Raw genomic sequence first — 244,892 nt, 5'->3', positions numbered from 1 at the left:
TGCACCCCATCAGCCCTTAACCATGGGGCAGGGCTACTCAGGAAGACCGGGGCTTTAGAAAGTCTGCTCCTAAGCAACCAGAGGAGCTAGCGACCAGGAGCGGCTAACAGAGGAGTTTTGCAGGGAGTTTACAGGAGGAGTGTTTGTGTGTGGGGGGCTACATACACTTAACATTCCTTAACCTTCTTAAACCTAAAGCCAAAAACAGCCCCTGATAAAAACAAAAGAACAACAAAGGAACCAGCTTCAGGAGCTAACAGAGAATGCAGGCAGAAGTCCAGCAATAGAGTGGGGGGTATCCAGTTTATTGCACCCAATGCAGCATATATGACCTGCCCTTTGGGCAGGTGGCGTATGTGTGCATCGGTGCAAGGAGCTCCTGGCCCTCAGAGACCATGTACAGGCTTTGCAAACCAGAGTGGCTGAACTGGAGGAGCTAAGGGACACAGAGAAGTACAGAGATGAAACTTTACGAGACACCGTAGAACGGTCCCACCCCTGATCTGACCGCCTCTGTGCTGTTGAGAAGGATGAAAGTCTCAGATGATCACATAGTTGGGATCCTCCTTCCAGATGATGTTATACTATTCTCTCGCACTGAGGATACCTCTCCGAGGGAGGGAACTCCAGTTATTAGGTAGAGACAGGTATTAGTAATGGGTGATTTGATCATTAGAAACATAGATAGCTGGGTTTGCAATGACCGGGAGAACCACATGGTGACTTGCCTGCATGGTGCGAAGGTTGTGGATCTCTTGAGACATCTAGATAGATTTATGTGTAGTGCTGGGGGGGGGGGGTGGGAGCTGCTGGTCATGGTACATGTAGGTACCAATCACATAGGGAAGGATAGGAGATTGGTCCTGGAGGCCAAATTTAGGCTGTTAGGTAAGAGATTGAAGTCCAGGACCTCCATGGTAGCATTCTGTGAAATTCTTTCAGTTCCACATACAGGGTCAGTTAGACAGGCAGCACTGCAGGGTCTCAATGCATGGATGATATTGAGATAATGGTGTAGGGAAGAGAGGTTTAGATTTATTAGGAACTGGGAAAACTTTTGTGAAAGGGGGAGACTATACAGGAAGGATGGGCTCCACCTAAACCAAAATGGAACCAGATTGCAGGCACTTAAAATTAAAAAGATCATAGAGCAGTTTTTAAACTAAGGGTTGGGGGAAAGCCGATAGGGGTGGAGGAGCACATGGTTTGGACAGCGACATCCCTTAGAGAATCTCTCTTAATAGATCCTCCCCTATGTCCGAGTAAGGAGGAGAGGATGGAAGATGATAAAATACAGGTAGGATCAGATGAGGAAACAGTCAAATGAAAAAAGTCCCAATAATAAAAGTCTAAATAATAAGATGGGTGAACTAGAGTGCCTCATATTAAATGCGGATATTGATATAATAGGCATCACAGAAACTTGGTGGAAAGACGATAATCAATGGGACACAGTAATACCAGGGTACAAAATATATCGGAAGGACAGAACAGGTAGTTCTGGTGTGGGAGAGGCACTATATGTGAAAGAGAAGAATCAAATGAAGTAAAAATCTTAAATGGACCAAACTGTACCATAGAATCTCTATGGATAGTAATTCCATGCTCTAATAATAAGAATGTAGCAGTAGGCATATATTACCGACCACCTCACCAGGATGGTTATAGTGACTGTGAAATGCTTGGAGATTAGAGAGGCTATTAAAATAAAAAACTCAATAATAATGGGGGATTTCAACTATCACCACATTGACTGGATACATGTCACCTCAGACGGGATGCAGAGATAAAGTTTCTTGACACCTTAAATGACTGCTTCGTAGAGCAGCTAGTCCTGTAACCCACAAAAGGAGAGGCAATTTTTGATTTAGTCCTAAGTGGAGCACAGGATCGAGTCCAAGAGGTGAATATAGCTGGATTGCTTGATAATAGTGACTATAATATAATTAAATTTTACATCCCTGTGAGAGGGAAAACTCCGCAGCAGCCCAACACAATAGCATTTAATTTCAGAAGGGGAACTTACACAAAAACGAGGAGGTTAGTTAACCAGAAATTAAAAGGTACAGCACCAAGAGTGAAATCCCTGCAAGCTGCTTGAAAACTTTTTAAAGACACCATAATAGAGGCTGAACTTAAATTAAAAATAAACATAGTAAGAGAATCAAGAAAGGGCCACTCTGGCTAAACAACAAAGTAAAAGAAGCAGTGAGAGGCAAAAAGGCATCCTTAAAAAAAAAAAAAAAAAGGAAGTTAAATCCTAGTGAGGAAAATAGAAAGGAACATAAACTCTGGCAAATGAAGTGTAAAAAATATAATTAGGAAGGCAAAAAAAGGATTTCAAGAACAACTAGCCAAAGACTCAGAAAGTAATAGCAAAAAAATGTTTAAGTATATCAGAAGCAGGAAGCCTGCTAAACAACCAGTGGGGCTACTGGACGATCAAGATGCTAAAGAAGTACTCAAGGACGATAAGGCCATTGCAAGAAACTAAATGAATTGTTTGCATCTGTCTTCATGGCTGAGGAAGTGAGGAAGATTCCCAAATCTGATCCATTATTTTTAGGTGACAAATCTGAGGAACTGTCCCACATTGAGGTGTCATTAGAGGAGGATTTGGAAGAAATAGATAAACTAAACAGTAATAAGTCACCAGGACCAGATGCTGTTCACCCAAATTTCAAATGTGAAATTGCAGAACTACTAATTGTTGTCTGTTACCTATCATTTAAATCAGCTTCTGTACTAAGGGACTGGAGGATAGCTAATGTGATGCCAATTTTTAAAAAAGGCAATTACAGGCTGGTAAAAGCCTGACTTCAGTACCGGGCAAACTGGTTGAAATTATAGTAAAGAACAAAATTGTCAGACATATAGATGAACCTAATATGTTGGGGAAGAGTCAACAGGGTTTTTGTAAAGGGAAATCATGCCTCATCAATCTACTAGAATTCTTTGAGGGGGTCAGCAAGTATGTAGACAAGGGGGATCCAGTGGATATAGTGTACTTAGATTTTAAAAAAGCCTTTGACAAGTTCCCTCACCAAAGGCTCTTAAGCAAGGTAAGTTGTCATGGGATAACAGGAAAAGTCCTCTTATGGATTGGTAACTGGTTAAAAGATAGGAAACAAAGGGTAGGAATAAATGGACAGCCTTCAGAATGGGGAGAGGTAAATAGTGGTGTCCCCCATGGGTCTGTACAGGGGCCACTTCTATTCATCATATTCATAAATGATCTGGAAAAAGGATAAACAGTGAGGTGGCAAAACTGGCAGATGATACAAAACTACTCAAGAAAGTTAAATCCCAGGCAGACTGTGAAGAACTAAAAAGGATTTTCGAAAACTGGTTGACTGGGCTACAAAATGGCAGTTGAAATTCAGTGTTGATAAATGCAAAGTAATGAACATTGGAAAACATAATCCCAACTATACATATAAAATGATGGGGTCTAAATTAGCTGTTACCACTCAAGAAAGAGATCTTGGAGTCATTGTGGATAGTTCTCTGAAAACATCCACTCAACATGCAGCAGCAGTCAAAAAAGCGAACAGAATGTTGGGAATCATTAAGAAATGGATAGATAATAAAACAGAAAATATCTTATTGCCTCTATATAAATCCAAGGTACGCCCACATCTTGAATACTGCATGCACATGTTGTTCATTTTAAGAACACTTTCACAGCAAATTTGACAAAATGCTAAGAAGATACCAGTGTGAGATTTCTCAAGATAGCTACAGCACTCAACCCAAAGCTTAAGAAGCTGAACTGCCTTCCAAAATCTGAGAGGGATGGAGGTGTGGAGCTTGCTTTCAGAAGTCTTAAAAGAGTAACACTCCGATGCGGAAACTACAGAACCCAAACCACCAAAAAAGAAAATCAACCTTCTGCTGGTGGCATCTGACTCAAATGATGAAAATGAACATGCGTCAGTCTGCACTGCTTTGTATGGTTATCGAGCTGAACCTGTCATCAGCATAGAATCACAGAAGATTAGAGTTGGAAGAGACCTCAGGAGGTCATCTAGTCCAAGCCCCTGCTCAAAGCAGGACCCAACCCCAACTAAATTATCCCAGCCAGGGCTTTGTCAAGTTGGGCCTTAAAAACCTCTAAGGATGGAGATTCCACCACCTCTCTAGGTAACCCATTCCAGTGCTTCACCACCCTCCTAGTGAAATAGTTTTTCTTAATATCCAACCTAGACCTCCCCCACTGCAACTTGAGATCACTGCTTCTGGTTCTGTCATCTGCCACCACTGAGAACAGCCTAGCTCCATCCTCTTTGGAACCCCCCTTCAGGTAGTTGAAGGCTGCTATCAAATCCCCCCTCACTCTTCTCTTCTGCAGAACAAATAAGCCCAGTTCCCTCAACCTTTCCTCCAAAGTTATGTGCCGCAGCACCCAAATCCTTTTTGTTGCCCTCCTCTGGACTCACTCCAATTTGTCCATATGCTTTCAGTAGTGGGGGGTCGAAAACTGGATTCAATACTCCAGATGTGGCCTCACCAGGGCTGAATAGAGGGGAATAATTACTTCTCTTGATCTGCTGGCAATGCTTCTACTAATGCAGCCCAATATGCCGTTAGCCTTCTTGGCAACAAGGGCACACTGTTGACTCATATCCAGCTTCTCATCCACTGTAATCCCCAGGTCCTTTTCTGCAGAACTGCCACTTAGCCAGTCGGTCCCCAGCCTGTAGCAGTGCATGGGATTCTTCTGTCCTAAGTGCAGGACTCTCCACTTGTCCTTGTTGAACCTCATCAGATTTCTTTTGGCCCAATCCTCCAATTTGTCTAGGTCACTCTGGACCCTATCCCTACCTCCAGCATATCTACCTCTCCCCCGAGCTTAGTGTCATCCGCGAACTTGCTGAGGGTACAATCCATCCCATCATCCAGATAATTAAGATCTTGAACAAAACCGACCCCAAGACAGACACCTGGGGCACTCTGCTTGATACTGGCTGCCAACTAGACATCAAGCCCTTGATCAGTACCCATTGAGCCTGACAATCTAGCCAGCTTTCTATCCACCTTATAGTACATTCATCCAATCCATACTTTTTAACTTGCTGGCAAGAATACTGTGGGAGACCATATCAAAAGCTTTGCTAAAGTCAAGATATATCACATCCACCTCCTCCCCCATATCCACAGAGCCAGTTATCTCATCATAGAAGGAATCAGGTTGGTCAGGCATGACTTGTCTTTGGTGAATCCATGTTGACCGTTCCTGATCATCATCTTCTCCTCCAAGTGCTTCAAATTCCTTGAGGACCTGCTCCATGATTTTGCCGGGGACTGAAGTGAGGCTGACCAGTCTGTAGTTTTCCCAGATTCTCCCTTTTCCCTTTTTTAAAGATTGACACTACATTTGCCTTTTTCCAATTGTCAGGGACCTCCCCCGATCACCACGAGTTTTCAAAGATAATGGCTAATGGCTCTGCATTCACAACAGCCAACTCCCTCAGCACCCTCGGATGCATTAGATCTGGACCCATGGATTTGTGCATGTCCAGCTTTTCTAAATAGTCCTTAACCTGTTCTTTCACCACCGAGGGCTGCTCACCTCCTCCCCATACTGTGTTGCCCAGAACAGCAGTGTGGAGCTCACCTTGTCTGTGAAGACCGTGGCAAAAAAAGCATTGAGTACTTCTGCTTTTTCCACATCATCTGTCACTAGGTTGCCTCCCCCATTCAGTAAGGGTCCCACAATTTTCCTTACCACCTTCTTGTTGCTAACATACTGGTAGAAACCCTTCTTGTTACCCTTAACATCCCTTGCTGCTGCAACTCCAGTTGTGCTTTGGCCTTCCTGATTACACCCCTGCATGCTTGAGCAATATTTTTATACTCCTCCCTAGTCATCTGTCCAAGTTTCCACTTCTTGTAAGCTTCCTTTTTGTGTTTAAGCTCACTGAAGATTTCTCTGTTAAGCCAAGCTGGTTGCCTGCCATATTTGCTATTCTTTCTGCACATTGGGATGGTTTCTTCCTGCGCCCTCAATAAGGCTTTAAAATACAGTCAGCTCTCCTGGACTCCTTTCCCCCTCATATTAGTTTCCAAGGGGATCCTGCCCATCAGTTCCCTGAGGGAGTCAGTCAGTTTTTCTGAAGTCCAGGGTCCATGTTCTGCTGCTCTCCTTTCTTCCTTTTGTCAGGATCCTGAACTTGACCATCTCATGATCACTGCTGCCCAGGTTGCCACCCACTTCTACTTCGCTTACCAATTCTGGTCTTGCTTTGAGCAGGGGGTTGGACTAGAAGACCTCCTGAGGTCCCTTCCAACCCTGATATTCTATGATTCTATGAGTCTATGATTCTTCCCTGTTTGTGAGCAGCAGGTCAAGAGAAGCATGGCCTCTTGGTTGGTTTCTCCAGCACTTGCCCCAGGAAGTTGTCCCCAACACTCTCCAAAAACTTCCTGGATTTTCTGTGCACTACTGTATTTCTCTCCCAGCAGATGTCAGGGTGATTGAAGTCCCCCATGAGAACCAAGGCATGTGATCTGGAAACTTCTGTTAGTTGTCCAAAGAAAGCCCCATCTACCTCATCCTCCTGGTCTGGTGGTCTATAGCAGATGCCCACCACAAAAGCACCCTTGTTGCTCTCATCTCTAAATTTAACCCAAAGACTCTCAACAGGATTTTCTCCAGTTTCATACTGGAGCTCTGAGCAATCATACTTCTCTCTTATACAGTGCAACTCCTCCACCTTTTCTCCCCAGCCTGTCCTTCCGGAACAGTTTATACCCATCTGTGACAGTGCTTCAATCATGTGAGTTACCCCACCAAGTCTCTGTTATTCCAATCACATCATAGTTCCTTGACTGTGTCCGGACTTCCTATTCTTCCCACATGTTTCCCAGGCTTCTTGCGTTCGTGTACAGGCACCTAAGATAGCCGATTTCCCTACTTTCTCTGTAAGAATAAGGTGGCCTCCCCTGTTGCACCCTCCTCCTTGTGTTTCCTCCCGGTATCCCACTTGCCCACTTACCTCTGGATTTAGGTCACCGTCCCCCAGTGAACCTAGTTTAAAGCCCTCCTCACTAGCTTAGCAAGGCTGCCTGTGAAAATGCTCTTCCCTCTCTTTTTTAGGTGGATCCCATCTCTTCCTAGCATAGAGGAATGCTCTCTGGAATGGTGGCATGTAAATCTGGCATGTAAATATCTTGTGACGCCAGTGACAACAGTGCCATACAAATGCCTGTTCTCACTTTCAGGTGACATTGTAAACAAGAAACGGGCTGCATTATCTTCTGCAAATGTAAACACACTTGTTTGTCTGAGCAACTGGCTGAACAAGAAGTAGGACTGATTGGACTTGTAGGCTCTAAAGTTTTACATTGTTTTATTTTTGAATGCAGGTTTTTTTTTTTTTTGTTACATAATTCTACATTTGTAAGTTCAACTTTCATGATAGAGATTGCACTACAGTACTTGTATTAGGGGAATTGAAAAATACTATTTATTTTGTTTTTACAGTGCAAATATTTGTAATAAAAATAAATATAAAATGAGCACTGTACACTTTATATTCTGTGTTGTAATTGCATTTGAAAATGTAGAAAACATCCAAAAATATTTAGATAAATGGTATTCTATTATTAACAGCGTGATTAATCGCAATTAATTTTTTGTAATCACTTGACAGCCCTAGAAAATATCTGTCCTGAAGGTTTACAGTCTAAAAGGCACAAAGCTGATATAAGGAAAGGGATTTACCAGTAAATGTAGATGGTGAGGAATTGGTCCATCTTTGGTTGTCCTTCTTAGCCACCATTTCCACTAGGGTATTCTAACCTCTAGATTTGCCCTAGTATTTATAACAATTTATGAAATTATCAGCCCATCTCAGATGCAGTCCACATCCAGCCCATAAATCCTGTCACTCCTAAAACTTTTCTTGGATATATTGCTTTTCACACAGTCATCCCTTAATTTATATCCAGGATGTTTATTCTCAATGGTTAGGTGTGTGATTTCACATTTATTTCTACTGAATTTCCCTTAGCTGTATCAAGCCCACTGTTCTAATCTCTCATGGTCATTCTGAATTAACATTTAATTCTTCTGTATGTTTCTATTCTACAAATGTTATCCTTGCTCCAAAGTTGATTATAATTTACATCTTCTCCTTGATCTTCCATGAAATGATTGTCAAATCATATATGGTCTTATAGTAACCACTGCAGTCTACAACTGTTTGCGCTGGAGTTGGTCATAGAATATACAATTAAAGGGATACCACTAATGTAAAAATCACACTTCTATCTGAAAAAAAGTTTTGCCTACTATTTTACAGGTAATGACTAATCTGACCTAGAAATTAAAGGGATTGGAGAAAAAATATTTTTTCTTTCGTTTAGTTTGTTAGTGTTGTGCGTTCAACTGGATGTTGTATATTGTCAGTTTCACTGTTTCTCCTGTAGTCAGTTTCCTTTGTTGTTTTTCCAGGGAGAAAAAATATCTTTAAAAAGTGGGAGGAGGAGAATAGGATTATAAATGACAAAAATTGCTAGGAGGATTCAGGGTCAGGCATATTATTACTAATACTATTTATTTATCTATTAAAAATAGTCCCTGCCCACAATGACTTACAATATAAGTAGGTGTTGTATCTGAAACTACTTTGAATTTATTTTTAAAAAATGACTAGATTTCAAAATAAATGATGTCCTTTTAAGTTTCAGCCCAAGTTTCAGTCAAAGCTTACCGAGGATGTCAATATTTGCATCTATTCAAATGCAACTGAAATCTAGTCTAAGCAGCCTGAATAGATATGAGTTTATTGTTTCGTTTGAAAAAGAGTGAAAATTAAATATGAAAGCCAGCATCTATCTCCACCTGCTAATCTATTCACCAAAATATTATCTACTACATGAATATGCATTTTGTATATCCCTGATGATAGGCTAATGGTTTAATATTGTTCAAACCTTTAGCTCTTTTATTCTGTTTCCAGCTTTGTCTGTATATGTGTGTGTGATTTATAAGTTTGAAATCCAAAAATATTATAAAATATTTTTAATTCGCTAATTTAACCTTACTGGATGTGAGGAGATTTTTAAAACACATTTTAAGAGAGTAGGCAGATTAGGCCCAGTTTTGATTTCATTCTGGCTTTACACTGTTCTATTTTCATTGATTCAAATTGAGTTCTCTCTGATTTACTCCATTGTGAGATTAGAACCAGATCTGATGTTTTATACTTTACAGTAATGAAATTTTTTGGTTTCCCCCCCCACCCCAAATGAACATTGCTTAACATGAATGGGGTGTAGCCGCTGTGTGCGCCATTGCCCGGAGTTTCTACAGGAATGATGGTGGCTCTGCACTGGCCATGCTGGATGCACAAAGATTGCAGGATTGGGCCCAGAGGTTCTATTGGGTTAAACATACTGATGAGTAAATCAGTAGAGAGACAAATCAGAAAGCATGAAAAGATTCCAAGTGCACAGTGGATTAAATGAAGATTGATTATTTAAATAATGGCTCCAACCCGTCCATCAGTTCACATACAGGAAACTCATATTGAAGATAAAGGCAGGATCAAGCTTCATGATCAAAGTTTATATCATAAGGGAAGAACAGAGAGATCACCGTTTCCCTCCCCAAAAATCTTTCTGCATCTTTAGCAAGACTTTCACGTGTTTGTGTTAGCTGAGTGGAGGCCAGAAATTCCATTTTGTGAAGGATTTTGAGATTTCAAAATTTGTCTTTGCCCTGAATCAGAGCGAAAACCAAAACATTTGAAATTCTCCCCTAAGGAAGGTTTTTTTGGGGTAGGGGGAATTCTTTACAGGCTGTTCAAAACATTTCTTTTGATTTTGAGTTTTTAAAAATGTTGTATGACATTCATATATATAATACAAAATATAAATGAAAAGCCATTTCAAAACAAAAGATTGAAACAGTTCATTCTGAAAATGTCCAACACACAATTCTGTTTAAATAGACCCATTTTGTGAAGCATTTCAGTTTTGCTGGAAATACATGTTCGAATGGAATATGGTTCCACTGAAGTTTCTCTGACCAGCTCTTGTTTCGGGTCCTAATATACATTCATGGAAATATCTGTCTATCTATTTATCTACATTCATATACATTATGTCCATTATTCAGTCCATTATTCTCAGTTTTTTTCATAGAGAAGGTCACTTGCAAAAATAAGGATCCTTTCATGGAACTGAGTTCATCATCATTGAACTTAATGGAAAGATTCCCATGGATTTCAATGGGAGCTGGATCCAACTCTGAACTGCCTCCTTCTCCTCCTCTGAACCTAGATTCTCTGATTTCCCTGAAGCATGAAGGGCCTGCTTTCCTGATCAATATAAGGGCAGTATTTAAAAAAAAAAAAAAGATAAAATAAGTTTGCTTTACTGAGATGTAGGTGGCTGCTTGAATGTTCCCATAGTATCAGGGCTTTACATTTCTTCTATCTGGATGCAGGACTTTCCATTTAATTGTAACCCAATCCCATTTTTCTACCTTTAGCCTCCCACTACTCTAATCTTTCTGGTTCACTTTGGAGTTTAGTTTTGCCCTTTGTTGTTTGCTGCATTTTTCTGCAAATTTGATCCAGGGTAAATTTAAGCCAAAGAAACATTCATGGTGAAAAAAGCCACACACTAGATCTGATTGTTGATATGGATTTTTTTTAAAAAGCTCTTTGGTTCTTGTTGTTTGAAAAGCGTCTGGAAAGCCTAAAACTGTCTTGGACTGGGCTACACATTAGCAGGCACTGACACTGTTTGAACTGACAGTCGCTTCCCCATTGTAACCAAAGCAGACCAAGTTGGAACTGCTACACTGACCACAGCTGGAGAAACACTGCAGGGTGGCAACATAATAAAATGTTTACACACACACATGTCACTTGTGCAAAAGAGCAGTAGCTCATTCTTTACAACACCCTGGGACAGGCATAGCAACACAGGGGTGAAAATATTTTTAATCAACTGAAATGCAAAGCCTTTTGGTATTGAGAGTAATCATTAGTAACAAAAGCCAGTCAATTAACTAAACCAAACCAAACAAAAAAGAGAGGTACATGTATGTAGGGGAATTTAATTCTATTCCTGTGTTTGCAGCTGAGGAAACATTGCAGAGTGTTTGTCACTGCATCAGCTCCAGACCAGGTGGGAAGTTGAGGCTGAATGGCTCTCTCATCATTCTGTCTGTTCTAATCTCTATTTTAGGCTTACCTAAGGCATCTGCCACTGTGATGCCTGTGGATAGAGCATGAGTGAGGGTGTGGAATCCTAGGGTTTTGTTGTGAAAATGAATGGGGGTGCTACTTGGGGGTTGGACTAGATGACCTCCTGAGGCCCCTTCCAATCCAGATATTCTATGATACTTGGCAAAAGCTATTCAACTATCCTGAAAGTGATCAAACTAATATTTATGTATATCAGAGATGGGCTGCTTCTTGTAATGAACATTTAAGGGATCCAGTGAATTCCCCACTGCCCTGTAATCCTTTCATTTCTCCCTCTCCCTTTCCATTCAGTCTTTTACATAGCCTTTGTCATAGTACATGGAAAGGGAAGAGGATCAGAGAGGAGAATAGAAAAACAAAATCTTAGGGTATGTCTACCCTTTGAGCTGGAGGTGCAATTTCCTGCTCAAGAAGACATACCCATGCCTGCTCTAATAGAGCTAGAGCACTAACTATAGAGTGTAGCAGCTGTGGGGTGAGAGGCACGAGGGGATCCACTTGGACTGGATCATACTTGGGCCTGCTAGCCCCTCTGACAGCTCACACTGCTGCAGCTACGCTTCTATGTTTAGCTCACTGGCTCAATCCGAGCTAGCACAGGTATGTCTCTATGAGCTGGAAAAGAGACTCCAGCTCAAAGTGTAGATGTACCCTAAGGCTTGGTCTACACTACCCCCCCTAATTCGAACTAAGGTACGCAACTTCAGCTACGTGAATAACGTAGCTGAAGTTCGAAGTACCTTAGTTCGAATTAGTTCAAACTTACCTTGGTCCACACTCGGCAGGCAGGCTCCCCCGTCGACTCCGCGGTACTCCTCTCGGCGAGCTGGAGTACCGCAGTCGACGGCGAGCACTTCCGGGTTCGACTTATCGCGTCCAGACTAGACGCGATAAGTCGAACCCAGAAGTTCGATTTCCAGCCGTCGAACTTGCGGGTAAGTGTAGCCAAGGCCTTAGAAGGGCTGCATTCTGAGCCACCAGACCTTCCTTTCTCTAGATTACAGAAATGGTGGTGACCAGACTGAAAACTAAGCCCACTACCTCAGAATCCTGTATTTGTGGAGACGGGGTGTTTTTGTCGTTTGTCTGCAGCAGCTTTTCTGCCTATTCGGCTCTGTGACAGGCCTATAAATATTTATAAAGTAAATGTAGTGCTGGTGCAAGATGTCAGGATGGCAAGCTGAGAAGTAGAAGCTGTCTGTCTATCCCCAGGGCTGATACAGCACTGACCGCAGTTGGATGCTTTTCTTCCTGACACCTATTGGGACCACTGCAAGTGAGGAGAGAGCAGATTTTATGCCCATTCAAAATTATTTCTGCTAAGAATGGCAACAAGGGGTGGCAACCACTAGGGTGCTAGCCAGTGCCAGGGGTAGCAGAGACTGTAGTGGCGTGGATGCCTGTGCACTAGAAGCTGAGCTGAGACCATCGACTCATTTCATACAAGCTCCTGAACAGCTATCACATGGCACCATCATGGGCTGGCGGGAATACAGTTCGGTTTTCTGGCCCATTTGCAGGGTCTGAAATTGGTTTTCATTCTGACACAGAAAGAAAATTAGATCTTTCAAAAGTTGGCGAGAGAGGGTATGTCTGCACTGTAATCACAGGGCAATTGCGGCTTGTGTAGACATACACATGTTCGCTTTCTAGCTAGCTTGGGTACAAATAGCAGTGAAACTCAGGCCACCTGGAACACTGGGTAACTACTCAGGCAGCCAGCCTGCACTGAAGCCCATGTCGCTGCTGCTTCACTGCTACCGGTAACCAAGCTAGCTAGATTAAAACTAGCTCCAGCATGTCTACATGAGCTGCAGTCATATACCTGATCTCAGTGCATACATTCTCAGAGACTCTGACTTTTTATAGCTGAGAAAGAGTGAGACAGACTCTCTGACTCTGTTTAGCTTAGGGGTCTTGGGATAGGGGAGACCTGCTCCAAATCAGGCTGGGACTTGAAGCATTTAGGACAAAAACCTTCTTGATGAAAGCGTCATCAAAACCAATCCATTTCTGTGAAGTCGTTTGGTGGAAGACATCTGCTGATGTGGACACAATTACAGGATTGGTGCCTATGTCATGAACCAGATTGAAACTAACAGCCCAGATGGGAAAGTTTCCAGATCTCGTTTCCAGATCCCATTACCAATCCCTTGACTTCCCGGTCCCTGCTGCCTCCTACTCCTGTGACGCACTAAGATTTTCTCTACATCCCATCCGAAGGTCAATAATATGCTGCATGCTGAATGAAACACATTTGTACAGGCCATATAGTGTTACCCATCTGGCAGTGTGTGTTTCTGTGCCCAATTCACCGAGGCTACAAATCTGTTACACTCCCAGCTACTGCTATAGCAGCCCATGCTGTTAGCTCACAAGGTCCCTGGTTCAGTGCAAGATGTGTTGGCCAAGATAGTAGTTGTTACAATAGCTCTGAAAATTACCTCTGGGTTTTGTTCTCTGGAAACAAAGCCATAGCTGTGTAACAAACTCAGACTTTACAAAAATATCTACCCTCCCGTACTGGGCGGCAGTGGTGTGGTATGAACATGAAAAGTACTTCTCTGTGCTAGAACCTCTGAGGAAAATTCTGAAGTGAGATTAGAGGAGAAACACTGATACATTCTTTCAGTCTGTACTTCCCGGCTTTATCCTGATCCAGCAACTGCATCCTCTTCTACAGGTGTTTCATGAGCAGCATAATTTGCGGAAATGGGTCATTGAGTTATTATGAAGTATCAGGGGGTAGCCGTGTTAGTCTGTATCTACAAAAACAACAAGGAGTCTGGTGGTACCTTAAAGCCTAACAGATTTATTTGGCCATAAGCTTTCTTGGGTAAAAACCTCACTTCTTCAGATGCACAGTTATTATGAGTAACTGTTTCCCACTTACTTTATCCTTCTCACCGTTCTTAGTGCTGTTTGTTTTCTCTCCCCGTGCTGTAGACTACTCAGTTCCAAGCTTAAAATCCTGGGCCATGTACATAATAAGCATGAGTACTCCTACTGAAGGAAATGGGACTATTCATGTGCTTGAGTGCTTACTGCATTGAGGCTTAAGTGTGGGTCAAGACTCAGTCGAGTCTAAAAGCTTTATTGGGTAGAAGGGGATCTGAAGAGGGACACAGCTAGGAGAGACAGTTATGCATTATCTCACTATCCTTCCAGTTCTCACAATGTATCCCCTGCTCCTACCAAGGTGGGCAGGTCTAGCTGTTCAATTCTGCAGTCAGGTGCTGAGGGAAGCACTTAGGGTAGGATTCAAAGAGCACATGTAATTTAGGAGCACAAGTGCCATTGTGGGGGCAGGGAGGAAAAGGGATCAAGTGATTAGTGCACCAGTCTAGGTCACAGGAGATACAGGTTCATTTCCTTGCTTTGCCACAGACTTCCTGTGTGACCTTGGGCAAGTCTCTTGATCTTTCTGTGCCTAGGTCCCCATCTATAAAATGGGCTTGACAGTGGTACTGCCCTACCGCACAGGGGTGTTGTGAAGAAAAATACAATAAGGATTCTGGGGCTGTGACATTGTGCGCAGGACACCCAGAACTGTGATCCTCTGCGTTACCACTCTGTTTTAGCAAGTTTGCTGCTGCTAAGTTGTGTGTCAGTTCTCTGCCTTGCTTGCAAACTCTTCAAGACTCTGCCAGTCTAAACTTTGCCTTGAAGGTAACAGTTAGTGAACCCCAGTTCCTGAATTTCCCAGAGACAGCTCCCTGCCACGTCCGCTCCCTCTCACGGGACACCGAGATAAATTATTAAGTTCGCTGCCGCCAAAGAGCCAGAGCACTCCTCAGCTGTTAAATTAGCTGAAGACTCACACTTCTGTGAATACACGGCATGGAGAGGGTTTTGTAATAAAGCAAGGATAAGTTTATTAACAAAGAAAAGAGATGTATGTGGTACTAAGCAAAAATAAAAGACAGGTATGGTTACAAATAAAACAAAACACAGCTTCAAGTTACTAAAACTTGATTTTAGCAAGGTACAATCTTTACCTAAGCAATTGCTTTACTTACTTCAAGTTATCAGCATCACTAGCCCTCCAGATTAGAGGATACAACTTTCACAGGCTCAAAGGGTCGGCACCCTATGTCCCCTCAGTGATGGATAACTAAAAGGTCTTTTTGCTCCCCTTATATTACTCAAAGTCCATTGTCTTTGCCTCAAGAGCCAGGAAGGCTTCCAGGGTTGCAGACTCTGATTCCCAGCATGATCATTAAATAGTTTTCTTCTCTGCTTGGTAATCTTAATGACTTTGTTTATCTTATATGTGAATGTACGTCCATTGTCCTCTGCCTTAACCAAGCTGGTCAGACTGGTAAATACACATTACTTTGTCTAGGACAGGCTGGTTTTATGCCCTGCCTCCCAAACACATTTTAAGAACATATTTTCAGCACACATCTGTAACTCTTTGTACTCAACCCATATATACGTCATACAGTGATTTTCAGGGCCATTGTATCACCAGTTTATATATGACACCTTACTTAGGGTTGCCAGGTGTCCGGTTTTCGATCAGAATGCCCGGTTAAAAAGGGACCTGGCGGTTCTGGTCAGCACTGCTGTCGGCGATTCAGTGGGGCTAAGGCAGGGTCCTAAAGCAGAGCCCTCTCCCTCCCATGCCCCAACCCTGATCCCCTCCCTCTCTTTGAACCCCTTGGCCTCAGCCCAGAGCCCAGTCCCTCACTCTGAACCCATCATCCCCAGCCCGGAGCAACCTCCTGCACCCCAAATTCCTCATCCCCTGCCCCACACCAGAGCCCTTACCCCCAGCCAGAGCCCTCACCCCCACACACATCCCAATCCCCTGCCCCATCCCAGAGTCCCCTCCTGCACCCTCAATCCCTCATTTCTGGCCCCACCCCAGAGGCTGCACTTCCAGCCGGAGCCCTCACCCCTTCCCACATCCCAACCCCCTGAGCCAACATAGTGTAAATGAGCAAGTGAGTGAGGGTGGGGAGAATGAGCAACAGAGGGATGGAGTGAGTGGGAGCAGCACCTCAGAGAAGGGACGGGGCGGGGCCTCAAGAGGGGTGGGGCAGGGCAGGGGGCAGGGCAAGGGTGTTCAGTTTTGTGTGAGTAGAAAGTTGGCAACCCTATAACTTACAATAGTGGTCCTCGAACTGGGGGGCACAACCCCTAGGAAAGCATTGAGGAACATCCAGGGAGGTGTGGCAGGGCACTGGCCAGCCCTGCTCTGCCCCCAGCAGCACTCCAGCACCGACCCTGGCCACAGCCGCGGCCCCGGCTCTGCTCCTGGCTCCCGGCCCTAGCTGTGTCCCCGCTCCCGGCTGCAGCTCAGCCACCGGCCCTCAGCCACGACTCCGCTCCCGGCCCGTGGCTGTGATTCCACTCCTGGCCGGAGGATGGGGGGCGCGGTCACATTCCATTACAGGTAAGGGAGGGAGGGGTGAGAGGAAAAGTATGGTCACCACTGCCTTACATGATACCTTTGAGATCTTTGTTATGACAACAGTGTGTTCGGGCAATGATGTATCAGGTCTGATGTGAGTTGAGCTTGAGGGGATCGCAGGGGCACTCACATTCTATGGTAATAGGGGCCATATAAATTACCTTAGATTAGGCACTTATGAAAATGCCATCCTTAGGTCTCTAAAGTGGGGCTTGGGGTACCCAGGTGCCCAAACTTAAAGACCTACATTTGAAAACTGGGCCCTGAGGGCCAAATAAACCATGGCAACAGGAGAGCATAGCTGCAATTGGTGACAAGGGGATCTTCTGTGACTACATATTGCGGGGCTGAATTTGGTCTGTAAGGTTTTGTGGGGACACCTTTCCTGGAAGTAGGCAGGGGAAATGTATTTCTGTTTTTTTCTGTGCTCCGTTCTGTTTATTTTTCCATGTTCAAATAACTTTTCCAGCTGTTTGTTTTGTTTTTGCAATCAGACACTCCTAGGAGTTTAAACCTAATAGACTCTCTCCCCACTTGAGAACAGTACCTATGCTTAAAAGAAAAATGCTTTTTGAAAGCAATTGTGTGGTGAGGGAATTGTAGGTAGCAACACAGCTTAGAAGTAAATTGCAACTATCGTGTTGGTTTTTTTTTTTTAATTAACATTTCATCTGAATAGAAATGCCTAAAAAGTCCCATTAAGATTGGTTCTCATTCCTAGCTGTGTTCCATAGAACTAATTCTGACATTGCTGACATTTTATATACTGCTATCACGAGCTAGGAAAGATAATAAAAATAGATTATGTACTATAGTAACTATAAAATGTGATATTGATATAATATGAACATCACATTTGATATATGCCTGTTTATCACTGGAACAATAAAGAAAAGGATGCTAATTCCCACCCCTACAGATGCCAAATCAAATATCTGCACCCTCTTTATAGTTTGATAATAAAATGTATTCCCTCCTGATATTGTCCTTTGCCAAGTGGAGAAGATTTCTAATTCTTGTGCTCCTCTAATCTGCTGGTCCTGTTTAGTTTACTATCTTCATTTATGTCCAGATAGCATCAGCATTATCAACACAGAGCGGGGGAGAGAATGTGGTAAGTTAACATGGATTCTCTCAATCGGCTCTGATCAAGCCGAACACAGAAACATACATTAGGAATCACTTTTCTGTCCCTTCCTTGCCTCCCCTCCTTCCCTTCCCATTTCTTTACCTTTGTGTTCTTTGTTTTTTTTTTCTTTTCTTTCCTTTCCTTATTTTTGAAAAAAAAAATCAATAAAATATAAAGAAAACAAAAAATATTGTCTTATTAATTGTATTACAACAGCACCTAGGTCAGGGTCCCATTGTGCTAGGAACTGTATGTACCCACAGCCAGGTAAGGGACGGTCCCTGCCTCAAAGAGCTTACACTATAATAGATGTGACAGGTAAAATGAGGGGGAAACTGAGGCACAGAACAGGGCTGTCACTTGACCAAGATAAGGCAGCAGACCAGTGCCAATGCTGGGATAACGTCCAGGTTTCTGGAGACCCAGGCCACTGCACTACCTGCCAGCCCGTGCTGCCTCCGCTAAGTACTTTTCTGAATAGACGAAACCCCACTTTCAATATAATTAACAGGACATCGGGACACCCATTCAAAACTGGGATGTGTGGTGATGTAGCATAAAATATACTCCACTATTCTGAATTCATGATCTTTCCTCTGTCAGGAGAAATTTAGTTCAAGACAGCTGCAATCCACATACAGATAACAGGATGTTATGCTTCTGACTGTAAGCCAAAGAAATGGATGTCCATTATCCTGAAGAACGATGAAGCATTCCCCTTGATTATACAATGACATCTACAGAGAAAAAATTAATACAATCAGGAACATCAACAATTGGATACAGTCAGGAACATCAGAAACTAGAAATGTGGGTCCAACTTTCAAAAAAGGCTAGAAGAATTGTTCTGACACTTACCATCAAGGAATTCTAATCTATTTCTCACTGGTAAAGTAATGAATGAAATATTAAAGGGGGAGGATGAGGGGATTCACTAAACAGGGAGACAATTTAAGTAAGAACAACAAGCAGCATGAGTTTTAAGAGAAAATCTACTAAATGGACAGTTGACAACAATCCAGCACTAAGTGGGATGGATTAAAACAGCAAATAGATTTTTTTCCATCTCTGATTTCTGCAGTTCTGTAGACCTTCTGTTGCTTTCCCTATGAACTCATAACAGCAACAGGAACTAAGACACAAGTAACAAAGTCGCTGGACTGTGGAACTGCCTCTGTGCCAAAAAAAGGCTGAACATTTGAACATTTCTACTTCAGTGTTCAGTCCAGGGCTGTATGGGCCAGAATTGAAACACCTCTGGTCCACAACATGCTGGCCAACTTCTCCTCCCTGGTTGAAGTAAATCCAGGCTATTTTGCAAATCTATTTCATTGTGGCCTCCTTGATTATTAGGCTCAAGATTTTAATGTGCAACTTCCTTCCTCACCCCACTCTCAACTGCTACACCTTGGCAGCTGGAGAGAAAGGAATTGAACCGAAGAACAGGTAATGTGGCCAGAATTGCAGACAGGGTATATGTGTGAGACAGAGAGTGAGAAACATTGGAAAATAGAGGATACAACAGGATGAAAGAATAAATCTAGCACGTGTCCCTGTGTGATTTGTAATAGAAACAGAGACATCCTGATTCCCTAGAGAATTTAAGTTACTATCATCACTAACCTCTGTCTGTATGAAGGAGCTCTTTCTTCATACCATATGGGAAGGACCACAAGCCCTAAAAAGTCACACTACAGCTGGTGGGACTTCATGACCTGATAGCACAATCTGAACAGGTCCTGTTACTTACTTTGCACTTGTGTAATCCAGTTCTCCCCTATTGCAGGAAGTATCTGAATCTCCTGCAGGTGATGCATGTCAACAGCCCTCTGTGTTTACAGGCTACAATTGTCTTGACACAGTTTTGCAGTTCATGGCCAGTGGATGCCTCTGTATGAGTTTATTTTGGAATGGGATCATCACTCCAGAACTGTGCAAAATGTGGTCGCTTCTGTCGAGTTTAAGGCTGAAATTTTCAAAGGTACCTTGAAAATCTGAATGCCTCATTCCCATTAGGAACTGGGTATCCTTTTCAAATGTATCTAAGTGACTTAGGGGCCTAACTGTCACTGACTATCAATGGAACTAAGGGTTCTTAAGTGCTTTTGAAAAGTTTATTTCCAAACTCCTTAGGCAGCTTTAAAAACTCTCAGCCTAAAGTTTTGCTCAGCTCAGTACTGAATGAGGTCCCTCACTCATATTAGCAAGGGGAAAATGTCTCACTAGGATCCCTTCCAGCTGATGGGTTTGTTCAAAATGCGCTGTCAGAAACTTGAACTCATTCCTTCCGCTTTATGCAGTGAGGTTGACTCGACTACTATTAAAATTCTCCACTAACGCACTGAGACATGATGTCTATCTCCCTACAGGCAGAGCAGTAAATCATTTTCATAAGTTAGCAATTAAAGTGCCTCTTGTTTTGTTTTGTAATATGAGGATGAGGCTGACTCTTTAGAATTTTTGCAACCTCTGGAATGTCATGTGCACAGTGTGAACTACAAATAGTCACATTTTTAAAATAATGTAGCTAGAGCTGATTGGGAAAAAAACAATAATTTCTAAGTGGCTTCTGTTTCACAGGGCTCAGAACAGTTCCCCCCTCCCCCCCGCCCCCCAAAAAATATTTTCCCAAAAATTTCAAAATTTGGAATGTTTGAAATTTTGAATGTTTTCCCCTTTCCATTCCCTCCTGATTTATTTATTTATATGTTTGTTAGCAAGTGCAATTAAATGAATGATGGCCAGGCTTTTGTTGCTAATTTTTTTTCATTTTTTTTCCTTTTGCCCCTCTGTAATTTCAATATGTCTCCAAATGTTGAAGTTGTAGAGAGGTAGAGTTAGTTTTCTTTTTCTTTTTTGTTACTCTGTACCTTTTCCAAAATCTGAGGGAATTTTCAGCAATTACTGAGTGGCATAAAAAGAAAAAAAAATGGAAAAAGAAAAATGTAAAACTGGATAAATTAACCCTAGACATCATGCATTCTATTATAGTCAATGGCAAAAAAGGGGGAGGAAGAGGGAAAGCAGAAAGGATGTAACAACAATGCAAAAGTTCAAATTTGTGACATTTAACATGTCAAGATTTTAAATTTTTATGAAAAATGGGAAAACTTAAAAAAAATGATTTTGACCTTTAATGTATTTCATGTGAAAATAATAACTTTCATTTTGAAGTACAAAAAAATTGAAACATCCAGTTAAAATGTCAAAATGCGACAATTTGACACTATCATTTTGGTTTTTTATAACAAAATGTAATCAAAATCACACCGTTTTTGAAACTTTCCAATTTAGACAAAAATGGCTGTTGTTGTTGTTGTTGAAAAACTGTTTAAATGAAAAATTTTCAACCAGCTTTAGTCACCAGTTGCCAATTTGCTACCTCCTCTGATGAGCAGCCAAAACGGCTTACGGCCACAATAGCTTGAACCTGAGGCGGGTCAATTAGTCAAAGTACCTCCAGTTCTTATAAAGACTTAGGACTGGTTCCCATGCTGTGGCTTTCCACAAACTTTCTGCTCCTCACCGCCCAATCCTGGGGGATACTGAGGACTAAACCAGACCCTGGTGCACATAACATATGCTTCAGGAAAGGAGCTGTTCCACCAGCCAGGATTACCAGGAATCAGTGCACTCAAGCCCCACCCCCATACTCCACCCTGTCCTGAAATGCCCCTGGAATGCGGTGGAGTTGGCATGTAGGGCTTGGTATGCTAGCCCAAGGCCTGCTATGGATTCAGGGGAATCTTCAGCTGCTGTCTTAAGGCTGCTTTAAGTTTCCTTTATGTTACTGCAGTGACTTGCACAGGAACTGCCAGGGCCTGAGGATCTGGCCTGGACGTCCAATTCCATCTTTCGCTAAGTCTTGTTTAGTCTTTGTTTGTATTATGCTTAGGTTAGTTGCATCTTATTGTGTTCACTGATCCTGTCTAGGTTCTGTTTCCAGTTGCTGCATAATTCTTAACTGGCCCTCTTAAGTTCAGTTGTCTGTCACAGCAAGGGCTTGCTGATCCTTGTGAATGACAGCCCATGTCATATCAAATCAATCCACATCTCTGTCTGCATCTCATTTTGTGTCAACACACACATGGACATCGCAGTGCTCGGAAGTCCACCCTCCAATCCACTGTGGAATGAACCTGTTTGACCCATTCTCCTCATCAAAACAGTTCAATCTTAATCTTAGTTTGGTACAACAATAATGCAAAAAACATGCCCTTGGTGTTTTATTAACTTGAAGGATTATGCTTTCAGCAATGTATCAGAAAGCATTTTATCTAAGCTGTATTAGCTGTTAAATTTGCATTTGAATTTCAATACCCATCATTTCACATGCAGAAACGACCCCAGAGAAAGCAGGGACAACATTCATCATGTTATACCGCTTTGTCACTGGGAGGAAACCAGAAGAGCATTCCAATTCCACTTCATCTATATTCTCATCATCAAATTTTCTTGCTTTGGTGGATACCTTCACTAAGTACTTTGTAATTCTTTTGGCTGGATGTGCCCTTAAAATCTATTTTACGCATAAAAAAATGGCATCTTTAAGGGTGATAGTTAAGGGCTGTATTTCTCCCACCTACTGCCTGACTCATCTATGTAGATTGTAAGATCTTTGGAGCAGGGACTGTCTCTTACTGTGTGTATGTACAATGCTTAGCACAATGAAGCCCTGATCTTGGCTGGAGCTTCTAGACACTCCTGTCGGGCAATTAACAATAATCCTGGAATGTTATAATCCCCTTTTGTAAGATGCTGAGCACTCTCCAGTCCACTGATGCCAATGGGAGTTGAGAGCTCTCAGTACTTTACAGGATCAGGCTGTTGGTTACTTTTGGGTAGCAGTGCTTTCTAGCATTTTGGGGAAACCACAGCTTACACCATTGTCCAAAGGAGTAACCAAAAAGATACACAGATCCTTCCACATGTTGACTTTACCAACTAGGATCCGGCTGTGGCAATGAGCTCCATGTGGGTAGACCCTGTGCCTGCGCAGAGCCCCATCGATTTCAGTGGGTCTCCATGTGGTACAACTGTACTGCACTCAGTGCAGGACTGGGGCCCACATCGCCAAAAGCCTGTTCCACTCTTGCTCTCCAGGTGGAAAAAGAAACTAATAAAAGGCCTGAAAGTGCTTAGACATTTGGATGCTTTACAAAAGGAGACAAATAATGTTCTTTGGTTTTATGTGGTACAAAGAGTAAGACTGAAGTACATGGGAAATTGTATATTGGGGAATATTTAGCAAGACAAGAGCCTCTAGGCTTCCATAACCACTAAAATTCCCTTCTGTATATTCTGAGAGGTGATGGCAGTTACCCAGGTTGAAACAACCTGCAGGTGCTATAAAATTCTCCTGTAGGCAGTTTGAGGCAGCCTAATGTATTTTAAAGCTTGCAGAATAAGCTAAAAATAAAGAGTGCTGTAATTCGAGTGTTAATATCCCATTACGTTTTATGAGCATGAGGGAAGAAGGAAAAAAAAGAGGTTGCTTTGTGGGCTCTTTTCACAAAGCCTACAAAATAGCAATAAACAGCCAGCTTGCCATTAGACTTAGAGACTATTTATAATACTGCTGTGAGGCATCTCTCCAGCTTCATGGAAATATTAAATCAGCGGAAGAGTGGAAATTTGAGGGGTGGGGGGACTGGTGTTCCTTTTTGTTCCTCCCCCTCTACCACTTTCCCTGGAGACACTGACTACAGCCATTAGAGAAAATGACATTCCACACAATGAGAATGCAACTTCACTTAATCCTGCACGCTGGAGGATGTGGGTGGGTGGGCAGGGAGTTCAGAGACAAATTGCAGGGCAACACATCCCAGTCCCATTTTGAAATAAGTAAGCATTTGCTTAAGATTTAACAAGTCAATCACTGTATGCTAATTGCTGTAAATGGTGAGGGTTAAAAATGATAAAAGCAATACATTTCATTCCAAATTAATTAGTTTTAGTGACATGTTTGTACAGCACACAGAAGCAGCGTGTTAATGGAAAGCAGCCCACTCTCTGTATGTATATATGACTGTATTGTAATCTGAGGCACTTTTATACAGTGCCTTGCAGACACTGGCTAATCAGCTATGGTCATATTTTCAAAGGTTCCAAGCAGATCCCATTGATTTTGATTGGGTATGCAGGTGGTCAACACCTCAGAATATCAGGGCATTAGACCTGACCAATGTCCTGTCAGGTAAATATTATTATCCCTATTCTATATTTGCCAAAAGTGAAATCCAGGCAAGCTGCATGGAAACTTTTTAAAGACACCATAATAGAGACTTAACTTAAATTATACCCCAAATTAAAAAACATAGTAAGAGACCCAAAAAAGAGCCACCGTGGCTAAACAACCAAGTAAGAGAAACAGTGAGAGGCAAAAAGGCATGCTTTAAAAAGTGGAAGTTAAATCCTAGTGAGGAAAATAGAAAGGAGCATAAACTCTGGCAAATAAAGTGTAAAAATATAATTAGGAAGGCCAAAAAAGAATTTGAAGACCAGCTAGCCAAAGACTCAAAAAGTAATAGCAAAAAATTTTTAAGTACATCAGAAGCAGGAAACCCGCTAAACAACCAGTGGGGCCACTGGATGATTGAGATTCTAAAGGAGCACTCAAGGATGATAAGGCCATTGCGAGAAACTAAATGAATTCTTTGCATCGGTCTTCACAGCTGAGGCTGTGAGGGAGATTCCTAAACCCGAGCCATTCTTTTTGGTGACAAATCTGAGGAACTGTCCCACATTGAGGTGTCATTAGAGGAGGTTTTGGAACAAATTGATAAACTAAACAGTAATAAATCACCAGACCAGATGGTATTCACCCAAGGGTTCTGAAGGAACTCAAATGTGAAATTGCAGAACTACTAACTGTTGTCTGTAACCTATCATTTAAATCAGCTTCTGTACAAAATGACTGGAGGATAGCTAATGTGACACCAATTTAAAAAAGGGCTCCAGAGGTGATCCCAGCAGTTACAGGCCGATAAGCCTGACTTCAGTACCCAGCAAACTGGTTGAAATTATAGTAAAGAACAAAATTTTCAGACACATAGATGAACATAATGTGTTGGGGGAAGAGTCAACATGGTTTTTGTAAAGGGAAATCATGCCTCACCAATCTACTAGAATTCTTTGAGGGGGTCAACAAGCATGTGAACAAAGGGGATCCAGTGGATATAGTGTTCTTAGATTTTTCAGAAAGCCTTTGACAAGGTCCCTCATCAAAGGCTCTTAAGCAAAGTAAGCTGTCATGGGATAAGAGGGAAGGTCCTCTCTTGGATCGGTAACTGGTTAAAAGATGGGAAACAAAGGATAGGAATAAATTATCAGTTTTCAGAATGGAGAGAGGTAAATAGTGGTGTCCCCCAGGGGTCTGTACTGGGACCAATTCCTATTCAACATATTCATAAATGTTCTGGAAAAAGAGGTAAACAGTGAGGTGGCAAAATTTGCAGATGATACAAAACTACTCAAGATAGTTAAGTCCCAGGCAGACTGTGAAGAGCTACAAAATGACCTCACAAAACTGGGTGACTGGGCAACAAAATGGCTGATGAAATTCAATGTTGATAATGCAAAGTAATGCACACCGGAAAACATAATCCCAACTATACATATAAAATGATGGGGTCTAAATTAGCTGTTACCACTCAAGAAAGAGATCTTGGAGTCACTGTGGCTAGTTCTCTAAAAACAGCCACTCAATATGCAGCAGCAGTCAAAAAAGCGAACAGAATGTTGGGAATCATTAAGAAAGGGATAGATAAGACAGAAAATATCATATTGCCTCTATATAAATCCAAGGTATGCCCACTTCTTGAATACAGCGTGCAGATGTGTTCACCTCATCTCAAAAAAGATATATTGGAATTAGAAAAGGTTCAGAAAAGGGCAACAAAAATGATTAGGGGTATGGAATGGCTTCCGTATGAGGAGAGATTAATAAAACTGGGGCTTTTCAGCTTGGAAAAGAGACGACTAAGGGGGGATATTATAGAGGTCTTTAAAATCATGACTGGGGTGGAGAAAGTAAATAAGGAAGTGTTATTTACTCCTCATAACACAAGAACGAGGGGTCACCAAATGAAATTAATAGGCAGCAGATTTAAAACAAACAAAAGGAAGTATTTTTTCACAAAACACACAGTCAACCTGTGGAATTCCTTGACAGAGTATGTTGTGAAGGCCAAGACTATAACAGGGTTCAAAAAAGAACTAGATAAGTTCATGGTGGATAGGTCCATCAGTGGCTATTAGCCTTTTTGCCAGAAGATGGGAATGGGTGACAGGGGATGGATCACTTGATGATTACCTGTTCTGTTTATTCCCTCTGGGACACCTGGCCACTGTCAAAAGACAGGATACTGGACTAGATGGACCTTTGGTCTGACCCAGTCTGGCTGTTCTAATGTTCTTTTGCATAGGGGGAAATAGAAGAAGAGACGTTCAGTGACTTAATCTAAAACATTGAGGGAGTCACTGACACTGAAATTTAGGAGTTCCTGGCTCCTAGGCGCATGTTCTAACTACTAGACTATGCTGCCTTTCTTTGTCCTTTTCCATATCATATACACCCAGGGATTGACTCTTTTCTACCTGTTGATGTGTGACATTGACTCCCTTAGTGACCAAGGGCAAGTCACTTAGCCTTTCTGAGACTCCTTTTCCCCGTATACAAAGTGAAGATAATATCATTATTGTGTGTATTACAATAGCATTTGTCTAAATCAGTTTTGGTGCAATCTAAACAGGGTTAAGTGTGTGTATAGTGTGTGTGTTGGGCGGGGGTTCACCCACATAACTAGATTGATTTTCATTTCACAGATGGAAATTTGGCAATTAAGACAAAGCCCGAGTATTAATTATTATGTTAAACTCTCATAAAAGTCAACGAATGTAAAACACAAAGACTCAGAAGAAAAGGATAGGTTGGATATTAGGAAAAACTTTTTCACTAGGAGGGTGGTGAAGCACTGGAATCGGTTACCTAGGGAGGTGGTGGAATCTCCTTCCTTAGAGGTTTTTAAGGTCAGGCTTGACAAAGCCCTGGCTGGGATGATTTAGTTGGGATTAGGTCCTGCTTTGAGCAGGGGGTTGGACTAGATGACCTCCTGAGGTCCCTTCCAACCCTGATATTCTATGATCCTATGATAATGAGTCTGGTTTTGGGGGTGATGGCGGTAAATATGGAGTTACTGGACTAAACAGACCTGTCCATCTTAAACCACTTTGACTTGTGTAATAGTCTGTGTCTTAACTAGTGATAAAGGACTGAGTTTTACAATGTATGGCTGGACTAACCTTATCACTAGCCTGTAAACTGGAAGGTCCAAGGGGTGTGATTAATGCAGAATGAACGAGCTATCCTAGTTGCTTCCTTCATTTTAGCCCTTTATCATGAGGATGAAGTAGATTAGTGTTTGTTTTATAGCTAATACTGCCCTTTTGCTACCATCCTTGCACTGCCTCTGCAAATGAAAATGTCTCCACAGACAGCAAAATAAATGGACTTTCATTAACAAGCACTCTGTTGATCTCACAGATTTATGCAAACTGCATTGAAAAGGCAACACACATGCATGCCTGGGATAATATTAATTGTGATCTATCCCAGAGAGCTAGATCTTTTAATTTGCTTGGTCTCCTTTAAAACTTCAATTGATGCTGGGTGGGAGCTGTATCTGCTTCACCTGGATAGGTAGATGGAGGCCTCTCAAATGGTGGCTGCAACACCCACAGAGGTAGGAGCTAAGAAAGATGAAGGAGGTTAGATATAGTGTTAGCTGGCAGCCTCTTTATTGCAGCATGGAGTCCTGGGTTAGACCCCTTGCTAGAGTGCTCCTGGCACTACTTGGTCTGATTCTGTGGGGGGCTGCTGCAGCTCTGGTCTTTGGTGGAGCTTTTGTGATCCTTACATACAAAAATTATAAATCCTTCTTTTGGGATTGTTTCCTGCTTGTGCCAGGCTGGCTGGCTATTGTGTCTGCCTTTCTGCTGCTGCCCACTGGTGCTTTGGCTATCTGTATCTCCACAAGGAACTCCCGCTATCAACAGGGGACTTTCATGTACTTGCTTGTTGTTCTGCTTTGCCTAGAAGCCTCTTCAGCAGTCTTGGCACATGTCTATTCTGACAGGATGAGCTCTGAACTGAACCACACCATGGGTCACCTCTTCCATCAGTACAATGGGACGTATTCCCATCATCCGGGCAGTAGGGGTGTGGATGTAATCCAGAGACAGCTGCAGTGTTGTGGGATCCATAACTACACAGATTGGGCAGAGGCAGCAGCTTCACAACCTGTCCACACTGGAAATGTACGTGCTCCTGAAAGCTGTTGTAAAGAGACTTATTCAGATTGTACTGGTGACATGCGCCAGTCAGAGCAGCTCTTTCAGGGAGGCTGTCTAAGGAAGTTGGGCAATCGGCTGCAGTTTGTCTTGGGCTATGTGTTTTGGTGCTGTGTTGTTGTAGGTTGTCTGGAGATGTTAGCTGCCATTAGCAATGGGATACTTATGAAGCATAGGCCATTCCAAGACTTCCGAATTCTGGACTCTGCCACATTTTCATAGACTTAGGTGGCAGATCAAACAAGTTCCTGCTTCTTATCTCCTGGGGATGTAGGTCAGCACCAGTTACAACTGTACTGAATGCAAACTTTTTTTTTAAACACAAGAAACCCATCCTAACCCCATGCTAACTTTTCCTAAAATGGAAAATCCTTTCTTAAAGAATGGTCAAGTCCTGGATTTGATTTTATAAAACTGATATTAATAAATATCTTGTATTTGCAAATCCAATTCAGTTAATTGAGTGGGCAATTAACCTCGTGAGAAGAGGGGCACGTTTGAGTATCTGCAAAGCTGAAACTGCTGAAAATAAAGGAGTGGCCAGAGATATAGTTGGAGCTTAATTTGGCTCGGGAAAACAGCATTAGCCAAATCAATGGGATTAGCCATGGTACTAAAGTTAAGCACATGCCTAAATGTTTGTAGGATCAGGGCCTAAATCACTAAAATAAATCTGACAATTTAATTGACCTAACTGGAGTCATAGAGCTTTAACTGAGATCAGAAACAGTTCCTATGACTTAAACATCAGTTCAAACCAGCAGACAAATATCTCCAGCCTGTCACATCTGGCATTGTGCTACAGGCCTGAGAGAGAAAAGGATCAAAACAAGAATACTGTATTCGGATACACTTTTATTACAGGCTAATGTCATTCTAATATTTAACATTTACTGTACTGAAACCAAGAGACCTGGAATAATACAGGGGTACCAGGGTTTCTGCTAAAACAAGTCCCTATCTATATGTTGTTCATCAGGAATGGCAAACTGCATGGATTATGAAATATCTGTGTGTTGGCAGGGGAATTAAAGCACTGGAAAAGCTAGTTCATGGCATTTAAGCAACTGCAGAAGACAGAAGAAGAGTAGTTGGGAGGGGGGCAGTCAAGCTCAGCTGTTATGGAGATGGTTAATTTAACAAACCCTCAAGTTTCCTCTCTTTACTTAATGAAGAGTGTTTGAGACTTGTTATGGCAAAACTAAAGAAGGAATAAATTGTTTTTAATCCTACTAAATGATTAGCTTTTGAAGATGATGACAAACTATACTTGGTAAATGGTGGCAAAACTTAAAGTGCAGTATTCCCCCCCCCCCCCCCAAAAAAAAAAAATTAGGGGAATATCTTGTGAGCCCAACCTCCATTGCTTACAAAACATCATGTGATCTTTAACATTCCTGTAGAATAACCTGGAACCTAGCTATGTAGACTTTCTCCTGAGATAATCAATGGGTTCTGAAGGATTAACCTCTTTTCTAACAAAAATGACTGAAGTAAATGTAAACAGTGAAAGAAGTCACCCCTTCTCAAAGGGAAGGAAAGATAATCAAGATTTAGTGATGACAGACAAGACACCTTCTTTGATACCTAGCTAATCCCTCTTAATCCTCCCTAAGGCAGGATTGCCCTTTTATAAGAATCTTTTTCCCAGCAAGCCTTTCTGGGGCTGTCTTCTTAAATTTAGCAGAGACCAACAGCTGTAGCCCTAAGAAGTGGCCATTTTAGAACTAGTTGCTGTTCACTGACTCTTCTACACCTTCTACTGGTGAGTATTAACAACTCCTATTATTTCCTTTTCTCTTTTCTGAAGTGATAGTATGTTATCGTAGAGGGAATTTGGCCCTTTAGATTGAACGGTATTTTGTTTTATTCCTAGCTCAGGAGCCACTAACACTAGAAGCTGGTATTTGCCCTGATGCAATAACTGTCCCATCCCCTGTGGGGGATAATACATGGTACTAAAAATACAAAGGGGGCAGGGCACGTACAGGGGTTGGTGGAGCAGTGGAAAGTGTTGTGTTTTGTGTCCAAGTAGTTAAAACTTCATGTCCTGCCTGCTTTGTCACTGAAGTGGTGAAAAAACACCTGAAGTTTAATTTTTCTAACAGAGATTCTGGGTTTGATACAAAAACTAGTGGGTGAGGTTCCCTAGCCTGAGGTCAGACTTGATGATCTTAAAGGTCCCTTTTGGCCTTAAACTCTATGAAAAACTGTGAGGCCTTAACACTTCAGCTGGGTGAGCTGCCTCAGCTAGGAAAGTTTCCATGCAACAGCTGCAGCTTTAGTAAGTAAACAGAATCTTGCATGCAGAGTAACACCACCAGGGACAGAACATCTGGAAGAATCCCCATTTTGTACAACTTTCCCACAGGGAACTGCATTGTTTAAAGCAGCAGAACAGTTTCGGAGAGGCTTTCAATGGGGAAGTAACATGACAGTGAGTTCACAACTGTTTGATGTTCCGTTACAGTCTGAAGGGTGAGGATGAAGGGTTAGAAACACAGTTGCCAACTTTCACGTGGTAAATAAGCACCCCGACTTTCACAATAAACCAAAAATCAAGCTAATCCCATTTCAAAAGAAGCCAATCCCTAAGAACCCCAACACTCTATGTGCCTAGATCTCCCTCCCCCCCCCCCCCCCCCACACCCCTGCGGCGTGCAGTCTGGGACTGTGGTGGGCCCACTATGCACCCCTGACTGTCTTCCCCCTGCTTGCCAGGAGCCGATTTAAAAAAAAAAAAAAAAAGGCTACAAACCAAAAACTAGCCAACAAGCACCTCACAAGCCAATTAAGCCAAAAACTAGCCCAATTTCTGCTTTTTGTTTGTTTGTTTGTTTTTGTTTTTTTGCGGGTTTGGCATGTCTGGTTAGAATATGCTAATATTAAGATATTTAGCATGCTCTAAAACCTGGCTTTCTTCTGGTTCCCCTTTTGCTTGCTTTTTTTTCTTTTTAAAGGAGGTAACCTTTTCAGAAAATCTGCTATTGTTTGCTGTTTACAGTGGGTCATTAGGGAAACAGATACCCTTGCCACAATCTAAATAGAAACTAAGGTTAATTGAAAAGTTCAAAACACATGATACACTGGGTTTAATTGCCTCAGTGATGGACTGTATACATGGATGGGTCATTTTTTTCTGTGTTTGTATAGCGCAGGGGTCGGCAACCTTTCAGAAGTGGTGTGCCGAGTCTTCATTTATTCACTCTGATTTAAGGTTTTGCGTGCCAGTAATATATTTTAACATTTTTAGAAGGTCTCTTTCTATAAATCTATAATATATAACTAAACTATTGTTAGCCAAATGGGCTCGTTTCCCCCTGGAGCTGCCCAATTACCCCAAGGAGGCACGGGAGTCTAGAAGACGGCTTCAAGTTTTTATTGACCAGTCAGCTGAGTGGGTGCTCTCCTCGGCTAATGCCAGAGAGAGAGCCCCTTACAAGTACAGAGCAGCCTTTTTATACCTAGCAACAAACAACTTAGCATGCATACCTGATACGTATATGCGGAAGGAACATTTCAAAAGGCCTTGTATGCAGATTGAGAGAGAGAGACAAGGGAATGGATACATAACAGGATGCGGTTTAACATTTTACTTGAACTTATCACCTCTTTCCTTAGCACCCCCCTTCTCTCCCCCCCTGCACTCCACTCTGAGGCATATGTGTTAGACTAAAATAGCAGTGCCTGTCTGTCTCACCTAGGCTGGTGGTTTGGCCACCTTGTCTTATCGCATAATCTTGTTGCACAGAGGGCTGCAGCGGGTATTTTGCAGAGACAGCCGTTGCTCCTGATATGACAGCTGGGCTTATAAGCAAATAGTTGACCTGTTGCTCTAACAGGATTCTCCCCCCTTAAAAGCATTTTGAGAGCTTTATGGCCCCCAATCTTCAGCCTTCACCGGCTGGTACAGTGCTATCATTTGCTGGTATACAATTTGATTAGTCATTCGTCTGATCAGTGCCACTATACAGGGAGCAAAGCAAGCTAAGATTAATAGGGTTACAATAAAGAATACAAAGAGGAGGAAGCCTTTTCGAAGCCATCCCAGTTGCGGTAACCAGGAAGTAACCCAGCCCATATTCCACCCTCCCCAGGTTTGGACGGGGACATGGGCTAACTTTCTCATTTCCTTTGTTAGCTGCTTTACCGCTTTTCCATTATCGTCAATTTGTAAGCAGCAATTAGACTCATTTAATTTTGCACAAACCCCTCCTTCCTCCGCCAGTAAATAGTCAAGGACTATATGGTGCTGATAGATTGCACTCCTCATTTGGGTTGATTGGTGTTAGACCAGAATTGTTTAAAAACCCCATACTCGAGTTCCATTCTGATTCTGTCATGCCCATTGAAACCACCATACCACGTGGTCCTTATTAGTGGTATTGTCTAGCTGGCAACTCGGGAATAGGGCATCGAAGGACCCATCCCGTCCGTAGGGTAGTATTGTTTGGAGCATTTCACCCAACTATTATTGGTGAGCCTCACATGGGTCTGGTTCCTTCGCCCCTGATATCTAGAACAGTCATACGGACGACAATAAGGGTCCCAACAATCAAACCCTGGGGATAGAGTCCAATCACACTTGCTTTCTCCCAAGTACACTCCCTCCCGCCTTGTTCGATTAAGGCAGAGAATACCCATTCCAGAAGAATAAAGTCGCCAGGGGCTACTATCCTCAGTCCAAACCCCCGTTCCGTTGTGGACTATACTCAAATTGCTGAGCCACCATTTGGGCTGTACCGGGTGGGCTACCCAAGGCCATTTATTTAATTCCCCGGGGCCTCCACACACCCAACAGTTACTGAGGTTAAAGGATTTTGCTATTGTCTCCCCCAGCTGTAAAAACCTATTTTTCCAACCATAATAGTGGTGGAAGTACATAAACAAAGATATTAACAATAATTTCATTATCTTTTTCTAAACAGTCCCTTTAGTCCGTCCAGTTGCTGATACTCACAGGTGGAGTCTTCACCTGTGCCACCCCGGGCGTCCGGAGCCGGGGCGGGCAGAGGGCTGGTGTCCTCTTCCGCTGGTTCAATCTCCGGGTTAGGGTTCAGAAACCGCTTTACCCGCGTATGGTGTGTCCATTTGTCACTCCCAAGAATTTTGACTGCAGTTTGGCTGATGAGCGAGACAGTGTGTGGGCCGTCCCACCGTGGTGTAAGGGGGTCACGCTGCCACTTTTGGAAAGGGTATGTGGCCCATGGCCGGCCTCCCATTGGGGTGGGAGGGCCACACCCCTTTTGGTTGGTTCGTTGACAAACAGGGCAATTACTAACAATTCTCTGGGCTTCCATGTACATGCCCAGCCCCTTAAGGGATCGGGTGGCCAAATCAACCGGTGCCCTGACCCCATATGTCCCTCCTTATGTATGTGCCGAAGAATTTTCTGAAGCACTGGTCGGGGGACATAAATCTCCCCCCCCTGGTAATTTCTACCATCCAGAGGGAACCTGCCGGGCCCCCGCAGCCTGCGCGTGGCACACTTCGTCAGTTGTGCATTGGGGAGGGGAGTTTTGAACTTCCGTATCTTGAATCAAGAAGAGCCATGAGGCCCCTTCCCGTGCGGCCTCCTTTGCGGCCTGATCAGCCAATTGATTATATCTACGTTGTTCGGCCTCCGGGGCCCTTCCATGGGCCTGCACATGTATTACAGCGACCCGGAGGGGAAGCATTAGGGCCTCAAGAAGTGTTTTGATGAGACTCCCATGTTCGATTCTTTGACCTGACGCTGTGATAAATCCCCTTTCTCTCCACAGGGTCCCTTGAGCATGTACCACCATGTAGGCATAGCGACTATCAGTATACAGGTTAATAGTTTTCCTGGTCCCCAACCGGAGAGCCTCAATAAGAGCCACTAGTTCCGCTGCTTGGGCGGACAAATTAGGACTAAGTTTAAACTTGTATACTTCTTTGTCCTTAATTACTACTGCTGCTCCGGTATACCTTTTTCCATCTATCACATAACTGGACCCGTCAACGTACCCCTCAATTTCAGGATTGGGCCAAGGCAAGTCCAAAAAGTCAGGGCAGGGTTTGGTTTTCTGTTGTAAAACTTCAATACAGTCATGAGTGGGACTAGTCTCATGGGAGACTCGAAGATCGGGCAATAGGATAGCTGGGTTGAGGGAGCGAACTGTCCTAAAGGTTAAATTAGGGGCTAGCAAGAGCCCTACTTCATATCTGGTATGTCGGCTGGGATTTAGATGCTTTTCCCCAGCACCTGTCCCCAGTATTTGAGGCACCCCGTGGGGAACCAGAACCTCAGTGTTCCCCCCCAGGGTCAACTTTTCAGCCTCCTGTACAAGAAGAGCGGTGGCTGCCACGGCCCGTAAGCAGGCAGGCCACCCCTTGGCAACAGGGTCCAACACCTTTGAGTAATATCCAATGGGTCGCCAGGTTGGCCCCGACCTTTGACACAGAACTCCAGAAGCTACCCCTCCCCTTTCATGAACGTATAGGGTAAATGGTCTCCGGGGGTCTGGCAGGGCTAGAGCGGGAGGCTGAACCAAAGCCCTTTTTAGCTCTCTAAATGCTTTTTCCATCTCTTTGGTCCACGTCCAATGGAGCAGACCTTCTTTAGTTAAAGATTCATGCAGTGGTTTGGCTCTTCCCCCGTAGTCAGGGATCCAGAGCCTACAAAAGCCAGTCAATCCCAGGAAGGCCCTTAATTCTCGGGGGTTCCGGGGTTGGGGACAATTAAGTATCACCTGGATTCTTTCTTTACCCAGACTACGACTTCCCTGACACAAATAATACCCGAGGAAAGTGACCTGCTGCTTAACCAGTTGTGCTTTTTCCTTTGAGACCTTATACCCCTGTGCCCCAAGGTAATTAAGGAGCTCTATAGTTTGCTCTTGACAGGCTGCCTCTGTTTCAGTACTTAAGAGCAAATCATCGCAATATTGGACTATATTACATGAAGGGTGTTTAGCCAGGAATGGGCGAGGTCCCTTCTTAACTGGCTACCAAAAATCTCGGGTGCACAGGTAAGTCCCTGTGGGACAACGGTCCAAAGGTATTGGGCTTTGTAGTGGGTATCTGGGTCCTCCCACTCGAAGGCAAACAGTCTCTGAGACTCCAGATCAAGGGGGATGGAAAAGAAAGCATCTTTCAAATCTATGACAGAGAACCAACTGTGATTTTTGGGAACTTGGCCCAGAATAGTATGGGGATTCGGGACAACTGGATAAGGGGCCTCTATTAACTTGTTAATCTGTCTTAGGTCCTGGACCAACCGATACTGGCCATTAGGCTTAGGCACCCCCAGGATTGGGCTATTGTATGCGGACGTACCCTCCCTGAGCCATCCATACTGCAGAAACTTTTGAATCAGAGGTTTTAACCCGATTCTAGTGGTCAACTTAAGAGGGTATTGTCGAATTCGGACCGGCCTGCTTCCTTCCTTGAGGGAAATATGCACTGGGGAAGCATTCCGGGCCCGAGCGACGCCTCCCTCCTCCGCCCAAACCTCAGGGTTAACTCCTGCCAATTGGCTCCCTCCATTCCTTCCCGGAAATTCCGGAGACTGATTTCTAGCGCTTGTCAGGGCCATCTGGTAATTGGAGGAGTGCTGTTTAGGAAGTCTAACTTCCATAGTCCCATTGTCGAATGAGATTTCTGCCTGCACTTTAGTAAGGATATCTCGACCGAGGAGCGCGATGGGACAAGAGGGACTGCAAACAAACTGGTGGGAGATTTGACAGTCCCCTATTTTCACTAGAAGAGGCAAAGTTTTTTTTTTTTTTCCAAAGATGTAGTTTGTCCCTCTATGCCTTGGACCATGGCACGTCCCCGGGCTCTACCTCGGGGAGCCTTATTCATGGGGAGCAAACTAAGGGTGGCCCCAGTATCAATAAGGGCTTCTATTGGGCGGCCCTTCACTTTAAATTTAACCGTGGGATCCAGACTGGCAGCTTGTGCCGCCAGGAGGGGCCGCTGGGTCCCCCGGCCCCCCTTTCCTCACATCCTTCTCTCAGGGCCATGGCTAAAACACGGGCCCCTTTTTTTTTCCGAGAATGGGACATTCTGTTGTTTCCAATTATATAGATCACTAGGGGTAAAGGGAACATATACCATAGTGAGATTGTCCTCAGGGGCTACAGTTTCCTGCAGTGGACACAAATAATTCTGTCGCAGGGGCCCTTGGATTACCGGACCATTAAGGTCTTAATACTTTGTGATTTACATTTCTGCAACCATAGGGGAGGATTGGCCACGAGGTCCTGCCAAATATTTATATAGGGATATTGGTTCCTATGCCCATCTCGGGTCACAATGGTATGTACTGCTTGTACAATCTCTGGTTTAAGTGTTCCTCCCTCGGGCCATTCTACCCCAAATGTCGTCCATTCAAGAGTACAAAATTTTACAAGATTGTCTTTACATAATACAATTCCATAATCAGCCTGGCGTCTAAACGCCTTCCAATTTTCCAACATACATGCCAGGGGTGTCCCGGAGAAGGTGCTTTGTCCGGACCCCATGATGCTTTATCCAAGTTTTCTCTCTTTTTTTTTTTTTTTTTTTTTTCCTTCGAAACAACAATATCAAAAGGGAAAAGGGAAAGGTATCAGATATCCACTGGGTCACGAGGTTTGACTGACCCCCCTTGCAATCAAGATATCCTGGTCACCGGGTTTCCCCTCGCAGGAGTCTTGGGGCGGCTGAAGTCAGTTTAGCCTCAGACCTGTCAGTGGCACTCATTCAGCTTTCACACAGATCTTTTAGTCAGTTACAATCTCAGTTTCCAACACATCATTAAAAAGAAATACAGAATTACCCATCCCAGAAACAAGAGTAATCCCTGAGATTACTCCAAGTCCCCACAATTATTACAAACGACCCATAGACTTGTGGACTAAGTTACATTAGTCATTGGCCATTACTCTTTAAACGAAAAACACAACAACAAGACATTTACAAAACGACAATAACGTTATCCACACCTCGGGGGCGTTATTCCTCAAACCCGGGAGGCAAACGCACTTTCCGCCCGAAGTGGCCGCGTCAAACAAGACATTTACAAAACGACAATAACGTTACCCACACCTCGGGGGCGTTATTCCTCAAACCCGGGAGGCAAACGCACTTTCCGCCCGAAGTGGCCGCGTCAAACAAGACATTTACAAAACGACAATAACGTTAACATACCTTCCTGTATACAGGTTACCTAGGGGATTTCCACCATGTCCGACCCACACCTCGGGGGCGTTATTCCTCAAACCCGGGAGGCAAACGCACTTTCCGCCCGAAGTGGCCGCGTCCGGCAGTCAGACTTCCCCTCCTTCTGAAGCCGTCTTGCTTCCGTGTCCTTCAGAGTTCTCTTCAGAGAGGACGCAGCCGCCCCGGCCGATTGTGACGATCTGAGGCCCGAGCAAACCAACAACTCGAGGTGGCCACTCCTCAGGATCGCCCTCGGCCGCCGGTCAGCGCCCTCTACAGGGAGAGAAGTCCCATCTGGGGTGCCATTGTTAGCCAAATGGGCTCGTTTCCCCCTGGAGCTGCCCAATTACCCCAAGGAGGCACGGGAGTCTAGAAGACGGCTTCAAGTTTTTATTGACCAGTCAGCTGAGTGGGTGCTCTCCTCGGCTAATGCCAGAGAGAGAGCCCCTTACAAGTACAGAGCAGCCTTTTTATACCTAGCAACAAACAACTTAGCATGCATACCTGATACGTATATGCGGAAGGAACATTTCAAAAGGCCTTGTATGCAGATTGAGAGAGAGAGACAAGGGAATGGATACATAACAGGATGCGGTTTAACATTTTACTTGAACTTATCACCTCTTTCCTTAGCACCCCCCTTCTCTCCCCCCCTGCACTCCACTCTGAGGCATATGTGTTAGACTAAAATAGCAGTGCCTGTCTGTCTCACCTAGGCTGGTGGTTTGGCCACCTTGTCTTATCGCATAATCTTGTTGCACAGAGGGCTGCAGCGGGTATTTTGCAGAGACAGCCGTTGCTCCTGATATGACAGCTGGGCTTATAAGCAAATAGTTGACCTGTTGCTCTAACACTATTGTTGTATGTAAAGTAAATAACGTTTTTAAAATGTTTAAGAAGGTTCATTTAAAATTAAATTAAAATGCAGAGCTCCCCGGACCGGTGGGCAGGACCCGGGCAGTGTGAATGCCACTGAAAATTGGCTCGCGTGCCGCCTTCGGCACACGTGCCATAGGTTGCCTACCCCTGGTATAGCGTCTAGCATAATGGGATCCTGGTCCATGTTTGGGGCTCCCAAATGTTACAGTAATACAAATAAATAATAATGAATAATCACATGTACACTGTAACTGCATGTGAAATCATAGTTTGGTATTTCAACTCAGGGATAATTGCAAGGAAAGTGTGGGGGAGAGACCTTTTGATAACTTACATTTGCACAGCTCTTACAAAACACTTGTCGTCTTTGGTATAAGAATATACTGGTACTTTACCTGGAATTACTCACTTTAGACTTTAAGGGACCAACCGCTGCAAACACTTGTGCACGTAGTAACTTGACTCTAGTGGAATTACTCATCTAACAAAAGCGACTCAGATTTGTAAGTGTTTGTATTTCAAGTACCCAAGACTCCACCAAAATTCCCAAATATTCACTGTTTCCAAGGAATTAATATAAACATAAAACACAAAGGGGATGAAAAATAAATTTATAAATAAATTTAAATAAATTAATTAATTAAATAATAAAAGTAAACAAATCAATTCAAAATTATTTCCATTCTGCTTTTCAGAGCTGTGTGAATAACAAGTTGTCTGACAAATTTAGCAGGTCTGGGGTGTTTATTTTTCCACTAAAAAAAAAGTCTTGTACTTAAGGCACAGGACTGGTTGTTAGGAGACTTGTTTTTTTTTTTTTTTCCCCAGACTCCTTTAATGGCTTTTGCCAAAACACAACCTTTCTGTACTTCACAATCTCTGCCTGCGAAATGGGGATAGTAACCTCCAAAGCTTGCAGAGGCGTGGAGGTTTCATGCGTTCGTGACATACACAGACACTATGGCTGAACATCACAGAAATGACTCCAAATACTTGTTTCTGTTTGCAAATTGACTGCAAGCAGTGTTTTGTTTTTTTTTTAAATTATGCTCTCTTGTTAATTTAGAAAACTCAATAATTAGGGAAGAAAAATAGGCATTCCAAGAGAAATCCTACCTTGGAAAAAATCTATTTAAAAAGTTTCTTTCTAATATTTGAAGCCAACTCATCAGCTCTTTGAACTTTACTAATTGCAGAAAAAAACGTAGGCTATGGCTACACTCCCAGATGTAGAGCGCTGGGAGTTAAACCAGCCCTCGGAGACAGCACTAGGTAAAGCACGGTCATGTGTTCACACCGTCAGCTGCAAGCGCAGTGGCATGGCCACAGTAGCAGCTCTTGCAACGCCACAAAGAGCAGTGTATTGTGGTAGCTATCCCAGTGTGCAAGTGGCTGCAGCGTGCTTTTCAAATGGGAGGGGGGTGGAGTGTGACAGGGCGTGTGTGTGTATGTGGGGGAAGAGACAGTGTGTTTTGGGGGGCAGAATGTGTCAGCATGCTGTCTTGTAAGTTCAGACAGCAGCAGAGGGAAACCCTGACATCAGCGCATCCCCCCGCCTCTCTCTCGCACGCACGCTCAAATGCCTGCCTTGGTGCAGCAGCATTCCACAGTAATGGTTTACTTTGTCCCGGAGCAGATAAGCATGCCGGCTGCCAGAAACGGAGCTTTCAAAGGGGATAGCCACATGCCTGCAGCTGAGTTCAAAACAGTGACAGAGTGGCCACTTGACTTCAAGGGATTATGGGACATTTCCAGAGGCTGATCAGAGCGCAGTAATGTAACATGTCCTCCACACTGACACTCTGGCATTTCAGCCAGGGCGCAGCAAGCTTTATGCTTCTCCTGGAGGTGGATTACCAGGAGCGCTCCAGCTGCAGAGTCCAGGCGCTCCAAGTGCCTTGCCAGTGTGGACACCTCAGGAGTTAGGGCGCCTGGGGCTGATTTAATGTACTCTAACTTGCAAGTATAGCCAAGCCCATAGGCTAGTTGGAAAGCCACTAAGGTATTCAGGGTTGTGTATCCCTCTGAGTTTATTCCACTCTTAAATTTTGTATGAATCCTTAGTAGGGGAAACCTCTTGCAAAATTGTGTGTGATTTTCATATATGTTGGTGTGTTTGGAATATGCAACGTGTGATTTGTGTGTCTGTGCATAAAACATGCACATGTATACTGAGGGGTGCTAAAGTTCTATTGAAATAAATAAAAGCATGATTATCTGTTCTACGGTGTTAGGCAAGTAATTTATAAAAAATGTATGAGGATCCTTTAGAGATTTGCACAGGTGTTCACTGGGTGATAAGGCTGAAATGGGGTAATAGTACTGCAATTTTTCTTAGATGTCCCTTTTAAATTAAGGGAACTTCATGTGGTAACTGTTGATCAAATGGAATGCCTGAGAGACTCTGAATCCTAGAATATCAGGGTTGGAAGGGACCTCGGGAGGTCATCTAGTCCAACCCCCTGCTCAAAGCAGGACCAATCCCCAACTAAATCATCCCAGCCAGGGCTTTGTCAAGCCTGACTTTAAAAACCTCCTAAGGAAGGAGATTTCACCACCATCCTAGTGAAATTTTTTCCTAATATCCAATCTAAACCTCCCCTACTGCAACTTGAGACCATTACTTCTTGTTCTGTCATCTGCTACCACTGAGAACAGTCTAGATCCACCCTCTTTGTAACCCCCTTTCAGATAGTTGAAAGGTAGTTTCAGGTAGTTCCTGATCACAGGAAATTTCTCATCTGTTGCTTCATCCTTTAAAATATGCCAACAAGTGTCTCCTCGGATAACCATCAACAGATGCAGCAAGCATGCCTTTTTGATTAGGTTTGAAACTGTTAAATTTCTTATCAAGGCTTATTTGCTACCTCCTAAGAAGATTAGCCAAAATTCAGCTTTGTTACTGAAAGTATGAAGTTTGAATCTAAATTAATAAAAAGGGGTTTTGATGCTTCATTGGCAATGAAAAAAGTACTCTAACCACACAGTCTGAAAACATCCTTTTGAAAGAGGGAAGAAATCACTCAAATCTAAACAGTGTAGTGTAACCCTCCAGGGTGTTATGTGTGAACTCTGTTGTCTCCTAAAAGCTGCTGCATATACGTTAACATCTACCAGGAACATGGATCTTTCATGAAAGAAAGAGACTTATATTACTATTTGCTAGTGCTGCCAGCTCTTCAATCTAAGGTGCAGATCTTCAGCTGACGTGAACTGGTTTAGAGCTTGTCTACATGGGGAACCTATTTTGGAATAAGACAGAGTGTGAATTTAAAGCTCAATAGCTCTTCCGGAGTAGCTTCTCTTGTGGAGACACTTATTCTGGAATAAGTGTGCCTTTTTCTGGTTTAGCTTAATCCACTTCCAAAGTGCAATAGCTATTCCAGTCAATTTCCCCGTGTAGCCATAGCCCTATGGCCATCAATCGTGCTTGGCTGAGTTGCACCAGCTGAGGATCTGGTCCTATATCTCCAACTGACTTTTAGTATACAGACACTTTTTTTTTTTTCTTGCAAATGTTAAATAGTTCCTTTCAGTCTCATTTTTCGGAGGGGGAAGAATGGCCCAATGGCACTGGCCTGGGATTCAAGTGACATGAGTTCAATTCGTTGCTTTGCCACAGCCTTCCTGTGTGACCTTTGGCCCTAAGTGACTTGCCCAAATTTTGAAGGAATTTAGAGCTTGGTGCCTAGGGGCTTTTGTAAATTCCACTAGGTGCCGAGCTGTATCTTTAGGTGCCTAAATTCCTTTTAAAAACCTGACCAATAATCGCTCTGTGTCTCAGTTCCTTACCTGTAAAATGAGATAATTGCACTCCCCTACCTCACAGGCATGTTCTGAGAATAAATAAATGAAATCCTAGCCTCCTGATTTTCAAAACGGATCAGTACCCACGGGCTTAACTGGAAGTTGCTAGGTACTCAGTACTTCTAAAAATCAGGCCACTTGTTTAGGTGCCTGACATTTTGAAAGTCTTGGCTTATGGTGGTGTTAGCAGGTCATTTCTAAGGCTCTAGTGGCCAGATTCTGCTGTCATGTATGTCAGCATAAATCAACTGAGTTACCTATAGAGGAGAGGAGAAACCAGGCCCAAGCTTCTTGTTTTACAATACGATTCCAGTAGATTATAGAAAAGCAGCCTATTTTTGTGGTATGAGAGGAGGAGAGTGCCAGTTAAACTTCTTATTCAATTATGTCAAATGATCGACATTCATTAAATGAAGTAAAGTGAAATTAAATTACAGCAAGTAAGTGATTATATTAGGTAAAGTGATGTTTTAAATTGGATAATGTGATCTCCATTCATTTATTGCAATACGTTCAGAATGTTGGGTATCATTGCTGTTACTGAACCCTTGGAAAAGCTTATAAAGGGAGACTAGTTTAAAAAAAAAATTAAACAGCTCATCGGTGAAGCTACCCTCTCTTCAGTCAAGTCCCTCCTCATGACCCACTTACTTTGTGGCCCACAAATGCTAGGTCAGAAAAACCTGTTAAATCTCCTTTTATCTGCCCATAAGTAAATATAACAGGTAGGCTTGCCCTGTGCTTTGGAGAGCCTAGGACTAAGCCAACCTCATTACAGAATGAGCCCAGCCTGAGGGGAATCGGGCAGTTCCTCATAAAGAGCAGAAGGTGGCTACACCAAAGAGGAAGAGTCAGGCATAAGTGATGATAAAGCCCAGCTGGGAAAAGAGCTGGAGTGATAGCCAGGTGGGCAGCTTGGAGCAGGAAGGAAAGCTCTCCAGGTAGGGAGGCCTGGGAGAGACCCAGCATAAAGCAGGAAAGAAAAGAAAGGGACTTAGAGGGGAACTTAAGAGGCTGGGTAGAGAATGGCTTAGGGAAAACTGAAGCCTGGCTCAAGGAGCAGAACTAGCTGTTCACCACAGGGCTCTGGGTTGGAACTCTGAGTAGCGGGTGGCATGGGGTTTCCCTACTGGCCCCAAGGAAGGAGGTCTACAAGCCTATGCAATGGTTATTGATCCCAGCAGGAGTACTGCAGGCTTAGCCCCGAAGACAAGAGGAATAGCCCAAGAGATGGTGGAAGGATTTTGTTTTAGACACTTTTTATTTGGATAGTTGTGACCCCCGAAGGGGTGGATTTAATACGGTGATCTGGATGGAGGGCAGAGGAACTGGAAGAGAAGCCAATGCAGTGCCAGATCGATCATTGACAAGGGGGTGCCAGCAAAGCAAGAGAGCTGCTATGCCATGCCTGGCCATGAGGGAGTGCCTAGCAGTGAGTGGATTTGTTTACAGTATACAGACCTATGAGTTAGCCCCATGCTCTGGATCGCCTGGTATCTTGTGTGTCCTGCCTATTTATGGTATCGTCTCTTTGGGGCAGCACATCATCCCCCTTTTTTTTTATAGGCTGAATTCTGTAACTCTTATTCATGTGACTGTAGTCAAGGGGACTATGCAGTAGTTCTGTGAATGAGGCCCAAGGTATTTCCTGGTAGCTGCAAAAATATGTATGCAGGTACTTAACTTTAGGGACCCAAGTCTGAAAACCTGGCCCTTCTCTATCTGCCCATCTTCTGTGGCCCCCATGACTGTAGTATCTGAGCACATGACCCCTTTAATGTATTTATCCTCAGAACACCTCTGTGAGATAGGGAAGTGCTATTATTTCCATTGTACAGATGGGGAACTCGTAGAGAGACTAAGGCTAAGATCCACAAAGGTATTGTAAGTCTTGGCATGATGGTGCCTAGACATTCACGGGAACAGCACTGTGATCCACAAAGCCTGAGTTAGGTACTTAGGCTCCCTATAAAATGCCTGGGGAGAGATGGGCACCTTTGAATGCGATCCACAAAAGCCAGCATGCTAGATGGGGGGGTGGCCCAAGTTTGCCAATGGGAGATAATGATAATGGGTGTGTGCTAAGTCTCACCCTCTCTGAAATGGAGTCAGGCAGCTTAGGCACCTGAGGCATTTCTTGTGGGATAGACACCTGATACACTCCACACAACACAGCGGGAGGAGGAGGAGATGGTGATGGAGATGCCCATTTTATAACTTTTAGCACAGTGGTTAAAGTAATCACTTGGGATGTTGGAGACCCAGGTTCAATTCCCTGTTTTTGCCAGAGGGAGAGAAGCTATGAACAGGGGTCTCTCACCTACCAGAGGCACAAATTTAGGTACTGAGTGAACTTTTTTCCTGATGATTGAGGCAGTGAGAGAGTTTAGGCCCCTTCAGGTTTAGTGGGAATTCTGTGGGTCACAGTGGAGCCAGTACTGGGACCTAGGTGCCTAAGTACTTTTGCAAATCTGGGCCTAACTGGTTTGCCCAAAGTCTCACAGGAAGTCGATGGCAGAGCAGAAAATTGAACGTAGCTCTCCCGAGTGCCAGATTAGTGCCCAAAGCACTGGACCATCCTTCCTCTCATGCCAGGATGAGGTCTTTGGTTTTAATGATCTGATCCAGAAAAGCCACATACAGTAAATGACATGGAACTCAGTTTACCAGTCATAAATTGGAAGAATAAAGGCCTGGGATGATCCTACTAGGAATCAAATCTGTTATTGCAGAAAGTTAATAGTTAGGCCACTAAGTCCCCTCCCATTTACAGTAAGATGCAAAACTATGAAGTCATCCCGACAAAGCCTACAGCTGCTACCAGCAGCTCCATCTGCCTGAAAAACATTGTTTCCATTGTGATTGTTCCTCCATTTGCCACTATATAAGCAACTGTGTCTTTCCATTCTGCGTTTAAAATGGCTTTAATACTCGGCAAATGAAAACAGGAAGTGTTTTGTTTCAGTATTTCACAGTAAGAAATGGCAGGCGATGGATATCAGGGCTGTCACATATTGCGCTGGGTGCTGTGGTAAACTTAAAACGTGAATTTTGTTGGTGAAAATGCAGGTTCAGATCCATGAGCTCTCAGTGTTAGAAGCTCTGGGTTTGGGTTCATAAATAGAATAGCTTGGGTGGGATTTTCAAAAGCCTCTCAGTGATTTAGGAGAACAAGTCACATTGAAAGCCAGAGGTGGTTGTATAAATCCCACACCATATCACTCCACTTTCACTGGGAGTGTTGTCTACAGCGAGGAGTAAATCCTTCTGTTTAGCTATCTCAGAGTCTGAGCACCACTTTACACTCCTTCCTGGACTTTTGCCTCACAACATCCCTGTGACACAGAGCAGTATTCTCTCCATTTTCCCAATGGTGAATTGACCTGCGGGATAGGTTGAGAGTCTGTCTTGCCCAAGGTCATGCTAGAAATCTCTGACTGAACTGAGAATTGAAACCAGATCTCCCGGGACCCTGTCCAGTGCCCTATTCACTAGATCATCCTTTCTGAACAGAAATGTTAAGGTAGGGAAGCCAGAAAGCTTCAACTATGGATGACTAATCAACATATTGGGCTTAATTCAATATGGGAGAAAATGACACTTTACAATCACATTTTACTTTATTTTAAAGTCCACAAAAATTGGCAAAAACTGTTGTGGAAATCTTTATCCATGCAGAGCAGGCAGGACCTCATTTTTAAGGACAAGTCTAAAAAAGACATATAAAATAAAAGACAAGGTTGCTCAGTTGATCTCCCTTGGAACACTCAGGGGCCAAGTTGGCCTTGCTGGGATTTGAACCTGGTGTATGTTTCTGTGCATTGTAAAACAGCTGCTGCATTTTTACCTAAGAGGTGGTTGCATTTTCAGTGCTTCAGTTATTTGAATTTATATTTATTGATTCATATAAAAATCTAAATGTTTATTAAAATGAACAGAGAACATATGAAAACCTAGAGTATAAAACTCAGGGGGCTATGTATGCAGGTAGGGGCCCACCTACATGATTCCCACTGGAGGAATGGAGCTTAATTATGTGGAAAATGGTGAAAAATTAAAGATTTTTTTTTTTAAAACCTTGACTCTTCCATTAATCATGATTGTGTGATACTATTAACAATAACAGGTTTAAAAAATCTTACCACCACTTTGGTCTGCTTTTTTTCTTTTTTAAACTGAAGACATCCCTTAAGCTATCATCACAACTGCAGTAAAATTTAAGTATAGACTAGATTAACTTCAAAATTTGTAGGGTTTGACCAAGTTCTTAATGTTTTCTGGAAAGCATTTAAAAAAAACTGTTTGAAGCAGTTCCTGTGAAAAACTTTGATTGAAGAAATGTATATTGTTCACTTTTATACAGGCAGCATATTTATTCTTTCCTCCTCCTACTTCCTAATGGCTTATTGGCAAGCAGGTTAACACCAGTTTATAAACATGAAACTGAACTGCAAAACATCTATAAGTTTCCCATCAACATTCATTCTCTTAGATGGACAAAAAAAAATACATTTGTAAATACTAAATTGTAAGAAATGTTAAAATGAAAACTAAGCTTAAGTACTGTCTATGATGAGTGACAATAAAAAATGACTGCTACTAGAGAAATATTTTTAATGGCTTCAACAGCTATTCTCTTCTCCTTCATGCAAATTGATAGTCATTAATATCCTCCGGCCTAATCCTAGGATCAGAATACGCTCACAGCAATTGATGATCCTAAATTAATATTATGAACAGTTATTGCTATAAAATGAATTCATTTGCTATGATGTATTTGCAGCATCATGTTAAAAAATACATAATAAAAAATATCCGCCTTACTCTGAGCTAATAGAGTATGATCAGAGTCCCTTCTTAAAAGTCCACATCCTGGTGGTGTTGTCTTTACAACTGGCAGGTGATCTAGACAGGGGGAGGAGATGGGGGGAAATGGCCTGTAGAGTCACATCAGTAAAAGTAGAGCAGTTCTTCATAGATTTGAAGGCCAGAAGGGACCATTATGGTCAGGCATAACACAGGCCACTGAAGTCCAGGTTTTGGTGGTATTACTACCCAGATCTAACTTGGGCTATCAGTAGCATCTTGTGGGTAAAGCATGAGAGTCAGAGAATATAGCTAGCTTGAGACCTTCATATCCATGTATAGAGACACCCCCCCCATGTGCAGATCTCAGTGCTCTTGCTCCAAAGGAGAGCTCAGTTGCCGTCTCAGCAGCGTTCATGTTCTGCATGGGGATGAGGGTGGAATTTAGGAGGGAGAGGATGGCCCCGAATCCAGTAGAGATAGCAAATGGATATAAATGGCCCATCAACAAGTTTAGGCTTGAAATTAGATGAAGGTTTCTAACCATCAGAGGTAGGGTTGCCAACTTTGTATTTGCAGAAAACTGGTCCAACACAGCACTAGTCATGAATATTCTCTTCAAAAACAGGATTCTCAGTGTCTGTCATCTAGCAAAAATACCATGCAGTGGATAGCTCTGAACAAAACACTGAAATACTCAAAATTAGAGATGATCCAACTGCTGGAGCTGGGAATGAGGGGCTGCTACACATCATGGCCCAAGTCTGGCCTCTAATCCAGTGGGACTTGATTAAGCAAGAAGAGGGCACTTTAAAAAAAGGTGACCAGCTGCACTAGTGATAGCAGCAGCGGAAGCCCTTTTGTAACTGACTGGTTCCAGCAGCTGTACTCAGCTGTTCCCATGTTAATTCTGTCTAGCTATCCAAGGTACTTATATGGTTCCCATTACCTTAGTATCTGAGCAAGTCACCATCTTTATGTATTTATCCCTCACAACACACCTGTGAGGTAGGGAAGTGCTATTATCCTTACTTTGCAGATAGGCAACAGAGAGTAAGGGACAGATCTTAAAGGTTTATAGGCACCTAACTCCCATTGAAACCACTGTGAGTTAGGCATCTCAATACCTCAATACCCTAACTGACCTGCCAAAGTTCATATAGGAAATCTGTGGCAGAGCAGGGAAGTGAACTGAAGTCTCTGGAATGTTAGGCTAACGCTCCAATCACTGAACCATCCTTCCATCATTAAATTGTCTCAGATGAAGTCTAATATATACTGAAAACAGCCAAAGTCTGTTTTACCCTCCCAGTGCGGTGAACACTAGTGGAGCAAAACTGGTGCTAATGGTGAGAGCCATTTTGTGTGTTTATATAACCCCTTGTGGACACGGATCTAGAGAGCTACATTTTATCCAAACATCTCAAATCCCTGAAGAAAATACCTTGAGACAAAACTTTCTCAGGGCAATAAAAGATGATGATGTTCAAAAATCAATTTGTTTGTCATTATGTCCATTTGCTCCAATGTCACATTGTCCTTTAACAACACCATTAGCACACAATTGGCCTGACCAGAAAGCAATCAGGTACCAGGACACAGTGACTATCTGTGATTTGTTGACAGTACTGTGTGTGCTATTAGACCAGCTGCTGGCAACAGTAAATAACCGTGCACATACTGCTTTCAAAAGCAGGGCACATAGAACAGGCACATATCTTGATAGGTAGATTAGGCAGACATCAGCAAATAAAAGTACTTAATTTTACTTTGTTCTTTTTTCTTTTTTTGTGGTGGGGGGAGGGAATTTTACATGTTTCTTCATTAAAACTGACTTTTCACCCAGCATTAGGTGAAACTCCTGGGAAACAACCTTTCCCCGCCCTTAATTAATCCAGAGAATGAACACAGGGATGACTAGACAGATGGGATATAATTTGAGTATGGAAAAATTGTCATCATCCTACTTTAATTAGTGTTATAGGATGCCTCTCTCTTCAGATATAAGTAGATATGACAAAGATGTGTTTCACATTTTCAAGAGGGTAATTAAACTGCCACATGCTCAAACCAATATACATACAGCCCTGATTAAAAAGTTGAATCTCCAGAAACAATGATGGATGAGCTTTTAATGCGCATGGGTATTGGCGATACAGTGAGAAGGGGAGGGGTGAGGAGTGAATTGCTTTGGTTCTTTTCTTACATAAAAATATGTGCAATTATTAAAATTAAAGGAGGAAAAAAATATCAAAGTGGTGCCTGAGAAAACAGCAGGGCTAATACATAGAGTACAGTTCAATGCAATGTTTAATTATAAAGACAGGAAAGCAGACAGGCAAGAGAGGTGAGCTTGGAAGTACCAGTGATCAAGAGAACTTTCAGTGCCATTGGTAGACTGGCTTACGTAGTGTGACAGATCCAGACCAGTGGGGTACAGGAGTCTGGTAGAGGGCGGGCCCGGGTTCCCCCCCAAACCTCCCAATTGACCTGGACTATAGCTTCTACCAGAGGGGAAGGTCTCTGGACTGTTTCCTGACTCACTGGGTGAATTTGTGAAGTGAGCAAATCTACCAATAAGCGCAGGACCCACCAAGGTAGAGGAGGAACTTTGTCACACTGGTGTTAACAGTGGGATCTTGGGGTGCACAGCGCGGCGGAAGAAGGAGGGTGATTTTAAAAAAAAAAAAGGAGAGGATTTATTTTTTTTCACCACAATGGATGACGTAGTGCGGGCACTGATACAAGCTACGGCAGCCCAGCAGGAGGCTACCCGTGTCCAGGCAGCCGCCCAACAGGAGGCAGTGCGGCTGCAGCAAGAGACTAATCGCCTGCTGATGGACCAGGCTGCTCAAGACCGAGCTATGTTGCGGGAACTGGTAAACCAGGTAAAGTCCCTTACAGAGCTGAATCGCGGCAATGATGGGACGCGGCTCATACGGGCCAGCCATTGGCTGCAGAAAATGACACGGGAGGATGATGTAGAGGCATACCTTCTGGCCTTTGAGAGGACAGCCCTACGGGAGGCCTGGCCTCGAGATCAGTGGTCTGGCATCCTTGCCCCATTCCTGTGCGGGGAGGCCCAGAAGGCCTACCATGATCTGCCTGAAGAGCCTGCGGCAGACTAGCCCCAGCTGAAAGCAGAGATCCTGGCCAGATCTGGGGTAACGACAGCAGTGCGCACCCAGCAGTATCATGGTTGGAGGTACCAGGAAGACAAAACCCCGCGGTCTCAATTGTATGACCTCATCCATCTCTCACGTAAGTGGTTGCAAACAGAGTCCCGGAGTCTGGAAGAGATACTAGCGGTTCTGGTCATCGACCGATACATGAGGGGACTACCACCAGACCTTCGTGCCTGGGTAAGTCAGAACGAACCCTCCACCTATGACGAGGTTGTCGCCCTGGTAGAGAGGCGAAGGACAGCGAGGGAGCTGACCCGACCAGTTAAGGAAGAGGCACCCCGGGTTAAACTAGCAGCACCGAGCCCTAAAGTTCGGGTGACTGGGCCACCAGGAAGGCCCAGGTGGAAAAAGAGAGAGGCTGAAGGCCCATCAGAGGTCACAAAGAGTCGGAGCACTAAGGGAGAAGAGGATCGTGATGTTAGACTGCCCAAACCAAGAGACCGGGGAATGCCTAGGGCTCCATACAGATGTTATGCCTGCGGGGAGTGGGGACACATAGCTGCACAGTATCCCAATGCTGAGGAGCCTGGGGAACTGGGCAGATCCATGCTCCCTAATCCACCTTGTGGGGGTCTCACTAACCCCACATATGTATACCAGACCAGTGAAACTAAATGGGGTAGGGACCACAACACTGGTTGATTCGGGGAGTGCTATCACGCTTATCTCAGGGAAGCTCGTGAAGCATAGTCAGCTGCTGCAGGCTAAACGTACGGGGATAACATGCGTCCATGGGACAGTTAGTTACTATCCCACCATCCCAGTAAAAATCGAGATCCAAGGGAACACTACTGAGGTAGCAGCAGGTGTAGTCCCTAAACTCCCATACCCGGTGCTCATAGGGAGGGACTTCCCAGGGTTTGGAAACTTACTCCCAGTAGGGGGATTGGAGAAAGATGGGGACCCTAAAATTGGTGAGGCATCCACAGCAGCCTGTCAACCCCCAATCGTCTCTGAAATATTCCCAGAATTGTTCTCCACTCCCAGACAGGGTAGAAAGACAAAAAGGGAAAGAAGGGCAGCTAAGGCCTTGGGAACGCGAATACTGACCCAAAGCCAGAGGGTTGCTCTTGTAGGTAGGCGGACCCGCGGAGCTGAAAAGGAGGCCACGCAGGAAGGAGAAGCACCTGAGTCTGACCCCCACCCTAATGCTTCTGAACCAGTAGAGGCAACAGAGACTGGACCCCTAGATCTTGGGCAGATTAGCCCCGAGAGAGGAAATTTTGGACAGGACCAGGCAGAAGACCCAAGGTATGACAACATTAGGAAGGAGGTGACTGAAATAGATGGGGTCCCCGTGGAAGGGAAAACCCAGGGACCAGGACACTACTTCATAATGAAGAAGGATCTCTTATACTGGGTTGCACCAGTACAGGGGCAGAAGGTACAGCAGATCCTAGTACCTCAAAAACACCAGAATGCTGTATTAAGTCTTGCTCATAGTCATCTTTTTCAGGGGCATTTGGGGGTAGAGAAAACCCTGGCACGAGTCCTACGACGGTTCTTCTGGCCCGGAGTACATGAAGAAGTGTGGAGGTACTGTGCCTCCTGCCCGCAGTGTCAGCTGCACAGTCCCCATCCCCACTTGAGGGCACCTTTAGTACCCCTTCCCATCATAGAGGTCCCCTTCGAGTGAATAGCCATGGAGCTAGTGGGCCCCTGGAGAAGACGGCTCGGGGCCACCAATATATACTTGTTGTTTTGGAGTATGATACTCGCTACCCAGAAGCCGTCCCCCTGCGGAACACGGCCCCTAAAACTGTAGCCAAAGAGCTGGTGGGGATCTTTGCCTGAATGGGGCTACCGAAGGAGATATTAACCGACCAAGGAACCCCATTTATGACGAAGCTAATGAAGGACCTCTATACGCTGCTCCATATACATACCCAGAGAACTTAGGTCTACCATCCGCAGACTGATGGGTTGGTAGAAAGGTTTAACTGAACCCTCAAGGCTATGATAAGGAAGGTGATAAGTCGGGACGGGAAGGATTGGGACACCCTATTACCCTACCTTATGTTCATTATCCAGGAGGTACCTCAGGCCTCAATTGGGTTTTCCCCCTTCGAGTTACTATACGGGCGTCACCCCCGTGGCATACTAGATATCGCCGAAGAGATCTGGGAAGAGGAACCCAATGAGGGGAGAAATATAATAGAGCATGTAATGCAGATGTGAGACCGGATAGCCTGGGTTACTCCTATTGTACGGGAACATTTGGAGAAGGCGCAGGAGGCCCAGCGAACCCATTACAATCGCCAGGCAAAAGTGCGACAGTTCCAACCAGGGGATTGGGTTATGGTGTTGGTACCCACGGCAGAAAGCAAGCTTCTGGCCCAATGGCAGGGGCCCTATGAGGTGGTTGAACCCGTGGGGGAAGTAACCTACAAGGTGCGGCAGCCAGGATGCAGAAAACAAGAACAGATTTATCACGTTAACCTTCTGAAACCCTGGCATGCACAAGAGGCATGCACAATGGTCCAAAAAGACCTAACCCAGGAAAACGAGCCTTCCAAACAGGTGAGAGTGTCTCCCGATGTAACACCAGACCAGAAGAATGAGGTGTCTGAGATGATCTTCCGGAACCAAGATGTGTTCTTGACAAAACCGGGTTGAACACCCGAGACATATCACCACATCGTCAGAAACCCTGGGGCCAGAGTAACAATGAGGCCCTATTGGGTGCCAGTGGCAAAAAGGGAGGAAATAAAAGCAGAAGTAAAAAAATGCTGGAGTTGAGGATCATTGAAGAATCCCAGTCAGTGGTCCAGTCCAATCGTGCTGGTGCCCAAACCTGATGGCACCACAAGATTTTGCAATGACTTCCGGCGACTAAACGAAGTATCCCAGTTCGACACGTACCCCATACCGTGCTAGATGAATTAGTGGACCGTCTGGGTAATGCCCAGTACTTGACTACCCTAGACTTGACAAAGGGGTACTGGCAGATTCCCCTTGCAGAAGACGCAAAGGAAAAGACTGCATTCTCTACACCAGAGGGCCTTTTTCAATATACTGTCCTCCCTTTTGGACTACATGGGGCCCCAGCTACCTTCCAGCGCCTCATGGACAAGCTATTACGCCCGCATAACAATTATGCTGCTGCCTACTTGGACGATGTGGTCATTCATACCCCACACTGGGAGACCCACCTGGAAAAGGTGGAGGCAGTCCTCGATACCTTCAGGCGAGCTGGCCTTACAGCAAATCTTGCCAGGTGTGCTGTAGGGTTTACAGAGGCCAAATATCTTGGCTACATTGTGGGAAAAGGTCTGGTAAAACCCCAAGTGAACAAGTTAGAGGCCATCCAAAATTGGCCCTGACCAAGTCTCAAGAAACAAGTCCGGGGGTTCCTAGGTGTGGTGGGGTATTACCGATGATTTATCCCCCACTTTGCCACAAGGGCAAGCCCCCTGACAGACCTACTGAAAGCCTGTGGACCTGATCTGGTGAGATGGTCTGACGCAGCAGAGAAGGCATTCACAGACTTACAGACTGCCCTCTGCAGTAACCCCGTACTGATAGCCCCTGATTTCACCAAGGAGTTTATCCTGCAGACGGATGCATTGGAAGTAGGGTTGAGGGCCGTTCTATCACAGATGGTCGGGGAGGAGGAACACCCAATTCTATACCTCAGTCGGAAACTCCTTCCAAGGGAACAAAAATATGCAGTGGTGGAGAGAGAATGCCTCGCTGTAAAATGGGCCATGGAAACATTGCGCTACTACCTGCTCGGGTGCAGATTTGTCCTCGTGACCGACCATGCCCCTCTTCAATGGATGCAGCGGAACAAGGAGAAGAACACAAGGGTGACCAGATGGTTCTTATCCCTCCAACCTTTCCAGTTCCGTGTGCAACACAGAGCAGGGAGCCGTCATGGCAACGCCGATGGCTTGTCACGTGTGCACTGTCTGGCATCCCAAGCTGCCCAACCCCTTGGCGTTGAGCAGGGGGGAGGGATATGTGACAGACCCAGACCAGTGGGGTACAGGAGTCTGGTAGAGGGCGGGCCCGGGTTCCCCCCAAACTTCCCAATTGACCTGGACTATAGCTTCTACCAGAGGGGAAGGTCTCTGGATTGTTTCCTGACTCACAGGGTGAATCTGTGAAGCGAGCAAATCCGCCAATAAGCACAGGACCCACCAAGGTAGAGGAGGAACTTTGTCATAGTAGTCATGTCCGACATGGCTATGTATAGTCTCCTTCTATTGGTTGAGTCAATGGGACTGCTCCTTTAGTTCAATGCTGTAGGTTGAGACCTGTGTTTCTGGAGCCCTGTTTGTGAGTTTTGACTAGAGATAGGCCCAAAACAAACTCAAATTCTGGTCCCCTGGAGCTAAATTGTAGGTCTGGAACCCATATCTAGTTCTAACTCTGACCTTCCATGTGTACACTTGGTTGATGTTTCTGATGTCTATGTGGAGTTGTGATCCTAACCATAAGGATAGCTTGTAGCAGCCATTTATTTTTAATGTGTACTGTAAGCATTGGTTTTTGTCACAGAAGAAAAACATGCTGTAGAGTTCAGGTTTGATTCAGTCCTAGGTAAACCCAGGGTTGGAGTCCCCGAGAGTATATCTACACAGCAAAGAAAAAGCCATGGCTGGCCTATGCCAGCCAACTCGGGCTCTCAGAACTCGGCCTGTGGGGCTGTTTCATTGCTGTGGAGACTTCCGGGCTCGGACGGGAGCCTGGGCTTTAGGACCTTCCCACAGCTCAGGGCTTGTCTACATTACCCGCTGGATCGACAGGCAGTGATCAATCTTGCGGGGGTTGATTTATCTAGATTTGTCTAAAAGCAATAAATTGACCACCAAGTGCTCTCCCATCGACTCCGGTACTCCTCCAGGGTGAGAGGGGCAGGTGGAGTTGATGGAGGAGCATCAGCCATCAACTTACCAAAGTGAAGACACTGCGGTAAGTAGATCTAAGTACATCGACTTCAGCTACGTTATTCACGTAGCTGAAGTCACGTAACTTAGATTGATTCTCCCCTCCCCCCATGGAGACCAGGCCTTAGGACCTTAGAGCCTGGGCTCCAGTCTGATCCTGGAAGTCTACACAGCAATGAAACAGCTCCACAGCCCCAGTCCCGAGTTGTCTGGCACAGGCCAGCCATGGCTTTTTCCTTGCTGTCTTGACATAACCTGAGAGCGTAGAGTCTCCTGGAAATGATAAGAGAGAGGGCTTTTCCTTCAAGTAAATCATCTGGTTGCTGAGAGAAGGGACATAAGATGTGAAAAGGTTCTAGTAAGTGCTCAATAACCCTGTGAAATATGTGGTCATGTCTGCTGACTACACTCTCGCTAACAGCCATGACAGTGTGAAGGTTTTAGTTTCTGTTCCATCTGCCCTATGAAGAAGACCTTTATCCTTAACCAAAATCTGAGGAAATGATCTTAGGGCACAAGGCTCTGTCTGACAGACTGCAATCCCATAATTTCTTGAGGTGCTGCCCCTCTTTCTTTTCTGTTCTAGCCATAGAAACAGATTTGGGTTTCTCTTGTGTGGATGATGTAAGGTGGGAGGGTGACTACACACAGCCCTTACCAACTGGGTGCACCTTCATGGGGAGGAATGAGCATTGTGTTCTGTGAGTGCAAGGGAAATGGGACAGGCTAGTGAGAAAAATCCCTCAGATTTTGGGGAGCGGAGCCCCACCGGCTTCCCAACCCATGAGCACTTGTAGTCTAGTTCTGGGAAGAATAGCTGCTGCACCCTTTGTCGAAGTGTAGCAGTTGTCTTTGCTGAGAGTACTCCTTCAGTGCCACTGAAACAATTCTGCCTGTAACAGCATGCCGTCAACCACATATCCCCTCCGCTTGGCTGCAGAGACACTACATAGACAGAGTCGTCATAAACCTCTGCGAAGGCTCAAAGCTGTGGGTCGCTGCAGCTATCAGATCTAGAAGGCTTGGTTCTTGGGGCAAGCTTGCCAGAGCAGGGCCTGAAGAGGAAAGGGGCTCCTAATGCACCATTTTAATTATATGAATTTCTGGCCATAGCGTCAAGTGCAGCCTCTGGCAAATGACAGAAAAAGAATTAGATCCGCAGAAGAAAAAGGTACCTGCTTGAACGAGTAAACCTGCCAATTGGAGTATTGGGTTGCTGTGTAATCACATTGCTTCCATCCAATCTCTCTGTTTAGGAATGTGCCACCACTGGGTGCATGCTGAAGAGAAGGAGGCCAGTTACTGCTACTATCTGTGGGCTGACGCAATAAGTGAGACTAATAGCACCAGCTGTGTTCAGACAGAGTGTGGGCTGCTCCTGTGCAAACTCCCTTACACAGCTCTGCCAGTGCATCCCGCTCCTAAATCTGCACCATCCCTGCAGCATCCTGTAATGGGCCTCGTGATCAGTAAGCTGCCAAATGGGCTTTTTTTTTTTTTTCCTTCACACTTAGGGTACGTCTTCACTTACCGGAGGGTCCGGCAGCAGGCAATCGATGTTCTGGGATCGATCCCGGAAGTGCTTGCCGTCGACGCCGGTACTCCAGCTCGCCGAGAGGAGTACGCGGCATCGACGGGGGAGCCTTCCTGCTGCGTCTGGACCCGCGGTAAGTTCGGACTAAGGTACTTCGAATTCAGCTACGTTATTAACGTAGCTGAATTTGCGTACCTTAGTCCGAAGTGGGGGCTTAGTGGGGACCAGGCCTAAGGATGATGCCTCCAGCGTCTCTCTTCATTTATGAACTAATCGAGGATTTGAACCCAAGTCCTTGGAGATGTCCATGTTGAATTGTGGGGTGATTTTTATTGGGCTAATCTCTATTTTGATGCACAAGATACCTCAGATACCACTCTTCACGACCCACTCTGGGAAACAGCCTCCTGATTTAATTTGGATTGCTATTTTCCAAACAAGATGAATAGTCGCATTCTGTTGGCACTAAATATCTTGGCACTTGACATGTGAGAGCAGAACAGAAATCCGTGTCCATTAAAACTTGGATCTAGATTAAAAAAAAAAAAAAGGCAGTGTAGTATCTCTTTGCCACCTGCCTGAAAGAGAACTGGCAAATTTATTCATTCACCTGGCAGAATGTCCCATCTATTTATTTGTTGGTACTTTGCTTATGATTTATTCTCCCCTAATAAATAACATTCCTGTTATGCTCACTGAGTTGTTTCATTTTTTGGGAGATAGAAATCATTCATTTCCTGCCAATGAAAACTGATGAAACAATACATGACAATTGCAGCCGGCTGAGTTGGTGATTATGAGATTAATTATTGTCTGGGTGATGGCGCTTAGTAGTTTTAGGTTTCTAGCTATTTTAACATGGGGCAGAAGTCAACTCCTGATATGGCATCTTATGCTGAAATAAAGTTGTTAGAACTTAGAGGTGGAGTTTATACATGCACAAAGCTGAGCAGTTCTGTGAAGTGCTGAGAACCTTCACTTCCCACCGACTTCAACAGGAGTTGTAGGTGCCCAGATCTTTTAGGTTTGAATCCCTATAGTTTGCCCCAACTGGGAGTGGCACTCAGTTTCTTCTTGGGCAGTTGGATGCTTTGTAAGGGGGACTCAAAACTAACATGATTGTAATGATTTAAAGTGGGGTTTTTCAGAGGGAAAGCTGGGTCTAGCGTAGAGCTGAGTGGATTTTTCAGTTCACTAGCAATTTCAAAAGTAAAAATAATCATTTTGGTCAGACCAAAAATGGAAATTTCTGAAATTTTTAGAAAATTGAAAGGTCAATCTTTTTTGTCTAGGGTCAAACTAAACATTTTGTTTCAACAGAATCAAAATATTTTGTTTCAGTTTTGATCATTTTAAAACATTTTTGTGTTTTTAATATAATTCAAGGACATTTTGAAACAAAGGCATTGAAAAACTGCAACATCAAAATGTTTCATCTTGACAATGTCAAAATGAGACATCTTGATTTCTTTTTTGCAGAATTTGGGTTTGGTTTTTTATATGAAGAATTTGGCAAATATCTCTCTCTCTCTCTCTCGTTTTGGTGTTGACAAAACTGCATTTTTGCCCCCACCCTCTCCCCTGCAATAGGAAAAAGAGGTTTAGGCCAAAAAATTCTCCCCGCTCTAGTCTCATGTGCATGTATGGATGGCTCCTATAAGTTGAAGGAGGTTTAGCAGCATTTAGCGTCAAATGTGCTGCACTTTGTAGTCATCCTGAGCTCTTCTGGGAATTCCAGATTTGAGGTCAGTTGCCAATAAAATGGTTTCCTGCATGCATGAATCTCCCAAGTGACACTGACAGTGTCCTTGTTCCCATGATATGTAGCTGTTGCCATTATCAAATGTGCATAGTCTTCTGAGGACCATTGCGCCATGCATTGTAGAGTGAAATTCCTAGACCTGGCTCAATCCTGTGCACCCATGAATCTCTGGGGGTGTCTCTGTGAGTGATGCCAGGTATGGTCAAGCCATGCACCCCTTTGCACGTCAATGAAGAGATTGAGAGCATGATGTGCTGGAATTTTTTCTCCATCCTAGTGATATGGCCAAAGAGCTCACAATGCCAGTTTTGGATGTAGTGAGTGACTGGAGGAAGACTAGACCTCTGCAAGATTACAGGATGCATTTTGCACAAAGTCAAGCCTCTTTATGTTCAGGATTTGGTGCTGACAGTGGATATAGAATACCTTTTGTCTCTCCAAGTCTGCTTGTAAGAGGGTCCAGGTTTCTGACCCTTATATCTGTACAGGTACTACACAGGTTGGATAGATCCTGAACTTTGTCTCAGCACAGAGAGATTTTGCATCCATAGGTGAGAATGGACTTCATTCAGGAGGTGGCGAGACCTGTTCATTTGAGGACATCTGGCTTGCTGGAACTCATTTGAACTCTTCTTGCTGCCTAGGTAGATGAACTTGCCAACACTCTCCATGGTGCCTGACCCACTGCATTGGTGGGGCTGGTGGCCCATCTCTGAGATTCTGGACTTTGGTCTTCTGCAATGAGATGTTCAACCCCATAGTGTGGTCAACATCTTGCAAACCTTGAAGGGCACGGCTGAAATTCTCTGGATTCTCCACAAGCAAGGCAGAGTTGTCAGCATAGCCTTGATTGGTGAACATTTCTTGTCCAATCTTGATTCTGACGTGTGGAGTGGAAAGTCCTAGTATCCAGTCAATAGCTCAACAGAGAAGTGCCAGGGCGAGATGCATCCCTGCTGCACATCGTCTGAGTTTGCTGGTGCTTCTGTGCCATCAAAGACCCAGTGAGGTGTCACTATGTAGCTGAGCTGGAAAGTTATAGTCCTGCAGGGTGAGGCAGTCCTCAGGTAACTTGGGCACCATGGAAGGCCCCATTGAAGATGAGGACTGAAATGTTTTTAAATTTGAGTCTCTATTTAAAGAGGAGCCAATTAAGAAAGTGGAGCACTAGGAAAATGTTCTCTCTGCACTCTGCTGCTGAGCAAATTATCTAAATAAGAATTGTAACTTTCTAAGATCAGCATATCCAGAAAATACTACACTTGAGCCCTGGAGGTCACAAACGTGTGGAACAGTATGTCTAAGTCTGATTATAGTAGTATTGGGTGATAGAGGGTCTGTGCCAGCCATAGAGAAGGAAAAGGCCAATTTCATGGCCCTGACTATCTGCATATCCTGACGGTGCCTGGGTCAATAGATGGTGCAGATGGTTCTAACAATATAAGGATAAAAGTCTTCAGTGGAGGGTGATGTTACAGATGTCTTAGTCTTTCCCGGATGTAGCTCCAACCGGCTGATCTCAGTCAAGTCCCAGGAGATCAGGGAAATGATGCACGTTGCATCTGATGTGAAGGTGATGAATAGCTGAGTGATGTCGGCATATTGTGAGACAGCCTGGAGTAAAATGTCAGCGGTCTTCCCTATGGTTTCATACAAATGTTAAACAGGATGGCAGAAAGATTGGGTCCCTTTGGGTCTCCACTGGTGAGGGCTTTGGAGTTGGAGGAGCAAGCTCAGTGGTTTGAGCATTGGCCTGCTAAACCCAGGGTTGTGAGTTCAATCCTTGGAGGGACCATTTAGGGATTTGGGACAAAAATATGTCTGGGGATTGGTCCTGCTTTGAGCAGGGGTTGGACTAGATGACCTTCTGAGGTCCCTTCCAACCCTGAGATTCTATGATTCTATGAAGTGCGCTCAATGAGTTACAATGGGTGTCCTGAAAGCAACGATAGAATCCATATCAGAGTGATTCCTCTTAGGTTCTGCTACGTGAGTGAGGTGGGACAGCAGGATTCTATGGTGAGCCCTGCTAGATATGCAAACAGGTCCAGCAGCATGGGTATGGGGTTATGGCTCTCTTCTGTGCTCAAGAGGAGATCATTTCCCAGGGCCATGATGGCTATCTCCTAAGTGATCTAGCACAGCATCTAATCCAATGTTTTCTTTGTCATTGGTATGTTTGGCTGAGCCTTAAAAGACCATTTTTAATGGACACCAAAATTGTTAAGTCATGCTCCTAGAACCCTGTAAATCTTACGCCAATTACCCCTTTTTGAGTATACTTACTTGAGTCGCTAGTGTTAGTCACGTTCCATATAGTATGTGGCCACTAGTGGCAGGGGCTGGGGAGAGAGAGAAGGGTCTAATGCTTCATGGGAATGAGGAGAGAAGTTAATGAAATCTAGAATATTAGTTTGAGAGTGTCCATGCATGTAGAACTGGTGCCTTGAATTGTGTTTAGCTTTTGTAGAAACCAGGCAGTGCAACCAAAATCACCCTACTCAATATTATTGATGGCCCGAGATTTTATCATATGCCATCATTGTTCTTAAACTGACCATTAAAATGCTCTAAAAATATGTCAGGGATTTACAATGTCTTTTCTTCAATCTACATAACGGCAGACCAGAATATTATGAGCCATTTAGATACTACATTGTGCTACCGTTGTAGCTTGATGTATCAAAAATAATAATGAGGGCATTATGCTGGAGAGCCAGGATGCGAGCTGCATGCACCAGATAGAATAGGTTTGGTTAGTGAGACACTATTGATAATGCAATTATCTTTTTTACTGAATTGTATTTATTTACATGACAAGACCTGCCACACTTACTTTTACTGGCCAGCACCTGATAGAGGTAATGATACCAGACTAGAGAAAAGCCCACTTACAGCAATGCCTGGCATCAGAAAGGATCTGAGTCACTTCTCTCTTCCCCCAGGGAAATGTAGTAGCTTTAATTGGCATTCAGGAGGACTGGTTGATTTACCAATGGGGATGACATGCAAATTCTTTGTCAAAATAGGCATTTAGTCTGAGGTTTTCCCAGCCTCTGAGAGAATTTTGGTGCCCATTTAATTTTTTGAGCACCCAAATCTCTCAGATGGCTTTGGAAATCTTAGCCTGGCTGTAAAGTTAATAGAATCCAATTTGGGTCATGCCCCCACATGCACATCTATCCGAAACAGGTCTAGTTTCAAACAAATCAATATATCCTGCAGGGCAAACCACTGAATAGTCACCCAATATAATAGTCTCACACTAGTTGTTTTATTCTCTGGCACTGCATTGTTATTGCCCGGATTACACATTGCAGACTCTTGAACTCATGCAGCGATATATTTTTTTCTAAGTAGTTTTCAGTGTCTGACCTTACAGGTAAAAGGGACACTGTCAAATTGAAATCTAGTCTATTAAAAAAAAAAAGTAGTTTCACAAATTGCACCTGTCCCTGAGTCCCTCGGCCTATTTTGTGGGCTTGCAATCTATTTTTTCCATCTTTTTTTTTTTTTAAATGTTTTCCCCTCTGTTGTTAGGTGAAAGATCCATACCAACATCAAGGGATTCTAACAAACTAAGCCCCCAATTATTCAAATGGATCTTTGAGTGCAGACGCTGTTTCCGTGTGGAGTCTCATTGAAATCCATGGGGCTCCCTTGGCTGCAGGAATCTGCTCATGTGGACCAGATTGCAGGATTGGGACCTGAGTGTTTATGCAAGAGAAGCAGAGAAACTGACTATGCAAAGTGCTGTCAAATGCTCAAAGAAACTGAATAGAGGGAGTAAAATAGCTTCACTCTCATCTTACTGTTGTGGTGATATTGAGCGTTACCTGTGACAATAGCAGGGTGATAGGTGTTCAGGCAGAAGTGTGACTATTTTCAAGCTGCGCTTGTCCCTTTAAAGGCAAATGCTGTTGACACTGCTCGATATTGAACAATTTCTGCCCCATTTTTAAATGGCTCTGCCAAGAGCCAATCTAAATGTCTGGAGTGGCTTGCTTCTCTCAACAGCAGCCTCTCCTGCTAATCAAGGAGTCACTGATGTGCTCCAACAAAAGCAAGTTCCCTTATTCAGGAGCTCCCGTTTTCCTTGAATTGGAGAAGAGGCTGTTGAAGTAGAGGAGGATACAAAAATAATAGTATTGGGCAGCCCAGCTGAGATCAGGTTTACATTGTGCTAGGAAATGTACAAACATGGACTAAAACAGTCCCTTCCCCATGATGCATGTCGGCAAGACAAAGGGAGGGAGAAGCAGAAGCAGAGAGAGGAGAAATGACTTGCCCAAGGATATAAAACAGGTCAGCAGAGGAGCCAGAAAATAGAGCTCAGGTCTCCTGACTTTCAGTCCAGTGCTCTCCTTGCTGTGTCATGCTGTCTTTTAATATACTGCAAGGCAAACCGCTAAAAGAATAATGTGGAAGGAAGAATAAAAGAAGAATGTTAAAGATACTAAAGTAGCAAGTGCCACAGAAACAATAAAGGTCTCTGGATTGAGATTGGGGCAGTAAAGGGGATGCATTATATCCTGGTGCGTGTCTATCACATCCAAGGCAAACTGAACATCCATATTTTATGAACTACTCATAAGGAATCCAGCTCCCTTTCTAAGTGAGGAATCTCTTGAAAGGCCAGGGTATACTATTTCTCTCTTTCAGGTTTGTGTCAGTTTCATTATTAGTCATTGTGAGTAAAGCAATTTACTGAATAATAAAGCTACTGAGTAACAGATGAGTGTCACATTCATTTTGTGCTGATTCATGGTGTTGTATTGTTTCATCATTTCAAAGTATTTGGATGACCACTATGAATTTAGGGAAATCATTATGGAGTCCAAAAGTTTATAGATTTTTAGCATGTTTCTATTAATTTGAAAATACATTGTCATCCAATCAGGTGAAAGAAATAATGCCGTGAGACTGAAATGACCAAGCGTGCAACATAGATGTGTACACAACACCAAATAGTTTGTAAACAGCCCCTGGTCTGAAAACTTTGTAGACAATTACTTATGAACACTGGGACAGGATCTACCAAGGACAATTTGGGGTGATTATGTGGTCACCACCAAAGAACAGACGCTTCAGCCACGTACTTTGTATGAACATCCCCGTTTGTTGCAACTCCTGTTTCCCAGTGTTTATAACTTGGCAGTACACAATTTACTTCTGAAACTTGACATCCCATAATATATATGTCTTAATTCTCTGCTGTGTTGGTCCAGTTTTACGACTGCTTAATGCCACTGAACTCAATAAGATCACACTCATAAAAAACTGCAGCAAGGCAATGGAGAATCAATCGATAGTATACACTGTATAGTTTTTGTTTATCAGTACTTTGACCTTGGTTCCTGGAGACTTTAAAGGAAAGTCTATATTTAAAATACCGTTGGACTAGAGAGAATAAGATAAAAGAGCTCTGTAATGTCAAATAACTTATTTCACAGTCTAATTTTATACAAAGAACAATATAGATTGTCTCAGGAAGACAAAAACCAACAACCAATAAGTGCAAAATTTGGGATTTGCTAGAACTAACTTGACTGTATATGTCTAATAATCAGAATTGTACCCAAATCCTCTGTCATAGGAAAACATGTGCATGGTTTCTTATCATTGCATGTATCACAGCTGGGTTGAAAAATCCTTTGCTGACCAGTTCTGATGTTTAGGTCACATAGTTCACGTGTTTGGCAATGAGTACTGTTCCCTACAGTACATTTAGAACTGCTTTGTGCAGACTGATTTTAAATGTCCTATGTGATGGGATTCCAGAATTTCCCTTGGGAGATTTTCTTACTGGGTACACAAAACAGTAATCTGTCCTGGAAAGGAAGATAGTTTTATGTGATTGGTGGTAACAAGCTTTCAACAAACAAAGGCAGAATACTGTGCAAGCCAGAATAAAACACACTGAAGGTCAAATTGTGGCTGACACCTGGGTAAGTATATAAAGGAACCTTGCACTGCTGCAGGACTGCCAATCACAGTGGTATTCCCTGAGCTTTCAGAGGAGGAGTGGAGCACATGCTGCATTTTCTGGCTCCTCTCTCTTCCGTGACATGAGACAGTAGAGGGTGGTGCAAGTCCACAACCAGCTTTTAGTTCTTAAGGGCCAATTCGGATAATGCATCAAAGCCTGCAACCCCAGCCAGATCAAGCTGAAATGCTGGTATGGTGTTTATTGCTTAGGCTTCTGTGCTGTGTGGTGTGGGGTCTGAGCTGCTTCATGCAAAATGAGAGCTCTGTGGTGAAAATAACTTGAGCCTGTGAAGGATCAGAATATCTCCCCCCTTTATCACAGTACAAGCTGCAGGACATCACAAGTTTTCTCCTCCTCCTGTTCAACAGAAAACCTCCTTTCACAAAGCCCCAATTCCAGACCCATCACCTGTTCCCCTTGTTCTTTGGTGGGATAGAACCTCCCTTCCCCAACCAACACAATAGAACATAGGGGAGAAGATTGGTGTGCCCATGAACACCCAGTAACACAGATAATTGTCCCAAGTATATCTGAACCTACCATTTTGTCAAAACTGGGCTGGAAGTCTCCTCAGAACGTAATAACTTCTCTCACGGTGATTCTGCACTGCTGATTCCAAATGGAACTAGGAAGCCCCCAAGGCCCAGATCCTCAAATATATTTAGGCATCACAAGCACACACAAAAAGAGAACTTTTTCAGATCTCAAATGTGTGTTTCAAATTTACTCTGAATGTCTGAAGAAGGCCCACTGTAGCTCTTATTCATTAAAACTACTTAGCAATACCTTTTATACAGGATAACGCTTTTTCATCTTGACACATTAATTATTTTATCTGCATTTGTAGGCACATGCATGGTACCATACAATGTCCTTTGATAAATAATAGCTGCCTGTCTGTTCCTTTTGCTTCAGAAAGATGGCAATAGTCTCATTTGTTACTTTGTGTTTTGTTTACTGTAGGTAGTTATTTAAGCAACAGCAAAGAGTAGGGAAAATGCCCTTCACTGACTTGTAGAGTTATCTAGTGTTTTTTGCTGCCTCTGGCAAAGCGGAAGTAATCAGTGGAATGGATTCCAACACTCGTATGTTATGTTTGTATATCAGGGTCCTAGGGTGGGAAGCTTATGTTGCATTTAATGGCAAAGCTATTTCATTTTGCCAGCTCTTTTGTTAGTTGTTAGACAGGAACAACAGGCATGAGGAGTGTCTCAATCTGATTCTGTATGGGAGAAACCACTGAATTTTTTTAGAAAGGGGAAGAAGGAATTGCTTTAGGTTTAGCATATAGTTCAGTAACACAGAAAATCTGGAGCTATATTAGAATCAAGCTTAGAATGTCATGTCATGTTTCTTCCCTTTTCACGTGTACTAGTTATACAAATATTTTGCATCGTCATATTACTTCTATTGGTTTTTATTGGTGTTGAGCTCAGGTAGCACTGAGGAGCCTGAGTCATGGACTCAGCACACCCCATTGTCCTAGGTGTGCTGTACAGACACATTATTTCTGATTATACAAAGGGCCAAATTAATCCTTGGTGCAGGCAGGTGAAACTACTGAAACCCGTGATATTCGCAATGAAATCTGAGTTGCAGTCATTCACCATAGCAGAATTTAGTTCTTAATTAACACACTTCCTATATAGCTGTGCTGATTTTAGTAATTCAAATAGGCATGTCACTTGCTTTGCTGGTGGTTCTCCTAAATCCAGTGCCTACTTCTATGGGAAGTGAAGATTAAAAGTAGATGGTGGGGCTTGACAATCTGTGTCTCTGTGCCTTGTGTAGTCATTTAGACCAATTCAAAGAGAATGTACGATGGTACCATTCTGATCGGGAAGCATTTTATACCCACTTTGCACTGGGGTAAATATCTTCACAAGGCGCAGGGTAACAGAGAATCAGGCCCAGGAACTGAAATATTTTGCTTCGTCATCCAAAGGCCTAATCCAACACCAACTGATATCAATGAGTCCTTCTAATGACTTCTATCAGCATTGGGTTGGGCCTTAAAACCTCCTCTGTTTCTAATCTCTAAAATATCTATTTACCTGAACTATGTTCTACAGAAAGCTGCTATTTCTTATGTACCATATGAAAAATGATCTGGGATTTTGTGGCCTCACAATATAATTGTCATAGAAATGGTATAATTGACCATGAGAAAATAAATCACTTTGTCACTAGGTCAGCAGTGACTGAATTTTGTTTGGGGAGATTCTTTGGTGTCCTCCTACATTAACTGAGTTTGGCAGATCCAGATCCTGGATTCCACATCACCAAAACAACTACCATAATGGCACCTTGGATGATAGTCTCAGCAAGGAAACCAAGGACCGTCCTCTGCACTCCCTCACTAGCGCAAATCACATGCGTTCCCCGGGCTCTTCTAATGGGGATCAGAGCACGTGGTATCTGAACTAACCCTTTGGGTCATGGTTTAAATATACTGGCATGTCAATGTGTGGAAACTTGAATTACTTCTTGTGTACCTCTTCAGCGGACAGAGAACTTCACTGTTCCAGGATTGTCAAGTTTTCTATTATAGATGCTCAAAAAATTGCAGTTTTCCAAAACACCCTTCCCCAAAATGGAAAGAGCTTTCCCAAACTCTCTTCCATCTACCTGTCCAAAGCATTGACTCAGTAACTCACCTCCTGAATGTTATGGATAGTTAGGAAGCAAAATTTACTTTAGAAGCACTTTTGTTTGAGATCTCCTTATCTCTCCCAAATTAAATATAGCCAGCGCTCATATTTTTGGACCATTACCCATTTATATGTCAGAATTGCATATCTTACCAGATCCTGTACAACAAATATTTCCTCATTGAGTTTTACTGCAGCGATGCTTCATTCTGTACTCTCTTTCATTGCCTTCTGGGAACTTGAGCTATAAATTTAATGCCAAAACTATTCCATTTTTTTCCTGCTTCCTTGGCTTTGCTACCTACTCCCACTGCACACAGACGGTCCAATGGTCTCATGTCGTTATTCATCATGTTACTTGTCTAATTTAGAGAATGAGCTCTTGTCTGCTTATAAATAATAGAACTTCCCATTTGGTGGGTGTGGTTAAGCTAAATAAGCAGAGGCTGGAACTATACGCCAGAAGTTAGAGATTCTCCCCAAGATTTAATAGCAGTCTTCAGAGAGGGGAGATACCTTTAATGCTGACTCTAACTTAATAAGCATTAAATGCTACATTATTTGACTTCGACAATTTGCTGAGATGGTCAGCAGCGGGGAAAAAGAGCAGATTAATGCTGACTAGAGCTAGTATCAGAAATGCATCCTGTGTGGTCATAAATATAGTCAGTTGAGTTATTCATCATAAATAATATTCAATGACGATTTCATCCTTTTTACTGGTCACAAGTGACTCACAAACTTATCCCAGACCTCAATCCTGTGCTGTGATCGCAGTGGATAAGCTGCTGTGCCTGTATGAAGCCCCATTGACTTCATGGGAGAGGAGCATTAATTACTGCCCGTGTGCTGATTATTGATAAATATTTGTCAGATAGCCCACGGTACCTTATGGGTAATTCATTAATTGTTAACTCTATTTCCTGTATATTCAAGGTGTGCAATTTGTTACCAAAATCAGATGGCATTGTTTCTACTTCTGGATTGGATTATTGGAATTCTTTAGCAGCAGTCAGTTTAAATTTGGCCCAAAATTTAAACAAAAATGTTTTTAAATAAAATTTGAGATCAGTCAATATTTCCACATTAAAAACATAATTCCAGTGAAAATAGTTTATAGACACGTTTCTTCCCTTGGTGTTTTTGAAATCCAAACATAACAACATTAAGAATCTGAAAATGAAATGGCCAAACAGCAAAATTTGTCATGTTGTTGATCCTGTTTTTTGTCTGCTTGGGTCTATTCAGTAAGCAGCAGTTTTGCATATAAGAAATTATTTCAGTCAGATCTTTGTATAGTGAATATAACCAATCAAAATATTTTTTACAGAAAAAAATTCTTGTCAAAAATAGTTCTTGTAGAAAAGTTCCTTTTTTATATTTATTTATTTATTTTGTCTTAAGGAAATTGTTTCTAATTTAAAATTTTCATTTCATTTCAATATTTGGAAACTGATTCCTGTCCCCTTCCCCCATTCCCCTTTTGTTTAGGATTCACCCCCTCCCACACACACACATTTTGCATGTATGTCCACGTTTCCCCCCACACTCTAACTTTTCAAAAACTTCTCCAGAGGTGGAAAAGTTACAGAGAAACAAAAGGAAAAAAATGCAATGGTGGTCAAAGATGTGTGGATGTGAGAAAAAAATCCAACTTTTTTCAGTTTTTTAGAAAGCTGAAATTGAATTAAAAAAAAGTTTGGTTAGTTTTGAAACTTTCCAAGGAGAAGAACATTTAAAGAAAAATATGAAATACTTTACTGTATTCTTTCATTTGATCATGTGGCTTAGAGACAATGAGACTGAGTTGTTGGCCCGGTTACTGTTACCAATTTGATCAGTTTCAGATCCAGATTTGCTCTGAGACAAAGCACTGATTTTACAAGGCAACATTCTGCATGCTTTGTGGTCCTTATTGTGCTTACGCATCTCAGTATGTGTACTTTGCATGCCTAGTGGGTCACATACACAGCTAAACAATTTCTGACGATGAGCATGAGTGCTTTAACTTTGTATATAATATGTGTGTATTATACAAACGTGGGCACAAGTAACCAATTTTAAATTGATCTGGTGACCTTTCTCTCCAACTGGGAACCTATGTGAAGACTTGGTCTGTTGCAGATGGAGTTGCTGCAACTCAGGCTCTTGAATAGGACATTGCTTCCTCTAAAACATTGTCTGTGTTGTATTACAGATTCTTATCCATTCTCTGGACGTGCACATTTGTGACACATTTTGCCTGTGTCTCTCTGTTTCCCACAGGCTCTCCCTTTGTTTACTGGTTTATAGCCTGCGTGCTTGTGTGAATTAGATATTTTGCATGGAATCCTGGTGAAGTCAATGTGATTATACCATTCTAACTATCAGTGGAGCCAGGATTTAACCCTTTCTTGATTTTGAAGCTGCCTGAAATTATGGTGAGGCTTTGCTACTCTATATACTGTGTCCTCTGTAGCAGCATTGCCAATTTAGGCAATGTTATCACAAGACGCACAATATTTTGTCATGTTCTTAAATCCCCAGCCCCTGGAGTCATGTGATTTGTATGAGAATCTCCGCTTTCATTTAAGTACATTTCTAGCTATCATGGCAGGCTTGAAAATATGAACCCTAAAAGTTCAAAACCCAGAAGGTAAATAAAAAGAACCCCACGTTTATTATTTTTAAGAAGTCTCTCATGATTTTTAGTGGCCTGGCTTATGGCTTTTGAATGTTTGAAATTGACAATATGGCTGTAGATATAGATTTTTAGCTGGACTTATGCTATTTCTTGTGTTCTAGCAATGTTTCATTCAAGCGCTCTCCCTGAGTAATCAACTTTTTACAGACTTCTGGTGAATTTGTGTCAAACTCTACTCTCTCCCGAATCATGTTCTCCATGTCAGTAAAATGCATAGCCTTTAGCCAACAATTTTAAGTAAGACACAAACTATTTGATGGGTTTGTTCACACCTAGTAATTTGTTATGAAATTTATAATGTGTACACAATGGGTACATTTCTGAGATGATCTATTCATCCAGCCTATTGGAAAATGACCCCGTTCCCCTCGCTAGAAGGATCTGCAGAAAACATGAGTTGAAACACTGTTTCCTGGCTCATCTATAGGCTATTTCCCAAGCAGGGGACAATCCTACCATTTATTTGCTAGTGTATATTATTGGAGTATGGAAGATGATCCTGATGGTGAATGTATAGTATAGGCAACCGTCGATCCACTGGATCATGGTGTACACACAAGAGGTCTAGTCAGGTGCCTTCTGAATCTGTTTACGGCTGACAAGCTCAGTGTGAGAGTGATACAGCTTGTTACAAATTTCACAGATCCAAGTGTTGTCTGCATTAGAATCCAAGTTTACACACGCTGCTTTCTTCTTTCTCACTTTGCTTCCATCCTCTGGATCAAGGCAGCTTCATGTTGAGCTACACCCGGTGCCAGATATTTCCTCCTGATTGGATGGGATTCTGTGCGCTCCTCCCAGCTTTCTACATTGACGTGAAATGACTGAATAGCATTTTTGCACACATCGTGGTATCACCACGAAGGGGTGCTGAATGAAAGGCAGCCTAAATCAGCTCCGTGGTAGTGGACCAGTTTAAACAGAGGTGTCTACGTGTACAACACCAATGGGCCAGCACAGAGGATTTTTCTCCGCCTGTGATTCAGGATTTAATGCTTTGGCAGCAATCCTGTCAGTTTAGATAACGGCCGTTTGCTTTAAAACATTTGGTGGACAGAGTAAGACAAACAGTTTGTGCAGAGCATGTAATTTCCCTATCTTTGCAAACTGCTCACCAATCCACATCTGGCACTATTATACGTAGAGGAGAGATTGGCAGATGAAATAGTTATTTCTTAGCAGAAGTGATTGTTTTCTATAATGCACAGGGGGCTTTGTTGATTAATTATGTTTCTATGGTAACGTTTCACGTTATCAGGGACAAGTTTGGGTTAAGCAAAGGAACTAGTAAGACTGCAATGAAGCAATTTAATAATTAAAGAGATTGGTTCATATATGGGGCAGGGGGAGAAAAAAGATAAAGTTAAATCACTACCTAGCTTTCTTCAGAGTCTGATTTTTATAGTGCTTGAATATAAGTAAGGTGAGTGGACCGGAGCTGGTTTTAACATTTTTGGGCAAGCATCTGAAATAATTTTGTGCCATTCCCCACTGGCAGCATAATAGATTCCTGTTCCATTATCGCCCCATTATGTACACTGTTGGCACAATTGTAATTCTGCCCTCAGCAAGGTTATGATGTTACTGTGTGTGTACTTTTAATCCAAAAGCCTATCATTACTACTTCAGCAAATCTGAGGGTAGGCTTTAGTGTTGTCTGCCTGCGTGTGACTTTGAGAAACTGGACGTGTGGAAAGTGGGTGGTTGTGTATTGTAAATGAAAGGCTGTTTGTTGAGGGGGAAAGAAGTGGGTGAGTGCATTTGGATGTTAAGATATTTGAGCAGTAACAGGCATGTGAAATGAAGTAGGTCGTCTTGACATCTTAATGGGTGATTTCTCGGATATTCAGTGATTGTACTGAAAGAAAATACCTGAGCAAACTTCACTATAAATCAGTGACCCATTTTTGGAGGTATGATTTCCTTGGTTTAAGGTGTGGGGAAGTGTAGAAGGTGTTGGGTGAAGGACAGAGAGGAGTGTGTTTTGGATGAGGGGGAGACAGTGTAAATAGGGAGGGCAGAAAGACTTGCTGGGTGTGTGTGGTTGGGGAGTTGTGGAAGTTTATTGATTGGCATGGGGGAGGCAATGGGAGGACTGGTTGGGCTGCGGGAGGCCAGGTACAGCAACGGGTGATGGATGGAGAAGAGGGATTGTAGGGTCTCAGAGTCAGTGGGGGCATGGTGCTGGTAGAGTGGCAAGGAAGGGGTATGTGGAGACAGGGAAGAGGAAAGTAGGGATTGCAGTTTAGGTGAGGGATTGTTGGGTAAGAGGAAGCAGCTAGGCTAAGAGACGATGGCTGGGGACATGAGGGGAAGTGGAGGTGTGTGCTGGTGGACGTGGGCAGTGTTGGTGAGGGGAAGCAGTGGAGGTATAGGAAGAGGGGTGTCACTGGTGGGGGTGGATAAGGACTGTGTGGCCTTGGTAATGGAAACCTCACTGCTTAGTGTGCCGTGTGGAATTAACACATGATGAAGGTCTGAGGGGCTCCTGCCAAAAATAAGCTCCACTCCCTAATGGGGGAGAAGCCAAGAACAGCAAGGAAGAGTCAAGGAACAGGAGCACCATATCTAGTGCTCCAGTCTTCCCTCCCATGCTGATCGTTTCCAGTGAGTTGATGTTGCCAGAGAACAATTGCTGTTGTGATGCCTGCTCTGTCAGTGTGATTTGTACAGAAGTCGTCCTGCTCAGGGAGCCACATAGTTGGGCTGAGGTTGGGGGATGGATCTGAGGAGAGAGAGGGAGACCCTAGGTCAGTAATTGCTATCCTATATGAGAATTTCAGGCTGTCCCCTTCCCTGTACATCTGCAAGGCCTGCGCACATAAATGAATGGTGAACTGTAATTATTAAATCCCATGGTAGTTTTCAGAAAACCGTTGCCTTTCTAGGTTTGTTTGGGTTGGAAGGAATTGTATTTCTGCCCCATGACGTTCCCTCAAGGACCAAATCCTCTTGACTCCAGAATTAGCTTTGTTCCTCAGCCAGATCTGCTGTTTCCTGCAGGCCCACCTCTTTTGAGTCAATCTCTTCTTCTGAACAAGAACCCATTGGAAAATTCAAGCTGCTTTCTTGCTACCACCATGTACAAATTAGTGGTGTGTAACTCCTCCTTGACTGCATTAGAACCAGTTTCAGTGTCATTTCCTGATTTTTTTCTTCACCTCCACTTCCTCTAATTCATATAGTATATAATAATGTCTGATTATGGTGACAAAGTTCCTCCGCTATCTTGGTGGGTCCTGCGCTTATTGGCGGATTTTCTTGCCTCAGAGATTCACCATGTGGGTTGGGGAACAGCCCAGAGACCTTCCCCTCTGGAAGAACCCACAGTCCAGGTCAATTGGGAGGTTTGGGGGGAACCCAGGCCCGCCCTCTACTCCGGGTTCTAACCCAGGGCCCTGTGGACTGCAGCTGTCTATAGTGCCTCCTATAACAGCTGCATGACAGCTACAACTCCCTGGGCTACTTCCCCATGGCCTCCTCCAAACACCTTCCTTATTCTCACCACAGGACCTTCCTCCTGGTGTCTGATAATGCTTGTGCTCCTCAGTCCTCCAGCAGCACACCCTCTCAGCTCCCTGTACCTCTTGCTCCCAGCTTCTCACACTCCCACCACAAACTGAAGTGAGCTCCTTTTAAAACCCAGGTGCCCTGATTAGCCTGTCTTAATTGATTCTAGCAGCTTCTTCTTAATTGGCTCCAGGTGTCCTAATTAGCCTGCCTGCCTTAACTGGTTCTAGCAGGTTCCAGATTACTCTAGTGCAGCCCCTGCTCTGGTCACTCAGGGAACAGAAAACTACTCATCCAGTGACCAGGATATTTGCCCTCTACCAGACTCCTGTACCCCACTGGTCTGGGTCTGTCACATTAGGTAAGGGGGAAAAAAACAACTTTCAGCCAACCTTCTCTTCTCTCCCAACCTTCAACCAACTGTAAAAGAGCCCATGCTACTAAATCCAATGACCTTGGCTCTATATGAGAGGAATGATGGTTTTAAAGCAATGGACTGGGTTAAGTTACGACTGACTCTGTGTGATTGGGGATCAATTTTATAGTCTCTGTGCCTCAATTGTCCATCTGTAAAATGGGGCTAAGATTTCTTGTGTTTCACACCTTCTCAGTCTTGTCTATTTGGATTGTAAATTCTTTGGAATAGGTTGTTTGCACAGCACCTAATACAATTGGGGCCCTGATGACAATGATATTGGTCCTAGATGGAAATGGAAGAATTATCAATAATACCGAAAAGTCAGAAGTGTTCAATAAATAATTGTGTTCTGCATTTGTGTGTGTGTGGGGGGGGACAGATGATGCAGTTTCATGATATGGTGGTGATAACTCTTTCCATTGCACTAGTATCTCTGGAGGATGATAAACAGAAGAGTTGGACATTTTATAATCAGCAGGTACAGATCACTTGCATCCAAGAGTTTTAAAAAAGCTGGCTCAGGAGTTGCCTAGACCATTAATGTTGATTTTCAGTAAGTCTTAGAGCACTGGGGAAGTTTCAGAAGACAGGAAGGAAGCTAATGTTGTGCCATTTTTTTAAAAAAAGTGTAAATGGGAAGATGCAGTTAATTATAGGCTTGTCAGCCTGATATTGATCCTGGGCAAGAAGTGGCTCATATGGTGCTCAATTAATAAAAAAAAAATGAAAGGAGGGTAATGTAATACAAACCTACATGGGTTTATGGAAAATAGATCATATTAAACTAACTTGCTATCTTTTTTGATGAGATTACAAGTTTGGTACATAAAGAAAATAGCTGTGGACATACTATACTTAGACTTCTGTAAGGTGTTAGACTTGGTATCACATATTTCTGATTAAAATAACTAGAAAGATATAAAATTAACATGAGAGTTAAGGTGGGTGAGGTAATATCTTTTACTGGACCAACTTCTGTTGGCAAGAGACAGGCTTTCAAGCCACACAGAACTCTTCCGCCGGTCTCGGAAAAGTACTCCTCATGTCACAGCAAAATGGGAGGTGGAACGGATTGTTTAGCATAAGTCGTTAGCACCTACTGTAAGGGACCATTCAAGATAGAGTGGCCCATTAATGCTAAACAATCTGTTCCATGTTGCATTTTGCTGTGATGTTAGGAGTACCTTTCCCAGACCTGAAGAAGAGCTCTGTGTAGCTTGCAAGCCTCACCCACCTTGTCTCTCTAGTGTTCTGGGACCGACGTGGCTTCAGCTCCACTGCACACATAAAATTAACATGGCACACATTAAATTGATTTAAAAACTGGTTAACGGATAGGTCTCAAAATGTGCTTGTAAAGGGGAAATCATCAAGCAGGTGTGTTTCCAATGATATCCCACAGAGAGAGGTTCTTGGCTCTACTCTATTTAACATTTTTATCGATGACCTGGGGAGTGGTAAATAAGGAAGAGAACAGCTCACTGATTCAAAGTGATCTGGATCGCTTGGTTAAGTAGGTGCAAGCAAACACTATATGTTTTAATATGGCTAAATGTATACATCAAGGAGGTATCTGAGCCTCTAGCTATTATCTTTGGAAAATCATGGGAGACGGGAGAGATTCCAGAAGATTGGAAAAGGGCAAAGATAGTGCCCATCTATAAAAAGGGAAATAAAAACAACCCAGGAAACTACAGACCAGTTAGTTTAACTTCTGTGCCAGGGAAGATAATGGAGCAAGTAATTAAGGAAATCATCTGCAAACACTTGGAAGGTGGTAAGGTGATAGGGAACAGCCAGCATGGATTTGTAAAGAACAAATTATGTCAAGCCAATCCGATAACTTTCTTTGATAGGATAACGAGTCTTGTGGATAAGGGAGAAGCTGTGGATGTGGTATACCTAGACTTTAGTAAGGCATTTGATACGGTCTAGCATGATATTTCTATCGATAAACTAGGCAAATACAATTTAGATGGGGCTACTATAAGGTGGGTGCATAACTGGCTGGATAACCGTACTCAGAGAGTTGTTATTAATGGTTCCCAATCCTGCTGGAAAGGCATAACGAGTGGGGTTCCGCAGGGGTCTGTTTTGGGACCGGCTCTGTTCAATATCTTCATTAACGACTTAGATATTGGCATAGAAAGTACGCTTATTAAGTTTGCGGATGATACCAAACTGGGAGGGATTGCAACTGCTTTGGAGGACAGGGTCATAATTCAAAATGATCTGGACAAATTGGAGAAATGGTCTGAGTTAAACAGGATGAAGTTTAACACAGACAAATGCAAAGTGCTCCACTTAGGAAGAAAAACTCAGTTTCACACATACAGAATGGGAAGAGACTGTCTAGGAAGGAGTATGGCAGAAAGGGATCTAGGGGTTATAGTGGACCACAAGCTAAATATGAGTCAACAGTGTGATGCTGTTGCAAAAAAAGCAAACATGATTCTGGGATGTATTAACAGGTGTGTTGTGAGCAAGACACGAGAAGTCATTCTTCTGCTCTACTCTGCTCTGGTTAGGCCTCAGCTGGAGTATTGTGTCCAGTTCTGGGCACCGCATTTCAGGAAAGATGTGGAGAAATTGGAGAGGGTCCAGAGAAGAGCAACAAGAATGATTAAAGGTCTTGAGAACATGACCTATGAAGGAAGGCTGAAAGAATTGGGTTTGTTTCATTTGGAAAAGAGAAGACTGAGAGGGGATATGATAGCAGTTTTCAGGTATCTAAAAGGGTGTCATAAGGAGGAGGGAGAAAACTTGTTCACCTTAGCCTCTAAGAATAGAACAAGAAGCAATGGGCTTAAACTGCAGCAAGGAAGGTCTAGGTTGGACATTAGGAAAAAGTTCCTAACTGTCAGGGTGGTTAAACACTGGAATAAATTGCCTAGGGAGGTTGTGGAATCTCCATCTCTGGAGATATTTAAGAGTAGGTTAGATAAATGTCTATCAGGGATGGTGTAGACAGTATTTGGTCCTGCCATGCGGGCAGGGGACTGGACTCGATGACCTCTCGAGGTCCCTTCCAGTCCTAGAATCTATGAATCTAGGAACCAAGAATGTAGACCATACTTACAGGCTGGGGGACTCTATCCTGGGAAGAATTGACTCTGAAAAAAGATTTGTGGATTGTGGTAGATAATCAGGTGATAATCAGATAATAGGCTTCCGATGCAACGCTGGGGCCAAAGGAGCTAAGGCAATCCTGGGGTGCATAAACTGGAATCTCAGGTAAAAGAGGAGATGTTATTTTACCTCTATATTTGGTGCGCCTGCTTCTGGAATACTGTGTCCAGTTCTGTCGCCACAACTCAAGAAGGATGTTGATAAATTGGAGAGGGTTCAGAAAAGAGCCATGAGAATGATTAAAGGATTGGAAAACATGCCTAATAGACTCACGGAGCCCAATCTATTTAGCTTAACAAAGGGAAGGTTAAGGGGTCACTTGATTACAGTCTCTAAGTATTTACATGGAGTTCAAACATGTAATAATGAACTCTTCAATCTATGAGAGAAGGTATAGCATGATCCAATGGCTAGAAGTTGAAGCTAGACAAACTCAGACTGGAATAAGGCATACATTTGTAACAGTGAGAGTAATTAACCTCTTACTAAGGGTTGTGGTTAGTGATGGAGAATCCACAATTTTTAAACCAAGATTGGGTGGGTTTTTTTTCTAAAAGAGATGCTCTAGGAATTATTTTGAAGAAGTTTTATGGCCTGTAGTTTACAAGAAATCAGAGTAGATGATCCCAGTGGTCCCTTCTGGCCTTTTACTCTCTGAATCACACCTGGAAACCTATGAGCTACTGTAATACAAATAATAACAAATGGAAATTTCAAGACCATTTTGAATGGAGCTGAAAGTCCCCAAAATATAACCCTATCACATCCCTATGGGAGTTCATGCTTTCTTTAAATGAACTAACTGGGTTGAGTTTTAAATCCTCCCAGTGCTATTGCAAAGGCTGAACATAAAACCCAGCTGCTCTTCTCCCCAAGTATTATCATCTTCCAGTCAATACATTAATCTGCTTATCCTAGGAGTGATATGTAACAGGAATTTCCCCCCATTGAAATGTAATGAACTCCTAATCATGTACTATTATCTTAACGTAACTTGCTGCACTTGTAGAATTTATATTATTTACTCAATAGTTCAATATTTTTTAATTGTCACACTGGGAAAGGGCCTGCATGGCTCGCTATCTCAGTAAACTCTCTATTCCAGATGTTATCAAATTTAAATGAAGGCCTAATCTAGAAAGACAGGCTCATGGGGCTGGCTTGCAGTCCTTTTCTAGTGGCTACCGTTGAGCAGAAAACTGTCTAAAAAATAGAACACCCACCAGAAAACAGATCAAGGCCCAATAAAATAATCACTTCCCTTGATCTGCTGGCAATGCTCCTACTAATGCAGCCCAATAACACTGACAGCTTTGACATATGTTCCATTTCCACTGGGAAACCTACTGGTTATCCATGTGTCGTTGGCAGGGTTTGGATTCCATGTTACACCTTGGGATGTTATGGAATATAACAGCATAGCCTATGGGCTGTGTTCTACAGGAGGTCAGACTAGATGATCACAGTGGTCCCTTCTGGCCTTAGAATCTATGAACCACCAAAGCTGTTACATCCCAAATATTTGTCCTTTCAATTATTTATATACCTCCCATAGGCAAACCCAGATATTCTATTAGTTGTGCTGAAATATTGTGTTGTGCTAGACAGCAGTTCGATTCAGTCCATTCTCAGCCATGGTATTATGTCACAGTGCTCAGTTTTGTTCATTTGGATGTGGTGAGAAAGGCAGATCCCTGAGATTGCCTATGTAGACTCCATGCAGATCAGCCAGCTTGGGGTTTATTGAAGTGGCACTTTCTCCCAGTTGAGCTAAGCAAGAAATTATAGGAACATGTTACATAAATGAGAAGCTGTTCCTTAATTGCATAGAGAAAATATCAGTTTTAATGACCTTGGCAAGAGTTATTGTATTAATAAAAAATTAAGCATCATGAAATTACTTTTACACGTTACCTTATTATGAGTAAATTTATTTTTTTTATATGATGCAGCTTTTAGTGGGTATATGAAATGGAATTCGAGACTTAATAATTGAAATGCTTCATTTAAAAACATTGTAGTGGTAATGGCAATTGCTACTGATTTAGTTTCTTTAAAACTGCTGCAACTATCACAACACAAGTGTGACATATTATTATTAGGCACTCAGTGTAATGTTTTTCCAATTAGGCTCACAAATATAATCTAGGTCATACTCCAATACACTTGATGCAAAAGCACCCTAAAACTCAATCAAAGCATTAAAAATGTAGTGAAAAGGAAAACTTTTAATTTTACTTTTGAGAAATCCTACCCAGGTAACGCATAATATAACAAAACATCAGCTATGAGACAGAAAAAAAACAAATGATCATTTGGACTTAAACAGTGGCTTTAACTGGGGGCTTTTCCAGCATTTCACAAAGTTGGCTGCTTTTATTATCCCCACTTTACAGGTGGGGAAACTGAGGCAAAGTGTCTGTGTACATGACAAGTTACTGTGCTGCAAACCAGGGCATGAATCTATGGTGCACAAGCTTGCCCTCCCATAATGTACTGTGCAGAGACTGCTGCAACACACTGAAAATCCAGGAGTGCAGCTTGGTGCACTGCGCTGTCAAACAGTACTCCATCAAACCGCACTCTGGGACTTTAACTGCTGTGGTGTTCACACAGGGTGTTGTGCAGTAGGCCGGTGTACTGCAGAGTCACACCCTGACTTGCCATACAGCAATTTGCTGTTTGTAGACCAGTTGTAAATCTTGTCTCCAAGATCAAACAGTGAGTCACCTGCAAACTTGAGAATCAAATCCATGTCTTCTGACTCCCCGTCCCATGCTCTAACCATTGCTTCCCTTCATCACGTTAGGCTTGGGTGCTTTTTTTAGCACCTAGCCCTGAACAAAGGGAACAGTACAACTGTGCTGCCCCAGGAGGAGCCTTGGGAATAATGGTGACTTGGCCACAGTTCTTCCCCCATCTTGAGGACAAAGCTAGCTCATCCATTTTCATTGAGCAGCTTATACCCTGCAGTGTAGCCAGCCAGCTGCTCTGGCTGACATATAAGGGGTGGCGCCAAGTCCCTTGCCACTCCCCCACCTCCTCTACATCTCTCCATCCCTACCTGTTTACCCACAGCCAGGGAGTATTGTGTTAGCAGCAGGCCTTAGGAGCTAAGTAAGGGAATGGAGGTGGCGTTACTTCTCCTTTTTAAAACTGCATGGCTGAGTAAGGGCTGTACCAATCTAGCCCAGGGTGTTCTGATGGAGAAGGTTTCTGAATTCAGTATTTTGTAACAGTCTGGTAATTTTGGATGTGTGGTTAAATTGAGAATGAGATCTTTAAGATGTATGAAAGAGAGGCAATAATACCATGAATGCTTTGCCGCAGTTGCTACCTCTTGCTTGGGAAAGTACAGCTAAGATTGCAGTGACAACTTTTTTGCTGATCACATCATACTCAATGACTGAGGTGTGGGGCATTTCCTGGGAATTAATGACTGGCTGGGAGGAGTTGATGGCACAAAGAATAGCAGAGCCATTGATCTCCTTCAGCCATTAATTCCCAGAATATGTCCTGTGTCTAGTCATTAATGCTAATCTATAATGGAGTGGTTTTTTTGTCGGGGTGATGGCTTTACTTTCCATTGTCATGTACAAGGCATTCTTAAAGAAAGAAATATTAATATATCTCAGTTATTTTGAGAGCCAAGTTTTCAGAGTTGTATGTTGCATATTTGTTTAAATGAGAACTCTAAAAAATGAACCCAGCTCTTAAGTGCTCACCAAACAGATGACAGCTTGAGGCAGCCTTTCCAAAACTTTTGACAGATGAGCTTCCCTTCCAGAAAAAAGCATTCACATCCTCCTTCGGGCCTGATGTGTTAAAGGCCTTCCCAAAAAGAGGAGTCACTCAGAGTAGATTTTGTACATCTTCATAATATACATCCTCAGCACTGCCGTCTCTTGTGATTTTACTGTGAGTCTTGTGAATTCTGGACTCTCTTTATCTTTAACATGAAAGCATGCTTCTTGACTTCATCTCATGAATTTTCGTTTACTCAACATTGTTGCTCTCTCCATGACTTTCAATGGAGCTGAAGTCAAGGAAGATGACCACCATTTTGTTAAAGTCCTTGAATGTGGAAGTGAAGCTGCCCCTAGTGAGATGGCGACCAATTGCCGAGTCGGAATTGTGACCCTGAGTCAATTCGTTCTCTGCTCCACTCCTATGTGCTGCCCTTTACTCAGGACAGATTGTAACGTTACAACAATCTAGCCTTGTATGAAATGAATCATGATTACAAAAATATAACAGATAACTGATACAACATACTAAAATACAGCGGTAAGTATAGGAATAACATGTGAAATGTCCCATATATTGTACATATTAGCATAGTTTGGCAATGTAATAAGAGTTAAATATAAAATGTTGGTAATATATTTTCAATGTGTGTTCGGTGATACAGTGCACATGCTGCATTCATGGTGGATTTCAGAGGGCAGGTCTACGCTAGAAGCACTACAGCTGCACCGATGCAGCTGCGGCACTGTAGCGCATCTGGCGAAGATGCTCTATGCCGACAGGAGAGTGTCTACCATGCTCTATGCCGACAGGAGAGCCTCTCCCACCAGAATAACGCTGCTGTGGACAGCGCTTAGGTTGCTGTAACTTACGTCACTTGGGTGTGTGTGTCTTTTTCACGCTCCTGAGCGAGTAAGTTACAGCGACTTAAGTGGTACTGTTGACCTGCACAGAAAGTCTGACCTTTGCAAATATCCCCTGTAAAGCCTGTTATCAACCCCATTGAAGTCAGTGGGAGTCTTTCCATTGACTTCATTGGACTTTGTATCAGGACAATAAACAGGGAGTTTCCTTTTGAAAATCTGTGCTTTTCAGTGCCTAATGCACAATATAGCTGTTTTACAATGCTAGCAGTTTATGGTCTGTCAAAGAGTGGGTCCCATGCTACTATGGAATGTTCATTATGGAATGGAGGAAAGTATTTGCAGCCATGACTATGTTGGCTTTGAAAAGCATCAAGCCAGATTTTTCCTGCACTCCCCAAATAATGAAATACAGTGTTGGATTATCCCCCTAATTTGCATGCCTTAAAAGTGACATTCCTAAGTTCTCTGCAACTTCCTTCCACTCTGTTTTCCTGACTTTCTCTATTGTTTTCAATCCCAACTTGAAATCTCTCTCTCCCTTTCTCCTCAGTGTAATTTCTTTTAGTGATTTAATGTGTCTTCCCTTCCCTCTGTTTAATTACCACTCTGTTTTGATCTCCATCTCTTTCAGGATAGCCGGTTGCTGACTTTTTTTTACTAGGGATATTGTTGGGTTATTTGGTTGTATTGTGGTTCCTTTCTGTTATTCTTTCCCCTCACTCTGGTCAAAGGTGCTATAAAAATAAGTCCAATGGAATGGATCTGTCTGAGTAAGTCAAATGAATCAGAGTTTGCGCATATTCATTGACCAGCTCTACCAATGGATGCACTGTTTCTAGATATGTCTCTGCTAATGCGAAAAGAGGTGAATGTGGTGTTATCTACAGTATGTGTTCCTTAATCTGTAGCCCGGTGTATCTAAGGTAATAAAACAAGCATTCAGGCAGAGTGAGCATAAATATTTATATCACAACAATGTGAGCATGTGGAAAAAGCACCGGACACTCTGAATGTGATGCAGTAGCTTATGGGGTATAATTCTGAAGAGGATTTATTGGTTTTAAGCTATTTTCAAAAACCATCTGCACTCTGTATTTCAGGAATTAGCGGAGTAGTAGTCATGTTAATGAAAGCTTAAAGACTAAATACATGTGATTTAACTCCCCCTGTTGGGTTTGGTGGTGACTGGTGGTCAGATCAATGTGATTTGGACTTGCATTTCACCCAGTCTGAAAATTTATATAATTCCTAGGGCTGTCTGATTTCAATTCATTGAAAAATAATGGCTGGGATATGGTAGCAAAGTTAAAGTTCCCGTGCTGCCCCTCACACTTGGAAAGAGTTCCCCATAAACCTCTGCAAAGCTACAACTTTGTCCCCCTTCAAAATCTCCTTTAAAACACACTTCTTTGCTTGATGCCTAAAGCCAATTGACAATGGTTACGCTGCTGGTGTGCCGAGACCATGCTGACCTCTGTTCTCTGTCTGTAATATGGTGATGAGTCTCTCTTTCTCCCACCCAATCAATTTAGATCCCAAGATTGCACGTAGCTAAAGCAGGATGCAGTAGGTAGCCACCAATCACTGTGGAGCCGGCCTTGCTGCAGTCGCTGACTGCTGGGCCCACACCATGCTCAGTCCGTGTTGTTCCCTATTTCTGAGCTTCCATTCAGCCATTGAGCATACTTGTGGGGGCTGAGCAGGAGCAGCTGAAGGTGCTGTCCTCCCTAGCTCTGCCTCTGCCAATAGTGTGCGCTATGCGTAATGCACAGCTGTGGGCACCACTGAATGTGGGAAATGTTCTACTTCAACCAGGACAAGAGGTTTTGGGGGGCAGAGTGGGACAGTCCCGTGAAACCTGGGACCGCTGGGAGATATGAGCTTTATGGGGGCTGTGACTTGTGTGTGTTCCTTCCTAGCTGGCTCCAGTACATTAGATATAATATTTGCTGTCACTAAAAAAGCTATCCCAGACCTCTGATCCTGCAATAAGCTTTGCAGCAGTGGGCTCCTGTGCCTTTATGGACTTCAATTCAGGGCATGTATTTGTCTGTCAAAATGGTTTTACAAGAAGAGTGCCGGTTGGGAGGTGGATATGCATCATGATTTTTAACTTAATTTGAGCTCTGCATGGGCAAAGGCAGACCACCCACATGGAGCTTGATGCAGGATTGTAGCCCTAGCAAGCAGCATGGTTAAGCTGATTTGTCAGTCAAGCACAAAGAGGAGCTCCCCCTTCCAGCAGCCAGTTCAAAATCAGATCCACGTTGTGTATGGGAAGTCTGTAAGTATTTCTTGCCTTACGGCAGGAACAGAGGAGCTGTATCCACTAGCAAGTGAGAGATCAGGAAGTTAATGAGATTCTCACTGGATAGTCCTTTTCTGTTAACTAGATCCAACTTGTGTATTACACTTCAGTAAATCCAGTTCCTGAACTTAAGGTAGTTCTTGCCTTCATCCTTTTTATTATATGTACATCTGGGCCCAATGTATAGCATTTTCAAAGAGGCACACCATTCTTTACACTAGGAAGATCTGCTGTAGCTAGGCCCTTTAAATGCTCCACCCTTTAAGCAACAAAGTTGTTGTTGTTGTTTTTTCTCATTCTGAAATATGTTTTTCTTGCCAGGAATACATTTAGATGCAGGGCACTATGAAGGATGACTAGACTAAACGGCTGAAGGCCAACTAATTTTTCATACACTTTATCAGTACTACCAGGACCTTGCATATGGTAATTCTGCCCTGGGGTCATGATCATACTTGATTTTTCCTTGTGCTTGAAAACTTGTTGCCGTTGGCTGAGTGAATCTGTTGTAATACAGGAAGTCGAAAAATGCCTTTTTAGCTGGCGGGTAGTGGGCATGCAACAGACTGCACATCTGTTACGAAATTTGTTCAGGATAATAGGAATGAGCCCAAAAGCAAGGAGGGAAATAATGGGAAGTTGGGTGTATGGCAATGGACAAGGGTTGAGGGCAGGGTGGCTTTTTTGCTACTATTCTGAAATGAATAGTTCGTTCTACACACAAGGAGTAAGGCAGAGGAAAATCAGGTCCAAACATATTTACGAGCATCCCGTAATACACGGTTCAGCGTTTTCTTCCGCACTCAGGGCGTACGAGGCTGCTGGGCTCTCTGGACGTCCATTGCTGCTCTATCATAAAAAAAGTGTGTGTAACCGTACTCAGAGCAGCAGGGGCAGTGCACTGCATCAAGAAAGAGTTGACATTCAGTAGAGCACATAGATTAAAAAGGGTCTTTATCATTAGCCTTAGAGTGAAGTAACAAGACTGAGGCAGAATCAATCTGCATTTATAACACTGGAAGAGTTTTTGCTTGATGGCTGGCCCATAGGCTCAAGGGAAAACACTTCAATGTATTAGGAAATGAGCAGCCAGCTGTGGCACAAAGTGCTGTTTTGTACCTGAGCTGCCTGCCAAGTGGGATTAGTTCACAACAGATATTTAGTGCTGCAGATGGAACTAAAAAATATTTTAGGTGCCTCACTTGAGTAAAACTTGCACTGAGAAACTTCCTAGACAACAGAGGGTGCTTCCAAAGTCTCCCTTTTAATATACAGCTCAAAGGAAGAGGTACAAGAGGGAGGAGGAAGATTTCATAAATGGATGGCTGCTTAATGTCTTTGCAGATCAAGGTTTGAAAAAGTACCTTGCGTGGGCTGTGTGCACAGCTTGTTAGCACTCCACAGGGGCTGATGTATTTTCACCACTGTGTTCAAAATGTTTTATTTTGTTTTAAAACATTCTGGGTAATAGGGTGAGATTGCAGACTGGAGGCGGGGACTGAGAAGTTTGGAACCCCATTGTGAATATGGGGTTTCCTCATATTCTACATAACCGTGCTTACTAACTATAGATAAACAGACAGGCCCTACCTACATGGATACATTGCTGCAGGTTATAGCGGCTCAGTCTATTCCATAGTATTCCTGGATTAGGATCCCATCCTTGTTCTCAGTTGTATAGACAACAAAGATGCAACTGGGAGTCTCTCTCTCTCAAACAGTCCGGATTGAGCATGGCTAGTCTGTATGCTGGTGGGGGGAGGGAGGATGGAGAAGATCTGGATGTTCCTTCTCCTCCCGAAACAAATCACCCAAAAAGGGACTAGGAGGAATGCAGAGAAAGCACAGCTTTGGCTTTTCTCCTAATATACTGACTGCTCAGTGGGGGAATATGCTGCAGTCCCTTAAAGGGGCGTGTCACAATATGTTTCCCACTGTGCAACCACTACATCTTGGAAGGCGTTCTCTTTCTCCAACCCTAGTGCTCCCCTTTGTGTAGTGTAGTGCTACTTCGCCTCTTGCTACAAGCTAACAACTAGGGGCACAGTCTAGTCCAAATCCCAGAACCTGGACAGTTATTCCATAATTTCAATATTTGAGCATCACATAACAGACCATTATTATAACAGAGGCAGGCATGCACTCACTATAACTAAGGTTATGTCAGGCTTTTCATTATAACCCACTACTTTCAGGATCCCAGAACTTTCTGAATTTTTTTACCTTTTCAAAAGAAAGTTGCCATGCTTAACCTCACTGGAGAGGTGAAGTTTTCTGGAAGGGTTGATCAAAATCTGTTTAGCTGTTTGAGAGTTTATGGGACAATAAAGCTTTTTTTTTAAACTCGCAGTTCAAAAATACATTAATTTTCAATGGGTAGTTTTCAGGGTGGATAATGGAACTGGGTGTTCACAAATGATTCAGCCAACAAATGGCATGCTCTTCTAAAAATGTTTCTCAACTGATATATTTGTAATTGTTTGCTGACCAGTTAAATACTAGGTGTCCGTTTGCAACCTTTACTCCCAGTGAGGAATATCTCCCCATGGGACTGCTGGTGGAATAAAGTGTTAGTTGGTGGGAATAAGCGTGGCAGAATATTTGCAGAAAAAGAATATAGAATTTGCCATTGTAAGTAGAGTATTTGCACCAGAAGAATGAGTTTAATAGTTATACTCATCGAATCAGAAAACAAACGCATGAGCAGTGCTAGGTTAAAGAATTTTGTGGCTCTGTGCACTGTGGAAATTGCCCCCCTTCACTCAAATTAGGCCTCTTTCCTCCCACATTGGTGACAGAGAGGTGGCTGGGCCAAATCTGAGCAGCATTGTGTCCTCATGCTCCTGTTTGCACTGCCACCCACCCAGATCTGGTGGTTAGGGCAAGTGCAAATTGGTTAATCCAGGCTTGCATACATTTGAATACTCTCAACTATTTCAAACAAGCGGTATACAAACCAAAAATTACTTGTTGAATCCTTGGGAATCATGGATACATTTGAGAAAACTGCAAATTGTTCGTGGCCAATTGAGACAGAAGGAAGGATGAAACTTAATAAGTAATTTATTTGATAACTTGCCCAATTCTAGTGCTCCTATAATTAAAGAAGTACTCATCACTATTGCTTTCTGGTGGCATCCATCGTTAATAGTTGTTGGTTTTGTCACCTTAGTTTTGTGTGTGTGGAAAATGTTGACAACAATTACTTTTTAATTGTTAAGGTTTTCATTGGAAAAACATCAACATTTGAGTGAAAAGTTAAAAATGAACATTTTTCACTTTTTGGTAAGCAAAGCTGAAAATCAGCAGCTGAATATGGAAAATGGTTTAGGTTTTGGCTGAAAATGTTTGCTTTTTGAGTTTTCAGTTTTCCAAAGGGGGAAAAAACATACATTGTTTGAGGAAAGCAGATCCTTTCCACAAATATTTTCATTTAGTCAAAAACACCATCAAGAAAGTTTTGAGGGAAAATATTCAATCAGCCCCATTAATTGCTTTCCAAACAGAAGTAGGCAGAGTTCCTCCTCTGAGGAGCTCAGAATAGAAATATATTCTAGAAACTATATATATCTTTGTTAACAATTTCTTAAAAATAGGATTTGTAAAGTATTCCCATTTTGTCCTCTATTACAAGGGACTTAGTTAAGGCTGCTTATTGAATCTTAACTTTGGCATTTCCTGACTTTTGAGAATGAAGCTCCAGAGAGAGAGACCATATCCCATCAATGATCACAATCACACTGCACAAAAAGTGTGAAATCCTTTCTACATTTCCAAATGTGCTAATTTGATGATGCTGTTCAGTTATATTTGATCCAGATATTCAAGTTTGTTTTAGATAGTGTTGTCAGTTGCTGGCTACGTGTGTGTTGTGTTGTGCTGGCTTGGTGCAGATAGCTGACACAGCAGACCTCAGTCAAACTGCCCAAGAAGACCACACCAGGAGATGTGTGGGTTACATTAGCAGGGCCTGACTTTAGTTCAGGCCTGAGGCCTTACAACAGGTCCCTTATACCAGGCCTCATGTCTCAGACTCTTTCTACTACAGATAGGATATGAAATAGAGAGGCTGGGAGCACATCCTCGTGTCAATTTTTTTTTTTAAGTTTAACAATAAGGTTGGTTTCAATTTTAAGATCCCTCTTAGGCTATGTCTACACTATGAGCTGGGGGTTGCCAACCCTCCCAGTTTGGCCGGGAGTCTCCTGGAATCGAGCTCAATCCCCCAGAGACTACTGAAGCCAATCTGGGAGATTTTAGGCCACTAAAAGTCTGGTGGCGCATTGAAGCTAAGGCAGGCTCCCTACCTTCCCTGGCTCCGCGCCGCTCCTGTAAGCGGCCAGTATGTCTGGCAGTGGCCTCAAGAGGAGGCACGGTCAGGGTGTCTCTGTGTGCTGCCCCCACCCCAAACGCTGACCCCACAGCTTCCATTGGCCAGGAACGGGGAACCGCAGCCAATGGGAGCTGCAGGGGCGGTGCCTGCAGGCACAGACAGCACACATAGCCACATGGGCGCCCATGATCCTAGGAACCACTGCCAGACATGCCACCACTTCTGGGAGCCACCCAAGGAAAGTGCTGCCTGGCCAGAGCACCCCAAACCTCCTCCTGCATCCCTGCCCCAACCCTGAGCCCCCTCTCATACCCAAATTTCCTCCTGGAGCCGGCACCCCCTCCTGAACCGCAGCCCCCTGCCCCAGCCCTGAACCACCTCCTGCACCCCAAACTTCCTCTCAGAGCCCACACCCCTGCCCCAGCATATAGCCCCCTCCAGCACCCAAATTCCCTCCCAGCGCCCGCACCCCAAACACCCTCCTGAACTCCAACTCCCTGCCCCAGCCCTGAGCCCCTTTCTGCACCCAAACTTCCTCCCAGAGCCTGAACCCCCTACCCCAGGTCAAAACCCCATCCTTCACCCAAACTTCTTCCCAAAGCACGCACCCCGAGCCCCCTCCCACACCCAACCCCGCTGCTCCATCCCTGAGCCTGCTTCCGCACCCAAACTCCCTCCCAGAGCCTTCACCCTGAACCCTCTTCCGCACCCCAATCCCCTGCCCCAGGCTCAGCCCGGATCTCCCTCCCACACTCCAAACCCCTTGGCCTCACCCCCCCATCCCAAAGCTCACACCCCTCCTGTACCCCAACTCCCTGCCCCAGCTCAGTGAAAGTGAGAGAGGGTGGGGGAGAGCGAGTAATGGAGGGAGGGGAGCTGGAGTGAGAGGGCGGGGCCTCAGAGAAGGGGTGGGGAATGGGTGTGGCCTGGGGGAAGGGGTGGGCAGAGGGCAGGGCAAGGGTGTTTGGGTTTGTGCAATTAGACAGTTGGCAACCCTAGCTGGGGCTGTGATTCCCGTGCTCGTGTACACATACTTGCAATAGCTCTTATCAAGCTAGCAGACATATCAATAACAGTATAGCATGGGTAGCAGCAGTGAAGGTACAGCTGAGTTGGACCAAGTACATGCCCACCGGTTTCAGGTGGGTTTGTACTCAGCACAGTTCAGCCTTGCTGTTTATGCTCAAGTTAGCTGAATGAGAGCTAGCATGAGTATGTGTACACAAGCATGGGATTCACCACTAGCTTGTAGTGCTGAGGTAGCCTTTGAGTATAAAACGTTTGAGTGCAGAGGCATTTGAAAAGCTAGGATCTAAAAATGGCTGCAGGGGAATCCCGTTCTTAGGAGAGCAAATTGAAAATGTCTGCCATAAGGTGGAGGGTGAGTATGGCAGTTGAGGGGTGGGTGTGAGAGAGAGAGAGATTGCAAAACTCATAATACAAGTTGTTCTGGGACCTGTGACTCTACTACTACCTTTTTAAAGTGATGGTACTGTAGGAGAAAAAAACAGAATACTTAAAGTAAGGATTGAATGCCATTCTTCCGATGTGTTATTTTTTCTTCATATTAATCAATATATTTTTAGAAGCAACTTCATAGTTTATTTTCCCTCAAAAGAGATTGCAAAAGATTTGCAACACAATAGCGCACTGAAAAACATGCCCGGATACATTGTATTAACTAATGTTGATATACATCAACATTTTACAACACAACTCTCTTTCAAGGTTTTAGCAATTATGTTTCTTATTCCATATATCACAAAGCAACGATAATGGATTGAGCCTGTCATTTATTAAAATTGTTTTTCAAGTGTAGGAGAGGGAAATATATATTACAAAAAAAAAAAAAAAAAAAAAAAAAAGAAGAAAGAAAGAAAAAAAGAAAAACCTTTAGTTTCCAAGGACATGGACAGGCTGGTATATTACTGTCATATTTTCAATTGCAAATGTCTATGGGCCTGAGTCCTTCTATTGACTTCAGTGAGTTCTGGATGATTCTATGTACAAGTATTAGTATGTCTGACCTAAACACAAACTATTGCCTGTGAAAAAAGATGTGTACAAAAAAACAATATTGTATGGCCAATCATGAATAATGAAAAACCAACAGCAAATAGCTGGTGTGAACATTTGGTGAACAACCCAACAACTACAAATTACTCATCTGAGATATTGGCAAATACTTAAAATTATCAAGGACAGAGTCAGAATAATTCATGAATCAAAGATTGTATCAAATTTAATATCTTCATTTAATGTTTGACTTGAATTATAAGAAGCTGAAGAAGCAACATCAGTTTCTCTCCCAAGAGAACACACTTAATAATGCAAATTACCAAATAACCTTTTTATAGAGGAAAAAAATATTAAGGCATGTCCAAAATATATTAGAGATGGTCTGAACCAGCACCCAAGATCTGAACACTTCCTGGAGAAATTTGGATCCAGATTCAATCTTCCAGGATAAGGCCCGTATCTGTCTATAATTGCCTGAACCAAAACATCCAATATGAACATCCATCTTAGAAATGTAGGAGATGTTGGGTGTTTAGGTGTTTGAATATCTAAGGGTCTGTCTACACAGCAAAAAAACGCCCTTGTTGGCTTGGGTCAACTGACCTGGGCTCCTGGGGCTCACGCTACAGGGCTAAAAATAGCAGTGCAGATGTTCAGGCTTGATGTGGAGCCCAGGTTCTGAGACCCTTGCCAGGTTTCACATCCTGAGATCCAGCCCAAGCTGCTATTTTTTTTTTTTTTTTTTTGCCCCATAGCGTGAACCCCACAAGCCCAAGTCAGTTGACCTGGGCTCTGAGAATCACTGCAACAGGTATTTTTTTGCTGTGTAGTACCCTCAGGAAACAGATGTGGGATGATGATCAAGTATATAGGAAGGGCTATAATCAACAATATTTGTAGAATTAAACTACAAGACTGAAATTCTGTCCTAATTGAACTCAATGGCGAACTCTCGTAGAGTCCGATGGTGCCAGGATTTTATCCCAAATGCTCTTGACTTTCAGTCATCTAGATTTGTAAGGCCATTTCCTCTGCTGGCATCAATCAACCTAAACCTGTTGACATGAATTAGATGCGGTGTAGGAGCCCACTCATTCTTATTGGTTCTTTTCTGTATAAGGTAGGCATATTTAAAACTCCTGCTTAAACAAAGTTGTTTAGGAATTACTGAATTTCCTGCCTTCAGCCCAGGGAATTGGGGGATGACTAAAAAAAACAAAAAAGTCAGGCTTCAATAGGTATTACCTTAACTATGAGCTCAATTTCTTTTTTCATTGCATTAGTATTTATTCTGAATGGCTCTTGATGTGGGTTAGACATTACTTTAGCAGATTTCTTTAGTAGAACAGTATAGGTGGGGAAAAGGCAAGGGTTTTTGGTGCTGGGTATTTTTTGAGAAATTCTTAAATATAAAAGTAGACCAGGATGACTATTTCAGACAGTATCACTGTTTTCAGTGTGTTGTCTTATTTTTACAGCCTGTTTTCCTAAATCTTCTCATCTAACAATCACAATATATAGTTCCCGGAGAGATTTATTCAGGCTCTATATTATTTCCATTACATAATATTTCATTAAACTTTATTTGTGTGTCATTAAACTCACACACTCACCGTTCCTGCACTGTAGTTATCTTGTCATCATAAATCCTCTGTTAATGGGATTTTATTTCTGTACTAACAATAAAAAGTAATGAAAAAATGAAAATGTTGTAATAAATGATTGTATCATGCAGAAACTGAGCCAGTGGGCTAGAAAAATGAGATAAGTATATTTCTTCACTTACCCAGCAATATATTAACAATGTATGTGCTATCAATTCAAATCATCTAATTGGATGGGAGGAATTTGGACAATACGTCTGAAGTGCTATCTCCGAGGAGCCATTTTCTATGATTTTTCTGCCGTGTTTCAAGATCTGCCATGGGGTAGGGTACGGGGGACAGGCCTCTGAACTTTTTATAAAGGCTGTTTTAAGGAACACTGCTGTGTAGCATAGGTCCCTGATCCTGCAATGAGTGCTGACTGGGCAGACCCCTACACCCACATGGAGCCCTGCTGATTTCAAAGAGAAGTCACACTGGTGCAGGAGTTTGCTTGTACAGAGCTCATTGAGGATGAAGGCCAGGATTATATATAAGGGTTCACATCTTTTAAAAGGGCATTAATTTCAAAATTAGGATTAAATATAAAAATAATTAACTTTTTATAATAGTAGTTTTAAATAATTCCTAGAAGTGATTTTAAAACGCCAGGGCACCCTTGTATTCCGCTAGTATATGAGAACCAAAAAGTGAAATGGACTTTTTTATTTTTAAATTTCTTGGATTTTTGGGAAGAGAGTGGGCTTAATTTGGGAGAGGTATGGTGGGTTTTATGGACAGCTGTCTGCATTGTGTGTCTTTAATTTATGGGATAGGTACACCACGGGGAGAGGCTTCAAAAAGCTCAATCCGTTAAAATGATTGAAAAGACGATTGAGAGGTGACTTGGTTACAATATATACGTACCTTCTTGGGAAGAAAATACTGGGAACTAAAGGGCTCATTAATCCAGTGGCGAAAGGCATAACAAGAACCAATGGCTAGAAGCTGAAATTGGAGACATTCAAATTAAAATAAAGCACAAATTTTAACTGTGTAGATGATTAACCATTGGCACAAACTAACAAGGGAAGTGGTGGCTTCTCCATCTCTTGAAGTCTTCAAATCAGGACTGGATACCATTCTGGAAGACCCGCTTTAGTCAAATACAAGTTATTTTATCTTGGCAGTGTCCCCCTAAGAGAACTTGAATCTAGTCTCATTCTTCAACATTTTCTACACTGTAGCTAAACAAGAACTGTAAAAAAAGATCTGTTCCCAAAAGGGACATATTTTTCTCTCTCCGGCTCTGGTTAGCAGGATTAGGCTGTCATCAACCTTTCTGTTTACCAACGTGCTTGCATTTCTATTCTCTAGCTGAGAAACAACCATAGTTTCCTTACAATTAATAGGCCCATGGTGTCTTATGCTCCCTTAATCAACTGCTTCTTACTCTCCTTTGCTCCTTACTCTCCAAGTGGTGGCCTCCATCTTTGTTCACTCCGAGGATTGACCCAGTGGTTTCCAGAACTAGAAATACAAGTCTCTACAGCTTGAGTAAGAGAGCCAGGCTGTCAAACTGGAGCCGCAACAGATCCCTATCTTTTGTGAACTGGGAAATTCATAACCAACACACTGCTCAGTGGTTTACAGAAGCACAGTGAGGTGAGCTGTCTGATGTGTGGCCAGGGAAGGGAGTAGACGGAATCTTGGTACAGAAATATAGGTATTGATAATATGCAGACTACAAAGAATTCCTCCCACTTCTTACTGCCTTGCCTCCCATCAGATGTGTTTAACAGCAACTCTGTTTTGGGAGAGGGTTTCTTTTATGTTTGTTAATACTTTGTATTGTAAGACACTTCATTTCTGTCTGTAGAAAGATGGCTAACTGCATAAATGAAAAACAGCTATTAGTCAATTTTTATGGTCTGAGGTGAAAATAGAAGACACTAATCTGTGTCAGAAGAAATTTACTGACAAATTTTGCATGACTTTCTAATCTACTTGAGGTACTGCTTCACTCTGACTCATAAATAAGTCAGGCATAGCTCATATAAAAATCGAATATTTAGATGCAGAATATCTGATTTTATATTTACATTTCTTTCTGCATATATAGACATCAACAAATGGTGCAATTCACCCTGTGCAGAGGGCAACAAATGCTTACAAACCATTTAAATCCCACTTAAGCCTTATTTGGGGGACATCAATTGGATTAAAGTGACACAGTCTTTGTGCCAGGCCTCTGCAGAGGGGTCAGCTGCACCCACCGGTTTGATATTACATAGGTAGTAATAAGTGAAACCTGCTTTAGAAGTTCTGAAATCTGGACTAGCTTATTTCTGATGTTCTTCTCCTAAACCATGTTGTGGCGTAGGTGTGCATTCGGTGCAAGGAGCTTCTGGCCCTCAGAGACCATGTACTGGCTATGGAGACCAGAGTGGCTGAGCTGGAGAAGCTAAGGGACGCAGAGAGGTACATAGATGAGAGTTTCCAGAACGCAATAGAACGGTCCCACCCTTGGTCTGACAGCCTCTGTGTTGTTGAGGAGGATGAAAGTCTCAGGGAAGGAGAACATCCAACTGGAGCAGAGGGAAATGATCCCATAGTTGGGATCCTCTGTCCAGATGATGTTATACTATCCTCTCGCACTGAGGATACCTCTCTGTGGGAGGGAATTACAGTTATTAGGAAGAGTCAGGTATCAGTAATGGGCGATTCAATCATTAGAAACATAGATAGCTGGGTTTGCGATGGGTGGGAGAACTGCATGGTGACTTGCCGACCTGGTGCAAAGGTTGCGGATCTCTTGAGACATCTGGATAGACTTATGTGTAGTGCTGGGGAGGAGCTGGTGGTCGTAGTACATGTAGGTACCAATGACATAGGGAAGGATGTGGGAGAGGTTCTGGAGCCAAATTTTGGCTGCTAGATGAGAGATTGAAGTACAGGACCTCCGTGGTAGCATTCTCTGAAAAGGTTCCAGTTCCACGTGCAGGGCCAGTTAGACAGGCAGAACTGCAGGGTCTCAATGCATGGATGAGACTATGGTGTAGGGAGGAGGAGTTTAGATGGGCTCCACATATACCAAAATGGAACCAGATTGCTGGCACTTAAAATTAAAAAGGTTGTAGAACAGTTTTTAAACTAAGGGCTGGGGAAAAGCCAACAGGGGCGGAGGAGCACATGCTTCGGACAGAGACATCCCTTAGGGGAGGATCTATTAAGAGAGATTCTCTTTGTCCTAGTAAGGAGGAGAGGATGGAAGATGATAAAATACAGGTGGGATCTGATGAGAAACAGTCAAATGAAAAATGCTAGGAGTCTAAATAATAAGATGGGTGAACTAGAGTGCTCCTATTAAATGAGGATATTGATATAATAGACATCACAGAAACGTGGTCGAATGAGGATAATCAGTGGGACGTAGTAATACAAGGGTACAAAAGATATCAGAAGGACAGAACAGTGCTGGTGGGGGAGTGGCACTATATGTGAAAGAAAGTGTATAATCAAACGAAGTAAAAATCTTAAATGAACCAAACTGTACCATAGAATCTCTATGGATAGTAATTCCATGCTTTAATACAGTGGTCTCCAAACTTTTGATCGCACACCCCTATTAGTAAAAAAATTTTGAGCACGCACCCCCTGCCACGCCGAAGCGCAAAAAAAAAAAGCGCCACTCGGACTCCTGCCCAAATTGCCGAAGCAAAAAAAAAAAGTGCTCTTCCTGCCATGCACCCCAAAGGATCCTCCTGCGCACCCCCATGGAGATCACTGCTCTAATAAGAATACAGCAGTAGGCATATATTACCGACCACCTGACCAGGATGGTGATAGTGACTGTGAAATGCTCGGAGATTAGAGAGGCTGTCAAAATTTAAAAAACTCAATAATAATGGGGGATTTCAGAAATCCCCATATTGACTGGGCACATGTCACCTCAGGATGGGATGAAGAAATAAAGTTTCTTGACACCTTAAATGACTGCTTCTTGGAGCAGCTAGTCCTGTAACCCACTCCAGGGGAGGCAATTCTTGATTTAGTCCTAAATGGAACACATAATCTGATCCAAGAGGTGAATATAGCTGGACCGTTTGGTAATAGTGACCATAATATAATTACATTTAAACATCCCTGTGACGGGGAAAACTCCACAACAGCCCACCACTGTAGCATTTAATTTCTGAAAAGGGAACTACACAAAAATGAGAGAGTCAGTTAAACCGAAATTAAAAGGTACAGCACAAAAAGTGAAATCCCTGCAAGCTGCATGGAAACTTTTTAAAGACACCATAATAGAGGCTCAACATAAATGTACACCCCAAATTAAAAAAAAATAGTAAAAAAAAACAAAAAAATGCCACTCTGGCTAAGCAACAAAGTAAAAGAAGCAGTGAGAAACAAAAAGGCATCCTTTAAAAAGTGGAAGTTATATCCTAGTGAGGAAAATAAAAAGGAGCATAAACTCTGGCAAATGAAGTGTTAAATTATAATTAGGAAGGCCAAAAAAGGATTTGAAGAACAACTAGCCAAAGACTCAAAGTAATAGCAAAAAAATGTTTCAGTACATCAGAAACAGGAAGCCTGCTAAACAGCCAGTGGGGCTACTGGACGATCGAGATGCTAGAGGAGAACTCAAGGACGATAAGGCCATTGCGAGAAACTAAATGAATTGTTTGTATCTGTCTTCATGGCTGAGGAAGCGAGAGAGATTCCCAAAGCTGATCCATTATTTTTAAGTGACAAATCTGAGGAACTGTCCCACATTGAGGTGTCATTAGAGGAGGTTTTGGAAGAAATAGATAAACTAAACAGTAATAAGTCACCAGGACCAGATGGTATTCACCCAAGAGTTCTGAGGGAACTCGAATGTGAAATTGCAGAACTACTAACTGTAGTCTGTTACCTATCATTTAAATCAGCTTCTGTACCAAGGGACTGGAGGATAGCTAATATGATGCCAATTTTTAAAACAGGGTCCAGAGGTGATCCCGGCATTTACAGGCCGGTACGCCTGACTTCAATACCAGGGAAACTGGTTGAAACGATAGTAAAAATTGTCAGATGCATAGCTGAACATAATTCTTTGGGGAAGAGTCAGCATGGTTTTTGTAAAGGGAAATCAGGCCTCACCAATCTACTAGAATTCTTTGAGGGGGTCAACAAGCATGCGGACAAGCAGAATCCAGTGAATATAGTGTACTTAGGTTTTCAGAAAGCCTTTGACTTTCTGAAGGTCCCTCACCAAAGGCTCTTAAGCAAAGTAAGCTGTCATGGCATAAGTAACTGGTTAAAAGATAGGAAACAAAGAATAGGAATAAATGGTCAGTTTTCAGAATGGAGAGTGGTAAATAGTGGTGTCCCCCAGGGGTCTGTACTGGGACCAGTCCTATTCAACATATTCATAAATGATCTGGAAAAAGGGGTAAACAGTGAGATGGCAAAATTTGAAGATGATACAAAGTTACTCAAGATACACCTCTACCCCAATATAACGTGACCCTATATAACACAAATTCGGATATAACGCAGTAAAACAGTGCCCTGAGGGGGGGGGGGCTGCGCACTCCAGCAAATCAAAGCAAGTTTGATATAACGTGGTTTCACCTATAACGCGGTAAGATTTTTTTGGCTCCTGAGGACAGCGTTATATTGGGGTAGAGGTGTAGTTAAGTCCCAGGCAGACTATGAAGAACTACAAAAGGATCTCTCAAAACTAGGCGATGGGCAACAAAATGGCAGATGAAATTCAATGTTGATAAATGCAAAGTAATGCACCTTGGAAAACGTAATTCTAACTATACATATAAAATGATGGGTTCTGATTTAGCTGTTCCCACTCAAGAAAGAGATCTTGGAGTCATTGTAGATAGTTCTCTGAAAACATCCACTCAATGTGCAGCGGCAGTCAAAAAAACAAATAGAATATTGGGAATCATTAAGAAAGGGATAGATAATAAAATAGACAATAGCACATTGCCTCTATATAAATCCATGGTATGCCCACATCTTTAATACTGAGTACAGATGTGGTCGCCCCATCTCAAAAAAGATGTATTAGAATTGGAAAAGGTTCAGAAAAGGGCAACAAAAATTATTAGGGGTATGGAACGGCTTCTGTATGAGGAGAGATTAATAAGACTGGGACTCTTCAGCTTGGAAATGAGATGACTAAGGGGGGATATGATTGAGGTCTATAAAATCGTGACTGGGGTGAAGAAAGTAAATAAAGAAGTGTTATTTATTCCTTTTCATAACAGAAACTAGGGGTTACCAAATGAAATTAATAGGCAGCAGGTTTAAAACAAACAAAAGGAAGTATTTTTTCATACAATGCACAGTCAACCCGTGGAACTCCTTGCCAGGGGATGTTGTGAAGGCCAAGCCTATAACAGGGTTCAAAAAAAGAACTAGATAAATTCATTGAGGATAGGTCCATCAATGGCTATTAGCCAGGTTGGGCAGGGCTGGTGTCCCTAACCTCTGTTTGCCAGAAGCTGGGAATGAGCAACAGGGAAAGGATCACTTGATGATTACCTGTTCTGTTCATTCCCTCTGGGGCACTTGGCATTGGCTATTGTCAGAAGACAGGATATTTGGCTAGATGGACCTTTGGTCTGACCCAGTATGTCTGTTCTTATGTTCTTCTGGACTTGTGTGTGTCATCTAGGCCAACACTTTCAAACTTGTGTGCCAACATCCGTGGCCTAATTTTCTGAGGTGCTGATGTGATTTTTCCAGCTTTGAATTTAAGCAGAGCAAATGTGCAATATCCATTACCAAATCAGGTTTGTTCAGTTTTAAGTACACAACTCTGTAGTCTTTAAAGTTCTACCTGTCCAGTGAGGTGAATTCTGGGCTCCTGTAAAAATAAAGTCCATCCCCATCCTATAAGGGAGGTGGAATTTAAACTCCAGGACTGTAAACAAATCAATACCATGAAAGAAATCAATATTTATAACTATAAACAACACAAGAAGTTTGGTATGAAACTTTAGACAACTGTAAATGCAGGGAAAGGAAGACATGTCTTCCTGACACTGTCATGGCCCAGGAGCTCAGAGATTTCAAAGGACAGGAAGCAGTTTAAGCAGTGAATCAACAATTTTAAACGTAAAATCAAATTCCTGCTCTATGGCTGCAACCCAGGAATGAAGTTGAGTGCATATGAAATATTGAAAATGCAGTTTGCTGCTCTACGCTTGTTGCTATCATCAGCTAGGTAACAAGTTGTCATAGCTTTCCATCATTTCAACATGTTCGCATTTTTTATCGTTCGTGTAAAGCTAAGTAGTATATATGGGGAAGGGCAAATAAATGCATGTTTATTTTAGCTGATTATTTGTTTACTTTTTTGAAAACAGATCCCTTTTCAAAGAGGGTAAAGTTAGTAGGACTGTGCTTTGTGACTAGCTTGGTGTGCACGATGTGATACATTAAACAATAACTTTTCTCAGGGTCTGAAGATATAAACAAGTTGGCCTGCTAAACCCAGGGTTGTGAGTTCAATCCTGGAGGGGGCCACTTAGGGATCTGGGGCAAAATCAGTACTTGGTCCTGCTAGTGAAGGCAGGGGACTGGACTCGATGACCTTTCAAGGTCCCTTCCAGTTCTAGGAGATAGGATATCTCCATTAATAAAAAACAAACAAACAAACAAACAAATTATAGTGCCCTCTCCTTTTAGCAGTAGGTACTTTTTTATCATTTTGGTTACTTCCATTACAGCCTCTGAAGTAGTTACAAGAACCCAGAGCCCTTAATCTCTTTCCAGTAAGAAGACTGGAAGACAGGCATGGGGGTGCAACACAATAACAATTAGAGCACTAACTGCCCTAAATCTACGCATGGCGGGAATGGAACATGCAGGCTCCTTCCATCCCCCAACTAGCCCACAAATCCTCCTCAATGCACACCTCCTGTGTCTGAGATCCAGAGGCCTTTGGGTTCAGCACCAGAAATGTGGGAGGGGAATAGCATCTGAGACTCTGGGAAATTTCTGGCAGGCTGCATAACGTGGGTCAGAAAGGGGCCTGTAATGCAGAGGAATTGGGTGGTGTCTCTTTTAAGAGTCCTCTAATGATCCTCACTTGTCTGCTATGTTTAAGAAGCTGCCAGAAGCTGTTGTGTATATACTGTAGTTACTAAACAAGGTTATTTGCGCCCAACGGTTACCACATGGTTCCTCCATATTATGTGTGATTGTGAAAAGAACAAAAAATGCCACAGGGCTCTGATTTGGGATTACGAGGTTCCCCCACAAGGGGCAAAGAAGACTGGTCTGAGCATGCTCATTTCCTCACATCACATACTAGGAGTGATCTGCTGAGCTTGGAGCTGGATCTGAAGCCTCCCGGGTCTCATGAGGCATGTGATCTAAGCCCTCAATAGTGGATTCTGTGCTTTAAAGATTCCCCCATGAGAGATGAGAGGAAGGGGATTTCAGTGGGAAATGTACTATGTGAAGTTTTGTAGCATTATTTACTACCATTATTTACTTCCATTAAAAACTAGGTTGAAGATTGTGTGAAGATTATGTTGCAACGGCTCTTCTGATGTTCGTCCATCGTTGTTGATGAAGACCTCAACAACTCATTCTTTCGATGACCGGGCTCTGTGCGTCCGGAGATGACTGATCAGTCCGATTCGGGCGTGGAACGTCCTGTCACACGTCGGGCAGACATATAATGGCACTGTCGATGGTGTACGAGCAGCTCTGGATTTGTGCAGCTCATGCTTTTTTTCAGCCTCAGCAATATGCCTCGCCTCCGAGGTATTACTGCCTGTGTGAATGAGGCTGTGCCATGCTGAACGGTTCAGTGCGAAGGTTTCCCATGTGGCGGTGTTGATCTCGAAGGACTTCAAAGAGGTCTTCAGCGTGTCCTTGAACCGCTTCTTTTGTCCTCCATCGGAGCGCTTTCCCTGAGTGAGTTCTCCATAGAAGAGCTGTTTAGGAATGCGTTCATCTGACATTCTCACGACATGTCCGGCCCACCTGGTCTGGGATCTCATCAGCAATGTGTAAACTGACGGCAGACTGGCTCTAGTAAGGACATCAGTATTGGGCACTTTGTCCTGCCATCTGATTTTTAGAAGCTTTTGCAGACAGGAAATGTGGAAGTGATTGAGCCTTCGTGCATGACTCCAATAGAGAGTCCACTTCTCGCAGGCGTACAGCAGAGTTGGAAGCACCACTGCTGGGTAGACCTTCAGCTTCTTTGGTAGGCTGATCCCTCGACATTCCCAAACATTGGAGCGCAATCGGCCAAATGCAGAGCTGGCTTTAGCAATTCTGCAGTTTACTTCATCATCGATTGACACTGCTTGGGAAACGGTACTGCCCAGGTACGTGAAGTGGTCCACTGTCTGAAGTCTCTGTCCATTTACAGTGATGGATGGTTCTGAGTACGAAGCGTGGGGAGCTGGCTGGTGCATGACCTCAGTCTTCTTGATGTTAATGGTGAGACCGAAGTTGTTGCATGCAGTTGAAAACTTGTCCATACTGGCTTGCATTTCTGGCTCTGTACTAGCATTCAGAGCACAATCATCGGCAAAGAGAAAGTCTCGAAGTACAGTTTCCTTCACCTTGGTGATGGCACGCAGTCACCTCAGATTAAATAGTTTCCCATCAGTTCTATACTTCAGGCCTACTCCTTCAGTGCAGTGTTGAAAGGCATCAGTCAAAGTGGCAGAGAATATCATGCTGAACAAAGTGGGTGCTAAAACACACCCTTGCTTGACGCCGTTGGTGACTGGGAAGGCCTCAGATGTTTCACCGTCATCCAGGACACGAGCCATCATACCGTGATGAAATTGATGTACCATTCGTATAAATCTGTCTGGACAGCCAAATTTCGACATGATCCTCCACAGGCCCCGGCGACTGACAGAGTCAAATGCTTTCGTGAGGTCCACAAAAGTTGTGTAGAGTTCACGATTCTGCTCTTGACTTTTCTCCTGTAGCTAACGCACAGCGAAGATCATGTCAATAGTCCAACGTCCCTTGCGGAAGCCACACTGTGATTCTGGCAGTAAGCCCTTCTCCAGGTGAGTGATCAATCGGTTCAACAGAACCCGTGCAAGAACTTTCTCCGCTGTAGAAAGCAGCAAGATTCCACGGTGATTGTCGCATACCAGGCAATTGCCCTTCCTCTTATAGAGGTGCAAGAGGGACACGTCTCTAAATTCTTGTGGAATGGTTCCCTGCTTCCAGAAGGACTGAAACAGCTCACTGAGTTTCCGTAGCTGCACGGGCCCACTGACTTTGTACACCTCTGCTGGTATGGCATCTGACCCTGGGGCTTTGCCACTTGACAGCTGATTGATAGCTTTCTTCACTTCGTCCTCTTCTGGTGAAGCATCCATGGAGTCATTGACTGCAACCTGGGGCATCTTGTCAATGGCCTCATCATTGATGACTGAGGAGAGATTGAGAATTGCTTCAAAGTGTTCAGCCCATCTCTGGAGAATCTGCATCTTCTCTGTAAGGAACACAGTACCATCAGAGTTCAGGAGAGGAAAGCTCCCAGAAGACTGTGGACCATAGAGTGTGTTAAGGGCTTCATAAAACTGCTTATAGTCATTCCTGTCCGCATATGCTTGTATTTCATCTGCTTTGGCGCTCAGCCACAAGTCCCGTATTTTGCGCAGTTGGTTCTGTACTGTTCTGCGAGTGTTGATAAAGGCGGTCGTCTTTGCCGCTGAGGTTGGATTGTTTTGATATGCATGATGCAGGCGGTGCTTCTCAGCAAGTAAGGCCTGGATTTCTGCATCATTTTCATCAAACCAGTCTTGCCGCCTGCATGTGGAGGGCCCCAATACCGTCGATGCAGCTGTATGGACAGTGTTGCGGAATCGCTCCCAGTCTTTCTCAGCGTCATCCTCAATACGAAGATCAGCAAGTTCATTCTCTAGGTCTTCCGCTAGATTTTCAGTGATGCGGCTGTTCTTCAGCTTCGACACGTTGATCCTTTTGAGAGCCTTACAGCCTTGTGGTCGTCTCTTCGGCATGATACAGAGCTTCATTTTGGATACTATGAGCCTATGATCCGTCCAACAGTCAGCGCCACACATAGCTTTTGTAACCCTGACATCTTGTCTATCCCGTCTCCTGATGATGACATAATCGATCAAATGCCAGTGCTTGGAACGGGGATGCATCCACGAAGTCCTGTTACGGGTAGGAAGGCGGAAGACCGTATTGCTGATCAGAAGGTCATGTGCTGCACAAGTTTTAGCAGTAACAGACCATTGCTGTTACACTTTCCCACTCCATTTTTCCTGATGACTCCTTCCCAGGTTGCAGCATCGCACCCGACTCTTGCGTTAAAATTGCCAAGCAGAATCAGCTTGTCTGTGCGGTGCACTGACGATAGCAGAGTATCTAGTTCTTCATAGAATTTATCCTTCACATCCTCTGGGTTGATCATTGTAGGAGCATATGCGCTGATCAAAGTAGCTTGTTTTCCTTTTTGAAGCGAAAGCTGCATTGTCATGAGCCGGTCATTCATACCCTTGGGGGAACTGACAAGTTTCCAAACAAGATGATTCTTGATGGCGAAGCCAACTCCAGATTTGCGACTCTCATCACTGCTGCGGCCACTCCAGAAGAATGTATAGCCAACGCCTGTCTCGGATAGCTGTCCTTCATTAGCAAGGCGAGTTTCGCTAAGGGCTGCAATGTCAATGTTGTAGCGTGCGAGCTCTCTAGTGACAAGTGCTGTTCTTCTCTCCAGTCTGTCTGCCGTGATGTTGTCCAGTAACATGCACACATTCCATGTGCCAATAGTGATCAGTGTCACTCTAAGTTTTGTTTTTGTTTTTGTTCGACCGCTTTTATGGGATCCCCGTCAGCCGCGGTATGCTGGCCAGGGTAAGATGAAGCAGGCAATGTTTAGGGCACCTTTTCTAGCCCCCTCCTCGTTCTACGGAGGTGAGCAGTGCAATCCTGACTAGGGCTGCTCAGTCACTCAAGAAGATGCCGAGCTCCACTGCTGCTTCAGTCAGTGAGGAATGACCATTATGCCTGAGCCGCCTATGTGCAGGTCTGGCTGACTGAGGCAACCTGGTTCAACCTGATTTAATGGTCAGGAAGGCAGTGACAGCAAGCGTTGTGGAACGCTTAAGAGCACGACAAGACACATAGGCGTCCTAGACATCCACTGCGCCCTGCCCTATCTCCAGCCGTCTCGACTTCTGTCCTGCCAGTGGATACAGATAGGAACTGGGAAGAGAGAGTGAGGCTGACGTTGCGCAACTCTCCCTCACTTTAATCCAGTTCACGCTCAAGTCTCGACATCATATCATATCACATTACATCATATCAAGTCCTGTGGTGATGGGCGAGCAACGAAGCAGCAGGTGTGGATACACTGGGAGTTGTAAATCAAGACTGCCTGGCTTTGAGAAGTGATGGACTTGATGCAAAAATTACTGGGTGAGGTTCTATGGCCTGTGTGTTGCAGGAGGTCAAACTGGATGATCATAATGGTTCCTTCAGGCCTTAAAATCTATCATTTTCTCCACTGGAAATTCCATTAGACTGTTGGAATCCTTCAGATAGTCCCTATAGAAATTATTTGTTGATGTCTACTAGTCTTTGTTGGTTTCTACTGAAGCCCAATAGGTCCATTGCTCTGTTCCAAAACATAGCTGGTAACTGAGGACAGCTAAACATATTAAACTTGATTTCCACTCAGCTCTTCAGAGTATGTGTATGATGGTAGGGCAGCATTTTTATGGGTTTCTCATTCATGAAGAAGTGAAAGAGTCTAACAGATTCCTGTACAAGAGTATTCCAGAATATACAGAATATAACTTCCTGTGGTATGTTGGGTTTCAGGCAATATATTGGAGGGTATACAAATGTAATAGTGTACTGTGCCCACTTTTTACTTGTACCTCCTTAGGTCTGTGTGTAAGGCAATGGAAAATAAAGTCTACAGTTTATATTCCAAGTATATAAAACAGGCTATCTCAATACAACTACTCATAAGGCATCAGTTATTAATTGGGTTCTGCCAGTCATAGGTAGAACAGATTTGTCAATTTAGCAAGTTTGATTAAGGTGCTAAAGTTTAAAAAAAATACAGAAAACAGAGGTCTGTTCAGTATGGACATTTACATGTATGCACTCTTTTAAAAGCAGTTACTTCTGAATCTCTTAACAAAAAAGCCAACAGGCTATATTGTTAGCGAACAATTTCACATGTGGAAGCTAAAATATTCGTTTGCACTTTTATGTAAGTGGTGTAAATGCGGCTCACAGAGCTGTTCAGCTAAGTCATTAATGTAGTGTTCTGCCAGCATTTTCTGTAGCTGTCTAGAAATATACTTTTGTATTACATCTTTCTTTTGAGAATATGCCTAATAATTCATAATCAAAACACTTGTTACAAACTTCCCTGATTTTTTCACTGCCTTGCGTAGTACTTGTGGTATTGTTATATATCTGCTAAGTGACTCGAAAACTCTATGGGCTGATTTGCTTAGGATGAAGAAAAGCAAACAAATAAGTGTGTGTTCAAGAGGTAGGGAGGAAATAATATTGAGAAAGGCCATACATTATGCATTCTTTATAAGTACCAGTAGGTCACTGTTCCTTGCTGCCAAGTGACCCAAGTGAAACCAGAGGTTAGATTAGGTGGCAGGGGGAAGGTGATGGTACTCTTCCAAGCTCCCCCTACAAAATAAATTCCATCCGCAGGAGACACCACTCACAGTAGATTGTGCAGATGATCATGTATACTTTCGGGGGTCTTGGGGTTTGGCTCCCCCTCCTCCCATGGGCATAAATGGAGCAGATTGCACAATCCCCTCACTGCTGTGGGCAAGTGGCACCCCTGCTAAAAATTGCAGCATATATGTTCAGGCTGGAGCCCTGGCTCTGAGACAACCCCATCCCCCAAGGGGTTTCAGAGCCTGGGCTCCAGTCCGAACATTTACATTGTGATTTTTAGCCTTGCAACCTGAGCCCTGTTGTTCTGAATCAGTTGATCTGAGCCACCCACAGCTGTGCCTGTGGGTCTATTATTGCACTGCACATGTACCCTTAGAGTCTGTCTCTCTGGCGCTCCTTTCACTGGTGGTTTGGTTTTGTATCACCACTTACTTAGGGCTCTGGCTTTTAAGCCACAAACTAGCATTGTATTAACATTAGGAACAGGAGGAAAATTATAGGCATGAAGAAAAAAATAATTATAGAGCCTTTGATTGCTGTGTGCCTTCATTTTTTTTTTATTGTTAAAATGCATGATAATTGTTGTCTGTCTTTTGTGGAATATTTTCACTTTTAGAGACCTTGAACAAGAAGCTAACTGTGTCTGGTGTGTAGATTGCAGCATCTATCTTTGTGTGCCAATTCTCTGAACCTTTATTCCTATGGTAAATGAGCTTTGTTAACTCTCTAGCTCTTATCCCATGAGGAGATACTTCACTAATCTAACATTAAATTGGATTTTGAATTCCATCATCTACACAGCAAAAGTTAATTTGGGAAAATAATTTAATTACAGTGCTAGGGTACACATGAGCATTTTGTAATGCATAATGAATGTGATATAAGTTTTATCTACAAAAGATTTCTGTTGCATTGCAAAATTTATTTACCAAAATTTAGTGGGAGGAGGAAAGGGGACAGACTAAATTGATTAACTTATGAAAGCAGAATGAATGGGGACAACCAACTAGTGGCTATTCCCATAACAAAGCAAGTAGAAATTGGTTGTCTTTAATCTTCTTAGCCTAGTGCAATACAGGAGTATATGAACTGCCATGATGTAATGTTCTCAAGTGGTTGAGAAGAAACAGGACTCCACTGTAACAAATATAAAGGTAACTGTTGATTTAAGGCTGCAGTTCAACAAAGCACTTGAGCACATGCTTAAGTCTGCCTCCATTCAGCAAAGCACTGCAGTGAGACTTAAGGATTTCAGCCAGATGGGAGACCTTCATTCTCAATGGAAGATAGTTTAAACAGGCAGTCCAGTCCCTAGAGGAGCATGGGGTATGAGACACTCAAACTACACCTCGCATAGATGCTGTGGTGGCCTAGTGCCAAACCAATCCAAAGTGATTTATTTTTCCCGATGGAAAAATTTTAAAAATCTTCTTCATCAAGAAAAAATTTGATATCCCAGAGACTACATTTTCCATTGAAAAAACATTTGGAAAGAAAATCCTGACCAGCTCTACTAGGCATCTTACTGGATCTTCCAACTGATCTGGATGGCCAAACAACCGTATTGGCCAAGAATCCTTTTCTTGTCTTCACTTAGCTAAAGGGCTGTAGCCTTTACTTCTCTACCATTATTTATAGCTTTGTCTTCTCAGAGGTGCTTAACCTGAAAATCATTGGTAAACTTCAGGCAGTGCAGAATCCAGCAGTTTGCTTATTTAATGGGGTTTCCTGTGGAGTAACTTTACACCTGTTCTCTGTGCTAGCTGCCAATTTCTGAGTTCAATTTAAGGTGTTTGTCCATTAAGCACTAAATGGGTTTGGAATTATGACCTGCCTTTCCTTAGATCATCTGCCTCCTAATTTGACACTGCAGCATTTGAGATGAGATGTGGTGGTTAAGATGACAAACCACTAGTCTAACTACAAGAGGGTATTTTCAGTTAATGGGTCTTGACTTTGAAACCTGCATCACACACTGGTCCTAAATGCAAAATCTGTTGACTTTTGGAGGGCATTCTTGCTATTATTTCCCCCAGGCTTCTGAGAAGGGGGTTGATTGATTAATGAATGTGTATGGGTAGGGTTACCATATTTTGTGCCTCCAAATGGAGGACACTCCACGGCCCCCGGCCCTGCCCCCAGCCCCGCCCACACCCCCGCCCCCTCCCCAAAGTCTCCGCTCCCTCCCCTGCTTCCCGCAAATATTTGATTCGCGGGAAGCCTGAAGCAGGTAAGGGGGGTGTGGGGGGAGGAGGCGTGGCCCAGGCTGGCCCCCTGGCGTTTCCAGCCTGGGTCGGCTCGGGCCCTGGGGTGCCGGCCCCGGCCGACCACCCCCGGCCCGCCCAGCACTGCCGGCCCCCGGCGGCCCGGCGCACCCCCCGGCTCCCGGCCCCTCGGCCCCGGCTCCCCGGATCCCTGGCTCCCCGCCGGCCCGGCTCCCCGCCGGCCCGGCTGACCGGCTCCCCGCGGGCCCGGCTCCCCGGCTGACCGGCTCCCCGCGGGCCCGACTCCCCGCCGGCCCGGCTGACCGGCTCCCCGCCGGCCCGGCTCCCCGCCGGCCCGGCTGACCGGCTCCCCGCGGGCTCAGCTCCCCGGCTGACCGGCTCCCCGGCCCCGCGGGCCCGGCTCCCAGCCCGGCCCCGCGGGCCTGGCTCCCGGCCCGGCACCGCGCCCCCGGCTCCCCGTCCGGCCCCGCGCCCGGCCCGGCACTGTGACCCTGGCCCGGCACTGCGCCCCTGGTTCCCGGCCCGGCACCATGCCCCCGGCCCCGCACCGCTGGCCCCGGCCGAGCACCACCGAGTCCTCCCGATTTTCCCGGACATGCCCGGCTTTTGGGGATTTCCCCCCGGACGGGGATTTGAGCCCCCAAAATCCGGACATGTCCGGGAAAATCCGGACGTATGGTAACCCTATGTATGGGACACATATGATGGGTATTTATTAGTCCCAACTGCGTGATGGGGGAGGAGTCCATAATCTATCATTGGCTAATTTGTTTGATTTCATTGTATATAAGCACTGACCATTGGTTGGGTGCATCTTTATTAACCTGTAGAAATAATATAGCTAAGGCATGGTGGCTCACCTTCCTCTCAAAGTGATGTTAACATAAACATAACACTGAATTGTTTAGCTGCTGATCATTTTAAGCAACACCCAGCTCCTCTGGGATTGTGGGTGCAGCTGAAGTAGTCTTTACCTCCAGTCTGACCCCTGATTCTTTGTATTATGTTTTTCAATTAAGTATAATTCCTGAATATTTTTTTCTTAAAGTAGGAGAAACCTAAATGCATTTTTTGGAGGGATGTGCAGTTTCTACTATCATAAGTTGAAAATGCATGCACAGGTCTAGGGAAGAAAAGACCCCCTAACTAAAATACACTGGTACAGATCACTGTGACAGTGGAGATTCAGGGTAAAAATTTAAAAAGTGATTTAGGAGCCTAAGGACATGTCTATGTTGCGAAGAAAAACTTGCAGCTGGACCGTGCCAGCAGACTTGGGCTCCTGGGACTTGGGCTGTGGGGCTGTTTCATTGCAGTGTAGATTTCCTGGTTCGCACTACAATGGAGCTCTGGGACCCTCCCACCTCGCAGGGTCCTAGAGCCCAGACTCCAGCCCAAAGCCAGAAGTCTACACTGCAATGAAACATCCCCTTACCTCAAGTCCCAGGAGCCCAAGTCTGCTGGCATGGGCCAGCCACGGGTGTCTAATTGCTCTGTAGGCACACCCTAAGTCTCAGTGAAAATCACTGGAATGTAGGCTCCCAGGTGCCTGACTCATTTAGGTGCTTTTGAAAATGTTAGTCAATATCTGGTGCAGAGCCCTCAGGGATCAATAAATTCTTACGCTCCCATCTATAGTTGCTGTACGCTTCCAAAGACCTACACTTAAATATCAGGAATTTCAGAAAATGGATGAGGCAACAGCTGCCTCAAAACACTTGTCTGTTTTTCCTTAGGCACGCCAATTTCTTTTCCATTTTATAGCATTGCCTGTGATTCTGTCTACAAGAAATTAAATCATAATAGACCCAATAGGTTTTAGTCCATAAATATTTCTACAAGCTGTTGTACCAGAAAAGCACATCCATATGGGGGAAAGCCTTTTCCTTTCTCCTTGTTTACATGGTGCTCCTCCGTAATGAGACTAGAGTCCTGTAAAAGCACAAATAAGGTTTGTCAAGAAGAACACAGCCTTGCACACAGCCTCAGTCAAAAGTGAACCGCGTTTCAAATACATATTCTGTACTGAAAAAAAAAAGTTGCTCTTTGACCAAACTGTTGTTGCTACTGAATGATAAACAGAATTGAAGTGTGTATTCCATGTTGCATAAAGAAATGATGAAGTTGTTGGACAGCATTCCCGTAATATCCACCGAAGCAAAATCTTTCAAGGTAGAGGGAGGCACTTCTGGCATTGCTCACTGCAAAACAGGCCAGATCTTCAGCTGGGGTGAGGTGTCACAGCTCCATTAATTTCACTGTTCTTCGCTGGCTTTCGCAGTATCAGCTTTAGGGCCATTGACTTTAGTGTGTAAGTGTTTGAGGGCACCTGGCACCTTGCAGGATTGGGCCCTTCATTAACTTTACTATGTGCTACTGTGGTTTGTTAATTGGAATAATTAAAGACTTCGTATTCCATACTTGAAGAATGACACTAATTTGATACAGAATCAATTGGCTGTCAAGTGATTAAAAAAATTAATCGTGTGATTAAACAATAATAGAATTCTATTTATATAAATATTTTTTGGATGTTTTCCACATTTTCAAATATATTGATTTCAAATACAAGACAGAATACAAAGTGTACAGTGCTCACTTCATATTTTTTATAAATATTTGCACTGTAAAAATAAAAGAAATAGTATTTTTTCAATTCACCTAATGCAAGTACTGTAGTACAATCTCTTTATCATGAAAGTTGAACTTATAAATGTAGAATTATGTACAAAAATAACTGCATTCAAAAATAGAACAATGTAAAACTTTAAAGCCTGCAAGTCCATTCAGTCCTACTTCTTGTTCAGCCAATCAATCAGATAAGTTTGTTTACGTTTGCAGGAGATAATGCTGCCCACTTCTTGTTTACAATATCACCTGAAAATGAGAGCTGGTGTTCGCATGGTACAGTTGTAGCAGGTATTGCAAGATATTTACGTGCCAGAAGTGCTAAATATTCATATGTCCCTTCATGCTTCAACCACCATTCCAGATGACATGTGTCCATGCGGATGATGGGTTGTACTCGATAACGATCCAGAGCAGTGCGGACCAACGCATGTTCATTTTCAATATCTGAGTCAGATGCCACCAGCAGAAGATTGATTTTCTTTTTTGGTGGGTCGGGTTCTGAAGTGTCTGCATTGGAGTGTTGCTCTTTTAAGACCTCTGAAAGCATGCTGCACACCCCATCCTGATCAGATTTTGTAAGGCATTTCAGATTCTTTAATCTTGGGTTGAATGCTGTAGCTATCTTTAGAAATCTCACATTGGTACCTTCTTTGTGTTTTGTCAAATCTGCAGTGCAAGTGTTCTTAAAACTAACATGCTGGGTCATCATCCGAGACTGATATAACATAAAATATATGGCACAATGCAAGTAAAAAAACAGATCAGGAGACCTACAACTCTCCCCCAAGGAGTTCAGTCACAAATTTAATTAACACATTATTTTTTTAACAAGCGTCATCAGCATGGAAGCATGTCTTCTGGAATGGTGGCCAAAGCATAAAGCGGCATACGAATGTTTAGCATATCTGACACATAAATACCTTGCAATGCTGACTACAAAAGTGCCATGTGAACGTTTGTTCTCATTTTCAGGTGACATTGTAAATAAGAAGCGGGCAGCATTATCTCTCGTAAATGTAAACAAAATTGTTTTTCTTAGCGATTGGCTGAACAAGAAATAGGACTGAGTGGACTTGTAGGTTTTGAAATTTTACATTGTTTTGCTTTTGAGTGCCGTTATGTAACACACACCTGCATTTGTAAGTTGTGCTTTCACAATAAAGAGATTGCAGTATGGTACTTGTATGAGGTGAATTGAAAAAATACTATTTCTTTTGTTTTTACAGTGCAAATATTTGTAATAAAAATAATATAAAGTGAGTACTGTACACTTTGTATTTTGTGTGGTAATTGAAATCAGTATATTTGAAAATGTAGAAAAACCTCCAAAATATTTAATACATTTAATTGGTATTCTGTTGTTTAACAGTGCGATTAAAACTGTGATTAATCATGATTGATTTTTTTGAGTTAATCACATGAGTTAATTGCGATTATTTGACAGCCTTACTTATGATATTAAAATAGTTAGGGTTATTGTCGCAGGACAAATGGAAATGAAGAGCAGGAAGCAGGCAGACATTGCTATAAGCTTGTTTTGATTGCCAAGGTATCATTGGGCAGATACATTGACAAGTACCATCTTCTGATGTGTTTTTATAATCAGTTTGATAAACTCAGCATTTCATGACCTGTGTATTGAATTTTGATAAACCAATTAAAAGCCTGCGAATGGTAACATGTGATTCATTCCTTCCCGTGCACCATGTCCAAGGCTAGATATTTTTTTCTAGAAAAGTATCCTGCAAGCATATCCCAATGGGAGATATTTTTTTTTTCTTATTGTATGCAGTGTTGCAGCCATATTAGTCCCAGGATATTAGAGGCAAAGTGGGTGAGGTAATATTTTTTATTGCACCAACTTCTGTTGGTGACAGAGATGAACTTTCGAGCTTGCTCAGAGCTCTGTTATTTACATGCATACTCAGAGCTCTGTGTAAGCTCGTCTCTTTCTCACCAACAGAAATTGGTCCAATAAAACATATTATCTCTCTTGTTATCTTGTTTCTCTAATATTAAAGATGTATCCGTTTCTACATCTGTGGTAAAATGTCTGTCATTAGGAACAGATTCTGATCCCCTTACTACATGGGGAGTCTAATAGATTTCAGTGGCTTACTTGTGGTGAAAGTTTTGATATATTTACATGCGTTACAAGCCCCTGAGAGGGCACCATTCAATTGATTTAAATCTGGTTTTAAATGATTGGTTTATTTTAAGTCAATAAATAATCAATCTAAACCAGGTTTAAATCAATCAACATATACGTTTTTCACTAAATTATGTTTAAAAGTACATCCATCAATGGAAGATGTAATCCAACCAGGGAACTCAGCCCATGAAAGAGGCACTGCAGCTTCATTTTTTAATCAAAATGTTTGTTCCATGATGAAAAATGTCAGGTTTTTGGCTGAAATGTTGAAGCGTTTCATGAGGATTTTTTTTTTTCTGATGAGCTGTAATTCAGGGTCCTGCCTGCTTGTTTTGGTAACGATATGAGTTTATTCCTTTTTTTCTTTGGCTCACATTATAGAGCTTGCACAGAGTGATCTGGGTTCTAATAAATTCTGTGGATGACGCACGGGAAGGGTTACTGAACAGTTACCCCTGTGCAAACCCATTGACATGGATTACGCAAGTGCCAGTGAGGGTATAACCTGAAGAACTGAGTTTGCACAGACCTCATTGAGGGCATCGTTTTGCCTGAAGGAACCTTTGTTATAGGTGATATCAAATGACTTAGCTTCTCTCTCAGAACTCAAGCTGAGTTTCCATGGTTAGAAAATGGAAAAACAAAAACAGCAAACATTTCCAAGATGCCGTTTTGACCATTGCTCAGGGTAGAAGAAATGCACTTTCTTTGATCCACTTGTCAGAATGCCACAGTTCATCACAGCAAAGGTGAAATAGAACTAGCTGCAGATGGCTCCTACTGAATCATTTGGAGTTCTACTCACATCTGAAAACATCAGCTGTATTCAGTTTTTAATGGTTAGCATTATGTCAATGTCTATAAAAATTGTATACAGGTACAAGTCATTTATTGTTAAACTTACCAATAGGGGAGCTTCAAAACCCTTTAAAAAAATTTTTTTTTTTTTTTGGTAGCATCGCCCACCCTGCTTGAACACGTTTCTTGAAGAAGGGTGTGAAAATCAAAAAGGTCAGAATCTTTGTAGAAGTGCAGAGAATTGAAGCAAATGATGACAACAAAGAATTAAAACTCTGGCCTGAAGTCAATGAGGAAAAATCAAAGCAATAGCAGCAAGCAAAACTATTTCAATCAAGATGCAATTTCTGAAACCTTAAAAAGACAATTGTGGCTCTTCCACCCCCCACCCCCCCCCACCCCGGTTGAATTGAGCCCTGGAGCGCAGCCCTGACAAGCAAAACTTCTTTGCTTTCTTCATTTCTTTTAGACTTACTTCATTTATCAAAAGCCTGGCAAAACAGTAAAACTCAATGAAAACAACCTTTCCTTCCCCCTTATCTCCACCTCCCTCAAGAGGTCCCCCAAACAAACAAACACCCACACCTTGATTCTGATAATAGTTGCATTACTTAATGGCAAATCTCGGCTGTAACTAGTGGGTAATGAGTTACCTCATTTGAGAAGAGCAGAGATTTGGGTCATTAGGTCCCTTCCCACCCCCACTATCCGTTGTGTGTATATTCTTTTTGAAAAATACATTAGAAGAACACCATTAAGGTTGAAAAGTCAAGTACTCAGAAGTCGGAATTAAATTGTCTCACATGCATTAGGATAGTCTTTCATTCCACGATCACATACTGCAGCTTCTCTCTCCCTCTGATGATACGTCTGCACTGCAGTCGGAGGTGTGATTGCAGCATGTGTAGCTATACCGAGACAGCTTTGATCTAACCATCATGCATACTGTTAGCAACGAAGCCATGGCAGCGTGGGCTCAGCGCAGACTAGCTTCCTGAGTAATTACCTAGGGTCCTGGACAGGCTTGTACAGCTCCTGCTGCCACAGCTTCACTGCTCTCAGTAGGTGAGCTACCTAGATGAAAGCTAGCTTGGGTATGTGCACACATGCTGCACTCACAAATACCAATTGTAGTGTAGACATACCTTGACTCTGCTGGTGACTGTCAGAAAACAGAGTCCAGCGACCTCTAGGGCAGGGGTTGGCAACCTTTCAGAAGTGGTGTGCCGAGTCTTCATTTATTCACTCTAATTTAAGGTTTCGCGTGCCAGTAATAATTTTAACGTTTTTAGAAGGTCTCTTTCTATAAGTCTATAATATATAACGAAACTATTGTTGTATGTAAAGTAAATAAGGTTTTTAAGAACACTTAATAATGTTTAAGAAGCTTCATTTAAAATTAAATTAAAATGCAGAGCCCCCCCAGACCAGTGGCCAGGACAGAGGCAGTGTGAGTGCCACTGAAAATCAGCTCATGTGCCACCTTTGGCATGCGTGCCATAGGTTGCCTACCCCTGCTCTAGAGTAACCCTATTTCTGTGCTAAATGTAAGGATAGTGGGTTGGATTTTCCACAGCGTTTAATTTCAGCGGGACTTGTGCTCCTCATTCATTTAGGTGGTTTTGAAAAGCCACTCACTATAAGCAAAGGGAATGAGCAGAGCAAGAATTACTGCATGTCTTCAATATACAGTGTGATTAGCTCTTACATGTGGGAGAATGTGTCACATATTCTCATAATCCATTTAGACAGCTATAATTAAGAAAGGTAGTTAACTAACGAGTGGCATAACTAACAAGTGACACAGAAAAGTACAGTGATATTGGCTTATGATAATCTTCTGATACCTAATCTGGTTATTTCATGTCTGGAAAAATGATGGCAATGTGTAAATCCATTCCATTTTCTAAACGAGAAGCAAAACATTAATCGTCTTTCAAAACTAACAAACTCTCTTCTGCATTTCAGGCCACTCATCTGATAATCTCTTCCTGGGCATGGAAGACTGGTTTGAATAATTGCTATTATTGGAGGAATTCCCTGGGTAATGATCTGCTTTACAAGCAGCTCTGACTAGATAGAATACCTGCCAAAAACTGAGTTTGGTTGATCGCCTGCCACAAAGATGGGTGATGAACACAACATGTTTATCTTACTTGGATCTGAACAGCTACAAGGAGGAGAAGTCCTTCTGATGTGACTTACCCTCTAAGCAAGTAGGAATGTCGTTCAAATAAATGAAAAAGTGATTCAAAACTGATAAAAGGAAAATACTTTGTTCATACAATTAATTAAACTGTAGAACTCAATGCCACAGGATGTTTAGGCCAAGAATTTAGTATAAGATTGAAAGAGATAACAATACTATCCAGAGTTAACTTTTTCACTAGGAGGGTGGTGAAGCACTGGAATGGGTTCCCTAGGGAGGTGGTGAAATCTCCTTCCGTAGAGGTTTTTAAGGTCAGGCTTGACAAAGCCCTGGCTGGGATGATTTAGTTGGGAACTGGTCCTGCTTTGAGCAGGGGACTAGATGACCTCCTGAGGTCCCTTCCAACCCTGATATTCTATGATTCTATGATTCCTTCATTGTTCTATTTCCTCCCCCTCCCCTCCTTCTTCCGCACCTTGCACCACAGCTTCCTCTCATCACCAGCTGTTGGGATCTAAATTTCTGTCCATTTCCGAATACTTAACAATGGTATTTAGGTACTTAAGAATGATGTCACTGCCCGCAAATGGAGCCTTGAAGGAGGCCTCCTTACCTATTATTAATTATAGGAATAAAATGGACTCTTCCTTCAGCGTATTTCCATCAAGGCAATTATAATTTGCATTCTCTTAGAGTGCTTTATATGTATAGGGTGTGATGGCAAAGTCCTAACTCAGATGAAACTCCTTGGCTTTGGTGGAAGTTTTTAACCTGAGAATGGAATACAGCATTCTGCTCACTATGCACTTTGCAGAAGGCTATCAGATTTAGATGGAACTCACTTTATGAGTGTATATTACTGGTGGGAAATTAATAACACTGTGAAATAATATTAATATTTGTAGATCCTGTGCTGTTCTAGTCAGTAAATTTTCACTGTAGACATTTGTTGTACCTTGCTGTATTTCCATCACTGTGGTTTGACCTTTAAAAGCTTTTAGAATGCTATTGAAGGATATTGGAGCCAGCTGATAAGCCGAAGATAGATAGGCCAATCTTAGCCTTCAGTGCACGATGTATCACCTCTGTTTAACCTGGCTTAGTTTAGATGTCAGTTTTTTTTAATATCCACCATCACTGATGTAAAACAATTTTATGGAAGATCCTTTTTGGGAAAAAAAAATCTAGTATCAGAAAATGCCAGACCTTTGAATTTATATCCTTGCTATGATTTACCTGTCAGGGGTTTTGGCGTAGCAGTTCTAAAGCTGACGTTGTCTCAAATTAAAATGCCAAGGTATAAAATATTTGCTCATTTCACAATGCTAATTGGCATATACAGCATATGTGTCAGTGAGACTCAGAAGCACTAGTACTGAATAATAGAAATGTTTGGCCAGGTAGCAGTCTGAGGGAGAACTGGGGAAGTACATGGACCAGGCCTGTATATACAAATACTCACCATGGATGAATCAAAACAGGAGTACAAAGTTCACTAGGTCTGTCCAGAGTTCAGACTCAGGGGGAGCCTCAGGGTAGTGTTTGTGCGGGGTGTGGGAAATGCAGCTCTTAAAATAAAGGAGCAAAGAAATTAGTTTATTACACGAAGTAAGAGAAGAGATGCGAAACAATGTTCTCTTTGCTGTATATTTACCATGTAGGTCACTGGGTTTCTGTCTGTTTAGAAGGTGTCATATATTCACATGGCAGTTTATAAATAAAGAACAATAATATAGGGAAGGATACATTATCTACATACATATCCAAGGAAACCTAAAGGCCAAGTTGAAAAGTGAATCTTTGAGTGGCCCCTCGAAAGATTAAATTTTACCATGTTAGACTCGCTCTCTACTGTGATTCAGAGTCTCAGATCCTCTCATCAGTGTGTATCTTGCCAACCCCCTTATGCATCTCTTTGATCTACTGAGTGATAAAGAAGTCTAAGGAATCTAGGTTCACACACTGAAGGATTATAAGTCAGGAGTGTAGCAAGAAAAGCAGCTAACCAGGTGGTATAAGTGGGGTAACTTGATCAAGTCCACAGAGGAAGCTGGTGTGAGAATTGGGGCTTAGAAAGCAAGATTCCTTTACTTTTTAGGCCTATGCATTGTCCAATAGCTCAGACAACTACTCACTCAGTTGAGCTGTTTGGCCAGAAGCAACAATGGCTACTTAGTGCAGATGGCTGGCAGTGAGGAGAGAGCCTTAGTGCCATCAATGGCATCATAAGTAGCACAGCCTTTTCACAGTCACAGATTGGCCTTCAAACCTCTTCCTAACCCTTCCCCAAAAGACCAAACCCCTCCCCCAGTAGTAGGCCAGCCTCAACAATCATCTTACCCTTGCAAAGATACCTTCCCAACAAAAAAAGGCTAGAAGTTGAGCATCCAATGCTGCAAAACTCTTACCCAGGTGAGACCTTGAGATCAATGGGAGCTCTCATGTGAATATGTTCTATCAATATAAAGTACCTTTCCCCCAAAAAATTAGTAGTTGAGGTTAGCCTTGGCATTCATGGTGTATGTCCTCAAATCAGATGGTCTAATCTACTGCTGCAGGCCCCAGTGCTAGTTTGGATTGTAAACATCTTGGGTCAGGGACATTGTTCTCTTCTGTGTGCTGAGTACTATCCACACCTCTGGCACTGTATAATGCATAATGAAACCTCTGGGGACCTTCCTACATTTTAATAATGGCATAAAAATTATTTGATTTGTTTTACAGTATTTTTGAGTTTGTGGGCTGATATTACACACTCTTCGTACCAGCCAATCACTTGTCGATTTATATGTGGAACGACAAATTGAAATATAAGAAAATGTTATGTTACAGAAAATGGAAGAACCATCAGTGACCACTCTCCATTGGGATGTTGGTTTGCTTGTGGTCTTGTTCTATTTTTGTCCTGCTGGTTGTGTTTGTTTGGTCTTGTCTTTTGGGTTGTGAGGCTGTGCAATGCATGACACAGCCCTGTGCTGTCAGCTGCTGCCTGCCAGTAGCAGCAACTAAGCATGGGAGTTCTAGCTATGCCTGACTTGGGGAAGCAGAATAGTCGCTGTTGAATTCAGCCTACTCTGTGCTGGTGAGATGGATACATTTCTGGTCTGTCCAGGTGTCTGGGAAATGTGTGAGAGGATTGGGTTGTACCCTATTTTCCCCCGGTCCTTATAAAGGGGACATTGTGCTTGAGCTTCCCCATGACTCGTGACTCCATTCATTTGAAAAGCTGGTGCATACATCTAGTAGACAATGTCTTGTATATGGAGCCCAGTTGCTTTTCTGAGGCTGAAGAAAGGCTGACTATAGGTCTCTACTGGTGCCCTCACTTGTTCTGAGCTGGGAGCCTACAATGAGGATAGTTTTCTCGGTATCTGTCATGGACAGCATCTCCCCTCTACCATCACCTTCATATCCCAATCCAAAGCTCCAGTCACAGATAACCAAGCATGACTTACTGTATTTTATGTGTCTGTGTCCCCTGGGGCATTGTGATGTTCAGTGTTCTCAAATACAGCTAGCAAAGGAAGTTATCAAATGCTTTCTTACGGTCTGTCCTGCTTCAGAGAGCAATGGCTGAAGTAGCCCTTTTTTTGTGGCATGTTCCTTTTCTGTGACATTTCTCCAGCAGTTCATAGGGGTTAGGTGTATTATAAATGAAGAGAGCCTTTGCCCCTCATGCTCTGATAACATGCATGCCAGGCATCTGGTGGCTTCTTTTATTCCATTTGTCTGTGTACGGACTTTGCATTGCTTCCTGTCTACTTATTGGGCTCCATTCCCAGTAGCATCTGAGTGTCTCTCAAGCACCACTGAATTTATCCTTCTCTTTCTCATCTCTCATGAGTGTGATGAGCCTCATTTTACAGATGGGGGACTGCAGCACAGGTTAATTGACATGCCCAAGGTCATACAGGAAGCCAGGGGCAAAGCTAAGAATTGAATCCACATTTGCAGAGTCCCAGTCCAGTGCTTTAACCACAAGACCCTCTTTTTTTCCCTTTCCTCTTTTTTCCCCCCGGCAACAGACCCAAAGCAGTGCACAGAACAAAATATCTAGGTTTGTGCCCCAATCATTGGATACCATGTCATCATCTGATAAGGTGCTTTATGAAAATCACAAAGGCCATGCATGCAGATAGAGCCAGAAAACCAAGATAGCCTGGTAACCCAGAAAGGCAGCAGAATTTTCAAAATGTTATCCCCACCCAAGCTCGCTTTTGAAAATTTCAAAGGTCTTAAGGGCAGCCAACACTGAGCACTTATCTTTTTAGGCTTCATATGCACCCACTTGGAAAATCCTGCTGCAAAAGAAGAACTTACAATAAAAGACATGGAAAATAATTACCATCTTGGAGAAAGTGATTCATTCGGTCACAGTGCATAATAACATCACCTGCTGCTCCGCTGTTGCAATCCTTGAACTGCTTTCACTGCACAGGGGGAGGAATGAAAGGCAATAGAAAGTATAGCACATTCTGATTAGTAAGCTGATGTCTCAGCACCACTGAGACTAGATCAATATCTGAGTCCACAGATAGGCTAGTTTTTATGAGGTCCTTAAAATATATAAAAAGGCAATGTAGCATAAAAATCCTCTAAAACCACAAATGTGTCTTGTTGATGATCCCCTTTCCCTGTTTTTTCTTTCCTACTTCAGGGGATTTATTATGGGAAGCTCCTTTTTCTTTTCTTTTGTAAAAGTACATCTTATAAGGGTTGCTAAAGGGACATCAAGATATAAGATCTGAGAATATTTTTATTTCTACCTCTGATTATAAAGGGAAGTAGATCATACAGAAGAAGAGATCCTTCACTCTTACCGACCCTTCTTGATGTTAGTTTGTAAAGGCATTGACAAACGTCAGAGTCAGGTATGCAAAATTATTTTGACAGTCTCACACACAAGGCTGATGTTTATTATTCCTAGCTAGATTGTATTTGATGGGGGAGAAGAAAGATGTTGAACAATGGGTGTGTGATACTCACTGTAAAATTCAGGATGAGACTGAATGTGCTATAACAGCCGTACTGTGACCTTAACAAAGTATAGTCGTTTTGTTCATAGGAAAATCAAAATGCTGAATGAGTGCAAATTTGAGTATTATACTGAGCTGAAGATGTAAAAAAGAAGGAATGTTCACACTGAAATGGCATATCACTGTTATTTCTTGTGGTATCATAGCACCTGACCAAGTGAACGTGGGATAACAGGAAACGAACACTGAACGCCAAGGTATGGGTCTACCAGACGTGTATTCTGAACATGCTGTTGTATGGGGTGAAACCTGGACCACCTAGAGAAGGATGAACACCTTCCCCAAACACTGTCTTTGCTGTATTCTACATTTCTAGTGGAAAACCAGAGTTCCTGATGCTGAAGTACTTAAAAAAGCAAAAGTGCCAGGTTTAATCACTATTCTCAAACACCGTTGCCTCTGTTGGCTTGGTCATCTGCAGTGGGATGGACACTGGATGCATTCCAAAGGATCTCCTGTATGGAGAACTTGCTCCAAGGCTGCTGGGCCAACTCAAACTCAGGTTCAAGGATGTTTTCAAGAGGGACTTGAATGCTTTTGACATCAACACAGCAACCTGGGGAGATGCAGCTAGCAAGGGGCCACACTGATACTCTGTGCTCCACCAGGGAGTCAGAGAGGCTGAAGGGAGGTGGTCGAGAGAGTGGAGAGGAAAGGGCAGCAGATCTTAAGTGCTAGTAGTACACTGGCGTCATCCTCTGTCCTGGTACCCTACACCTGTGCTATTTGTGGCAAGAATTGTCACTTGAGAATTGGAAATTTTAGCCACTTCGTGATGCTGCAGCATGACACACAGTAACTGAACTACTTTGGCACTTCAGCCACCGTCTTTCAAGTGGTCCGTTGCCAACTGCTATAGCATGAAGGAGCCCTAGTCATGGGCCAGGACCCCATTGTGCTAGACACTGTACAAGCACACAACAAAAAAGACACTCCCTGTCATCTTAACACACACATGAATTCATTTTACCCTTCTTTTCCTAATAAGCACTGCTACATTGTGATACGTATTCGCCTTTGTGTGTAGACAATCCGATGTGAGGTAAACTTGTTTCTATCCTTAAATTCCATTACTCTCAATGAAAGTGAAAGCATTGAAGATTCAGGCCTGTATCGGTGTCATGGGCTTTTATTAAAACATTCTAAATGTTAATGTAACTATGTTTCAAAAGGCTTATTTTACCATGAAATATCCTGACTTGTTAGGCCTGCAAAGATTATACTGAGAATTGTCCCATATTGTAAGTCGTATCTGAAGGTTTCTGACTATGCATTTTGTTTTGAACCAATAAGTGATGTGTAGCTTCTTTCCTCTGAGTATCAGGAATCACTCATTGCTTTGTTGTGCATCCCAGGTGGGCCCTCTTTAAAAAGTGGATCATCTCGGCAATTATTCAGGGAGAAGTCTGATAATTTTGTTGAACTCAGCAGTTTGGAAATTCATAAGCAATTCTCAGCATGAACAAACTGCAAAATGCATTTCAATAGAAATTTTATAATTGCAATTGACCTTTTGAAGATTATTTGAGATGGCATCCATCTTGCTAAAAAGGTGAGATCATTGTAAAAAACAGCAGTATGAAGCCCATTGTAAAAGTGAAAACTTCCAGGCAGCTAAAAACAGATATTTTTTTGTCTCTTGAAGGGCATCCTATTCCCCAGTGCATGAGCAGTACGTTGGAAGGAACAAAGGTCCAGTTTAAAACAACATTTTTGCCCCAGTGATGTTCACAAAGGGCTCAATTCTGTATACCCGTATGTAAGCAGACATAACTTGTATGAGTAAGGGTTTGCAGATTACAGACCACAATATGAATAACCAACAGAGCATTCACAGTTACCACGTCCAATGGATGGTACCCGATCTGTACTGGGGCAAAGAAGAAAACATAGGACAGAGGCAGGAGACCAGGGTTTTATTTCCAGCTCTGTTACAGACTTCTTGCATATCCTTGGGAAAGTGGGAGCAAATCAGATCTTTAATCTTTCTGTGTGCCACCTCCATTTCTTCATCTGTCAAATGTAGGGTTACCATACGTCCGGATTTTCCCGGACATGTCCAGCTTTTTGGGCCTCAAATCCCCGTCCGGGGGGAAATCCCCAAAAGCCGGACATGTCCAGGAAAATAGGGAGGGAGGGACCGGCGGTGCGGAGCCGGGGGCTGGGGCCAGCGGTGCGGAGCCGGGGGTGCTCGGCCGGGGGCCGGGCCCAGCCGGGGGCGGTGGTACTCGGTGCGGGGCCGGCGCTGCTCGGCCGGAGGTCGGGCCGGGGGCCGGCGCTGCTTGGCCGGCGTTGCGGGGCCGGTGCCGGTGCTGCAGAGCCAGCGGTGCAGGGCCCGGGCCCGGCGGTGCGGGGCTGGGCGGTGCTCGGCCCTGGAGCTGGGGGCTGGAGCCGGCGGTGCGGGGCCGGCGGTGCGGGGCCGGTGCCCCAGGGCCAGAGCGAAGCCGGGCGAGAGACGCCGGGGCCAGAGCCTCTTGGCCTGGGCTGGCTGGCCGCCGAAAGGAGCCGCTCAGCCGGGGGGGGGGGGGGGAGCGTACTGGGCCGCGCCCCCCCCCTCTCCTGCCCCAGCTTTCCTGCTGCTTCAGGCTTCCCGCGAATCAAATGTTCGCGGGGAAGCAGGGGAGGGGCAGGGAGGGGCAAAGCATCCAGGGGAGGGGGCGGAGTTGGGCGGGGTTGGGAAGGGGCGGGTCTGGGGTTCAGGGCTGGGGCAGGGAAGGGGCGGAGTTGGGGCGGGGCTGGGGCCCGTGGAGTGTCCTCTTTTTGGACACTTAAAATATGGTAACCCTAGTCAAATGGGGATGGTAATACCTACTTTACCGAGGTGTTAGTCCAAATCCATTAACGTTTATAAATCACTTTGAGAGCCTTTGAAAAATGATGGTGTTGGGTTGAAGGCACAAGACTGGAACTCAGAAAATCTGGGTTCATTTACTGACTCTTCCATAGGCTTCATCTGTGACCTTGAGCCTTGGATTTAGGTGTCTAGCTTACAGAAGTTTGAAAATATTGCCTATGTGAGATCGCAAATGCCATAGAGAATCAGTGTCAGAATAGGTCCCTTGCTGTCAGTCTTGTGCTTAGTGCACTAGATCTTGCCTTCTCCTCAGAGGAGAAGCTGGTTCTTATATCAGTAGTGGAATTCTGGTCAGAATTGTCGTCTATAGGCTGTATCTGTGACGTGATCTGGAGTCGTCTCAAAAAATCAAGGGACGTATTACTGTTGTATGCTGGAAGGCAGTGACTCTGAAAAGGACTTTAGAGATTATCACAGATAACCAATTAAACATGAGCTCCCAGTGTGATGCTGTCACTAAAGGGGTCACACGATACTTGCCTATATTAACAGGGAAATATCAAGTAGAAGCAGGGAGATAATTTATCTCTGTACATGGCATTAGTGAGACCAGTACTGAAATACAGAGCCCAGTTCTGGTATACACTTCAATTCTTATAAATCCTTTTAGAAGTCTGTGTCTAAAAACAATAATAACAAAACCCTTATGATGAGATTGAAGGAGCTCAGTCTGTTTTGCTTACTAAAGAGAACTTTCACAGATAACTTGATCTCCATCTATAAGAAAGGAAGGATGGTCCGTGGTGAGCGAGCTAGTATGGGACTTGGTTTGATTCCTTGCTCCACTACAGGCTTCCTGTGTCACCTTGAGCAAATCTCTCTGTGCCTCAGTTGTCCAACTGTAAAATGGGGATGCTAGCACTGCCCTGCCTCCCAGGGTTGTGAGGATCAATACATTAAAGACTGTGAGATGCTCAGATACTAAAATAATGGGGGCCAGATATGTACCATGCATAGACAGATAAAGTACCTATGCAGGGGTACTTAATCTGGCAAATAAAAACATGATCAAATCCAGTGACTGGAAGCTTAGTTCAGAAAAGTTCAAGCTTTAAGAGATAACGCTTAATAGTGAATGTAATTAACCACTGAAACTATTTTTGCTTAAGCAAAACAAAAACTCTCAGTTGTTTTTATTTGCAAGGTTCATATATGACCCATTTTCAGTTTAATTTTTTAAAATCTGTGGTTTGATTGAAAACATTATTGAAATGATTGTTGACATTTTTCCTAAAAACGGTTTATTAAATGAACTTATTGATAACTATTTTGATATGTCCAATTTTAAAAGTTGATAGAACAATTTTTGCAAAAATGATCTTTTTTTAGAAAGTTGACCATTTTGAGGCTATTTTTCAATTTAAATTTTTTGTTCCCAAAACATTGACTGGGTTATATAAATTAACATTACATTCTCACATTTTGAGAGTCACTCCTATACTAGTTATTTGATATCTATCCTTTCACAGATTGGAGGGTTTGAAATATTGGAAGGAAGAAACGTACATATTGAAAATGCAGTTTGATCAAGATGAAAGAGCTATCGCCTTAACTATTAAAAGTAGCAACATAGGGTTATTAATTTTTGTGCATTAAAATGCCAGTCTGTAAAATGTTGGCTCATTTCACATAAATATGCTGACCATTTTGAACATGTGCCATGTGTTATGGGGCAGCTCAATAGAAGCAGTATTAAATAAAAGTAAAGTTTGGGCAAGTGCCAGTCTGACTGGGACCGCTGTGCATGCATAAGGATTGTACCTGAAGAGAGTTACCCTAGTTAATAAATCCAGGACTATGCTATTCCTCCTGACCTTTCTAGCGCAAAACTCAGGAGGAACATGCATTTGTGGGGCGGGGGGAGTGGTGCGTTGTTCTGTGGGTGGGGAGGCACTGATGTATGTGTGGGGGTATGTGAAATGCAAATCTTGTTGAAATAAAGCAATTTGTTTAATATACAAAGTAAGAGACAAGAAGAGAGATTGTTAGTTTGTTAAATATTTACTGTTCAAGACTTACGTTTTCCTGGAAATACATGTACACATTTGATTTAATTATTAGTAAAGTGCCGTAAGCGTATATGGTGGGGTTTTGTTTTTTTCAAACACATAGAAGGACAAAGTCTTTGCCTGCTTTGTATAGTTTAGTTTATAATTCAAACAGAAAAGACATGCCAGGAAGTAATCACAGTTCAGTAGCAACTCTGGAGTCAGTGAGCAGTATTAAAAGATTTCCCAAAGGAAATGGATTTTGAAGGAGAGAAGACAGGGTGTTGGAGAGAGAGATGCTAGAAGCTAAAAGAACAAGTAAATTTGAGAATGGCAAGAGACATAGGGCAGGTCTGCACTACCCACTTAAGTTGATTTAACTTACATTGCTCATGGGTGTGAAAAAGACACTCCCTGAGTGATGCAAGTTACAGCAACCTAAGCACTGTCCAAACCGGTGCTGTGTCGGTGGGAGAGCGCCTCCTGCTGCCATAGCTTCCACCTCTCGCAGAGGTGGAGTAATTATGCTGACTGTATTAGCCCGAAATGGTTCGTAAGGTGTTTACCTTCTGAGGCCGCTGAGAAGATGGGCTTATCTGCAGGCCCTTCCCCCTCCCCGTATCTGTTACCGGGATGATTAAAGATGAAACTAACAGGGTAAGGTGCAAATACGGTAAGATTTATTAGACCAATTTGGTCTTAAAAGCAGAATCCTTGTTACAAGTAATAACAAAGCACAAGCAATAACAAAACACAGGTAAATACAAATAGCTCAGTTGTTAACAGTAGATGGAAATGGACTTAAAGTCCAGAGCTCACAGACCTGATACACTGGGATAACCAAAAGACAATAAAAGGAAACTACAGTACCATCTCTCTGCTTGTCCTAGAAACAAACACCGCCTGTCGAAGGGATGGACCCCGACTGTTCCATGGAACGAACCCTGACCACGACAAATTTGTTTCTGGAATCCTGAACAGAACCAAGGAAGACTGAAGATGCTGGAGCACAGGAACAGACACGATCACCGAGTAAGTGGCTTCTCTCTTCTTCCTTCTGTCTTCCGTCTCCTAGGTGTCGTCATGAGTGGTAGTGTGTGGACTTGCAGGTGAAAATGAGAATGGGTGCGTGTAGTGTATGACACCGATGGAACCTGATACCATATACTATAACCCTGGCCTAGCTGGACTCCTTCCACAAGCTGATAATGTGGGAGAGACTGGCTGCCTCTAAGATGGACAGCCCCGAGCAGCAGTGAGGCTGCCACCTAAATAATCTGTGGTTGCTAGGCAGACTATGCAGTCACATGATTCTAACCGCTCCTTGCCTTTTCCCGCTCTAATTTGAAAAAGGCAGGGAGGAGGGGCAGGAAGTTCTCCATGAAGGAGGGCATCCAAAATGGCGTCCTACTTGTTCTTTTTACAAAACAAGATGGAGACTAGAGGAGAAATATACCAAAACAAGATTTTACCCCAACAACGGGAGAGTGCTCTCCCATCAGTATAGAGCGTCTTCACCAGATGTGCTACAGTGGCGCAGCTGCATCAGTGCAGATGTGCCAATATAGCACTTCAGGTGTAGGGCCTGCCCATAGGCCCTGTCTAATGTTTGGAAAAATTATCTGAGCAACCCAGTCTCTTTTCACTCTTTCAACCAGTGTTGGAAATTGCTTAAGTGCAGGTGGGGAAAATGGCGGGAACAACAAATAATGAACTTCTTTTCAATTTATTTCTAATTTCAAAATTGTTAGGTTCCTGTGTTGAATTTTCTCAAACTGAGATACTTTTCTCCTTTCTTTATTTTGAACTGTTTGTTCAAAATGTCAAAATCAGAAAAAGAGCTGACCGTATCTAGGCAAAATGGTTTTCTGCATCATCACAGAAAGTGTGATTGACATGATTGATTTGTTTTTCCCACCTTCACTGGCATTTGAGCACTCAGTGAGTGGGAGCTGTGGGTGTGGGAGACGCACTTTGCTGACAGCAGTTTCCAGCAGCAGGTTATTGATGGGCCTAAAGGAAGCAAATAGGAAAAGAGATCAGGAGAAATTCAGAGTGAAAGTGGGATGGTAGGGAAAGGCAAATTCCACCCTCCTGCCCTCATCTATTAAAAGTTTTAAGGATGAGGAAGGAAAGGAGGAGAGATTTTAATGAGCTCTAAATAAAAGGACAGGTTTAATCTCATGCTAAAAGATAGCTTCTCCCGTTACACCACTAGCATTGTTAGTAACCTAGTTCAGTACAGACCCGGAAGGAAAGGAGCTCTGGACTGAATGGCCAATCCCATTTCCTACAGCATCTTACTTTACCTGGATGTCTCCTGTCCAAGTATTATAATGTGTATTGGTGCCTGATTCTCATTTACTGTAACTCCACTTTACACTACTGCAGCAGGGTGGAGGGGCCTTGAAGTTGAGGGTAAGTGTAATTTATGCCCAGTTTAACACCCCTTTTCACTGCAGGATAGGGTGACCAGATGTCCCGATTTTATAGGGACAATCCCGATTTTTGGGTCTTTTTCTTATATAGGCTCCTATTACCCCCCACTCCCTGTCCCGATTTTTCACACTTGCTGTCTGGTCACCCTACTGCAGGAGCTGTGTAAAGCGATATTTGTATAAACGGGGAATAAGATCCTGGGTATATAATTGCTAATTTGGCAACTGTGCAGTTGTGCTTTAATGAGAAAAAGAAACGCACTTTGTGTATACAGTGTGAGTGTCTGAATGATAGAGTCTATGAGCAGAGTGCTTGCCGAGGTTATTTTTGTGCAAAATAATCAAGCTTTCACTGTGCCCTGTATAGACCTTTACAAGGATACAAACAAGAATCTCAACCACTTATTAAAAAAAAAAAAAAGCTAGTGGTGTCTGACACTTCGAAAAATGATCTTTTTTATTGCTGTTCACCTTGTTAAAGATCCTGGGAATAAATATGATAGATATAAAGCTCTCATCTGTATACACATAGATTTAACGCACAGCTTTATGTGCTGTAGAGTCATAATTGCAGAATAATTGCATTAAAGTGTAATCAGTTATTTCCCTGCCCTCCCCACCTCTTGTCTCTTCTTTTTGAAGGTGGTCTATTCCTCCACCAAATAAGGCAACAATACAAATAAAAGCCAAGTTAAAGGTTACCTCTTCCCAAACCCAAAACACCTAGGCCAAGATTTTCTGAACAGTAACTAGTCATTTTGGAAGCCTCCGTTCCGGGGGCCCCAGAGTAGCCTGATTTTTTCAGAGGATGGGTGCTCAAAACTTTCTGAAACTCAGCCCTTTTTACAATGTCTTCTTATGGGCACCCACATAAGGAGACCCCTAAAATCATCAGCCACTAGAGCTGAGAAAATAATTGATTTTTTTCCAGTTCAGTTGCTGCCAAAAATAAAAATTGTAAAAAAAGGGGTTCGTTTCCAACTGAAAGTGAATGTTGGGTTTTTTTTTTCCTTGCTGAAATGAAAAAACTGGGAAAAAAATTCGCAGGAAGAACAAAATGTTTTGAATTTTGATTCGAAATGACCCTTCCTAAATGAAATGTTGATTTGAACTGACATTTTGTTTTGAAATTGGTGATTGGAGACCATGACCAAATGAACTGTTTTGACACTTCCAAAAAAAAATTCAGTTTTTTTTTTCAGCCAAAACTATTTGCCTAATTCAAAGCAAATAGTTTCGCTGCCCCCTGAAATGCGTTTGTTGCCCAGCTTTATCCATCTCTTTTGTAAATCTTTGTTTTGGTAGTTATTTTCCCCAGAGGATACAGTAAAAACTGAATCCTCATCAGATGAGGAAGAGATTCAAAGTTCTCTGAGAGACAAGAGAAGAATTCCATGAAAAGAGACAGCAGAAATTTTTCCTATAGTTAAGTAATATTTTTACTTTTTGTGTGTGTGTCCTATAATGTCATCTTCATACAAAATGCTCTATTGTGCAGGACTTCTTGTTGGCTTGATATTTTTGGTGAGTGTGGTTTGGGACTAGTTGTAAATTTACAGGCAGGTTCGGGATGGGGAAAGTCTGGAGTTCAGTTTTTCTTGTGTGTTTCAGCTTTTACAGGAAAAAACTATGACTGTAGAGTAGCATGCAGACTGGTAGTAATTGGCAGTGATTGTTTTGGAATGGTTTCCTCCTTCAAAGAGAGAGAAAGAGGGGTTCATGAAGCTGGAAAAGCTTTGAACACTAAGAGGGGTTTTATTTCTTAACCTTTCCTCTATTTGTGGGTGGCCTACACTGAGCTCTCAGGTGCTTTCTCCATGTGATTTCTCTCTCTTTGATCACTGCAAAATGCACAAAATAGGTTGCTTTTAAACTTGTGTCCATGCAGTTAAATGAACTGTTTTTCCCCCCTATTGATCTGGCATATTCTTTATCAGCGGCACCTACGCAAAATGCTCGTTTCACAAAACATTAAACTACTGGGTAATAGGGACCATAATTATGTTGTGTTGCAGTTGTCACTGAAGGGTTGAATTCCTGTCACCTTGTTAGATGAACTCTGGGGGAGAAGAAGTAGACGCTGTTACCCCTGCCCTCGAGATGCTCAAATGGGAGACAACTGCACACTTTTCAGAAGCAAAATACACACATCCCTAATATCCCCACTTCATACAAAACTTGCAAGTATGCTTATGAGATTGGGGCACTGATCCATGATGGGGGCCCCTAGATGCTATCCCAAAACAAAGAAATAATGATGTAACAATAAAGTGTTCTTGGGGAAAACAAATATAATTCCATTTCTCTTCCCCTTTTTCTTTATAAGCATGGATGCAGCCCTCCATTTTGGGATTTATAATAGGCTATGGGTGGGGAAACATTTTATGTGAACCACTTATTGAAATATTACTTTTTAAGGAGCTAGCTTAAATAAAATGTTTGGCTGAGATTTTCAAACCCAACTAGGCGATTTAGCCACTTTCGTCCAGCTTTATCTTCTTTAGATGCATCTAGTAAATAGATAACCACTCGCTCAATTTTAGGTTAAATCTAATGGAAGTTGTGTCTAAATCCCCCAAGCTGCCTTGGAAAACCTTACCCCATGTATAACACAAGTGCCATAACACTCGGCCAAATAACTTATGCACGTTAATAAACTGCAGTTGTACAGAACATTGGAGCAGCTTGGAACACAAGGGCAGTTTAAGCTTTCAGTGTGTATTGCAATGGATTTGATGAGCTACAGTTTATTTGTGTATGTGTCTCTCTGCTTCAGGGGGGCTGGAACAGTTTGTGTAATGGAGGTGCTGAAAGCCACTGAACCAAATTGTAAACCTGTATATGATGGAAACCATTTCAAGGCAGGGCCTGCTGCCATACCCCCATACCTATGCTCTGCTTTTCAGAACACACATTGGGCACTTGCTACTTGTGACAAGCTGTTATATGCAGGTCTATGATTATAAACTCTATAGCGTTTCTTGATGGATTACAGCTCATAAACAATTCTTTTTCCAAAATGTGTCTTTCCATTTGGTTAGACTAAAGATAACACATCAATGTACTGAAGTATATTTTCTCTTAAGATATCATGCAGTTTAATTAAATTTTTTTCATTTCTTTTGACATCTGAAATATGAGTTCTCTTGTGAAAAGCGACTCTTGATTACTGGGCACAGACTCTGACGGGGAAGATATAATTCTCTCTGCATACAGTATAACTCTCATCTGTTGGGGTTTTTTCTCCCAGCATAACAGATATTCGTAACATTATATAGCCACCCTTTGCTGATATCAGCTGAAGCCTGTGCGCAGATCCCTGTACCTGCATTGACTTCAAGCAGGGACAGCCGTAATGTATTTTGGAGTGGTATCAGATAAACCTTCATAAAAGGTTATGAACAGACACTCCTTGAAATTCACCTTCCCCAAACCCTTCCTTTCTTGAATTAATAAAAGGGAGGGTTAAAACCATCTGGCCTAATTTGGGACCCAATCAACTACTGTGGATGGGAAAGCTAGATTTGAGTGTGTTACTGGGTTGTCATTCCACTTGGGAGAGCAGGTGACAAGTGGGGAGGTGGAAGAAGGAAAGTCCAATTTTTTAAAAAATATAGTCCACTATGCTATATATAGGGCACCTACTTGTGAGTAAGGAGATGTGCTATCCTGGTTGTGTCATACAGACGTCTCCATCTATGGCTATGATCGTCTCCGTTCTTCCGCTTTTTGATTTGTTATAACCTGAATCATCCTGGTGAACCCTCCAAAGCATAAGATTTGTAAATCCAGCTACTTCTGTGCCTCTCTCCATCCCTCATGGCTTAAATGGGTCTATGCATATGCAGAGGTCTGCCCAGGCAGGATTCTGGCTGTATTCTCTCTTCTTTCTGTATGCATTGACTAGGCTTAAAACTCCTAGTTTATGCTTCCACAAAGGCATGCTTCAGTGGGTGTATATACATGGCCTTATTACTTTAAAGCATGAATCCATTCAAATACTTCTTGGAATGCTCCTGTCTCACACTTGTCAAGTAACCTCTTAGCTTTATTAACTTTTCCAGTTTTATTTTCTTTCAAGGTGACTAACAAATAGATTTACCAAGGAGCCAGAGATTTTAAAAGTATGAGCTTGACTGCCTAAATAAGCAGGTTAAGAGGTTCACATCCAGCACAATAGTTACTGAGAATCTGATCTTGCAGGCTTTGCATATCCAAATTGCCTGGTTTGGGGATGTCAAGTCCCACTGCAGATTGCTGGACCCCACTGCCTGCAGTGACCCAGCAGGCATTATGCTGGTGTTAGCAGAAACATGTTCTCCTGCTACAAACTTGAGCAACTTACGGGGAACAGCAAACGCTTACTGGATAGGATGACCAGATGACCCGTTTTTAAAGGAATAATCCCGTTTTTTGGGACTTTTTCTTATATAGGCGCCTATTACCCCCTAACCCCATCCCATTTTTTCACAGTTGCTATCTGGTAACCCTACCACTGGACCAGTAGAAAAACTGGGGAAAATCTTGCTGTCTTTATTCAGGACTGCAGCTGAGATGGATATTTAAAAATACCAATCCCTCAATTATATTAAACTCTACTTACAATTTCTACAAGCATCTCTAATTGGCATTCAGTGTAATAATTCACATTGTTGGAACTAAGCTGAAGAAGTATACTTCAAAGAACTGTTGAGAAGGACAGACTTCATGGCTGGCTTGGGGTCGGCTGGCACTGCAATTGGGGTGAAATTCAGCCCTTGGACAGGCCAATACAAGCTCTGTGCATCACTCAGAACAGAGGATAACTGGGATTAATGTTACTGCTCTGTAATTTAGATTACAGAGAAACAGGAAGGAAAACATCCTTTGAATTTTTAGGCCATGCTCCTTGCTCTCCTTGCTGCAGTCAAGCAGCAAAACTTCTCAGGCTGTGCAGTTTTCACAGTGGCCTCTAAATTGTCCAACCCAAATTGCATAACTTCGTTTTTGCTCAATACCTGGCTTGCATGTGTGACTACTTTGGGTCCAGCCTAGTTACTGAGCAAATGTAAGGGCCAGATCCTCAACTGGTGTAAATCAGAATAGCTTCATTGAAATAAATGGAGCTACACTGACTTACATCAGCTGAGGATTTGGCCTTATGTTTTCATATGTGCAAAATTTGTCCCAAACTGCATACCCCCAAAAACGTTCACAATCTAGACAGTAGTTGGTCTAGACAATATTTGGTGCTGCTATGAGGGCAGGGGACTGGACTCGATGACCTCCCGAGGTCCCTTCCAGTCCTAGAATCTATGAATCAGTTATAGTGAGCACATCTGAACATTTTGGACTTCAGTGTTGATGGGTAATACCACAGGTAGTTATTGTATGACTCCTTCATGGTTTCATCCATAGCTCAGAAAGCACTTTACAAGAAAGTTAAGTATCATCATCGCCATTTTACAGATGGGAAAATTGAGGCACAAGGTGATGTACTGACTTGCTTGAGGCTACACAGCAGACAAGTGGCAGTGCTTGGGAATAGCAAACCAGGGCACTTTCAGCCCAGTCCAGTTCCCTACGCATTGGGGTCTCGGGATGATGATACAGAAAGGGGGGGAAAAAAAGAACAAACAAACCACTGAAATAAATACATGATGAAATTTCCTTTTGTTTAAGAAAATATTTCTTTAAATTTGAGGATGGGTTTTTTGCATTTTCTCTCTCTTAGTTCTAGTAAATAATATTGTAAAAATGCTAGACAGTCTCCCTGTCAGTTGGCATTAAAAGGGACATTATTGCTTTCTTGCACTGTGGTTTTTTTAGTGCCTTAATTACAGTAAATTGGAATAATTAGAATGAAATTATATGAACCCTACAATTCCCCAAGGCCTTTGTGCTGCCTTTTAGTATGATAATGAATGTTAAGATAAATAATTGATATATTCTGACTATCTCGAAATTTTTACAGCAACTTTTTCCCCCTTAATTTTCTTTTAGAGAGAAGCTGATGCTTTCAGAATGAAATATAATATGTGTAAAGTTACTGTCCAATGAAAGAAGTTAATTAAGCTTTTGGTGAACCTTCTTGCAAATAAAAAAAAATAGCAACGAGCAATTTCCTGATAATGGATGAGCGTGTTAATATAAAATTGACTTTTTGTAAAACCATTCTCACTTACTTAAATATTTAACTTTTTACTTGCAGAGTAAAAAAAAAAAAAAAAAAAGTGCTCACAAGATAAAATGATCTTTAATACAAAGGAGTCAAATATCAGAAGGGTTGTAGCAACTAATGCTTCCTTGTTTTCAATAAGGAAGCTGTTTTAATTTAATTCATATAGGCAGAGTGGTAACTAGACATTGAGTGCTTGAGTCTTGCAAGCATATTTGCTCCCCGGCCATTTTTTTCCATCATTTGTCTGCCCTATTTTCCCACCCCTGTGGCTTTGCACCCTGGGCCGCCACCCAACTCACCCCACCTTGGTTATGGCCCTGCATATAGGTTCTTGTACCGCCCTCCTCCCCATAGCATCTGAGTGCCTTCCATTAGTGCATTAAGCAATGTGATTAATATAGGTCATACATGGTGTGTTTTTCTCTCTCATGCTCTTTTCAGTATGGGGAACTGTGTTTGCAGCGTAGTGTTTTGGTAGGGTTTTTATTTTTGGCATGGTTATGTTCTATTTACATTCAAGAAGGCAAAGTCAAAAGTGTACACTGCACAGAGAGTGGAAGGTGGCCAGATTTGTGGAAGATCTGTGATGTTATTTACATATTAAACGTGGAGAGAAAGTTTAGCTATTGGCATAACCCCGCTGTCTTCATCCCTGAGTTCAGGGGAAGTGTTCCCAAAGGAAGGACACCAGGAACCAGGCCTCACACTATAATGACTATTTATACACAGCTTGAGAGATGGGTATACATTGTATAAAAATGTAGAGCTAGATTGTGACTGTTTCTTACAAGGGGTAGGGAAAATAACAGGAAGCATGGAAGGATCTCATCCACTTGGGCAGTCCAAGCAAAAAGACTGAGATTCTCCTGGGAAACATGTAGTCTCAAAGGGGAGAGGAGGAAGTGGAGCCATGGGTCCAGCCCTCTCATCAGGGCCCAGAGTCGGCTGAATGCTAGTGTTCAGGTCTGGTCACTTAAAGAGTAGAGCATAAACCAATGTGGCTCGTAGATGGGCAACAAAATGGATGTACTTGCAGGGAAGGCTTTCTATATGAGAAGACATTGCAAAGATTAGGAGACATGAAAGTGAGGAGGCTAATAAGAGGGGTCATGATAGAGGAATATAAATTAGTGAATGGGAATCTATCAGATGATCCTGTTCACTCCTTCTCATAGCATAAGAGCAAGAGGATTCCCAATGAAATTTTAAGGCAACCAATTAAAGAAAATTATTTGTATATGCTTTACCTTTGGGACTCATTGCCACAAGGTGGTGCTGATGTCCAAAATTTAGCTGGAGTCAAAAGAGACTGTATATCGGTAAGGAGAACATCCACAGATAAATTAGAGATGATAAAAATTGTAAGGGATACATGCCAACCACTAACTTTCTGGGTTTAGGAAGAGACTTCACTTTGGGAAAGTTACTATGTAATTGTCCATTATGGGGGCTGAAGCCTTCCTCTGAACCATTTGATCCTGGCTACCATCACAGGCAGGACATGTGACAAGACGGACCACTGATCTGGTTTGGTGTGGCAATTCTTGTGTTCCTGTTCTTACCTTAAACAAATGCTTAAAAGAGTGAATTCAAGCTGAAACACTGGCATCATGTGCTTTCTAACCTCTTTGTTACTCCAGGATCCTGAACCTTCTTTTGTGTGCTCAAGGCCAATTCAGCTGGAATGTACCAAGCTGGCAAAGGATTTGAAAGTTTTTAAAAAAATGTTTTTGAACCGCCCATGTGTTGGATAGAAATGGGCAGGGGTGAAAGTAAGCTGGTACGGCCCGGTACGGCGTACCAGTAAAAAAAAAAAAAAAAAAAAGTGTGGCGGCATACCGGTAAGAAAGTGTCTGAAGCATTCAGTACCTGCTTACTTTCACCTCTTTTGGCTGCATAACAGCTTGAACTCAGCTAATAAAAGCCTGTAAAGTCAAAACTCACTCTGTCACATTTCTCTCCTCCCTCCTCCTCTGGCCAGGCTGCGGAAGGCGGCTAGGCTCGGCGCTTCACCCCCGTCTCGCACTCAGCAGCGGCCGCAGCTCCTCTCCAGCTTGCGGCGGGGAGAAAGGGGACTGGCTGACGGAGAAGCCCAGGGAGCGCCTGCATAACCGCTTAAACTCAGCTGTGTCTGCGGTTCAAGCCGCAGGATTAGGGGCCGTTTCTGGCATCCCTTGTTTGTTTCACAGTGTTGGTGTGACCAAGGGGCAGTTTTTTTTCTGCCCTGGATCCAAGACGCAAATACAATCAGAATCAGGGACCATTTCCGAGTTCAAGTCTATCCCTCCCTATCAGAGGATGGATGTAATGTCCAAACTGCTTGCAGATCCTCGTTGAAATATTACTTTAAAAAAAATGGAGAACCTGATGGGAAGATGTGTCATGATGATCGGGGCTTATGCTTGGCAAAGGAATTTTGCTAAAGCAATGAAAGAATCACAGGGAAAGCAATTAGCCTGATGGACAAAACCACAAAGAGATTGGAGGGGGGAACTGGATATTTAGGGAGATTATTGTGCTACCTTTGAAAGAAAAAATAGTTTCCATTCCACCCGATTTATATATTGAATTAAACACCTGAAATGTCGTTGGGACGTACGGGCACGATCTCAGATCTCTTTCTGTTTTGTCTCAGTGTCCTGTGGCTGCTGAAATTGACAATTTTTTCTCTAAGTATCTTATATATTTCATGAAGGCTATTCTAGTTGTCCTTCATTCACTTCTCCTTCACCCTACTACTAGCCACCCACTGGTGCCCTATGCGTCCTTTTATGTGCCTGGGAAATTAAACAATCCTTGAGATCTGTTAACTTGCTAGGAAATAGGGAGGGTCTAGGTGGGGCACTGGCAGGCATGGTGCAGTGCAGCCCCTTGCCCCCTGCCGCCTGGCTGGCTGTGGCTTTTGCCTCGTTTACTTACTCCTTGGCGGACCCAGCCCAGCACCAGGTGCAGCGGTAGCTGCTGGCTCTCTGCAGGCAGCAGCCGGTGAGGGCTGGTTGTTGGGGTCACTGCTGGTCAGCAGCAGCTGCATTGTGACACATATACGTACATACTGTCCTTGTGCAAGCAAGCGGCCACCCATTCCAGTGGCTGGCTGCATTCTCCAGGTGTGCAGCCCGGGACTCTGGGGTGGGGGGAAACTGTGTTTCTGCAGCTAACACCTCAGGAACTTCTGCAAGAGGCAAGGTCTGGCTGGGTGCCGCCAGCGCATCTGTTGGTGTCCAGCTTTCTTAATGGTGTCCTGCCCCCGGGGGGCTGTTTGTCCTACAGTGAAAAGCTATCTCTTTTGAGAGATCCATCCATACTGTACAAATATATACATTTAGAACACATATGGATCAGAAAGATCGATATAGATCTGTCAAGCAAGATAAGACTATTTTGTTTTCACAGGAAGATGTTCATGTGATTGTTCAAAACGTTAGCTTTTGAGTGCCATACTGCCACATGGTAACTGTGCGCGCTTGCTTCTTATTGGTCAATTCTTGTCAGGCGAGCAATTTACAGTAGGAGGACAGTAAGTGCGGGGGAAAAATGCCGCCTAAGATGATACCCATTAGGGTCTGTTGAAAGTGCATGTTTAAATGTAAAAGTGAGGAAATGGGGGATTGTCAGTCAAAAAGAACAGCAACAAATGAAGAAGCTGAAACTAGTCATCTACAGGAAAAAAACACTGACACTTTTACACCTTTGTCATGTGGTGAGCCGCAGCCACCACAAAGAGAGGAGACAAATGAATTGCCGGGTAAGAAAACTAAGACCCCCCCACCATACCCGTCTGTGTGGTCAAAAATGCAATTTGAGGAGTTCAAAAAGAAAAACTACTGGCTTTTTGCTTTGGGCAGTAAACTTGGGTCACGGTATGTCATGATGTTTCTGATTTGAAGATGCATTCTGCAAGAGGGATTAACATCTCTCCAAACTTGGCTTTTTGTGAAATATCCTTGTACAGAAAGAATAAAGAGACAGAGCTGTCCTCCATTCACCAAAAAAAAAAAAAATGAACATAAGAAATCTGCATCTCACATGGAGGCTGAAAAATTCAAGCCATGACTAAAAAAGAAACTCTTCTTAACTGAATGCTAAAAGTGAAGAAGCGGCAATTGAAACTACTGCTCGTGTATTCCGAACAGGCTACTACATTGCCAAAACAAATCAACCACTCAGTGACCATGAGAGCCTCATTGACCTACAGCAAATCAACGGAATTGAAATGGGACGTTTGTTGCATAGTAGAACAGTTTGTGTAGACGTGATCAATCATTTATCCACTGAAATGAAAGAGAATTGTCAACAAAATCATTGACAATAAGTCAAAAATTAGAGTACTTGTCGATGAATCGACTACTCTCGCTGGAAAATCTCATCATTTTTTTTTTAAAGCCAGTACAGGTGGAATTATGAGGCCACTTACGTTTCCTCTGGACTTAATTGAGCTGCAAAGCGCAACAGCAGCAGCCAGTAAAGGGGAAATTTTAAAATGCTTGCTGTGTTGTGGGTTCATTAAAGAACTATTATTGGAAGTGTTGATCAGCTTTTGTAGTGACGGCGCAAATGTGATGTTAGGAGTCAAAGCTGGTGTTGGAAAACTACTACAAATGGGCTTTCCTAATGTGATATTATGGCATTGCCTCAACCATAGACCGGAACTTGCTGTCGATGAAGCTTTAGAAGTCACCAGAGATACAAATGACTTTAAGGCTTTTTTGGATGCATTGTACGAAAAACTCTCGTGAACTGAGTGTTCATACCAATGAATTATACGTTGTACTTCAAAAAATCGGCAAAGTGTTCAAGTGCAGTGTGGCAAACATACCCTGCTTTGGCAAAACACTTCGAGGTGGCCTCATAAGACCGGTCGAGAGTCGGAAGCGAACATCTTAAATTTCAAGGACTACACCCAAAGCTGTGTTCTGTAAATTTCATCAGAAACCTTTCTTTAATGCTGGATGTGCTGACGAACTGAAGAACTTGTCTGAGATGTTACAAGAATGAGACATGACCATTCCAAAAGCAGACAACCTAATGAAAATCTACATCAAGAGAATCGAAAGTCTAAAAACAGACCCAGGAGTTCACGCTGAACAAGCTCAGAAGGCTGAACAATCCATGATGATCAAAACCAGCAAACTCAACAGTGCTGGAAAAAGCCCCAGAATCAACTCGTCTCAGTTCATTCAAGCAGTTGTTGACAACATGAGGACAAAACTATTCACAACTGCCTCAAACAAAGCCGATCAAAGCACACGCGATGAAAGGGCTTCTGATTATAAGAATTTAATTAACAATTTGTCGGTTTTTAATCCTGAAAAATGGCAAGAGAATCCAGAGAATTCCCACTTTGTAGAAAAGTAAATAAGAGCATTGGCTGATCAACTGCGTCAATAGGAAACACACTTGGGATTTGTGGAATTCAAGGCTTCTGGGGGAAAAAGCATTCCTGGAAAACTTAAAAATCTCGTCCTTGCAGTGGAGTGAAGTGCCGAGCCTAGCCACCTTCCGCAGCCTGGCCGGAGAAGGAGGGAGGAGAGAAATGTGACAGAGTGAGTTTTTTCACTTTTCAGGCTTTTATTCCAATATTAAAGTTTTATTGGAGACGGTATTGGTAGTAGTAGCTTTAATTTCTATAGCAGTCCTGCAAAGGGATCCATGAAGTTCAATGTGTAGGAGAGGTGGGTTGCTTGCGATATGACCATACCAGTAAGCAATGTAAATTACTTTCACCCTGGACATGGGCTTAGGCTATTTACAGAGCTGTGTAAAGATTCCACCTGCATCCCTGCTGACCCATTTGGAATGTTGATGTAAATGTGAGTTTTCAACCGAAAGAGCAAAACCAGATTTCGTTTGCACAGCCGAAGTGGACGTTAATTATTGAGCTGCTTTCTGTATGCAGCCCAGAAGAGAGTGAGCTTCTATGTAGATTTCAAAAGCTAGTGCATACCCCTGTGCTAATGCACAGTTTTCAAATCCCTCGTGGAGGCTGTGGGTAAAGAACTCCGAGTATTTTAAATATGTATTAAGTTGCTAGGATTAATTAAGTTGCCTGACAGCTTTATGTGTCAGGTGAATATGCTATTGACTTCATTATTGCAACGTGTGGATTATAACAGAAGAGCAGAGAAAGGAGTATGGTAAAAGTTGATCTACTTTAACATTACACTTCAACTCACCCCTTGAGACACAGAGGTTTGAGACACTGGTGTAACTGATCCTACGACTCTTGTCATTGAGAAATTAATGGAGGGATAATGCCTCCTTTTCCTAGACCAAGAAGTCTCAACATGCTGGTTCAGATTGACGTTGGGGGCTGTAGGAAAAGCATGTGGGTGCTTTATGCACGACAGCAGATGGTAATTATAATTGTCATCACTGCTGCCCTTTAAACAGCATTGAAACAATGAACACCTTGTTATTCCCTGCTCATTCAGGGGAACATCTGTTCTGATAAAAATATTGTATCACTTGAGTTCCTGTCTGTACTCATAACATTATGGGCCATCTTCTATTAGTCAAATGTTATGATGACCCTTAAAGCAGAGAGCGAACAGACCTAAAAACGCAACTCTCACAGGTCAGTAGTCACATTTTAAACAAGCCTGCACTGATTAAGCTTCCCCCCCGCCCACTTCTCAGTTCTGAGATATTGAAGACATTATCTGGCTTAGGAAGAGTGGGAATTAACTTGCTTTTCTTATTTCAAGGAAGTTTTCTGGCCTGTTTACACTCCAATGGGCAGTGTGAGCAATGGAGTTCCAAAGGATGATACCGGCTTTTCTGTGAGCCAGATTCTGCATCGGGACATAAAAGAGGAGGTGGGGCTCAGGGAACGACCTTCTCTAGCACCTCTGACCATGAGCTGGTCAGAGCCCTGACATCAGGGGAGTGTGTGTTTGTGCCATTCTCGCACTTTCATAAGTGCTAGGGCCTGAAAGAGCCTGGGGAGGGCATAGGTTAAAGCGGTGTCATGGATCCACCATCACCTCCATGTCCTGTCAGCAAGAAAGGGATAGTCACAGGCTGAGTACAACAGTCACACACACTTCTGTGCTCATTCTTGACTGCACAGGGCATAATCTATCCCTAAAACATTAGGTCCTACCGTAGACTAGGTAGTACACATTTGTGTATGCAGAGGCAGAAGGAGTAGGTTTGCTAGAGGCGAGCTGTTGGGAAAAGGAATGGTACCATTAAACTTTTGGGATCTTCTCTTCCTTTGAGTATTTTGTGTATGTCACCTGCTTTCCAGTGATGGGTGGGGTGGATTGGATGAAGTCAATGTCTCTTTCATTAGAGGGGAAAAGCCATGTTAATTTCTGTTGCTGCAGGGATGGATCAGATCAGTACATCCCTGATCATACCCTTTCCCTGGCACGGCAGACCAATCTTTGGGCTCTTCTCAACCTCACCAGGGGTTTGAGAGGTTAGGTGGGCATTGCACTTCTTAAACAACCCCACTCGTGGCCTTTGAAGGCTCTGCACTAGGGTCTTTGTCAGCTCTTGCAAAAGCCCTAAGTCTCTAAGAAGGACAAAGCAGCCGCAATATGGCATTTTATGCAAAGTCTGTGGAACAAGAGTTTTGTGAGTAGATGGCATAGCCCTACTTAAAGCACTTGTCCACACATGTGCTGATTGCATAGCATGGTGTGGCCTTTACCCTCAGATCATCTCATGACATTTCACTTTGGCTCTGGCTATAAGACAGGCAATCTTGCACTCTTGGCATCTGATGTAAATTCTGGATTTGTTCTAAATTCTATATTAGTATGAGAAGAGAAGGAGAATAACGAGACGCACGTTCCATTTTGCTGACAGAGAATAATGAGTCTGTAACTAGCTGTGTTATGTGATGGGGTGAAGGGCAAAATCATGCTGTAGGAAAGAGTAATTTTCTGCAGCTTTTCCTCCTTGGTTTGGGGAGGCATCACCAATTCTGACTTGTGCACTGTATATGCAGACACATGATTGATGTTTGGCAAATCAAGGTATCACCTGCAAAACCCTGTCTGCTAGAAACAGTAGCTTAATACAATGTCTCCAGATTTAAATTAACCAAACTCCTGGCCTCATTCCCCTACCTCTGTACTAAAGGGTGTAATGAACAAGGAGTAGAACTGCATCTAGACAGTCAGTAGATCACATGAACAAAATCATAGGATAAGAAATTTAAAGATAATCTCTGCCAGGTAGAGTAGCCGTGTTTTTAAACGCGCTTCCTTGTCTTGTTTTCCCCAAGATCTCTTTCTCCTGCTCCTTCCCCCCTGCGCGCACGTGTGTGTGTGTGTGTGTGTGTGTGTGTGTGTGTGTGTGTGTGTGTGTAAGTAACAAAGCCTTGATGAAAGATGTATGTAGTGCACACAGGCAGTCACAGGAGTGAAGAATAGCCAGTTGATATTTAATCAAATAATAGGATCTGCTAGCAGCAACAGATAAGCAGCCATTTTCCACAGCCGCATCCTACAGCTGTTGAAGAAAATAAGCTGATTTTCCATGTCAAGATCATATGTGAAATACAGAAAATGAAAGAAGGGGGAACAAAAATGGAGAATGGCATGTGCCTACCCACCCAGTTGAAGGTGAGTTTTGCACATAAAGGAGCAGATTAATCCAAGTGTTGCTCAGCTAGATAAAAATCAACAACTGAGAGGCTATCTGTTTTATTTCAAATAGGTGTCCATCCAATTCTTAGGGATCATAGAATATCAGGGTTGGAAGGGACCTCAGGAGATCATCTAATCCAACCCCCTGCTCAAAGCAGGGCCAATCCCCAATTAAATCATCCAACAGATTTCTGCCCCATATCTCTAAATGGCCCTCTCAAAGATTGAACTCACAACGCTGGGTTTAGCAGGCCAGTGCTCAAACCACTGAGCTATCCCTGTCACTGACTTTAATTGGGCACAGATTTCCTAGTTTCTAAAATATGTCTTTTGTATAATAGAGGGGTACAATTTTCCAAATAAGAAACCAGTATGCCATTAGATCATGCTAAAATAAATTCCTACCTTTACTGAAGCAGACCAGAATGTTGGTTCCTTTGTTAAATCACTCTTGAGCACTGAAGGGGTAAAGTTTCAAACGTATGTAAGTGACATAGGGTCAGATTTTCAAAGGTATTCAGTTGCCTGATGAGGCAGATTGCCTCCTGGTGGGATTTTCAAAAAGGTGCCTAGGTGCCTTACTCCCATTGGGCACCAAAATATCTTTAAAAATTTTGCCCTGAGGAGCTTAAATTCCATTAATTTCAATGAAACTTAGACTCCTAAGCCCTGAGTGGAGCCACCCTAAATACCTTTACAAATCTAGGCCTAAGTACCTGAGATGGTCCCCCTGGTGCACCCCTCTTTAGTCAGGTGTGGGGTGTGGGTGAGTATTACTTCACTTCCCTTAACCCAGACAGACCTTTTTAATCAAAGAGCACCCCCTCCCAAGGGTTTCACTTCTTCACAAGAGCCATACATAGATAGGAGCTCACTTGGATATACCTTGGGATATTCATAATCTCAGGCTCAGTCCAGCTAGTAGTCTCTAGCTCCTTCCTTCAGGACATTCTTCTTTCCTGCACCTGTAAATAGTGCCTGTTTCTGGAATCCTTCCCCGTTCCCGCTCTATGTTACTCCTTTCAGTCCCTCCTTAAGCAGCAGTCCCCAGTGCTCCTCTCTGGAGCTGGGCTCTAATAACTAGTCCCTCACTCTCTCCTTCAGTTGGTGTCAGCTGCCCTCTCGGAAGCTGGATTCTGTTAATCAGATTCTCTGGTCCTTCTTAAGCAGGAGCCCTCAGCTCTTCTCTCTGGAGCTGAGTTCTGGATTAGCCAGATCTAGAGCCTCGGCCTGCTTCTCCCTCAGCGGGCCCCTTTTTCTTAGTCAGGCTTCAGGCTGTTCAGCAGGCTAGCCTTGCCCTGTTAATGTCTCCTGCTGTCTGCTCTGCTGTGAGAGAGGAGACCGTCTTTATAAAGATCCCCTTCTCCTAGCTCATCTGCACTTAGTTGTGGGGAGAGATGAGCCTTGCCCCATCCTCTCTACAAGTCTTCTGGCCCTGGGCCCATAACAATATAATGATGGGATTTTCCTCTCATCATTCCAGGGACTGCTTCCTTTATCTATATGCCCCATAGTTGTCCCCCAACCCCTTACATCTATTTGGCCTTTCAAACCCCTAAAGGACCATGCTGCGGTGTGGGCTGATCAGGTCCCGATTCCCTTAAGAGGCCAACTACCCTATCACAGTGCCTAAGCATTTTGAAAATGGGACTTAGACTCCTAAGTTATGTAGATGCTTTTAAAAATTGTACCTTGTGTCAAATATTTGAGTTTTATTCACTACAGTCTGTCAGTGTTTCACAATACATGATTACTGGCAGCTTGTTTTTATTTTCACCCTAGACATAGTGCCATGAATGTGTCTTGCATAAACAAATAATTTACCTGGTCATACTTCTCCAGAAACTGCTCACATGCAGTTTTACAGCATCAGCTAACTCTGCATGGTCCTTCTTCATGGTCGATGATATATAGATAAAATCAGTCCCAGTATTGATGTTTATAGTTCTGTATCAATGACAGGCTTCCATCCTTCACAAATTATACTGTTTTAAATACCTGTCAACTTTTCAACATCTGTTGAAGACTGACTCCCACCTTCCAGAGACACCCTGTTTTGAGATGCTTCCTCTGGACCATGAAACAAAAAAATGAATCTCTCATCCTGCATCAGAACCTTGCAAAAATAATACTCATGAGAACATTATTAGTAATAGGAAAAATGTAACATCTGCAGAGTACTTTAACCATAAATTTCTAGAAGAAAGAAAAATTTTCAGCTAAGCAATCACAAAATCTCCTATTTTCTCTCAGGTCCGCAGATTTTCAGTGAGAGATCTTCTCAACAATGACGTTATTTTGTTCCCTCACTAGGAATTCTGTCACTGAGAGAAAGGATTCCCTTATGCTAAGGAATCACAGCATGCAGGACCTGCCTACCAATGTCTGCATCGGCTGAAGATTCTGTATCTGTCTTGTAAAAGTCGGTAAATGTATACATGAATAACCAAGCTGCAGCTACACAAATTTCATCATAAAGGACTTGCTCTTTCACAGCCCATAATGCCGCCATCACTTGTACTGAGTGAGTTCTGGTACCAAGGGAGGATTGAGTCCTTTATGCCTATATGCGTAACATTTTATAAGCCTCTGCAATGTATCTGCGTATACACCATGAGATTGATGAATTAGATGCCTTCACACATCTTTTTCTTGGATGAAATAAGACCATTCAAGCTGTTTGTCTTATCCTCTGAGTTCTTTTCATATCAAACCTTAAGATTTGCATTATGTCCAGCAAATGCCATAGCTTCTCCTTTGGGGGAGATGGGTGTGGACAAAAAGAAGGCAATGAGGTCTCTTGTGCACGAAGAAAAATCAAATTTGCTTTGGGGATAAATCTTGTCTTTGTGAAAGATGAAGCAGGATGGATTAACTGATAAAGCTCCCATCTCTGACACTATTCTTGCAGAAGTGATAGTGTTCAAAAAGATCGTTTTGATAGTCAAGTCATACAATTAAACTGATTTCATAGGTCAGAAGGGCACCTGTGTTAAGATATTGGGCACAATGTTCCAATTGCAATGTAGAGCTCTATGCACCGTAGGAGATTCAATAGCTGAACAACTCTAATGAACAAATGTATGTCCTTATAGTGAGACATGGAAGATTTTCTGGATACATTCAAAAGTGCAGACGGTGCAGCAATGTGTACTTTTAAGGTATTAGCCTGCAACCAGATATGGAAACCATCTTGTAAAAACTCCAGAACATGAGACACTTTGGCTACTTGATGCTGAATGTGTCTAACTCTACACCAAGCCCTGAATTTAGATCAGATCCTTGAGTAACCCCTGTTTGTTGATTTTGTCCTACATAGTACAAATGTCAAGGAGATTGCAACAGCAACCCTTTTATTCTAGAAATTTCCTTTCAAATGCCAAGCTGCTAGATTAAACTTGTTTGCATCCTGGTGAAGAACTGGACTTAGGGATAACAAAGCTGGGTTTGGATTCAGGGACAATGGTGGCTCCACTGACATATTCACAAATTTTGGAAACTAAAAGGCTATTTGGGCCACTGGGAACACTAAAATCGCTTCTGTTTCCTCTTTGTTGATCTTGTGTGTACTGCACTGTGTCAGATGTCCACAGGAGGCAGCTCCTATAGGGCATCTGAAGTCAAGCTTACAAATTTATAGTTTCTTGGGTCTTAATTAGATACATTTTTAAAGTACAGGAATGAAAATAACTTTCACGAGCACCTCCTGTGCTTACGATGAAGTTTTAAACCAATGAATGAAGCTGCTGTGATTTGGAATTTTGAGGTGGATCACGTTTTCTCCAGGAGCGTCAATATCTGTCTTCAGCTTCCTAAATTGACAATATACTGTTCTGGCAGGATACCATTTTTGTCGTCTTCCCCTGGAAAAATGTATATTGCTTTCACATAGCAGGTACCTTCCCCACCTCCATTTTTCTGAATGCAGAAGCCAAGAATAACTTTATCAGTCGACTGTGGCTCTTCGGTCTATTGCGTTCTTTGAGAGACCCTGCTGTCTCCTTTACTGATCTTTTGTTCCTCCTACTAAAATAAATTCGTAGGGCAAGATTTGCCCTGCAAACCTCAGTTGCACTTGCAATGATGTTGCGGGAGGGGAAAGGAGGGGCTGTGCTGTAGTTGGAGGTGTCAACAAGGCACATCGGTGAGGGAGGTCTGCTGTTTGGAGAGGTGCAGTATGCTCCCTGCTCTGCTGGCTAGTTTGGAACTTCCAGTGCTCTGTGTTCTGCTATATAGTGCCGTCCTAACCCATCTCCTGCGGTTATTGTCCACCAGGATACTAGCCAGGAGTAGACACTGTGCTTCCCAAGAGGGATCCTGGCATCTTACTGGCTCTGTTAGCGCCTTTCGGTTGCGGTTCTCTCTCTGTAAAACTAGCCTGCATTCCCCATTGTCTTGAGTTGGAGTTCAGGGCTCTCAGCGCTTTAGAAAATCCGGCTACTTTTATGTAGGTATGCAATTTAGATCTGTCAGGAATTCTTTGACCAATATATTATTTTTTGGTAAAAAAAATGCCAATTCATCGAAACTGAAACTTTTAACAGGAAATGGTTTGTTTTCAATAGGGTGACCAGATGTCCTGTTTTAAAGGAACAGTCCCGTATTTAAGCCCTCCTGAAGGTGTCCCGACTTCTTAATAACAGGCAAATCATCCCATATTTTCTGTCTCTTCCACGCCCCCCCCCCCAGCAGGCCCCCGGGCAGGGGCTTAGCACCCTCTTCACCTGCTGCCCCCCCCCACCCCTTTCTGCTCTTTGTCCTGACCCCAGGGAGCGAAGGGCTGCTCCATCCCCTGGGCACCCACCCCTGCTGAGCCACCTCTCTGGCCGGGTTCGCTGAAGCCCCTGCAGTCAGGTCCCCTGGGCCCTGATGCGCAATGCAACCTTAGGGCTTAACCCCTTCCTGTCTGTGCTGTAGCTGGGGGATAGGAGGCGGCTGGGTTATGTTGGTGGTCAGCAGCAGCCTGGAGGTGTTAGCTGCCTTTTGACACTGTGCGGGCAGGAAGGGACAAGCCAAGCTGCTTCCAGCCACGGGGGGTTGGGTGGGTGGGGGGAATGAGCTCTGTAAAGACACAGGCCAGGGCCAGGTCATTCTCCCCCCCCATCCACCGCCCATGACTATAAGCAGCTCTTGTCCCTTCCCTCCTGTACAGTGCCGAAAGGCTGCTGCTGGCCACATTCTGTTGTGACCCTTCACGCCCCCGCCATGTATTGCCTCTGGAAGACGTGGTGCCAGGTACCAGGAGAGGCGGGTCCATCCTGGGGGCCCAGCCAGGCATGGAGGGCCAAGAGCACCGAGCAGGGAGGGTATGTGGCACACCACACACTCCCGGTGTGAGAGAGGTGTACGGGAGTGTGTGTGTGCCACCTCTCTCGTGTGAACCCTCGAGCCTTAGAGATAAAAAGGTAAATAAAAAGAATCAAAGTACGCAGAATTTCTTTTTAACAGGGGCTCAGTCAACTTGATGTTAATTTGAACATTTGTACTGCATAGTGCTGATTAATTGCCCTTGAACTCGCTAGAATATGAGTAATTTTACCAGGTGTCCCATATACAGCATAGAGAAATATGGTCACGCTAGTTTTTTAAAAATGTCTTGACTTGAAAAACATTGAAAATTTTTGAAATTGTCTAAACATTTCTTTCTTATATTTTTGAAACAAATTCCAGTTTTCTGATTTGAAATTGCTATTTTGTTTTTGAAATTTAAGCTAACGAAAGAAACTTTTTTTAAATGGTTGAAATTGGAAATGTACCATTTTGAAATTATCAAAATGTTTTGATTCACCCAAAGCAATTTTTTCCAGGTTTTTGGTTCTCTAAATTTGAATTTTCAACTATTTGTCCAGATTTGGGACAGGACAAATTTCGATATCTCATTTTTTAATTATTTTTTAATTTTTAATTTTTTGCAGGATAGGAAAGCTATTTCCCTGCCAGCTAGGGTGACCAGACGTCCCGATTTTATCGGGACAGTCCCGATATTTCCTTGTTTGTCCCGCGTCCCGACCGACGTGCGGTCGGGACAACCGGACAAACAAGGAAATGCCCCGGAGCCTAGAGCCCGGAAGTGCTCGCGCCCCCCCCCCCCTGCCCCGACTCCGCCCCCTCCCCCCCCGATTGGCTCCCTCCCCGAATCCCCGCCTCTTCCCCGGGCTCACCATTCCCCCTCCCTCCGCAAGCGCTGGAGGGAGGCCCGGGAGACGCAGGGGAAGCGCGGGGCCGGGGTGAGTAAGAGTCCGGCCTGGTCCCTTGCAGGCAGGACTCAGTCGGGTGGTAGGGAGAGGAGGGGGGCGACCCGCGGGGCCAGGCGGCGGCTGTTGTTGTCCCCCCGGGCAGCGGGACTCGGGAGCAGCCGCTGCTGCAGCTCCCACTGCCGCAGGGGAGGAAGCGGCCATGGCGCTCCGCGGCTGCAGCTCTGGCGCCTCCGAACCCCCCGAGCCGGGGCCTGCTGCAGGGACCCAGCAGCGCGTACGCTGGGCCCAGCCCCTGGCCAGTCGTGTCTGGGCTGCTGCCCAGCTGGTGCTATCCCGCGGCGGCCCCGGGGCGGAGGCATCGGCAGCCCAGCCCCGTTCGTTCCCCTGCGGGATGGGGGGGCTGGGGCCTGCTGCCCCCACTCCGGGGCCGCCGCGGGATAGTACCAGCTGGGCAGCAGCCCAGACGCGACTGGCCAGGGGCTGGGCTGGGCGCAGCGTGCGCGCTGCTGGGTCCCCGCAGCAGGCCCGGGCTCGGGGGGTTCGGGGGCGCCACAGCCACAGCCGCGGAGCGCCATGGTTGCTTCCTCCCCCACGGCAGTGGGAGCTGCAGCAGCGGCTGCTCCCGAGTCCCGCTGGCCGGGGGTGAGAACAGCCACCGCCTGGCCCCGCGGGCCGCCCCCCTCCTCGCCCTACCACCCAACTGAGTCCTGCCTGCAAGGGACCAGGCCGGACTCTCACTACCCCGGCCCCGCGCTTCCCCTGAGTCTCCCGGGCCTCCCTCCAGCGCTTGCGGAGGAAGGGTTTTTTTTTTTTTTTTTGGCCCCGCCCCCCGCCACGCCCCCCCCATGTCACCCCCCCCCCCCCCGTCACCCCCCCGCGTCCCGATATTTGTCTTTGGTGATCTGGTCACCCTACTGCCAGCTGTAATCTAATTAGCTGTTAGTGCCTGACTTTGGGCTTCCAGGTTTAAAGATTTTGGCTATAATTCATATCAAAGTTATACTGCTATCCATAGAAATATTGTATTCATATTCTAGGTATGATTTGACATTTTTAAAAATTCAGAAATGAAGCAATAGCAATGGAAACAGAGAACTACAGGGAGATATCTAAAAGCACAAATTTTACAAAGATCTAAATCTAGGCCTGTTATCATTTCTGGCACATTTTTACCATTAAAGCTCATGATGTCCACACCTTTTTTCTTCAGTAATCAAACTTCCAACACAATAGCTTCAGTGAACGGTTAATCTTTGGATTCTAACTGCAGTTTGACCATATATTTTAAAACACAATGATTTCTCCACAGATTCAAAGACATTTCAGATATTTCTGCTTAAAGGCAGCAGTAGAAAGTGTTGAGAAAATTCATTATAAATCTTCCAGTTGCATTTTACATATCATCTAACACTCTAAAAGACTAGGTTGTCCTGACACCTTAAATCTAATGAATCTTAGCCAAGTCCTATCGAATAACAAAAAGGGCCTCAAATAACTTGTGAGGGGGAAAAAAATTCACATTTTGGGGCAGGAAGAGGAGGGAAATTGGGGGTAAGCTTGGAATGCTACAGTAAATCCCAGGGAAAATGGGTTAGTGGGCTAAGGGACGATTAGTCAGTGGTGCTTGCTACCCTTTACTTACATGGCTTTGCAATCTGTGAATGTTCACATCAAGCCCTACGTTATTGTGAGGCTCTGAGGGTTATTACAGTCCAATTACCTGCCCTTGCCAGAACTAGAGGTAGACTTGGTTCTCTGATTGGCTTACCTGGGCGCTTTTCCCCCCACTCTTGAGAGTTGTCAGATGACAGTCTGGTCCTTCAGGAACTAAATTCTGGGGGGTCTTATCCAGTGCCCGGGAATTCAATAGGACTTTTACCATTGACTTCAATAGGAGCAGGATTGGGGCCTTAGCCAGTGTTATATACACATGTGATTATCTTCCTCATGTTCATATCATACTGTACATTCTTGTAATTTTCAAATTATTCTAAAATTATCTTTTGCAACATTCCATAAAATCCATGCACCAATATGCATTATTTGCCTGGATAAGAAAAATACCAGAACAACTCCAAAATGGCTTTTAAAAAAATTAGTGTGCTTCGAAGTATTGTATAGAACTTGAGAGCAACTTTGCTTCCATCTGTTAAAATACCCACACCTCAGATATAGGAAAACATTATTATCAAGACATCCAATATTTCTGGCATGCTGTAGTATTGAATCACATGCAGAATGCAGCTGTATTTATTTGTCAGGATTGTTTCATTAGTGGCTACTAGTAACATAACGTTCAAACTGGAACGGGTGCAGAGAAGGGCCACTAGGATGATCAGAGGAATGGAAAACCTGTCGTATGAAAGGAGACTAGAGGAGCTTGGGTTGTTTAGTCTGACCAAGCGAAGGCTGAGGGGGGATATGATTGCTATCTTTAAATATATTAGAGGGATTAATACAAGGGAGGGAGATGAATTATTCCAGCTTAGTACTAACGTGGATACGAGAACGAATGGATATAAACTGGCCGTGGGGAAGTTCAGGCTTGAAATTAGACGAAGGTTTCTGACCGTTAGAGGGGTGAAATATTGGAACGGCCTTCCGAGGGAAACGGTGGGGGCGAGGGACTTGTCTGGCTTTAAGATTAAGTTAGATAAGTTTATGGAGGGAATGGTTTAATGGTAAAACATAGTTGTCAAGGAAAACCAAGCAATGGTAGGTAAATAGCATAATGGCTAAAAGGGGTCAGGATGGAGACTCTTGCCTATATGCTCGGGGTCTTACTGATCGCCATATTTGGGGTCGGGAAGGAATTTTCCTCCAGGGCAGATTGGCTGAGCCTCTGGAGGTTTTTCGCCTTCCTCCGCAGCATGGGGCAGGGATCTCTAGCAGGAGGGTCTCTGCCGATTGAGGTCACTAATAACAGGATTGGGGACTTCAGCAGCAGAGTCCAGGGAAGGGGCGGGGATGGTTTTATGGCCTGCAGCGTGCAGGGGGTCAGACCAGATGATCATAATGGTCCCTTCTGACCTTAAAGTCTATGAGTCTATGAGTCTATAATATATCTTCTCTGCAATCAGGTTTGGACTCCTGTTGCAAAAAAATTGTTTTTAGTTTAAGGAAATGAATAAATACTTAAGCAACACAGAAATGATTACTGTTGTCCAGCCTTGAAACAAAAGGAAGGAAATAATTCTTATTAAATTTGTGTTAGAATAAGCAGTGAAAATTCCCTGGGTCTTTCCCCGAAGCCACCACACTATAAACTTTTACAAATAGACTTTCTCTGGCGCATGAACAGAAGCAGGTATTAACAATTCATGGCATCTACCTTTACTTTTTTCAGTACCTCTTCTATTCATATTTAACATGCAGAAAGTGTGTATCATGTGAGGAGCCAGTCAAACATTAGAGGGAAGTTTGATGTCATTCCAGACAATTGTTCTCCTCCAAAATGGCTCTTTAGGTTGCTATTACACTTTCACTTTGTGATTGTGGCATTTTATTTTTGTGGTGTTTGATACCACTTTCCTTGCATGTTAATTTTCTGGGTGCTAAGCTACTCATGCAAAATATAGCTCTGGAAATTTACAAAGTAACAGGGTGGGATAGAAGAATTGGGTTGGCAAAAAAAAAATGAACCGTTTTTTATTTTAACCACAATAATGCCTAGAGACCACAACATACACATAGTGTGAAGCTGCTCCTCCTCTGAAGTGTTTACAGTCTAAATAGAACAGATGTAGGGGCAGTAAAGGCGTAGACAGGCAAATTGATTTCCTTCCCATCACACAGCAGGTTAATGACAGAGAAGGGACTTGAACCCTTGATCCCCTGTGTAGTGTTTTAATCACTGTACCACAATGCCTCTCTGAGCTTGCTTTGAGTAGATGTGGCCAGGTCACAATGTTTGTCTGGATTCTTGATCCTTCCAAGAATCAGGAGTATTCTGTGGGTCCATCTCTACACTGCCGTTAAGTGAATGTGCGAATAGGTCTGATTTAGGCTATAACTGTATCTTTTTTTTTTTAAAGAGAGACACACACACATGCTCTGATATTCATGGATCAGATCCACATCTGCTGTAAATTGATACAGCTACACTGGAAATACTCTTCTTTATGCTGACTGAAAATCTGGTCCCATGTCTCTAGATTTACTTGTGTTCTTTAATGTTATAACATGGCTTATGGCTTTGCCAAAACTTAGATTAATCTACCTGGAATTTTACATACATCACCTTTTTTTAGAGCACAATTTTCCTGAGAAATTGATCATGAGAGAAAAATTGCAAGTACCTCACTTTCTACCACTTCACTGACTTCAACAGAATTAATAGTTAGTCCTTATTTATAGCCGTGTAAATGACCAAGGAATCAGGAACTTCATGTTTCTTCTTCAGGGGCTTATCCAGTGTTCAATAAAGTCATGATTGGATCAGGCCCTCTTGGATATTTTCTGGCCCCTTATCTTCAACAGTAAGGAGTTACTATAAAACCTCATTAGACTGGGTGATTATCCAGTTCAAGGTCGGGATAAAACGATGCGTTTGTTCTTCCCTTTACAGAGATGGTATGGTAATCTTTGCAAAACGGTGTGGCTCCATGTTTGAACACAAGGAAAAAAACAACAACATGCGTTATCCATTATAGAAGCATGGCCAATCATTTTCTCATGGCTGGTGTCTGCGAACCAGACCACCCTTCAAGCAGAGTTACTAGCACCTGCTAGCCTTACAATTTTCCAAGCTGTTTTGCTTCCACCCCTTAGTGAGATCTTTTTGCTGTCCTCTTTCTTCAGGAGTGCCACGCTAATTCCTCCCTTGAGATTAGTTTACACTGACTGCTGGGTGGCGGAACTGATTGCTGAGCAGAGGAATTTGTCAGACAGCTCTGGAGTGATTTGCCCAGACTGTTGCCACAGGGGGGAAATGATTGAAAAAATAAGAGAGATGTTTTGTTGTTGTTGTTTCTCCTCCTTTCGCCAGATATAAGAGAAAGGTTAAGAAAGAAAACAGTGAAGGAAGGAGGTAGGAAACACATTGAAAGGAGTGAGAAGAGGAAACATTAGCCAAGATCCTTAGCTATGGCTAAGAGAAAGTGAAGGTCAGGAGGGGGTGCGAATGCCCTGGGGGCCAGCTGTATCACACTATTCATTTAGTTATTCATCCAGCTCTGAACTTCTACATAGTGAGTTACATCTCAATTAGGAATTCAAATAAATATTCACTTTTCCCACCATGTGATTAACCAGCATGTAACCATAAAGTTTCTACAAAAGGCCACGAGCTTCCCACATGTCACATCATGATATTTATTATTTATTTATTATTATTGTTATTATGACATGTATTAGAACAGTGGTTCTCAAAGCCGGTCCACTGCTTGTTCAGGAAAAGCCCATGCAGGAAGGGTGGCCAGCACATCGCTCGGCCCGTGCCGCTTCCCGCCTCCTCCATTGGCCTGGAGCGGCGAACCACGGACAGTGGGAGCCACGATCGGCCGAACCTGCGGACGTAGCAGGTAAACAAACTGGCCCGGCCCGCCAGGGGCTTTCCCTGAACAAGCGGTGGTCCGCCTTTGATAACCATTGTGTTAGAGCATTGCTGTAATTGGGGTTTTATTTTTGCTAAGCCCCATTGGCTTACAGTTTAAATAGAGAAGACAGACTAAGCATGGGCAGAAAATTATTATTATATCATCCCCAGTTTACAGATGGGGAACAGAGACACAGAGAGATTAAGTGACTTGCCCAAGATCACACCGGAAATCTGCGGCAGAGCCAGAACCTGGCTCTCTTGAATCTCAGGCCAGTGCCTTCATCTCAAGGCCTTCCCTCATCATATTGCAACTATCCGTTTATTTCTACTAAAGTTGGCTACTGCCCTGAATTTCACTTTAAATAATTTACATTTGAATGGAAAAATCTTGAAAGTGAAATTACTGCCTCATGCACTTTATTCTAAAGAAACCACATTATTTAAAGTTAAGTACATTCGTATTATGTTTGTAGCCCACATTTCTGCACTTGGGCTTTGGGAGGTTGACAGCAGCGTGCAAAATTAATGATTTTTAAATTCTGGGGGCAGGGATGCTAAATCTTTTGGAGCGGAGTGTTCCAGTTCAGGGCAACTGCACCTGTATTTTCCCTTCGTGGTCCCTCAAGGGCACCTACACTAGGCTCCTGGCTCCTCAGCTGTCCCTTTCTTAGGTGGAGACCCACATCTCTCTCTCTCTCTCTCTCTTCTGAGTGGGTTTTGCACAGTTCTCTGCCTATCCTGCGATATTCCCAGCAAGACTGACTACCTAAGCAGGCCAGCATCTATGCTTTGCTTTCTCTCCAATGAGTACGAATAGCTGTAATTGCCAGGAATTATTAGTTACCACACAGATATTTATAAGCAAACCCATTTATTCTTAAGGTGAAACTCAGACTATTTATCCAAAAATCCTTTCTTGGTCTGGAGAATCCAGTTTGAACCAGTATATGCAAGTCTTTCCAAGTGGTGGTACACCTCTACCCCGATATAACGCGATCCGATATAACACGAATTCGGATATAATGCGGTAAAGCAGTGCTCCGGGGGGGTGGGGCTGCGTGCTCTGGCGGATCAAAGCAAGTTCAATATAATGCGGTTTCACCTATAACGCAGTAAGATTTTTTTTGGCTCCCGAGGACAGCGTTATATTGGGATAGAGGTGCACCTTCATTTGCCCTGCCAGGCACAGGGGGAACATATAGTAAACCCCTGCACCAACCGGAATCACTGATGATCCACCCAAAGGGGAAGGTGGAGGTGTTTGTTTCCCCACCCTCCCCAGTGGGTTCTGACTGGGGAGAGTAACTTTGTAGTACAGCTGGAGCACCATAGGAACTATGCAACGCAGGATGTCAATGGGATACTTTGGGTCTGATCATTACACTGGCCAGGGTAATGCAGCGTAGTGGTCGGCTCTGGGATCTCTACAGAGAGTGGGTTGTAGGTAGAACTGGTTGAAAATTTTCCATTTGTGGTTTTCCCCAACTGCCATCTTCCCTTGGGAAATTTTGATCTTTTGCTACATTTTTAAAATTTTCTGTTGGTAAAATTGAAATGAAATGTTTCATTTCAGATTGGTTTAGGCTTTATTGTGAGCTCACCTGAGCCACTGTATGTCTTGTGAGAGTTGTAGTTTGGGTTCCTTGTGCTCCTTTTATCCCCTATGGTTAGGGTTCCTCTGCCAGGCTGCATCTCCCATAATGAACTGCAGTCCTGGGACTCGAATGGTACACATCAGCAGTTCAGCCACAGAGAGAGACTGTGGTGCATCATGAGAGATGCAGTCTGGCCAGGGTGCCTAGTCTGTAGTTGAGAATGTGGTCATGAGGCACCATGGTAGGTCAGTTGGATGCAGATTGATATCAAAGCAAAACAGATATTTCCAAATTGAAATTTCTCTAAATGTTTTGTTCTGCCCTAAGTTTTGATGTTTGCACTGTGTCCCAATTTGAGGAAACAATGTGGGAAAATGAGAATTTCCTGCCTGATGGAAATTCCGCTTTTCAAGCAGGACTACTTGTAGTCACTTTGCCTACAGAATTTCTGCCATTAGGACCCCACAGGTTCTGCCAATGGAAACCAAGCCCTGGATCGATCGAATCTATCTATCTATCTATCTATCTATCTATCTATCTATCTATCGAGAGAGAGAAATAATTCACCTGTAGATAAATTTGCAATATCCTCTTGATTTCTGTAATATACTTTGTAACTAATGACTCATAATAAATTAAATTTGAGGTGGGTGGAGAGTGTGTGTGGGTAAAATATATACAGGGGTGAAAGTAAGTTAAGACACTTACTGGTACGGGCCGGGGGGGGCCTCTGGCCCCCAGAAGGGGCGGGGCCTTGGGGGGAAGGGGCAGGGCTGGGGGTCAGCATCCCCCAACCAGCCCTTCCAGGCCACCTGGCCCGCACCGCCCGACGGAGGCTGCAGGGGGGTGGGGGCCCAATGGGCCAGGGACATTAAAGTGCTGCAGGGCCCTTTGCCACAGCAGCGCTTTAACATTTCTGTGCCCCCACCAAACAGGGAGGGAGGGGGCGGTGCAGGAACGTTGTGGCAAAGGACCGTCCTTAAAATGCTGCCGCAGCAGTGCTTTAATGTCCCTGCCCCTTTTGCCTCAAACATCGGCGGCCCAAGAAACCTTGTCTCTGCTTCCTTTGAGGATCACACTGACAACTGCTTCTTTAGGTTTTCTCTTGGATTTTTGCCTCGAACACATACAAAACTCATCTCCTTTCCCCTGAATTTGCAATCAGGGAAATCATCCCCTCTGTCTCCAAAGTTTAACTCTGACCTGTCATGTTCCTCAGTCAGTCTCTTGTTCATAGCAATCTCTGTTATGTGATACAAATACATAATAATGAAGCCTAGTTGCTCATTTTATTTATTCTAAGTGTGTTTGGAACACTCATTGACTTTAACAAGTCACTGATTGTCTTTGACATCAATCCTCAAAACAAACCTAAAGCTTTTTAATGTTCAGAAAGTTTCATGTTAACTCAAAGTGAGCAAGGTGGAACACATCACTTCAGACCCTCAGGTTAAAATCTCAAACCCTCTCATTTTTCATTAATTTTAAAAAAAATCTTTAAAGCTCTGCATCAGTTCTTTCTTGTTTAGAAGAGTGATAATAGCCCACTTCCCCCCCTTTTTAATTTAGGAGAAAGCTGATTTTCAACTCTTTTGAGAGCTCCTGCTGACTAAGCATTCACTGAAGCGCAGCCCAACAGGATCTGGTGCCCCAACCGTGTTACAAATAGGCTCTAATATGCGGTTTCATTTTTTCCCTATTTTCTTTATCATGTCAGATGTGTGTTCCTGGTCTGAGTCCTTTCCATTCACTCCCAGAGGCTGCTATACCAATTTACTATGCTGAGTCTGAAAAATAGAAATCCTCCTCTCAACCTCACAGGCAACAAAGTTCCTTTGCTTAGTGAAATCAAACCAGGCTAGCTCTCCAACTCTAAACATTGAGTTTACAGTGCATAGGATGGCCATTACATTATCTAGGGCCTGATTCTGCTCCCATTGACAACAATGTAAACAATCCCATCAATTTCAGTGGGAGCAGGATCAATCTCAAACCTAAGCTGCTTCTCTTAAAGACTCTCATTGATTTTATTGGCAGTTGGATCAAGCCCTTATTGGCGGAGGAATGGGGGAGGGTGGAGCTTCACCAGGATGAGTAAATTATTTTCTACTTTGTTAAATAATATGACTAAAGAAAGTCAGGTTTGTATTTGAATAGCATGGCTTTTAATCTCTGTTTTAGGCAAGCCAAGTCTGCCATGCATCACAGCCCCAGTCTAAAAGCAACGGAGCAATGTCGGTATGCCGCCCGCTGCCAAGCTGAAACCTCCAGTGATACTAGTAAATAGTACACTGACTTGCTCCTTTCCCTCTGCTTTTTCCATTAAGCCCAAGAGCTACTGTAAATCAAATACAAGTTGAAGCACTGGTAGCAGATGCCATCAATGATCGAAACAATTTGATACCCACTTACTGAGAAAGCTGAATCAAAAGAAACTCAACTGGAAACTCGGCTATAGTAGCTTTAATTCAAACACTGAATCTTCTGTAGAAGTTTATTGTTGTTGCTATTATCAGATCCACTGTATATAGAGAACTCTTGGTGTTGTGTGTGTGTGTGGAGGGGGGGCGGGTCATAAAAACATCTTGCTAGCTAGAAATCTGGAATAAAACACTGCAGTATGGAATGAAATGCAACATGCACTGTAGAGGTGCCACGTCTAGGCCACATGCAGTGTATGTACAATGCCTGTACATTTGCTTAAATCAGGTCAGGATGAGGATCTTTTTGAGATAAGAAATTCACAATACCCCTGATTGTAAATTTCTTTTGGACAACAGACAACGATCACATGCTGGTGACCTTTGAGTCTGGAAAACATCAGGGTCTAACAATCCAATGCCCTCTGGCTGCTTTGTAGCACTTGTGCGGCAGACAGCTGCCATGAACCTGGCAGGATGTAGTGCCCTGGAAGGATTCCCCTTGCATAGGAGAATTCTCTGGTTGAAGAGGGCCACAGTGACTCCTCCACCAATTCCTCTTTCTGGTGCACAAGGTAGGGATTGTGACTAGGGAAAAGGGGACATTGCCAGGGCCCCCGTCATGCTGCTGATCCCCAGCTGCCAGAACAGACCCTGTTGGCTATCAGCAGGTGGTGTAAGATAGAGCAGCGATTCCCAGGATCAGGAGACCCCAAAAGTGTCTGAAAGCCCCATTAACTTCCACCCCAGCCTGGACACACACCATTCCCAGCTCAGCCTCTTCAGATAATCTGGTTCTTAACCTGATGTTCAGCTCTCCGTCACTGCTGACTTAGATCACTAGAAAGACATTTTCATAAAGCGAGAAATTCAGTTTGCATTCTCAGACTTCTCTCCTAAATTCACTTAAAAGTACATATTTCTTTTCCTTCTCACTGTTCTCTTTTGATCTTCTCTTCTTTATATATTATTGTGGGCTTTTCCCATCGTACTGGGTACAAAAACAGGTTGGTATGATTGGACGAGAAGGGATTTACCCTCTCAAAATGGGTACCAAATACGTGGTAAGTACGTTTTTAAGTCCTAGGGGCACCTAATTACTCATTAGCATCTGGAAGCCATCACCCATGATGAATGTTCAAGACCCAGCCCAAGGCTGTTAGAAGGTCCCATTCCTCCACCAGGTGGCATTCTTAGTTAATTCTCTCTGAAGCTCAGTAACTGCATGGAGTATGTTATTGTTTTAGTCAAGACCCTGTTGGCTTTGATCAGTGCATACCACAGTGTATTTTGAATAAACATTAAAAAAAAAGTTAATGCAAACATCAGTTTCTTATCAAATAATAAAGAAAAAATGAGTTCTATACAGCAGCTGTTTGGAAGAGTTTGATTGTTTTTTTTAAGCCTCAGGCTGCTGTCACTTTTGTTTCCTGTCTGTTATGACTCTTGCCAAGTGGATAGTCAGAAAAATCAAATCAGACCATGAAACTGATTTGTTGTGAGTGTGTGTGTTCATATGAAATGAGTCATTTTTGCCTCTTTCTCTAGGCTGGGGATCCCCTACTGAATCTTTGCATATATTACACAAGGACCCTTTGACAATTCAGCATGGGTGAAAGGGGTAGGATTTTAATCAAAACAGCTGCACACAACAAAAATCAAAGCTTTGTGGTGTTGTGCCTTGCACTTAATCTATCAGGGTAAAAATAGTAAAAGTCTCTTCTAAGCATCTATCAAATACCATTGTATTCATTGATTTATTTCCGCTGGTCATATGCGGACAAGATTACAGATACTAATGAAGGCCGTGAAATACTCATGGTAAGTACTACAGTTGTTGTGGAAGCTAGTTTTTCTGTTCCAAAGATTCTGAAAATTGAAAACAAAAGAGTGATGGATACAATTTGTGATGCACACTGAGCTGCTAAGTATTAAATCCTTGTATTTTAAAATGTTTTGTACCATTGATTCCTGTCATTACCTTTAATAAATATTAACTAAGGTTCCTGATTTTGTGGGAAAATATATTGTCTGAAAGTTTGTAACATGCAGCATCCAAAAAGTAATGAACAGGCAAAACCTCAGCACCTTGTCAGATTCAAATTAAAAATGAATAAAGGATAATTAAGCCAAAATAGCTGCTAATGAATGCAAAATGAATACAGAATGGGGAAAAATCATTCTGAATTTTAATCTGACTACATTTTGTTGTATCCTATTTAAAGATTCAAGGATACACAAGGTATGCTGTTAAAAAGAAATGTTTTGATATATGCAAGTTATTTCTGAGTTGCCTTCTCAAGGAGTTCAATATTTTCAATTCCAGACAAAAATAATTTTGCTGGTGCACTTGTATGAAAGGCATCTTGGGGTGGCTGTTCTGTATGCCTAGCAATAGTTCAGAGGATAGTTTTCTATTGAAAGCAATCGATTGATAAAACTTCGATCTCACAGCAGCTTGATAATCAATCAGGGAACTGGTAATGTGATACAAGGCCGTTGCACTGTCTGACAGTTTCAAATCCTTGTTCCTGTTTGGTAGTGGTTGAGCTATTGCCATCTACTGGAAGTTTGTTTGGTGTGTATGAACTGAGCTTGTCTCAGTTCATTGTCTAGTGCAGATGTCAATATCACAAAGAACACTGTCAACAACTCGCAGCAGGTGGATTATTTGTTGGCAGTCTCCTCAGAGAAATTGAGGACTTGAGAAACCAAGGAATCTGAAGAGGCCTCTCATCCCTGCAAGAAACTTGCTCTATGGAGCTCAAGAGCTTGTCTCTTTCATCAACGGCAGTTGGTCCAATAAAGGATATTTCCTCACCCATCTTGTCTCATCCCTTCAAGTAGACCCTCTGGGCCAGAGTGGGGCAGAATGGGCAAACTTGAACTGACTGCATGTGTAGAAACTGGACTTGTTCTGTGAATAGAGGGCTTCAGACACCTGCTAAATTCAATAAGCTAAACTATTAAAAATACACTCTTGTTCCATTCCATCTCTTAAACCAAAACCACATGCTCTTTTGTCTTGATGCCTGAGGATTTTCTATTACTGCTGTGATGCGACACTCCTGAGAGGAGTATAAATACCCCTTCATTTGTGAGTTCCATCCTAAATCCAGCAGCCTATGATGGAAGTGACGTTCCTGAAGTTGCACCACTGAAGTCATTGGGAGCTCTGCTATTGACTATTGTTAACCGTTGGCTAACAGCTTCAGCTGAACCCTTTCTCCCAATGAGGAGCATTATAGGTTCCACACTGTGGACAGCAGGGATCCCAGGTGGAAAACTCCTGACACACAGAACTAGAGATAATCTGTTTGGTTTGTGAAATACTTGATTACTTATCAAGGGAGGGGAAGGGAAGGGAAATAGGTTTTTCAGGGAGAAAATGTCTAATTCAGGCTTCATGCTGTGGATTCTGAAGGTTGGGATGGTCTTTAGAAGTCTGACAAAGCCTCCCCCTTTCATTGCAACAGGAGTCTTTGTGAGCTCTGATGTACATACTCTAGATAAGGAAAGCCATCAACTCACCTCTCATTGGTGCTCCTATTGAAAACTGGTGATAAACAGATGCTGCTTGCTGTTACGGTTGCCCTTTCCAGAGAGGTCCATATTGCTTTGCTAATGGAGAATTTGCCTTTAGAAATTCATTAATTTCTCTGGGTATCTCTTTTCATGCATCTTATTACCTCCATAATCATATTTTATAACTTTTCTTTGTTGACTCTTTTATTAACTCATTTTCCCTTTAATTTTCCATCAGCTCAATATTTGCTGCAGTTTCATAGTTTTTGTTGTTTTTTTTTAACTTCTTAAATGTATTTTGATTGCAGTGTAGGGTACTTCAGTGGGGTTACTGAGGTAAAAAATTGGAGCATCTGACCATCGCTAGACAGACTGAGCACTAATCAAGGATACACTCAAAAGTTCAAGAAATGTCAGAATATAAATAGGAAATGCTATACAGGTACAATATGTCTAAATTAACGTGGCTATTGGAACCTTAATTTATGGAATTTTCTGACTCTGGGATGTTGAATTAAACATAGGTGCTGATGCTGCAAATACTTTCATGCATGCTTAACTTTATGCACCTAAATAGTTATAATGAAATGAGTTATTAAGCATGTGAATAAGTGTTTGCAGGATCATCCTGAAGCTTGAATTAATCCTAATTTTTAATTCAATTTCCCTGATTTGTAAGGAAAAGAAGGAGCTGTTTGGTTGGCGCCAGTTGCAAATTCTGTAGGCTTTGCAAGTGAACTTGTACATTACTTGAATTACATCTGTTTGGCTTGCATGGTTTAGAGGTACAACATGTTTTACCAGAAGAACTTGTATATTTCTTGAATCACAGCAGCATTACACCCCTCCAGCACTGAAAATCATGAGACAGGATACCCCAAATCATGATTGGCTTAAAAATCACAAGAGTTTTCTTTTATAAATAAAAACCTCTGTGTAACATCAAAAGTTTCTCTGTCACTAAAAGAAGTTGGTCCAATAAAATATATGACCTCACCACCTTGTCTCTGTAATATCCTGGGACCAGCAAAGCTAAAATAACACTGCAAATAATAATAATTATTATTAATAATAATTACATATATTTTGGATTCTCTTTATTTTCCTTCTGGCTTAGGTTTCATGTTTTAAGCTTTTTTACATAAACACAAGGGCTAGAAACATGGAAATATGATCTTAATGAAAGGAGTTTGGATTGGCATAAACAATAATATAGAGACTGGACTTACAAAGTCACTTCTGATTAATATTATTCCCTTTTTCTTTCATTCCCTTATTTCAATATTTTTATTTTTGCTGCATATGAGAATCAGAATGATGTATGAATTTCCAGAGTATTGTTTATTTTTTCCCCTGTGCCTAGTAATCTTTCCCATTTTTTCTAGGCAGAGGTATACAAAACATCAGTCAGACTGATTGCCTGGTGTGCAATCATGTACAAATACATTGGTACAATATATTTTTTGCTATGAACTACATCACCATATTAATTTGATTTCTTTAATTCACTCTACTATTTTTTGTAATGCAGTTTAGGAGCTGATTAATAATAAAAGTACTTCTCTGGGGAAGGCAAGTTTCCTATGGATTCTCTGTGCATGAGCCATGGCATTTATTATATTTGAGACTCAAAGAAGGAAAGTAGAAGACCTCAAATTAATTAGGTGAATTATTTATGACTTTACAAAATAACCTACACATTGGAACAGTGCTGGATAAAGGAATTCTAGACGCGAAGTGGGACTGTCATAGGCATTAGGATGCTAATAACCAAAGTGCTTTTCCAGCTTGAGCTCACACAGCTGTGTTGTACAGGAGCTTTATTGGATTTGAGCTCTGGGAACCCCCTCCCCCTCCCCCCCCCGCCAACGATTTAAGAATATACTGAGCTTCTGTAATTTGTAACGGTTATCTGAATGTTATTTGCACACCCCTATCAATTATTAGTGAAAGGGACTGCGTGTGTGAAGGAAGGCATTTAAGATTCAGCTTCATCCACACATTGCTCTTCTGGAGCTAAAGTCTATGTTTAAGACAGCATCTCTTTCAAGCAGGACTACGTTAATGCAAACTAGGCACCTTTGAGGTCATGGCAACAGTGTCCACACTGGGCAGTTAAGACAGAACACTGCTGCATGCTGCAGTTCAGACCCCCGTAGTCCATACTACGGCACGGCGTAGACAAACCCAAACTGTTTTGAAGAGCTTCTTGGGGAGAGCTGGGGTTGGGAAGTGAAAGCAAAGAGATGGCAGCACAGCAAAGAAAATATAGCCCTTAGAACAGTGGCGGAGGCCTGGATGAGTCTCTGAGAAGCCAGCTGCAAGCAGAGAGATGTTAGGGAGTGCCCGGGAGCAAAATGTGGATTGTTGGGAAACCCGTAGCTCACTCTGAAGCAGCATTGGGAAGGGCTAGAGTAGAAGGGTTGGTGGGGGGAGGGGGTGGCTCCAAGAGCTTGACCCTCCAATTCTTACTCCAATGGAGTAAGATTCACCCTGGTGCAGAGAGCCAGCACCTAGTGCCTGTACACCATGTAAAACCAATGTTGGTCCTAATCTGTAATTAAAAATCTTCAATCTGGATGTGAGGGTCTGGGCATACTGTATCTGAGAGCTGGCCTCGTATAACCTGTCATTGAGACTGTCCCTTTGATCAGAGTACAGCCCGATTACATGGGTTGTGCACTAAGGAGGTCTGCAGGCATTGGGGCAGGGAGATAGGATCCATTCTTCTAACGTGTCTGTGGACCAGTCGCAGAGCCACTCTGCAGCCGTTAATGCAATTTTAGGGCTGCAGTAGGCACTGCATTCTTGAGGGTGGATAGACGGTGAATCTATGCTCCTGTGGACCCCTAATCTTCCTATACACTAGGGATCAGGGAGCTCCATGGACATCAGGGGGTACCGAGCCTCAAATTCTGCCCCCACTGCAGAACTGAGGATCAACCTTGTGGAAATCATGAAAACCAGGCACCATAACCAGAGGGTAGGAAATTGCATAACTTAGAAAACACTTGCACAGCAAGAGTCCATCATTACCGATATTAATGCCTTACTCACAGGAGTAAACCCACAGATGTCTTTGGGCCTGTTTGCTCAAATACTAAAGAACACTTGCATGCTTTGAGATAGCAAGCCCTGGGTAGGGTGGACTCTTGTGGTTACCTTGTGAGTAACACCTCCTGCTTACGACTCACACAGCCTGCTCCACTGAGAGTTTGCTCTATGTGCTGAAATGAGGTGAGGTTGCTATAAATCCGGCACCAGCAGGTGTGGAGGAAAATGGGAGATGGCAAGGGAAAATGTTAGCTAATTTTTTAAACAGTCGCATTCATGGGGTTCTAGGCAGCAGCTGCCATCAGGAGGTTTTTAAAGTAGCTCAGCTGTTCGTTTTTTTGTTTTTTTTTCATACTCTCTCTCCAAAACCAAAGCTAGTGTAAAGTTCCAACTCCCAGTCCTGACCAAGTAGGTTTATTTCAGGTTGTCTCTCGCTTCCCAGTTCCTTAAATACTTCTCCAGCTGCTCCAGTCTTTGCTTTAAGGACTCAGCCGTGTAGGGTCTCTCTATTCTCCCTCCTCCTTTCAATCATTTTCATTTGTATTTCTAATCCCCACCCCATTCACACGCAGTCGCCCAGAGTTTCCCTGGCATCCTCGCCATGTAGAAAATAGTGAGGTTGCAGGTGCTTGTTAGGTGCATGGTTTTCCTGTGAGGGCTTTCCCCTCCCTCTACGCTCTTAGTTCTTTTCTTTAAAATGAATTTTGCTGGACATTTTTAACCACAGTGTGAGGGTTGCTTCCCTTGTGGGCCTCCAAATTCGAGCCCCAAGGGTTGGGTTTTTTACCCTAACTGGGTAGCTGTAGGGTAGCAGGCAGTTCTCTTCTAGTGGGATGCGATGAGGAGATTTCTCATACTAAGAACAAACATAGAAAGCAAGCAAGCAGAGGAACACTAGATAAAGAAGGTTTGCAGTCCTGTGCCGACTTCAGAACTACCTGTAATGTGTCTGAGCTCTTAGAGGCCTGTGGGCCTTGCCTTTTGCCATACATTTGCTGTATTAGTAGCCAGCAGTGAAATGAGAAATAGCTTGAGAAGGGCTGCCTTTGATACAGCAGGGTTAGGGTCTCATGACCTCTAGCTCTTAAAGGTATACGCTCACCTATGAAAATAGTTATTATTCAGAAAACCAAACCCTACATTAGAACAGTTAATGAGGTTATATATTAATGCACCTCATGCCCCTTCCTTGGTAGATCTTGCATGTAGAAGCCTCATGAAATTATAAAATAGCAGTGTTGAACCTTTTGCAGTTCATATCTGGCCAATGGCTTCCTGGGGGAAGAGGCTGATTACAACTTTGAGGAAGACACTAGGGCTGACTTTAGGGTCCAACAACTTTATTTAAACACATGTTTGACAATGAGGTTATTAGCTGGATGCAGATTATAGTCATATCCCTCCTGGGCAACCACCAGCCAGGTGGATGATAGAAATCATTATATTAGACCACAGGCAATTTCAATGAGCTGCCAAACCCAGAGGAGTAGAAAGTCGGCTCTCACCCCATGATGTTTTTGTAGCTATGCAAGGCCTAGGAATGTAGGTGAGAGTTAGAGGGGCACAAATCTCATTAAGCTAGGGCTTGAGCCTCACATGTAGGTTTTAATCTGGTGAAGGCAGAGGCAATATTCATATTAATCTGTATTCTTATACAAAAATCAGATTAAAACCCTGGGAACTAGCATCTGTCTCTGGGCCACATTCATTGGTGATCTATTCTGAAAACAAATCTGACTGAGCAGGTGCAAATTAGGTAGAAGCCTCTAGCAAGCTACAGCTGTGTTTCCTGCTGCTGCTAGATTATTTTGAGTTAATCTATTTTATATATTTAAAGCAATAATTGAGCTTTAGGTATTGCTACAAGTCATGTCAGCTAATGATATTTTTATATCTGCCCTGCAGAGAAGTTTGTCTTAATAAAACCTGGCTACGACTGGGTCAAAAAATACATGACAGAAGAACAATGAGGCCCTTAGACATACAGTTTAAGAGGTTTGACGAATGACAGCCTAAAATCCTAAGGATCCTAAGTCTTTTTTTAGGTGCCTATATAACGGGCCTGGTTTTCATTGAAGTTAATGGGAGCTGCTGGATGTTCAGCGCTTTTGAAAACCAGGCCACATATTTAGGCCCCTAAATACAGACATAGGAAGCCTAATTTTAGGCTCCTTCTACAATAAATAATGGTTCATTACCTCTTACTCACAAAGAACGGCTACTAGTCTTAGTGTTTGCCAGTCGTTATTGTATTTTCTACTTCCTGTCCAAAAGGCCGGGTGGATTGTCCCTCAGAGGTGGTAATGTGAAGAATCTACCTCAGTAGTGGGATAACTAGCGGTAGAACTGAATGGATTCCTCAATGTATTTTTCTGCAAAAATGTGCATGATTTAAAACTGGATTTGCTGTTTGTGGTCCTATTTTGTTCACTCTCTATTTATATCCTAGTAGATGACTTTACTAGCAGGAATGTTTGGGAAAACAATGAATTTTAAGTACATTTTAGAACAGATTTGTGGAAAGTGAATTCTGAATTCAAATTTAGCATTTGTGCAGGAAATCTAGGAGTTACTTTCATCCAGTGAGTGTCCAATCAGAGCTGACCAACTCAGTTCAAATTTCAGATTCTGATACTCACAATAAAGTACTGATGAGAGCTGGTCAAAAATAACATTTTGAATGTTTTCAATGAGAAAAGGTGCAAATTTTGCACCCCCCTTTATCAAACCATCCCATTTTTAACAGCTCTGCTGCTCACAGCCAGTTCTACAGAGACAGGATTCTTCAAAGTAAGTATTCAAGGGAAAAAAATTGCATTAGAACACAAACTTTCTTCTGGCTTGGATTGCCAGTGACTTGGGCTGTTGCTTTGCCGTGAGACAAAAGATCCTTATAGTTTCATTTCTTTGGAGTCTCCTTACATTAAACTGATTCCAAGCAGAGGAGAATAATTTAGTACAGGAAACGGCGCTTTATAACTGCAGATGGGCTAATGTCTAAATGCTCACTTTGGATGCTTATTCAAACTAAACGTAACCTTTCAAGTTACAAAATTGGGCTATAAGTTTTATGACTACACCTTCCTTGCAGTATTTCAGCACTTCCACTTAGGGTGTCAGCTGGAGCCAGGAAGTGCAATGGTATGTGAAAATGAAAAATAATTAGGAGGGAAAGAGTTTGGGTTCAGAGAAACACAGGAATTGCCATACTGGATCCGGATAGTGTTCCATTCAGTCTAGTATTCTGTTTCTATCACTAGTACCAGATGTTTCAGATGAAGGTGCATGAAACCCTGAAATAGTCAATTATGGATTAGCCTGCACCCAGAAGTCTCTTCCTAACTTTAAGGTCAGAAGGGACCAGCATGAACATCTAGTCCAGGGGTCGGCAACCTTTCAGAAGTGGTGTGCCAAGTTCACTGTAATTTAAGGTTTCGCGTGCCAGTAATACATTGTAATGTTTGTAGAAGGTCTCTCTCTCTGTCTATATTATATAACTAAACTATTGTTGTATTTAAATTAAATAAGGTTTTTAAAATATTTAAGAAGCTTAATTTAAAATAAAATTAAAGTGCAGCTCTTATCAATTTAGTGGGATCCTTGTCTGGGGTTCCAGCCACCAGCCCTGCTCAGCCCGCTGCCGGTCTGGGGTTCCATTCACTCAGCCGGCAGTGGGCTTAGCGGGCCAGTGGCGGGCTGAGTGGCTCAGTCTGCTGCCAGTCTGGGGTGCTGGTAGCATTCAGCCTGCTGCCGGTCTGGGGTTCCAGCTGCCGGCCCCTTGCCAGTTGGGGTCCCAGCCGCCGGCCCCGCTCAGCCTCCTACCGGCCTGGGTGAGCAGAACCCCAGGCTGGTAGTGGGTTGAGGGGGGATGGCAGTCGGGATCCCGGTTGGCAGGAGCTGGCGGACAGAACCCCAGACCAGCAGTGGGCTGACCAGTCTGGGGTCCCGGCCACTGGCCCCACTCAGCCTGCTGCAGGTCTGAGTGAATGGAACCCCAGGCCGACAGCGGGCTGAGTGGCTCAGCCCACCGCCACTCTGGGGTTCCAGCGGCTGGCTTCTGCCAGCTGGAGTCTCAGCCACTGGCCTGCTCAGCCCGCTGCCAGCCTGGGGTTCCCTGGGGGTCCCCAGGCCAGCAGCGGGCGCTGAGTGGGGCCGGTGACTGGGACCCCAGCTGGCAATGGGGTAGTAGCCGGAACCCAGAGCAGCGGTGGGCTGAGCTGCTCAGCCCGCCGCTGCATGCCATCAAAAATCGGCTCGCGTGCCGTAGGTTGCAGACCTCTGGTCTACAGGAATGCATCCCTAGACTGCTTAGGAACAGTCTCTTGGCTACATGTTTGGACAGCATCTAGCACCAGGAGGTCTTGATCTCTGATGCTGCTACTGTATTGTAAGTAATTAATAACATTGATTTATTTGCATTTATTAATCTAACAAAAAGGTGCCTATCATAAACTCTAGGCACCTTTTAACACAAAAAAGATAGAATCCAATAGCTGTGTTGACAATATATCTAGGGACTTATGGATGTGGTGGATTTACCTAGGGACATGGAGTCATCATGTCGAGTCTTTACATCAAGACTGGAAATCTTTCTAAAAGATAATGCTGTAGCTCAAAGAGAAGTTGTGGACTTGATGCCAAAAATATGGGATGAGGTTCTATGGCCTGGGTTATGGAGGAAGTCGGACCAAGTGGTCATACATGTCCCTTAATCTGGGTTTGAAATCTACACAACAATAGCTGGGTCAGCCTCACAACACAGAACAAACACAATCTATTCCCCCTCTCAAAATCTCACCTTCCCTTGTCCCAAAATCCCAGTAAAAAGAATCAGTCTTACAGCATGTCCTGAAGGTCAACTCTCTGGCTATTTCTGACCAAGGGGAGGGGAAGCTGGTCCTGAAGCCAAGACACCTTCACTGGGAATGCTTTGCTTTTTATATCAAGGAGCTCCAGCATGAACTTCTATGTTGATGTCAGCAGTGGCACCATGGCATGGGGACAGAGGCAATCTTCAAGTAATCAGGTGTATGGCACCATCTTTCAATTGTTCTTCATCTATCTGAGGTAAAAGAAAATATGCTGCTCTCCCTCCAGTTAGTGGGCTATCAAAGAGTATCACAATCTTTAATGTATCTCTACTGTGAGGTAGGGAAGTTACCTTAACTCATTTTACAGATGAGGAACTGAGTCACAGAGAGACTAAAGGCCTTATCAAAGGTCACACTGGAAGGCTGTGGTAGAGTAGGGAGTTGAACCCACATCGCCTGAGTCCAAAGCTAGCACTCTGACCATTGGACCATATTTTATAACAGCAGCAGTAATAAAGAAACCAAGCTTGTTATTTAAAACCCTTTTCAACATGTTTTTGCAGACTTGCATTTAAATCACTGAGCTGATGTCTGTACCCAGCTTCAGCTAAAAATAAAACTGGTTGAGAACACCTTTGTTAAAGAAAATCTTACATGGAGATTTTTGTCAGCATTTTTGTAATTAAAAACAATGTTGACCAGTCTAGAAACTTGCCTCCCCCACAAAAAATAGCAACACATTTTTATGGAAAACCTTTTTCCAAAACTTTTGAAAATTCTGAAATTTGAACTCTTGCTAAAAATGACATCCACTAATGTTTTTAAAGTTTGCCCTAAACTCAGATTTGTTACAGTCTTTTATGATTGCCTGGCATCTTTAGGGTGGAGGAAAGAACTAAAGAGTTAACTGGATTTGGCAGTCTTTTCAAAAGCGGCTGCATTGATAGATGGTGAAGGGGAGGAGGAAACTCAGGAGAGGGGTCAAAATTAAAAAATCCCAGAACTTGGACTGCTAACCAGAAGAGAAATTCATCTTTTTTTCTTTGTGTCTCTCTTTACCATTGTTCCCTTTTTTGCCTTTGCTTTCTGTTTGCTTGTCTGCATTTCCCACCAAATTAATTGTAATGGTGGTAAATGATTGAAATTAAATTGTAAAGACAAATTATTTATTTGTGATTTCATCTTCCTTACCAAGTACATAAAGTAATTAAGAACCCAGATTTGATCCCACTGAAGTTGAATAGAGCTTTGCCATTGACTTCAGAGGGTGTAGAATTGGCCGATAAACTTTATCAAAGTAAAGTATGCCAAAAGCAAATTGACTAAGTAATCCAGATCCATTTCTGGTAAAGTACAGCCAGACAATATTACAAGCTTTCCTGGATGGTCACTCCTTGTGTGCCCTGGGTTATGCAGAAGAACCATGGGAGTTCTGTAGTGCCCAGACTCCTATATAGTCCTTCTGCCAATGGATGAAGTTAAGCTTCTTGGAAGTTGCTTTTTACCCTTCAAGTCTCATACTAACTCTTATTATCACTCTCAAATTGCCTGGGGTGGCTTGGGAAACTCCTGCCAGAATCAAACTCATCCTCTCTGAATTTAAATTGTAATTGTAATAAGCTAGTTTTCTCAGTTGCCCTTTGTATGGCGTAGTGCTGGCGTGATGATGGGAAACAGACGTTGGCAATGTCATCTGATACTGTTTTCACACCAGTGTATATCCGGAGTAATTCCTCCAAAGTCAATGGGCTCACATGTGTTTAAAACTGGTGACAGTGAGGGCATAATTAGACCCCTTGGTCTTGCCCGTATTTGGGAATATAGAAGAAAAATCCTTCCGGTGATACTACTGGTGGGGGAATATTTTACTAAAATTCCCTTGTATAGACCGGGCATTTGAGCCTGTATCAAACTGGGGTTGACCCTGCAAGAGAGACTTTTGGAATGGTATCATATCCCATTGTGTGCATTTGAAGCAAAGAAAATCCTACCAAAATAAACAACTACACTGCACATACAATTTCCCCCCTGGGAGAGTATGAATGAGAACGAACCACACATAACAGATGTTAGTCATGTCGCTTAATGCACAAAAGGAAAGTGCTCAGATATTACGGTGATGAGGGTGGTATAAAAACTGATATAGAATAGAAATAAAGGACAGGAAACTGTTTAAGCACTGCCTCATCTTTTATGTATACATCACAGCACATGCCTGACAGCCTCCCTGATATTAAACAGCCGCTAAAGCAAGCTCAGCAGGACAATGGAAACAAGTAAACGGTGATGTCTGCATTATAACCATAGGTAAAACAAACAGCTGGTGTATAAATGGAGGCAGCAGACAGAAGAGCATTTGGTAACAGTAGACTATGTTCATCTGGCCTCTCTGTCTAAAGGATCCTAGATACATCTGAATGGACTGAGAGACTGTTTAGAAGGACCCTAACCCCACTGCAAGAAACAATTATGCATTTTTTCACATGTTTATCTGTATTTTGGATTATTCCTGTTTAGGAGCCAGATAGGATTACATTTCTCATAAGGCAGGCAATACACTAGTGGTAGGAGTGGCACAAAGGAAAAATGTTACATACATTGTTCCCCATCCTTCTGACACCAATGTACCATTCTGACATCCATTATTTCATCCCTCTGCCAAATAGTAGCACATGTCCTAGCTTTGTAGGTTGACTTCCCACCCATTGAGCGAGAAATCAGTGACTCAGAGTTTGGGAACACTTTGAGTGTAACTACCTTTGTGTGCACGTATACATCTGTTCTGAAATGAGATGGCCAAAGAACATGCAGAACAATCCCTTCTTCCAGGAGTCTCAGCCCAGTACCAATTCCTGGTTGCCACTCTGCTTCAAGAATTGACTCTAAACAGAGCCAAAGCCAGAGGGCAAACTCCCCTGCTGCTTGCACACCTCCCTCTCTGCCATACAAAAATCATTGCATAACCCAAAACTAACAAGCATACAGCTAATGTCTTCCCAAGAGTCAAAACTCACTCACACACTAAGGAACTCTGACTAAATATTACATTACCACCTGGTGGCACCTGACATAACTATTTTGTGTTTTGATAGTAATGGACTAATATAGAACCAACATCGTCTATTTTTACATTCCCTTCTGATTAATTTGGGTGTGTGCTGCTAGTGTATACAAATCGGTGTCAATAGCATTAAATTGAGCCAGAGCTGCAATATGCTTGGAGTAATACTGGCACATGTGATGTTAAGGCCTGGTCTACACTGGCGGGGGGGGGGGGGGGGGGGCGGAGGGATCGATCTAAGATACGCAACTTCAGCTACGAGAATAGATCGAATTAGAATCACTTACTTCGTGTCCTCGTGGTGCAGGATTGATGGCCGCCGCTCCCCTGTCGACTCCGCTTCCGCCTCTTGCCATGGTGGAGTTCCGGAGTCGATGGCAGGGCAATCGGGGATTGATTTATCGCATCTACACTAGACGCGATAAATCGATCCCCGATAGATCGATCACTACCCACCGATCCGGAGAGTAAAAATTAAGACATAGTTGACCCTAGCAACTCTATTTCTGTCCCATTGGTGCTATGTATTTGATGACATTGATAAAAGGTGAACAGTAAGGATAGGCTAATAGGTTTTTGTCTAAGCCTTATGGTCAGAAATGACTAAGAGAAAAGAGCTCTTTGCTCCCCTCTGTTGTAGCAATGGACAGCTTTATTTGCATAGGTTACCTAGCTACAGTTCCTTGAGAGGTACTTGGGGTGCATATGAACTAGGATTTGGGAGAGCACTGGGCTCCCAGAGAAGTTTGGTAGGGTGGATCGTGAACGAGTTTTTATTTTGTGGCAAAGACTTTGTTTCCAAGAAGCTAAGACTCTGCTGCAGGGTCCTAAGTGCTCTTTGCTCTTCTCCCATGGGGACGTGGCTGCAAGAGACAACACAGGCTGAGGACATTGCAGTGGCATATGACTGATAGGAGAGCAGCAGAGTTGAGTGGGGTTTGATGAGGCCCCTGCATAACCAGCACCTTAATGAACCCGAATCACTAGGCTGGATTTGGTGATGGTGTCTCCAGGTAGGACCAGTCAAGCCTGCAGACAGACCCACAAAGAGACACCTGGACTGCTACTACTTGCTGATCCAAATCATGAGCAGGGTTTGGGAGATGAGTGAGGTAGTGAAGCCAAGGCACTATTATCTGTGAACATTCTCACTGGTGGGTTGGAAGAGAGTTGGATGGACTGCTGCCAGTTATTGGAGGTGAGGGGATATTTTACTCTATATGCATATATATTCAGTTGCTGGGTTTTTCTTTATAGCTGTGTTCCCTTTCCCATAAGAAAGATTTCCTTGTTTGTACACAGTCTTGGAGTACTTGCAAGGGGGAAGTTCTAACTATCAAGGACACCCAGTGAGGGTGTATTTAGTTTTCCCAGGTTTTGAGGTGAAGGTTGCACTAGTTCAGTTGTCAAGAGGGACCTTAGATATATTGAACCCAGCCCTTATTGTTGGCCAATGAATTACATGTGGCTAACTCCTCTTTGTTTATTTAAATACCGGTGTAGCAGCTGTTACATAGGCATAGCTCCAACAATCCTGTTCCAGACAAGAACATTCCTTTCTAAGAGTTGGAAACCATGAGGGCTCTCCAGACCAAGACCGGATGTTTTGGGGGGAATTCTGTGGCCTGTTATACAGGAGGTCAGACTAGATGATCACAACGGTCCCTTTTGGCCTTGGAATCTATGACCTTGCACAAGTGGACTCTTACAGGGGTTTGGGACAGATTTTCAAAAAGAGTTCTGGTCTAGATTTTCAGCTGTTCAGCACTCACAAATGGAGTGATATTTTCAAATGTTCTTGGTGCCCAGCAGCTCCCATTTTGGCACTCATGAATTTCATGAGGCACTTAACTCATGCGGATTTCAAAAATCCTCAGCACTTAACATGCAGGGCTCATGTAAATCTGGTCCTTACTGTCTTTGTCCCTCTAACTGTTGTAATGGTGGCAATTGATCTAAACTGAACTGTTTAAAAATGACATCCACACGTTTTCAATCTCCCTTACAAAATAAAAAAAAGGGCCTTGCCTATGCTAGCGATGAAATCCTAGTCACACTGAAGTTATTGCAAAACTCCCATTGACTTCAACATGGCTAGAATTACACCCGAAGCTTTTACCATCACTGTACTTACTCTGATGTAGCTGCACCACTGAAAAATCATAGTGTAGATATGCTACACTGTTGTAAATTGGCCCAATCCTGCAAGAAACTGAGCACCTCCTTCTCGGTGCTGAGTGCCATCAACTCCCATTGACTTGACAGTAATGGCCAGCCTCACTTACATATCTTTAAAAATATCTACTCAATTTAGAAACATTTACTACTCAATAGGTTCTAGTCTTGCTAGAACTATCAAATAGCTATTTTTTCAGTTAGCTGGTTTGACTGAAAATTTTGTGTGTGGTGGGGGGAGGAGTTTTGAGTGGCCTCAAAATGAAAAAAAATCTGAACTTTTTCTGCAAAATGAAAAATAAAATAATAAAATTGGGTTGAATGAAATGTTTCTTTTAGTTTTTCAGGTGGGTTTAATCTTTTAATATATAGCTATATCTTATCTATAATCTGTGTGTGTGTGTGTGTGTGTGTGTGTGTGTGTGTGTGTGTGTGTGTAAAGTAAATGTCAAAATAAAAAGTCATTTTTAATTGAAAAATGAGGGGTTCCCAAAGTTATAGATCCTTCCCCCAACATGGTTTCCTTCTGTTGTCTTGTACTGTTTAAAATAAGGGGAACTAATGACCAGATGAATCACATACCTCATTGAGATTGATGGCTGTGATTTCACCCTTTAACTAACCTAACTAAGGATAAATTAATCATAAGTCCTCACTTAAGAAAAAAGGAGTTTTGGACAAGGAGGCTGGAGGTTGCTACCATTTGTGATTCTTGGGTGGGAATTTTATTTTGGGGGGGAAAGTAATCAAAGTATTTGGGGATAAAGTTAAGCATATGAATGCTCCCTGGAGGGGAAGAGTGTTAGAGGGTGATGGAGAAGGGGAATAGAGGTTGAGGGATTTGGGGCTGCAGTGAGTCAAGTTTTACCCAAGGTATTACATGGCATCCACTAAATCTTTGGAGGACCCATATTGAGAACGATATTTAAGAATGTGTTCACTTCTTTGTTTGTATACACGTGCAGGCTGAAAGAATTACAGTGTGCATGCGCCAATGAAGAAACTAAAACACGAAATGGTTTCTGTGCTGCCATTTCATGCTTGCCTGGGTGGTTCAAAGGAATGTGCCAATGTCATTGTTCTACTGAGCAGAAAATGTATACTGCATGGCATAGAAACGCTACAAGCTCTGACACCTCACTGTTTCTCAGAGATGAGGGATATCTGTTGGTGAGGGGTCAGAGGATCTTTCAAACATAAAACAGTCCACATTATGCTAAAACACCCAATCTGTGATTATTCTTGCAAGCCCTTCCACGAACTCGACCCTCCAACCATTCTGAAACACGACCAGGAAAACCATTCCATTGTAACATAGTTGTCCTTTGCTCCAAGCACTGCATATAAATTGTGTTGGGTATGGGGCAGAGGGGAAAGTAATGGCAGTAGAAATATTTGTATACCAGGAATGGAGACTTCAGGGAGATGCCTTCCCTGCTTGTGGTGTGGGCACCTAGATATGGATGGGATCTTGTGGGTGAGAGAATGGGTTATAAAAGGAAGTGAAGAGCTTGTACATTTTAGCAATTGTAGGCTTGACAGAGTAAAGGTCTCTGTTAATGGGGCATATTGAAGCATTGCTGAAAGAGGGCAGAGTTAAGTTGCATGGGCAACGTTAACTGTACATTTTCTGGTTTTCAGAAGTTTGTGTTTTGCTCAACTTAATGTTCTCCAAGGGGACTACAGACTGCCAAGCAATCTTAATTCTGTCTTAACATAGTTTTTGCCATTGAATTATTATAATCCCTGCTCTCAGTTACAGCCCACATGGAACCAGGAGAGGATGGGGAAGGCCAGTCTCTCCCATTGCACGCCAGGTGGCAGAGTCACTAAGTTGTGTAGCAGGAAGGACGCTATATACCCTCAAAAAGTGTCAGAGTACCAGCTGCAGCATTGCCCATCAAGGGGACCCCCAGGAGAAATTAGCCAGAATACTTGATGGTGAAGGAGGGTACAGTCACGATGTTGCCCCTAAGTATCGCATACTTCAAGTCACTCAGGTTAGACTCTTGCCCTTAGTGTTCTGTCTTTGGGCCCAATTTTGACCTCAGCAACTAGGTTAAAACAGTTCAATTCAATCCCAAATATAAACTGAACTGGAATTACTCAAACCTTGAGGAAAAGGATCAAGCCTTTCGATTTCTTCCTGAATCCAGGATAGACTGCTCAGCTATAGCACATAATACCTGTACATCCCAAGAGCTGTTCTTTTGGGCATTACACTTAATGTAAGGTTATTATAACACAAACACAAATAAGTATGAATACGCTCAGTACGTGTATATTTTTGTCTTCAACAGATGGAACAACACTCTGCCCACATTCTGTCAATGACATAAAAAGATTTAGCTGATACATCGTAAATACAAAATACTCTGTGCGTAAGGAGGCTATTATTATACAGCAAGTATAATAAGATGACACTAGTGGTGAGTATCATTTCTCATGTGGGAGCACTGGATATGTATTATGTAGATTTTTAAGTGGAAATTAATTAGGCCTCAGTGGAGGAGTGCTAGATTTTTTTTTTATCTTTGTTCAATATAATTTGCAGCAGCATCTTAAAAAAAAAAAATCCTCAGATTTAAATGTGTGTGGAGGGGGGTAGAAATGAAACAGGAATTAAAGTGACACCACAGCAGCCAAAAAGTAAATGTCTAACTACTAACTGGAACATTGCAAGGGAAGAGCAATCTACACACTTCCTTCTTTTACAGGAAGTAGTGAATGCAAGGACTCCTGGACAGGAACTCAGAGTTCCTAATTTCCCTTTGTCTGATGATACACTGGTCTACTAGTTTTGGAGTGCAACCTCAGGATCCAATCCTGTAAACCTTTCTCATGTTTGACAGAAGCTGGGAATGGGCAACAGGATGGATGACTTCATGATTACCTGTTCTGTTCATTCCCTCTGAAGCACCTGGCATTGGCCGCTATTGGAAGACAGGATACTGGGCTAGATAGACCTTTGGTCTGATCCAGTACGGCCATTCTTATGTGTCCCTTAAGAGTCAATAAAAAGCCATGGGACTGCTCTTATGAGGAAGACTTGCAGAAGCAGTGTAATAATGCCAGAGATAGGTCTGAGCCACAAAGTTTGGATCCAAATTAAGACCCAAACATCCCCAAATTAGGAGATGTTTGGATCCGAGGTTTTGAATTAGTCCACAAGGGGTAAGAGTGAAGATGGGATTCAGAACCAGACTCAGTTCTGAAACTCACCAGAGTATGGAGATGTTTGCATCTGTGTATTTGGTTCTGGCCCATCTCTAAGGAATACCCCAAAGTGAATTTCTTAAGTGTTATTTCCAATTTTGTTTCTTCATTCTGTTTGCCCCATCCCTCTGCAAACAACATAAATAAAAGCAAAATAAAAAGCACGGTGATCTGACTCCTGCACAGAGACTTCTAGACCGCTATGACAGACTAATATTGCAAAACCCACTGAAATATGCCTGGTTTCCATTCCACAGGAGCTAGTGCAAGAGTGGGGAAGCCAGAAACATCTAATTTCAGGTCCCTAATGTCCCTGGATATATATTATATTTAAATAACTGAATTTAGCCCAAAGTTATTTATTGGGAACATGGATTAAGAAGTTTGTATAAAGAAAACTGTAAATCTTTTTGAAGCCAGAGTTTTATCCTCTTATTGCTGCTAAGGTTAAGGGTATTGATGCTATTTCCATTATAAGCCGATTTCCAGGGGTTTGTGTCTTGGCAAATAAATTTGTTGAAAAACTTGCTTTATCAGGTTAGTCTAGGAGTGATTTAATCCCCCCGTGCCTCCTCCCCCCCCCAAATAAACCCTGTGGAAGAAGACTTCAGGAGCTGATCACATTTGCATGGGCACACCCACCCTTCCTAGGTGCTCAGCATGAGGGGATTGCTTGCTCAAATGGTCACTTGTGGCTGGTGTGGGATTTTTAGTCTCCTTGTTATTGGAGCAGGAGTAATAAAGGGTTGTTATCTTTGTTGTGTGAATCCAGGGCAGCAGAACTGTACTTGGCATATCCCAATTGAGGGACTCACCCTCAACTAAACGGCACTTGCTAGGCAAGGAACATGGGTTCCTGTGAGTTCAGAGAGGGTGGGGACAGATACCTGGTGGTGTGGGCACTGCCAAAGGGCCCCAAACACCATATGACCCTTCCTCTCTCCACTGTGTAATAACAGAGCCATTTAGCTCAATTGAGAGTCTTGTTACATGCTGCACAGCTGAAATCACTGATATATAACCCTTCTGCCAGGCCGAGTTGATAGCAGCAAGGGCTAGGTTCAGTACATAGGGGTCCCCTCCCAACAGCATAACACAAAACCAGCTCGAGCCCCCACCCAGTGACCTGGGAAAATCTTACACACACCCCTGGGTGCTTCGAAGAGGCAATACTTCCCCTCTTGCAACCACAGAGTCTCGGTGTAGCAGAAAATGTTTAATAACATGAGGTAAACGACATAGCATTAAATTGGGAAAACACCACAACTAGAGTTCATAGACCAAACCATGAGCGAAGACCCACCCCAGCAAATTGGACCGTGTCCTTTCCCATTGGTTCTTGAAACCAGCAACCCAAAAATCACCCAAAGTCTCTTGGGTCCAGCAACCCAAGAATCACCAAAGTCCTAAAAGTCCAACAACCCCCAACGTCTCTGTCCCTGGTCAGTGCAGCCCCAGAGTTCAAAGGGGGGGTGCGCAGGGTGTTAAGTGGCACCTTACGTGATCCAAGGCTGACTGGCCGCCTCTCCGTGGGGTTCCGCCGCAGCCTTCACCACGAGCCGCTCCACTCCGCTCACCAACCCGTGAGCCGCTCCAGCCGTCCCCACAAATGGCTCCGCTCCACTCGCCGTTCCTTGGGTCGCTCCTACTGTCCCCGCAAACTGCTCCACCAGCCGCTTAGCAATATAGCTTCAGGCTCCCCTGCTAGTTAACACAGCACTCGGTGATCTCAGCTCTTAGTAACTTTAGCTCTTTTGTGATTTCAGCTCTTAGTGATTTCAGCTAGTAGTAGAAGAGCCCCAGTGCTGGTGCATTATTGGCCCAAAGTGAATTCAGCTCAGCAGCGTGTAACTAGACTCCTAATGGAATCAAAGTTAGCTCTGACGTTCAACAGTGGAGCGAGGAGGAGGTACAATTGGTGTTTCAGGCTCACAAAAGGGGCCCACACCACCAGGTACAAATACCTGTTCTCAGCCTCTCTCAATTCACTAGGTTTTGTAACCCAGGCCCCTTGTCAAGTGAGTGCTACTTAGTTAATGGTGAGTCCTTCCATCATACAACAGTTCCACTAGCCTTGATTCACAGAATCAGGGTAACAAAACTTTATTCTTCCTGCCCTAATAACAGAAAAACTGGGGACCCCACACCAGCCAAAGTAACCACTTTCAGTTGCTGTTGTCTCATGCCAGACGGGTGGGTGTGCCTATGCAAACAAGATCAGCCCCTGGAGTTTTTTTCCACACTCGCCATAATTCACCACCAGATATCAGGGTAGAGCTCATCCTGACTCTGCTTACAGATACATAGATCTAAGTATTAGACCTGCTTTGGGACAGTGTCTCTGATGCAAGAGACTGCCCAGTGTGCACCAGCAGTGAGGCTCCCTCACTAACAGCTGAAATCCCTGAGAGCTGTGTTAAGTGGTAGGCCTTAATGACATCTGGGCGAGTGGCCAGCAGGATGGCTGGCGGAGAGGTGCAGCCAGCAGCCAGCAGGGTGGCTGGCGGAGAGGCGCGGCGAGCGGCCAGCAGGGTGGTTGGCGGAGAGATGCGGCCAGCAGGGTGGCTGGCAGAGAGGTGCGGTGAGCGGCCAGCAGGGCGGCTGACGGAGAGGGCCAGAGCAGAGCCCTGCAGAGAGGGCCGACGAATGAGTGCCGGGGAAGTGGAGCGAGTAAAGTGACTTTTGATCCCCCCTTCCACCCAGGGTGGGAGGTGAACGCTGCAGATACACGTTTGAACTCTGGGTCTGCACTGTCCAAGGACAGCAACTGTGAGTGGGGTGCAGAGAAGCGACAGGCATATTAAAGGAACTTTTGGGTTGCTGGACTTAAGAAACTTGAGGGGAAAAGGACACTGCCCAACTTACTTGGGGTTTTTGCTCATGGTTTATGTTTATGAGCCCTGTTTCCAATGTTTCCCCAAATTAATACCGAGTCACCTTCCTCCTTTTATTAAAAGTTTTTGCTTCACTCAGACTCAGCTTGTGAGAGGGGAAATATTGCCTCTTAGGGGCACCCAGAGGGTGGTGTGTAATTATCCCAGGTCACTGGGTGGGGGCTTAAGCTGGTTTTGTATTGTATTGTTGAAAAGGAACCCCTAGATACTGAGCCCGGCCCTTGTTGCTGCCAGCTCTGACTGGCAGAAGAGTTACACAAACATCTTCTGATGCTAAAATGTGGGTCAAATCTTGATGGTCTTACCTTTGTCTAGTCTCACTGAAGTTAACGGCTCAGATACATTTATAACCAATTCTCCAGTGATGAAAGACTAGTGCATAAACCCAGGGTACTGACCATACTCCCACTATACTTTTCTTTTTTGTTGCTGGATGACATTTTATGATATATTTGTTAAAAAAAAAAAAAGGCAAATTAATCAAGATACTGTATTGCTTTAATGATGTGGGGCAGCTGAGTTGTGAACAAAGACGACCTGCGTGGTAATAAAGAAAACTAATGTACCCAAAAGCTAATATACCTCTAACTGAATCACCCCCTGAAAAGTACCATTTCTGAAAGCAAACCCAGTCTCGCGTTTTCCCTTTGCTGTGTTGTGAACTCACAGGCATAAGTTCAAGGCTGGTGTGTAGGATTCCAGGCCCAGGGCCAGTGAAATCTCTGGGAGAAGGGGTTATGAAACAGTCAAATGCATCACTCCTGTGGCTGGACCATGCATTAAAAAAAAACACCAGTGGGAGACAGAATACAAGACAGTAATGAATAAGAAGGAAATATGGAGATAAATCTGCCTTGTTCTCCCATTACAATGAAAGTACAATTCGGTACCTAAGATTTGCTCAATCCAGCACTGTAGAAGGATATAGCTGTCCAATGGAGCCATGGTGAAATTGCCTGCATGAGACTGGTATAAAACATTTACACAAAGGCAACCTTTGAAATATATAGTTATGGCCAACCAAAACACAAAATCAAAGAAAATAAATGAAGTAAAATTAAACTGACACACACGATTCTAGAAAATTATATGCATCTATCTATCTAAGCTGCACAAATAATTCATAGTGAAAAGTGTATTTGAGAATGTTGTTCCTTTTTTTTTAGTAAATTCTCTGCCAGCTAATTACGGCTCTTCTGAGTTTCATTTGCGATTCAAGATTATTCACAGAACAGCTTCCAGGAGTACCATTTGATCTTTTAAACCATTCTTTACAACTATTTAATATTCAGACCTTGAGGGGTGACATGCCAGCCCGCTAAAATCAGTGGCAAACTCCCATTAAGATCAGTGGGGCCCAGACTTGACCACCTACCTCCTTTTAACCTCCCACCCCTCAAGGAGCTCCATGTAAGTACTGTAGATTCCTGTGCCTACAAAGTGTCCTACTGATATGGGACATGTACATTCTCTGGTTAAATGAATATAAGGTGAGATTTTCAAAAAATGATGTAGGAGCGAATGTCACTTTGAAAATCAGAACTTGTGCTGCTAAGTCACGTAGGCATTTTTGAAAATCTCACCTGTGCTTTTTAGAATTAGATTCCCAGTGTGAATGCTTGTGAATAGAAGTGGTCCTGAAAACACAATTTTTGGGCATATTGTTGGTCAAAATTTGAAATTTCAACAGGTTTGAACAACCTTTCATTAAAAATAATAAACTCAAAGCAGGTCAAAAAACTAAGTGAAATGTCTGCACATACTTCACTAAAATGTTTCATTTTGCACAGCAAAATGTTGTCACCAAACTTTGAAAAGTTTTGCCCCACTTTAGTCACAAGCATACATCCAAAATTTGATTCCTTGAATATTTAATAACATTCTTTCACAATATGAAATTTCAGCCTGCCACTAAATGTGTTCACTGTAGTATATGCGGAACGCATCAAAAACAACCAAACAGAAATGAAGGTGCACACACGGCACAAACATGAAGGGTGTTTGCTTTAATAGTCAAATGAGCATTTTCAGAGTTTATTTGCAAAATTCACTCACCTGCTCTCTCACATTTAACACACCTATTATATATACACAGATGTGGCGCAGATACATGCAATAAATAAACTCTTTTTTCTCATGTACTTTTCACCACCTCTCCTGTATTCTGCTTAATCACAGTGAGATCCTTACCCTTACTCTGGCTACTTTATGCCAGGGAAAAAGACCAGAGCAGTGTAAAGGGTCCTAAAAACCCAGTATCTGCTAGGGAGGGGACTTCCCTGATGTAGGCAATTCAGAAGAGAGCCTTAAGCCTGCCTTTTGAGGACCCCTCTCACAAGCCCTTGGAGTAGGGAATATGCCTGGGATGGGGGCGGGAGGGTATGTGTCAGGAGCAGGGTCCTAGCATGTAATGCTGCAGATATTCCCATGGCAACCCATAGGGCAGCCACGAGAAGCTTCCAGTGCTCTCTAAATTATGCCAAGGGCCACTCCAGTCCTCAGAGCAGCCCAGGATTGGGCACAAATATGATCTTAAAACCACCTTGGCCCCATATTCCCTTCAGCCACCTTGGCCCCATATTCCCTTTCACCTTTTAGATTAAATAGTGCTCCACCAATTTACCCCAGCTGAGGTTCTAGCCCAGTAATTATAGTGATGTGAAAATGTTTCCTCTGTTACCATGGTGGGAGATGAGTAAGGAAGAAGATACTTACAGTAGCTTATTCCAAAAGAATAGCAGATTGAAAGAATTAAAAACACTCTTTGTAAAAGTGTAGCCTGCAGGTTGTCTTAAATGGCATTCTAACATACTTCGCTTCGGAGTGCTTTTAAACATTTTTATACTTTATTGTTCATAATAATACAAAAAGTGGAACCTTTTATTTAAGGTAAAGATTGTACACTGCAAAAATTCAACTAACACCTGGGTAACTCAATAGCATAAGAGAAGGCAAAATTTCACAGTCAATCATTATCAAAGCCTATGTCAAAGTTGTCAGCGAGTCTTACCTTGTCCTCTTTAATCTTCTTTCAGAAAACGAGTTGCAGATGTTACATGCCAGCAAAGGTAGGTTTCATCTTGATATTTCAATCTAAATTTAGCAGGGAATAAAAAGGGCAGCTCTAGATCTTTCCTCTGTAAAACCTTGTTTTATCAGAGTAAAGTCTCTCCTTCCATTTTGAGTGATAGGATTCAGGTTAGGAAAGCTATAAATCTTTTTACCTTCAAATTCCCAAATTTCTTTGCAGCCTGAAAATTTCCCCCCTTATCTCTTATCAGATAAAGAGATTAACAAAATCCTGATCCAGCTATGCTGCAAGCTGGGATTCTGTCACACTATTCTATGCAGGTGATCGTCTTCCACATTTAAACTAAGAAGCTTAACAAATACAATAACCACCAAACCGGAAGAATGTGATGGTCCTTTCTCTGTTGGTATCTCATCCCTATGATTCCAAAATTACTTCATTTTACTTGATTTACATTTTGTTTTTCTAAGGCCTAGTCTAGACACAGATTGTCTATACACTGGTATAACTCTGTTGGTTACAGAGGTGATATTTTTTTCTTTTTTACTGATGTAATTATTTCCATACAACCTCTAATGTGGAGGCAGTTATGCTGGTATAGTTCACTCCCCTTCCCATATAGGAAAAGGCCATTCTAATAGAACTGTGTCAACACTAGGGATGCTGTACTGCTTTAACTATGTCCCTATAATTAAAGGGGGCCCACTTTGTTGTGTAGATAGGGCCTAAGGGTCTGATCCAAATCCCAGTGAACTCAATGGAAAGTCTTCAATTGGTTTAAATAGGCTTTGAAGTAGACCCTAATGTAATGTTGTTGTTGTTGTTATCATCATCATCATCATTATGGATAAAATCACTATTTCAGATCACTTTGTAGATGTTTCCAAAATGTGCTAGTTAGAATAGACTGGGTTTTTTCCAGAGGTGTGTTCTGTTGGGATGGAATCCTGACCCCACTGAAATAAAATAGCAAAATTCCCATCAACTTGAATTGAGCCAGGATTTCACCCTTGGAATCCAAGCAAGCCAGGCCCAGTCCTGCAGATCTTTATGTATATGCATAAGAAATGGAAATCAACATGACTACTAATGTTCATAAAGTTAAGCATGCGTTTTGCACAACGAGGGCCTTATTTCTGATCTTGCCAAACGATCCGTGAGGGAGGTGTGTTATTTCCTCACAGCATCTCATTAACTGAAATGGGAATCTGTGTTGTGTCTATGAGAGAGCTCCATTGAAGACAATAGAGATATTAGGTTCTAGCCCATAGGTCTAGAGTACCAAAATCCTTGTTACTGTGGTGGGGATGGGGGGAAGGAAGAAGAACCCTGGGGCAGTAGATGGCTTAATCGTACAGGTGAAAGGACACAAAAAATAGTACAGAAATAATGTGAAATATTTGTTCAGTGAAGCATGGACATACCTGGAATATGTGATGGGAGGAATGATGTAAAGGTTTTATTGGTGCTTTTGTGAGATGACTTGCATAAGGCATTATTTGGCTTCACCACTTTATTATTGTGGTCATCACAAACACAAGTCAATAGATCCTTTATACACCACCAAACCACCATTCTGCGTCTGCTTATACACATCCATGCATGCAGTATAAAAGGAAAACAGACACGCTGCATATAAAAGCCTATCCAAAAGGCTCTGAAATGAATAAAAAAAGTCAGTGAAATACATTTCCCAGCGACAGGTGGAAGAAACACAATGATACTTTAATTTGCTAGACAAAAGAAGAAAAAAGCCTGGCATATTGCCATGGAAGATAAGTTTAGGATTTCCACCATACTATTTATTTAATTATCAGTGCCAGCTTCACAGAATGCTGCCATCAGAAAGGGAATACATTGAGGGAGTGTTGAAGTGGAGTAGGTTTAAAATGTTGTGACTGCCTTAATGGCTACATATCCCATAAAATGCATTAGTTTTCAAGAGGGTGATTATGGTTTGCTTTTTATGTGCCATTATGTCTAATTTGTTTTATGCTCCAGCAGAGAAAATTATTTCCCTCCTTCCAATTTATATGACAAACACAAAAGAATAATCAAGTGAAAAATATATTGATTTAATATGATCATACTCGCTTCCCTGTGTAAGTACATACCACTCCTGAACTGCATTAGTGACAATAATAATTGTGCTTTTTAAATACATGCAATTCCCCATTCTCTAAAGAGTAGATTTTAAAATTAATCTTGTTATTGAAAGAAGGTGAAAATGTAAGTATTTTTGATGAAACCCAAGGCTACATTAACTCTGGGAAATTTAAAATGGTGACACTTGAGAATGGATCTGGATTGTGATTTATTTTTGGTTTAAAAGCAACTCGAGGTATCTGCATAACTTTTGTCAACATAAGTTTGTGTGTGTCAATGCTAGGATATTATGGACCAAATTTTCAAATGACCTGACTTCCTTTGGCTGTACGATCAAATTACATCCGCGTGCATTTTTTGTTTACTGTAACTTGCATACAAAATTACAGGGCTAGATCTTCCAGTTGGGCTAAATTGTGCTCAGTGCATGACTGGAAGAGGACTTTAACCCATTTTACACTCCACTCCACCTCACCCCCAATCCTGAGGCCAGTCCAGGATTAGTTGGAGTAACCATGAAGTTGCTCTAATTTATGTCCAGCTGCCCACAGCCCTAAGGAGCTGTCAGCAGCCAGTAATCAGCTGGGTGTAGTTTATCCTGGCCATGCCCCCTTTCTCCTAGCCCCGCTACACTGGAAACTGGGAGGGAGATGGGCATAGGAACTATTATAGCAGCCCTATGCCATGTGAAAATTTCTCTACACAGGGATGTTATCTATTAAATTCTATAGAGTTTTAGAATAATTTTTCCTGTCAAATTTCTAAAGAGACCAATTGGTTTCATCCCTATTTATTTCTATAAGAAATTTCCATAAGGGCTTTTAAATCAGAACTCTGTGTGATAAACTAACGTCTGTGAGAAATTGCAGGGGAGTTGGAGCAAAAATTATTCATCTTTTATCTTAAAAACACGGTGGTCTCAGCATCATTCATTAAAAGAGAAGCCAGCACCAGCTGCTAGTTTTAAAGGTCATATTTTGTTTGAATGAAGAGGATAAAAGAGCTGTCGCAAGGACAGTAAAAGGGCAGCTAGGATGGAGTATGTATGTTAATGAGCAAGGGTGAACGCATCTCCCTGAACTTTTTAAGATCCTGATAAGATGTTGTATGCACAATTTAGGGCAAGAGCTTAGGAGTACAGATAGGCAGCACAAATCTCATTTTGAGTTTGCATTCTTAATAATAGAATAGTACTAATACAGAATGATGGCACTCATATAGTGCTTTACATCTTCAAAGCAGTTTACAGACACTACGGATCAGATCCTTAATGGTACTGAGTGTCCTATGAGTTACTAAGGGCCAGTTTTTTAAAGGTATTTTGATGCCAAAGATAGGTGCTTAGTGGGATTTTCACCCACGGTCCAGATTTTAAATATATTTAGGCATTGCAGTACTATCTCATTTTCACAACTGATTTAGTCACTCAGAAGGCTAAATCCCATTGACAAGTGAGTGCCTAAATTAGTTGTGAAAATGAAATGTAGGATTTGCTATGCTGAGTGCACCAGCATCTAAGTACCTTTAAAAATCTGGGCCTTTGCATCTTGCAGGCAGTGCAAAAACACCATGCCAAATCAGACCCTAACTAAGGGAGTACAAAGAAAGCACCTATATCTTTCCCTGTAACACAGCACATTTACTCCGTGAACACTTTACCTATTAATATGTACTTACTGTTCACAGACTTGCACTGGTCAAGTGTGTGACATGTGTGAATGCAACATATGTGTGCTGTTATTGAATTCAAGTTAAGATTTTGTGTTGAATTGGGTGTTTGTCTGACCTGGAGGCGAGCTCCTTGGAGAAGAGCGTCAATGAGTGGCTAGTATGATGTAAGGATGTAAAGGTATGTGAATGAAGGTCTCCTTCTCTGGTCATTTTCCTGTGTTGGTGGGTTCTCCACTAATTCAACCTAGCCTGACTGCTAATGAAGGTTTTAGGGAGAGGCAGGGGAAGGTGGAGAGTGGGCAGGAATGTACACAGTACAAAGCATCATGATACAGACAGTTAGTCACACAGCCTTGTACTTTCCAGGGTAGCTGGACCAGACGAACCGTTCATCTGGTGAGGGTAGCCACTGGAACCATTTCAGTTATTCTCCATGGCTTCCGTCAGATGAGAGCAGCTTTGAGCTCCATCTGGGATTCCACAGTAGCTCGAAGGGAGGATCCAGAGAGAACTGGCATGTCTGCCTGGCCCCATCACATCCCAGGCCAGCCCCAGTCCTTTTCGAGTTGCCTTTGGCCAGTTCTGGATTTTCCAACAGTGTAAAGGTTGCCGGCAGCTTGGGTTGCAGCATGCCTCACTGGGGAGGACTTTCAACTTCAAATGCTTCTTTGAACACAATAACTTAGACCTGTTCCCTCTATCGTTCATTTAATATTGCATGGCATTATGTAAGATTCCAATTATATACTATAACAACTAAACAGAACAATTTGCCCTAGAGGTTTCAAAGCCCCTAAAAAAGAAAAAAGAAAAAAGAAAAAGCCTTACAGTATCACCTCAATTATCACTTATTCTCACAAAATAAGCTCATATCCTTTCTGGTCAATTAATTACTGTACATTAGACATTTCCTCAACTATCTGAAAAGTTGGTTATCTGAATTAGCTGTCTCCTGTAATATCTAGATAATTGAGGTTGTTCTATACTTATTGATATGAAAATGGTACATACAGTTCTTATTTAACTGTGGCTTGCTTTACTTACAACAAAACGTAATAAGTCAGAATACATCAGTTGTTTAGGTTGCATTATTATCTGGGGTTCTTTCAACCCAAAGCTCTTGCTAACTTTTACTCTGTGTGAGGTGGTGTCAGGAAATAAATCAGGGGAGACATGGCCGTCCGACGGATGGATGGCTGGCACAAACAGGACAAGACAAGAGTGCTTTCACTAAAAGCTAAACTTTACTTAGTCTCAAGCACTTACACACGTCCGCAACAGGTTAGTAAAACACCCCCAACCCTGGATAATTACCGAAGCTGCGTGTGGCTCTTGAGTGGCACAGCGGCAGCCTGTCTGCCAGTGGGAAACACAAGATGCATCCAGAAGGAGAGACCAGTCCTGACGAGTCCCCTACCTCAAACTTTCCCCCCTTATTTTATACATTAGTCAAGCAAGAGCTTTTCTTCTGATTATTGATTAACCAGGTGTGGGTTTTTCCAGAGTTTGCAGCTTTGAGGCCCTAATAGACATTCCTGGGGTACATCCTGCTCTTCTAAAAGGCATGTTTCAGCAACTTCAACACAACTCTTATCAGGAAGGATGCAGGGTCAAGCTGCCCTTTCTGTGGCACCCAAAACCCCCTTCCCTCCTGCCTTGGTTAAGCTAAGCCTGATGACTTGGCGGCTTTCAGCAATAAGCCATAGTGTTTTCTGGCACTTTACTGGATTGCCAAAATCTCCTCATACAACATTAGCAAGAGACAGTCCAAAGAGAATTTTAACATTGCTCAAAAACGTATCAGAATACAGATTAGGGCAACAAACAGCAGTGGAAGACATCATGTTGCATCGGTGCCCTAGGAAGTAAGGAAGAGCTGGGAAAACATACTGTGTTGAGACTTCATGAAGGCCAAGTCTGTCAAAAATGGTGAGAAAATAAGTTCAAACTAGGAATTTCTCCATATCTCATCTGTGTTGTAGTTAAGATGAGAAAAAGGTTTAGAGATTGTGACTCAGATGCAGTTTATTAGGGAGACAGAGAAAACTGGGAGGTAGCACAGAACTGCTACATGCAAGGGATGATTTAAAGTAACTGTAAAATAGTCCCATTGGAATCACAGCCTTTTTCATGTCACTCCATGCACGTTTTAGAAAGACTGATGTAAGCATTTGCAGGAGTAGAGGAATGCATGGATGGGATTTGATTTGGAGAACCTTATCATGGAAGGAATTGCAGCAAGGTCACCCGGTATGTCACCATTTCCTCACGAATCTGTCAGGGGTTTTCCAAGTCCCTCTAGTCTGATTACTTCACAGCCTGTAGAACAATTAACAACCGTCACCAAAGAAATGGAGCAACAGCTGTTCTGAAGCTGGAATGGGCATTTGTCATGGTTGCATTACTTTTTAAAAATTACATTGAAAGTGGGAGAGCAATTAATTTACTATAGCTAAAGCCAACTAGCAGTGGGATGATCATTTTTTTAAAAATGCATTCATCAGAGGAGATGCTGGACCATATGCTGTTGTCTATCTGTTTGTTTATCTTGCCCTTTAACTTTGCTCAGTCACATACCATATGGGTTTCATCTTCTGTTAGTAGATGAAGCAGCCCACAATGGCTTGTGGAAACAGTAGTGACAGACTGCATGATACATATCATTAAATAAATGAATCAATTCTCTCCCGCCCCGCCTCCCCCCCCCCCAAAAAAAACAAAAACAATAACACCCTACAACAAACTAAGCATGTTATATTACAGGGGTCGGCAACCTTTCAGAAGTGGTGTGCCGAGTCTTCACTTATTCACTCTAATTTAAGGTTTCGCGTGCCAGTAATACATTTGAACGTTTTTTAGAAGCTCTCTCTCTATGTCTATATTATATAACTAAACTATTGTTGTATGTAAAGTAAACAAGATTTTCAAAATGTTTAAGAAGCTTAATTTAAAATTAAATTAAAATGCTGATCTTACTCCGCCGGCCCACTCAGCCCACTGCCGGCCTGAGGTTCTGTTCATCTAGTTTGGCAGCAGGCTGAGTGGGGCCTGCGGGACCCCGGCTGGCAAGGGGCCGGCAGCTGGGACCCCAGACCGGGGGTGCAGATGGGAATGTGTGGGGGGGAGGGTGCAGGAGCTCTCGTTTGGTGCTCAGGGTGGGGGTGGTGATGTGGAGGAGGTGCAAGAGTCAGGGCATGGGGTGGGGGGGCTGGGCATGTGGGGGGGTGCAGGAGTCAGAACGGGGGCTAGAGGTGTGTGAGGGGGTGCAGGGGTCAGGGCAGAGGGCTGGGTGTGTGTGTGGGGGTGCAGGGTCAGGGCAGAGGGCTGTGGGGGGGGTTCAGGGGTCAGGGCAGAGGGCTGTGGGGGGGGTTCAGGGAAGAGGGCTGGGGTGCTCGGCTCGTAGGGGTGCTCACGGCAGGGGGCTGGAGGGGATATGCCCCGTCCCCACCCCTTTCCCCAGGACCCTGTCCCCACCTCTTCTCTGTCTCCTCCCCGGAGCAGCAAGCACGCTGCGGCTCTGCTCCCCCCCCCCCCTGGCAAGGACGATCAGCTGATCAGCATAAGGAAGGAGGAGGGGCAGGAAAGCACCATGCTGGGGGAAGAAGCGGGGGAGGGGGGAGCTTGGCTGCCGGCAGCACCAAGCTTCTGCCACAGGAGAGAGTAGTGGGTGGGGGGGCTGAGTGGGGCCAGGACCTTGGCAGGCAGCAGCATGCCATCAAAAATCGGCTTGCGTGCCGTCGGTTGCCGACCCCTGTTATATCACATTCTGAGTTCCAGTGTTCCCCTGAGGTGAACAGGGGCTTAACAGGTAGTTAATTGCTATAGTTTGACTAGATTCTCAGATGGTGTACATCAGCAGAGCTACATTGACATCAATGGACTTATGTTGATTTAGAACAACTAAGAATGATCCATTCTTCTAATTTCAGTGAAAACTGTAAATATTTGAAGTGACCACCTAGAGGTAGTAATAATGTCTGTCCTGTAAAGCAAGTCCTCCAGGAAATGTACCGATGCCACACTTTCTGTTTCCTGTACACTCTTTATGCAGGCATTTGTGCTGCATTTTGGGTAATAGAAACAAAACAAGAGCACAAGATGAGGCCTCATCACAGACTGCAGCTAGAGAAGTTTTGTTATCTTATTTCTGTACATAGTTTCTTTCCTAAGAAAAGGTCTACCTTCAGACCGATATTGCTTGTCAGTAAGATACTACAATGCTGTTTCTGGTGTGAATCTAACATATCTCAGACTTACAATATTTCGTTTATTTTAGCTTCAAGTTATGCTTCAGGAAAGATGAGTCCTTGAAGATGTTGCTCTGTGTGTAGCTAACCACAGAGTTTATGTATCAATGTTTGAATTTGGTACACACTAAATCTGCAGAAAAAGGCTCACTGCTAGCAAAACACTGCACAAAACATATTTTCACAATTTGCAGGTTCGTCTCAGATGGTTGCTGGTTTCTGTGAAAAGTAGAAAATAATGATCAGATAAAACCAAATTAACATCACAAAAATTGTTGTGCATGGGTGAGAGGGATGGGAAAGAAAAGTAACATTGCTCTATAAAAATGATTAGATTTCACTAAGTCATGGAAAATTCACATATGTCATAGCAAAGTCTTACCATCTCTTTTTCAGTGGATTAAACTGTAAACTTTTGTCCAGAAACATATTAACAAATGCTTTTGAATACTCATGAAAATCTCAGGTTTTCATTTGAACACTTATAAATCTCTATTCACTTCCCAATTCTTGTTACAGACATTTCCTTACACTGGTAGTTTCCCACAGATCACCGGACACACATTACTTGTCTCCTGAGCCAGATCCAGCAGAGGAAGGTGAGGTGCTTTTGTCATGTCTAATGGATCAACGTTGACAGTCTAGATTCTTGAACAGGAATGAGTACCAAGAAAACAATCAGTAAATGGGCAGGGAAAATATTGGTTTAGTGATATTGCTGAGCAAATAGGGCTGCAGTTAAATCAGACAAAATTTAGCCTACTAATATATGATACTGGCATTAGAGGAAGGAAAATAGGAACAAACTGTTTGAAGTGGCAAACTGTAGAAAGAGAAGGGGCATGATTAGCAACAGCACAAAAAGGAACTAAAAAGCTTTCCAAGTTAGTTGATGGGAATCATCCCTGGACTCACCAGCTTAAGTGATCGACCACAAACGTGCCAGAGGGAAGGAAGCCAATACTAACAGAGTGAAATTTCATCCAATGAGCTTTTCCTCAAGGAAAGCAACGTGAAATTGACTCAGCTGCTGATATATATTTTTTCTCATATTGAGCTATAATGTCAGTTTCAGGTCCTTAACCCTGAATGTCTTCCACAATCTAGAGGAAGCCAACTGTGACAACACATTACAAGATTCCTTCAGGATACAATCTGTAGGTTTTCTTCAAACTCCAGAAACTTTGAGGGTAACAAATATCATGAGAAAAATTCATAATAAGTTTTTTAAACTGAACATTCATGGACCAACTCGTCATTTAACTTGTTCTTTTGTACTCTGTGGTGTTGCACCTGTTTTCAGTGATGCTAATGGTTTTGAGTCTTTGTTCTCTCCATATATCTTACATCAGTGGTTCTCAAAGCCAGTCTGCCGCTTGTTCAGGGAAAGCCCCTGGCGGGCCGGGACAGTTTGTTTACCTGCTGCGTCTGCAGGCTCCAGGCCAATGGGGGCTGCGGGAAGCGGCGTGGGCCAAGGGATGTGCTGGCCGCCGCTTCCAGCAGCCCCCATTGGCCTGGAGCAGCGAACCACGGCCAATGGGAGCCGCGATCAACTGAACCTGCGGACGCGGCAGGTAAACAAACTGTCCCGGCCCGCCAGGGGCTTTCCCTGAACAAGTAGCAGTCTGGCTTTGAGAACCACTGTCTTACGTGATCAGTGGTATTTTCACTGCACTTTTTTTCCCCCATTCAGAAGAAACTCACTAGGTGATCCTGCCACTCAAGTCCTTTTACAGTGTGGAAGTGAAATGTGCACCTGCACACATGTGCTTACTGCGAGTGAACTTCACACTGGTGCAGAGTGCCTGCCTATGGCCCATGCACCACTTAAGCCCAAGATGCATTGTCCACACAGTTTGGACAGTGTGCACTGTGCTCAGTATAACTAGTTGGCACTTTCACCTCCTTCCTTATGGGTGTTTGCGTTCCAAATAGGGGTATACATAGATTTTAAGGCCAGAAGAGAACATGAGATTATCTAGTCTGACCTCCTTTATAACACAAGCCATGGAATTTCATCATAACTAAATCATATCTTCTGGAAAGGCACCCAGTCTTAATCTGATGACATCAAGAGTTTGGTAACTTTTTCCAATAGTTAACTTTAGTTGTAGGTATTCTCTTCCTGTGAAATTACTTATGTATCCTCATTGTCAACTCGGAACCTCCTTTTTGATAAGCTGAACAGAAATCTTTGAATCTCCCATTGTAAGGCAGTTTTTCCCTTGCCCTTGAATCACCCTCTCCAAGTTTTCAACATTCTTTTAAAAATGTGGACGCCAGAACTGTACACAGTACAGAGAGTCCTCAGACTTATAACACCCGACTTATGTTGGATGCCACTAACAACGCTTTTCAATTGACTACCCGTTTCACCCCTACGATGTTTGTTTTGCCCTTGTAATGCTCGATATCCATAAAGTTTGCTTGAAATCATTTCCTGGTTGTGTTATCGTGGTATGGAGCTGGAAGGGTCACTTCTGATTGGCTTCAAGGCAGCAGGGTAGCTTGTTGCTGTTTGTTTTTGATTGGCTCCCAGCCCCAGGCTCAGCCAATCAGAAAGCTTGAACAATGATTGGCTGAGGCTCAGCATGTGTGCTATTCTCCCTGGCTTTCTGAGCCTGTGTTACCAGCATTCTGAGCAGCACATGTGAGTTTATATGTTTATGTGAATGTTGTTTACAAAATACAGTGTACAGTCAATACATTGATATTGCAACATTAGTCATCTATAATTCATTTAGTACAAAAATCTGGGTTATTGCGGAGAAAATAGTGCATCAGGCCTTGGTTCAGGGACCAATCCCCCCTTCATACCATTGATTCCTATGGGTTTTGACTTACATTTCAACTTACAATGCGATTCTGAGGAACAAATTGTGCCATAAGTCCGAGGACTCCCTGTATTCAAGTGCTGGTCTCACCAATGTCATATACATAGGTAAAATAACCTCCATATTCCTATTCAGTACTCTCCAGTTTATACAGCCAAGGATTTCATTAGCTCTTACTAGGGGAATGCAGAAAATTTCTTCGGGGTGGGGTGGAGGGGGGAAAAAGTACTTCTGCTAGGAAGAGGATCATAACTGACATTGCTCAGTTCCAACTCCAATCTCATGGGAAAGTATCACCTGACTCTGTTCATCTTCTCACCTGCCTCTCCTGACCCACTGCCATGCTACTGGTGACGTTCATGGAAGCATTACTCACTTTAATGGAGATCGCAGCACATAGCAGTCCTATAGTGTTATCTAACATACTCCTGTATAACATAATGCTATCTAAACTAGCAGACAACAGTGGGAAGCAGCTATTAATGGTTGACAGGGTTACTTATGTTTAGGGCCTTACCAAATTCATGGTCCATGAAATGTGATCTCCCCTGTGAAATCTGGCTATTGTAGGGGAGACCAGATTTCACACAGTTGGGAGGCCAGAGAGCTGTGGTTGCTGGTTGGGAGACCAGCTCTGAAGGTAGTGTCGCTGCCAGCAGCAGCGCAGAAGTGAAGGTGGCATGGTGGGGAGTCATCCATTCAGCAGGGGGCAGGGCTGGTCTTACAGGTAGGCAAGTGAGTGACTGCTAAGGGCCCTGTGGTCAGGGAGGCACCAGGCCACCTCCCCCCCCCCCCACACACATACACAGAGCCAGCCAAAGGCCCCTTTAACCCCCAAGTGCTGGGTCTGGAGCTGGAGAGGGGCAGGACTGAGGGCGCCCAGCCGGGGGCTCCTACTGTGTGTTTGGCTTCAGCTGCTAGTCCTGGACAGTCTGGCAGGGGACAGGATTTCCTCTTCCTCTGCACAGGCCGCTCCCAAGGCTGGGTCAGACCCATCACCGGCTGCAGAAAGGTTTGTAGCTGCTGGCTGGAAATCTAGCTCTGAAGGCAGCGCAACTGCCAGCAGCAGCACCGCAGTGGGGGTGGCAAGCTATGGTATGTCTCTGGTTGTCCAGCTCTGAAGGCATCAGCACAGAAGCAAAGGTGGCTATACTGCAACCCCCCTACAATAGCCTTGCGACCACCCCCCCCGACCCCATTTTGGGTTGGGACCCCCATGCTTACAATTCCATGACATTTCAGATTTAAATATCGGAAACTGTGTGTAGCGGGGTGGTTACCCGCTCCAGCCCTGACAGGGTAGAAGCCAGCCCTGGGAGAGGGCTTGGGGCTAGGAGAAAAAGCCCAAGCTGATTGGGGAAGGTGCTACACCTGGGCCACACCCCAATCAGGGCAGCCTGGCCTTATAAGAAGGCCAGGGCAGCCAGAAGTTGAGCAGAGTCTCTCCTCTAGCGGTGGAGGGAGACTGGTCTGGCTGCAGGGGAGTAAGAAGGTACCTGGGAGTGAAGCAGGGCTGGGGAAGAACCAGAGGAGCAGGGGAGTTCTAGTCTGGCGACTCCCCAGGCTGCAGGGCCTGGTTCCAGGCCCATAGAGGTACTGGGTGGTAGAAGAAGGCAGCAGGTTAAACCTCCTTGCCTGTGATGAGTGGCTTTTATACTGCAGTCTGCCCCAGTGAGCGGGGCTAGGTGAGGACTGGCAGTAGCCCAGACTGAGGCGAGGTGGGGGTAGTGGGTGGAGGTTCCCAGGGGAAGGGAGACCCACAGAGATTGTTGGGGTATTGCCAGGTGGCAGCACCTCAGGGAGAACGGGGACCGGGAGGCTGCCTTTCATAGGCTTTCTTATCATTAAGCATTTTTTTAAATTAATAGATGGAGAACAGAGAGAACATGTATGGAGATACCATACAGACAGGGTTTATATCTCTTCTGGGTGAGGTATGAGAACAAACTCTAACAGACTGTGGAAGACTCCATGTTTTATACTGATTTAAAACTGCCTTTCAGTTTGATTGGCATCATTCTTTCCGACAGCACATAAAGGTCCTAATCTTGTACCACTAAAGGCAATGGGAACTTTGCCATTGACTTCAGTGGGCACAGACTCAATCCCTAAGAGTTTAACCATCTACTCCGGTTCTTCCCCTTTAAAGAAGGTGGAGGTAGAAAAACAATAGTACATGAATGTGAGTACCTTGAATAGGGTACTGGGGTGGGAGTTAGGGGACCTGAGTGTACTATGATGGCTTTGCATTTAGACTCCCAGTGTTTGGTACTTCTGTGTCTCAGTTCCCCATCTATAATACAGAAATTTTATTTATGCATCTTTGTAAAGGGCCTTGCAGACATCTGTGGTTATATATATATGAAATTAAGTATTATTTTAATAATATATTTACTTTTGATGCCTCTTTGTTTTGTCAAACATTGCAGTGAGATCAGAACTTGGCACAATCGTGAATTTCTCCTCATTATACAGGGAATCTAATGAGAATCAGAAATGGTAATATTCCTATTAACCCATTCTAATTAACAGCCATTAAAATTTTAATCTTGTGATCTTCCTTGGATGCTTGAATGGAATTTTAAAAGGCATTTCATTTTAGATGGAAATGAAAGCATGTCCTAATAAATCCAAGTTAGCCGAGCCTTTTAAAATCTATTGGGTGAAAAGAAAGGAATTATGGTTATTTTTTTTTCTAATGTATAGCAATGTGCCAATTGTGCCCTGTAGGAATATGTACAATAGAACAGGAAAAATCCATCCAATGAAGTGAATGGACTTTCACCAGGGACTAATCTACTCCAACAACTATGATTTATATACAAATATTGTCAACAGAATCTACATATTAACAATAAAATCCTCCCTGCTGTATGTACCCCTCAAACTGTCCTTCGAAATGAACCTTGAAGAAATAGGCCTTGCAGTGCATCCTGAAGATTTTCACTCTGTTGGATGAAAAACAGACAAGAGATTAGTTCTTCCATACATACATGTTATAGGTGCCAGAAAGGGTGGAAGCCTTTTATTTCCACATCAATAACTTGAACTATAAAATTGCCCTGATGGGGTCACAGGAAAACTAAATAAGAGAACATGTGGGTAAGCCAAGAGGATAATGAAAATGATAAACATGTAAAAACTAGCCTCCCCTGAAGGAAAAGTGCAGTTAGATTCTAATCAAAACAAGAGAGCACTAGGACTGCCAACAGAAGTGATCTGAGAAGGGGAGCAGAAAATCTGTGTCATAATGCTCAAGAATTAAATTGCAATCTTAGTCCCAGTGGAGATGAAGTAGCAAGGGCTGTTGGGGAATGGAAAGACCATGTACCTAATGATAATGCAATTGTAATTAGCATTCTCAAGGAGAGTGGAGAGCATGGTGCTTGAGCGATTCCAAGCTACTAATGATCATACAGAAAAAAGAAACAAAAAAAGCCGTACGAGTACAACAATGATACCATTCCACAAGAAAAGCCACAGACAGGGCACTGCCAACTATGGACCCATATTGGCCCAATTTCTGAGTTCACTGGCTGTGCCTTTGCCATACATACTCTCTCCACTTCAAGTATGTTCTCCTTTTTTTTTTTTTTTTTAGCAGCTCTTCCTTGTCCTTCAGCACTAAAAGCTTTCAGCCATGATATTTAAGGTGCTTAATGATTTGTGTTTGGGATACTGAAAGACCACCAACAGCTCTGTGAAGCGAACCATGGTCAACACCTCTGCTTCTCAGGCACAATAAAGAGAGATATTTTGGGAGTCCGTTCAAAACTATGAAACCAATAGCTGTGGCATGTAAGAACTAGTTCATGCCTGCTCACTTTCCATTCCAAATTCAAGGTGTGCTACTTCAATGTGCCTTCATTAATAAAAGCACACAACACAGCGTACATTAATAACAATTTAATATCCACACATAATTTTCCTCCTGGAGGGAGGAACACCACCATACGTGGCAAGAGCTCAATGCTCTTCTGGAAAACACTCAGATACCCAGATGGTGGGTATGGTATCAGAACCTGAATAGAATACTTCCCACCTCCCTCATTGATGTCCCCATGCCCACAACTCCTTTGACTTATTGCAACCTTTGACTCCCTCGTCAACCCTGTCCTCAAATCCATACTCTTTCTTCTCCCTGTAATACTAGCTGACTATTAATTGATCATCTCCCATCTTTCCCGCTCCTCCTAATGACCTCTCCTCTGTTACCAACAGTAAGACTTCCCACCTGTGCTCATTCTGCAACTGTTACCCTATCCCCCACCTCTTGACTTCCTTTGTCCCCAGTCTTACCCCTCCTCTCTCTATAAATGTTCATTCTGCTCCAGCTCCATCCTCACATTAGACAAGCATGCTCCAAATTTCTCCACTATTAATAACTCCATCCCTCAGCCCTGGCTGCCTCTTCAACTAATTTCCTGTTTCCCTTCTTCTTTTTCCCTCATTGTAGTTCAATGGGATTCCACATATGCTTAAATGGTTTGCTGGATCGGGGCTCAAAGGAGTAATTTACAACTGTTGCCTTCAGTTCCTCGCCTTCAGTCTGGGTTCTGCCCTTGCTTCTCCAGTGAAACTGCTCTCATCAAGGTCTCAGATGGCTAAATCTCAGGGCTTCCTACTCCATCCTCATCCTTCTTGCCCTGTCTGCTGCTTTTGAGTAACAGCTACTCCGGTTTGCCATTTGGAAAGGAACAGATCTGAGGTAGATGTACAGTTTGGAAGACAGAAGTTTCTTCTCTGTAAGAAAAATTGAGCAAGCTAAAGCCACACAATTTTAGCTTTATCAGTAGTTTAAAAAAAATACTGTGCCTTCTGGGAGGTAGGAATTACACCTCCATGCACCACTGAAGAACACTGCACTCAGGGGTAGGGTTAGGAATGAAAGTTCACCCCTGAAAGAAGGCAAATCGTGCTTTACTGTGCATCTTCCCCATGGCTTTCAATGGGAAAGGGCACCTTTAAATTGCACATAGGCGCTCTGCCAGTTGAGGCCATCCAGGGGATGCACTGAATCACTACATCCACTGATTGTCTGGACCATGCCCATTACTGCCCAACATGGTCCTTTACTGAGACTTTACTTGCAGGCTCCTGGCAGAGTAGAGGTTGTGAATATGTTGCACTGTTCTTCCCCATAGTGTGGACTTTCCACCACTAGGGGCCCTAGATCCTCCATTTTGTTTGGCTGTAGCCAGGGTAACCCAGGGCCAAGGAGCTAATTTTTGGCTACTTTAAATGAACACTGCTCCATTTGGCTTCAACAGAGCTTCTTCTATTTACACACTAGCATAAAATCTAGCCCCAGCCTTTCATCTGTGACCTGTTTAGCAAGAGGCTAATTAAGCATATACTTGAGTAATGCCATTCTTCCAACAGCTAGCATAGTTGCTCTGCTTTTGAGTCACAGCTGCAAGAGCAGCTGCAATTTTGATCAAACATAGTAAGTGTCATATCAGTCTGAGGAGCTATAGATAATCCATTTAGATAACTGACTCCACTTCTAAAAGATAGGTCAGGATATGAAAACCATTTAATTCCTAAAGGTGAAATAAACAAGAGACACACATAATTTAATATTTGAAAACACAGCATTGTTTTCAAATACACTTGTCACACACAAACTGCCCTTGCAACATGAACAGAAGCAATTTTTGGAAAATCTAGGCAAGTGTGACTCCGCTTTAACACCAGTTCAGCGTCCTTTAGGTTGCAGAGTAAACTAATAAGATGAAGAGGAATATAAGGCATTTTCACTAACTCTCTTATAATCCCTATTAGTGGGGAATTTTTCCATGAATAGGATGTAAGTGAGACTGGTCTTTCTACTGCAATGTGGTTGGTTAGTGGACGTGAAAAGTTTTTGAAGCAATGTGGCATAGTCAGTCGACTGCATTATATTTACAGATTCATAGATTCCAAGGCCAGATGGGACCATTGTGCTCATCTAGTCTGACCACCTGTCTAACACAGGCCACAGAACTTCCCCATAATAATTCCTAAAGCAGACCTTTAAGAAAAAAAATATCCAGCCTTGATTTAAAATTTGTCAGTAAATTGGTAAATTGTTCCAGTGGTTAATCACACTCATCGTTAAAAATGTATGCCTTGTTTGCAGTCTGAATTTGTTTAGCTTCAACTTCCAGCCAATGGCTCATGTTCAACCTTTCTCTGCTAGTCTGAAGAGCCCATGATTAAATAATTGTTCCTCTATGTAGATACTTATAGACAGTAATCAAGTCACCCCTTAATCTTTACAGTGAGATAGCAGAACTCATGTTTTGTTTGGTTTGCCCTACTCACAAAAATCATACAAAAGGTGCAAGGAGAAAACAATGTTGATATAAGCAAATAAGGCTGGGTATAACCAAGGACACAACACCAGTGTTACAAATAAAAACATATTATAATTGAAGCAACCCAGGTGTTGAGATTCGATAGCTGCATAGGCAATGTATATTCAGTAATGCCCTTGAGGTGAAAAGAAATTATCCATCTTCAAACTGCTTTAAAAATGAACTGAGGGGAATGGGACAATAGACTCCATAAATGAATAAAAATATGTATGTACAGAGCTGTCTGTCTATTTGGCCAGGTTAAAAAAACATCAGGAGTTTTTCAAAACAGAACTTAATTATTGGGTCATCTGTTGTGTCACTCTACAGCGGCAGCATGAGAGCTATGGGTTGTAGACTCCTAGAAATAATGAAGCAAGGAAGGGCAGAAAGAAGTCAGGAGTCCCTCGTAAACATAAAAAACTGAGGGACTGTGAGTTCAGATCTTATAAAAAAAAAATCCAACATTATGATCTGATTTATAAAATCCCAGTAACAGCCAAGTGAAAGTCACCCCTTCCTAAAATACATTTAAAAGGACAAATAGGAATTTGACTCAAATAATTAGTTTCTAACCATAAATTTGCCTTGCTATAGACTGAATAAATAGCCATGGAGATATCATATTTATAGTTCCCATTTTGGTGTCATCCAACTAGCTCCCCCCCCCCACCCCAGATTTTTTTTCTTTTCTTTTCCTTCCTACCCCTTTCTTGTGTGTGGATTTTTCTCCCAGTAAAACACTTCTCCATCTTACTTCCTTTGGCTAGAAGGAAGTGAGGGGCCACTGCCAACAAACCACCCACCCAAGCAAACAAACCAGAATTTGACCAATTTGCTAATATACACAATTTCCTAGGCCACAGTAGGAAACTGCAGGGCTGCCTTCCCTCCAATACTGCATTACTAACACCAGATGGTGCTGTAAAAGTATAAACAAAGAGCACTTTGCAGGCCCCCACCCTCCCCCAATCACCTATAATGGAGTCCAGCAGCAACTGGGAACTAATTCTGGTTTCTCCTTGTTTCAGAGAAAAACTGACCAAAGATACTGGCCAAAGGTAAGGATGCTCAGGGCTCCTGCATTTTGAGCCCAGTTGGAAGAAGGGAGGAAGAAGCCAGCTCTGCAGTGTGCGCTCTGCAGTTGGGTTTTCTTTCTTTATCTTCCTCTTTGGACTTTACATATCACTCAGTGAAAGGGGTTTTAATACAATTAACATACACTTCTGAATTAGCCCTTTCACACATCTACCTTTTGGGTTCCCACCACCTCTGCTGTGGTTTGCTCTGTCATGCAGTGTATATTTGCATAGACCCATTGAAGTCACATGTAGCCAAAGATCTGACCTTTATAGGGCAGCCTCGTGGTCAAGCAATCCAACTCCTACCTATCTGACTCTCTAGTAATTAACAGATTAATGTGTAAGATATGATTTATCTAAAACAGTAAAAATTGAGGATTTTTTTTTAACCTGGCTAAGATTTTCAGCCAAATTTTGCTACAAGGTTCATTGGCCTAAACTGGAAGTTATTGCCCTGAAAAATAGTAGTAATACCTAACTCTGCTGTAGTGCTTTTCATCAGTAGATCTCAAATAGCTTTACAAAGGTCAGTCTAATTATCCCCATTTTGCAGAGGGGTGACATGAGTTGCCCAAGGTCACCCAGCAGGCCAGTGGCAGATCAGGAATAGAACTCAGTCCAGTGCTGTATCCACTGGCCTTTAAAACCGATGGAGTTACTCCGGTCTAACTAAAAGCACAAGTTGGCCCAGGTGTGTTACAATTACAATATAACAATTAGGTGGGCCGAGCCAGAAAGACCAAACTATACAGACTAGGTATAACCAATAGTATAAAAAAGACATGAGCGATGAGAAGAGAAGCAAGTTTGTTAGAGCACTTTTAGGAAGCTTAACATCATCATGAGGAATATATCCTTGGTGCCTAATTCTCTTTTGCATTACTACACCAAGCTCAAGAAGGATGGGAGGAAAAAGGCAGTTTGGGTGTGATTCACAAAGGTACTTATGTGCCTAACTCCCATTGAAATCAACTCCACTGGCATGTGAAGAGATGTACTGAAATGATCTCAAAAGGTGTGATTCACAAAGGTATTTAAGCACCTAACTCCCATTGATTTCAATGGGAGTTAGGCACGTAAGTACCTTTGTGAAATCATTGAAATCAATGGGAGTTAGGTGCTTAAATACCTTTGTGAATCACACCTTTTGAGATCATTTCAGTACATCTCTTCACATGCCAGTGGAGTTACATCAGTGTAAAACTAGAGGTGCATTGTGATGAATTGGTTCCATGATCTGCCTGACAAAGAAATTGAGTCCAATGTATTTTTGCAATCCTGACAGAAACAATGGACGTTAAGCAAACCTACTGAGAAAATGCTTCAACTGCTGCTGGTTATACTTTGGTATCTCTACAGCTATTCGTTCACACTTGTTGTATCTGAAGGATTCAGCTGACAGCTTCATTTTCAGTTATTATTAACAGTATCATTTCTATTACTGAAGTGCCCACAGGCCCCACTCAGGTGCAGGGCTCCATTCCAGTTGCTGGCAACTTTGCAAGTGCATACAGAAAGGTAGAGTTATAGAAGCATTGAAATTAGAGATGAAAAGACATATTGACTGGTTTAAGCCAATCCTTTCGCTGCCAGTACAGCACTGCGTGCCTATTGTATTTGTTGATACTTTGTACAATCTCAGTTTAAATGCCTTGTGGGAGGTGGGCTGGACAACACCCCTTTCGTCGTCCGAGCCTGACGTTGGATCTGAAGCTCGTTCTGATGTTTTTCCTGTCTTTACTTCATCATTTTACTTGCACTTATTCTCCCCTGTATTAATGTAAATATTTTCTCTCTATTCTTGGTGTTTACACATTCAAATACACATAGATCATTATGCTGTCTCCTGTTTGTTGTTGCTTAGCCAAGTTACGCATATTTCATTCTTCTAATCTTTCCTTATAAGTCATTCCCACTTAACCTCCTGATCACTTTGGTTACCCTTTTCTGAACTTCCACTATCTTTCTGGCAATCATAATGTTCCATGTAAATTGTGGGCACATTGTTTCATTACTTAGTTGAACTAACTAAGGCAGGACTGCGGAGGGTTTGTCCAGGAGAGCTATATGCACAGATTATGTCTAGGACGGGACATTAAGGGCAACATTTTCATACTTAGCTCATATTAAAGCATCCACAAAGTGGTTTGATTTTTAAGAGGTGCTTAGTACCCACTATTGCAACTGAAGTGAATGAGAGTGGTGGGCACTTAGCACTTGTGAAAGCCTGCCCCTTATTCTAGGTGCCTAACTGTAGGAAGAGAAGCTTGGCCTACGTTTTGCAAAAGCCAAAGTATGGCTGTATGCAGGTGTGCAAAGGGAAGTAAATGTGGCTGCACTGAAGGCCCATCAGTTACCAGAAAACGCAGGAGCAAAAGTCTGGAAAATGTTTAGTTGTGGATGGTAGACAATGCAGTGGACTTACAGTAGGTGTATATTAGGGTTACCATATTTCAACAATCAAAAAAGAGGACGTGAGGAGCCCCTTACTGCCCCTTCCTAAGACCCCCCCCCAACCTGTACCCTGACTGCCCAAAACCTTATCCATCCCCCCAGAAAGCCCCCCCCGAACTCCCGACCCCCCCACTCCTTGTCCCCTGACTGCTCCCTCCTGGGACCCTCCCAACCTGTACCCTGACTGCCCAAAACCTTATACCCCCAACCCCCAGACAGCCCCCCCCGAACTCCTGACCCATCCAACCCTCCCCCCTGCTCCCTGTCTCTTGACTACCCCCCCCCCCCCGAACCTCTCTGCCGCTTCTCTGACCCCCGGCCCCCTTACTGTGCTGCAGAGCAGCGCGCTCGGCAGCGGGGGAGGGGAGCAGGGTCGGAGCTCCAGACTGCCGGAGGCCGTTGCCGGCCATCTGCGAATGCAGAGGGGAGGGGGAGGGAGAGAGAGGAGGGGACTGGTCTCAAGTTGCAGGGGAGAGGAGGGGGAAGTAAAGGAAGGGCTCTGGCTGCCGGAGCCTGTGCGAGTGGCACGATCCGGCCGGCTGCCCTGTAAGCCGCGCACGCTCTGCATGGGGGGAAGTCCGGACATTGACAAATTCCCCCCGGACGCTATTTTTAACTTAAAAAAGCCGGACATGTTCGGGGGAATCCGGACGAATGGTAACCCTAGTGTATATATGACAGCCACCCGCTAAGATGACCCAACAGGGATCAAACTGGGGACCTGCGAAGCAGAAAGCATGACTCTCTGCAGCGTGAGCTAAAAGCTGGAACAGACCGATGCCCTCTGTGGATCAGGCACAGAGGGGGACATGGAACACACAGTGACCGGTGGGTTACCTGTGCAGCAGGAATGATACAGAACTGCATGTACCCTGCTCTCCTGCTGCACAAGTGGTATTTCTGGAAATGTGCAGTCAATATGAGACAATGTGCTATGATAACAGTAATATCTAGCTTTCAGAAAGCGCTTTTCAAGCACTTTACAAAGGAGGATCAGATGTCCCAGGCCAGAGCAGCAAAGGGCATCAGAGTTCAGTGCAATGTGTGGAGCAAACCAGAAAGAAAGGCTATAGGGAAGGCATCTCCATACCTGCTGGTGAAGAGGAGATACTGTGTCTCAGGCAGATCAAGCACCCAGAATGTTGACTGGTACTAAGGGAATGTATTAGGGGCTGACAACCAAGGCATGTCTAAGTCTATGATTCATAAAGCAAAATCATTTCTTGCTCTACATGCAAGTCACAGCATAGTGCAGAGAGCAGTCTCCTCAGGGCCACTATTCCCTTTCCCATTCAGGTGGACAGGGAAGAGATGTAATCTTGGCTCTGACCTCCAAGAGCCAACCAGCAAAGTGGAGGCACAGTGCAGGAAGATACTGGTCTATGCTGTGAGCAAGGAGGGCGGGGGAGCAACCAAGGAATGAATTATGACTGTGTCAGATTCTTTCTCTCTTGTGCCTCTCTCATCCTTTACACAAGGAAGATTTGTTAAATTACAATCTGGCCGTCAGTCTGTGAGTAACTCGTCCTAAACAGAATACATGATTTTTGTCACATGGTGTACAGGTTTGATCGGTGCTCATTTGGGCTGACCTGCCTCATTCACTCTTGGTTTTGGCATTTGGATAAACCTATGCACTATAACTCTGAATTATATTTTCCTTATTTACTTAAAAGTCTTATTTTATTAAAAAAAAGTGCCATGACTCAGTAATATATTCTGGCAGTGAGTTCCACAGGCTAATTGTACTCCACTTCCTTTTATCTGTTTTAATTTTGTTGCATTTTAACTTCATTCATGACATGCAGAGAGAGAGTATGTATGTATATGTATACACGCACACACACACACACTGACATTCTTGCATATATAACTATTCTCCTACTGAATGGTAGAATTTAGTGTCGTTTTATACTTAATATGATATTCCCTACTGTGTGATTGTGACTGAAGAAAAGTAATGAAGCTCATAATTCCAAGCAAATATAGGTATCCTTGGATACTGCTGACACAAACTGCTGTTGGGATAATAAGAAAGCAATGCTAGTGAGCCCAACAATGTGACTTAAATACCAACTGCGTGTATAATGAATTGTTCTGTCATTTCTTTATTGCCAAGGCTGGCACTATCGTCACAATCATATGGCCAGGCCCAATTAAATGTCTGTGATTAATTTAATGCTTGTAAAAGGTTAGGGTCTGCCAGCCTGAAAAATGAATGCTTTCTGTTTATCCATATGGCACGCACCCCAGATGAGCAGTCTGCAAACCTGGCAGGTTTACCTCATGTATAGAACAGCGAGAGGGGATCTCATTGGTGCACAACAAGTACAGTTTCTCAAAGCAAAAAAGTATTCTTTTTGATTCAGGAATCCTATATATTTTTGGGTGGGTAGGTTAGGTCTCTCCTGTACTGTCCAACATGTTGATGTGGGGCCTGATCCTCAGGGTAAATCTGCATAGATTCTGTTGACTTCAGTGAGCTGTGCCAATTGACACCCACCATCATTTTTTCTTAATCGCCCTATTGTTTTAAATTAGCACCCATGGAATGAGCAGAAATGGGCTTGTTGGTAGCCCACTTAGTATAAGAGTGTGGATGTACTCAACATTTTAGACATTTTCAAATGGATGCTTATTTAGTCCTCTAAGAGCATTGAGTGAGTGTGTGTGTGTGTGTGTGTGTGTGTGTGTGTGTGAGTTAACATATCAGGCATCTTGTTAGACTGTAAACTCATTTTCTCCTAGCTATCTGGCAAGATACAATTGGCTGAATCCTCAGTTGGTCCATGCATCAATGGAGCTACATCAATTGAGATCAGCTCAGGATCCCACTGTATATAGTGAGGGAAAAGAGAGAGAGTCTTGAAAAGATATGTATTTTTTTCTCCTGTAGTTGTAAGAATTGTTTTATAGAGATGTGTTAAATGGCTCTGAACTAAATGTATATTCGTTTATCATGAATTTTTCTCATTCTTTCTCTTACCATGCCTTAGCTACAATATCTAATCTTAAATACTTCTCTAGGATACCTGTGTGCAACACCTGTTGACATGAGTGGGAATTGTACTCATCCCTACTTAACAAAACTTGGGCAGAAAAAAGTAGAAGTGGACATAGGTACTGCACATACTGGGTTAGAATCTGGCCTCAAAATGTAGGAATTTCCATGCCAGATAGACAATTGGTTTATCTATTCTAGTACGGTGACCTATATCAGATACTTCAAAAGGAAAATGTCCAATCCCTTATGAAGGACAATTGGGTACTGATATGGCCATATTGGAAGTTTTTTCGTGACCTCAGGGAGTTTGTAGTTGGATTGTACCCTGAAACATGAGGTTTATATCTCTTATACCGATGCAATGGGATAAACCTATGCACTGTAACTCTGAATTATATTTTCCTTATTTACTTAAAAGTCTTATTTTATTAAAAAAATGTGCCATGACTCAGTAATATCTTCTGGCAGTGAGTTCCACAGGTTAATTGTACCCCACTTCCTTTTATCTGTTTTAATTTTGCTGCATTTTAACTTCATTCATGACCCGTCATTCATGTATTATGATGATGAATAATAGGAACACATAACTGATGTGCACTATACCATATTTTTACATATTTCTACCAAGTTACATCACATTATGCTCCAAATTATTTTAATCTTTCTTATTAGGGAACAACACAGAAAATAATACTTAATGCCCTATAAAAATATGGCAAAGATTTGTCTCAAAACTAGACTGAAATTTAGAGTTTCAAAGAACCTGTTCAGTTGGCATAAATCAACTATTGATGGAGTTAAGCTGATTTAAGCTAGTTGAGGATCTTGCTCAGAAACTATTTAAACTTTTTTTTTCATTCCACCTATTTATTGCAGCACATATAATGGCACATATAATACCTTACTGTGAGGGGACTGTCACAATACCTAGATGCAGAAAACTTAATTAGGGAGTTTCAACTCCACTCTGAATGTCCTAGCTTTTGTCTGTGTAAACCAGACCTTGCACTTTCTACCCATCTCAAACATTTTAAGAGACATTTTTAAATTGCTATGTATTGCTGGGATTCTGCAAAAACTCCGTGCTTTAAAACAGCTCACTAAGGCTCTGATCTTGCAAGATGCTGGGAGTTCTTAACTTCAGTAGATTTCAGCAGTAGAGAAAGGTGCCTGACACCAAATAGCACCCTTAAAGGTGTTGTGTTCACATTTACACCTTGCCTATATTAATATGAGAGTCTAATTCATTGTTAATGATTTACAGAGAGATTCTGAGGAGAATAATAAATGGACATAACAACACGCAGCCTATCAAGGAACATCCCTGAGTTTAGGAGACAAATAGATAATTTTAAGCAAAGGGCAGAGAATCGAGTACACTGCTTGTTATCATCCATTCAATGATGAGTGTCACACTAATCACACCGAATGTGTAAAGAGTGACGTGCTTCTGGTGCTACCAATTTCACGAATATAGTACTAAGTGGCCTATTCAATCTTATACAAAATATTCAGGCCTGTTACTGTACAGTGACAGGCCTGAATGTGGTGTTACTGCTATACTCTGTATATTGGGGCATTATTGTAAAGTATTTTAGTGATAGCCAAAAGGCCGGTTATCCTGCACTATAGTTTGTTTGTTAAAGGCCTGAATTGGTGGTTCTGTATGCTGGGATACATGACACTCCAAAGGACCCGAGGAAGGGCAGAAAATATTGAAGTCATGGCTTGCTTAGGAGTAAGAGACTGGGTAGGGGAAATGGACCAACTGCACGGAAGAAAAATGAAGTGAGATGATTGACAGAAACTGTTAAATTATCAGACGATGTGCATTCTTTTCTTTCCCATTTTATAGTCTAGCTCTGAGGCCTGGTATACTGTGAATAAGACCATCTCTGGATAGCTGTTAATTAAGCAGTTAGTTCCCAAATGTTCATGCTTGATGATGATGCATATAAATATGGGATTGTAAAGCAGACCTAGGTGAGAAATAGTTTTTTCATCTCACATCAGGATGAAACTGAGACAGTTTGAAGTTCTAGTAGGGAGCGAGAAACCTCCCACCCTATAAGAGCCAGGAGGTTAGGGCACTCATCTGGAATGTGGGGGAATGGTTCAAGTCCCTACTCTGCCTGATTTACAGCAGGAACTTACCCAGGTCTCCTATCTCCCAGGTGAGTGCCCTTAAACCACCAGGCTGTTGATTAGTCTGGGTGGGTATTTCCCAATCTTTCACTGAAGTTGTCCTACTTTGTATAAATAATTAAATATTCATTGGGTGCGGGGGTGGAGGGAAAGATTGATTGATTATTGAATGAGTCTACAGCCTTGTGGTTATGGTACTCACCTAGTATGTGGGAAACCCCAGTTTGAGGCCCTGTTCTACTGAAGACTATTGGCTTTTCTGGGGCTGATGTGTCTTTCTCTCTCTCTCAAAATTCCATCCTGAATGTGTGAAAAGTTTAATCAAAACTGCCCCTTTCCTGCAAAATCTGGGGGTTTGATAAGCATTTTCTGACAAAAAACTTCACGACCAGCTATATTGTAAAGATACATTTGTTCGTGTCCTTAAAGTTGGCCTTAACTTGGAATTTGTCTCCAGGACACTTTCCTTCATAAACTTGAGGCTAAGTGTCATTTAAACAAACACATTCATTTTCTATCACTGTAAAACTAGTTTCCACATTAAAAAAGATGTTTAGTTTCAGGAACAGCCCCTCTCTTATGAAACATGAAGCAGTAACTGGCTTTCCCATGGCTGAAAATGCTGGCAAACAATGTCACGCGAGGTACTGCTTTAGAAGGTCAATATAAATTCATTACATACAGTCTGTTCTTTCTCAGAGCTGATGCTCTTCTGGCAGCAACAGTGCTGAGGCTGCATGATAAAAATTCCTCATCTTTTTATCTCTGAGTCAGTTGTTATATAGAATTGTCAATGGGCCTTTTGTGAAATCCAGCTTTCATGTTATGCCTACAGTCCTCTCAAAAGCATCTTAATTTTTTCTGAATGAATACAGAGGTGTAAACAAAGACTTCTGGTCATAGTGCTGGCCTCATCAACTGCACCTGAAGTCCTCATTTTCTTGTCAAAGTAATAGCAGATTTTCAAATGGGAATATAAACATGGTTGGTTTAAGTATAGGCAACAGAAGGGCCCAAGTACGGTCCGAAGGCCTCATTCTGTAGACTCTTACAACTTGTTTAGTCATTTATATGCATGCTGTGATTGGAAAGTGAATGTAAAATGCTACCAGTTCAGAACAGACGATGCACACATGTAAATGGCACCGCACGGTGCAAGTCACTGGAGAAACAAACACTACATTCAAAATGGCACCCAAGAGATGTTTACCACTGATACAATTTTAAAACCAAAATGACAATATTTCACATTGCCTTTTCTTGTACAGGGTAGCAAGGGCAAGTTAACACCAGTAGATGTTTCTTTGAAAACCTCTGCTCAATGTGTAGCAGTGGTAAAAAAGGCTACAATTATGTTAAGAACTATTGAAAAAGGGATAGAAAATAAGGCAGAAAAAATCAAAATGGCACTTTATAAATCTATGGTGTGCCCACACCTTGAATATTGCGTGCAGTTCTGGTTGTCCCATCTCAAAATGGATAAAGTGCAACTGGAAAAGATTCAGAGAAGGGTAACAAAGGTGATAAAGGGTATGAAACAGCTTCCATATGAGGAAAGACTTAAAACACTAGGACAGTTCATCTTAGAAAAGAGAAGACTAAGGGGAATATGTGATAGAGATCCATAAAATCCTGAATGGTGTGGAATAAGTGAAAAGAGAAGTGTCATTTACACTTTTGCACAATTCAGAAAACGGGTCACTCAATCCAATTAATAGGCATCAGGTTTAGTGAAAACAAGAGGAAATACTTTTTTACATAATGCACAAGTAGTCTGTGGAACTCATTGCCATGGGATATTATGATGGCCAAAAATATAACTGGGTTCAAAAAAGAACTGGATTAGTTCATGGAGGACAGGTCCATCAATGCCCATTAGCCAAGATGGTCAGGGACATAACCCCATGATCAGGGTAATCCTAATCCTTTGACTGCATTCCCCCTGAAGCTGTGATACAGGCCACTGTCAGAGTCAGGATACTGGGCAAGATAGACCATGGTCTGACCCAGTGTGGCAGCTCTTACATTCTTATGTATCTCAGGGCCTCCTCGTGTCTTGTGTCAGATGCCACAGCATGTCCAATACAGCACTGTGGCAGCTAATGCATAAGGTTCTAAATTCAGTCACTGCCTTAAGAGCCTGTCTACAGGTAGAAGATGTGCCTCTTTAAATACACCAGTGTAGTTAAAGTGGTATAATCCCCTGGAGTGGACTCAGTTATACTGGAATAAAGTGCTTTATACCAATACAGCTATTCATATACAGGAAGGTTAATAAACTATACTGGCATATGACACCTTTAAACTGATATAACTGTGTCCACACTAGTGATTGTTCAGGTATAACTGGGTTGGTAAAATATCAGCCCCTTGACCAACATAGTTATACCAGTACAAAAACTGTGTGTAGACCAGGCCTAAGGTACCAATGTCCCGAGGGACCATCTTGAATGTAAATGTTTACAATAAAGTTTCTGGAATCCTTTTCCTATTCCAAAGAAAGAGCTGCTGCTGAATTGTTTAAGGAAGAAAAATAACATTTTAAAAAGTAATTTGATTATTATTACGTCATTGCTATAATGTTGACATGGCAGAGTAAGGCATGTTCCCTGCCCCATAGAATTCACAGGCTGAGAGCCTGATCCAATGCTCATTGAAGCCAATGGCAAAATTCCCTTTGGCTTCCAAAGGAAGCATGATTGGCTCATAAGAGAAGACAGACTAACACCGGGCACAAGCATTATGATTTTTCCATTCTCAAAGTGCAACCTTTTGTTTTATATGTGGATGACTCTTCTTTTGAAATAAGAAAAACAACCAGAAGAAAGGACAGAATGACAAAGCAAAGGCACAAAAGACAAGCCTTTAGGAGAGAGAGCACAGTGTGTGTAACAGACTGTAGCAAAACCCAGAATAAAATGGCTGCTCCAGTGCAGGTACACAGAATACAGACGTTTAAAAGTGCAGCGCTCAAAAAAATAAAGGCAAGATCGTCTCACAGATAAAGGCAACACAGCAGGACATCAGATCAAATATGGGAGCATGGGGGGATTATTGATGATGAGGGGAAGACAGGAAAGACTGTTAGAAGCGATGGAGTCTCAGGAAGAAGAGAAAGCATGTAAGTGAATGGGCATGGAACACCTTCTGCTATACCTCTGTACCCAAGATCTGGGTAATCCGCATAGGGGTTTATTTGTGGTGTTCTTACTCCCTTTGCATGGATGCACGTAGGGCTAGATTCACAAAGGGGACTTAGATGTTGCAATGCTCAGCATTGCACCGCTTGGCATTTAGGTACCTTTCCACCCAGTAGAATCCTCAGCCCTGGTGCAGGGGCCTCGGCTCCTTATGCAATACACGGGGAGAGGCAGCTGCCTTAGCATGGGATCCACAAAAGCCAGCACGCTAGGGGGACAGTCTTAAGTTAACCCACAGGAACTACCAAGGAGAGGGGTGGGTCCTGAGCCTCAAAGAGATTTAGGTGCCTAAGTGTGGACTAGAAAGAGGTGCCCATCTCAGCTTGGTATTCACGGTTGTAAATTTTTTCCTGGAGTTAGACACCTAAGCCAGTATTTTGCCAAAAAAAAATGCTGGAGGATGAGGTGGTGGTGCCTCCCCTTGTGACTTTTAGCCCTGTGGTTAGAGCACTCACCATGGATGTAGTAGAGTCAGGTTCGATTCCCCCCTCTGCCTGATATGGAGCAGCGATTTGAACTTGAGTCTTCCTGCGCCCAGGTGATCCTTAATCTATTGGGTGTCCCAGGGTGGGTTTCACTCACTCTTTCTTTTCATCTGGGATGAGTGATGTAACACTACGCTAAAAGTTCCACTTCCTCCACTACCTCTGTGGGTTTAGGTGTGGTCTGAAAATGCTTACACAGGCAAGATTTCCATTGGAATGGATCTGGCAGAGGCTTAGGTGTGAGATAGGTGCTTGGGTCCCTAGACAGAAGCAGCTGTTCATATCATCACTGGCAGAAACTTAGGTGCCTAGGGGACTTGAACAGTGAAAATTTAGATGCCTGGGGACTTTTGGTGCTCACAGAGTGAGGCAGCAACTGAGCAGGATTTTGAGGATCTCTGTGGGGCCTAAAGTGGCAGTGAGGCACCTAAAGCCTTTAGCTGAGAAATGTTGTAAAGAACATTACAATGATAGTGAACTTGAGTGGAAAAGATGTGGTTCATTAGGGAACTCTTCTGCGTCCCAATTGTCATTAATCAAATCATACAGCTTGTGTTTTATAAGGTTTGGTACAGACTAGCATATTCACAAGACTGAGTAATGCATACTGCACTGCCATGCAGGTTGTTTAAGTTAATTAAAAAGTTTAGAAAAGTAGGCTCCAACAAAGAAGATGTAGCTGGTGGTCTTGGCCTGTTTTCAAGCTAGATTGTTCTGATCCCAATTTCACACCTAATTCTAACCAATTGACTCTCTTTCCCTGGTTTGATTTTTTTTTTTTACAGTGTGTTCCAATTAACGTTTGAACTTTCCACCCAAGCCTTTGTTACATCCTGTAGTTGTCAAGGGAATGCCAAGGTAATATGCACTTTGTGTGTCATCGTGTTAGGAAAACGTTCATGGTTTTCTATAATTTTCTTTGTTTTGTGCACTTTATAAAGAATATGTAAAATGTTTGTCAGATTTCTTTGTGCTGTTTGGGGGAACAATGGACTTAACATCTCGAGTTGGTGTTACTTTCCTGCAGTTTTTTGCTACTCATGTCATCTTTTTGTAAACGTTTCTTTATAGATTTTAAGTGGTACAAAAGGTAGCTATAATCAAAGGAGTGCGTCACTGCAGCATGGAAAAATGTCTAGACAAAGAAAATAAAAAAACCCAACCCTAAAACAACCACCAATTACCATGGAAACCTGCATTAAAAGAGGCTCACAAAACAGAGACATTTGTTTTTCCAAAATACTTGACTAGATCGTCAGTTGATATAAATCAGTGCAGCTCCACTAAAGGCAGTGGGGCTATGTCGATTTACACGAGCTGAGGATCTTGGCTATTAATTTTCAAATTACATTGTCCATTGATAGAAGATCTCAATTTTGGGGTTTTACGTTGAGACCAGTTGTTCTTTGGGCTAGGCAAAGTGACAAATTGAGAGTCAGATTTAAGGTGTTGTGAATTAAATTTCCTGGGAACTATTTATACGCATCCACTAATGTGTAAGTTACTGTTAAGTTGGGGGAACTTGCAAGGATGCAGGAGACATTTTGGTGAAGTAGGGAGTGGTCTGCTTCAATATACTCTTTATTGTTAGTTGCTTTCTTTTGCTAGGTCCGCTCTTCTGACCCCTAGGAGTGGGATATCGTAACTTAGGGTACATCTATACTACCCGACGGATTGGTGGGTAGTGCTCGATGTATCGGGGATCGATTTATTGCGTCTCATGTAGACGCGATAAATCGATCCCCAAATCTATGCCCGTACTATGCCTCGGCAGGAGGAGTAAGTGGAGTCAACGGGGGAGCCACAGCGGTCGACTCACCGCCGTGAGGACGGCCCGGTAAGTCGAACCAAGATACTTCAACTTCAGCTATGCAAATAGCATAGCTGAAGTTGCGTATCTTAGTTCAACCCCCCCCTGCCAGTGTAGCCCAGGCCTTAGACTTCCATATATTCAGTAAGACTCCCTTATATGGGAGAGATACATTGAAATGTGATGTAGAAGAAGCGGCAGGCTATAAATTACATATTGGAAAAATAGATGAGTCCAAATGGAAAATTCTGGTCTGCTACAATAGTGCAATTACAAAGTTCCTCCATCAGGAGACAGTGGGATCCTATGGAGACAGCACTGGAATAGGAGTCGGGATATCTGGGTGCTTCATTTAGAGCTACAACTAATCTGCTCTGTGACTTTGGGGAAGTCATTTTGCCTCTCTGTATAGTTTTTCCATGTGAAATGGAGAATATTGATACTTACCTTCCTTTCCTTTGCAATATGTGTGTTTCCCAACTTCTGCACAGTAATAGAAGGGTGGGAAGAGCAAGGAGTGTCTGTGACCTCTACTCCCATAAAAGAACTCTGGGGAATCTGAGAGTCTTCCTCATGAGAAACTTAGTGGTTTCAGCTTGACCTGAAAATGGTAGTACCAAAGTACTGCAAAATATCTTGACACACAAAGCAAGGGATTTGAGAGCCATGGTCTTATGGCAAAGACGTTTTCAAAACCTCCAAAGCGTCATTCAGCAGAATATTTGAGAGAATCCTGTGACAAATAATCCTTTAGTGTCGTGTGTGTGTCTTGAGGTCGGACATTCATACACAGAAGCATTTGTTCATGGAGAAGTTTGCATAAAGGAAAAGTGTCATGAATGTTCACACAAGCATGTATAGCAGTCAACCACCAGGTAACTTCTCCTGCCTACTATCCCCTTCCAGGCTACTTACGCTGGGATTTTCTACTACTCGTTCACTCTTCTTGTTTGTTCACAAATGGAGGTAGTTTGTGTTCTAGACCAGTGTTTCCCAAACTTGGGATGCTGCTTGTGTAGGAAAAGCCCCTGGCGGGCCTGGCCAGTTTGTTTACCTGCCACGTCCGCGGGTCCGGCCGATCGCGGCTCCCACTGGCCGCGGTTCGCCGCTCCAGGCCAATGGGAGCTGCTGGAAGTGGCGCGGGCCAGGGGATGTCTAGAGGATAGAGCAGGGGATGAGAAATCATTCAGTCAGCCTTTCACTGATTTACTGTCTGACTTTGGGTAGGTAAATTAGTTCCTCTGGAACTATATAAAAAAAGTACAAAAATATTTGACCTACCTCATCTAAGTGTTTTGAAGCTTCATTAATTAGCAGAATGGTAGGATGGCCCTGTGTCTGAGCCATTGTACTAAACCTCAGTGACCCAGTGTTTTATTCCCAACTCTGTCTGAGGATTCCTGTACGACTTTACACCAGACATTTACTATCTCTGTGCCTCACTTTCCAATCTGTAAGATGAGCAGCGCTGGTGGGAAATTTTCCATTGGAATGATTTGTTGATGAAAATGGAGTTTTCACAAAACTGAAATTTTCTGCAGCTCATCAGATCTGAACTGTAACTCCCATGAGGCAATGCGTGAAATATGGTTTATCACTAAACTAGCTTGAAAGGGAATGTTTTATATCAGTCCAGCAAAGCAAAAGAAAATGGTTTGATTTATGAACACCTAGATGTTTCCTTTCAGTCCAAAATGCTGAAACAAAACATTTTGTTATTTCAGAATTATTTTTTTTTCAATATTTCATTCCACAGAATAATTTGATATTCCAATTTAACTTTTCAATTCAGGACAGAAATTCCAATTTTTGCTAACTGTAAACACGAGTATGATACTAATACTTCCTTCTCCGCACCCTTTGTCTATCTTGTCTATTTATATTATAAATTCTTCAGGGCATGGACTGGCTATTACTTTGGGTATGTACAGTGCACTTCCTAGCACAATGGGGTAACATTTTCAAAAGCAGCTGGGAGTCCCATTTGCAAAATATCCTAGGGACTTAGGAGCCTAAGTTTTAATTGAAAGTCAATGGGATTTAAGTTCCTCTGACACACAGACCCACTGGGGCCAACTGGCAGAGTTCACTGTGTTTTACAAGCAACTCCTGTCTCCGACCTAATAAACTCACTACACCTAATAGAGGACTTTCTCATCATCAGTGTGAAGTGTGTGTACAGGTAATATTTAAGGAATCATGTAACTATATTCAAAATGATGTCCATATTGTCTTGGAGTGAAGGTCAGGAACAATACGTCTCATTGATGATTCACTGAAGCAGGAGGCAGTTGCCACGCCTCTCTGGCTAGATGATTATGTCATGTGTTGCTCAATTGTTTACCTTTGCACCAACCCAGAAAAGTCAATGGAAAACCGTCAAAGATCAACTATAAACAGTGAAACCACTTGGAATTGAAAAGGAATGATATGACACCGAAGCCCTGTCTGTGAATAAAGACAAAAGACTGACGCTATATCACAGGAGGGGGAAAGGCACTCTGCATCTGTTCGCTGAGAGGTACTTCGATGAGTGGGTGCTTTATGAAAGACTGAGTCCTGGCTCCTTGGGACCGGCAAACCCTGCAAAAGACTGAATTTGGGGCTGAGACTCTATTTGATTAGATAGCTACTATCCTACTGATAAGGGTAGGCCCTAGTTCATGATGTCTATTTTGTTTCATAAGTAGCCATTTGTTTCCATCACTAACACTCATTTCTGTTTGAATCTCAATTCTTTCTTCAGTACATTTAATTATGTTTGACTGTAATTGAACTCAAATGCAGTGGGTGATACAGGAGCGGCAGTCTATGATAAAACTGGTAAAGTGGGATATACGGTTCCTTTGGAAATGGAGGATCCTGGATTTGTGTGGGTATTCAGTGATCGGGGCTGGCTACCCCAGAGGGACACTTGGAGGGGAATCAGGGGCTGGGGTCTATCTATTGTCAACCTGCAGGGCAACGGCAGGGCTGGCATAACCCAGAGGAGAGTGCTTGAGTGCTGACTGGCTGGTTGTGTTACTGAGCTAACACCCAGCTGGCATAAGCAAGACCCTTCATGCTGGAGACAGATGGCAGCAAGGCGACGCACAGCCCTGGGGACCCTGAGAAGCATCACAGCTCCTAAGTCACTGAGGTGCTTTTGAAAATTTTATCCCTGGTCTTTGTAGGGTTTCTAGGTGCTACCATAATACAAGCAACTAAGAATGATCATTAAAGTTGGTAAATTACTCGAGAGCCTTGGATTAGAAGTGCAAAGTGTGGCTATGAAAAGCGCAGAATGTCACCTTGACAACAAACATAAAAATTATACTTACAGTGAGGGAAATGGAGTTACATTTGGTGTAGTTGCATTTGGGTCCCCATAAGAATACTTCTGTTATTTTAGACAGACCGTGGAACTTTCAATAAAATCTCTCATAAAATGCCTCATTGAGAAGAAAAAAAAAATCAATACTGTAGTTCCAACTTCCCATGTGTTTTATTTTTCTAAATATCTCCATTTAAATGCAGATTTTGACTACACTACTTCCAAAGGGGGCCAATATGATGTTCCCTGTAGAAGGAGTCGGCAGAAAACAACTGTAACCCTTTTGGAAGTGTAGGACCCAGGGGAAGGGGAAGGAACTCCTCTACAATTTTGATCAGTGCATACAAGGGAAATTAAACTCTGTCTGCTAAACAGATTAATTTTACAAAAATAAAAATGTTCTCTGGATCAGATTATGATTTTGAGAGAGGGGAAGAAAACCAGATTAAGATTGATTATGCATTGTAAAAAGTTACTAACCACTAATAAAAAGCAGAAGGCCTGATTCTCAACAGGACCACACTCTGAACATGAAGGTAATTAAGGGGGCATTTCTTGGGATTTTAGCCTTCCTCCCCGTACTACAAAGTGGTGCTTAATTATCCCATTATTTTCAAAAAATTGTTTCAGAGATGAAATAGGGAAGTATTTCTTGCCATAATTTGACAGCAACCCTGACACTATGGTTTCAGCTTTTAGTATTATTAATACTGTGCACATAGTAACTTTCATCCAACAACCTCAAAATTCTATATAAAGAAGTGAACTGCAAAGTTCAGAAACAGAGGCAAATTTCCTCGGATTTTTGGGTCTAGGTCTGGCTCAGCCATCAGCCCTGATTCTGTAATTGGTAATATGCAGGGATCCTGCAGAATTCATTTCAGATAAATAAATAGATAAATGTATAAATTAGGGCTGTCAAGCGATTAAAAAAAATAATCACAATTAATCACGCAATTAAAAAATTAATCTTGATTACTCGCACTGCTAAACAATAATAGAATACCATTTATTTAAATATTTGTGGATGTTTTCTACTTTTTCAAATATATTTATTTCAATTATAACACAGAATACAAAGTGTTCAGTGCTCACTTCATATTTTTGATTACAAATATTTGCACTCTAAAAAACAAAAGAAATAGTATTTTTCAATTCACCTATTACAATTACTGTAGTGCAATCTCTTATCATAAAAGTTGAACTTACAAATGTAGAATTATGTACAAAAAAACCTGCATTCAAAAATAAAACAATGTAAAACTTTAGAACCTACAAGTCCACACAGTCCTCTTTCAGCCAATCTCTCAGACAAACAAGTTTGTTTACATTGAAAAAGATAATACTGCCCACTTCTTGTTTACAATGTCAACTGAAAGAGAGAACAGGTGTTCACATGGTACTATTGTGGCTGGCATTGCAAGATATTTACATGCCAGATGCGCTAAAGATTCACGTGTGCCTTCATGCTTCAGGCACCATTCCAGAGGACGTGTATCCATGCTGATGATGGGTTCTGTTTGATAACGATCCAAAGCAGAGCAGACTGACGCATGTTCGTTTTCATCATCTGAGTCAGATGCCACCAGCAGAAGGTTGATTTTCTTTTTTGGTGGTTTGTGTTCTGTAGTTTCCGCATCTGAATGTTGTTCTTTTAAGACATCTGAAAACATGCTGCGCACCCAGTCCCAATCAGATTTTGAATGGCACTTCTGATTCTTAAAGTTTGGGTCGAGTGCTGTAGCTTATCTTTAGAAATCTCACATTGGTACCTTCTTTGCATTTTGTCAAATCTGCCGTGAAAGTGTTCTTAAAATGAGCAAGATGCTGGGTCATCATCCGAGACTGCTATAATATGAAATAAAACAGGGTAAAACAGAACAGGAGACATACAATTCTCCCCCAAGAGTTCAGTCACAAATTTAATTAACACATTATTTTTTTTAATGAGCATCATCAGCATGGAAGCTTGTCTTCTGGAATGGTGGCTGAAGCATGAAGGGACATACAAATGTTTAGCATATCTGACATGTAAATACCTTGCAACGCCAGCTACAAAAGTGCCACGCAAATGCCTGTTCTCACTTTTAGGGGACACTGTAAATAAGAAGCAGGCAGCAGTATCTCCCGTGTTTGTCTTAGCAACTAGCTGAACAAGAAGTAGGACTAAGTGTACTTATAGGCTCTAAAGTTTTACATTGTTTTGTTTTTGAGTGCAGTTATGTAACAAATCTACATTTGTAAGTTACACTTTCACGATAAAGAAATAGCATTACAGTACTTGTATGAGGTGAATTGAAAAATACTATTTCTTTTATCATTTTTACAGTGCAAATATTTGTAATATAAAATAATATAAAGTGAGCACTGTACACTTTTATTCTGTGTTGTAACAGAAATAAATATATTTGAAAATGTAGAAAAATATCCAAAAATATTTAATAAATTTCAATTTATATTTTATTGTTTAACAGTGATTAATCATGATTAATATTTTTAATCGTAATTATTTTTTTAGTTAATTGTGTGAGTTAACTGTGATTATTTGATAGCCCTAATATAAATATAAAAATGACAGATAAACTAGATAAACATGCCCTAATTAACCCTCGCAAACAGCCTTGTAAGGTGAATAAGAATTTTTTTACCAGAAAGAGAATAACAGGGAGCTTTTCGAAAGGCCTCTGTTGAAAGCTCTGTGGAGGATTTTGTCCCCCACCGTCAGTCTCTTGTGAAAACAAAGGGAGCTTTTAAAGCAGAATGTAGGTGGTGCTCATTCTTGGAAAACATAGTCACATGGCCATAAGCTTAGGGAAGCACAAATAGCCATTTTTGGGGCACACTGAAGTGCGAATTGATTTCCAGAGGATTTTCAAAACTGCTGTTTGACCAGGCCTCAGATTGCTCAGTCACCCGGTGCTTGGAGAAATTTTTAGAAGCACCCATACAAATAGCCTGGCTGCCAAGCAGAAATGCCCAATAGGGTGATATTAGCATGTGGAAATTAGTGACGTACATGTGTAATGAGTTCCTGTGGCAAGCTGTTTAAAAGCAGGTTGTTCTAAGACACTATGAGGGAGTGGCATATCCACAGGAACTGGGGCAGGCACAGGTTATATGGGAAGTGGAAAGACGCTGAATGAAAGATGCAAGGGGAAGCACAACGAGACTGACCCAGAAAGTGATGCCTTAATTACAGCTCTGACCCGTCCTTGAGAACGAGCTGGCTAGGGAGTGCTCACAATCCCTCCATCTCGCCATGAGTTTTGTGCTGGTGGGGTCATTGGCAGGATGTAGGAGTGGTGTGGCAGGGTCCTGGATATTTCACAACTGCGGACACCAACTTTGTGAGCGAAACAGCTGCCAGGATTCATGGCTTAGTATATTTATTGTTTCTATACATTGCATTGTTTCCTCTTGGCCCCTTCAGGGGGATATTTGCGCTACCTGCCATACCCAGTACAGAGGAGAATTTCATTATGGCACAGAATTCCTGCATAATCTGTTGTCTAGTCTCTGTATCTATAGAGAAGCTAAAGTGCTCTGTCACCCTGTAGATTATAACATTAACACTGGGATGCCCTCTAGGTACACAGAGGCAGCAGAGTGGCTGATGCAAGTGGAAGGGTTATGAGGCCTGTGCTAACTCTGATTGGGAAGTGGAGGAGCCTGGCTCCTCTCAGATGGCCTCTCTCCCTTCTCCTCCCAGTAATCTCTCATGGCCTTGGTGGCCTCCGGGAGGAGTCTGCACCTTTCCATGACCTTGCCTCAGTGAGGTAGAGAAAGGTCCTCTGAGGCTTATAGGCCCTGTTGGATGGGTACGGGCCCCTCCTTCGCTGAGACTTGGTCTGCTTTTCCTGCCACCTCCCTCCACTGAGGCGTCTCATGAAGTAGCATACACGTGCAAAATGGACACATGCTGCCCCTTCTCAGTGCTCCCTTCCCCACCAGCCCTTGTATTAATGCCCTTACCCTTTCCACCTTCACCCCTCCTTGTCCCCACCCTAACCCGACTCTGCTGCGCTGTGCTCATTCTGTAACCCCTCACCTCAGTAAGTTCTATTTATTCATCTGTCATTCAAAAACACTTACTCCAGTTACTGTGTATTTTGAGAGAGCAGTGATGAGGCTCAGGTACTTTAATGGGTGACTCCTAGCTTGGTTGTGCTTCTGACATGACTGATTTTGAGGCAACTCCTGGGAGCTTCTGCAGATTCTGTCTGACATTCACCTATATCCTTGGACCAGGCCACCACTCTGCCCCTTTGGTTGCTGTAGCTGCTTGGTGCTCAGACAACCTGGGTGCAGTCAAATGCCTCTTTTGAAAATCTGGTTGCCCTACTCCAACCAGAGCCCCTAGGTGGCATCCAGATAACTAGCCGTGCTCCCAGCTTTTGAGAAACGTAGCCTCGTGTGATTTGCCTGATTCTTGGTCTTTCTGGTCTTGGTCTTTTCTCTCCTCCCCTCTCTTGGCCTCACCTCCCTTGCCTTTCATTTATTGTGCCCTTATCCCCCTCATCTGTTTTCCTGTCACACATTTCATTTAATTTTTTAAAGAAAAAAATCCAAGCTGGTAGTGCTGGCTCGTCAATTCACCTGTAACTCCGATTCTTTAGTCCGCTCCACAGATCATAAATGAAAGAGACTGAAGCATCTCAGTAAAGTTAGCATGATTCCATTTTGGCTGAATAAAAGTGGTCTCAGCCCTGCCAGAGAGAGTTCCAGTTATTTATTTATTTCTATGCAGTTCCGCAAGGCCTGATGTGGAGAAAAAGTCCAGAAATAAGGCCAACTGGGAGGGGAAAATGGAATGATAAACACTGCTTCTTCCACCTCAGCTTCTTAAAGTGCTTTTCAGCTTGGTGATCTCTCTGCAGAAGGTGTCCTCGTATCCGGGGGGGAGGGGAGGGGAAGGAAAGAAGGAATCTAGGATAAAACACCACCATCTTGCTTTAAAAACAAAACCAAACAACAAAAAACCCTATGATTGACTGAGAGTTCAGATCACCACATATTGGCGAGGTTCAGCTAGAGCTGTGTGTGTGTGGTGATGCTTGTATGATGGAAAGCAGATTTGGCAGAGAAATCCCCCCTGCTTTTTGACGGTTTTCCAGAACTGTGAGAGGTTAATTTATGTCTGAATCACAAGAATTTGAATGACTTTTATTTACCCCTCTAGTCAGATAATCTGAAACTAGCTAGCAAGAGAAGACTCTAGTGTCATGGTCAAATCTGAATGTACACAAAGGTAAACAAATAGCAAGAATAACAGTGAAAAGGAAAAACAATTTTCAAAACCTTTTCATGTTTAATAAAATAAGGCCTTATTAATAACACCGGCAACAGGGTGTGTGGGTGGGGTGGGGGGAGAAGGTTGAATACAGCATGCACCACTTAATCAGGTCTCATTGAAATGGTCAGTTAATTGTGATGTCTCTCAGAGAATCTGTTCAACTTAATGATCACAGCTAGGTGAACTCCCTTTTTCCTATTTGTGAAATGTCCACAGATGTAATTTGATCCTTATGCAAAAGTGTCTGTCAAGTGCAAACAAATTTCAGCCTATACATTCCTCACAGACAATTCTCTGTGAGTATTCCTGAAATGATTTGGTATTCAAGCTCAGGGACTGATCATCTGCATCACATGATATTGCATTTGCTCCATGAAACTCAAATTGTGATGTAAACCAACAAGATTTTTAGTTGTTTGATTTACATTTCTCTGAACATTCATGCAACTGGATTTTGCTTGAAATAAGTGTTTTGGGAGGAGCTTTTAATTATGTATATGTCAGTAATCATGCACAAACACACACATTCCATGTGCACTCAGGTATATGTCCTTAGATATCTGTATTCATGCCAAAAGTGGTCATTCATCCATACTATATACACTGGGTTCATCTGTTCATAGATTCAGTGATTTTTATGAAGACCAGAAGGGACTAATAGATCAGCTAATCTGACCTCTTGTATAATATTAGAGCTGGGCAAATTGTAAAGGATGAATAATTTATTCACCCAAAACCACAGTTTTGGTCAATCCGAAAGTGTTCTTGAATTTAATATGAATTTGTCACATAGTTTCAGTCTCACAAAACAAATTTTGGGACACAAATGGGCAGCAGAGTTGGAGTTAACCTCCCTTATAACCACTTGGCTAAAAGGTTAGGTCATTCACCTGGGATTTGGGAGAGACACTTTCAGTTCCCACCTCCACTCGATGTAGAGAAAAGATTTGAACCAGCACATCCTATATTGTAGGTGTGTGCACTCACCACTGGGCCATGGGGGGTCAGGATGCTCTCAATTTCTTCTGTTGAAGCTATTTTGTACAAATCAGTAAAGAGCCATTGGAGTAGGAGCTTGAAATTGGGTGCCCCACATCTTAGGTGGGTGCCCCAACCAACAAGCTAGAGAGTCATTCTCACTTTCTCTCTCTGGTTATTCACGGTCATTCATAATAGCACATCATAGTCATTTATATTTTTTCAATTTGCTGAAATACTTCACAATTTTTAGATTTGGTTCAAGTCCCATCGATTGGTTTTTATTTGTTTGCTTTTCACAGCTCCCAGGGAACTAAAAAAATCAGTTATTCACCCAGCTCAGGTATAACACAGGCTATATGTTTCATCCGGTTACCCCTCTATTGAGCCCAATAACTTGTTTGAGTAAAGCCTATCTTCCACAAAGTCATCCAGTCTTGGTCTGAAGATTTCAAGAGATGGAGAATCCACCACTTCCCTTGGTAGTTTGTTCCAAAGGTTAATCACGCGCTCTTAAAAAATTGTGATTTATTTCCAGATTGAATTAGTCTGGCTCTAACTTCCAGATTGATTCTTCTTATGCCTTTCTCTGCTCGTTTGAAGTGCCATTTAGTACTCGGTGTTTGCTTCCTGTGAAGATACTTGTACACCGTAGTCAAGTTTCCTCTTGATCTTCTTTTTGATAAGCTGAACAGATTGAGCTCCTTAACTCTATTATAAGGCATTTTTCCACCTCCTGAATAATTTTTGTGTCTGGAAAAAATATCCTTTTAAAAATGTGGACACCAGAACTGGACACCACATACCGGGATCAGTCTCACGAATGCTATTAGATAAAATATCCTCCCTTCTCCTACACGTGGTTGGAGAGGAAGGGAGTTTGGATCCAGGACATGCTAGGAAAGTGCTTGTGAAGTGTGATTGCAAAGCTTATAGTGTCTTTTTAAATGATTTTGTCGTGTTGTAATTCTGTTCAGTCTGCCCCCTGCATAACTGCTATAAAGCATTCTCCAGGGTTGAAACTCTCTCCAGATCCACTATAGAATGGGTACAACTTCTCAAGGGATCTAATAAGGATTATTGAAATTCTAGCTAATTAAAAAGAACCTAATTGAATTTGAAATGGGCCAAGTCTCAAAGTGACCTGCCCCAAGTGGGACAAGGTGGTGCTCTTTAAAATGAGTAGATGAAGCTGTGACTTTTCCCCAGTACTGCATGCTGAAAAAATGCACACACCTTACCAGCGAAATGCATCACAATAAAGAATGTTTGGTCTATTTTTGAATCAGAAATGGAAATGAAGCACAGAAATGAGAGACGGGGAGAATAATATATTCCCAGCCCTTTAAGGTTTCCACTGCATTAAAAGAGTGTCTCTTTTAGGAACTTAGTGTTATTCACCCTGTAGGGCAGGAAATCCTTCAGGACAAGAGGAATTTTAAAGGCCAAGGATGAAATTCTAGGTCCATTAGAGTCATTGGGAGTTTTGCCATTGATTTCTATGGAGCCGGGATTTTACCCTCAAGAATGTAGGTCCTCCTCCCTGTCAGTGCAGGATGGTTCTCTCCAGAACATTGTCTAGTGCAAAATAACCTAGTTTTAAATGACTCAAATAAGGGGGTTTCACTTCTTCCTTTGAGAGACTATCCTAATAGCTTTAATTGTCAGAAAGCTTTGCCTGATGTTTAGTCTGAATTTACCTTTTCTGAGTTTCATCCTGTTACATCTATTAATATCCTTGTTGCAGCACCCTAAATCATCTCACAGGGAGCAGGGCTAACTTTAAAATGCAAGTGTTACAGACAGAATTACCTCAGATAACACTGAGGGAGCAATTAATAGCTTCTCCTAGTCAGGAATCTTGCTACTTCTAGGAAGAGCTTTGAATTTTAGGTACCCAAATAATTTATTCTTGCTTATATTGTGATAAGTTACTATTCATTTTACAGAGTTGCTAGTTTCTTGTTAGTTTCAGTGTGCCTTTACTAAATGCTTTGCTGAGCACCATCTCTTTGCAGTTATAAACCTGCATCTTCTTTTCTGTATTGGATTCTTATTGAAATTGTTCTTCAAAAGCACAAGATAAATGATACAAAGGCACTTTGTGATTTAAGACAAAATTGCCCCCCCCCCCAATTCCCACCCACTGATAAACCCAAGACAAAACTTGTAAGGAACTTAAATTTAAACTTCAGCCTGGGGTTTCAGACTAGGTCTGTGGTCCCTGGAAAGTACTACCCCCAAGAGTGCTTTACCTTCACGTACTGGAAGCAGCAACACAACATACAGAGTATTTGAATCCTGCCTGTCCACAATGAGGGATCAATCTAGCCTTCAGCCACTCCCTTCACTAAATAAAATGTTATCATCAGAAATTTGAAGCCAGACTAAACGCCTCTTAAATTCAATGGGAATCTTTCAACTGACTTCAGTAGACTTTAGATCAGTCCCTTGCCCGGGGGGATGGAGCAGGATGGAGGGATAGCTCAGTGGTTTGAGCATTGGCTTGCTAAACCCAGGGTTGGGAGTTCAATCCTTGAGGGAACCATTTAGAGAACTGGGGTAAAAATCTGTCTGGGGATTGGTTCTGCTTTGAGCAGGGGGTTGGACTACATGACCTCCTGAGGTCCCTTCCAACCCTGATATTCTATGATACCAGATCCCACAGAAGATGGTGCATCCTCTGAAGATGAACAAATATGATTCTGTCCTGCCTCTATTTCTTACTGACTGTGCATTTCCTATACTTGAGTTGGGCTTTCTTGTACATTTTGTATATATCTTTTTTTACATTCCTGATGGCTTTTTTGTTTAGTTATTGTACAGAACTTTAAATAAAGTAACATTAGGCTTTTTACTCAATCATCCTCAGAACTACTTCAAAAGTTTGAGTGATTGCAAGAAAGTTTCTGGTAAAATTAATATATATCTCTTGGAGCTTAGCATTCATTATAAAGCACTGTTTAAGTCGTCTTTTTTATCATCTTGCTTAAAATGGCTTTCTTGGCTTCCCGAATGCTTCCACTGTAGGGTGCTGCTTATGTTGTTGAAGACTGGTGCCATATTTGTGCTTTACTGTCTAAAAGGCAGTCTGATTTTTTTTCTATTAAATGGAAGTATTTACAAAGAAAAAAAAGTAGACATAAAAAAATGGGACAAGGGAGCAGGGTTTTTGGCTCTCTTCTTAGATCTTGGATCTCTTATCATTTTGTGGATCCAACAATTTTCCTGTCATAGTTTGTCCACAATCAAGAGAAATCCTACTCTGTCTAGCCTTTCAGACTGTCAGACATGAGTGCATCATTACCAAGCCCGCACAATAATATTCTTGGCAGCAAGACGTCAATGTGGACTAGATCTTCATTATGGTTTATACAGATTACTTGAGTCTAACGACCTGAGAGGAACTGAGGGAATCAAAAGCAAATCGAATACCTTGAACACTATAATTTTCTGTTTGTTGCTAAACCAGAAATGAGCAATAACACGGCAAATCCCCCATAGATTTGCAAAACTCGGTCGCCACAGCCTTTACGACAGTCTAGAATTTTCCTGATTGATAGTAATTAATTTACAAGGCATAATGATTGAGCTGAAAATAATTTCAGCTTGAATATCTTGACACTGGTGTTCTTGAACATGAAAGCATGTTGGAACATGCTGTGGTCCACATCAGTGAAGCTGGAAATCCTTTTCCCGTAGCAGCAATCTGATTTGGTCATCTCCAATTTTGTTTATGGTTTGTTTCCAAGTAGTAGCCAGTACATGCTGGGTTCCACAGAAACATAAAAGGAGGCACAGTGCTGGCCCCAAACAGCTCACATTCCTAAAAGATAAAACAGTACAGCTGGTCAAAAAATTACTCAGTAGAAAAATGATGTTTTGATGAACTGGGAACTTCTGTGGGGAAAAAAATCCATTTTTTGCCAAAATGTTTTGGATTTTCAATGAAAATCAAAGGTGTTTCAGTTGCTGAAAACTGGAGAAAATAACTCTTTGGTATTCTGTTTTTGGAGTTTTAAAAAATCATATTCTGATAAAAATGTACAGAAGTGGGGATAGAGGAAAGGGATGATATATATATATATATATATATATATATATATATATATATATATATATATAGGGTTGTTCAGGTAATTGACTATGTCCTGGTCATACAATGTTTTAATACTATAACAATGCTTTTCTTTTGATCAAATATATCAACTCCCCCTGTGTGCTCTCCCACCTTTCCACAATCAACCAGTTAATTTTTTGACAGGCATTGTGGCAGCAGAGGGGCTTCAAAAGACATTTTTATACAGAGATGGTAGACGTGTATCTTCAACAGGTATTTGAATGTAGAGATAGTAGTGGCCTTGTGGACCAGCTGAGGAAAGACATTTCATGCTTGGGGACAGTCTGTAGATGGTTACAGATGAAATGGGGTCTAATCTGACGTCACCGGTGGAGTGGAGGGAACAGGAGGCAACAGAAATGGACATAGATAAATAGGGAGGAGCAGGTTCTTGTAGGCAAGAATAAACTTGAGGTGGTGGGGGGAGGAGCCAGTGGAAGGTTCCAAAGGGACAAGGTGGCAATCTAATAAGATTGCAATGCTCACAAAAGAGATGTTCGGAACAGCTGCTTTTTGTATGAACAGGGCCACATGGTTGTCGGCGAGCCAGAGAAGATATTCTAGCATTTTGGATCCATTACTAAGTTGTAGAAAAGAACTGTTTTAAGGACTGAGTTTTAAATATAAGAGAGTCATGATTTTTAGATGCTGTGATTTTACTCCTGTTTAAACCATATCACAAAATAGGTCCAGTAGTTCCTTGGGTGTAATTTATATAGATCCCAACCAAGCAAAACACTTAAGCGTGTGCTTAACTTGAAGCATGTGAGTAATTCCATTGTCATTACTGTTCTCATGCTTAAAGTTAAGCACATGCATAAGTGCTTTACTGGATGGGGGCTACAGTAGTCAGTGTTTATGCACCTGCTTAAATGAGGTATGCGCACCATGTAACAATAAAAATCCTAGGGCAGAAGGAGAAAACCATCCAGCTTCCTATGAAATGTTGAACATTTGTGTTGTGTTTTTCAGTAGTTTTATTTCAGGCTATTGTTGAATCCCTTTACACTGACCTGTGGTAGTGTATCAGTGCTGGAAGCGGATAAGAGGTAAAGAGAGCAATAGAGGGGATACAGGAAGAAAGAGAGGGTGGAGAGAGAGTGAATTAGGGGTTGAACAGAATAGAAGAAGAGAGAAAATCACAGCATGACGGAAGGTTTCACTGGCTTCAAGAAAGCCTCCCACACGTTGGTGAAGATTGTGACCTTTGCAATACATGCAGGGCTCATTATGCTTTAAGCCCCTCTTCTCCCCTGCATTTGTTATTTGTACTGCAGGTAGCAGTGTGCCGGGGAGTGGGGAAGGGCAGCTGCCAGTGAGCTGCTATTCCCAATCCCATGGGCAGAGAGTGGCAGGAAGGGTCAGAGGTTCTGGCTCCACCCCCACCCCACCAATTCACTGATCAATACAGATGAATGGCACATGGGGGAAAGAAGCTGAGCCAGGAGACGCTGAGCCAGCTCACATGCCGTCGCTGTAGCTATGTGTGGTCCAGGCTGTTGCCCCCCATATGGATAAGAGCCATAGATATAAGTTATGCCATATATAGAGAGAGATTATATAGATAAGGCATAAATACTATAAGACTGTAACACAAGGATCTAGAGGCCTCAGGCCTGTATGACAGGTAGCTTAGCATAACCAGACACAAGACCTTATGACAGTCAACAAAAGTATTATGTGCTGGGAAAAGTTAAAGTAGGGCACCACGAGAATATACTTTTGGAATTTTAGGTAAAGTTTAAAGGATGTTGAGTTTAACTGAGCTAATTCAGTTTAACCTAAATGGAAGGATAAACAAACATAGGTCTGCAGTGAGGTGTCCTTGACTTCAAAAGGGCAAACTTTAAAAAAAATTAAGGGAATTAGTGAGGGAAGTGGACTGGACTGAAGAACACAAGTATCTGAATATGGTGGAGGATTTGAATTATTTTAAATTGAAGTTGCAGACGCTATCTGAAGCAAGGGGGAAAAATCCAGAGGGAAGGGTTGCGGACCAAACTGGATGAGCAAGCATCTCAAACAGGCGATCAAAAGAAAGCAGGAAGGTTACAAGGAATGGAACATGGGAAGGATCAGCAAGAGAAGCTATTCTTGGAGGTCAGAAAGTGTAGGGGGAAAGTGAGAACTGCCATAAGCCAAGCAGAGTTGGGCCTTGCAAAGAGAATTAAAACCAATCGTAAAAGTTTCTACAGCCATATAAATAAAAAGAAAACCAGGAAAGAAGAAGTGGGGCCGCAAAGCACTGAGGGAGGGGTGGAGATTAGAGATAACCTATACATGGCCAAACCCCTAAGCAAATACTTTGTCTCCGTTTTTAATAAGGGTAATGAGGAGATTAGGGATAGTGGCAGGGTGCTAATGGAAGTGATGATATGGAAGGAGAAATTACCACATCCAAGGTGAAAGTCAAACTCACACCGCTTAATGGGACCAATGCGGGGCCCTGCATAATCTCCATCTAAGAATATTAAGGAACTGGCACACAAAATTGAAAACCTAATAGCAAGCATATTTTAATTAATCTGTGAGTTTGGGGGTTTTACCCTTTGAATGGAGAATTGTTAATATATTACCTATTTTTAAGAAAGGGGAAAAAATGATCCAGGAAACTACAGGGCCATTAGTTTCACCTCAGTTGTATGCAAGGTTTTAGAACAAATTTTGAAAGAGAAAGTAGTTAAGGACATAGAGGTAAACAGCAATCGAGATAAAATACAAAAGGTAGATTGTGCAAGACCAACCTGATCTCTTCCTTTGAGCAGATAATTGATTTTTTAGGCAAAGGAAATGCAGTAGATCTAATCTACCTAGATTTGATACAGTTCCACAGGGGAAATTATTAGTTAAATTTTAGAAGATGGAGATTAATATGAGAATTGAAAGGTGGATAAGGAACTGGTTAAAGGGGAGGTTAGAATAGGTCATAATGAAAGGTGAACTGGGAGAGGTTACTAGTGGAGTTCCCCGGGGATCGGTTTTGGGACCAATCTTATTTAACGTTTTCATTAATGACTTTGGCACAAAAAGTGTGCGTGTGCTAATATGATTTGTGGATGATACAAAATTGGGAAGTATCGCCAATATGGAGGAGGACTGGAATATCATACAAGAAGATCTGGATGACCTGAAACCTGGAGCAATAGAAATGGATTGAAATTTAATAGTGCAAAGTGCAAGGTCTTGCACTTAGGGACTAATGACAAGAATTTTTGCTATAAGCTTTGGATGTATCAGTTGGAAGCAACAGAGGAAGAGAAAGACCTGGGTGTATTGGGTGATCATAGGATGACTATGAGCCGCCAATATGATGTGGCCATGAAAAAGGCTATGCAATCCTTGGATGCATCAGGCAAGGCATTTCCAGTAGAGATAGGGAAGTGTTATTGCCATTATACAAGGCACTGGTGAGATCTCATCTGGAACACTGTGTACAGTTCTGGTGTCCCATATTTAAGAAAGATTAATTCAAACTGGAACAGGTGTGGAGAAAGGCTATGATGATGATCAGAGGAATAGAAAACCTACCTTACGAGAGGCAACTCAAGAAGCTTTGCTTGTTTAGCTTAACCAAATGAAGGCTGGGGGGAGATAGGATTGCTTTTTATAAATACCTCAGGGGGTTAAATACCAGGGAGGGAGAGGACTTATTTGAGTTAGCACCAATGTTGACTCAAGAACAAGTGGATGTAAACTGGTCTTGTAATTAGATGAAGGTTTCTAACCATCAGAGGAATGAAGTTCTGAAGCAGCCTTCCAAGGGGAACAATGAGGGTAAAAAATCTAACTGGCTTCAAGACTGAGCTTGATGAGTTTAAGGAGGGGATGGTGTGATGAGATTGCCTACACAGGCAGGTAGCCCATCTGCAGCTGCTAGCAGCAAATATCCCCAGTGGCTGGAGATGGGGCACTAGATGGGGAGGGCTCTGAGTTACTACAAATAATTATTTCCTGATGTCTTGCTGTTGAGTCTTGCTGACATGCTTAGGATTTAACTGAAGGCCATGTTTGGGATTGGGAAGATATCCCCCCCCAGGTCCAATTGGGAGAGACCCTTGGTTTTTTTTTCACCTTCCTTTGCAGCATGGGGCATGGGTCACTTGCTGGTTTAAACTAGAGTAAATGGTGGATTATCTGTAATGTGAAATCTTCAGTAATTTAGCCAGAGGTTATGGGTCTATTACAGGAGTGAGTGGGCGAGGTTCTGTGGCTTGTGATGTGCAGGATATCCGATTAGATGATTATGATGGCCTCAAAGTCTATGAGTCATACCATGGCAACTAATTGGCATCAATGCTAATGAATACACTATAAATCAAAGTTATCAACCCCGATACTATTGAGGTGTGGAAGTGCATATAAGGAAAGGAGGCTGAAACCATCATTGAATATGTGTAAAGTACAGTGGGTATCAGCATACGCCCTTATAAAAGGTAGTGCCCAGCCTGTGGGCAGTAGGATACATTGGAATGCAGTGACCTCATGAGCATGCATGGATCATCTTACCTACTTTGGGGTTCCCCACAATGGATGATGTGAGTAATGAAAGTGCTGGACAATAAGAATTGGCTCTATTTGTTTTGCTAATAAAGTTCCTAACATCATAAACATCAGAGAACACATTGTGGACTGTTTCTTGTGTGCACTTCAAAGCCCTCAGTCTAATGACAGCTTCACTACGGTAGCTGATCTAGAGGCAGAAATCCTTCAGACCATTGCATGGTAGATAGAATCAAATTCCCACTTTACAGATTAGGCTACAGGTCACTGGAAGGGGACAATACCATTGTGTAGTAGCCTTGGTTACTATCAGAAGATAGACAAACTTCCCAGTATGATATAAAAAAGGATATTTCTTTTTTTGGTATCTGATCCTATAAAAGATAGTCTGTACTTTAACCCATGTGATTTTTGTCTATCCCAGTGAGATACATGGCTAAATGTGTCTTGTTGCCAGAGGCACTCTGCAGGTGGTAGGAGAAGGAGTGAATGGGGTAGCCTCTGAGTAAAGATTCCTTATATAATTCTGCCTGTGTAGTTACAAACAGAATAGCTCAGTAATATTCACTGAAGCTGATCAAAAATGGGGCCTGCTTCTGGGTGCCAGCAGATCCATATGGGAATAGAACCTGGACAGTCTCTTTCCCCCAAGTTACCCTTTGAGGTGAAGGAGTGTTGCCAACTGAATTGAACAGCTTCCTTTTCTAGGGGTATGTCTACACTATGGGATTAATCTGAATTTATATAATTCGAATTTGGAAAACAGGTTGTATAAATTCGATTGTATGCAACCACACTAAGCACATTAATTCGGCGGTGTGCATCCATGTACCGGGGCTAGTGTCGATTTCCGGAGCGTTGCACTGTGGGTAGCTTTCCCATAGCTATCCCATAGTTCCCGCAGTCTCCTCCGCCCATTGGAATTCTGGGTTGAGATCGCAATGCCTGATGGGGCTAAAAACATTGTCGCGGGTGGTTCTGGGTATATCCTCCCCCCTCTCCAGGAAGCAATGGCAAACAACGGCGTTTCGCGCCTTTTTCCTGGGTGAACAGTGCAGACGCCATACCATGGCAAGCATGGAGCCCGCTCAGCTCAAGACAGCAGTCATGAACATTGTAAATACCTCGCGCCTTATCGTGCAGTTTATGCTGAACAAGAACCTGGAAAACCAGGCAGCGAGGAGCAGGATACGGCAGCGCGGCGAGGAGAGTGATGAGGATATGGACATGGAATTCTATCGAACCGCGGTACCCGGTGCTTTGGAGATCATGCTGTTAATGGGCAGGTTATAGCCGTGGAACGCCGATTCTGGGCCCGGGAAACAAGCACAGACTGGTGGGACCGCATAGTGTTGCAGGTGTGGGACGATTCCCAGTGGCTGCGAAACTTTCGCATGCGTAAGGGCACTTTCTTGGAACTTTGTGACTTGCTTTCCCCTGCCCTGAAGCGCCAGAATACGAAGATGAGAGCAGCCCTCACAGTTGAGAAGCGAGTGGCGATAGCCCTGTGGAAGCTTGCAACGCCAGACAGCTACCGGTCAGTCGGGAATCAATTTGAAGTGGGCAAATCTACTGTGGGGGCTGCTGTGATGCAAGTAGCCAAAGCAATCACTGAGGTGCTGCTATGAAAGCTAGTGACTCTGGGAGATGTGCAGGTCATAGTTGATGGCTTTGCTGCAATGGGATTCCCTAACTGTGGTGGGGCGATAGATGGAACCCACATCCCTATCTTGGCACCGGAGCACCAGGGTACCCAGTACATAAACCGCAAGGGGTACTTTTCAATGGTGCTGCAAGCACTTGTGGATCACAAGGGACGTTTCACCAACATCAACGCGGGCTGGCCGGGAAGGGTTCATGATGCTCGCGTCTTCAGGAACACTACTCTGTTTAAAGGGCTGCAGCAAGGGACTTACTTCCCGGACCAGAAAATAACCGTTGGGGATGTTGAAATGCCAATAGTTATTCTTGGGGACCCAGCCTACCCCTTAATGCCATGGCTCATGAAGCCATACACAGGCAGCCTGGACAGGAGTCAGGAGCTGTTTAACTACAGGCTGAGCAAGTGCAGAATGGTGGTGGAATGTGCATTTGGCCGTTTAAAAGGTCGCTGGAGATCGCTATTGACTCGCTCTGACCTCAGCCAAAGAAATCTCCCCATTGTTATTTCTGCTTGCTGTGTGCTCCACAATCTATGTGAAAGTAAGGGGGAGACCTTTATGGCGGGGTGGGAGGCTGAGGCAAATCGCCTGGCTGCTGAGTACGCACAGCCAGACACCAGGGCAATTAGAAGAGCACACCAGGAAGCGCTGTGCATCAGAGAGGCTTTGAAAACCAGTTTCATGACTGGCCAGGCTACAGTGTGAAATTTCTGTTTGTTTCTCCTTCATGAAAACCCGCCCCCTTTATTGACTCATTCATTCTCTGTAAGGAACCCACCCTCCCCGTTCCCCCAGCTTTCTTTCAAAGGAAATAAAGTCAATATCATTTAAAAATCATGTATTCTTTATTAACTGATTATAAACATAGGGAGAGAACCAACAAGGTAATCTGGGCGAGGTTTGGGAGGAGGATAGGAGGGAAGTAAAAGGCCACTGAACAAATTCAATGTAATGACAGCCTTTTGGTTGGGCTGTCCACTGGGGTGGAGTGGGAAGGTGCACGTAGCCTTACCCCCCGCGTTCTTACACATCTGGGTGAGGAGGATATGAAACATGGTGAGGGGGGAGGGAGGTTATACAGGGGCTGTAATGGCACTCTGTCATCCTGCTGCCGTTCCTGAAGCTCCACCAGACGCCGGAGCATGTCCGTTTGCTCACGCAGCAGCCCCAGCGTTGCAGCCTGCCACCTCTCATCTCGAGCGTCCCTCAGGACCTCGCGTTCACTGGCATCTTTCCTAAATTTAGTTACAGTGTCCTTCCACTCATTCAAATGAGCTCTTTGATTTCGGGTGCATTCCATTATTTCAGTGAACATGCCGTCTCTTGTCCTCTTTCTACGCCGCCTTATCTGAGATAGCCTTCGTGACGGAGGAGGGAGGCTTGATAAATTTGCAGCTGCTGGAGGGAGGGTTGAGAAAAAGGAGAGAAGTTTTTAAAATGGTACATTTTACAGAACAATGCTTATACTCTTTCTTGGTGAAAAACACTATTCACATTACATAGCACATGTGATTTCAGTACAAGGTCGCAATTTCCATCTTAATATTGAGTGCCTGTGGCTTTGGTGTTAGAGATCACAGACGCAGGTCCGGGCAATAGAATTCAGCTTGCATGCAGCCATGGTAAGCCATTGTCTTTCGGCTTCTGCGCCCTCCTTTCCCACATACCAAGCAAAGCCCGTTGACTGCTGCGGTTTTCCTGTTAACCTTCAGCAGCAGATAACAAACTAACCCCCCCATCCAATTTTCTGGGATGATCGCTTTGTCCCTCCCCCCACCGCGTGGCAGGTATCAGGGAAGATCCCTGCAGAAACCAAACTAACCCCCCTGCCCCCCTCTCCGGCCATGAATTCTCTGGGATGATCGCTGTACCCCTCCCCCCACCGCGTGGCTGGTATCAGGGAAGATCCCTGCTAGCCAAACGCGAAAAGCTCAGGGCCAATTACCGCCCCCCCCCCCTGCGCTTGGCTAACTGCAGGGAAGGATTTCTTTTCAGCCACAGGCAAACAGCCCAGTAGGAACGGCCACCTCTGTCCCCTTAATTAAGTTCCCATATTTCAACCAGGTTACCATGAGTGATATCACTCTCCTGAGGATCACACAGCAAGATAAAGAACGGATGTTGCTTGAATGCCAGCAAACACCGGGACCATACGCTGCCAGGCTTTGTCAGGCAATGATACCAGATTACTTGCTGCAGGCATGGCGTGGTCAAGTGTCCTACCATGGAGGACGGAATAAGGCTGCACTGCCCAGAAACCTTGTGGCAAGGCTTTTGGAGTACCTCCAGGAGAGCTTCATGGAGATGTCCCTGGAGGATTTCCGCTCCATCCCCAGACACGTTAACAGACTTTTCCAGTAGCTGTACTGGCCGCGAATGCATCCCAAGTCCTCAGGGCAAAGTAATCATTAAAAATGCTTGCTTTTAAAACAAGTTTTATATTTTAAAAGGTAAAACTCACCTGAGGTCCCTTCCATGGGGTCATGGTCTTGGATACTGGGTTGGGAGGGTACTTCAGTCAGGCTGAGAAAAAGATCCTGGCTGTTGGGGAGAATGGAGTGCTGGGTGCTCTCTGCAAGCTCGTCCTCCTCCTCCTCCTCCTCTTCCCCGTCCGCAGAATCCTCAGGTGTAGCTGATGAGACTATCCCCGACCCGGAATCCACGGTCACAGGTGGGGTAGTGGTGGCGGCCCCCCCTAGAATTGCATGCAGCTCGGCGTAGAAGCGGCATGTCCGCGGCTCTGACCCGGAGCGACCGTTTGCCTCCTTTGTTTTTTGATAGGCTTGTCTGAGCTCCTTGACTTTCACGCGGCACTGATCTGAGTCCCTATTGTGGCCTCTCTCCATCATGCCCTTGGAGATTTTTTCAAAAGTTTTTGCATTTCGTCTTTTAGAACGAAGTTCTGCTAGCACTGAATCCTCTCCCCATATAGCGATCAGATCCAGTACCTCCCGTACGCTCCATGCTGGTGCTCTTTTTTGATTATCGGCCTGCATGGCTACTTGTGCTGATGAGCTATCTGTGGTCACCTGTGCTCTCCACGCTGGGCAAACAGGAAATGAAATTCAAATGTTCCCGGGGCTTTTCCTGCCTACCTGGCCAGTGCATCTGGGTTCAGATTGCTGTCCAGAGCGGTCACAATGGTGCACTGTGGGATAGCTCCCGGAGGCCAATACCATCGCATTGCGGCCACACTAACCCTAATTCGAAATACTAAAATCAATTTTGGTGCTACTCCGCTCGTCGGGGTGGAGTACAGAAATCGATTTAATGAGCCCTTTATTTCGAATTAAATTGCGTCGTTGCGTGGACGGGTGCAGGGTTAATTCGAATTAACGCTGCTAAATCCGAATTAAAGTCGTAGTGTAGACCAGGCCTAGGATTCAGTACATATCAGGTCACAATTCCGCCTGGCTGCTAAATGGGAAACAGAAGACGAGAGGCTGCACAACCTCAATACCAGTGCAAGATGAGAGATTCACTCTTGGGTCAGAGGAGATGCTTTCAAAATCCAGTTCATATGAGTGAAGTATCAGCAATGGAATAGAACTGAGCAATGGAATAGAACTGAGACCTCCCAATAGCAAGTGTGGATGCTTAGTGACTCAGAAGATTTGTCAATGCCTCGCCTTCTCAGCCACAATTACACTATTTTATGTTTCTTCAGTGCAGAAGCTGAAGAATGATATTGCCAGTTATCCCTGGATTATTGGAATTCTCCTTTCTCTGTCTCTTTTTCTACTTCTGTAAGAAATCATGCCACAGGCTTGCTCCAAACATATGGCAAAGGATAAGATGTTTAAAGCTGATCTTGACCCTCCAGATATTAGAGTAACCCACTCTAATGCATCCTCGAGGGTTGTGATGGCACTATTCTTTCTGTAACTTAATTTAAGTGATATTGCATCACCTAATGCCACTTTCTCTATCTAATCTATTTTTCTAAAGCCAGGAAGCTCAGGGCAAAGTTAAGGATGGTAAAAAAATAATAATAATAATATACTAGGCCTTAGTAGGTAGCAAATATGTATGTTATGCCAGTTCCCCAACTGGCCCACTTGTGCCTGGTGCTGAATAAACAGATAAGAGACAATACCTGCCCCAGAAAGCTGACAGGATAGGGAACAAGCAAATTAGTATGGTGAAGCATTGGCCCAGCACTGTTAGTTCCATGCGGTGGTATTTTTTGTTGTGTTTTTTTAATGGGGAGTAAAGGTAGGATGAGAAATGGCAGGAATGGGGCAGTTACCAGAGTCAGGGAAAGAAGTGGGGGGAGAGAGACACTCACAGCCCATCATCTGCCTAATCGGCAGCCAGGGTTTTGTAGGCACTGTAGCAGAGGTGAGACCTAAGGAGGTACCTGAAAGAGAACAAGGTAATGGCTATACTGGGGAATGGGGGAGGGTTCCTCCATGCATGAGATGGAGCATAAGTATTTAAAGGAGAAGCTCATTGGTGAGTGGTTAAGGTTGAGAATTTTGGCAGACCAAAGGGAAGTGGTCAACATCACAAAACATTACTCGATCACCAGGGTAGGGAGAGGCTGAATAGAGAAGGGCCTTTAAAGGTAAATAAAAAACTTGTATTTGATGTGGAGATGAAGGTGGAGCCAGAGGGAGTGGTGTCCAGAGTGATGAGCCAAGAGGGGTGGTCTTTCCATTAGGATTTTGAAAAGACTGGAGGGGAGTATGATTGCCACAATCAAGGCCAGAAAGGAGAAGACTGTATTAGCCAAGACACTAAATCATGAGGGCTTAGATGAGAGTTTTGGCTATGTGCATAGAGGAAAGCCAGACACTAGAGATGCTGTTTAGGAAGTAATGACAGAGCCCCCTTGTTGTTGGACACTGTTACCCATAAGAAAACAAAACTGTTCAGAGCTGCCAGGTCCTAATGCGTAGGGAAGGCTCATGAGGATGGGTGCCACATTATATGTACTTAACCTCAAGGAGAAACGTGGCTACCTAATTGATAAGGTTTAGTCATTTCGGCCATGATTTTCAAAAAAATGGGGCCTAAAGTAATAATAAGGCACATACATGAGTGACCTGATTTTTCAAAAATGCAAAGCACTCAGCCACTCCCACAGACTCATTGTTGGCTGCTCACCACCTTTAAACATCAAGCCACTCAGACCGGGGCATGAAAGGCATAAAGGTGCCTTGCTTTAGGCACCATTTTTGAAAATTATGGCTCAGATGCCTATACCTCTTCAATTAGGTAGCCAACTTTCCCCTAGATGTTAAATTCTCAGGGTTTAGTCTGTCATAACTTTACCTGGAATTCAATTATTTGAAATGACAAGTCTCAATGAGAGGCAGCATGGTCCAATGGGCAGGACACTAGACTGGATCTAACCCCTGATAAATCCCTTCACTGCTCCATGCCTGTTTCCCTTCCCACTTTTTGTCTTATCTGTTTAGAGTATAAGCTCTTCAGGGTAGGAACAGTCTCTTTTATGTGTGTGCGTATGTGCAGCACTTAGCCCATTGGGGCCCTGATCTCCGTTGATGCCTCTGGGCAGTACCGTAATCCTAACAATAATCAGAATCACAACAGGAATACTGTTAAAATGCACAGTGCTGATGTATTCTCTCACTGACATGATATGATTTTCAATATTACTTCTGAAATTAGGTCAGTTATGGGGGAAAAGCATCTGACAGACGAAGAGCACTACAACCTGGCTATTGGTATTATGTGCTTTGCAAAATTAAGATGAAAGACCACAGAGAACACTGGCCCATCCTCAGTCTTTGCAAATTGAAATCAATTGGATTTACCACACATTTGCAACACTAAAAATCCTGCCCAGTACATGAAAAGGACCTTGATATAGCATGATAGCATAAAATAAACATAACTATAATGTATGTTCAATAAGGTATGGATTTACGGTTTCTCTTTGATTTAATACAAACTGGCATTCATCTTCTCTCAGGATATAAATTAGTGAGTATTGCAGTAATAAATATATAACAGGTATTTAATGGAGGTCTTCAGATGCTTTTAAAAAAAAGTTGAATAATTCACTAGGAAAAAATAGTTCCAGAGATAAAGCCATAAACCTCTGATGGCAGCTAGGTGGCATGTTTGTAATGACTTGGTGTTCTCAGTACCATTGCCTGCGCACAGGTTTATGCATCACATTGAAATTGACTGGCACCGATGTTTGAATGGGCCCTGGAGACAGTGCTGTAGCTGTTATGCAGTTAAATAAAGGCTTTCAGTTTCTGGAAACCTTTACGTTTCTTTTTTCAGGGAAACCTTGAAAAGATCCCTAGGATAAAATCACAAGTTATTCATCAGATCTATACAAAAATTCTTTCCTTTTATATTAATTAGCAGACTGCAGGGAAAAAAAACATTTAATATGAAAACAGGTTAATTTCTATAAGCTAGCAACTCTGAGAACCTATAGCATGCCCTTCCAAACTTATTTATTTTAAATCAAGATTGCTTTTGAAATAAAGGGGAAACCAATGTCTAGTGTGCATTTGATTGGATTATACACCCTTGAGCTCAAATGAAGTTCCTACATCCTTTGGAGCGGTGCTCTCAGCGTGTGCATGGAGGAATGTATCGTTTTTATAGTGTCATTAGCATACCCTCAGGAAGGGTTCAGCTGCTGAGATTATGGTCCGAATGAATCACTTGTGGTACAGAGAGGTTTAGCGCCTTGAGGGGAGGATCAGTTCAGATGCTTGTAGGATAGAGCCATGGTGGAATGATGTAGGGTAGCAGAGGTGCTCCAGAGATGGGATGGGGAAGGATGGAGTGCTTCCATGGAAGGTGTCGTGAGGTGCCAGTGAGTAAAGCAAATGGAGGGGCAGGGATTTTGGGCCCTTGTAAAAATGGGCTAGCAATGGGCATGCTCATCCTTAGTATGGTAAGAGTTAAGAGGGGTATGCACCATGGTTAATCAAAGAAGCCCCCTCTTGTTAATAGTCTGTCCTAATAAATTAATGACCTTGATCTCTGGTATAGAATCAATACATATCAGAAGTGGAATTTCCAGTCCCCAAGTGAAATTTGTTTGTAAATCTACTGCTATCAAGTCTCCAAATGTGTGTAATGCAGAAAATTCCAAGTTTACGGGAGTCAGTTAATGGTAACCGCAAATGGAAAGCAAACATCTAATGCACCATTTAATTATCATGGCTGCATTACACACTAATTACTGCATATCTGCTTTAAGTAAATGCATTATTAATAATTACGCTGCTCTTGTTCATATTTACACTTAGTCGCAAAACCTTTAATTTTGCTACATTTTGTGCATTTCCTCTTTAAAATATTTATGCTTATGCCAAATGCTTCTAGATTCCCTCTAAAACATCAAATTTATCTAAACAATTAAAGCTTTTTGAAAATATAGAGGGATTAACTGGATAATTAGGTAAAGGTAATCTTTGTGCTGAGGTGAAAATGCTGTATTGTGTTACCAGAAAGTGATATGCCCACCTGTGAAGAATGAGGAGTTATCAGTATTATTTTATGAATGTCATGTGCACTTCAGTTTAGCTGCTTGATGTTCTATTGCCTGACTGCAATGAGTTAAATCAAAGGAGGCTGTTGCGGGGGAGTGGGTGGGGAACAAACAGAAAATTAAATATGGATAAAAATAAGGTATCAGCAGAGGATTCTTGAGGAAACTAACCATTGGAGAATATCCACTTGCCTGGCTCTGACTAGGTTAGCGAGAGTTATTTGTCTTAAACCCAAACCTGGTATCAAACGTCACTAAAAATCCCTGGCCTGAGGAAAGGGGGGTGAACAGGCAGCAGCAGCTGGAGAGCAGACTGTGGCAGAGGGAGAAACAAAGAATGCTGCAGGAGCTGTCTGTCATTGCCAGCCTTGGAGTAGGGATGTCTGGGTTGAGTGGTGCTTACTCAAGACTGGCAAGGAAAGAATAAAGTGTAGGTAAGAACCAAGCATATATGCCTTTAATTGTGGTATCCCTTGTCCTGATTGCTATGTATCTTTGGGTGAATAAACAATACCTTTGTTTTGATACAACTCAAGTCACTTTAATCAGCTGCCCATGCTGGACTCCCAAAGGGAGGTGCCAAGTAGAAGCATAGGGTTAGAAGGTACCTCAAGGGTCATCTAGTCTTGTCCAAGCTTGTCACTCGAGAGAGACTAAAAGGAGTCTCAAGTGCAGCTTGCCTAATGACTGTGACACCATCATTTTGGGGACCTTGAGCTGAAGACAAAGAGAATTGATGAGCTTTTAATGACTAAAATGTGAGTTATTCTGGAGTTCTGCAAACTCTCCCGTGCGCTTCAGCAGCAAGGGTATAATAAATTAGTGCCCAACAAATAAATGAATGTTTATGAAGCTTTAATGTATAGAGGGGAAATGTTTTTTATAATAGCATGATGCCAGCAGCACTCAGGACCATGAGGACCATTCTTGGATTATGGTCTACTTCATGCGGATAGAGAACTCTTTGGTGAGCTGCCACCCCCCCATCAACTCCTTCCACAAACACATATCCCAGTTTTGAACACATTACCTACTCTCCCTCCTCAGTGGTGTGCCTTGCCCAAGCAGGTGACACAGGGTAGGTTAGGGCATGTGTGAGTAGAGGAAAGAAGGGTCATACACTGAATTCTGGGCCTTGATGGTAAAATCCAGTTGAATTGTTTTGCACAGACACCTTGATGACTAAACTGGCCTCATATTTATTATAACCAGTACAGTTCCTTTCTTTACTGCTCTGCTTATTAACTCTTACCTGGAAAATTTCCATAGACATCATAACTGAAGGGTTAAACATTATCTATTTAAATACTTTTATACATTAGGATTGAAAATAAAGAAAATCTCTGCAAGAGAACACAGAAGGAGAAGAAAGAAATAACTTGGAGTCAATGAGAAAAACAAATATATCACATTAAAAGTCCCAGTTAAATTTTGCTTTTTAAACTTGCAAATTCCACATTGTCTTGTGATTTGAGCATTTAAATACATATTCAAATGACAACATGAAAATGACCGTGTTTTTTAAGGCAAACAGCAAATTATGCAAACTGTGCTTTCAACATTGGACAGCTAAAAACACAGACTCATTAAATTTAATATATTCACTGCTGAGTGCCGATGCATTATTTTTAAAATGGAGCTGTTGGTGGTATATTGGTGTTCTTGTGAGTGCTGTGCTTGGAATGTAACACAGACCTGAATTCAAGTCCTTAAAATGGTTTCTCACTCTCGTTAGCTGAGTCCCAGAGGTGCTATGGGTTGGAGCACTGAGCAGACAGCAGGCCAAATTTAGAGAAAGTGGCCAAGATTTAAAAAGAAAAGGGGAGTCTCAAGTTAGGGTTCTTAGACCATGTTGTGGATGTTTAGAAAGTGGCTTGATTTTTTTTTTCTCAAAATGTTGACCATGCAGCAGCTCTCATTGACATTAGTGGGAGCTGCAGGGTAGTGAGCACTTTTTGGAATTCAAGCCACTTATTGAACACTTAAATATGGACCAAGGAGCCTAACTTTACATGCAAATGGGCTGGAAGGAGAGAACTTTAGCGAGAATTGCAACTACCAGGAGGATGTGAGAAATTGTAAGTAAAAATAGCCCCATCCTTCCTTTAACTGACACTTTCTAACAACTTCTTCTGGCCCCTGGATGTAAAGGGTGACTGCTGTTGATTTCAGGGCCACCAGTTCACCCCTGGAGTTACTCCAGCTGAGACTCTCACTTAGACCCACATCCACTTACAGGTATGTAACTTTCACCACTACCTGGCACATCACCTCCACATCTGGTCTGGCAGTTTCATCTTTAGCTGAAATGTTCAGAACCTATGTTACTCAGCAGTGGCACCCTTGGCCAGTCAAGGAGTGGAACCGATGTGCTTCATCTATTTCTAGGGTTGCCAACTTTCTACTCTAACAAAGGATCGAGGGGTTTGGAGGGTGGGAGGGGGATCAGGGCTGGAATAGGGGGTTGGGACATGAAGGGGGTCGGGGTGTAGGCTCCAGTCAACACTTACCTCAGGCAGCTCCTGGAAGCAG

The 244,892-nt window shown here is 42.9% G+C and overlaps 2 protein-coding genes and 1 long non-coding RNA gene across 3 annotated transcripts; 1 reads left to right on the top strand and 2 right to left on the bottom strand.

Annotated features, from left to right (window-relative positions):
- The first annotated feature begins 29,696 nt into the window (after positions 1–29,696).
- Positions 29,697–192,911, top strand: LOC135972504 (uncharacterized). The gene is made up of 5 exons (XR_010588965.1): positions 29,697–29,888; positions 125,805–125,946; positions 176,790–176,918; positions 183,635–183,667; positions 192,174–192,911. It is a non-coding gene; the product is annotated as an uncharacterized LOC135972504 (long non-coding RNA).
- On the bottom strand, positions 31,487–38,143 carry LOC135972279 (uncharacterized). Its single transcript, XM_065549700.1, has 2 exons — positions 37,330–38,143; positions 31,487–37,177 (listed from the first exon to the last, which is right to left on the bottom strand). The coding sequence occupies exon 2, from the start codon at positions 34,669–34,671 to the stop codon at positions 33,562–33,564; it is 1,110 nt and encodes a 369-aa protein (XP_065405772.1). The 5' UTR covers positions 34,672–37,177; positions 37,330–38,143; the 3' UTR covers positions 31,487–33,561.
- A 41,974-nt stretch (positions 192,912–234,885) lies between the features above and the next one.
- Positions 234,886–237,875, bottom strand: LOC135972278 (uncharacterized). The gene is made up of 2 exons (XM_065549698.1): positions 237,333–237,875; positions 234,886–236,269 (listed from the first exon to the last, which is right to left on the bottom strand). The coding sequence occupies exons 1-2, from the start codon at positions 237,865–237,867 to the stop codon at positions 235,815–235,817; spliced, it is 990 nt and encodes a 329-aa protein (XP_065405770.1). The 5' UTR covers positions 237,868–237,875; the 3' UTR covers positions 234,886–235,814.
- Between the last annotated feature and the right edge of the window lie 7,017 nt (positions 237,876–244,892).

Source organism: Chrysemys picta, chromosome 6 (assembly GCF_011386835.1).
Source record: "Chrysemys picta bellii isolate R12L10 chromosome 6, ASM1138683v2, whole genome shotgun sequence".
Lineage (NCBI taxonomy): Eukaryota > Metazoa > Chordata > Testudines > Emydidae > Chrysemys > Chrysemys picta.
This window is presented reverse-complemented; position numbering and strand designations above follow the sequence as displayed.

Bases quoted from the DNA above. Each gene is read 5' to 3' on its own strand.
- LOC135972279 (XM_065549700.1), bottom strand. From the start codon at position 34,671: ATGGAAAAAGCATTTAGAGAGCTAAAAAGGGCTTTGGTTCAGCCTCCC.
- LOC135972278 (XM_065549698.1), bottom strand. From the start codon at position 237,867: ATGCAGGCCGATAATCAAAAAAGAGCACCAGCATGGAGCGTACGGGAG. The intron at 236,270-237,332 runs GTGAGTTTTACC...CCCTCCCTCCAG, and splicing joins CCCCATGGAAGGGACCTCAG to CAGCTGCAAATTTATCAAGC.